Source organism: Sturnus vulgaris, chromosome 3 (genome assembly GCF_052056855.1).
Source record: "Sturnus vulgaris isolate bStuVul1 chromosome 3, bStuVul1.hap1, whole genome shotgun sequence".
Classification (NCBI taxonomy): Eukaryota; Metazoa; Chordata; class Aves; order Passeriformes; family Sturnidae; genus Sturnus; species Sturnus vulgaris.
In genome coordinates, this window is record NC_142245.1 from 42,093,771 (window position 1) to 42,382,128 (window position 288,358).

General features: G+C 38.4%; 3 protein-coding genes across 7 annotated transcripts; all 3 read left to right on the forward strand.

Annotated features, from left to right (window-relative positions):
• Positions 1 to 26,597: 26,597 nt before the first annotated feature.
• Positions 26,598 to 33,551, forward strand: LOC106852806 (sulfotransferase 6B1-like). The gene is made up of 7 exons (XM_014875663.2): positions 26,598 to 26,965; positions 28,418 to 28,551; positions 29,242 to 29,331; positions 29,990 to 30,116; positions 30,875 to 30,969; positions 31,524 to 31,680; positions 32,597 to 33,551. The coding sequence occupies exons 1-7, from the start codon at positions 26,764 to 26,766 to the stop codon at positions 32,725 to 32,727; spliced, it is 936 nt and encodes a 311-aa protein (XP_014731149.1). The 5' UTR covers positions 26,598 to 26,763; the 3' UTR covers positions 32,728 to 33,551.
• Positions 33,552 to 38,916: 5,365 nt separating this feature from the next.
• Positions 38,917 to 46,615, forward strand: LOC106852798 (sulfotransferase 6B1-like). The gene is given in 9 exon segments (XM_014875650.2): positions 38,917 to 38,956; positions 38,959 to 39,117; positions 41,792 to 41,931; positions 42,390 to 42,476; positions 43,976 to 44,051; positions 44,054 to 44,098; positions 44,511 to 44,605; positions 45,042 to 45,198; positions 46,288 to 46,615. Coding segments are annotated over 9 exon segments (930 nt in total). The 3' UTR covers positions 46,419 to 46,615.
• A 34,072-nt stretch (positions 46,616 to 80,687) lies between these two features.
• Positions 80,688 to 218,200, forward strand: SMOC2 (SPARC related modular calcium binding 2). Of its 5 annotated transcripts, none has more exons than XM_014875631.2 (13): positions 80,688 to 81,299; positions 125,650 to 125,821; positions 138,107 to 138,213; positions 139,322 to 139,421; positions 146,980 to 147,027; positions 151,063 to 151,113; positions 151,881 to 151,955; positions 175,350 to 175,536; positions 182,569 to 182,651; positions 210,255 to 210,357; positions 211,260 to 211,534; positions 213,867 to 213,910; positions 216,622 to 218,200. In XM_014875631.2, exons 1-13 carry the CDS (start codon positions 81,225 to 81,227, stop codon positions 216,643 to 216,645), a joined length of 1,344 nt encoding a protein of 447 aa, XP_014731117.1. In that variant the 5' UTR covers positions 80,688 to 81,224; the 3' UTR covers positions 216,646 to 218,200. The 5 variants fall into 5 exon arrangements, with proteins under 5 accessions (XP_014731117.1, XP_014731124.1, XP_014731099.1 ...); XM_014875638.2 differs by having other exon boundaries at positions 80,692 to 81,299; positions 211,260 to 211,507; XM_014875613.2 differs by having other exon boundaries at positions 81,149 to 81,299; positions 151,030 to 151,113.
• Positions 218,201 to 288,358: the final 70,158 nt, after the last annotated feature.

Below are 288,358 nucleotides of genomic sequence, written 5' to 3' on the forward strand. Positions count from 1 at the left end.
CTTGAGTCTCACCTCCTGCTGAATATTCTTATACTCACCCTCAGAAGGGATTGTGCAGAGTTTGCTTCAATGGACAGGAGTAGAGGATCTTATGGAATTGACAGTGGCTTATGTCAAGAGTGTGCTAGGTTAAAGCTGCATCAAGGAGACAGCAGAGAAATTTTGTAATTCCTGGAGAAGCACAAGCTATACTGGAATGTACTTCAGTTATAGCAGTACTAGAAAATTTCACATGGCAATGACTCTATTCCCTGCATAGAAATTATCTGTCCATTAAAGTTATTGGGATAGATCTACTTTAAGCATACCTGAATCCATCATGAAAAATTAAGTTTCGTCTGAGCTTGACGTATGGCATGTAAAACAGTCTCTTGGTGTGGAGGTTTGACCCTGTGGATTCCAGGTGCCCACCAAAGCTTCTCTCTGCTTCTCAGTTGGACAGGGGAGAGAAAATATAATGGAAGGCTCCTGAGTTGGAATAAGGACAGGGAGAGATAACTCACCACTTACTGTCAAAACAGTCTTGAATTGACAAAATGAATTTATTACCAATCAAAATCAGATTAGGATAATCAGAAGTACAACAAATCTTAAAAATACCTCCCCCACAACCCCCTCCTTCCCAGGCTTAACTTTATTCCTGATTCCCTATCTTGTTCCCTCCAGCAGCTCAGGGAGATGGGAATGGGAGCTACAGTCAGTTCATTCATTACATATTGCTTCTGCCTCCCCTTCCTCCTCAGGAAGAAGCATCTTTCCCCTGCTTCAGTGTTGGGTGACTCACATGGGAGACAGTCCTCTATGAACATCTCCAAAGGATGTCCTTCCCACGGGCTGCAGTTCCTTATGAACTGCTGCAGTGTTGGCCTCTTTATAAAGGATGCAGTCCTTCAGACACAGGCTCCTCCAGCATGGTGCTCCATGCTGTCACAAGTCCTACCAGCATCCTGCATCACTGTGGGATTCCCATGGGTTCACAGCCTTCTTTTGGGCTCCTTCATGTCTCCAGGTAGGTCTCTGCTGCCCTGTGGACCTCCGTGAGCTGCAAGAGCACAGCTGCCTCATTACGGTCTGCACCATGAGCATGAGACTCTCTGCTTCTGTACCTGAAGCACCTTCTCTCCCTCCCTCTGCACCGACTTTGGTGTCTGCAGAGTTGTTTCATGTATTTTCACTCCTCTATTCTCTGGCTGCAGATACATTTTCCCCCTTCTTAAATATGTTCCTACAGAGGCATTAATTACCATTTCTGATTGTCTCAGCCTTGGGCAGCAGTGCATCTGTCTTGGTTCCTGTTGGCATTGCCTATGTCAGATATAGGGAAAGATTGAATCTTCTTGGATAAACCACTCCTATAGCCCCCCTCACCGGCCTCCAAAAGCTTGCCATGTAAATCCAATACACCTGCTAATAAGTTCTCTGGATAACAGACATGCTGCCTTTGGGAATGGGTGCAGCACAACTGCAGGATTTTCTAGTGCTCTTTTTCCCACTGGCTGTGGCAAGTGCATTTTGGTGTTGTGGGCATATGTGCTCCCTCAAATATCAGTACCAAAAAGTTAGGAAAAGAATTTCAGAGGAGCATTTACCCCTCACAAGGGTTTTTTGGTTATTGCTATGTTTATAATATCCTGTAGGCCATGCTGCACTGATACATGGTTACTGCCACCTACATTGGTGTGAGAACCAGAAAAATATAGTACTGCTACGAGGCAACCACGGCTTTTAGGTCAGCAAGGGACAGGCAGTTCTAGAGCTCAGTCAAGCCTTTGACTGCCTGTCCTACTACATTAATTTAACCTGGATCTTGGAGAAGGGTTTTGCAGTTGCAGTGTCTATTTGAAAGTGTTACCAGAGCTAGATATTTATCAAGGATTGTAGAAAAAAATATCAGTAACACTGTCAGCAATCCTGAATGACATGGAGAGAAAGAAAGGAAATCTGAAGTCACTTAAGTGATTAAATGAGCCTCCAAAAATTATTCAGCTCAAGTTTGGATTTGGTAGCTTGTCCTTCTCCTATTTGCAGTTTTGCTCTTCATCTCTCAGATCTGACATTCTTCACTCTCAGGAAACTGCTGCTGTTTCTGTTCTTACTAACCATGGGAGCACTGTGCTGTTTTGGAGATCTGAAGTAAGCTGCTATGTTAGTGCAGTACGTGTCCAGAGATACTCTTTCAGGTCCTAGCAGGGCTGTGTGGCTGTCCTTGTGTTGGAGTCCCTGAGCTCCTTTGTGCCTCAGCACTGCTCTGGCACAGCCAGTTTGTAATTTCAGTGCCAACTCATGGCTCCATGCCGTGGCTTCAGCGTCCCCTGGGAATTTTGTGCAAGCCTGTCTGAGAGACATGAGTACTCTCTCACATCCATGCCTTCTGCAGCAGCGTGAGTAAAGTAGAATCAAGTAGCACAAACTTTGGTCTCCTCTTTTATTGAGCTGAAATTATCCATCAGGTTGTTCGCAATCCTGCTTCCCAGATTCCTCTTCCCTGCTTCACTAATACATTTCCTCTCTTCTGTGGACATGTAGTTCTTCAATAGCTGCTTCTCAACAGAGTATAGACACGTGGCAGAAATCCTTACCCTGAAAATTTCCTTGCAAAAGTGACCAGACCCATATTAGCAGAAAGACAGATATTTTTTTCCATCTTCTTCTGACCTTAAGTGAGACATTAGTGGTTTTTTAAACCTTGCTAGGCATGCCAGAAACACTAAGATCAGCTCTCTCTAAACATTAGTGTGGATCAAGTTCTTCATTCTCTCTCCTGAAACAGGGGCAGCTGCTATCCTCATTGCTACAATGAAAAACATCTGCCATCTGTTATCTGGAGTCTGAAACCTTAGCTAACAGCTACCCTGCTGAATATTTTTAATACCTGTAAAATAACACTGATGCACTAGCTGTAGTACAGATTAAGGAGAAACACTTGCAAAGAACCAGAGGATCTCCACATGTGTGGGCACCCAAAGAAAGACTTTATCTTCACAGAACAGGACATTCAAAATTAGTTTCTCAAATCTCCTTTACTGCAAGCAAATTCTTGTGCAAATACTGTAAAGCTTTTCCTATAGAGAATTCAGAAATCTAGATTTGCTTTGTGTAAATTTTTTGTTTGCTAATCAGCATACTCTGTTGCCAAGCTACCCTGGCTAGAAAACAGCAATCCAACCCTCTCAGGACATCAAATTATGGTAGCAACAAGAAATCTTCATATTTTTAGTCCTTTGAAAGCAATGTTGAAATGAATGACATCTCTCCACCATATAAGGTGAAGTGCAGAGGAGATGGCAGGCTTTGTTATCCTATGACAAGATTTGGGATATATTTCTGATTGTCCCAAGATGAATGTGGGGAAAGGAGAAAAGAATTTGAGACTCAAGAAGATGTACAGAAGGAGAAAATGCTCACTTCCCTTTCTCACATTGCTGAAGAGAATGAAGATGGGACAAAAATACAGTCTTTGCTGTCTTGCAGGTGGAGAAGCAACTGTCTCAAACAAACCCTCTGAGCCCTCAAGGACACCATGTGAATTCTACAGGAGGTTTTCTGGAGAACAGTTGTTTTGCAAGTTTAGCGATCCTTTTTCCCACCATTTAGAGCAGCAGCATGTCCCCTGTAATGGCAAAGGTTATGGTGACAGTCAGAAGACAAAAGGTATTGGTTTCCTGCACCTCAGTTTGAAATGCTTTACTCCTACCCAAAGTACACTCCCCACCTGATGCTGATGTCAATATTTACATACCAGTTTGGACTTGGAACTCTCTGGTAATTTTTGCAGCACTCCTGCATCCTTGATGTTTGAGTTCAGGCTTGTCACTTTGTCACTTAGTCACACTGGGAACCCCCTCAAACAGCACAGTCATGTGAAATGACTCAGGAGCTTGTGCTCTGGGTCCTGATATCTGGAGCATGGATAAGAGTTTCTTCTCCATGCAACATGCAACTAGTTTCTGGGCCAGGTTCTCCAATGAGGGCTGTAATTTCTGGTATGTGAGCTCTTGGCCTGATGGTGCTATGCTTCTCACTTGGTTCAAAGTTAATTTTACTTACATGACTATGAGATCTTATAACCATAACCCCTGTTCCTTTGGCTTTCCACCTGTGTGTGTATGCAGTGTGGTTTCTAAGAGGGAATAATGCCTTTGTCATCAGAAAGAAGAATATATAATAATCTCTTTGGTTTTATAATCCTTTCTTTAATTTCCTTTTAAATTAATCCAACCCTGTCTTGATGTGACATAGGAGGTGCTCTGTCTAAAAAGACATAAATATTATTAGATTACAGGTACTTCAAAGACGCCCCACCTTTGGCTGTTTGTGAGCTGCTTAGAATTAGTGGAACTATGTGGCAATGGGCAAAAGTCTTACCCCAAGCAGTACTTTCCCTTTGGCTGAAATTCCGGGATGCGCCCAAAACTCCATAGCTTGTGTGTGCAATCATGGCATCAGGAAAACTGGGGACCTTAAATTTTTTTCCTGTTATGACATGGCAGCTCTGGTCTACTGCAGTTCATGCATAAAATACCACGATGTCCAAGCCTGGAAGGTTGAGAATGTAACAAACATCATAATTGCAGTTGGACTGTGATCCTGCTGCCACAAGAAGTCAGTTAGTGGGTTTTTTCCCTCCCAGGATTTCAGCATCAGCAAAATCCACAGGACAGATGTGGGAACACCTCACCTTGCCACTGCTATTGCTTCCCCAGAGATCAAGGTCACCATCACTACCCCCTTCCCCTGGGTTAGTTGCAACAAACTTCACTGGGAAAAACTCAGTCAGGAAAAAACTGCAAATCAACCAAACAATGAAAAAGACTAAAGGAAGTAGACACCATGAAAATCCAGTGCAGCAATAGAATGTTAGTCAGCTGTCTTCAGATCCAATCCACCATACATCTCATTTGGTGGCTTATTTGCCCTGAACTCAGACACCATGCTCAGGATGGCCTTTTGGCCCTCCAGGAGGCACCCACAGCTGTGTTTTTCATGGTATTATGGACCCTGGAAGTTGTTCCTTCATGAAATGAAAGGAGGACAGGAGCACTGCCTGCCCTGCTTTCCACTGTGTGCTGTTGTGTCAGAACAGCAGCTGCAGGGGAACATGGTGATGGAGGCCAAGGTGTACATGCACACGGGTATGGCACAGTTCTTGAAGATGCACACCTGGTTTGAAGCTGGGGTTATTGTTTGCAGATGGGAAGATGCTGGTTCAGGCTTTGGTCTTCTTTTGTGTGGTCCACAGTGACATCTAATGGCACGGCACCAGACTGCACCACGTCTGCCGAGAGCTAAGTGGACAAAAACCGGGGATTGCCAAACATTTATCATTTGACAGGACAAGGTAAATTCTGTCAGGATGAAAACCATAGATACTGTATTAAACGAAACACTATTTGTAGCCATACTGTGATATATATTACCTGAATAAAGCTGGGAAATAGTCTAAAGGTAGGAAGTGGTAAACTGCTTCCTGAAATATTTCACATAATATATTAGGTTAATGAACTGTCAGTGAGTCTAAACAGTATTAAAGGAGTAAATCAGGACAATGTTCCAGAAAGGATTCAATCCCAAATATTCTGAGTTTGATGTGATGCACCACTTTCATATACATCTCCCTCTATTAAAAAACTAGAAGATTCAACAAAATTGATCCACAAGAAATACCATTTCTAATAAAATATGCTCCATAAAATATTTTCAACCACTATTGTTTTGTGACATCATTTTTTGGACTGTGCAAATTTTAGATCAGAAGTCTGTCCAGCTCCTTTTAGATACCAGTAAAGGCCACTAATTAATGTTGCAAAAAAATACTTTCTGTGTCATGTTCAACTGTAAGAGGCCAACATATAAAATATGTCATCCCAAATAATAGAAAACAATAGCAAAAAACCTTTGATATTATTGAAGACAAATTTTTAGGAAAATAGCTGTTTCCCTGTTTACCTTAAATTGATAGTGTTTTATTTGCAGTAATGGACATTGAATGACATTCCATTTAAATTAGTTTCAGAATCACCAAATTAAAAGGAAAAATATAGCTGTATTTTGTCTATATACTAATGTGTGTGTGTGTGTGTGTGTGTGTTGGTGTATAAAATGCAGTTAGTCGTTTGTGCATTTAAAGTGTCAGTGCCTAAAAAACATTAGTGTACACAGTTTTTAGGTAGGTTTTTCATTCCTGATATGAACTCACAATGCAAAACAAGGCTTACTTGCACATAGGACATATGAATAACTGTTGGTTCTGACTTCAAGGCTGAGCAGCATATGGTGAACCCAGGGAGAAAGTGGCTTTCCTCCTGCTGTCCTTTAGACTTGCTAATTCATGATAAGTATAATTTTTTGAGAAAAAAGTAATTAATTTTTCTATTTAACAAGAGGTTTCTAAAAGGCATATATACTTTTTTTTCCTACAGGATTATTTTCTTTGTGGGTTTTACACAAGGAAATAGAGTTTCTAGTTACCTTTTTGCCTAAAAGTCTTTATAGGGTGATATATATTATCATTGTGACTATAGGGGCAAATATTTTCATGCTTATAATAGGGGAGAAACAGTACAAGAAAAATTCTTTTTGCACAATACTGAACTCAGTTGTGGAACTTACTGCTACAGGATTCTGTGGAAACTAAAGTTCACATGGCCAGACAAAAGAAATCTGGAAAAACCATGAAGGATTGCTCCACTGGTGACTCTTAAATATAGTTGGAGTACATCCATCAGCTCAAGAACTCACAGCTGCTGATTGTTAAAGAGTGGGTGCATAAATGGGAGAAAGGAATACTCTCTGACTGTGCCATTGCATTAATTATTTCCCTTACTGTCCAGTATTAGTTACTGTCAGAAATGTATTTCTCTAGCTGCACTGTTTTCTCTCTCCCCTATGGCTGTGCTAATGGCTGATTTTTCTTACATGAAAGCCCAGTAATAGCTTCCTTTTTTTTTTTTCTTTAATTCTACTGAAAGCAACAAGCTGAATGTAAGCTAGTTTGGGGTTTTTTTCCATTGAAATATCAGTTGTATGAACTCAGACTGGGAAAGCATTTCCTTACCTTAATTAAAGTATGAGAAGGCTGTAATTGTAAAGGTAAATTAGTTTCTGTTGTGACCATGTAACCTTAGCCTAATATCCAGTATTTTAGACAGTTATTAAATTGGCATATCTGGAAAAGTGATGTTTTAGGTATCCTCAAGCTTCCTTTTACTGGTTATTGATTGGTCTCCAAAGAAGCTTTCAGCTGAACATCCCCAGCCTTCAGGCAAGGATCCTTTCTCTCAAGAGTTTGGTATCCAGCTGCTGGAGGTGACATTTTTAGACCTTAGTCCTTTCTTTTTCTCAGAGGAAAGTGTTTAATTATATATAGTTTCACATCCAGGAAGTAGCCTGGGAATTCACAACCTATTCTGTAGGTTCTCTTTGTGGAAAGACAAAGGATGTTATCTTGCCATTGTGCTGGCTTCTTAAAATATCCCTCTTGAGCTCAGAGGAAAAAACTACGTTTGGGGATAAAAGTCATCAGAAACAAGATATCCTTTTTTTGAAGCTGGGATAATTAAGTATTGGAAGATTTTAAAACCAAAAGGAGGTGACTTGTTGAAGGGTTGGAAATAATTTAAAGAAATACTGACTAAGATATTGGAGGTCAGTTTGACAGTGATAATAGTAGGGAGAAAAAAAGGAAAAGGAAAATAGTGAGTTGGGACTCTGAGACACTATTACTTCTCAGGAACAAGACAATACAATTATAACCGATCTTGCTATGAAAACATCTAGTCAGTGCTCTGTGCAATAAAAAAAATTGATGTGAGTTGACTGGTAAGATCTACAGATGGCGCAAACACATCAGATGACCTCCTGTGTTAACAGGTCTGGGTTAGGGATCAAATTCCAGAAGATTTTAAGGTGAGCATGCCAAGAAGAAAAGGATCCTAATGTGTGAAAGGAAATTAAAGAAATGCAGTCTATATGGGTGCCACTTATAGTAGCTCTAAAGTGAATTGTCTGCAAATGCTATCCACTTAAATACTTTGATTATAGTGTTTTACAAGCATAACAAACATTACAACCTACCTACAGCTTTGTAGCTTTTCCCACTGGGTTTATTTTTAGCTGTTGTATCCCTCAGGTTTGAACTTTCCCCCTCTGCCTTGAGAAGAAACAAACACTTGAGAGCTTTCCGAGATAATTAATACATTGCTAAGCAGTGCTTCCCCACTAATTCCTTTGTCCTAATTTCCTAATGTCTAATTCCTTTCTTTCTGATCTCTCCTAAATCCTTATTCTATATTCTCTCTATGTATATTCCATATTCTCCTCTGTACCTTGGATGTCCTAGTTATTGTTCTGTTTAGGGTGGGCTAGTCTGTTTCTGTCTCTCCCCATTAAAATTTTAATTCTGAAGCTGAGAAACTTCACCTAAAAGAAATTATGTGTGTTTTGGTGGAGCAAGTGAATTCCTATCAGAAGTGATGATGACCAAGAGCTTCCTGACAGAGCCACCTCTGACAATTTTCAGAGCAATGTGGTAGTCCCCTCCTTTTTTGGGACTTCATGCTGGAGTCAGCACTCCAGCCCTGCTCCAGTCCCTGTCTCTAGATTGTGGGCTTGGGGATAAGCAGAAGTCACACAGGGTCTACTCCTTGTCTGAAGTACATGGAGCTGATGAGTTTGCCAGTTATTTTTGGCATATCAATAGCTCTCCACATAGCTACTGCCATGTCACAGCCTTACACACAAGTCAGTCTGAAGGACTCACCAGATTCCCTGAGTGATCTCACCATCGTGTGGCTGGAAAACAGCTCAAATGAAGAGAATTAAACAATTTCTGCTCTAGATCAAAACACTCTCCCCAATTGATCCTAGCACTTCATACTCTGAAATCACTTACCATCCTCTGAGGAGTTGGCAACAGCTGCTTATGTTACTGCTCTGAGGTAAGAGACTTCCAGTGAGCTCCAGGGGAGTAGCAGTTGTACCATGTAAAGAACTTTTCTGGAGTGCAGATAGGAAGAAAAGAAAAGGCAGATATGGTCATGGTGACTGGTAGAAATCAGGAACAAAGCCAGGAAGGAAATGAAGAGGCCAGTTTGGTTGGCAAAGGTGGAGAGACAAAACTTTGGTAAGTTGCCTACTATGGAAAGCTAAGAGTAGTCACTGCCTCAGGGATAAATGTAAGTGCTTCCAGAAAAGGCACCTGCAGAGATTTTGGAGTGTTCAAAATTGAGCCAAGGTAGAGATCAGAGGTGAGTATGGCTGTAAAGACCTGTAAAGACAGGTTCCTTACAGAGGAAGGTGTGATCTTGGCAGTTAATAGTAGTTACGGAAGGATGACTAAGCTTGCTAGGGGCGTTGCTTGCATGCTCAACAGTGGGTGCATTTTAAGGTGGTGGCATCTTAAAAAGAGACAACCAAAAAGAGACCAGACATTGTAAAGACTGTGTCTGTGCATCAGGAACTAGTTGGGAGTGAGAAAATGAGCTTTAAGAATAGCGAACACCCAGGGCTGCAGACAGACATGGGAAGGGGAGGAGCTTGCAGGTGTCCGCCCAGTGCATTGACAGAGGAGCTGGGTAACTGTTAGAAGCAATTAGAGATGATTTGTTGAAACAAATTTTATTTGAAAACCAACAAAATTTCCAATGGAAACGTTTTATAATAACGTGCTTGTTTCAACAAGCTTCTGGTAAAAGGAAGATGTTTTCTTTCTAGCACACCTGGAGGAAAACTAAAGCTCACAGAATTTATGGCTGTTGGACAGCCTTGCTGTCTAGAAATCAACTAGTTCTAATCCAAGTTACTGAATCCACCTGTGTGTGTGCTGCTGTGCAGAGACAAGACTTTAGCCAAAATCATTCGTGCAGGATCATATCTGACGTGATAAAGTTTTGGTTTTCCTGCTTATGCAGCCGGTCAGGGAGTCACTGCACCATTAAGAGAGATAGATGTCTTGCTCAGCATTTGCTGACAGCTGCTTCCATGGCCACATGCAAACAATACAAGAATAGGAGTTATATAATTGCCAGCTGACTTCTGATAAAGGGGTCAAAATCACATTGATTTGTTGCAAGTCATCAAAACTATCCAAAATTTATTAATGTTATCTTTATAAACGTGTAAATTTTACTTAATTACTGAGAAACAAATAACCCAGATGCCGCTTTATATCACAGCTTGCACAGGTTTACATAAAAAAAAGGCCAACTAGAGGTTCATTGACATGTAGATAAGGTAATAATTTGCCCTGCTAATCTCTGGAGCTCTAGACCATAGTGCTTTCACAAGACTAACTCTAAGAGCATTAGTCAAAACAGATTTTCCCCAAAGTACCATGCATGTGGATTATGCCAAGAAGAAAAGTGTGGAGGGAGCAAGGCTGGGGCAGCGCTGTGCTCGCCTTGGCTTGCCTTTTGCACTTTCAGAGTTCCTGGAACTCTGGGCTTTGTTGTTTTCTGAACCGTAACCATAAACCTAACCCTAAGCCTAGGAAGAGCAGCAAAAGCCTTGGGCTGAGGCTGGTACCAAGCAGAAGGGTGTGGAAGGGGCCATGTGGAGTCGTGTATTCCCCTTGACATACATTTTGTAGCCACAGTGTTCCTGGAGTGCTGGGATTTGTGTTTTTCTGAACCCCAACGCCGACCCTAACCCTAGGCAGAGTTGTAAAAGCCACATGGCACTGAGGTTGGTGCAAAGCAGAAAGGTGTGGAGGGAGCCATGTTGTGGCAGTCCTGTGCTCCCTTTGGCACAACATTTGCAGGTGTAATATTCCTGGAGCTGTGGGTTTTGTCGTTTTCTGAACCCAAACCTTAGGCATAACCCTAATCCTAGGAGGAGCACTAAGACCCACATGGGGCTGAGGCAGTTTCCAAGCACAAAGGTGTGCAGGGAGCCATATTGTGGAGATCCTATGTTCCCCTTGGCAAGACTTTTGCAGCTGCTGTCTGCCTGGAGCTCTGAGCTTTGTGGTTTTCTGAACCCTAACCTTAGGCATAAACCTAACCCTAGGCAGAGAAGAAAAAGCTGTATGAGGTTGAGGCTGGAGCTATCTACAGACAACACCAACCTATCATTCCCAGGATTCTCTTACAGTGTGGGGCTCTGGTACTTAGCAGATAGCTTCTTTCTGTTCTTTGCTGAGCTGTCGGTGTCCACAAAAGATCTCAAACCTCAAGCAAACTACTGCTTCTTTAGCAATCTGTGCTTTGTCTTTAGAAACTCTGTACCTACTCAGTCTCAAGAAGTTTAATAAACTTACAGTAAGTCCTATGCAGTAATCTCTGGTTCTAGCTGCAGTCAGGATGTTGTCACATATTGACACATGTTGGAGGAATTTTTCAATTACAGATGCCAATCCCTTATTATGCTCTACTTTCAAAGGGTATTTATTTTTGCCTTGACAGTGTGGCTCCTGGTTTGAGTGCAATACTCACTGGTTCTGCCCATCTTCCTGGGACATTACTGGCCCACGCTCTTGGGTTGACAGCATTTTCAGCTTCAATGGGGATTTCACATTTGTCCTCTATAAAAAGTCCAGCAACTTCAACAAATTTAGAGTCAGCAATTACAGCTCATACACCCCTACCCTTTTAGAATTTAATCTCTTCTTCCAATTTCTCTATCACATCTCTCCCCAACAATGGTTTGGGGGAGTTAGGATATAAAAGAAATTATGAGTTTCCCAGTGCTTCCCTAGTTGTAATTTTAAAGGTTGGAAGAAAGGCTGTGTTTTGCTTACCCCAGTCTCCCCAACAACATGTACAGTATCATGGCTCAATTTTCCTTCTAAAGTATTTAATAAAGAATACACTGCTCCAGCATCTACCAAAAATTTGATATCTTCTTTCCCCAGCTTAGTTATAACCAAAGGCTCTGCTGGGGGAGAAGCCTTTGGTCCTGATTATTCTGAGCATTCTGAGTCTTGTCCCACTGTGAGTTGAAGAACTGGGGATTTTTGCTTCAACATTGGACAGTGATTTTTCCAATGTCCCTATTTCTTACGATAGGCACAGTGATCTTTGTCTCTAGGGGAAGTTTTCTTGGATGACTTCTTCTGAGTCACCTTCTTACTAGGTTGGTGTCTAACTCTGTCACTTGGGCCCTTGTCTTGATATACCTTACAGGCCACTTCTAGGAATTTATCTATGTCTTGAACCCTGTCTAGCTTTTGCAGCTTTCTTATATCATTTGTAGCTTGACCCATAAACAAGAGAATTAGATGTGCTTTCCCATCAGCTGATTCAGGATCTAGATCTGTATATTTGATGGCAGTTTCTTTTAACCTGTTTAAAAAATCAGCAGGTGATTAATCATAATTTTGATTTACTTTGTAAAGCTTTGACCAATTTAGAGCTTTAGGGACACCCTGCCTCAACCCATATGCTATGAAATTCTGATACCATTTTAACCTTGCAGTCTGCTCTGGCACATTAGGGTCCCCCCCAAGATTGTCTAATGGAAATATCCTTGCAACTGTACTCTGGATTGATCCACCAGCTATCTGTGCTTCTACAGAAGTTGTAATAGCTTTATTAACCATTTGTCTCTCAGTGGGATCAAACAATGTGTGCAACATGAATTTCAAATCAGCCCAGTCAGGGTTTTGTGTGTTAATTGCCCTTTCTACTGTGTTTTCCCAGACTGATCATGAAAACTCACCACCTCTGTCTCCTTTGCTAGTGTCACCTGTTGTCTTCCTTACCTTGATTCTTGAGTTCAGTTTCAGAGATGCAGTTATTTCCTGCACCCTCTCAACTTTGAGACCTACCCCCTTTCCCACTTCCAATTTAGATGATACCAGAAAATTAGAAAGAAGCAAGGCAGCTATTCATTTAATTATTGGAAGAAAGAGGAGACTAAAATTTCTCTGGATGTGCATTTTCTTCTTTGCTTTCTCGGTTGGTGGAAGGCCTTGGTTTTTTCCTTACAGAGGTTGGGGTAAAATGGGATAAGCTTTGAAAGTTCTTGAAATACACATGAGAAAGTTTGTGAGAACTGTACTGGCACTTTGTAATTTCCAGTGAAGCTCCACACGTCTGATATGAAGTCTGGTTAATACCTTTGAGCCTCTGTTTGCATAGTTATAAGATCAGGGATATCAAATAAGAATATTCAAACTACTGGAAAATGTTTTGGAAAATCTAATTGAATTTTCCATAACTCTGTTAAACACATTTCTGGAATGAAGCTTGTTCAAAGACCAAGGAAAAATATCTTCAATGTCAGTAACTTCAATGTCAGTCACATCTTTCTTTTCAGAACCAGATTCTGGTTTTTTTCGTAGATCTTATTAACAGGGAAGTGTGTTCAAATTATTGTTGAAAATAGTAAATTGTGATTTTTGGAAAAAATGTCAGGAAAAACCACAGAGAATGAGAATATTCTCCCTTCTGCAAAGAGAAATTACCACAGATACAGCATGCCAGTAAAACGTCCCTTTGAACTGTGATGTAAACTGTGACGATATTACTGAAATTGAAGTTTTTGGGATAGTACGTATTAGTAGATGCAGAATTTTGAGAAGACTGGTAGTAGTGTTGTTGTTATGGCCTTCTTCATATATAATATATAGATAAAGAATATTTGTCAGGAGAAGGTCTTGTATTGGATTACCATATAAAGTGGAATAAACTTTTGGCCTCTGGGCAAAAATTACTAAAAATTAAGAAAGTAAAGAAGATAAAATCATTTAATTCCTTAATGCTGAAATAGTTATGTTTTTCATACCTGTTTTGTCCTTGTGTCTTTTTTTTTTCTCAGTACCATCTTCAGAGCAATAATGGGCTCAAGCAAAATCATTCAACTAGTCTGGTTTCCAGTAAGTGCAGCCTAATTTTGTCAGCAGTGTCTCATAAAATTATTCAATTCTCATAAAAATACATTTATTAGTATTTTATCTTTGGGACCAGGCAGTATTCTTGACTCTATTCCATCTCAACTTCTTTTTAAAATCAAAGTGCCTGAATCTTTCTCAAACCTCACAGTCTTCAGTATGAAGAACAGCAAGTAGATCTGCCCTCTCAGAATACAAGATTCATGTCATGTGTCATCTTCAATCTGATTTTTGCTTTTAGGTGTTAGCAGTACAGCAGATGAGAATTTTTCTGATGAAAATAAGTTGGATGAGAAAGTACTCCAAAAGTCTCCAGAGCTACAGAGTTATATAATAATAGTATTTCCTCTGCATCTTTACATACAAATTCACCAAAACCACATTGCTAGCTTAATTCCAATTTTTTCTACATTCCAGACTAGGTTCTCATAAATGAAATAGGTATACATTCAGTGTATGTATATTCCACAATGTGTTTGCATTCTGTATTGCCTATAAACATGGAGTTATTTTGCTGTGATTCACAGCAGTAAGATTACATAAGCATCAAAGTAGAGTTCATCATGTATTTCAAGCATGCTCTGTATTCATCAAATGGTGAAGATCTGATCTAGGAAATCTCTGTCCTTGGTCAGATTCCAAAGGCAGCTGGTCACTGTCCTGCTCATCCTCTTGCCAAGATCACCAAAGGTAGCTGCTTTGGCAATGAAGTTGGACTAAATGATCTCCTGGACCTTCTCTAACTGCAGGCACGTTGTGTTTCTGTGATACAATGTGGGCAAAGGTGGCTAAAATCTCCTCAATTGAATTGGCTCAAATATCTGTCAATAAAAAAGGCTGAGTCCCATGTTGCTGCTACCTGGCTATCTCAGCAGCTGAACTGTTGAACAAAGGTCTCCCTCTTGTTGCTAAGAACCAAGTACACGACTGGAGACGTTACTTCTGATTGGATTGCTACTTCACCCAGCATGATCGGGAGTCAGGACTCAGCTCTTCTGCTCCTTACTTGTCCCATACCCTGTAGTGATGTGGACTTTTATGTAGGGCTCTGTGTTGAATGACAAATAACAAGGTCAAATTTCTGCTCCTTAGCCAAATGATGAACTTCAGCTCACGTACCTATGAAAGTAAGGCGACAGCAGACTTGTGGTAGCTGTTGTTTCCATTCTTCTAAATTTGTGTAATTTAGATAATAAATAACGATAACATTTCCCATAGAGGAAAATTTTAATGTTATTTTACTCTTTTAACCATGGAGAAGAAAATAAAATGGGATAAAACTCATATGAATCATACCATGACTACTAAAGCTCTAACTAAGTCAAGGCTTCAGTCATGACTTCAGTAATTAAGTACTAATCATAATGGCCATAAAAAGGAGGGAAGAAACTATTTTCCCAACCATTTTCTCACATACTTGAAAGTTGCAAGATTATTTTCACTCAAATTCTCATAAAAATATAGCCTCTGGCAACTAGTCAAAGTCGTAGCCTGAAAGGTTTTGGAATGATTGACAGGATTGACATGATCCATTCTTCATAAAATAATACAAAACAGTACTCACAGGCCTTAAAAGTACATCCACCTAGAGCAGGCTAAACCTCTCTATTTTTAATTATAACTGTCAGCTAAACAAATAGAACAGTGAAATAAAAGCTTAAAGATGGATCTTTTCACCAGCTGTAACCTGAGAATTAGTTTAACTGTGTACTTTAAACAAACATTGCATAATAGAGCATATATTGAAGCTTTAGCGATATTTTAGATTAGTTATTTTATTTAGACACGGGATAAATATTAATTCTGGATAGACTCCTGTGATATGAGAACAAGTTAAAATGAAGTCTTTAGAGAATATGGATCATAGAACAGACCAAAGTAGCATTTAGCCTTGTGTCTTAGGTGCAATTTTGTACAACAGAATACCCAGCATTTAGTGATAATTACTCAAAATTGTTTCCTAGTCTCCAACCTGTCACCTAAAGACATCTTGAATCTGGAAATTCTTGTATTTCATGGCCCTCTAAGAATTTATCTTTCATGAGGCGATGCTGCTTTTTGAAAGCTTCTTAACTTTAAGGCAGTGTCCTGCAGTATGGTTTTGCTTGAACAGGTTACATACATACTTTTAGAATGTATCAAGAGCATCAAGACTTCTCTTACTTCTAGCATGGTAGCTCTTCATTTATATGCTTCTAGTGCTGAAATACAAGTTCAGATTTTTAGCTCACCATTTAAAACACTTATGTATGGACTATTGTTTACAGAATATAAACATTTTAGTTTACCTCTGAGAAAAAAGTTCTGCTGATACACTTGCCCATCTTTGTATATGGGACCTGCCATCACCTTTCCATGCCAACCAGGAATATTTTATTTGCCTAAAATGGCAATAAAATGCTGACTAGTTCATAGGATGGTTTAGGTTGGAAGGGGACTTTAATGACTATCTAGTCCAACTTCCAAATTATTTCAGCTAATCATACTTTTTAAGAAAAGGCAAATATCTGAAAAGTACAAGGAGAACTTTTCTTAGAGTCCATTAATCTGCTTCCTTTATCACACTGACCCAGAGATCTGACCCTTAGTGACACTGCAGTGACATTTATCAGTCATCAAATCTCTTTTCAGCATGTTCCCTGCCAGCATGCTGATATTTCTGCTGCCTTGCCCCTTCTTCTGGACCCTCCATTCCTTGATCTGCATACCGAGACCAAAGCTCTGGTGTTGCTGAAGTAAACTGAAAAGACCATCAATGGAGAGTCTTACACAGTTTATCACATATGGGTATTCTGAATGTCTTCCCTCAGTGTGAATGAAAAACACCCACATTCTTCCAAGGTTAGTTAGCCATGTTATCCATATTCACTTATAGGTAAAGTATGAAGCCTAATTTCCCTTAATTAGCTCATGTTCAATGACCATATGTCAGAGGCCACGTTAACAATGATGAAATTGGAATAACACCGGATGCATGTTAGCTGTTCTTTGAGTTGTCATTAAAAAAAGATTCCTTTATATTTCCTCTGGGGTCTGTGGGTTTCTAAGTGGAGTGGTGTCAGTGAGACAGTTTTAAGGGACTTAGTTGCAGCTCATTTAGGATCATTTTCTGTGAAGGACTGTGAAGGGCTGCCCTTTCCCTTACTTGAGAAGGTCCCTTCAAGTTAAGAAATATTCACTACTAGAAATAACTCATAAATGGGTAACCTGTGATTTCCTCTGCTGCCCGTGATTGTTTAAAATAGATGGGGAATTTTGGAGAGCAAAAGGGAAGAGAAAGGGACGAAAAAATCTGAATTGGTTTTAGCTGAAAAAATACTGATTGCTGCTGACAGACCAGGTCTTTAACTACACAAGGGGACTGCCTACCCCACACCTTGCACTTCTGAAGTATTCAAAGGTATGAGGTTCTCTGAAGCTATAAGAGATGATGTTATCCTAGCAAGCTCTCCTAAATCAGGTATGTTTTCTTTCTGTACAAATAGAGTTGTCATAATAATGATAATAATGAGCAGGCATTACAGTAGCAATAATAGTAACAACAGTAACAAAAAAGTCCTAATAATAGTAATTGCTACTAAAAATGTAATTATGATGCTGCAGTTACAACTATGAAATATTTATTTCATGTTTTATTGGAGGTGAATGAGAAAGAACACCGATATTCTTATTTACAAATTTAAAAGATTCCACCATAAACTTTGGTGTAAAGCTGTCTAATTTATTTTCTTGTGTATTAATTTATGTTGTAGACTTTGCTCTTCCTATAAACGATATCCACATAGAGGGATGTGAATAAGCTTCCTTTTTGCATTAAATCTTGCAGTGTCAAAAAGGATTCTTTGTAAGTGGTGCAAGTCACTGGAGGAAGCCTTTCGAGGAAAAGCATAGTTTGGAAATGGAGGAGGTGTACAAGGGGCACTTAGTAGTAAGCATTCCATGTTAAAATAGGATGTGTGTTGTAAAACCTGAGAGATAAACCAGAGCTGTTAAAGCAATTGTTTCTTGAACTTTAATCATGATACACAGGAGACAAAAGTCAATATTCCAAGTAAGTGTGGTAATATTTGGACTAGACCTGCATTTATAGTATCTACAGTGTATATCAGATGTTAATGCTAAATGTAAGACCTTTGGCATACTGAGAAGTTGTTAATTTATTGAACAGTATTATAATTAGTCACATACAGAGGAATCTAATGGCACTGCTTCAATTTATGCCTTCCTAATGGAATATTCAATTTCTGCTTTTATTAATGAATTCATCAGTCTTTTTAGAGCAATGAAGTGTATTTTCCACCTAGAGACCTCTCTAAAACTATAAATTCAGGTCATTTTTTTGGCAAAAAGATTTCTATATATGCTTCAAATAAATTGAAGTTTTGTATTGACTTAACTGAAATCTGAATTAAATCTGCATTAAACACTGCTAAGAAAGAAGCTCATAACAAGTGAGTAGCTCTATCTGTTTAAAGTACAGTTATCTTCTTAAAGGCAGAATGTGAACCTCTGTTTTTAGAGCTTTGGGTAATATTGATACGTATCAATAGAAGCAAGAAGCAAGTGTTGCTCTGTGAATTATCTGCCAGGCCTAATGCATCTTTGCAAGTCTGCATTAGCAGAAATCTGAATCTTATTTATGTGTCACGCATAGCGTGCCAGCTTGAGCTTCCTGGTTTTTTTTTTTAGCCTAATTAAAATGGTTGTCATAAACCAAACAGATGATGTTTGTGTGTGTCATTCGTAGATGCTGCTTGTGTTGTTGGTTTAGTCACTACACAGTAAAGCTACAGTTTACTGATGTTTTGCTTTTGTTTCATGGATTTCTAAGATATCCCAGACTTGTCTTGCTACCAGGTTTGTACCTGGAAGCAGGATGTGAACCCTTAGCCATAATTTTTATGTTTACATTTGTTTACATCATTGAGTGGTATCATTTAGTCACCTACAGGTAACAGCTTTTTTTAATAATGTTGGGAATATTTTATAACCACCAGTGATTGCTTTACTCATTAAGATACTACTGTAAGGAAGAGACTGGGCAGGTACTTACCTGACATGAGCATGGAAGACTGATGGGTAGATGTTCCTGCCCTGGACTTTGATCTTGGCTGCTTTTTCCCTCCACTCAAGTCTCCTCTGAAGGGAAAAATGGCACCAGATTTCTGAGACTTTCACTTGAGCAGTGCTGGGAGCTCAAGGCAACTTGCTGTGCCATATTTATGGTTGGTAGAGGTTTTCTGTGGGAGGGATGTGTCCTTACTCAGACTGTGGAAGTCTGCTGAGGTCTTCTTGGGATGTTGGCCTCTGGGGCTTTCATAGAAGCTCAGAAGAAACTTCCCAGACAACCTTCAGCCATTCTTCCACAAGCATAACCTGCCCAAGCACAGAAAGGCTTGTAACAGCAGCTGATGCTCTGAGGTTGGTGTGCTGGCCTCAAGGACACCTCTGCCCCCCTGGGAATGAAGGACATCTCTGCAGCCTCAGGAGCCTGGCAAAACTTGGCAGGGACGCTGCTCATGCAGAGACTGAGCAGCATCATTGTCCTCCAGACCAGGATTAAAGATTCTGAGACAATTTCTTTCTCCCCTGCTACTGGCTGCTGCAGACAAAGATAGGACATGGCTTTGAGCCTAATTATGGAAGCTCTGTCTTACCTGTGGTGCCATAAATGCTTTTATCCTGTTGGCCCCCTCCAGACAAGGGGAGAATGCTTCCAAGAAAACTGCCATGCATTTATACAAGTATTCTTCTGCAATAATTAGTTCCCCACATAACAGATGACAGATTTTGCTACTTTCTCTTTCCAGATGTTGCATCAATATTTCCATGGAGTAAATAAAGTTCACAAATCAATTAATAAAGATCCAATACTCATAGAAGGGTCATCCAGCAAAACTGGTCTCGATGGCCTCTGGTAAGTGGCCTCACTCCTTCCTGAGCCTTTGAAGGATCCCAGTTACCAAGTAGCTTCTGCTGCTGGTCATGAGACACAGACTAAGTGTGGGAACAGCACTGGAACTAATGAGGAGTGAAAAATAATATACTAACTTGGCACTCTACACTAGCAGGAGCATTTCTGTTGTCTTGTTGCACTGACTTTTAAGTCTCAGAAATTCTGATGCAGTCTGCACCTACAGCTGTTATAAAATTTCTATATAATGTGGGGAACACAGTTTTCAAGACATATGGTGGGACAGATTTGAAACTGGACTGGCCCCAGGTGCCTATGCTATTTTAAGAGTCATAAAGGACTCTTCCATTATTGGCTGAAAGAGAAAGGCCTGGAGGACTGAGCTTCAAAAACAGTTCCTCAATGCTATCCCTGGTACATCAAGGAAGATACAATCAGTTTAATAATACTGTAAAACAGGATGGTAAAATCTATGAATATTTGGGAGTTTTCTCATTAAATATCTGCATTCATTCTTCAAAGGCAGCAACTTTGGGGTTACTATGAAGCAGAAAAGCCATAAATGTTGGCAGAAAATTTCCTAAATGAGATACATTTTTCACTTGAAAGGAGACATAAATGTTGTCTTTTCCAAATGATATGTGGAAATTTATTTCATGAACAGATTAGTGAGTCTGGTGAGCTCTGCCACTGCTGACTATTTTTATCTTGTTTTGAATGTAAAATCCCTTCAACTTTATACAGTGAAGCAAATCTCCATGTAGGGAATAGACTTAGAGAGTATGGAAAGTAAGATGAAATATCATGTTAGGACTAAAAGGTAAATGGTGAAGATGAGGGAGTCTTGAAATGAAGAAAGAAATAATGTGAAATAAAAAGAAGGGAGAAAGTTTCATGTTTTTGTGTCTGTGTTTTCCCTGAGATTAAAGGGTACTGTGTACTTGGAATAACTCTAAGATATAAAGGTTCTTCAGATTGGAGATTTGAAGAGACAGTTGTCCAGTATCAGGTACATCAAGTGGAATACAAACACCCCTTTCCTCTCTAGGAACTAATCTGGAGGTATTGAATGGAATCTAATTAGAAAAGGTGAGAGCCAAAAAATCCTGCTGGAGCTCAAACTAATTAATTGATGAAATTAATCAAGCCTGCTGACCATATGAAAAAAGAAGAGAAAATCATGAGTGGATTAAAAAAAAAAGTGGGTTTAAAATTTTTTTAAACTTTATGGTGAACACTTGACATTTAGATCATGGTCAATGCACCAGAGAAGAGCCCCTCAGCAGAGCACTCCTGGGAGACAGGCCAAGATCCAAGCAGGCACACAAATTGACTCTTTGCCTGGCTCTGGGGATTGCCTGGGCACTGCAGAGGAATTTCAGCTAGTCTAGCATGTGTATCTTTGCAGAAATAATCTTCTGTACTCATTAACAATGGGTTTCCTCAGGAAGAAAATAAAGTGCAGGAATCTTGCATTTTTTAATGATGAGATGCTGCATGAAGCTAGGAAGGATAGATAGACAGTTGTGAGATACCTGAATTTCGACTTGAAAAATCTGATTATATGGCTATCAGAAGACTTATTGGGAAGCCAGATGCTGATACAGTGGCTTTGTTAGCCTGTGTCTTGCAGGGCTAGAACTGCCTGTTTGGCATCAGCTTTGCCCTTGAGGAAGTTAGATGTCTTTGTATTGCGGTCTCCATGTGGAGAGAATTTACCTTCTAGAAAAAATTGCTTGCCAAGGCTCAGTGCTGCATAAACACTGGAGCAAGCTTGGGTTTGTTAGAGGTGATGCTACCAAGAGAGCTGTGCTGCTAGGTTTACCCTGGATGCAGCAGAAAAGCAGTTATCACACAGTGGTGATACCAGAGAGTGGTTAACCAGGTATTTCAAAGGAAGAGATGCTCAAAGTCTTATTTCCCTCTCTGTTCCTTTACATCAACTCAGGTGTCCTGTTCCCTCCTCTCCATACCCTAAAAGGGTAGGAGGGAATGGATGCAAAGCTCTATGTCCTCCTCTCAAGTTTGCTTCCAGCCCTTGTCTTTCTGTTCAACATACCATGTGGAGCTCAGTCAGATCCCTTGGTGCTTCAGGGGGCAGCAGGAGGTGAAAGAATTGATAGATCATGGGCCAAGATCATAGGTTGTTGTTGGTCATAACCATATTTTCCTGGTAGCTAGGCAATTAGCATTTGAATTAGCCCACAGGCCATTAGCTGTCAATTCTTCTTTAAACTTTTTAAAGGATTAATTAACAGTGCCATGACTGGAACTCAGTAAAAGCCACTGAGAAACATGTGTTGAGAAAAATCAGAGAAAAACACTTTGTAGCTGTTTTTGCATGATTTTCTAATCATAATACCATGGTATTTGAATAAAACTAAATGTCTTTGATAATTCAAGTGGAAAAAAATCCAGTTCAAATAATGTCTTCAGAAGAGGAATCAAATTATTGTCTCTCTGTGAACATACTTAATTTTCACCTTATGCTTAAGACCTGAGTTGCAAAAATATACCCACTGATGTCTCGTGTGCTCTATCAAGCAACTTGCATTGATAATCCTAATTTGTGCATTCAACTTAATATACTGAAAATTAAAATGCCTTTTTCATTTTGCAAAGAATGTGACAGGACAAATTATTTTAATGCATCTGGATGACCTGTTTCAAATGCCTCTTTAATCAGCTTAATTTAGCATATTTTACATTTGCATTTTGTATTCAGCCTCATTTGTACTGCCACGTTACACTTTGAATGACATAATTACTTCTGTACTGAAGGCTCCAGAGCTTTGATTATTTGAGGGGCATAGACCAGAATGGGATTTATGACAGGTTTGAAAGTAACAGGACATTAATGCATTAGCAAGAATCAGAAAGTCTTCCATAACGTCAGTGAGTGTTTTGTGACATTCTTCTTTGCTTCTTCCTCCCCATCCTCTTTTAATGCCAAGTAGTATAGATACACAACGATGCAACTCATGGTTTCTTGAGCTCACAGGCTTGGCTCCTCACATTTCTTTATAAAGTTCTAGCTAGAGACTTCCAACTTTTAAAAGCAATTTTACCAATATAGTTGGGAAAGATCAGATGAAAACAAGCAAGCAAGGAAATAAATTTTAGTGTGTCAGGGTTAAACCCCAGCTAGCAACTAAGTACCACGCAGCTTCTCACTCAGTTCCTCACCTTCCCCTTCCACTGGTGGCATGAGGAGGACAATAAGATACAGGTTAAACCTGTGTGTTGAGATAAGAGCAATTTAATAATTGAAATAAATTATAATAAAAACAAAATAATATTATTTATAATAATTAATAATAATTCTGAAAATAAAAAGAGAATGAATCCCAAGAGAAACAAGAGCTGCACAATTTCTCACCACCTGCTGACCAATGTCCATTCCATCTCTGAACAGTGACCATCCCTACCTGGCCAGCTCTCCCAGTTCATTTCCTGGGCAGGAACTCTATGGGATATGGAATATTCCTTTGGGCAGTTTGGATCAGCTGTCCTGGCTGTGCTTCCTCCCAGCTCCTTGTGCACCTGCTGGCTGGCAGAGCATGGGAAACTGAAAAGTCCTAAACTCCGTGTAAGCACTAACAGAAACAACTAAAACATCTGTGTGTTATCAACCTTATTCTGATTCTGAATCCAAAACACAGCACTCTACCAGCTACTAGGCATAAAATTAACTCTGTAATCACTGAGACCAGATGATGGTTTGGGAGTTTGTTACCATACATCTGACATCTTTAGGTTAGTATAAGATTATTTATCTAGCATTGTGTGTCATAATATTCTCTGTATTTACTGGCTTGGTCTTTCATATTATCTCGTGCAGTATTAGCAGGAGGGAGAGGGTACTCAGCCACTGCAAATTTGGCAACTAGCCAATACATAAATAGAGGCGATGAAAGCTGTGGAAAATTGCTTATTTCCTACCTCATTCCAGAGAGGGGATTACAAGAATGGAAACTCTCCAGAGACAGCAAAGCTGACACTCCAAAAAAAGCTTTTGAGAGGAAAGTTTAGAAGACACGTGGGAAATTTTGAGTAGAAGAAATACAGAGAAGGGTATGCTTCTGTAGACAATCTATAGTGGACTAATCTGACGTGACAAGCTATGATCTGGTCAGGGAAGGTGACCTTCATGAAAAAGACTCTACTATTCAAGAGGAAAAGAAAAGATGAAGAAGGATCCTAGAAAATTTTACAGCAGATTAATTTTCTGGCCCAAAGAGTTTTTTTAGAAAAGTCAAGAAAATCAACCCTGATCTTGTACTGAGGATTACTTATTTTTTATCTCTGTTTCAGTACTTTCTATATTGTAAAGTCAAGATTGGTAGTATCATGCAGGCTAGTACATAATTTGTTTAGTGGCAGTTGTTTCATACCTGTCATGTAACCCTGACATAATAAGCCATGTGTAATCATGAAAGGCTCTTCCTCTGCATTTCTCTATGTGCCTAAACCCCCAGATAGCAGGCCCTGCCAGTCTTCAAAAGCTTCTCCTGCATTGATCATTTTGATGGGTCATCTTCACACAAGGACACTGGGTCTGAAGCTCTCCTAGAACAGCCGTAGAAAGGTTCTGGACAGGGTCCAGTCCCTTTTTAAGAGTCTTTAACTTGCATTCCTCTCTGCCTGAGCTCCTCTGAGCTTGTGGAGACAAGCCTTTGAGGAGCTGATTTCATGGGAATATCTGGGCAGGGTACTGTTTTGATTCCTCATTCTTTGCTTTGCTGTGCTCCTTTGTGGGTGTGCAGGAAGCTTTTGCCACATAACCTAAGACATCTCATCACCCTGGGCTCTGTTTGAAGGCTTTTATTCTCCTCTGATCAGAAACACACCAAATTATTCGAAGGGGAAAATACCATATATGACATTTCCATTATAGAGCAAATTCTACTTTAAGCTCTATGTTCCATGGGCTCATTCACAGAAGCCCATGTCCTTACCTCTGCAGGCTTTTTGTTTTGTTTTGGTTTTTGTTTTGTTTTTTGTTGCAGATGAATGATCAGGGGAGTTTTACGGTATCTTCTTGGATGGATCAATCTTAATGGAACTATCTAAAAACTGAGTATTTTAGAAGACTAATTTATGGAAGCCCTCTCCAGAGTTTTACTGAGATAAATGCAGATCTTAGAAATAATTATAAAAACATACCTCTTCTAATTTAGCACTTGGGAACACATGTTTTGAGGCTTCCATTTTTTGAGGTTGTTTCATTTAACAGGGAATGGATCTGCATAAGCAGATCAGTCCACTGTGTAAGGGCCAGCTGGCACTGTCCTGTAGCTATCACAGAAATGTCACCAGCCTCCTTCTGCAAAGTTCCACAATCAGGAAAGTCCAAGTCTGGTAAGCATGGGAAGTCAGAAACCTTCAGAGAAACTGTCGTGGCTTGAACAACAAATACTATTAATCTGGAGATTATCAAATCCTTTAATCTGTTTTTAATCTGTTTTTAATCCCTGTATTTTTAAAGCTGCTTCTTAGAAATTTTAAATCAAGAGATGCTTTCTTATCAGTTTCTGGGTTCACTATTTAGCAGGATCAGAGGGTCTTGTGTCACATGGATGGGGCTAGGTATGCACCTCCCATCTCCCAGCTCAGGTGTCAGGGCAGACGGCTGTATCAAAGGCTTACATTATTAAATCTTAACCCCAGTTTCACATCAAGAATCAGCTAGGTGCACTTTCATAGGACACAATTTTTAGCTGATGTCAGTGAAATGATGCAGGTGATGCTGACTGGCTGCCCTTTGGCACAGACGTCATTCATCACGTGCATCAGGCCATGTGATATCCACTTGTTTCCACTTATACCTGTCCATAGGTAGTCTTTCTATATTGACAGAGTTTTACAGAAAGAAGGGAGATGAAGAGAAAAGCAAAGGATTTTGTATGGACTGGAAAACGTAGATGTGAAAATGTAGGGCTAGATCATCCCATGAGCACTGCATTATGCCTCAGGGACTAGGCTTGAATCCCTCAGAGAGTGCTAATAGCAAAAGCATGTAGGTGTGTAGTTGCTGCTCCTCTTCCTTCCTGTGCCCAACATGCAGCACTCAAAAGATAGCGATAAGAAAGGATGGCATGTAAATTATTGGCATAAAATTTTGGGGGGAACTATTTTCTCGTTTTGTGTGACCCATCCATCCTTTTGTCAGGGACTTAAATATTGAACCTGAAGCCAAAAGCCAGTTCTTTTACTGGAGTCAGCGCAGTCAGCAGCTTGTCATCTGAAGTGCATGATAAACACTAATCACTGTAGCTGAGGCTATATTACCAGCTCCCTAAGGAGTGATCAGTTGTTAAACAATGATTGAGCTCATTAAAGAAATGTATGAATGAGTAATTTTTGTGTAACCACCAGAAAAACAAACCTCTGTAGCGCAGTCTGATGAATGGCCAAAGAGTGCATGTGCCCCTGTGCCCACCTGGGCACCAGCTGGAGGGAGCAGTCGGCCACACTCACAGGACTCTCCACAGCTCAGCCTCTAGTGCACTGAACATTTTCTCTCCCAATCCCAACACATTTTATCTAACTTTGGTGAGAATGATGAGTGATATAATAAAGAAAATTCCAGCAGTGAGTACTGGAAAGAGATGAACTGCCTTGAGGATTTGATCATGACATTTAAATTCCAATCTGTAATTTCTGTCATTCTACTTTGTTATATTCTGTTTATAAACTCTGTGTTGTAATCACAAACTGTTTGCCATGCTGTCTTGAAATTACCTAAGTCCTTTATCTTAGCATGAAATTGCATTTGGCTGCTTATCTTGTTTGTCTATGCTCAACTTCTATTGATTTCAAAGGTTCATGTTGCCTAAGGTCTTTGACTGGAATGCATATTTCCTCACATGTTCAGAAAGAGGTAAATTGTTGTTCATAGGGTCAAGAAAAAAAACCTCCAATAACAAACCAAGCACCTATTAAAGGACAATCTGTGGGTTTCTCCTTCTACATAGCATTTCACACTGTGACAGAGTCTGTGTGTGTGAGAGAGAGAAGAATGGAGAAGTCCAGGAAAGCATTTGCTGATTTTGTAGACAATGCAATAGCAACTGCCAACTCAATGCGTCCTGATGAATTGATGTTTTCTTACAAGGGAATTCTCTACCCTGCCAGTATTTGCAGTCCTGAAACATTCAAAGCCTTGGAGTCATTTGAAGCCAGAAGTGATGATGTAATTTTGGCAGGATACCTTAAATCCGGTGAATATGTTTTAATTTCTTTTCATAAACAAGGTTCTGTAATAGCAAGTTGCAAGGTTTGTACTAAATATATGCAATATATATTATATGATACGTAACACTTTATATTACGCTAAATAATAGTATTGAGAATGTTCGCAAAATCTTGTAAAACTGATTTCAATTTCAAAAAGTGCAACAAATTAATTACGAATATCTCGTATGGGAAATCTTCTGAAAGACTGAGAAAAACAACCTGATTTTCTTTTCTATAGCATATAAAGGTTTTTGTTATCTTTATTTTTCATAGTGATGAAGTGAAATGCACAAATTGAAGATAATCAAAATACAGGTTTTTAGACCAGAGATAACTAGATGTCTTGATATTACATAATCTGCTTTCACATTTATTTTTGTGATGTTAAGAGTTTCATGTTTTTACACAGAATGGAGCTTTTGGTACCTTCAAATGCTGAATATTCTTTAGTTTGTTTCACATAGATGTCAGGAAATAGATATCAAAAATATTTTGTAGTCCTTGAAGTGATTACATTGTTCTTCAACTACTAGGAAATCAAGATGAGATCTTTGCTAGGGTTGCAAATTTACCCTATGTATTTGCTTCTTCTGCCTGAAAGCACTGATCCGTGTGAAAGCCAAAGGTTTAGATTAGATGTTAATACTATATATACTATATTATATACTTTAATACAGCTGCTTCTCTCTTTCAACAATCAACTCACACTGCCTCACAGTATATAGTCACAGCTGACAGGATTGTGAGGTTTTTGCTTTTTTATTGTATTTTCTTTTTGAAGAAATGTTATGCGCTTGAATGTAGTTGTTAAGATTGCAGTGAGCAAGATATAAGCACCCAGTGTCTAGAAGTCAGGAAATGGTAAATTAGAGATGTGAGATCTGTGCAGGCTCTTTGTTATCTTTTGAATAAAAATATAATAAATGTGTATAGGAAACGTACCTTCATAGAGTTTTTTCCTATTTTTGAAGAAAATGAGTGCACAATTTTCAGGTCTAGTTCGGCTCCTGTGTTGAAGTACTGTGACCCATCTTTCTTCCTAAAATAATCCAGCGTACCAGAAAACAACACTTAATACATTACGTTTTAAAGCACAGGTTTACCACCCTAGTTTCCCTTATATTTATCACAATAAAATTTATTGCAGTAATGCAGGTTTTCCTAGTTGAATTTTAGTGGTTCTTCTCCCTTGTTAGTTAGTTTACAATATACGTTTATTGTGTACTGAACTATTCAAGTTGGAGAAATATGTCTTTATGAGGAGCAAAGGTAGGACCCTGGGAGATGACTGACAAGATAGTCAGCTGTGATTGTATCACATGAAAGGAGCCCAAGTAACTCACCTGGCAGTACTACTACCTCTTGACTTCCCTGGTAAATCTATTTCTGTTCATTCTAAAAGTTTTACAAGCAATTCTGTATTTTTCTTCTTTCAGGCACAAACTGGCTAAGTCAAATCTTAACTGACCTCATAGCTATATCTCAAAAGAAAACACTGGGTGAGGAAAGCAGTGGGAATGCTGAAGAAGAATTCCCCTACCTTGAAGTTGGAGATCCTGGGAAATATGAGGTGGGAACACGATATGTATGGAAATTATCAAAATTTTGTGCTTCAAATACTGAATATATGATGTATGAACATCAACGTATTCAATAACAAACAATTCCATTATTTGATAAGAACTTTACCACTTGTCTTTATGTAGCATCTGGTCAGGATTAACCTCATCTGGACTGTCAAATACTGAAGGATAAATGAACACTCCAGTGGGAGTGGGAGGAGCACATACCCGTGAGATACATAAGAACTTCAGAAATTCAACATAGCATCTTTTGTATTTAAAAAGAGCTTCATGAAGTGTCAAATAATGAAATATGAGCTTTTGTCTCTTTTACTAGTTCTTCCTCCTCATCCCCTCTCTCAGTCCTTGAGATGCTCCAGGTTTCACATATAGCTAATCTGTACCCTGCCTCTAGATTTGATCCCTTGTCTAACAGAACTGAAGAGAATTATCACTGAAGAGAACTAACAATGGATAGTCTTTTTCCAATTGTTCATTGGCTTTTGAAGATTAGAGCTACTCAAAGAAGCCCACTAATTTCCCAGGCCAGGACAACACTCACAAAAAAACCCCAAAAATCCACTTCTATCAGCCAATAGCTGTTGAAAAATTAATCAAGGCAATATTTTAGCATAGGTTAATGGAAAGAATGCTTGTATTAACTGAACTGTCCACTTTCCTCTTTCCAATTCTTAAAGCGAATGATCAACTTACCTTCTCCAAGATTTATGGTTACTCATCTCCGTCCTGAAAATCTTCCCACGTCTATCTTCAAAAACAAAGCCAAGGTGAGTGCTAATTTTAATGTATTAAAACCAAATGCTTCAACAGATTTTTCTATTTTTCTTTTTTAAGCAATGTAGTACTTTTCTGCCAGTTTTCAGAATCACTCTTAAGTGCTTAGCCTGGCCATTTCTACATGACTGATTAAGAACTGCAATCTATCTCACTTAACCCCAGTTAGCTCTTACTGGCACCTTTGTGACGGTTTTCACAAGACAGTTGAAGGGCTTGAACAAGTCCTCCAGAGGCAAAATGTATTTTGACATGATTTCCTGTGGGAGGAATTTTATTACATTGTTGCAAGCGAGGGCTTCAATGTGTCAAATTTCAGGGAGAGTTTATATTTTTGTGAATTTTCCCTGCTACTTAAATGATGAACTATGCTTGTATTGAGCAAAACATATTTAGATTCTGCTTAAATAATTTGGTTAATCAGTAAAAGATAATAATCATAAGCAACCATCTTGTCGTGGTACCAAACCAAAGTTAAATACTGCACCTTCTCAATTGGGAATGAAATTGCTACTTCTGCAAGTAGCGCCACAAGGTATTAGAAATCCCCAACTGCAGCTATAAAGGATATTATAATTATTATTATTTATTTTTTAATGCTATAACCTGCTATGTCTTTCTCTATAAATAATTAATTTAATTTTTTTCTAGATATTGTTACTGATTCGTAATCCAAAAGACGTAGCTACATCTTTTTACCATTTTTCAAATGGCCTGGCTACTCTTCCCTCCTATGAGACCTGGGATGCTTTCTTCACAGATTTCGTGTCAAAGAAAGGTACAGTATATTTTTCTGCCTGTGTCAATTTTCCAATGACTTGTCTTTGTCTAAAAACCATTGTACTTTGGTAAATCAGCTTCACTAGGATTTTCTGGTTTACAGCAAAAAAGCAGAGATTAAAGACAGAGAATTAGAAATCTGAACTGAATTGTCTTACTGCTTGAGGATAAATATTTGTCAAAACTGTACTTCCATGGATTTCTTTAGCTTGTATAATCTGGTATTTTTCCTAGAAGAAACAGTTCTTCCTTATCTCTATCTCGAGTCCTCTTTACCCCCACTGTCTTATGTGCATCATCTTGCATCCATGGAGATATATAATCAGCTCCATGCCAAATTGAATAAAAGGAATTATTTGGACTAAGTCTAGTGCATTAAAAAGTGGATTAAGTCTAATGCATTAAAAAAGAGAAAAAGTTTAGTTTAAACTTTTGAGTTTGGCGTAGCACATGGCCAGCAGAAGGGAGGGTTCAATAAGGTTTTAGACTGGATTAAGGGAGTCTTACAAGATGGTCTGCAAGATGATAGCTTTTTGGTGGACTCACAGCTGTCTTGAAATACTAACAAGTTTTATTTTTCTGACTTACAAGTGGTATCATATGCCTGAGCCTGGAGCAAAACCTATAATTCCCACAGAAGGGTGTAAACTCTGCTATAGACATAATTAATAAATCCCTTGTCTGGGACAACTTAATGAGTAAAACTTGTATAATCTTAATTTAAGCTTCATTTTAGGATCCTTTTGTTTTATTTAGTGGCCTGGGGATGCTACTTTGAATACCTTTCTGAATGGAATAAATATGTTGACAAAGAAAATATTATGACAATAACTTATGAAGAGCTAAAAGAGGTAAGGTTACCAATAGTTACAAATACTCTACCCTTTATACAAGTTAAGGTTACCAATAGTTACAAGTACTTTACACTTCAAGGGACATTTTTTTCCTGAACCAATTCACCATTATGTGCATGCAGGATATCCAAAGTGTGTGAGATAGATTATAGTTTTAAGGGAATAAAATGTGAAATTCAAACTTAAAAACCTTAAATTTTGCTTCTGAAAATGATTCTTGTTTTTTATTTTTTGTGATATAAGCCCAAATAATTGTAAATCAAAATATTCAGCATTTTTTTTTGAGGAGGAACTTTTATGTTTTCAGCAGTGTAGATTTTTCTACACTTTAAATAATACATATAATTTTTTTGTAATGTACAGGAAGGCAGCTCTCATCTCCTCCAAAATAATTATGGAGAAGAGAAACACTATGGACCACTCTAGTCCTAGTCAACTCTATGAATACCCTATGTATGCAGCCAGCAGAGAGATATAAGGAAGTGTAAACACCTTGGAAAGCAGCCTAATTTGTTTGAAAGTCATGCCATATGTTAGATTCCTCTTTCCAGGATCGTGCTCTGGGTGTGAAAAACATAGCTGCATTCTTTGGAATTCCTCTGACTGAGGAAGAGCTCCAGCTTGTTGTAGAGAGGAGCAGCTTCCAGTCTATGAAGAAAAACTCAGAGAAGACCCATGGGGCGTTTGGCGATATTCTCTTTCGCAAAGGTAGGAAGCTCCAAGTAGCCCAGAGGTAGAAATGTCGCACTCTCAAGAACTTGGGCCATCCTTCAGTTCTTTTTCTTGCACTCATATTGGCATTGCAAGTTCGTATCAAGCAGGTTATCATTGCTTTGCTTGAGAAGACTTCAAGGAGAACTGGTGGGGAAGATACCCAGCAAGGCTCTCACAGCAGAGCCACTTTTAGAGGCCGACAGATGGCTGGCAAGAAGGAGAAGCTGCTGTGTCTGAATTCCTCTCCACCTCTGTGCTTGGATCACCAATTGCCCAGCCATTAGAGGCTTTCCTGAGCAGGCAGCACTGGGCCAAACTCAACTGAGTGGTGTGACCAAACTTTTTAGGGGAGTATATGAATCTTCTGAAATGGCTACTGTCAAATGCCTGCTCATACTTACACATTAGAAGCAAGCAAGAATCCAGGTCACACAAGAAAGGAAACAGAAAGGATCAACTTTTGCAGTGTAGTGTAGGGGACATGGACATGAGAAGGGCAACATGGTTGTCAGAATCTATGTCTGCATTTTACATTAAAGTAGTAACATGATAAAATCTCAAACTGCTAAAGGAGCAGAAACTCAGCTCTACCTCCTGGCAGATGATTCTTAATTCTTCATGATCTTCCACTTTGCCAGTCATAACTGACTAGAGGAGAGATGTAGGGAAACAATACTTTAGGCTGCCTTTTTGAACAGAAAAAAGGGGAGTATGTTCTTTTGCATTATAGGAAAAGATTATTCATGTATATGTAACTCCATCGATTTAACACAATTACATTGATGTAGAAAAATGTTTTGTCTGGAAAATGGATCAACACTATTTAGTGTATAATGCAATAAAAATAACAGATCTAGAGAATAAAAAATAAAATTTCTTGGTTTTCAAGAGTTTCTTTGCTTCTTTGAAGGTGCTGTAAGTGACTGGAAGAATATTTTCAGTGAAGATCAGAATGAGAAAATGGACAAAGTGTTTGAAGAACACATAGCAGGAACTAAGCTCGGAAAAAAGTTGAAGTATGACGTGTACTGCAAAGCCTGAAGAGTAATGAAATGTGGTTAGAACAAGAACTTTGCAAGGCAGACTCAGATCATCTGGATGCTATACACTGGAAAACTAGATCAAACGATCCAAGCACTTTAGAATTACTGTAAGAATCATGACAGCAGTCTTTACAGCGACAGTGATGAGTAATGGTTTTTTGTTTTATGGTGAGATCTTTGGCTACACCTATTTGCTGAAGATGTCAACTAATCATATTTACAAATACTCTACAGCCCTGTTCCAGCTGTGATCTGGAAGGAAATGACTTTTTCTTTCTAACCAAATTCTATCTTTCTAGACTATTCATAATTATTTAATATGTAGATTATTTTTTTCTTCAAGAATGTTTCAAATAAAACAACACTTTCACAGAAAATATCACTGAATGACAGAAGCCTAATAACAAAGGAGATCTTCCATGAATTCAGCACAAGCTAAATCAAAGCTAAATCAAAGCTAGAGGGAGGAGAAAAAAAGGGAGTACGGATCAACATTCTTAAGGCTTTTCATGTCTCTGAATGCAAAATATCAAGTTGGATTTCAGATTATGGGCTGATGTTTAAAGGCAAGATTCCCTCAGAGGCACTGCTTTTTATAGGATCACAGAGCAGCCTAGGTTGGAAGAGACCTTGAAAAATCATCTGGTCCTTTCATGATGAAGGGAGCCTAGATGAAATCTTATCTAGATATCATATCTTGAAAACCTCCAGTGATGAGGATTCTACCATGTTCCTGGAGGCATTTTCCCAGCAAATCATTTCTCTTGCTGTAAAGAATTTACTTCCTGTATCAAGATTAAACCTCTCCTGTTGCAACTTGAACTCACTGCCTATTTTCTTCTCCATGTGATGTCTCTTGAATAGGGAGCCTTTATCCTCTTTGTAGCTGCCCTTTAAGTACTGGAAACTGTGATGAGGCTGTCCCTGAACCTCCTCAACTTTGTGGTCCTCCCATGGAACCCGTCTGGTTTGTCTGTGTCTTTCTTGAAAATGCCTCAATTGAGATAATGCATTGTCAAGAGTAATGGTGCAAGACATTGCTATGCCCAGCTCTCTTGTACTGCCATTGGCATTTGCCTCTCTAGACACAGTATTTCAGACTTGTCCAGGGACTTTTTCTGGAAAAAAAGACAAAATAATGTTCTGTAAGTATAGTTGAATTAAAAACAGGAAAAAAACCCCCACAATTTATAGATCCATCACCTGAGCAGATAAGACATAAAGATAAAGATGGAAACAATAAAGTATTTGAAGATTTTTTGTTTCATTCTTCTGAAGCTGGTTGGTTCTGCCTGGACATAAGTGGACATGCAGAGTTCTGTAAAGAAATAGGAATGCTAGAAATAGTGCTTAGAATATTTAGAAAAAATGAATGGATTCATAATCAGAGCAGCAGAAAGTCCTGTGGCAAGCCATCTTTGAACAATTACAGATCATCTGTAAGCAACCAGAAAGGTACCAGATTCCTGGAGGAGAACATACATATTAGCAGTGTTTAAAAACTTGAGAAGGAAGAATCAAAATAGAACAGCCACCTTAACTTGATACATAGAAATGTAGTAGCAAAAATGACAAAGCAACCAACCATGGAACTTTTTGAAGATAATGAAATAGTAAATATAAATCATATTAAAGAAGTTTATGATCTTCCTTAAGATAACTTACCTCTTGAATAAGGCACTGACAGAAAATACAAGAGCTGACAGCATCAGGGAGGGCCTGAAATTATGTGACTAAAGACAAATTTATGTGGAGATGGCAATGTACAAATGTGGTTATAGAAATGAAAGTATTGAAAGTAGACTTATGTTCATAGAAATTAATACAACAGCAATAAAAGGCATTCAGAAGCACTGTCAGCAGCAGCAATAGTTTCAGGAATGTCTACTTGTTTACATGGATATTATGAACTTGGTTGCAGTAGTATGCTCATGGTCACACTGCAATACTGGTTGACATCAAAACTGGCAGGGCAATTAAAGCAATATCCTTTAGTGGTGAGTCCTAGTCATATTCAGTGTTGTTTTTAACACTGGTGGGCAGGCTAATATCATGGACTGTATCATAAATGACTGACTTTAAAGTCTGGGGATCAGAACAGAGGGCTGAAAGTACTAGTAAAAATGGTAAAACCATTTGACACATAACAAATTGAGATTAGGGAACACAAAGTTTAGTAAAGGGAAGTGCAAAACTCTATATTTAGAAAAGGGAAGGCAAAGGAGCAGGTATTTGATGGGGGTAAATCAGTCAGGCAGTAGTCGGCATAAAAATACCTGAGGAATCACACTCAGCAAGGACTAACACGATGACAGTGCTAGGAAAAAAAAGGCTCAGATCTTATTCTCGTCTTGCTGATGTGATTGAAAACCAAACTATGACCTCCATTTGCAGTTTTATCCTCTTGTGTGTCATCCCAAGGCTTGAATTCAGTCCCTTTGTGCCCTTAACAATCTCACTGAAGACAGAACTATTCAGAGCAGTAACACCTCATGTGCTTTTGCTCCATTAGAGATACTATGTGGGCCCGTGCATTCATTGGGTAAGGAGGTGGAAGAAAGGAGGCAAGATGCCATATCAAAAAATTAATCTAGGCAAGGAAACTGGATGGATGACTAACATTTTGAGAGAGTGAAAAGTCAGCAGAGATAAAAACAGTGAGTGTGAGAATCAATACAGAAAATCTTGTGAATCTTTTTTGAATAATTGACTGACACAATAGCAGTGGCTATCAAAATTTATTACTTCTAGGTTCTTACCAATTGTAAAAAAAAAAAAAAAAGAAAAGTATCTTTCTTTTTGTTCTAGTCTATTTTGTTGCCTATGATGCCTAAAAAGATAGATTTCCACTGAAAAGGATGTTCATATTTTATTTTTGTCTGTTTGCTTTAAAGAGAATGAAAAAATCAGAAAATTTATATTAACCCATCTTCCACCTCATGTCCTTTCCCAAATCCATTTCCAAAGCAAAGTTAAGGTGAGTCTTTGGTTAAGATGCATCTTCTCTTTATGGTGTACTGCAAATGCTCCTGATAACAGCATTTCCATCCAAGGCAGATTTTCCTGTGGCTAACTGAACAACTCAGAGTTTTCTCTGGGGACCACAGGGGCTGTTCCACACTCAGGATCCCTGGTTGCCCTGAGCCTCTCTGGAGAGACAGAGCTGCTCTGGCCCCCCATGCCTGCAGCTCCTGAGAAGACTGATCTATGGCTGTGACAGCACTGAAGACCCTGCTCATGAGCAGAGAGCAGAGTCTAAGGGTTAAAGAACCTGGAGACGCCTGTGTCCCCAATGGCTCTAGTGACAGTTTGCTAAATTTCATGATGAGGTATTATAGCGATCTGACTCTTTCAGGATCCAGGCAAGTGGCTCCAAAGAAAATTTCTCAGGAAGCTGGCCTGAGAAAAAAAATGTTACTTTCTTGATGCCCTTACTCTTTAATACTGGAAAACAGGAGAAATTTTCCTTTGCAATTCACAGTTAACCCATGGACAAAAAGCTGAAAACAATAACTAAAAAAATCTTACAGAAAGCATAATATATGAACAATGTCTTCAACTTTTAAGAGTAAAATATCACTGATAGAGAAAATATTTTGAGTAAAATGGTCTATTTTGTTAGCTCTACATTTTGAGAGACCAGAAAAATAATTTTAACTTATTCTTTGTAGGTAATTTTAAGCAATCTTCCAAGTCTTACAGTTATGATTTTGATTTGATACTTTCTCATGTTTAATTAATCTTGTGTACAGGTTTACTGAGTGTCTAACATCCATTTATGAAGAAAGAGACAAGGATGTGACACAAGGGTTTGATATATGGGTAGTGAACAAGACTCATACTGTATTCAAGGGACGAAAGAGATTGAAAGGCCCCTTCACAGGGTAATTCACTTTCCTGTATTGCCTGTCTCTGTTGGGATGATCAGTGAAGATACCCATTTCACTGTCTCAGCACTCCTTATCTTCTAAAAAGGTATCACTCAGAATACAAATAACAACCCCATAAGAAACACTTCCACCAAAAGATTAAATTATGGACATGAGGAGAGAGAAATGAAAGTTAAGTAGTACAAGTAGAATTTGATTTACACGTGTGATGGGTTGACCTGGGAAGAAGAAACTCAGAGAGAGGTTCTCTCTAAGGGAGCTTCCTCTGTGGGAGTTGGGACAACTTCAACAGCCAATGGGAGAAAGTTAGTTTGCTCCATGAACACACATTTTGAAGGAGATAATCCAGAACTGAGCCTTTTTGTCTTTTCAGTGGCAGAGCAGGTAACACCAACCCGAGCTCCACCCCCCATGCTGGGGGAGGCTCGGGAGGCTGCTGGGCCCTGTTTGCCAACGAGGAGACCCGATGGCCGGGAGGAGGAGACGCTATTTGATAAGACCTTCATGGCTTCCTCCTCCACGGGCCTGCGGCTCTGTCGGAAGGTTCTCGCTGCTGTCGGAAGGGCCGGGCCTGCCCAGCCCCCACACGGTCATGAGCAGGGGTGGCCATGAGCAGGGTCGGGCCCTGTCTGGGAACAGGGGTGGCCATGAGCACTGTGGGGCTGCAGCCCAGCCCCAGAAAGGCTGACTGACACCTCAGCCGCCCCCACAGAGCAGCCTGAGCCTGGCCCAACTCTTGTAGTTGTGTTAAACTTTAACTCTTTAGTGCTCAGATAAGATTTGCAAAACCTCTGGCCTTCCTTTGAATATGCAAGGGAATAAGAAGATTTCTGAAGTCAGTAAAGAAAGAGCTAAGTTTTTTTTACATGGAAGGAGAATGAGGAGATGCTGTAGATGGCTGAAAATCCTTTTGTAAGATTGTAGGGATGAACTGATGTACTGAATATTCCTACAAACCATGGAGAAAGACATGGGGGGTTGGAGATGTTCCATTTGATGGATGATTTGACCAAAGAGCACCTGTGTTGAGAATCTTTGCCCTGAGGAAAGAAGGGGATCTCAGTTTTCTGAGGATGAAGCATGAACAGAGAGAAAAGAAATGAAGAGAACTCTTGCTGTGGAACATTTCATTCTTAAAAGTAATACCCCATGAGAAAGACATGGCCCACATCTACAGCTTTGGGAAGGCTGTGGAGTTGGGAGGAGTGTCACGATTGCAGGTCTGGGCGGATGCAAATCATGAAAATGAAACCACGAGAGGACTGTTTTCTTCCTTCTTGTGGAAAAAATCCCTACAGCTTCAACAAGAGGAGGCTTCTCTCTCCAGAAGTGAACTGCAAAAGACTTGAGTTGGGAATTGACAGAAGCAGCTGTTATATGTTTGTTTTGTTGTTATAAAGGTTGGGAGAGGGAAGGAAGGAAGGAGTAGTCTGAAAAAAAATCTTATTCTGAATTTGGTTTTTTTTTTCCCTTTGTTTGTGTAGTTAATAAATTTCTTTTTTTATATACTCTCTTAAGTTTTAGGCCTGCCTTGCTTTTTTGCTCCTGGTTCTGTCTCACAACAGAAAATAAGTATATTTAAATTGGCAAATCAAAACTAAAACATTATTTGGTGCATTGGCCAAGAAATGAAATTAAATCAAGACATTTTTAAAAAAAATTAAATTAAACCAAGACAACACTAAAGCAGAACCTAAGTATTAAAACTTCATATGCAAGTGACCCTCCTGTAGGATTTGAGTGAAAATACTCAGATGTGAGTATTTCATCATGAGAAGTCTGCTTTAGGTGATACCTGTCCTTAGTTCTGGACATTGCCTTATAGCGACTGAATGCAGGTCAGAGTCATCACTTGTAAAGAACCTATATTCTGGGATATGTATCCACTAGTGAAGTCAATAGCAAGCCAGTTTGAGATTCACTGTCCAGGTATTAACTACATACATGTTCCTTGTCCAGTTGGCAAATTGCACTGCATTAGTCACTAGTTATAAATATTTCAGGAAATATCCTTTACCTGTCATTCTTTGGTTTAATTTAACATTTTTAATCCTATTACTTGTTGCCTCAATAATTCCTGTTCCTAGTATCAGTTGCAGCAAAGGCCATATGTCACTACTGTCAGTCTCCATGGAGTTCTGTAACGTCAAAAGGGGTTAACAGAGTACAGAGTTAATCAGTGACTTGCACTTTGATCCCTGAGTGAACACCCTGAACTCATGTGTTGCATAGAGCTTTCCTGCATTGTGCAAAGACAGCCTGTATCTCTTTGGGAAGATTTACACAGGGATACAAACATGACCAGAAACAGTGCAAGAATCATTGAAATAGCAGACAATGTTTTTCAGAGGGTGACAAGATGGCCCCAGAAGACATGATGTTTTCCTACAAAGGTATTTTATACCCAGCTACAATTACCAGCCCAGAGACTTCGGAAGCTCTGAAATCCTTTGAAGCCAGGAGCGATGATGTAATTCTAGTAGGTTATCCTAAAACAAGTGAGTGTTTTCTTGATCAGTAGTCAAGTACACAGTGCTACAATCCAGAAGTTGATTACTTAATGCCATCACTTAACACAGCAATAATTCCTGAGAAAAGCTTATAATGACATCAGACTTCAAAGAATCATGAATATAAGTTGTACGGCATATCTGGAGCTCAAATAATACAAACCCCTGCTCAAAGCAGGGGAAAGTCCTAAGCTCAGAGTTTAGGTCTGGTTGTCAAGGTTGTCTGGTAGGTCAAGGCCTTGCCTGTGGGACACATATTGAGAAAGTAAGAAAATTACAGCCTGAAAAAAATACCAGGCTGGAGCTTTTCAGCTCTGTTCCCAGCCGATAAGCTGGTCCAGCTCAAGGCTAGGGAGAATTTCTCCCAGGGTGATAATTTGGTCAAAATAAAAAGGAATTAATAACAAGAGAGAACACCTGCTGTGGTGTGTGACCAAGCCCTGGGAATGGGGTGTCTTCTCTCTGAACCAACCTTTTCTCTACTCCTGGAGTTGCGAGTCATGCTATAAAACCAAGTGTGTTTCTGAATAAACTTGTCTCTTTCTTCCTTCCATGAAAGATGACCATGTAGCTGTGCATCTTATTTCTGCCGCACTTAAAGGGTTAAAACCCCTTTCTGCGGCTACACTTGCCCAGAAGGGTTTTGAAACTTTTGAGGATGGAGTTTCACCACTCACTGAAATATTTTGCAGTGTTTTCTTACAACAGTGGTTTCCTGGGGGTTGGGTTTTTCTTTGTTTGTTTTTATATCAATGCAGTCAGACATTCCCTTCTTGTGAGAGAGGCTCTGACTTTATTATTACCTTCAGTAGTGGAAGACTGCAGTGAGAGTCTCCCATGCCTTTTTGCTTACATCTCCAGCCAGAGCAAACCAAGCCTTTCTATGCCTTTCATTTGCTCCAGCTCCCATTACTTTCATGGAAATTCAAGACTTTCTCCAGATTCTCAAAATCATTTGTGCTTCAGTCTAGGAACTGCATACGGTATTCAAATGGAGAACACTCCAGTGCCAGCTGAAGCAGGATAATCGCATCCCTTGATATTTTGGCCACACTTGCTAATAAAATAAAGTATGCTGTTACCTTACTCTCTGCAAGAGCAATACAGGGAATATATCCTGCTAATGAGAGCAGAACTGCTGTTTCCATATTTTTACTGCATTGCAGAATGCAGGTGATTCTTTTGTATCTAAATAGAGGCAAACACATGAATACCACAAGGATTTTTACATATTTTACACAGCTTCCACTGTGGACATTTTAGACTCCTTAATTTTTTTTCTTATTGATGTTACAGAAATATCTTAATATGTAATTTGCAGAAAAAGAAGAAGCTGATCCTTATCACATCACCTTTGTGTGCAGCCTCTAGAGATGTACATAAGCAGAAAGGGTTTATGTGTGTGAGGATCCACCTAAACACTGCAGGAGGTGTTGGTTGAAAACTGAGATTTGGTTCTCTGAACCCAGTCCCTTATCTACCAGTTCTCTCAGATTGCAGAGGCCAAGACAAATAAGTCTGATGCAAAGATGGTGTCAGGAGTGTGGTGGTCTGATGGCTTGGTTGATGACCCTTCTGCTGCCAGATACAGAAGCCTAGCTGAGAATTGTGAATGAGGCCAAACTGTGTCAATAATCAAGAGACCATGAACTGAAGCTGGTTGGAAAGAGAGAACAGAGTGCTCCCAAAGACAGCACTGTGTAAGGAAAGCAGAAACAACCAAGAGATAACTCAGTTGGCCCAGTGCTGGGAGCCACACAGCTCTTGAATAATTTCCACAGGGAGCAGGGTGACATAACCAAAAAGTACCAGAGTTGAAAAGAGCAATAGAGGTCTGCTTCTGCTTCTGCCGAGGGATATGATATGATTCTGAAGCAAGCAGGGTAGCTCTTCACAGTATCTGCTTAACAGCTCCACCCCTGTTGACCTTAGGCATATCCTTGATTATTTACCAGGGCCATGATTTAACCTCAGTTGGCAACTCACAGCTCAACTCAGTGGCCCCATAGGGCCACTCTTTTACCCGCAACGGGTGAAGGAGAGAAACAGAGTGAGAGGAGTCATGGGTTGAAATAAAGACAGTTAAATAGGTAAAGTAAGGGCTATGTGTGCAAGCAAAGCAAAGTAAGGAATTCATTCTGTCCTACCAGAAGTCAAATGTTCAGCCATCTCCAAGGCTCCATCACCCATGACAGTGACATGGTAAGACAAGTGCCGTAGCTCTCAGCATCTTTCTTTCTTTCTTCTTCCTTCAAATTTTATTGCTGGGCATGATTCCATATGGAATATGAATAGAATACTCTTTGGGTCAGCTGGAGTCAGCTGTCCCATTTATGTCCCCTTGTGCACCTGCAAGGTACTCTCTGGCAGGTCAGTGTGAGAAGCAGAGAAGGCCTTGACTCTGTGTAATTACTGCCCAGTAATAACTTAAACATCTCTAAAACAATCAACATTGTTTTCAGCACAAATTCAACACATAGCTAGCCTACCAGCTACTATGGGGAAAATGAATTCTATTGCAGCAAAAACCAGCACACGCACTTGTTGAAAGGTTAAAGTACAACACTGAGCCAGCTGTTTCACTTGAAACCAATTTGACAGGATGCCATCAGCCAGATTTACATGAAAATGTGAAGTTGAATGGATGTCTTTATCCTTTCAGTAACCAATTGGCTTGAACAAATGGCGAAGGAGATGGCAGATGCCAAATATACAGAAGAGGAAATGAAAGAGAGAATAAATGCTGAAAAGAAGCTAGAGATATTTCAGTGTCTAGAATTGGGGGATCCTGGGATATATGAGGTAAGCAGGAACTGCAAATACTGTCACTGCTCTTCCTGTAGGTAGTAATAGCTGAAAGACAATGGCTGATCCCAGAGGTGATGGAGAACCTAGAGCCTTCACAACAGCTTTGATCTGCACAAGTAGCATGTGCTACTGCCTCTGGTGTCCCAACACAAGGGCCTCAGATGGGAGACAGGGCTGAGAAGGCACAGGGTCCTCCTGCCATAAACCCAGTGAGTTTGATTAGTAAGACCTTTTTCTTTGGTGTCCTGTTCTTAGGCTTGTGTCATGTGAAATGGTGCTTTGTTGCAGAAGTTGGCAGAAGCCTACACCACCAGTTCATCCCTATGGGTTTTCCAAGGGATAAGATACTTCTCTGGTCTCACCTTTTCTTATAACCCACAATCACTGTATAGGCACAACTCACTGAATAAGCTACTTCTGTCTTATCACATTTCTTTTCGCTTTCTTTAAAGAGGAGGAAGCAGCTTCCTTCAAGAATTATAGTAACCAATCTGAGACCTGATTTCCTGCCTCCATCCATTTTCCAAACCAAGGCTAAGGTGAGTCTTCTCTTTGCATCACACTGCAAAAGCTTTCCATACTAAATCAGCTTTCCTCTGTATGAGGTGTCTTTTCTGCATTTTCACCTGAGCTGGTCAACACACAGCCACATTTCCAAGGTTGAAGGTTAGCTGACTATTGGTGGGCTTGTTGCTGAGTGTCACTGTCCTTTCAGATCTCCTTCAGAAAGATGCTTCCAGTTTGCTGGCAGAAAACTGGGCAAGGCAAGGGGTAATTCTGCCTAGTTGAACTTACCTTCAAAACCAGGATACCTGTGGAAAGCCCACCACAGGCTGGGGCTAAGATAATCTTAGGAATTTCTGCAGAGAGGAGCTAGGGTGCATCTAGAGACTGTTTGTGGCTCTTTTGTTCAGTAGATCATGAACTAATTTCTCTGGATTTGAACTAGGTCAGAACTGTCTTGAGGGAATGACTGAAAAGCTTCTTGTTTTCAGCCTGAAGCTTACATTAACAACAAGTGATCTGCCAAAGCTCTGATTTCTTACTCAAGAAAAGGAATTAGACTAGAATTGTATGGTCTGTTGAATTTTAGTGGACAAGTAAGCTTGCAGACAACACCAAGCTTGGTGGGAGTGTTGATTTGCTGGAGGGTAGGAGCTCTGCAGAGGGATTTGAACAGATAATGGGCTGAGGCCAATTGTATGAGGTTAAATAAGGTATGTACTGGCTCCTACAAAATGGGGCTCACAACAACCCCATGCAGCAATCAAGGCTGGGGGCAGAGTGACTAGAAAGCTGCCCAGTGGAAAAAGACCTGAGGATACTTGCTGACAGTGGTTGAACATGGAGCCAGAAATGTGCCTGGGTGGACAAGAAAGACGGTGGCATCCTGGCCTGGATCAATAATAGTGTGGCCAGAAGGACCAGGGCAGTGATTGTCCCTGTACTTGGCACTGGTAAGTGACACACCTTGAGTACTCTGTCCAATTTTAGACACTTCACTGCAAAAAGGACACTGAGGTGCTGGAGTGAGTCCAGAGAAGGGCAATGGAGCTGGTGAAGTCTCTGGAGCACAAGTCTTAAGAGAAGCAGCTGAGGGAGCAGGGATTGTTTAGCCTGGAGAAAAGGAGGCTCGGGAGGACCTTGCTACTCTGTACAACCACCTGAAGGGAGGCTGTAGCTGGGGGGGGGGGGGGGCGTGGTCCTTTCTCAGAGTGATGAGTACCAGAACAAAAGGAAATGGCCTCAAGTTGAACTGAGGGAGGTTTAGATCTGGATCTGAGAAAAAATTTCTTCATAGAAAGGGTTGCCAAGCATTAGAGCTGGCTGTCAGGGAAGTGTTTGAGTCACTGTTCCTGAAGATATTTTAAAAATATGTAGATCTGGTACTTATGGACATGGTTTAGTGATGAACTTGATAGTTCTTGCTTAATGGTTGGACTTGATGGCCTAAATGATTCTGTGATTCAATGATTCTCTGTGATGTGCCAAGCAGATGGAATTTTCGTCAGTCAGATTGTGTGTTTTCTTCCTCTAGATCCTTGTGCTAGTTCGGAACCCTAAGGACACGGCTGTCTCCTATTACCGCTTCAGCAACAACCTACCAGATTTGCCTTTGACTCCTGGGATGACTTCTTTGCAGACTTCATGAATGGAAAATGTACTTTCCCCTACATCCTCTGGCATTTCTCCTAACATAAGTGGCATACACCGGGCCCTGTGCATGGGAATCCTACTGTGACATACCTTACCAAGGCACTGCCCCTGTTTTGGCAGAAACGGAGTACAAGAGAATGAGAGTTTTGTCTCTCACTTGGAATGGAGAGGTCATAAGAAAACCTCAGCCTGACTTTTCCAATTCCCACAAGAGACCTTGTAGTTTGCCATATCAAGTGACCAGACCTGGGCCATTCTGTACTGACCTGAAGAGACAGAATAGACATGTTGAGCTGGTCACCCCTTCACCATTCTAAAGCCACACTAAGAAAGCTGTCTGTGCTGACTCCCCTGATTTGGTTAAGGGCCTGTATTGGGGAGTACTCTAGACAGATAGGCCTCTTCTTTTTTTGCAGTGGCCTGGGGATCCTACTTTGACCACCTTGTGGAATGGAACAAATACATTGACAATGAGAAGATCATGACAATAAGCTACGAGGAACTCAAAGAGGTGTAGCATTCCACCCAGCTCTTCCTTGGTAAGTGTGCTGTGCATCCCTCCTGATATGTATGGGTGTGGGAAAGTAGAAACTCTGGGAGCAAGTCTGTCTGCCCCTTAGAAGCTTGTGCCTTTCTAAGTTACTAATTTATGTCTGGGGGAAGCCCATGGAGGTTAGGAGGAGGATAGCCTTGCCTATCTGTGAAAGAAGTTTTATCTGGAAGAGGCTTAGATTTTGGAAAAGAAGAAAAGGCCTTGAAACTGAGGCCAGCATGTGTAGGTTTCCTGGCCTGAAAGGTTTTCTGTTAGAGAAATTATCTTGGAATTCCTTGATGACATTGTGGGAGACAGCTTCTCCTGCTGGGCTTCCCACAGGGTGCTGGCTCCATGCCACAGCCACAGTGTAAAATCTTTTGGTTTCACCTCTGTGCTATGTTTCTTTGGGCAGGACACAATACTGGGGATGAAAAAGATTGCTTCCTTCTTTGGATTTTCCCTGTGTGAGGAAGATTTTTCCAGAATTGCCAAGAAGACCACTTTCAAACCTATGAAAGAGAAAGCCAGTGAAACCCATGAAAAGTTTGGCAATGTCCTCTTCCAGAAAGGTAAGTCTCTGCAAATGGAGATTTACCTCCTGAAGGAGAACTCCAGAAGGAGTTTTGAATATGTTACTTTACTTTGCTGTGAACTCATTGGGCTGTCTGGGAGAACTGTCTCCTGTGGTGCCACCTGTACAAAAAGCTTCTGCTGTTGACAGGATTTGAGGGCTGTTTGTGAGAAACTTATCAGAGTGCCAGTCTTAATGTCCTCAGTCACTGCTTCCATGTTGCTGTCTTTTTCTGCAGCAGCCCTGGTTATTTAGGTAAGTGAGGTGCAAAGGTGAGGGCCACCAGCACTGGTGAGGTTATGGTAACGGTAACAAACCGAATCTTCCTGGGCTCTGTGCAACTCTTTGTTACTCGGTGTTGAGGTGCAGCTCTTTCCTGCTGTTCAGGTGATGAGGCTGCACGTGTCACTTCATGAAAGTCACCTTTTGGAGGAGGTGTGATAAGGGGACAAGAGTCTCTTGAACCTCAAGGGAATGCATTGCTCACTGCTCTGCTGGCCTCAGAAGCATCTTCCTGTTACCTATTCAGCAAGAGCTTTATAGATCTCCTTTCAATGGACATGTCAGTGGTGGTCCCAGAGATGGTTTCTCACAGATCTGGGGCCAGGGTCAGAGCTCTGGCAGCCTTCCTGCTCCCCATGACCTCAAGAGTCTTGCTTTTCTGAATACTGTGAGCATGGGCTTTTAAAAACCCATTTCTTTCACCACTCCTTGGAGGAATAGGGATTTAGCCACACTCTACCACCTACCACAGAAAAATTTCTCCCTTCAGAGGAAGTAACTCACGAATGAGCTTTCCCTTGTGACAAAACCAGATTCCCCTTTCTTCTGTGTAAAATCTTCATGAAGTCACCTTGGAAATCCCCTTCTGGGGAGGGAGCATTTGCAGACAGCTAGCTAGCAATGCTCTCTGTTGTCTGGCTACAGCTTTTGCTTCTGATCTTTGCTACCTTTCCTCTCCCAGACCTCTCAGGGCAATAAATATGATTCTTCCTGCCTTGTGTAGTCAATGACTCTGCCCCACTGCTGCCTAGATACTATTCACTCTCAGGAGCACCTTCCTTCAGTTTTTGGTACTTGTACACAGGGCATGTTGGAAGCTGGAGAGACGTCTTCTCTAAAGCTCAGAATGAAGAAATGTACCAGAAATTTCAAGACTCCTTAGGAGGAACAAAGATGGCAGCAAAGATAAAATATGATGTGTACTGCAAGGCCTGAAAATAAGCAGATGAATAGCATGGCAGCAAGTCACGTTCCAAAGGTGATTTGTCCCCATTTTTCATTCCAATGAGCGAAGAGAGAAACCCCTCTGAGAACTACCCAGCACCTCCCAGAATTTGGTGGGTAATTCTTAGGTGTGTCCAGGGTCTAGAGCTTGTACTTTGATTGATGTAACCAAATAAAATGTGTGTATACCTCAAGTGAATGCCTGACATCCTTTCAGGAGGGAGATGGTGCACAGACATCTTAGCACCAGTCTGGTGAAATCCCTGTCTCTGCTTCTTGGCCTGAAATGATGAATAAGGTCCCTGCAGCTCTTGTTGGTAGACAGAGGGATCAACACAGAGCCTCTCCTCTGGCACAGAGTGGACTTGACATGGATATATGGTGTGGGTCTGAACCATCAAATGTCTGTGTACAGGTAGAATATGTTAGTCTGGGTTTAGATCCATCATAGCTACCATGGTGTTGGCAGGTCAGGAAGGCCTTTGACACTTTGACAAATTTCACACATTGGTATGGCAAAGGGTGGAACTTCTCAAAGAGCCATGAACTCTTAAAGAATGAACAGCTATATGCTTTCTGGAGTGTTTCGTTCCTGTCGGACTCTCTGGGAAGGTAAGTGGCAAGCAAGAAGAACCACAACATTCAAATGGGAGGAAGGAAGGAAAGAAGCCCCTTGATGACTGTAGGCTAAACTAGCTAAACTATGAGAGTGGTATTTATTTGACAATAAATACACTTAGCTACATAGGTATGTTTTCCACACTCTCCTTGCTGATGTCAATGTCCTTGCTACATCTATGCAGAATGTGTTGCTGACCCCTTGCCACAACCAGTCTTCTGGGAAAGCAGAACAGCCGAGGAGGTGTCTGCCTGGTAAATAGAATTTGGTTCCTTGGAAGAGGGATTCCTCTGTCATATTCTTAGGTAGATTTACCAGCAGACTCTTACACTGAACTAAGATTAAATACTGAGCAACCAGCAATCACAAATGTAATTAACACAACTGGGAAATTGCTAAGTCCCTGTCAAAGCGCTGACTGTCCCTGCACAGCCCCTTGGGACTACCCCTACCCTGCCCATGGCCCAGGACTCCACGTGAACCCCTGCTCCAGAGGCTCTCAGCCCTTCCTCCAGTGATGGCACGGCAGGGTCAGGCTTCAGCTTCTCACACTCTGCCCTGCCTGGTCACTGTCCCTGCCAAGCTGGACCCATCCACAGACTCACATCCTGCCCAATCCTCAGGAGAGTGTCTGATGCCTGGGCTGGGGCTGCCCAAGTGCCCCTGGCTGGACAGTGGGATTTGCTCTGGCTGCCATGCCCTGCATCCCCTGTCTCTATGACAGGGATAATGGGGAATAATGCAGATTCAGCTCTGAAGGGCCACTCAAAGCCCGCTTCCCAGGCAGATTTTCTAAATGTGTGTGCAAGAGCTGCACGTGTCAAAAAGCTCTGCGTGGAGAGGTATGTTTGTTTGAACCTGATGATTCTGGGTTTGTAGGTTTTCATTTCCATGGATGCAAAAGAGGCAAGCGACCATAGCCTTTAATTTTGGAAATAGCAACATTTCTACCTGTTACTTAGTACAGACCCTATACAGTTTACTATATGGTGATATCAAAAGCTGTCTAGACAACAGAAAACACTGTAATCTCAGTGTATGCAGGGAGTTGAACAAGGAGTTAAACAAGTGAACAAGCCTGACCCTAAATGGAAAAACAATCACTGAAATATTCAAAAGGCTTTTATTAACATAGAGAGGTGGCATCATAAGGTCTGTTGGTTTGGTTTTTTCTTCTGCAAAGGTTTTTTACAGGCTAAGGGTCCTTAGCAGCCCAGAAATTTTGGAGACTCTGAAGTTCTTGTAAATCAGAAGTGATGATGTGATTCTCACCAGCTTCCCTAAGATGGCTGAGTCTTTCTTCCTTGATGAAGTGTCCATTGCTGCAGTACAGAATTGTGTGGCTACACATAACATAGCAGTAATGCCCATGACTGGTTAATGATCACTTCAGATTCCTGTGGAGGCACAAGAGCATGGGTTTCTCCCTGGAGGAAGGCAGAGGGTGCTTCCATAGCCTTTCTTCATTGCAGGATATAAGTAATTTCTTGGTGCTGGGTGGAGCTACAGGCTCACCTGCCACCCAGACTCTTGGGCCCTTTTCCTCTCCCTTCCCATGCCTTTCAGTCCCAGCATTTGGGTTTACTGGTTACCTTCACATTTTCTTCAAATCACTTAGAGAAACAACTTAACAGGCCACTTGAAGGAAAAAAAAAAAGAAAAAAAAAGAAAAAAAGAGTTGCTATTTGATCTCCATTACATCTCCTTAATGGTCCACTTGAATTTTTTTTCTCAGATAGAAAATGTATAAAATTGTCTTATGTAAATATCATAGGTAATTTAGTGATAATTTGTTGTCTGAGTTATAGCATCTCAAATATGCAACCAATCTTAAAAGAACTGTGTTAGAAAATGCTTTATGTGACTTATTTTAAATATTATATGGTCAAGATTAAACTCAATTAATTAGATGATGTGGTAGTGAATTACAGGTAAGCTGAGAGGGATGCAACCACACTTTCAGGTCTACAAATGGAAAGGACTTTTGGCTTACAAACAACATTTTCCACAGAAGTTATTGCAATATGACTTGGGGAGAGAAACTCAGACTCTCTTGGTGATTAAAAGGCTGAAACTGGGTTTGGTTATTAGAAGACAAGGTAATGGTTGCACAGAAACTCTTCTGAAAACTAGTGAAAGCCTTGGATGGAACCTAAATAATTTTAGTCTGTGAAGACTGTTTTGACTGATTCCTCCAATTTAAACAAAAATTTCTTTACAAAAAAAGGTCAATTGTATTTCCTTTTGACAAAGATTTCATTCCAGGCTGCTTTGGATTTTAGAAATACAATCATCAGTCTTTGCTGATTTGTGAAATCTTATAGTTTGTAATCTGATGTAACCCTACTTAAAGGATTTCCTTCTTCTGACCCCTCAGTCTATGTATGCATATGGATGTACAAACTGGAAACCTTGTCTATAATGAAAGTCCCTCCTTAAGGCATGCAGTTTTAAATCTTTTTTCTTTGTTTTATATCGTTTCATCTATAGTTCATGGAACAATCTTTTTCTAGTAAAATGCTTGCTTTTTATTCACTTCCAGTCTCATTAAAGAGAATGAAAAAATTATCTTTCAGAAGATAATTCAGTCTCACATCTTGCCCCATTTGTGCCTTTTCAAAGTAAGGCTAAATCTTTTTTATTTGATCTGAAACTATATAGAATTTTCATACAGATTAGTTTTTAATTTCCCATGAAAATGTCTTTTCTGAGACTGTATGTAGGCTTTAAAGGCATGATTATACATTCCTGAATGTGAAGTGATAAAGTACCTTTTACAAAGACTAAGGACACACATTATTTTTCAGTCTTGGCTCCATAGGCTACTTTACTCATCCCTGCCAAAGACAAATATTCCTTCAAATTTCCTTGTGGAGCTTCTCCCTGACCTCCTTCATCCCAAGTAATCCAGACTAGGATATTGTTAAATTAACCGTGAAAGGATCTTCAGTTGTCCAAAGCTTAGAGGTGATCCTAACTAGACTTTTTTTACCGTGCACAGACCATAATCACTGAGACGATTGTCAATTTCTAAAGACTACATTTACATTTAGTTAAACGAGGACAGTCAATGTTTAAAATACAGAAACACGGTTTCTTCTGAATGAGAACATAAAAATATAGCAGACTTTTCTCTTCACATTCTTTGTCTCGGTCCAGCAAGATTTTGTGGCATTTTGGGTTGCAGCAGGCCCCACACAGGCTGAATATTCCTGCGAAATCTGAGCTCATGGCTTCCCCAAAGGCTAGGCTTACTTCCCTCTTCTGACTGCAGTTGTCTGCTCCGTTTTTTTGCATGACTTTTTTGTTTGTTAAACACCCCCAGCTTTCTGAAACAGTACAAAACACTCACTTTTGGTGGCAGCAAGCTGTCAGATTGACCCAGCTGTCTTGCACAACCTCACCCTTGGTGTCTCTGGGTCACTAAGAAAGAATTTCTTTCTTCAAAGATTTGGCTCTCTCATTTTCTGCTTCTTTCAGGCATCTGCTAATATCTGCCCTCGCTGCAGGCTTCCTCCCCACTGGGCCATGCCCTCCTGCTCCAGAAGGCTTTCCCAGCTCAGGGCTCTCCTTCACCCAAGGCAGGGCAGGCACAGCAAGGCAAAGGGGAAAGGGAACAGGGTAGACACAGCACTCTGTGCATGCACTGATATAACAGCATCCCTCTCCCCCATACCCAGACAGGGGCAGCAGGGGTTGTAGATGTGCTGGAAGTCAAAGTCTTTGGGCTGGTGGGAGCGGGGGGTGTTGGAACTTGGACTTCTTTCTGTTAGGAGAATTTTGGACCTCAATTCAGTGGTGATCATTTCAGGTTCAAAGAACGTACTAAAGAAGATGGGCTTCAAAAATAAAAGCACTTTGAATTGCAAGCCATGTGTCCATTGCTCTCCATTATGATCCTTGGCACACAAAGTATGCACATCTACACTTCCCCAGTCTGTTGACAGAATCAGGACAAGTCTTAGAGGTTCACCTTCTTTCCTAAATTGTCTGGAATATGTTGGCCATGGATGAATTGTCAATGACTTAATTTTCAAAATTACAGAACATTTATTTTCTATCTATTTTATAGGTATCAGTAGATGGTGACACCATGAAATAGCTCTTAAAATCAAACCAGGTGATGTATCTTACATAAAGATATATAAGGTATTTAGGAAAGAAATTTTGCCCAATATGGCATTATTTTTTAAAAATATCCAACACATTGTCAAAGAATTTAAATTACAAGACTGAAATGAAAAGTAAACTATAAAATATGGATCTATAGAGGGAATTGAAAACAGCATTGCAGTAACATGAAATGTTATGCATTTAGCAAAAGTTTTTAACTACTGCTTGCATGTGTTCTCTCTTATTGATTTTACTACAGATTAAAAATGTCTTCTAAGTGTTTTCTTCAAAAAGTCTGAAATACATGGGAATGTTGGGGATGCTACCCCACCATCAGACATCCTGCTTCCTTAGTTCAGTTTGTCCCTGTTCATTGGGATAGTTCCATTGGGAAACACACATTTGGCTCATGACCCTGATTCTTCCCAGAACACTTATTCTTACAAATACAGAATCATAAGCTGTGTCAATGAATCTACCAGAGTCTCCTGAAAGTTATTGGCAGTACAATGTTTCCTACTTGCATCACTTTGTACTGACAAAACAGCCTTTCATGAGGAAAAACCTCTGCCCACTGCTTCCCTTCCTACTCTGCCTCTTAGATTTTCTCAGTGGAGCCAGGACCCAAAGCCTGATCACAGCAAGCCCACTAAAGGAAAATTGTGAAGCCTACAGTTACAGTGCTGGAACACTACAAAAGGTACAGCCAAAATGTAATTCTGTATAAATTCTGAATCACTATCAGATGCTGGGAATGAGAAGGGTTGCTCAATTCCTTGGGTCTCCTTGACTAGTGAAAATTGAAGCAGCTTCCAAGAAGACCAGTTTCTAACCTATGAAAGAGCTCAGAACACTCAGAATTCCAAAAACCTCTGGGAATATTTTTTTAGAAAGGGTGAGCTGATAGTGTGAGTAACAGTAACAAAAATCTATTCTAATTCTTAGCACTAATAACATCTCTCACAATTATATAGCTCCTGCTATATAGAAAAATGTATGGATGCATTTACAGGATAGTACCAAGAATCATTAAGTTTACCTAGGCTCAGTTACCTAAAAGTTGGGTATCTAAGCTATTTATCCTGATATCTTCCTAATGGAGAGAGATAAGTGCTTGCAGCAGAAAGTTCATTTATTGCTAATAATTGTCATTCTTGGTGTATTACCTCTTCCCCTGAGGAAATCTCATCCAAAAATACATCAATTTATTCACCACTTATTCAGGAGTAATCTATTAAGGAGTTATGTTATGGGGAAATGGGCCATATTAAAAAAAAAAAAAAAGGTTGTGAATCATAGCTTGTCAGCTGAGCAATATGAATCAGTTACTGCACTCATGATGCTAATTCTAGGTTTTCCTCACCAAGGCCATGCAAAAGTTACCCACTCTATTTGACCTTGGTGGAATGAGCCTGGATTCCTAAAATTTTGTGTTCTGGTTAATACAACACAAAATTTCTGTGAAGAAAAAATAATCAGTTGGATTTTCATATCCCGTTGAGAAATTCCATTAACTCCATGATGTTATGGAGTTTTTAGATGAAGCTGCATGCAACTTACTGGATGAGAAGAAATATTTAGTATTTTGAATTGTATTTAAGCAAGAATTAAGGCACATAAGTATAATATATTTCATCCTGTAAACCACAGCTCAAGTGCTGCCTAACTCCACAGTTGAAACAACTCAATTTTTGTCTTAAAGGTCTCTATACACCCAAACTCTGCTTCACTACATAACCTAAGAACTCTTCTGTCTTAACAGACTCAGATCCTTGGGGATTCTTGAAGTCATATACAGCCCATTGGAACTTCATAGTTAGATCTCATCTTTCCCTCATACTCAGCACTTTTGGAATATGAGCCTCCATCTAGATCTCTCCTGATGGAAACAGCTGAAAATGCTAATCATTTTTACAAACCTTTAGCAAAGCATGTAGTGTTGATTCACCAGAACAGCATTCACTACAATTAAATGCTTGCTAATTCTGGTCTGCCTATACAAGCCCAGAAGAACAATCTTGGTTTTAGTAAAATTGTTTAGTTAGCCTGTCACTTTTAAAATGCTTTCTTCACTTCAGAATTACTTGAAGGCTGAAAGGCTCAACACAGCTCTTCTGGTAATTGCAACCTGGGTGGAAATTTTTGGCATTAGGCTGAGGAGAAATGTGCCAACCTGGGAAGCAGGATCTTCTGGTGGCCTGAAGGGAAACATTGGCAGGAGACTAGGGCACTGTGGGGAAGACATTTGAAAACAAAAGATATATGAAATACTGCATATGTGTTAGTTAATATAGCACAGCATAATTATTTCTCTGAAGAAATATTCAAGGATTTAAAAAATTGAATTCCCATCTTTAGCAGTTTTTTTTCCCTGAACTGAAGTTTATAGACTTCCCACAGAAACTTAATATGAAGGCCACTTATGAAAGCCATACTATGTTTTACTTAAAAATTGTGTCTGAGCACAATTTTTGAGATGCTCCTTGTCTGGCATGCTGAGAAGAGCTGGTCAGTTCCACACATGAGTTCCAGCTTCATCCCATTTAAAGATTATCTGAGTAACAGGCACTTGGGGCAGCACTATAAGCCCTCTTTATATTTACTGGAAATCAATAAATCTCTCTTAGTATAAAAGAGTGAGTCTGATTTTAGATGGGTTGAATCAACTTCTGGTCTCCCTGACACTGCAGCAAGTTTTTGTTGGTGCTGTAACTAAGCTTACCAGATGAAAGTTTTCATGGTATTATTAATAATTTATTATTATTAATCCTATTATTCGCAAGGATGGATAGAATATGAAGGCAGTGCAGCTTTCATTTTATCCCAATTTTAAAAGATGGTAGTAGTCACTGAATATAGAAGGTGTTCCTAGAACATCTTCTTTATAGAGATGAAACTGAAAGGATTCCATAAACTGAACAGGAGAATCATAGAAGTTATTGAAAAAAACAGAGGGAAATACATTCTCTCTGGAGTTTTTGACTGTTTTTTAAAGAGTTAGCTCTATTGAATTCTATAGCAACAACAGAATTTCCTATTAAATGCTTGCAGAAAAAAAAATAGGACATTCTTAAGTTAGAGAAAACACAAAAAATTAAAAAACTTTTCAGGTGTGCTGTGCATACACAACTCCCACCGGCACTGCTAATAAGGAAGACACAAGCACACTGGAGAAACAGGCCCACTAAAATGGCCAAGTTTCCAGTCAGGAGATAGTGATTCTCTCTTGTTCTACCTACCAACAGACAACATTCGTTTGTGTCTTAGGGACACACTTAGGGCATCACTTTCAAATGGGAAAGACAAAGGCCTTTAGTGTCGCTTCCAGATTTTTTGTTAACCTGGTGGGATTTTGATTCCAGCAAGCGCTTGCTTTCTCTGAGCTCTGGCAGAAGCAGTGTAACCCGCACATCTGCCGGTGCTCTCAGGAGACATCCTACACTCAGTGGGTTGAGGCAATATTTGGAAAAGCACACCAGAGGGCAGAAGCGATGGACTGCTCTCCAGAGCCAGGCTGGCAGGAGTGCAGAGCCCTCCGTGCTCCTTTGCCATGTGCCTGCTGTGCTAGGGCGATGCCACCCTGTGTTAGAGTCTCGCACGGACAGACTTCTTCCAGCCTGGCACTCTGAGCTGCTTCTCTACTGGAGACCCGTTCTCCTCCTCCTTGTGACTAAACTCAAACCAGATGGTACCTCCCAAAGTGAACAAACATTTTTTTTCTTCGTTTAGTGCAAGAGTAACACATACAAAATGTTAAAAATGCAAAATACAAAAAGTGGCATGATAAATGTGGTTCTGTGGCAAAGGAGTCACACAGCTAGGAAAAGACTTGTTAGATATATCTGATAAACAACCAAGCAGCTTCTTTAAATAGCTGTACCAGAAAAAAATGAAATAAGCAGTTCATTTTCCCTTTGAAATTTTGACAAGGGTAGCAATCACAGATTATACTATTTTTACCAACCTCATTAGGTATTTACATGCCTTTTTTTTCAAACTTCTTTTTTCCCGAGATAACTGTGAGCATAGCTACTCACACTTTTGGGTACTCTGCAAAAAGAAATGTTGGAGAGGGTTTTGGATATATTCTCTCATTGTCTTCTGCATCACAGTGCAACATGTGGGCAGGATTTTCTGTGCCCAAAGGACTGAGAATATTCTTCTATGCTATTACTGTCACTGAGAAAAACTGATTCTGCTGGCAATGGAAAATGTTAAATTTCAATCATGGTGGATCTGATTTTTTGATCCCGTAGTGGAGGGCATATGTGAGAAAATATTGTGGCCATATCTGATTATCATATACAGCATTAGATAACAGAAAATGCCGTGCTTTACAAGTCTAAAGTACCTAAACAAGGGTTTTTCTAGGGGTGAAACCAATTTTCTCCAAGTCACACTTGTATCCTTGGCAGCTGGTAGCTCTCACCCCATGGATGAAGCCTGCCATTTGTACAGCTCGTTCAGCCAAGAGCTGAAAAAGTACATCATGGATGTTATTTCATTCCAGATGTTCTGTGTGACAAGTCCTTGCCACAGCTCAGCTGAAGCCCTTTGAAGCCAAAGTAGGACAATCTAAAAGAATGCTGCCAATTGAATGAAAAATGTTCAATGTATTTTACACAGATTTGAACATCTGTGGTGCTCAAGGATGATTTAATGGAGTTCTTTAATAATAGAATCATAAAATCATTAAGGCTGGCATGTAATTAACTTCACAATATTGATGAATTTTTGTCCATGGTTTATGGCTAGGGAGATTGGCACAGAAAAGAGAAACAGTTAGCCCTTGGGAAACAAAAATGTTTTATAATCTAGAGGGAAAAAGAACTCAAGAAAGTCAAGCAGTAAACCTGCTCATATCTTATTTTACATAACACCATTTTGTGGAACTTCTGTTTCTAATTTGGAGGAGAGGGCAAACAACAGTTCAAGGTTACAAAGATGTGCTTTGCCTTACAGCAATAAAAAGAGAAGGGAAATGCATTTCTTCTCAGATCTCCTTCTTATAGGTATGTAATAGCAATTGAAATTCCAATAACGCAAAGCATAAATTCGTGTAATTAATTATTCAGGCTTCGAAAAGAAGGAGATGGTTTTAGACTGTGTCCTTCTTTTTAAAAAGGTATTTGTATATTTTGCCTTCCAATTTTGATCCTGTATGATACACTTAAAATCTATTTTTAGCTTTCCTCCACAACCACTGGAATTAGAAGCATTGCTATTGTTGAGAATAAGAGCTGAAATCCCTTTCAGAAACGAGCTAGGGTTTTCTGGAAAAGGCAATTTCTAAAAGGCTTGTCATAGCCACTATGACTTTTGCTTCTCTTGGTTAGTAGAATAAAGTTTTAAAGCATCCCTATCTCTTCAAAGGCAACATGGAAAGGTGACAGGATCTTTCTGCTGCTTTCAGATCATATAGTTGTAAATATTTCCAGCTGAGGTATTCAATGCAGGTGTCTGGGTTCTGGTTTGCTGACTCGCCAGGCTGGAAACATCTTCCACATACATGGCAGCTTCTCCTGGTCCTGGCAGACACTGCAACGCTCAGGGGGCAGTGATGGCTGGAAGAAAATATTCCCTCTGGTATGTCCTGGGGACCCCATTCAGGACATCCTAGGTTTTGCAGTACCATCATTTAAATGTAGTTTACATGACTTTGATGAAGCAATTAGTGCTGCTCCTTGTTAGAAGTTGTACCTTATCACACCTGTGCAACCTTTGCTGTTGCCTGGAGATGCAGAGAGGCAATCAGGCACTGAGCAGCAGTGGTTAACACAAAAGGAGCAAGTATCCTGCCACACATTTAAGAAGGGGAGTCCCAAGCCCAGAGGAATGCAGCTTTGGCTTCCAGAGCTTTGAGGCTGTTAAAAAGAAACAGATTTTGTAGAAGTGTCATAATAGCAAAAGGGCTTTCAAATTGGTTTAGAAACTTTTGACACCTGAAACAGTGTAATGACAGATGTGTCCATTTTCCTGTATGGGAAGGAGTGGTGCCATGGATGCATTGAGGTGTTTTTTCAGTTCAAGGTGAAAGACGTGGAATATCTGTGTGCTTCACACAGCCATGGTCAATTTTATGCTTGCTGCAAGGTGGGGGTGTGGGGGGAGGGGGTGGGCAGAGCAGTGGGTATTTCTGTTGGAATTGAGATGCATCTCCATGTTTGTGTGGTGGGGGGATGGGTGGTGGGCGTTAGAAGTCCTACAGTCAGGACTAGGACGATCATGGATGTGGTGGCTGGGGTCCAGGGCCTTCCTGAGATTCCAGAATTGCCATGATTGGCCAAGAGCTGCCCAGGTCCTTCTCAGCCCCACCAGTGGCAAATGGCACCATCTCATACAAGCTGAGAGGAGAAGGTGGATCCAAATCGAGAACAGCTTTCTGGAGCCAGTAGTCAAGCAGTGTGGGGCAAAAGAATCCCTCCTGAAAGGCTGAGCCCTGTTCTGGATGTGGGTCAGTGTGTGCCTTTTATAGAGTTTTAGGGATATGAGCAAATGGTCTGAGCACAGCTGAAGTTTACAAAAACTATCTGTCAACAGGCAAGAATTGTTGCTTCTCTGATGTTTGGGCAGGTAATGCAAGAGCAGATACTAGGTTCACAGTCTACTTGCAGGTATACTACCCAGTTTCTAAGCACTACTGTATTATCAAAAATTACTAATAAAATAACAATGCTTTGACAGAATTTCATGGGAAGAGAGTGATTGTAATTCCAAAAAACAACAGAATGAGAAGAAATGGTGCCTAGCCATGGAAGATAACATATTGCACTGAGATTTGTTTCTATGGAAGTGAAGAAGTGGAGCTTGGTTAGATAAATTCCTCTGATACTACCAAGAGTGCCCTGCAGTGTGACTTTCCTGCTCTGTCAGACGGAAGATGCTTTCTATGGTGGTTATATGATTTTTTTTTTTTAAATATGGGCTACAGTTCTCCTGCCTTCCTCATCTTTAGGATACCAGCCAGCTGTTAATAGCAGGAAACAAAGGTGGCAAGGAAGGGGTCCTGATTTTGTTTGTGATGTTTTTTGGAGGTAGAGTAGAGACGCTGTTGGTTTTTGCCTGCTCTGCCAGGGCAGATTCCTGGTGACTTGAACAGCATTGCATGGTGGAGACAGACTGAAGGGAAATTATGGAAATATATGCCTTCGGCTGGAGAGGGGAAAACATTGGTTTTACTGCACTGAGGGCTCTGGTAGCAAACTCAGCAGCATTTGTGCATTATATAAATGTTAGGTGGAAGAGACCACCTAGTTAGTGGTATCCTGCTTTTTCTGAGGATCCTTCTGACTAGCCACTGTTGGACATATACAGTGGCAGAAAAATCATGACCAAGAACTTAGTGAATCCCACTGAGGCTATTACTTTGTAAACTACATGAGAAACTGAATTAGAGATACCCCGGATTCTTAATTTTTTATTATTAAAGAGAAGCTTCCCTAAGCCAGGAACCCAAATGTCACTTTCATGCAGAGCTGAGATGTGGGAACATCCCAGCTGTGAGACCAAGCTGCTGTTGCCCTGACCCCCTTCGTCCAGCATTCCCTCGACAGAGACTGTCCTACAAAAGTTCCCATTGCAGGTACTCCCAGCCCCGCACACCCAAGCTGCTGTAAATACAGTGCTGTGACTGCACTGACGAAACTGACGCTGTTGTTCAGCACTGTCTAACAACGAGAAAACACCCGAAATAAGCCAAAAAGCACGGGCTGCTCGGGCCTTTAGGGTGTGAGCGCTAGGTGTCACTGCAGCCCAAGGAAAAGGGAGCACTGCAAGGCTCCCTGAAACTACCGGGGAAAAAGAAATACTCTGCATTTCAGGAAAAGTTCGTTCTGCTGGTGGCAAAGAAATAAAAGAAAAAGACAACCATATTATAAATATACACACAAGTATAAATATATGAATTTTATGTTACTAGCATATTTTATTCAGAAGGAAAACAGTAAATTGCTCCCTGTGTTTGGATCAACTTTGTTAGCACACAGTGATAGAACTCTCTTCTTGTTTCAGCTGAAGACTCCCATATTGGAAAAAGTCTGCTGTACTGATCAATGTACTGATCCTTAATTAGCTGCAAACTTTAAATAACTGATATAACTTAAGACAGAGGAGAATAAGAAACGCAATATGTAAGTACAGAGCATACTAAGCCTATGGAAAAACAGCTATACCTCTCCAACACCTCAAATTGTCCACTCATCTTTCTTAAACTTTTTAACCTTTCTTCCTTATTACTTTCCCCCTGCATCCTAGATATCCTTATATCCTCCACTCTTTCAGTCTAAATGTGTTCTGAAATAATTGCAGACATTGAGAGTTGGAAAAATTAGAGTGAAAAGTAAGAAATACAAATTTATATTCAGAGCAAATGAATCCTTTTATTTCTTTATGTGTGGATTTCATAATTTGTTGATTTTTAATGTAGAAGAGCAGTGTGAATAAGAAATAAATTCTGGCAATGGATTTGGGTTTTTTTCTGTCTTTTGACAATTGTTGGCTTCTGTTAAAATAACCCCCATAAAACCCTATATAGCTCCCTTGTGAGTTCTTCCTATGCCAATTAAATTCAAATGAAATGTAGTGACATTCTTTTTTATTATTTTTTTAATTATTATTTATTAAATGTGTCCAGACAGCCTCTGGCTACCATTAGAAATTTGCAAATAAAATGGCTTATTGATTTGTGTCAGCTTAGCTCAGAGTCCCCAGCAGAATAAACCAGACATGTTCACCACCACATCCTCAGGCAAGGGCCTGAGCAAACAGATGAACCATGCATCCTGCCCAAAAAATCAACAGGCTGGGATACTGGCAGACCAGTGGAGGAAATGATACTCAGAGGCAGACAGATCTCCTACTGAGATGAGTAGGTAGGAGGCATTTCCATAGTGAAATGTCCCTGCTAAGACTGACAAGTGAGTGACTATCCCTGCTGATCTTCTGCAAAGGAAGAAAGGAGGATTGGGAGGTAATTTGATATTTGTCTTACCTTTTCCCAGCAGTGGGCTCAAAGCTGAGCTCTACATTAACCCACTGGCAGGAGTACTTTCCACTGAAATGGGTGGGTAATCATGGATCCAAAAAGGCTTCTGGAGGACGTGAGTCACAGGACTGGCTGTTCATTTTGCAGATGCAAGGAAAGGATACAGATTCATGGTGCTAAAGAGCTGCTCTTGACCCTGCTTTGAGAAGGGGGGCTAACCAGAGACATCTAGGGCTCCCCTTCCCACCTGAAAGATTTTCCATTTCTAGTTCCCAGGTTCATAGGTTGTATTACAGAGAAGTGATAGCAAAATTGAGATTCTGGTTTGCACCATTGCAGAGAAGGAAAAAAAGAGTTCAAAGATGTTGTAGTAGGATCAAAGCACTCTAAGAAAAGAATGTGACCTCATGGTGGCCTACCAAATTTGCTCTAGTTTAGTTTAGGAACTTTTTTCACTCTGTTATTTCAAGTGTGAAATTATCCTGTTAAGAATGGGTGTTAACAGGTTAAAGAGCTGCAGACTGATAAATGCAGATCTCCTCAATCATGCTTGATGAGAGGCACTTACAGGCCACATGAGCTGCCAGCAGGACCATCTATCAACTCTGTAGGTGTCCAGCCCATAACAGAGGTAAGCTAGCAGATAACATAGCATGCAATTTTTATAAGATGTGAATACTGAGATCTATGACACACAGCTAACATCAGATGTTGTACCAAAAAAACCTTAAAACACCAAGATTTAAAAGTGAGCTGAGGTAAACTGGAAAGTTTTGGGTAGTTGGACTTTTCTAGAGTTTAATTACTAGTTAATTCACAATTAGTGAGAGATAAATTCATATAGTTAACATGAGCTCAAAACAATGTTTTCCACAATAAATTATGTTGTTTTATGTAAAGACCTACATTCAGGGTCCAGGTCCCTAAGCAAGATGAATGTATAATAAATCACTTGAAACAGAGAATTTTGCTTAATTCTCTTTCTGACATTTTTGCTACAGAGAAAGAGTATGCTGCTTTCTTCTAACTATCTCAGTGATAGCAAGATCTAATGCTTCAGTGTCAGCCCTTGTGCTCTTGGTGTGTTTGGTGCCATGCCATCATTCTCCTTTCTTCTCTTGTCCTGTACTTTCTCTCTTCTCAGCTTATTTTCCTGCATATGGTCATGTTCATGTCTTTTCCATAAACAACATGTTCTTTCCTCATTTTTCTTCTCTCCTTAAACATAAGCTCTCCTTCACCAGGGCCAACTCTGTAAATGTCTGAGTCTTGCTGAATCACTAATTAATATCATCCCCACAGACTTCTCTTGAACAATCATTTCCAACTGCACATCAGCACATCACGACTGCCAAAGAAGCTGCTTGAATGGAAACAAACTGCAACTCAACGTGCCCAGTGTGACACCAAACACATGTGATGTCATTCCACGACCACAAGACTCAGTGCTATTTTGATTTTCCCCAGCCACTGGTACTGGACTAGCAGCTTCACAAAGAAGTTATTTAATGGCTGCTGTGTAAGCCAGAGAGTCTGAGCTAGTAGCTTGAGAAAGCTATGATTTGATTTCATCCTGACCAGCCTCAAAGTCTGAAGCATCTGACATTACACAGGCCCAGACAAACATAAGACAGTGATTTCATAAGAGGAATTGAGCTGTTATAATAAGCTTAGGGACCAAAAGGTGAACAGCAAAGGTTAAAGAGAGCATGTGGAAAGACAGTCTACTTTTCTTCCAGGATAAGAGGGAAAATATTTGTCTTCTTTCCTCTAGCTTGGAGCACAACAGAGCACTCTCATTTCTTACTAAGTAGGGGGATCATATGATGAATCAAAATACGGAGCTTGCTTTTGGCTATAAAGTAGCAATCCAGACTTATAGCCTCTTTCTAGCCCTTGGCCAGCAGTCACAGGAACATATACTGTGCATGGCAGAGTATTTAACCTATCCCTTTTCAATAACATATAGCACAGAAGTTCAGAGAAGATCTAGATCGAGCGGAGTGAGACATGAATGGTTTTGTCTTCTCATGGCTGCTTCTGAGAAAGGAGGATTGAACAGACCCTGCCTTGCTAACTAAGAAAAATAGACAGTGCCATCGGTACCAAGTGCTTGAGCCAAAACTAAGAGAAAATTAAATTGCAGTATCAGCAGATTCTTCTCTGTGGCTTTCCATAATGGAGAGGGGCTAAAGAACTCAAAGAGAGCAAGCACATGCACCATTTTTCCACTTACTTCCTGTCAGGAGACACCTCCTTCCAGGGGCATCCTTGTTTCTTTTTTCTTTACTCATCAGGTCTCTAAATATTTCTCTAGTTTATTTAGATCCATTTTAAATAGTACATAGAAGGTTTATTCCCAGGTGTTTGGTCAACATCTAATGAAAATATGAGAGGAAGTGTTTAGCTTCCCCTACTCATCAAATCGTAGTCCCCTGTTAGAAACACACAAACCTTATTTGTCATAAATTCTGTGCCATAAGGCTTCCTCTGCTTTTAGTCACAGGAATTCCATCTACTGACTTGCTGTGCCAGCTCCATATTTCTGCCATGGCCAAACATGACATTCCCAGTGTTTACGACGGCTGGAAACTATGGTGACAGAAGTTCAGACATGTGCTCCAGGCATGCCTGTACAAGCATCATGGAAAGGCTCTGAAAAACTTCCAGATAAGTATTTCCATTGTCACTGTGCTTTTAGACTCTTGCTAACAATTCAAGGTATAAAGTATTGCTTTTTCTAGACATCTTTTCTGATTCTCAGACAACCCACAGAAGTACCAAAGTTTTCACACTGATACTTTCTTCTGAATAGACTTGCTTCAAGACTTGTTTACCATGAATTGCCTCTCTGCAAAAATTCGAGCCCGGTTGTGACAGGCTTCTGGCATCATATGATGTCATTGCTGTTATCTGAGTTCGATAAACAGGAAAGCATTTCCTGCAAGAAATGTTGCACATGCTTTTTTTTGAATAGTCTCAATGAAGAATATTCAATCAACTTTATTAATTCCTTTTCCCTGGGCATTCATGCCAGTGAAGTATAGTCACTTCAATATTTAAGAAAAGACTGAAGGGAAAGGGAAACAGCAAATGGCATTAGCATATTTATTTTATTGCTCTTATAGAAGATTCTTGGATTATTTTTTCAGTTCTGATTTTCTGGAATTTGAAATAGATTCATAAATTGATACATTCCTCCAAAGAATTAAATATAATTTAAGTTGCTCATAGAACTGTAATATATTCTCACAGATTTCATTGGAGCTTTGTGTTTCAGCTCAGGTTATCAACACTAGGATCTGTAGGACAGAAATGGGAATACCATGAGTATTTTAAAAACTAGTTTTCTGCTGAGTTCACTAAATGTACAAAGAAATATGCTAAAAATCTCTCTATTTCAACCACAAATTTGCATTTTATCGGTGCCTCATTCCAAGTTGCTTATTTCTCTTTCTTTCTAAGGGTCAAATGATAAGTCTCTCTTGTAAGGAAAACATATTTCTCATCAGAACATTTTAAAATCTATTAAAAAAAAAAAAAGCAGCGCATTATAATGACAATTTAAAAATACCTGCTCTGGTTGAAGAATGTACTATCCTCTATGAACAGGACATGAACTAATTATGAACAAAAATAAATAATAAAATATGTTTTAAAGGTTCACTTGAATTTGACAGCAATTTTCTATCCAGGTTAACACATAAGACACTTGTAGTGTTGCCACTTCACAGAATTTAAGCTTTAAAGTTTCAAAAGTTGGTGTTTTTCTATGAAGCTTGAAATTGACCCATTTGCAAAACTTAAGCTGAATTATCACCAACATATTGACAAGTGTCCACTGTGTGTGTAAGTGAAAATTATACAATTTCTTCTGGGATGGAAATCATGCAATTGAGAATAAAAATAGTATCAGATGACCCAGTTCCAAAAAATGTAACCCAACAGTGAGTATTTGCAATTCCTAAGTGGAGAACATGTAGTATGTTACCATTGAAAGCAGAAGTGTTAAAATCACTGCATACAGCACTTGCCCCAAACAATATGAAAGTCTGATGCACAAAAGAGTTAAAAAATCTCTCAGGAATGATTGATCAGAAAAGTGTGTGTGAACTACCTCTTTTTCCTCTGCAAGTCAGACTGAAGGGAAGAGAGAAGTTGTACAGGCCTATTACTATCTTTTAGTATAAAGACACCGATCACTCTGTCCTAGGGAAGGTTCATTACTAGAGCATGACAACAGCTAATGCACCTATACGTTGGAAGTTGTATTATTAATGGCCCTGCTAATACCTGGTGACAGTGAGAGAGTGAATTTCCACAGTTCACAACCCTTTGTAAGTCTTCTTCTGGAACATTTCTCTTCACTATCATCACCCAGACTCCCCCTCTGACCTCTTTATCAGTCAGTGAGTGGTACCAGAGGCTTAAGACACATAATCACTGCAGTGTGCCATGTGTGCTTTGCAGGGCAACAAAACACAGGGAGAAACTAGAAGGAATCCCTAGTGCTTTAAAAAATATAATTCCTATAAATGCTTTATGAGGTAATGATAATGTCATTTAGTTCCACTTTTATTCTTTTGTGCTTACTTACATCACATGAATTTTCATGTCTCATCTTCAGGTGAATCTTCTTATTTACAGCTATGCAGCCTGATCTAAAATTCACTGTGGGCAGTGGAAATGCTGCGAATGACTTCATATCACTTCAAGCCCATATCTACCTTAGAACTTTGTTTTCCTTGACTCCTAGAAATGAAATCAAAGGCTGAATGTGGCTTATCTGTATATTTGAGGAATACAGAAATAACATTAAAAGAAAACAGTACTATGTTTGCTTCCACTTCTGCCTCCCTTTCAAGGGGAAGTAGCTGCTCATTTTAGCACCTCTGCAATTAAAGGTAATATAACCAGCTACATGTTACAGTTTATTTCAAGCATGCTTTATGTTCAGCAAACCTTAGAAAACTGATGCTTTTTGCTCCCATTTTTTTGCACCACAGAACAAGTGTTTGAATGAATCCCCATTGTTTGGAACAGATAATGTTACACAGATGTTGCTGAAGCACAGCACTGGCCCTTGGACTGTACTTGGTGTCTGCAGGAGCACCTGGAGGGTGTCTGCAGGGTCTCTGAAGCTTTGCACTTGGACTTTCACAGAAATGTACCAAAACACAGTGATACTGTTGGTGGCTTTAACAGGGAGGGTTGGTGCAATGTCCTGCTCTGCATAAGACAGCAAAGGTATCACATCTCACTACTCCAGCTCTTGAAACTGCCAAAGCTTCTGTAGACTCTTTGTTTACTGCTAATGTTATTAAAGGTTACTGTACTTCCACGGAAGCCTAAATTATAAGGTTGGCAAAACCATCTCTAAAAAGAGACAATATGAAAACAATATAAGTACTTGACTATCAATTTCTAGTAATGCAGACTTTGAGTTTGCATTTGATCTGTTCAGAGAGGTTTAAAACACTTTTTTTTTCAGCAGCATCAGGGAATTTGTATTGCATAGCATTTTCCATAACTAAAAGGTCAGTGAAGCTGTTTTAAAGTCTGCTTTAGGGGAGAAGTAACTTCAATCTACCACTTACTCTTCTTGGTGTTTTTCAGCATCCTAGAAGAGCACTTGAATGAATCACTTAGGGTTAAAATTTTAAAGTAAGTTCTTAAAGGAATATTTTAGTTGGTTTGCTTCCTTAACACAAAATTTGTATATAATTCTTATTCAAATTCAGTAAAGCTGAATTAATATTTGATTAGCATAATGCAAAGAACTACCCTGGTTTGCACAATATTGCTGAGTACTGGTCAAATAGGGAGAATTTATACACTTTTCCCCCTCTTGCTTTTCTTGGATTATTAATACTGGTGGTACTTTTCAGCTTTATTGGGGACCTGGAAGAACTGGGGAGATACCTTTTTCCTATTTTTTTTTCCAGGAGTGCCAACTCTAACAGTCAGGTCAATATATAAAACACTCTGATTAAGGGTAAACGAGACCCAGAAGCTGTTCTGGAAGCACTGAGACTGAATGGCTTCCCAATTACATGTCATATCATTGAAGATGATTCTGGTATTTCAGCAGCTGGAGGACACCTTGGCTCTTTCTTTGCCTTAGCAGCTATTTCTGGCTGCTTACTTTAATGACATTTGGAGGATCTTAACTTTCTCAGAGATTATTATTCCTCCATCAAATTGATCAATGAATTCATTGGGAGATGGGGCAGGAGGACAACCAGACATATGCAGATCATGACAAATGTCTCATTTCTCTAAGACATCAGAGAGAAAATCATCTATCATGTTATATTTTAAAAGAGTTTGTATTTCTGCAGATTTTGCACGGGTAACATAGAGCTCCTTGCACTAGTTTGGCAGTGAGATGCCCAGGGTAAAAGGTGGTTTGCAAGCCTTCCTTCTCAGCAGCTTCATGGGGAGAGAGGGGCAGCTGCACTGAGCCAGCCCCTCCTTTGCCCGGGACTAGACCTTTCCAGGTGCAGCACATGCTGGCCCCACTCCAGCAAAGCACTTAAGCACATGCTTAACTTTCAACACATCAATTACTCATGGAGAAGTCAAGCCTGGAGAAGCTGCTGGTGCAGAGATAGCAGTGAAAAGGAAATGGGGAGGTGGTGACCTTATTGCCTCTCTTTCCCAATGGACCTGTCTGCAGACATCATTCAGGGCCTGGGGTAAAACGATCGCAGAGGCTAATAGGTCAATGACCCACTACTCTGTCCTTAGCCCAGTCCCAACCTTTGCAAAAGAGAGGGGAAGGGAGTGGGGAAGATCTGTACAGTTTGTCAGATGTTATCACACTTGATAAGACAAAGCTTTGCTTTCAGGAATTTCTTCTTCCCTAGTTTGCTGTGAAGAAAAGATGGCAACCCAGAGATCTGTACTGGCAAGAGGAAATTCACAGTCTTTTGTTCTTGCTCTGCCACTCACATCTGTGACAGGTTTCCTTTCTCCCTTAAGCTATTCCAATTTCTGGCTCTGCATGTGTCAAAATAAGTTTCCAAAGCAAATCACAAATGTATGGGGTAATTAGAGCTGTCATTTTATTGTCAGAGGAAGGTACTCCCATTCCTGAAGAAGAATGCACCTCCTTGTCAACAGTTTACTGTAGTGATGGTGAAGAATTCAGCATTCATCTCTTTGGTTAATTAACATTTCTTTTTCTTCTCATTTGAGGGATGGGATAAGGAAAAAGAGGAGAATTGCTTGATGTTGCTGCTATATGGACCCTTCTTTGTTTAAAAAACTCTTGAAAAATGCTGTTGAGAGGCAGACAACTATGCATAACCACTAAAACACAAAAGTGACGCTAGAGTCACCTTTTCAGACATGTGGAGACTTATCTGAATTTAAAGAAAATTTAAAAATAAGTATTCAAAAACTGCATTCAAAAACATTGAAATGCAGCAAATTGAAGGACAAGATCTGTTCCTTCAGATTGCCAGCAACATAATTTTCTAAATGTTTGGAGGAGTATCTTTAGAAAGACATGCAGCTGAGATCCTCACTCTTCCAGGGAATCCCTCAGAGACACATCTGAAGCTTCCTTCACAGGCCACAGTAATGACAAGCTCACCATAAACCTACTCTCAAACGTTTTCAAAGTTTTTTAACATAAGTATTCTGTAATAATGGCAACATATATCGAGATAATGATTTCAAAAAATATTTGTGGGAGTTTAAGTGCGCACAAAAAGAAATTATTTTCCAATTAAACTTCCCTGCTTTAGTCTTATACTCTTGTACCATACACGACTCCCCAGTCTTTGTAAAATAGTTTTCTCCAAGGCAGCCACAGCACTTCACTCATGGGATATTTCAATTAAAATGGAGTGAGAGATGTGTTTTAGATGCAGGAAAGGTATCTAAAATGCATGCTGCAGCATGAAAGAAGAATGGAATTTCTAATCAATGTGCATGACACTTGCATTCAGATTTGCTCTCTTACTGCTGTCCAACCTACTTGTGGTGAGTCACTTATTTCCAGTGCCCAGCTCCACAGAAGGAATCACTATGACTTCTTTCTTCCATCTTTTTTGCATATTTTCCAGCACGGCATTTTATTAGTGTGATGGGAATAACTACTGTAGAGCATGAAGCCCGGTGAAGGCACCAAGCATGGAAAGGCCCCTCTGAGGTGCCATTCAGTGGTAGGGTTTAATGGTAAAGTCAGTCTAAGGACTCCTGCCCATTTCATCCGCTTGTCTCTGCCTGTGTACTGCAATTCACTGCCCTATCAGTTGTTCCACTCTGAATTTTTCTGGAAGATGCTGAAAACAGATCAGGGAACTTATCTAGTTAAAAGTAATTCTCTCACCAACATAATTTCTCATTTAGGTCAATGTATAGATAAGGACAGTGTGGTCCCATCAACAGATCTTAGCACAAGTAAAATCTTACAAGGGCTGTGAAACATAGCACAGGGGTGAAAACAAAGACTTTGAGTGATCTTAAATTAGTTTAGTCATCATTTCATTTCACTGTAGCCTGAGCAAAACTTTTTAGACTGGAGAAACATCAAATGTTTTTATACGAGTCTGTGCTTCAACTCCATTGTGAAATTTTGCCCTTCTGCAGGATTTCTGATCAAGTACTACAGCAGCTCTTTGCAAACATTAATTACTGTGTCCCTACAACACACCTGGCAGGCAGATACAATATCCTCTTATCAGATGGGCAAAATGAGCTGCAAAGTGATCACAACTGGCTCAGCCAAGCAATGCAGCACGAGCCAAGAGCCAGCAGGAGAGGCAGCAAGAAGTCCCAAGAGCTGGGCTGATGTTTCAGCTACAAGGCTTCTGTTGGAAACCAGTGGCCACTCGCAGTAACTGCCAATACAGAGATGCTTCAAGCAGCAATAGGAGTGGGGTGAGGAGTAACAATGATATGACTTGCAGATGGTTTTCATTAAACAGAGTTTATATTGGATTAAAGACACAATTTTGAGTCTACAGTAAAACTGCTTGAAATAGTTTAATCTAATCTGGAAGAGGTTTTTTGACCAAATCAAACATTTTGCTGCAAATTTTGCAACTCCACTGAAATTTCCTGGGGGATTCCACGTTTGAAAAAAAAATCCAAAAAAACCCAACCGTCTCCCCAACCTCCAAAAAAAAAAAAAAAAAGGAATCTCAATACAGTCATGTTTATAAGTCTTATCACTGAAAATGGGATATATTTTACAGAAAGTGCATGTCTATACTTTTAAGAATAATTCTTCCTTTTGCTAGCTTTTATCAGCAGAAGTTTTGTCATTGATTAACACGAGTGAGTGACTGAGCTACAAATAATATAAAAAGTAAAATGTTTTTGTATGTTACAGCAGTAACAAGAAAATACTTATTCCAGTGACAAAACAAGTGGTAATTGGTTTTTATTGAAAGAAAGCTTGTTTCATGCCATATTTGGTGCCTATCTTCAAACTTTAAAAATATCATTGATTTTATAGCAAAATTGTTGTCATGTGGCATTGTTTTTGTTCAGGGGTTTTGGGAGCCTAAAAGTCAAAAGATAATTGTATTATGCCAAAAGTTACCATTTTCACATACATTCATACAAAACTTCATCAAGGCACATATTACTTGATTTGCAATGCACAATTCAAATAAGGTTATATACATACCTGCAACACCATTTCCTGCTGTATTCTTGGACTTTAATGAAAGTTTTCTGAAGCTTTTCTTTTTGGGAACAAACCCACCAGATACTTTCATGGATAGATACTCAAGCTCTGAGTCAACAAGGTGATTATAAGTTTGCCTTTGAACAGTTAAAAGAAGCAAAGGAATTGCCTTAATAGGTTTTTGAGCCTATATGTAATTGGTTAAATGCCCAAACCAACTGAAATTTTAGCTACACTTTCCTTCTAAATTTCAGTTGTTCAAAATGAGCTAGGGACCTCAGGCTCCAGTAGAGAGATCCAAAACCCACCTAGGCTGACTCCTTGAACGACAGAGAAATCCCTTCTGATTAAGGTTCATAAAAAGAAAAATTGTTTATAAGGATGGGAAATAATATTCATATTTGCATAAATGACGATAACAAGGGGTGAGGAAGGTTAATGTGAGGGATGGAGCTTGCAATTCTAAAGCAAAGAACAAAAAGCAAAACCAACAGCCCCTCCAAAGATTCAGAAGTCCCATCAGACCAAAACCAAATGTTTTCAAAATCTGTAAAACCTTCTGGTATAAAATAATTTCAAGTTTCAATGACAGTGCGGTTGGCAATAAACTATAAATCACTGCACACAGAGGTTTCTAACTGGCAAGTGGCAAACACATGAAGGCTGTTTCTCCATGCTTTTGGCTTATTTGAATACAATTTTTTGATGTTATTCATAAGGAAACAAGATTTATATAACATTGTATTTCTCAGCCCTTTTATTCTCTCTGATCCCCACTGGATAACTCCAGCTGAAGTTAACAGAGCACTAGAGGCTTGGAGTGATTGTGTTCCTTAATGCCCTTTGAATGTCACTGCCCAGGTACTGAAGAGAGGCTCAGAGCCACAGAAGAACTATCATAGGAGATCAACTGCATCACCTGCTGCCAGGAGCACTGAAGAGGTGAGACCTGTGGTGCATGTATTGCAGTGCACCAATTGCAGACGTGGTGCAGCAGGGAAAGCTGTAGCTGCAGCTCACAGTTTACCAGATGTGAGGTGTTTCAGCAGAACTGAGGCCAGAGGTGGAGTCTGCTACTCACTGAACAGGTTTAGTCTCTTTTTTGGGAAAGGAACCTCTGATCATTCTTCACTCTCCTTCTACACTGTTACTTTTATGGGCTCTTTTTTTAAAAAAATCACTTTTCTCTCCTTTAACTTTGCCTTGAAAGTTAAAGAACAGAAGCTGAGCAAATATCCCTATGTGCACAAGAATGTGGGTAGTCAGATGGTTTTGTAACAGCTGCTGTATTGCTTTCTCCTTCACCTTAAGGGAATTCCTTATTCCACAGTGTTCCCACCAACAAAATAAAAGTTTAAAACATATTCCCTGTGTCTGCAGCAGTCACTGCTCCAGTAGTATCATGTAAGACCCTAGTGAGGCAGAACCCTCCCCAGGATTCTTCCTGGGGACAAGAAGGATCTTGGCAAAATTTTCTTCAGAATCTGCCTCTCTCTTGACCTGCTGTGATAACATTTCAGACACAGGCAGGAAAAGACTTGTCTTCCAGCAGTGGATCCATACCTGACAGAGGCAGGAATGGAGAAAGGTGAATAGATGAAAGGCAGGAATAACCTGGATGATATAAGCATCTGAGGATTCTTCTATAAGAGCCCATGAAAGTCAAAGTTATCCCATCATACCAGCATACTAGTGAATAAATTTTCAGACACAATCTGTACATCTGTGTCACCAACACTCCAATATAAAGTTGCTTTTGTTGCCACCTGCTTTATGGTGCAAAAGCAGGCGCAGACAGGATCACATTCAGCACCAGCAAGTCATCTGAGTATGTAATAGCTTCTCAGCAAGTTTTGAAAATTTTGTAGAGATTCTGGTTCAGCCTGCAGACAGTGATACTCCTCCTAACTTCTGACTCCAGCTGGCCAGCAGTCAAGGACGCCCCCTTACAATCTCACTGCTACGTACCGTGTGACATGAGTGTGACACTGCATGGTGGGGTGTGGCTTTGAGGTGCTGCTGGTCATGGGCAGGCAGGACAGATCTGATGAGCCTGAACCCTGATTCAACCCATAGTAACCGTAACAGGCTGTTCAGAAAGTGTATTCATTGTAATGGAGTGGGAATTATGACTGTGTATACTGACCCAGAATTAAATGCAGGCAGAGACAAACAAGAGAGAAGGGATACTCCCCAGGAGCATTCAAAATGCAGCTCTGTATTGGGGGACGAAAAGAAATTAGCCAGCTGAGATTGATGTTGGAGGACAAATGTGGTTCGTATTTTATTAATAAAAGAGGTCTCCCCACAAAGGAAATTCCCATCTTGGCCTGGCAATGTAGCACTAAGTGGTAATGGATACATGAAATGCCAAAACCCATAGATCTCTAGTTACACCAGAGTAGACACTCTTTGGGGCTTGTAATTACAGGGAGCTGGCAGACATTCAGATTTCATCTTTGAGAGAGAAAAGGACTTTCTGCTCTTCTGGCAACTGGGAAGACTTAGCTCAGTGCCAAGTTGGACATACCTTCCAGAGTATTTGCAAAGTAGCATTCAGCTCTACCTCAGATTCTTTCACTCTTCAGGTTTCTGAAAATGAACAAATAAAATATTTGTAATGGCACCTGTAGCAATGAGGCATCTCAGAGAGAAAAGCCAAGTCCTGCCTCCCAATCAGAGGAAAGCAAAGTCGAGAAAAAGCAATAACTCAGAGCTGTGTGGGACTGAAACAGAAAAAGAATCATATTGGCTGGGGAACAAACAATGTGTCAAGAACAGTAGATATTATTGAACCTAAGTTTGCTGTCTGGACCCATCCTAATGGTGTGGATTAAGCACTGATGTACCAAAACATGGGGCAAACGTGGTTTCCCAGACTAAAGACAAACTTACTGTGCTGCCAGGGGTCATCTATATATTGTTGCAACAAGACCTGAAAAGCCAGACCTGTCCTCTGTTTCTCTCTTCAGATTATCCCTGGACATTTTCCCTCAATTTGTTGTACTGAGTTTAACCCTACCAAGTCTGCCCTAGGAGATTTATGCTGACTGCCAAGGTGGCAGATGATGAGCTATCTGTTACTAAGTTAGACCTCTTCACATGAAATATGTAAAACCTGTGAGCAAAAGAGCAGGCCCGATACTTCCTAGCCAAATTCTGTTCTCAGTTGCACCAGAGGAATGCAACTGAAGTCAATATGATTTACAGGAATAAATGACAGTACATGGCTTGGGTACTTTTTGACATGACTTGTAGATTCTAGTTGTAGCTAATAGGACTGGCCACAGAAAAAAAACTCAAAGAAAACTAACACTGTTGTTTGTTTTTCTTCCCTAACTCTAATGTCAGCCCCAGTCTAACAAAGCACCTAGTAATATTTGCTTAGGCACTGAATTTGTTAGCCTAACTTATTTTCACTGTTTATTCCACATTTCTGTAAAAATGTGTTAAAACTAAATAATCTGTTAATGCCAAAAGTTCTCAAATGCTCTATTTCACAGGCATAGTGTACACTAGAAGGAGCTTGCAAGTATAGCTGTGCTGGAATTTTTATATCAATAAACCCCAGAGGGGTGGTGCAACTCCTGACACTGCACTGGTTCCAAGGATGAAATAACACATCCTGGCAACCCAACTGGATTTTGCCAGCAGAGCTGCAATGCATTTTTTTTTTCCTGAGGCAGAATACCAGCGAAAACTTCTCCTGAGAAACCAAGCAGGCTGCTTGGGATGCTCATCTGGCACACAGGAGACAAAGATCCCTGCTCTCCTCAAAACAGCTGTATCAAATCTTAACCCCTCTGCATGTGAAAAGTCTGGCCCAGTCCTGCCCTTGCTGACTACCAAAAGATCATTCTGTCCTTTTGAGCTCATCTGTCAGAGCTGCTCCAGAATAGTTTGATCAACTGGTGGTTAGGATGGGATGTGGGAGAGCTGGGTGTCATTCAGGCAGCACAGGAGCTCAAAGAAGGGTGTCCTCTATCTCCAGACATCTCAAGCAGCAGCCCTTTGGCTGGGGGGCAAAGTTCTGGCTGCTTGTCAGCAGAAGCACTTGCTGGGGGCCCAAGGAATCTTTCCTGACAAGGATATTATTGCAATTGATGTGCCCCCCACTGTGAAAAGAATAGCTTTTTAAAAGTTGGTGTGTACTGGCACAAACACATGTACATTTTGTTTCCCTGAAGAACTTCTCATCGACTCTTGTGAACTCAGAAAAGGCCAAATGACCTAAGGGTTATAAGGTGCCAGTTACAGATACTGTTTCACATTCTTTCTTAGAAAAATAGTTATGAAACTACTGGATTTTCTTTCCTTTTTCTTTTTTTTCTGTATCTCTTCCAATGCAAAGTACTTTGCTCTCCCAGTGGAAACAAATCATTTACTAAATATTTAGTGCAATTCCTATCACTGTCTCTCAAGTGGGCCTGTGTTTACATTCATAAGCAAGAATCTTTTTTCTTATGCCATAGTCACTCTATAGAAATAAATACAATCCACAGAACCTGCACAAATCTTTGCTGACACACAAAATTTTAAACACCTTATGGATTAACGTTTATGAAGCCTGTCAGAGGTTTAAAACCATAATGAGAAAGAAAGATTTTCTTCAGGTTTGAGAAATGAACTTTTGGTCTAATGTCAGCCCAACACCGAAAAAGCCTTTGTTTGTCTAAGCCGGCAGCTCCTTATTCAATTATTCACGATGTCTCTCCACTTAACTCTTGCTATAAATTTGTCTCTTTGCCCACTCTTTACACTGTACCTCAGTGCGCCCCAGAGACTTGGTGAGCCAGCAGCTCACCACTAACTCAGCTTAAGGAGAAATGCTAGCAACAAAGACCAGCCTGCCAAAACCCATAAAACTTGCTTCTTTTTGCTTCAGTTTAAAACAAAAAAATAATATTGTCTTTTCTCTGAAGTGGTAAAGCAACACATGCCCAAATGAGTTCTTGACATTACTCTACAGGATTTTTAACGATTTTGAAGAAACCTTGGCACTTAAGAACACAGTCTCCAAAATGTATGGTTGTTAATTAGTTTAGTAGTCAGCATAAGTAAAAACAAACAAACTGGAGAGAGAAGGTGCAACCACTGGCTTTTGGTAGGCAATGGGAAGTACATGACAATCACAGCTTCTGAAATACTGAATAAGTTTAAAGGAAAGAACTGAATAAAAGCTGAGAGGTAGTCATGTCCATTGCCATGCTAACATGCTGTTTTACTGTTACCACCATGTCTATGAGAATGTACCTTACTAGCTGGGCAAAAACAGTTAATGAAAATCCAAAACATGAAGAAAAATGGGCATATTCCCCCAAATATGATTTTTTTTGGTTGTTATTAATTTAAGATTTAAATAAGCTTTTTTCATTGTCATTTTTTTACTCTTTCTGAAGATACTTTGGTAAGAAAAGATGGCTCTTAGTAGATTAAAAGCCACTGCTGAACATTGCAAAGCAAAATTTAGCTAGATCACAGGTCGCAATACCACACTTTTCCTGTGAGAGCATTTCCATTTAATCTCTTGGGATTAGAAGAATGGAACCTCTTCCTGGTCTTCTGAGAAGCAGTGCATATGGATGCTGAAGTGGTACATCTTTGAGATCTGGTCAGGATCTTTCCGGTAGGAAGATTTCCTATATTTTCACATTTAAACTCTTTGTTCCTTCTTTTATTTGAAAATAAAAAGTATTTACTCCAAAAAATGATGACCCATACAGTAAACGGGTAATGATAACAAAATAAATCCAGCCACTGAAAGGGAATAACAATAACAATAACAATAACAATAACAATAACAATAAACACATACTACTTCTGTGCCCAAGAATTTTGATGTCTTAGATCTTCTTATTTTGTGCTGCATCCTATGTCACCTAAATCACCCTGGCTCTCAGAAAAGCATTTTACAGCCAGTATTTCACTTCATGCAATAGCTCTTTTCCTGTAGGATTTCAATGGTTGGTGCAAATCTAGATGTTAGAATTCAGGATGAATTTATCCCCCCCAGACAGAGATCCTCCTGCTGACATTCTCCACAGAATGGTTTATGTCCAAAGCTCCAAGAATCATGCAGAATCCTATGGTTGGAGAGTCAAGCAGGAGACCAGGTTTGTCAGCAACACTTCCAAAAGGTTGTTTGTTTTCTCTTTTTCCTTCTTGCCTCTATTGGTGCTCACATCCTTCTTGCCAACACTGGTGCTTCTTTAACTCAGCCACCAGATGGTTTTTCAGGGTTTGGTTCTCATCCCAGCCATGCCATCCCAGGCTCCACACTTCAGTGAAAGTGGAGTACCTGTGGCTCCTCATTAAACCTCTGATTTAATGCAAGGTGAGCGAGTCAACAGCAATGCCTCTCTCTGCACTGCAGTAACTTCTCTTCTGAGAAGTCTGAAGAGTGCATTGGCACTGGTTAATGGAGAGAGCCTAGAAGAACTGTGTCTATAGCAGGTGGGAACACTACTAGCACTGCTCTCATGTTAAGATGAAAGTGGGGGTTTTTTGTTGTTATTGTTGCATTGAAGAGGTTTAAGTCCTCTTCCTCATACTGACTACTCACTAAGATGTAATAAATCTCCACATAGTAAGTTCTAATAATGAAAAATGCAACATGCTGAACCTAAAAGGTCTAACTGAAGGATGGTGCTTTTCAAAGCTGTCTGCTTTCCCAAGGACAACCAGCCACACGCACTGATCTGTGCCTCCACAGTTTTCACTTTACTTCTATATTCTGCCCCCTCCCTAAAAGGTCAGGTTGATAACTTTGTTTTTAATATTCAAATAATGTATAGGCCTCGATGTTTTGGGATGAGGGTTTGGCTCATCTGTGTAACTCTCAAAAAAACCCAGGATTTCAGCCTCTGGTTCCTATAAACACCTAAAACCTTCAAGTTTTACGTGACACAGAACACAGCTCAGTCATCGATTGATTGCTTATAGCTGTGTGAAAACTTAAAGAAGTTTATAAAGACCAATTTCTACTTAAAAAATTAATTTAAAGAATGAGCAATTTTTTTTTAAAGAAGTCCCACAAACTCCTAGTTAGTTCTTGGAATTCATCTTCCCTCCTACTCACAGCAAACACAAAGACAGCAGAGGATTAGCTAAACATATGTTATATATGGGATCTCACTCCCATCAAGTATGAAAACTCATGAATACAGTCCAATGATACCACAAGCACAGTAGAGCTGGAATTGCTCAGGTTTCTATTTGTGCACTTTTCATCCATGTTCATTTTAGAGACATGGGAGACTTTCCATTGATGTCAGTTGGGTCTGATTTAGTATCTTTGTTTAAAAGAATTTAAGAGATAATGCTCTACGAGTAAAAAAAAATAATTACTTCTATTTTTTTATTATTTATTACAAGCGCAATCAGTCTCTGTGACTGACTGGGATTTCATGATACTCAGTAATGTAGAAACCCAGGAGAGAAAGGTATGTCCTAGTCACACATCGTGCAAATAACTGTTCTGTACTTGTTTGCATGTCTGTAAGTACCTGTGTATTCTCTAGGCATTACAAGAACTGCTTGTTTAAGTTTTAATGTTATTTCCCATTATTTTTTTCAAACTTTAAAAATAAATAAAATGTTTGGTATGTCTCAAGTGAGGTTGCAGAATGCATTTGCTTCTTGAGAGGCAGCAAACCTGAAAAGCGGGAGTGAGCAGAGAATCTGCTTGGTAATTCTTTGAATAGAGGTGCCAGAAATTCATAGGTGAAAAAGAATCTCTTTCTCAGCATTGCATTATCCTCTGCCAAACAACACCTGATCCTGATAAGCAGGCTCCTGAATGCTTACATACCCCCGCCAAGTAACTCAGCTTGGATCTAGCAGTCCATCCCTGTCACTACGCTGCTGTATTGTAAACCAAGAGGATTTACTTTCTGTAGGCTTGATAGTCAAGAGACAGATAAGTCTTCCTTTCTCCCAAATAGAATTTGCAAGATCTTTATTGGAGCAATCCTGTTTAATTTAGTGCAGGATGGGCAAACATCCATCCACAGCATTCTAGAGCAGCCTGCACAGTTCTATAGCAGCAAAATAATTCCCTTTTGCTTTTTCTGAACCAAATAGAAGTATGAAATGAAAGCATGCATTAAATTCCGCTGAGTTATTTCTTGTATGTTTCGATTCACTGCTGTTGAACTATATAGGATTCTCCATGAGGTTCCTTCATCTGTGCAAGACAAGCTGCTTTCCTCAATAGTTCTCAAAAAACTCAGGGGAAGAGAAGAATACATGGGTCTCTATGTGAGTGGAAGTGTAGGACCTCAGGAGACTTGCGTACAAGCAGAGAACCAGTGTGGACACAGTCCTGGTGTTAGGTGGCAACTGACTCCAAAAAGACTCAAAACATGTCTAGCTGCGGGGGCTGAAGGCTGAGCTCAGGATAAACCCACGACTGACAAACTGTAACAAGCAATGTAAACCAAACTTTTCCTTCAGTGGCTTCTATGCAGAGGTGATGGCTCACAGTGTATTGCTGTGGACAGACCTATGAGTCCTTCTCAAAAAGGACAAGGAAAGCTGTCTCCTTTTTAAATGGCAGGTCAACATCTGTAAGGAGTATTGATGCGACTCTCAAAATCTTTCCTTGGCTATAGCAAGCAAAAACTTTTCTTCCCCTTTTTATAGCCCCTATCTAAGACTGGAAGTTCTTGGAGGTAGGTAGGCTTCTTGCTACATGGTGCTGGAAGCCGTGCCTATTAAAATCACTCTGTCTTTTACATTTATACACTGCTATATTCAGTTGCTTCAACCTTGCCAGGTGTTTATCACTTGATCTTGTATTTTCCTCTAAAAATATCTGCTTTAGGCTGAATTGTGAAAAATGAAAGAAGAAAACGAAAAGAAGAAATTTTAAATGGCATTTTCAATTTCTTTTGAGGAAAGAAAAAGCCAGGGAAATGATAGTAGAGAAAATAATAGTGTATATTTTGGCAAATAATCTTTATTTTAAAATTATAATGTCAACAGTTTCTGGACTCTAAACTTGCCTTTTTGCAGAATTTTGGCCTTTTGGCTGTTGTCAAATATGTGCAAATCCATTCACATTCGACTAAGTTGTAAACCCTCAAAAACCTGAAGTTTGTTTTTATTAGACATATTTCTCATTATTTCTGAGAATGTATGTTTTTCTGCGATGTCAAATCCAAACTGCTGTGTCATTCAGCATGTCCTGACAGACAAACCAAGAGCAAAGGGACTGTTGGCCATGATTTGTCTTCGCCCAGCTACATGCCAGCAGTGCACACAGCACTGAACTGCAGGTGAAGGAACTGCAGAATTTGCAAGATACAAAGAGCAATGTGAAAGAGAAGGGAAACCAGGCACGGGCTTGTGATGAAGGGCACATGGACCTAAACTGGGAAACAAACTGGGGTGGACTGGAGAACATGGAAGAGGACTAGAAAGAGGGAGAAAACAGGACTTGGTACTTAGTCATGGTCACAGGGGAAAAAAATCCTTTTGTCTCTGACAGACACATCAACATTGTCAAGTTTCACCTAGATGAGAGGAAAGGGCTATAAAGTCCAAGCTGGCAAATTGTACTGCAGTGCCTAATGCAGCAACTGGCAACTTGCTATCACAATGAGAGAAGCTGCTAGTTTGAGAGCAATAGAGGTCTGGTCCAGTGAAGGGCCTCAAACATGCTCCAAGGTGTGTGATAGAATAAAACAACTTTGTTTTCTTTTCCCCGTTTAAAAAAGTGCAGAAGATATTACAGGAGATATTACAGGCTACTTACACATAGATGAGTGCAAATACTTTGTTAAAAATTGTTTTTGAAAAGGGAGCTTTTAAAATTCTTGTGACTGTGGGTGCTCATTGAGACTTGGCGATGCTATGACTACTTTGCTGGCTGCATCCATTGAACTTTGTAGGATCTGGAAAAGTCAGCAGTAGGTGTCTTAAGTAGGGCACCCAAATCTCTCTGTAATTAATACCTACTTCTCTCCACTTTGTTTCACCATGCCCGCAGCTGCTCCTCTACAGAGCATGCTCTACCTCGAGCCCCACACTGAACCATGTGTGACAAAGTCTGCAAGGATGCCAGATTTAATACTTGAAGAAATTGTCACTTGTGTGCTGGGAGTGTGCCATTTTGCAGCCTTCCTAAAGCCCTTTTATGTCTTCTCCCACAAACACGCACACATGGAGGATAAAGCAAGCCCTGAAAGCTTCAGCGTCCCTGGTAGTACCACTTAACAGTGGGAATCTCTGCAGGCTGGCAGTGAGCTGTGGGTCCCCGGGAGAAGCAGGGAACTCCAGTGACAAAACTGTAGTGAAAGGGCTTCTTTCAGGCAGCAGGGATGAGGAGATCCTTCATAAGGAAATATAAACAGACCTCTATTTGGCTCCTAATAGATGAGCAAGAAAAGCGCTTAACTCCGGGCTGGAAGGTTTCACCTGGCATTAACTGCACGCTTAGTGCTGGCCCCGCAGACTCCGCATCTCACCGGGATATCCTTCCCCGGGCCAGCAGTCCCGCTCCCCGCCGTGCTGGAGTGCCTGGCAGCCCCACGGGGAGCTGCCACCTGGCTTTTGTCCCAGCCCGGAGATCTGGATGCCGCGGGCTCGGCTCCCGCCCCGTGCGGTACCCGGCGGGAGGCGCGGCGGGGCCGGGGCGCTCCGGTAGGAGCTGGGGGCTCACCGGGGCGGGGGTCGGGACCAGCTGCCCCGCCTGCCAGGGGCTGCCGGTGTTCGTACGTGTTGATTCAGCATGAGGCTGGGGGCTGGGGGAGGAATAAACCCTGCGGGGGAAGCAAGCGGCGTCCCCCCGGGAGCACCGGGGAGGGTTAATCGGCGAGGATCTGTGGGTCTGGGAGGAGAAAGCGGAGGCCGGGCTGGGGAGGGGGAAGGATAAGAGGAAAAGGGGCAGAGCGGCTCGGAGAGGTCGCACACCGCCAGCCTCCGTAGCCGCGGCAGTGCCGTCCCGCCTGCTCCCGGCGGTGGTGGTGGGTCCTCCCTTCCCGTCCCACTCCTTTCCTCCCGCTTCCCCTGCCACAGAGGGCTCGGGGCTGCAAGGGAGAGGAAGGGACCCCAGGGCTAGACAGCAGCCCGCCCGAGGCGGAGGCAGGCGCGGCGCCCCGGGGGAGGCGGCAGCGTCCGGCAGATTCCCCCGGCAGTGGGAGGGCTCCGGGAGAGGAGAGGCTGGGGGAGCATCTCCTCGCCGGGGCTGACTCCCGAGGAGCGAGGGAGGGACACAGACACAGGGAGAAAGTGCCGCCTCTCAGCTTTATATGCGTCCCCAAATTTGAAGGACTGGGGTGGGGAAAAAGAAAACTGAGGACCTGAGCTGGGACCTCCCAGCCGGAGCGATTGAAAAGGAGCCAAAGCAGGCGTCGCGGGGGGAGCGACATCCCAAGGAGAGTCCCGGTCCTCCGCTCCCCGCAGCCGCTGCGTGCCCGCCGCCGCCGCCTCAGGATGTGGGTGCCGCTGCTGCTGCTGCTGCCGGAGCTGCTCCCCGCCGTGCCGGCACAGAAGCTCTCCGCCCTCACGGTAAGGCCGCCCCGCCGCTGGCGGTCCCGGGAGCACCTGAGCGGGCGATGCGGCCCCCGGGCCGAGCGCTGCTCCCCGCTCCGGCCAGGCGGGAGCCCGGCCAGGCGGGAGCTCCGCCGCGGCTCGCCCGGGGAGCAGCCGGCACCGCCGCCCCGCCGAGCGCCTCCGGGCAGAGCGCGGCCCGCCGCTGCCAAGTGCAGGTCTGCTGCGGGTCCCCGCAGAACTTCGCTCCGGCAGTAATGTCCCTGTTAATGCTTTTATTTGCCCGAGGAGGAATAGTGCTGCAGCGAGGTCTGCTTTAGCACCGACTCAGGCTGGCTTTATTTTAATTATAAAGCGACATGAAACAAGCCTTTCTGGCTATTCCAGGCTCCGTGATGCTATACATGGAACTCCGAGTAGAGATGGGTGAGCCAATTCATTAGGCTTACTAAATAAGCCATAACCACTTTTCTAGCCAAGACCTGAGGTTTGCAGCTAATAGCTCCGTTCAGTCTTCTTGTAGAGCTTGCAGTGTTTGCAAAGCTATAATTAATGCAATCTGTAGAAATAAAAACATTTTCTTTAAATGTGTTTTAAAACAAGTGCTTGAGTAAACATAACGGGCAGCAAATACCTCTTTCAAGCTGTTTTTAAGTGTTTTGGTGAAGGCTGTTCGCTCAGAGTTTATTATGGTAAAGTTACAGGCAGCTGCAAAGTGAAATAGACCTATTTTGTTGAAGTCTTTCAGAAAATTTCTGTAAAATCCCGAGAGCTGAGTTTCTTCTTTTTCTTTTTTTCTTTCTCCCCCCCCCCCTTATTGAGTAAGGTGCTATAGGGACAGCTCAAGGTGAAATGGCAGTGGGGGGGATGACTGAGCTGTTCATACCTGAAATTCTTCAGGAAAAGTTTTGCCTTGTTGTCTAAGTTTGGCTTTCTTTTTTTTTTTTTTCTTCCTTCTTAAATGATTTGTAGATTAGAAGCTGCTAATTGAAAACCTTAAAGGAATGAGTTTGCTCCATGAATTTTATTGCGTGTGGCATTTTAAAGTGTGGGACAGATAAAGTTAGGTTACTTTTTAAGACCCTCATCCGAAGCCCTGTTAGACTGTCAGGTGATATATGCTATTCTAGTAAACAGATTAACATTGCGATTTACTTTCAAGTTCACTTTAACAAGTGTATAAACATAATTTACAAGATAGGACATGTAATATTCTTTTCTTCTGTTCATAAACAGAGTTCTAAATATTAGTGTGGACGTAAACTGGAAATGCTACCAAACCTTAGTTTGTCCAAATGTAAAGTAAGAATGATTGTGACTGTTTTGACACCTTTAAATGATACATAACCCAAGTGATGTTAAAGCCAGTTAAAATACAGATATAAATCACTGTAGAATATACTTTTCATTTAATGAGGGGTTGTCTGCCTCACAAAACAGAAGAAAAATCTGGCCAAGGGCACTTCGGCAAACTCTTTAAAAATTAAATATCACAGACTCATGCAAATGTATTTAACTTCACTCTTATCTGAGTGATGTTAGAAGTCCTGTTCCTTCTTTCACCAATTCTGATGTGCATTACTCATTTCTATACCTTATAGTAGTCTGCATCTTTATGAACCATAAGCAGAAAAGTCAGTCCTGGGGGAATTCCCACCCTCTGCCCCTGCTACCAAAAAGGTATTGGTTTTGAAGACATCAAGCTTTCAGACTGAAATGAACTTGAACATTTTGGTAGGCATAGCTAGCCTTGTTAGTAGAGGACTGTAGGTAGTGAGCTCATGCTTGTTTCTCTGCTGCCTGTGCTCTTCTTACAGAAAGGGCTCACCCATACAAATACTAGACTACATTGGAAATCCTTCCCTCAAACAAGTAAGGAACAGGCAGACATCCATAGGAACGAAATAACACACACATACTGATGCACATCTGCATCTTCCCATAAGGCTGAACTTTGAGTGAGGCAGGTTTATTTCCACTATTTCTGTACTTACCTATTTAAGCAACAATAAAAAACCAGTACTATTACAGCAACAAATACCACACTGCTTAATTATTCTTAACTCCTGTAGTCATTTTGCTTGTAGCTCGTAGGCTATATAACCCCTTTCCACATGTACCTCTCTCATATTCATGGATAGTATCTGTGTAATTACAAGGAACAACAAACCCAAGCTGTGTAGAAAGACCAAGAAAATCTATGGCATTTTTTTCACCTGCTATGCCACTGTGTGGTGACTGAGAATGGCCATTCTTTTCTACACATAAGATGCAGATCTTATTTTTGTTTGTGATTTGAAGAGTAACAGATAAAGGCTGAAATTTTCATAAATAACGGGAGGTCATGGGAACAGGGCAGGTTTCACTGTGGATCCGAGTTTTATGAAAACTGTGGGATGATCATGGAGAGGGAATGCACATCCTTGATGACAATACCGTCACAGATATACTCATCTTGCCAGGTGGCAATATCAGGGGCACAGTCTCCTTTACTGCAGCGGTAAATATGACATAAGAACCTTGGCAGAGACATGATAATAAAATTATAGTTCCCTCTAGCAAAAGCCACGCCACCGTTTTCCAAAAGGTAACACATGGATCAAAGGTTTTTTTCCTTACTTAGGTTCTAAGCAGCAAACTGGGCGATGGTATGGCAGGGAGGGAGGATCTCAACATCTGTCTTTAAGATTTTCATCTGTATAAACAGATATCTGGGCTGTTTTAACTTTATGTCCTCACTAGCTCCAGGAACGGATCAAGTACTATTTTCAGAAAAGCCTTTCAGTAGTTTACAGACCTGTTTCCTCATTTAATTAGGAATAATATTTTTGCATTTCACTTGGGCAGAAATACCCACAACAACCACTCATGTCTATAGTCCAGGTGAATACGTGATTTTCAGATGTAGGAAGCTTTCTAACAGTCCAATAGCAATAAATTACAGAGTTTTCACACAAATAATATCTCCATTATATTTCTGATTGTCCAACAGTCTTACATGACTGCAGGTTTGCAAGGAGTGATGAACATATGGCTTCCTACCATATAACAGCTATTAGATTTCTGTCCGGCAGATGCATCAGAATAGTCAGCAGGTCGATTAAGTGCTCGAGTTTGTCTAGAGTCTGGTCCCCTGGACCTCATTGCTATATCTAAAGTGAATGTGAGTGTTGTAATCTGTCTCTCTCTGCCCTAACTGTGGACCCAGACAGAACTTACTTGACTGCCTGCCTATGTGCCAGGATAGAGAAGGAACATGAGAGATGGGCTGATGCATACCCGAATCTTTATTGGGAGCCGTGATGTCCACCAGGGTGTAAGAGTTTCAGAGTTTCTGTGCATTCACTGAGTTAGAGAAAGTCCAAAGTTGCTCTGAGTTTACATCAGTCTTGGCTTCTTGTCACCGAAATTGCTCTTTGCTAAGGTTGCTCCTGGACTCTGGTCTCCTGAGTAGGACCATATTGCAATAATAGATAAAGTGAGGGGAAATGTAATATTGCAATTATTAATTGCTAAATGAACCTCAGGGATGCATGCAGGAGGAGAATGTTCTTTAGTATTGTATTTATTATTATTTCAAATGAACAAATACTGGCAGGAGAACAATGGCTTTCATTATGGCAAGGTAGGCTGAGAGCTGTCTCATAAGGACCCATGAGATCTGGAGGGAGTGTAGCCAGTTTGGCTGCTCCAGTTTTTTTCTCCCTTTGTGTCAAATACTAAGGTAAAACATTCATACATTCCACAAAATGTCTTAAGTAGCCTTGTCCTTTTACCTTGTTTATAGAAAACCAGATAGCACTCTGCAGTTTTTGTAAGATGCTATTGGAATGTTTTTGCAATGGTGTATTTTTATTCTGCTCTGTGAGTTGTGCCCATTCTTTCTGGATGTATGAAACTGAGGAGATCTGAGCCTTGTTGACTTCTTGTATTAGGGAAATTAGGTATATCTTGAGGATGTAGGTACTTCTATTTTGAAACACAGTGCTTTGAAGAAAGCTCATTTTTTTCCTCGAATTAGTAAGTTTATGATCACTGCACTTACCAACACACTTTGTCATTGTTTACACTGCATTTTTGAAACCCTCAACTTTGCTTTTATCTCAGTTGTAGTGTTGTGTGTGTGGATGTACTTCTACAAACAATAGGATACAAGTGTTTTTTATTTTAAAATCTTGATGACTTGCAACATACCACAAACTATTCTTTCAAAGCCTTGCTGAACCATGTGCTTTTCTCAATACAATCAATAGATCTCAGGAAGAAAGTTTGCTTGAAATTACTTCTTGAAATGAACACCTCTGCCTGTTAATAGTTTCTTTCATCAGCAGCTGAATATTTCGGGGAACAATTGTTTTCTTTTTCTCCCTTGGCACATACTTTGTGAGTATTGAATAGTGTTTAGTGCGCTGGATAGCTTCCACAACACTGACCAATATAAGACGGACCACTAAGGTAGTTCAGTAAAGGGAAGCTAAACACAATCAAAGATTTCCAAGTTAAGGACCCATTTGGATGGCGCCTGCAAACCAAAACATTTGGAAAAGTTGCTCTAATTGTGACTGAAAAACCGAGACCATAAATAAAATTGTAAGTGGCTCCAGATTCTAACAACATTGTTACTGCAAATGGGCATTGGTACAACCAAGGGTACATCAGCTCTGAAAATAAAACACTTTCAACAATGCTTCCTTGCAATAAACTCTTAAGACACTTCTTATTAAAGAAACAACACCAAAACCTGTGGGAGTTGATACTGAAAGTGTCAGCAAACTTTTGATCAGGGGTCAGAAATAATTTTTATGCATGCAGCCAACATAAACTGTGCCTTATGTGTAAGACATTAATGAAGATGGCCAGCTGACTGCATGCCCATAAGATTTTTAAAACTAGAATTGAAGACTAGAAATGAATGTGAGTGGGGCAAGAAGAGCAGGACAGAGCAAACAAAAAGAAGTAGATCATGCATGTTGTGGCCACATTTGATGCTGTCATTGGCCTCCTGTTGCCTGCTGAATAACTCGAGGAACAGTATTTCTTGACAGTGGGCAAACCTCAAGGTTTAGTTCATTCTGAAAAGCCTCCAAAGGTTTAGCTGCTATCCAAAACCTATCTGAACCCTGTTGGTCTGGAAATCAGGCTACAGATCTTTTCAAGATCTGGCTTGCTTGGGACTTTGCTCATGTTTCCATTTCTTCAGCCAGACCAGCCTCACCACAGGCGCAGCCATTTTCGTGGTATTTTGGTACTTCATTTCCTCTCAGGCCTGAGACTAGGAAGTGCAGAGGCGCCTGAAAATTAAAAACTGAGTAAGCAAGAGTTGGAATAAAGACCTATTTTTGAACAGCAATGAAGGTCCGAGTTTGGTTCAGGAGTGACATTTTTTATCTGAACAAATTCAAACATTCTTGGGGCAAATCTGCAGAGTGAAAGGAGGTTACCTCTTGCAAAGGACTCAGGGATCTCCAAAAATTGTGCGTTTTCTTTAGAATAAACACCCAAATGCATCTTAATTTCCTGGTTGATTCAGTATTGTGCTGTGAGGTAGATTTTTAAAGAGTTGACAATATAGATTCATGATGAAGGCGATTTCACAATGAAATTTTGTAATGCTTTCTTCCAAATTAATGTAGTCAAAATAGTTTTTGACTTTGTGAATACTGCCTTCTCTGCCCGTCCGTTGTCTTCTACATCAAAATGCTGGTGATGCCAGTCATTTGGTCTCATGGCCCTGTGTATGATATGCTTCTGTTGACATTTCTTTATCAACTTCTGTTATTAATAACTAATCACTGCCTTAATATTATCTACAGTGGCAGATAAAACACTTTCCTGTGCAACACTGGAGGCACTGGAACCTGGAAAGAGAAAATACTTTGGAAAAATTTTGCAATATGCTAATCTCACACAGAATAATTTATGCCAAAAGAAAAGGAGAGATAGCGGGATGTATTATGATATTGCCCATAAGCAAATAAACTAAGAGAAGAGAAGGTATAGGATAAATACCTGCATTTTTTTCCTGCAGTTTTTCAGTCTTTGCCTAGCTGTCCCATGTATGTAGGGAATTGGTCTGAATTACAGCCATTGCATAGTGCAGTGGTGTGCATGGGATACAAGGATACACGTTATGGGGAAGTGAAAGATACCTAGAAGAATTTGGACTAGTTCTGAGATTGGTGTGATAACACATAGTATCAGAGGGTTACTTAACATGACGTTACCATATTATCAGTGGTCGTCAAGCAGCAAAGCTAATGCAGTGTCACATCTTACCACGGGACCTGTAAAGTCAGTCTCCCAAACGGAAGTTTTAGCCAGTTGTTGTAGAAGAAATCGCTTTGATGAGTTAGTAACTGCCCTTCAGTGAATTTTTTTCCCCTCTCTAATTTATTACCTTTTAAAAATGACCACTAAGTGTTTCATCAGCTGTTGAAAATCCAGGCTAATAGAGAATGCAACCTAGAATTCTGGTCAGGACAAAAAGAGAAAATATTTCCTGAAGGAGATCCTTTCCAGCTCTCTCCCTGGCTTCCTTAGTGGGTTGCTAGAAAACTTGCTTGAGAATGTTTACATCATACCTATCCAAAACCTAGCTTTTTTTCCTTCATTTACTTTTGGCTGCTTGTTGTGTCAACTTCTGAGTTACTGAGTAAAGATAATTTTTTTCTTAAATTTTCTTAAATTTTGCCTTAAATTTGTTTTGAGGATATAATATTTTCTTGTCTTTTACGTGTTCATTTTTAAGCTATATTCAAATTAGGTGCCATACATAAGCTATAAATCTTTGAATCTGTCCTAGAGTGCCTAAAGAGTATTTACATGCAAATAAAGAAAAATTCCTTACTTTGGAATGCTCTTTAAGTCACAGCTTCATGCTGTATTTTACAGATTTTTAGAATAAAATTGCTGCCATAAAGTGCTCACAGTCTTTTTGCTTGGGCTGCCTTGATCATGCAATTACTAATATTCTGACCTTTTTTTTAGAATTAAAACAAGGTACTGTCAGTGAGTGAACAGTGTAAAAGCTCGGGAGAGATCAGTACATTTTTTGAAATGCAATTAGCAATAGATAAAGATTAGTTTTATTGGTATTCAGGATGGACTTACTATGATCCATGTAGCAAGTTGCAGTACAGAGAAAAACTGCAGATTGTAGGCATTCTGGATGTCAGGGTGGGAAGGCAATGCCTCCGTTCTATTATATTTTTCTTTGCTCTTATCTGGAGTAAAGTGGAGGAATGGTTGAGTTTAGTCTGAGTAAAATCTGCCATTGAGTCTCATTACTACTTTGAAGGATGGGGAGAAGAGTGGGTGGCATTTTAGTAGACATGCAAACCATTTTAACCCTATTTTAACTGCAATACATCTACTTGTACAGAAATGCTGTTAAATCAGACCATGTGTCTGTCTGATCACAGAATACAAAGTGTGTGAGCTGGGGACCTAAATCATGCCATCTAGAGCATTTCTTCCCAAATTTTTTCTTCGCTAGATGCTGCTCTTCACAGTGGCATCCTTCTGTGAATGGCAGAATCTAGAGTTTGGGGCCACTATTCTGAAAATACAAGGTAGAAATATGGCACTGACAGCATGTCAGAAATACGGTGATACTAAAATGTGAGAATCTCTTCTCAGTGAGACTGATACATGCATGCCATGCTGGTTTGAGTGTACTTGTCTACATCCTAATTTTCTATGGTCATCCAAACACACTGGGTTCCTCTTTGGGACCGTGAGGTGAACCTAATGGTCTTAAAATCAAAAGGAAAATTTCTATTAGAAGCAGGAGGATACGTTGAACACAGATTACCAATGGTCTCTGGTTCAGTTGTCTCAATTTACTTGTCCTTGTCTGTGCAGGTGAAGAATTATTTATTGCATTTAATCACAGTGTTTTAATCAGTTCTCATTCTCTGTAGCCTCCACATGGATGTGAAGACAAAGTGAAACTGATCCAGGCTCTGTAAAGTTATATTTATTAGTGCTGTGGTCACTGTGCATCACCATTTTTTACCTATAGTGCTGTATAACACTGCTCAAATCCAGGGAGCAGTTGTCATGTGGGCTGATGCATCGTCCAGAGTGAAAAATCACTGTGGCAAATGCCACTTTTAAAGTAAAAATTTCTATCAAAGAAATGAAATCAAGTAAGTGAAACCTGGCCCTGAAAATAAGTATGCTACATTGTACTCGAGGGTAGCACGTATTGTAAAGATACCTTTGTCCCCACAAGAGGGTGCAGAAATGAAAAAGATTTTCAACATAGAAACTAAATCAGGCTTTGAGTTAGCCGTAGGATTATTTGCTTAGTAAATTATCTCTGGTGTGTTGGATGGCTTATTTTTGGAAGAGAGCCATCAAGGATTTAAGTGACGCAAAATAAAAAGCCGAGATGGGAGGGTCTGTACAGATACTTCTCCATTTCTCCCGCCGTCCATTCCGCTGCAGATGCAGAGCGGTAGCACCACTTGAGCAGCATCTTCACGGACAGGGAGGTCACCTCTCTTCTTCCATGGCACTTCAGGGATCCACCACGGGAGGGAGAGCCAGAGCAGTGCGGTCTGCCCCGTCTCCTCTGGGAAGGGCTGGGAAGGGCTGGAAGGAGGGGAAGCCCTTGTTTCCCTCCCCACTGCCTTTAGTCCGGAGGGGAGCAGCTGGGGACCTTGATTTCTCAGCACTTGCCGCTCAGTTGCAGGTCAGATCAGAACTCAAATGGGAAAAATCTCAAATAGAAAAAGGCCCTGACACAAGCTATTGAAAGGTAGAAAAGAATTCTGCAGAAAGGAAGTGTCTCTAATGTCACGGCATGACTTGACATTAATTAACATGAATTAGCTAGCATTCATGAGAGCTCAGAGCAGGCTGGTGTGGACAAGAGGGAATATATGGCTAACATATGAGATGCTCTTGTCCGTGAGACAAGATGAGGGGTTCAGTCTGCAGAAAGCATAGGGCATATTAATTTCATTTCATGTATCCATGCTGTTTCTTTTTGCAGCATTTATTACATAAATTCTGGTGAGCAAGACAAAACAAAGTGGACAACTTATTTTTTACACTGTATTTAATGGGATTGTATTTCAGACTATGTCCTCCTGGGACGGCAGTTTCCAAGCATGCCAAATTTTTGATAGATTTCAGCCTAAGTGGATTTAGTTGCAAATCTGAACTTTAAACAGGAGGTTTTATCTTTCCATCATATTTTCTCCTTGAAAAGTTCCATAAATTACATTTCTGAGAGAAAGAGAAGGATTTTTTTGAAAGAAGTGTTCATTTGGTAAATTGCTCTTCTGTTTAAGCTTCCCTTTTCCAGGTGCTGAATGACTCCCAGAGCAAAAGCTGTCATTGCCTGATAATGGACTTCCATTAATTTGCAATAAAATTACAAGGCAATATTCATGCATGGATAATTGATTTCACTCCGAAGGGAAAATGGCAAAAAGCAGAGCTCAAATGTCTATTTGTCTGTAACTAGTGCAGCAATTTTCTCCACTGCAAAATGGGTATCAAGTACTACTCTTATGAAGTGTCAGTGTTTATGTTCATTAGCTGCAGGACTAGGAGAGGTGTACAGCAATGAGAGTGTCAGGGTATTTCCTACTAGATGACAAAGCCAAATCTGACACCAAGACTAAATGGCTGATAGAGATTAAGTTTTGCATCTTTGTGGCTGGTGACAGACTCACTGTGAGATAATCACAGGTTCACAATATGTGTAATACTGAGGTGAAACACTGCTGCTAGGAGTGATCCCAGAGGACCTGGAAACTGGCATCCTTTGGGACTCATAGTGGTGACTGGGCTCTCTCTGGCCACTGTAGATTTTTCTCCAATATTCTCCTTCCCCATCCAGTTGATCTGGGTTGATCTAAGTTGATCTTAGTACATCTTCAGTGTTTATATGCTTTTTCTATTTGTAGACTGTAAGCTATTTGTGTTTTTACAATGGTTTGGGCAAAAGAGGCTCATGCCTGGTTGGCCTTCTTGGTCTGCCAGTTTTGAAGTTCAGTAATAAATAAATCTTGAATGACACCTTCTTGCAGGCGAGACTGAGCACAAATAACGGAGGATATACAAATAGTAGAGTTCATCAGGCAGTTGTGGCCACAGTCTGATCTTTACACCCTCTGCATATTATCCAAACTGGTTATTTTGTATAGACTTTCTTATATATGTGTGTGTTTGTGTATATACACACATACACACATGCACAAAAATACGTATGTTTGATCCTACTCTATCTTTTGTAAAGAATTGGAGCAAGCAATTCAACATTACAGGAAGTGATCAGCAAAATTGTCCATTCTCTGGTCTTGTCATGCTGTTGGCCGAAATGTTGTGCACAGTGCAGACAGCCAAGTGTCATCTGCTTGGTATTTCCTGACTTGTGAGAGCTTAGTGTTTCAACCTTATCATTGCCCTAAAGCTGGGGTTCTCAGGCTGTGGTATGTGTTTCCTTTCATGGTGCAAAACTCTTTCTCCTCTAAAGAAAAAGAGCCCTGAATCAATGCAGCCTGGTCTTTCCTACAAATAATAACGTGAATGTTTGGATGCCTCCCCCTGTTTTTGCATGTAGGTCAGATGGAGCTGGAAGCTTCTCTACCCACTGCCCTTCCCTACCTTTCAAAGAAGAAGAGATGGGTTTGTATGAAAGATGCTTCCATCCTGTGGTCCTGAGACCAAAGAGCTGAGAGGGTTCTTGCTGCTACATTCACCACCTCTGAGTATACTCTCTTTTTCTACAGCAGCAGCACCACCAAGAAACCTCTGGGAAACCTGGTCCAAAGACTCTCTTGACAAACTCAGAGAGGTGTCAGGCATTAAGAAACACAGAACTTCTTCCTATAGGCTTTCTGTGGCTTCATAATGTCATATCCATCAGCTGCAATAAATTCCCTAAATTGCCATTTTCTACCTTAAGATGACCCATGTCTGTCATGTATATGTATGCAGGGGTACACTATATACATTCCCATGCAAACTTTTCTTCCTTTTGTTTTCCAGCAATGATTGGAAAACCCCCATAAAAGCTTAAAGTTCCTTTGGGGTTAATAACGAGAATGTCAGATATTTTTCCCCTGAAGTTTATGTAATTTGATATGACTGCTTTGATCTGCTATTTTTTTGTTTGTGTGTTTTGGTCAGAGAGAGTGATGCATAGGAGTCTAGTGCTGGTTTTCTTTTGACGAAATTTCTAAGTTGTTAGGTTTTGACTGTGCTGGAAGTTCTGTAGGACAGCTGTGTTTGTTAGTTGATGAATTTGTGTAATCTAAAGACTGAAAAGAACAAAAAGAATACCATCTCCCTTCAAATCTCAGATCAGATCACTTCAGGAACTGCCTCAGGCAATATTTGATTTTATTTTAGTAGCTCTCATGATTATCATTCTAAGTAATGACAGAATAGAGCTTTTACTGCCTGCATTGCTTATTATGACAGGAGAAATCAAAAGGTCACACAGTATCTTTCCTTCTTACAAAAGTAAATTTTTTCTTTAAAACTGCTATCCTGAGTCTTCTCAACACACCTGAGGGTGAGGAAACTCCCAAGTGAGATTCATTTTACAACCATGTCAGGAAATCACACTCATTTAATAGAAGAAAGAAACAGCCAGACATCTCCAATGAATTTAGGAGGTTACAAATAGGACTAATCACATGTAAAAACTCATTATTTCCAGCTGACAGCAATTAAAACAGTGTCAGAGATGCAACGAAATTCCCTCCAGGGATCTTAATAAAATTGAGACAAACATTAGAACGAGTGTGCATGATGGATGGAAAAGTTTGAAAAAAAATAACAAGTCTATCAAAGCTGAAGGGGGTCAGAGTTCATACTCTCCAGCTCTTTTTGGTATGCAGGATGTCTCTCAGGAAGAGCCCTGCAGCTATCTGCTGTCAACAGCAGCAAAGCAGGTGTGCATGTTGTGCCTGGACTATACGCTTTCTCTTTCTCATACCTGATGCTTCTTGCTGGAATAAAGGCCAACATCTTTTAAAGCTGTGATTATTTTTTTGCTGCTTCTGTTTTTGCTAGAAAACTGTTCAGTGAGATTTAGAAGCTGGTGTCAAAGTATAATTGGAGCTGATTACCTAATTTCCTTTCATTTGTCATGACTATGAAATAGCCTGAAGGCTGCATATGTCGTATGCATACATTCTGTGTCCTGTATTGATTGAAAAGTTGTGTTATATGTGCCAGGTGTCTGCAAGGCAGTTCAAATGGTGAAGTAGCATGGGTGAGGGAAAGTGAGATGGTTTGCCCTCCAATTCCTTTCTGGAATATCAGTTTGCTTCTGTACATCCCTGTGTTACTTGGAGAGCAGAAATGCCTGAGACAGGCTCTCAGCTGAAGTGGAAATCTCTGATCATGGCCTGTGTGTTTGGATACAGGAAGTGCAGGTTCAGCTGTGCATGGACCCCAGAGGAGGAATTGCCCAGTAGCCATTCTAATATTCCACAGTCTTTATAATGGGTGTGTCCAGCCTTCTCCATAACATCCTTCTGAGTCCAGTGGGAGTTTGAGCAAGACAAAATTGGGTATCTGTCTATCTTCTTTAGTCTGGAACAAGGGAAACTATAGGTCTACCCCATAAGGGCAGGATTGTACAAAGGAGCTTGGAAATAATTGAAGTGCCTGAAACTGATGTTGTCAATGTGCATGTTTGGATATGAAGCCTGAGAGGTGTGATAAAATTTTTTTAGTTTGTATGTATCTGGGTGATGTGCTGTTCATAACAGAAATGTGTTGGCAGCTTTTTATGTATACAGGTAGGATTTGATTAAAAGGATTCCACTGGGCATATGCTGGGCATATAGAGTATTAATCAGCTCTCCCTGATATTTATTGCTATCAGATGGTGTTTACTTTCTTAAAATAACCCTATTGTCATATTTGTCTTTCTTACACGTTGTTGACAAATGCATGTGACTACAGAACCTAAAGATCCACTGAAATAACCACTAATTCATGAAATAAAACTTGTTAAAATTCTGTCGTTCACTTTGCAGGGCAAATTGACCTCACTCTCTTACTATGAATTTGATAAATCCCATATCCACCAAAACTGTTACTATAAGAGTACTATAAGAGTTGTTTTTTTTTTCTTTTCCTTGTGAATATGATAGTTTTGGTCTTTGTGGCAAAGGCACAGTCTCTTCCAAGACACAGCCATTCTTAAACAACATGCTCAATGAAGGCTCCAAGGACTCTTCTGGGAGACAGAGGTTGTCTGATAGATACCTGAGCATGGTGGAAGCACTGGCTCAATTGAAATAGAAGTGAGCAGAACCTGGAAGAGACAGCAGTTAAAGTCAACAGAATGAGGAGCTGTGCTCATGCCAAAAATGTGTGAAGAAAAAAGATTGAGTCTCAGAATTTTTTGTTTCTTTTTTCCCCTCAAAACCAGTATGTTTGTTTCAAAATAAAATGGGTTATAAATAAAATGGGCTAGGCTATAAATAACATGCACACATTTTTGTAAAATTCTTTTCTTACAAGCAACCTGTAAGGCAATCTCCATATGATTCATATTACCTCAGTGACATTGACAATCTGTGCATACAACAGTTAAATTAGACCTAAGGTTGTTTATGTGTATAGTTCAGCAACATAATCATTAAGAAAAGCTCATGAAACTGGGAGAGCTAAAATACCTGCTGTTCATTCTGATTACATTATCTGGGCAAGCCCATTCAGTGTGCATTGGTTTCACAATGCACTCTTTTTCCAAGCACATGCCTCTCAATCAGTGCTGCTGTCCCCCATGGCCTGGAATCCTGCCCAAGCTTGATTGCAGTATGTCAGGTGAGGTTCCTGCTAACAACTTTAACTTCCCATGTTATCCAGAAGTGCTTGCATATTGTTTTAAAACTCCTGCAGATTGCCCCTGAAAATATGGAATGAGGGAGTTTGTGTTTTCAACAGGCAGCCTCTGTCTTAACAGCTGTGTGAAACAAGTCAGTGTTCTTATTTCAGTTAATGTGGCCAGGACTCCCTCGTGTCCATTAACCTGAAGCTGTAAATGATGCTGTGAAAAGAAGGGCTGGTCTTTCAGTGTTCAGGTCACTTGCACTGTTCTGGTAGCACCTTGATCAAGATTTTAAGCTTTTTCTAGCCCAGAGATCTCTGTTGCTTGCTGTTTTGCTGTAGACTATCTGCTGTCTTTCAGACTTTTTTCCTCAGTGCATTTTTCATGTCAAAGATGGACACCATTGCACTATTGATATTTCATTTTCCATACAGCATTGGGATCTGTGCCATGGGAATCCATTTAACTGTTATGGTGTTGTTCAAATAAACTGAACTTGAATTGAACATTTGGCAGATTTAGCCTGATGGACTCTGAACCCAGATGTTAGCTTTCTTCTGTTCATCACCTAATAAAATACATACCCAGTACTCTGTTACCCTAGGGATAATTTATCAGCTGCACTCTGTTTCATTATGGGCACTTCCCTTATCCTATGGAGAGTGGCTGATCTGTCTGGTGAAGTGCAGTCCCACTCTATGTAGTAGGTTGTTTGGGAATTTGTCTGGGGACCCCTTCCTGTTAGAAAATATATATTAGGGATTGGCAGGTAATCCTGATATTGTGGTAAAGACCAGATTGGTGACAGTGTGCCTGTAATGACTCAGAACCACAGGAGACAAGCAGGCTAAAAAAAATTTAGGCAAATATTTCTGCTTTATTCCTAGGTGACTGGCAGATCACTGCTGTGTTTCTGATTGATGGCTGAGTACACGAACAGCCTCGCATGTGAGGCACAGCTGCAGTTCCCAGTTGTTGCTGTTTATTTACCATCACTGAGTTGGTGAAAAGGATGGCTTCCTCATCTACTCAAGGAGCATTTGTGAAAGGCTGAAAATTGTATCTGCTATAGCATGGGCTGAAAAATAGAGAGAGGAGAGCCACACATATCCAAAGATAGGTACAGATAATTTTGAAGGATCAAAAAAGAAAAGGACAAGAGAAGAATAATCTGTCAGTCAATATCATATATGAGATAGCCATCTAGCTCCAGGCAACCTGGGAAAAGTGCTTTCCTCTTGCCCCATTCATGTATATGCGTGTACTGACTCATTTTTTGGTCTTTTTGTTTGCTTTTAACTAATTTCCTTCATTTGTGGATAGATGGCTTTTCATTATCTGAGATTAAAAAAAACCAACTGTTACCAGTAACAAAGCATGTGAAATCTTTCCTAGCTAATCTGATTAGATGAATGGCTGAAGGTTTTCTCTCATGATAAGAATTATGTAATCAAAACGACAAGTGATTAAAAACTATATTAGCATAAAGAGAGAAAGAATAAGAAATATGAGTGTTTTAAAGTAAGTTTCTTAAAAGGCAATTTGGCTATGAAATGTTGCATTTTTAGAGAAAACACTTCCTAACAAACAGCTCTTCTGTTTGAAAGTTTTCTGTAAACTTGGTTGATTTTATTGAAATTCTTAAGGAGATGGAGAAGCACTCTTATATTCCAGAGATGTGTAGTAATGCAAAAGAGCTTAGTTTCCAAAGAGAGCTGACAGAAGACAAAAATGCAGGAAATCTAGCAATTTTAAGTAGAAGGATTTTAATTAGAAGGAACTTCAAGTAGCTGCAGTATTTCATGTGCAGTGTAACTTGGATGAAGCTACAGGCTACTATAATTATAGTTTTGTATCAGTAACAGGATATCTACTAAACAGGAATTAATACAGTTTTTAAAATTTCATGAACTCATTCTTCTGCAAATCTTTTCTAATCTGAAGTTATTCTCCAAAATTAGCAAATTCTGCAACTTCTATGACTTAGTTTCTTGTTAGCAGTGACACCATCTTATTTTAATATAGAAGACAATATAGAAATATTCACTTTGGTCTTTTTTTTTTTTTTTTTTTTGGCAAATTTCTTGAGAAGTTCCTCTACCATTTTTAATATGTGAATATCTATTTCTGATGAAAAATTTGATGTATATCTTAAATGTGGCTCATTTAAAAAACAGTTTATCAAGCCCACTTTTCAGAACAACCACAGCTTTAATATAGAGTAGCTAAAATGTCCAAGGATTTTGCAGATTTTATAGAATATTTTCCAGCCTTAAAATACCTTATAAAATCAGGCTCTATTAATGAAACACTTGTAGGCATAATAAATACGGGTTAATTGTCATGCCATGCAGGACAGTCTTGTTGGTACATCTGAAGTATGGGACAAATTGACATTTGAATTTTGAATTATTATTAACAAGAGGCTGAGATAAGACAGGTCAAGCTGTTGGTTTTTACTTTTGCTAAATTTGTTTCTGACCAGGCATATCAAAATGTCCACAGACAGCTGCAGATTTATCCCTGTAGAAACAGAGAAAAAAAGTCTTATGTAACTATTACTAAAGCCAAACACTTATGAAATAAAACTATTTATTTTATTATCACAGTTTGTTTTTCTGTTTCATAGTCACACTCCTCTTTTCATGGCAGATATGATCATCTATAGAAGTGTAAAGATGTGATCTGAGAGATGTCTCCAAAGATCCATTTTTGAAAAATCCCAAGCTATTTAATTAATGTATTTTTAAAGGTATCTTTGGTGTTATATGGAAAATTGCTTTGTATCATTGTGCAAGTTCCTTTACATTTATATCACTTTCATGATCTTAGTGTCAGAGTGACCTTACCCATATCAAAATTTTTAGTGTCAAAATAGTCCAGCTGTTTTCTCCAATTACCCTAATTGCCCAATGTCAAAACATCCCAACAACCCAGTCTAAGCACATGCGAGTCCAATAAATTAGCACATGTAAGGCTTTTTTTCTCATATTATTCAATTAAAAATGAATTTCCCTTCCTCGGTCCAAAGAAATCATTACACATTCATCTCAGGGGACCAATTCCTTTTTACTTGAACCACTACAACTGCCTCTTAATATGGTAAAAAATGTAATGTAAAAGGCAAGAAGTCTGCATTAGAGCATCAGGTGCTGTGAGGACCAGGGAGTGGGAGCAGTGGAGGCTCCCTGTGGGCAGGCAGAGCCTCTCCCATCCCACCAGGAGCAGGCAGCCATGGGGGCCTGGGGCAGCCCCAGCCCCTGGCATCAGATGCCTCCCTGGGTATGGGCTGCTCCTGAAGTGGGAGGTCACTCAGAGGTTGGAATATGGGCATGGATGAGCAGAGCCCATGGTGAGGCTGGAATGTGGCAGGAACAGTGGATCAGGCAGAGGCCAAGCAGCAAGGTTTCAGGTGGGAAGTAGGTCCCGTGGGTTGTAAGAAGTAGGTCCCAAGCCTCAGCTGGGTTGTCACCTCTCCAGCATGACATGGGAGCCCCTCTGCAGGGACACCAGGGAAGAGGGGCTGCCAGTGGGCTGTGCTGTCTCTCCATTGCCCTCAGCTCAGACAGCCAAACCTTTATGAAGGGCATCATCTCAGGACCCGTACATGGAGATCCAACATTGTGTTTAAGTGCTAACGATCAGAATGTACCCCAAAAGAATCTCTATAATCTGTAAAATAATTCTTCTGATGAAAAATCCTAGCAGCCAGGTTTTTGATCTTGACAAGGTGGCACAAACCAACTTAAGGCAAGCACAGGCCAAGCTGTTATTTCCAGTTTTACAGGATGAAACTGGGTTGTTTGGTGTCTGCACAAGCACCTCAGTAAACCATCTCTGCATTCTAGCTGATGTTGAGTTACATTGTACTTTCTATAATACAGATTTTATAGCTTTAATTGCTACGAAATACACAGGCAGTAGGGGTAATTTACTTTTGATCATATGCTGTGCTGAAGTTGCTTTGCTATTTGTGAGTGAAGACTTTTCCATTGGAGAAGGAGAATTAAAAGAAGCTATGACAGTACAAAACAAAACCAAAGGGTCACATCATCCCCTAAATCACAAAAAGACTGAACTGAGGATCTGCAGAAAACTGTAGAAAAGTGCAACCCTCTGTGTAGTGGGCTGACTCAGCCAGACTGTGGAAGCAATGTATATGCTGCAGTCTTACAGATAATCACTCAGTGTGCCTAAGGAACATTAGGATTTGTAGGTTCCCACACCATATTGACTGTTGTTTAGCAAGACAGCAGTAACCAGCCTGTTGACAGCCTGTGTTCATACATCTGACAGGACAGCAGCCTGCAGGTAAAGTCTCCGCATCCACAGTCTCCTCAGGTGTGAGTAGCAAGCTGTTACAGGAAATGAAGAACGCTTTCCACATTGCTTTCCCTGCTTTCCACACCCTATAAACCGAGGAGTGGAAGTAAGCCTTGTGGAAGCAAGTGTGGGCTATCAGAGACAGAAGCTGCAGAGGGACATGTCCGTGCCTGTGTGACACCCGTGTGCCCAAGGGAAGGAAGCGCAGGAAGGACAGGTGCTTTATAACTATCTGCCCACTGCACAGCTGAGTACGGATCAAACACTGCTGGCAGCAGGAGACCGCGCAGCTCAGTGTAACTGTGTTACCATGGCACACTGCCCATGCTGCTGTGGCTTTCGGTCCTGCAACAGGGAGTAAACATATCCACCTACACCAAGACTAATGTGGCACTGCAGTTCCCCAGCAGGCAGTGCACGGATGCCAGAGATTGCCATGCTTGTAATTGTCACATGCATCTTTCACTGTTTCCAAATTTCAGAAGGCTAAAGTGAATAAGCAAGTTGCAGGTAACTAACAGACTGCCTTCAAATGTTCAGACCAGAAATACCCTAGTGAAATCAGTTTCTATTATATTGCAGGGTTTGGTCAGAAATAGTTCTGGACCAGAAGAGCTGATCTCATGTTGATGAAAGATCAAATTTCATGCCTTGTGTTTGCAGTTATGAAACGAAAGGTACTTGCCAGCATCAGCTTTCCTGAGACAACAAGAAAACCGACGTTTTCTCCTCCCTGAAGAAAGAAGATAAAGGAAAAATGTATCAATTCCTCATTTCTAGCTGCAAGAGAAATATTTTTGCTTTCACATTCTTACTTTACCATATCAGGATTTTTTCCCAGACTTTAGGAGAAATGTTTACACTGAAAGCACTTGCAAAGTAATTTATGTTACTGTTACATCTGGTCATAAGGTTGAACACTAAACCAAACTCATTTACAGGATTTGAAGCTGATTTTTCATTCATAGTTAATATCTTTGATCAACTTGAATAAATAAAATAATAGGAAGAATTTTAGAATCTTGCAGTTGTCCTGGAAATTTTAATTGCTAACTGATTGTTTTTGCTGCATTAGGCTTGTCCGACCTCTTTTGCTATCTTTCTTCAGGATAGGCAGTAGCTAATGAAATGATTAAATTTGTCTACAGGAACTACTTATTAAGAGTTTATGTGGGCTAAAAATTTTATCGGTAAGTCCTATCTGCTTTCTCAATAAATGTGTTAACCTTGAGTGATCATTCCAGTTCCTCACTGAGATTTTCTTTAAGTAGTGGAGATTTTGTCACGTCATTGCAATAACCTTGTTTTTTTAACATGATGTGATTAGAAATAGACTTTTTCACCGATATAAACTTATGGGTAGCACTTCAAATGGATGATATGTATTTAAGGAGAAATAAAACCTGTTTTCCATTGGCACCAGTTCTGTGTCAAGGAGATCTGCTGCAATTGTCCATTTAGGTAGTGCCTTCCCTGGCCTTTTTATAGCTGGTGGTGCCAGGGAGTCTGATTTATTAGGCTGAGTAGGGTCTGAGTGAGCTGTTGGTGGAGCTGAGGTGTAGGGAAGAGACAAGACTGCCAGTGCATGTTTGCCTAAGTGCTCCGTGGGGTATTGCCTCTCGGGGTTTTTCCCAGTGCTGCTGCTCACAGAACAAATGGATTTCTCAGGAGGGCTTTCAATGGATTGCTTCTCTGTCACTGTCAGCTCAGATCTGCTGAGGAAACAGCTTGTTTTAGTGCCAGCAACAGTGCATAATGCTTGCTACCTAGATAATCAAGGCAATATTTGATATGTTCTGGTTTGAGTTACGTGTTTAGGCTAAAAAAAAAGAAATCTGGTGGAGAGACCATCCCTAATGAAATCTCTTCTTTAGATGACTTTAAAATACTTGTTTTTCTGGTGGGAAAGGAGCCTGTGCCCTCCCTCTGCTCACCAGAGCTGAACACAACCTGTGTGCTGCAGATCTGAATAGGAGTAGTTTTTCCTGTTCCTTCTGTACTTTTTATGCCTTCTTTAGGTGCCATCTATAATGTGCTGCACAACACTAACAAACTATATTTTATGAAACAGTTTAATTCCTCAGCTAAAGATACCAACAGGGAGGGAATTCCGAGGGTCAAAAATGCATTATGTTTTTATACTTCAGGAGCCTTGAAAATTCAGATTAATAATTTGGGAATTAAACTATTCTCATTATGTCAGCCAGTGTTCTTTCAGTCCCTTTATTATGCAGCCATCTCCCTGAGGAGAATGTCCATTTTCATGGGTTCAGTCCCATTTTTCTGTGGCTATTACTGTAAAAACATTGAGTAGCTCTTGGAGCAATGACATCTCAGGGGGGAAATCCCCTTTGCAGAACCCATGCATTCACCACCATGACCTGTCCAGTTTGCATCTAATGTATTCAGGGCAAAGATCTGTGGGACTGGGTGAAGTAAGGCTCTCGAGTGTGAGGCTGGGAACTGTGAAACTCCTAGGAGTGCTTTTGAGGGGTTGTTTATGTACCCCTCTATGGCAGTGGTAGTGTCAAGTATTCTGCTAAACTGTATTTGTTGGTCTTTTTTAACTTGGTGGAGGGAACTGTTGGAATCTGACTTGAGGCACATGGAGGAGACATAAATTCATTGGAAAAAAGAATTGGAAAACATCCCATCTTTCCAGGTGCTTCCAAACTGAGTGCTTCTGTCAAGCTGTTTTGGCCAAGTAGCAGCAGAAACTTGTAGCTGTTTGCAGGAACAAATGAGAATTTGTCCAGAGGAAACTGAAATTCCTCAACCTTACCTTTTTGATTTGAATAATCTGAGGATAAAGCTCTGCTGCCCATGTAGTCCTCCCTTAGGGAGAACAGTGTGCTGGAGGAGAGGATTTGTTAGCCAGGTTGTTGTGTTACTCAATTTGAGCTATCACCAGTAAAATCTTACATGGTGGTGAACTTTTACATGAACTGAACTTTAGGGTGAATTTAATGCCAGCTCACATGTCATAACTTAACCTTGGTGCTCAGAGCTCTGTGGTTGCTTTCAGGAAACAGGATTTTCCTGCACTAGCAGTGTGTGTGATTCATTCCACAAGTTCATGGCTGGGAGAACTAAATGTCACCCCTATTTCTGGGGGTGGTGGGAAGGGGAGGATGTGAAGAATGCTGAAAAGATGTTCTCTAAACCACATAAGAGAAACAATGAAAAAAGGAAGAGTTATGTCTCAAGCCTTTATATCCCATGTGGACGTTACTGTAAGTTCACTCAAAATTGCTGTAAACACAGTGCCAATACTCTTAACTTAAGCTACCTCTGTGTATTTAAGTCTTTGTTGCATATGGAGGCATCCTGTATCAGTGAATTTGCAGCACATATCCCAAAAGGGAACTCTGGGGATTTCTGCAGAATACCAGCCCCTACACACCTGTCAAGCCCTCCTTTTATTTCACTGTTGTGATAAAATGTATTGCATATGTACATTAGATAACAAAAGGAAATTTTTTTCTTGTTATAGCAGTGAATCCTTATTCAAATGGAAATCATTGCACAGCTGCAACTTGGAAGATTTTGACCTGTAGTATTTGTGGGTGGGAACACAGTGACGGATTACTGACATCTGCTATTTATTTTGTCTTCTGTGAGATGCTGCTGTGTTTAGTGATGATAAACAGCACTTCTCAGTGATCCTGGATGTGCCCATATTATTCAGCTAGTAGTCAAACTGTTCAGTTACAAGAATGAAACTAAAATAGTTAAACACACTAGGAGATCCTGTATGGAATAGAGACTTTCACCACAGGAAAACATTTATGATATTCTAAGGTGTCAGCAGATGAAACTTGCACCTTTTCTAAAGGGAAAAGACAGATAACACTTCCCAGTATGTGCTCCCTGTAAGATCAGGATAATAAACCCTACTGAAGGTTGTGGGTCTTTGCAAGAGTTCATCAACCTCTGGTTTTCTTGTCTCTTAATAACAGAGGAGATTGACATCCAGCTGATTCCTGAAATTTTGAAGGTCTTACCTATTTAAGAAGAAGAGCACTTTAGTTAGCAACACTTTACTGACTCCTGTAAACTGAATTGAGTTCACTAGTTTGAAGAAACTAAGATTGTAACCATGGAGCTTTCTTTTATTAATAGAATCTAAAAGGGATGAAACACAGGATAAAGTAGTAAATTGTTTCTTAGTCTGCTAGGCAAATTCCTGAAGCTGAGCATTTTCACCACAAAGTCTATTACCTGCACTAAAACACATCAACTGAAATGCTGCAATATAGTTAAGGAAATTTTAATTTTCCCTATGTAGGCTTACAGTTAATAAAAATCCCAGGTGCTCCCTAGATCTTAGAAGTAATAAATTACAAAATAAAGGAAAAGAGCATTTTTAGTATGAGTTTTTAGAAGTTCAGCCAAGCATGTATGGGGATGCCTTTCTCTGCTGAATCTACAGTCCGGGGAAGGTTTAAATCTCGTAGGAAAATGATGCATAACACATTGTGTTCAGGTCTGGTTTTCTGCAGGTACACTGTGTGTTGCTAGTGCTTTTCTCTATGAAATATAACAAGTGATTGTTACATTGATTGGGCCAAAAACCTTGAACACTGATCTCACCGGGAAGCTTTCAAGTCCTGGTCTCATAAGAAAATGTCCTTGAGTTACCAGTGCTGAAAAGGGGATGTTTGTTTCGCTTGTCTTTGTTCCAGTATGGCCCATCAATATACTGATCAATCTAGTTAATGATTTACCCTTTAGAGAGTCAAATGAGTTTAAAACATAAACTGTAAATCTCTCTAGCTGTAACCTGTACCTACCTACAGGTGCATTTCCACTGAGATAATAAGCACAGTGTGGGGAAGTTTATCAACTTATTAGAGGAAAATAACCCTCTGCTCCTCTGCATTTTAGGTACTGCTAATCTAAATTGTGTAGCTTGCAAGAGAAAGACACAGCTGGATACACCAATGTAGTTTACAATGGCTTCTTATACAGTCCAGAAACCAGCATTAAAAGACAAGCTAAAATTAATCAGTTACTTGGGAAAATATTTTCCAGGTGTGTTAAAATCTTTCACTTCCACAAGCTATCTTTTCTAGTGACAAAGAGCCAAAAAGATGTTTAGATAGAGATGGATTTTCAAAGTACAACAAGCAGCTGCAGTATTTAAAACTCTTCTCCATGCAAGGTAACACAGTCCACTTCACAGTTGTGATTTTGCAGATGATGCACTGACAGTTTTGGAAAATTTGTTTTGTGCCCATCAGAAACAGCAATAGCTGTAACTCCATTTCCCTGGTTCTTTGAGCCACAAAAATAGACCAGAGAAATTTTCATTCAGCCAGTTATTGTTAGTGTGTGAATTCATCACTGAAGCTTTATTCACACAAAAAAGATTGAGTCTCCTGTCTGTGCCAGAGTGAAGAATCATTGCAGACATGCTTGGGTTTTCGTAATGAGTGCTTATCACCCTTAAATGTAGATAAAAAATTCCAAGCAGCCAGACATCAGAAAAATCAAGATCAGCTACTTTCAGTTCTCTTAAGGTGCAGCTGAGCAGACAAAGACAAAGCTGTGCTGACAAAGTGTCACCTGGTCTTCTTGGAAACGACTGGCATTTTTCCTCTTATCTCAGTATTGACTGGAAGATTTTAATTAAGCTATAGATGTTACTTGCAGCTGTGAATCAAATATAGGTGAAATTTCCTGCTCTTGTGTAATGGATAAGAAGTTGTTTCCTACTTTCTAGCTACCTGATTGAAGAAAGATACTAATAATTTAGTTTACTGAATGCACTCTTTGGGTAAAACAGTAGCTCCCCTCCTTGCTCTCATAGTAAGCAGTATGTTCTTTACTGAACCACAGCATACTAAGTCAGTAAAATAATAGAATTTGTTTCTATAAATCTGACTTCATATGTTTTTCTTGTATTTAATGTTAGAATCACAGTATGAGCAGTAGTAAGGGAAATTTCTCATGCACCTCCTTGTGCAAGGTCACTTCCACTTGACCTTGACTCAGATACAGTTTAACTCAAATAGTTCTATCCCCAAATCTTTCCAGGCTCAGAATTTTTTTAGGTACTCAAAAAAGTAGCTGTAGCAGGTCACATAGCCTGTATAAAGAAAAGAAACTATGCCCAAACCCACAAAAGTCCCAACAAACTTATGATTTCACATGTAAGCTATCTCTGAATAGATAGATAAGAATGCAGATAAACACATAGGCAGACTGATGTATCAAAGTTCCTCATTTAACCAAAAAACACCAGGACAGTTTTCCCCTCTTGTTGAAAGCACTGAGTTTACTCCTACAGTAACAAAACAAAAACATCTGGCTGTGACAGGTGTTGCAGTGTGGATCTCTCTGAGGCATCAGAGTTAGTTTATGGATGTTTGGAAACAATTACAGCTTTTGTAGTTTTATTTTGATGAATAGTGTCGCTGTTGATGTGGAGACTCAAGAAACCATATTTCTGTTCACCCTCTTCATGCTTTGTGCTCAGATGACAGTAAGGGGTATAACACTACTTGTTTTAATCTAACATATATAATCTTGTTATATAAGATCGCTCAGGTGGGCCTGAGAAAATCAGTTCATATCCTGGTAAGTGTTGCTATTTTTCTGGCTGGGATGAGGCTAGGGATCTGCTCTGAAGGTTGCTGTTGTACCCCGGGGACTTCTTCCTTTTGCTACCTGAGCAAAATCTATGGTAATGGTGAAAACAACTGAATAGGAGAAAGTAGGCAGAATATGCTTTCATTGGGAAAAGATAAAATACCGATTAATTGGGAAAATGTTGCATTGAGAAAAAGGCTGGCAACTAGTTACAGTAAATACTAACATCAAGCACAGAGTTTCAATTTTGCATTTTTGTTATTCAATACTGCCTGCAGAAGAAGAGGATTTGAAGCTGCCTACATTACTTCGAAAACTTAAGTAACTGGGTTGTCATAGCTCAGAGTGAAAGGGGAAATGAAGGCTTATTTTGCATATTCCCAATATTTCTGAATTGTCAGCTTGGTTGCCAGCGTATACCACCCCTGAGAGAAAACATCTGTGTCTGGAATCAGTAGACCTTTAACTTAATTTGAAAGCACTTTCTCAAATGTGGAATTACTGGCCTAGACTCTAGGAAAGAAACCTTTTTCCCACAACTAACTGCATAGTCAACATATTTTGGTTTGGACACTGATTCTCAAGAGTGAGATGATGATCTGATTTTATTACTGGGTTAATTACTTCTTATACAACTAGTTTCAGTATATACATTTAAAAAGATGAACACTTCAGAAAAAAATTCAGAAAAAAAATAAGCTATTAGGAAATTAAGTGTTAAGCATGTACATATTCCTAGATGGGCTGGTTCTGTTCTTATTCATACTAAAGGTATTTAAATTCATCTGATTAATAAGGTTCAGCTTTTAAAAATAAAATTAGTTTGTGTTTTGAATTTTTCTAACTTCAGATCCAAGTTATTTGATCTTTGTCTTTGCTGAAAGTTAAGGCAGATTGCTTGAATAAGAAAAGTATTTTGCTTGTTTATTACTTTCTGTCAAATTTGCTTGCATTTCAGATGTTTTTAATAGGCAACTTCTGCTTTCTAATGTGTCAGCATTCAATGATTTGTCCTATAGAAGGAAATGGGATTGCTGCTGACAATGACATTAAAAGAGTTCAATGTCTTCCAAAAATATTTGAGCAAGGAAACAGCTGAGGTTGATGGATAATCCTCATAGAATCAGAGTTTTAACTGTATGCAAAAACTGGGTTTGGGGCCATGATAGTTTTTGCATGTTGGAAATTGTTTAGTTTTGTCACAGGTGTCCCTGCAGCTTAACTCTGGAATGAGTGCTAATGATCATGTATTTGTTGATATAGCAAATTAATGATGACATCTGAGTTATGGACAATGGAGTTTATAATTTCAAGTTGGAGCTTGCCTGTTAACATGTTTATTTTTCATGTTTCTTTTCTGTTCTAGACCAAAAAGTACTTACTGTTTATGTTCCACAACTTAATTTACCACAAAGCCTTTAAAACCCAAAGCAGGTGCCTATGTATTTGGTGTGATATATTACTTAAAATTACAGCAAATTTTGAGTTGCTACAATTTATATAGACAAGAGCCTGAATCAAAATCTTGGATCTAAATCATACCAAACTTGAGGAGAATTTGGATTCAGATCTAAACTCTGTGGTTTGGGTTTCTCTTTAATCACATGGTGTTAGAAACATCTATTTCATGTTTCTAAACTGTCCCAGCTGTGCAGAGTATTTCCTTGAGCACATTGGACTTACTTTTACACAGATGTAAATCAGGAGTAACTTTGCTAAAGTCAGTGCAAGTGGTGCCAGTAGATGATGCGTAAGTAAAGGTTTTTGCTGTCTCTATGATGTCTCTCTATGCTAATAATGCAGAAATTGCATGTATTCATTGCATCCACTTTGGGAAGAAACTGTCTGCAAGTCTGTGTCTGTACAAGAATGGGGTACAGGGATGTTAGCAAATACAGAATACAAATGAGTTGGAATGGCTGCTGTGTACAATGGCCACTTGACACTTTTTTTAAGGTAGTTCTCAGTGCCATTGCTGCATCCTCCTTCCCGTCTTTCTCCCATCTCATTGGTTTCTTCCAAGCTCTGCTACAACCAGTGAATTCTCTTCACATGTTTTGTAGGCATGTCCTGTTTCACCCTGTCAGTTCACTGGATTTGCCATTGTGCTGTTTGCCTCTCACCTTTAAGGCTATCACTCATCAGCTCTTAGGAACCAACATTATACAGTATTTGAGGTAAAGAGAATATAAGACCTGGATCAAGTGTTGATTTCCACTCCAGCTTTCCCTATTGAATTACATAAAGGTTTCGACTGAACTTGAGCTATAAAGAAACCCAAGCCTTTCTTTAGGTTGGACAGAGCTTGTAAAAGTCCTGTGTTTTTGTGTCTGTCATTCCCCATCCCTCCATCTTCATTATTCTTGCATGCATATCCAGTTTCGGATTAAACTGTGGCTGTTCTTGTGGTATTTCTTGTCCCAGCCAGAAACAGGAACTCTGGAAGCATTGCTGCAAAACCCTCTTGTTGAGTGTTCCTGTGTAGTTTTTCAGGCTTGCTCAATCTAATCTTTGTTTTTAGATACTCTCTAAATGAAAAAAATTACCATTCCTTTACCTGCAGCTTTCTTTGGATGCAATTGCTATTCTTCTGTTTCATCAAAGGAGGGGACTTGATTTATCTGTACTAGTGAAAGTGATCTGACTTGCACCATACTATGCCAGCAATGAGAAACTGCCTTACAGATTTGCATTTTCCAAAGATGATATGTGGTCTCTCCACAGTTGCCATTCCCCCGGAGGAAGATGGTCAGACTTCTCACTGGGGGTTGTTCATTCTTGCCTCTTCGAGCCAAGAACAATATAAACCAGGGTCAGTCAAGGGTAAGATCCATGCAGTTACCAGTTCAGTAATGCTTAGCATGAAAATATAATCCACTAAGGGAGCATGACAGAAAACAGTGAGTCCCACAAAATGTCACGTTGCATATTCTATCAGATAGAAGAAACCAGTACTTCAAGTGTCTCTGGGCAAGTAATAAAATAGAGTGCAAGGAGATGATTAGATCTACAGGCTGTTCTTAAACAAAGTACTAGGTCTTGGGTAAGGAACATAAAAACCCTGATATTTCCTTTTAAGTTGTCATTTAATTTGTAACTTTGAGGCAGGAAAGGATGAACAATCGTGCTTCCCCTTGAGAAAAGCAGTATTTCAAAGATTGCAGGCAGTGTGAATCCTAAAAGTAACAGTGGGGATTTTCTTTTTGTGTACAAAAATACATGACTAGGTAAATTGTTTTGAGAACACAGGTGAATTTTTAAAGATAGCAGTTGTTCTTTCAGTATCTTAAGAGCAGCTTAAGCAGGTAACATAGGAGAAACAAGTCTGTTTTAGCAGTAGTTTTTTGTTATTTGGAATACATCCCATATTATTCATCAGAGATGGATTGGCACCACAATATGAGAAAGATATAAAGGTGTCAGAAAGCATCTAAAGGAGGACTACAGAGATGTTTAAAGGTCTGGAGGGAAGGCATATGAGCAGCAGCTGTGGTCACCTGGTCTGTTCAGCCTGGAGAAGAGGAGACTGAGGGGAGATCTCAGTGCAGTCACAGCTTCCTTGTGAGGAGGAGGGGCAAGCACTGATCTCTGCTCTGTGGTGACCAGTGACAGGACCCAAGGGAATGGCCTGAAGCTGTGTCAGGGGAGGTTTAGGCTGCATATTAGAAAAGTTTTCACCCAGAGGGTGGTTGGGCACTGAGGCTTCCCAGGGCAGTGGTCACAGCACCAACCTGACAGAGCTCAAAAGGGATTTGAACAGCACTCTTTGGCACATGGTGTGACTCTCGAAGTGGTCCTGTGCAGAGCAGGAGTTGGACTCATCCTTGTGAGTCTCTTCCAACTCAGAAAATTCTAGAATTCTATGATAATCCAGCTGATAACCTGTTTATGCTGTGCAAGAACACAACTTTATATAAAAAGGGTTCAGCTTGCATATTACATGTAAACAAAACAATAGAACTGGGAAAAACTCAAAGATAAACATCATCTTATGTGATGACTGGAGAAACTTGTATGTCCCCAAAACTTTAAAGATAGACATCTTTATAGTTAGGCAACAGTGTATATTCTCTCACATTGTCAGCTAAAGCTTAGTAAAGGCTTAAAGGTTTATTAGACTCTTCATTGCTCAGAATCAATTATTTCCCCCAGATTTAACACTTGCTCTGTCTCTACTTATATGTGCTCAACAGTAGATAACTTTTGGACTCCATCTCCTTTCTGTTTTTTGCACCAGGTCACCCGTTCCTTTATCTGGAGTTCAGGATTTAGCTCAAAACCTGACATTTGTCTGTAGTACTTCTGCAGGAATTATTAAATATAGTTTTAAAATTCACTGGTTGAATTTATTAATACAATTTTTCTCTATTTTAAAATAGTTTTATATCACTTCCAGTGCTTGTTTTTGTGTTTTCTGGGTGTGCCATTCCTGTAGCCGAAGAACAAGGTTTTAGTTGGATTCCTGTGCAGGGTTATGTCAGCTGTGCTGAAAGATGTTGGAGTATCTCTTGATTTACGTGGTTTTTAGACTTAGAAATGGGAAAAAAGAAAGAAGAATGTTTATTAATGGGCAGAAACAATTTATGAAACTGTGTATGCAACACATGTACCATATCTAAAAACACTATATTTGCGTATTGTTTTTTAACATGTTCTTGCACATGAAAACATGATACTGTGTTTCACCTCTGTCTGGACAAGAGTATTATGCTTTAGAGCTAGGGAGAAAGGAGTTCTATGATTAGTGGAGTGTGCTATGGCCCTTTGTATTTGCCTTTTCTAAAGGTTGCAACTGGAATATTGTTGCAAGAAGCAAAGCTTTGACGGGACTGACTTAAGCAATAAGAGTGAGCTGTTCTTTATCATATTAATTACAGTTGACTCATGTCACTTCACCTCCCAAAACCAATGATGGTTGGTTGAGATTATATCCAAACTGGTCATAAGTTACCAATGAATCAGTAAGAGAATATTTTGGGCTGGTATACAAAAACATGTCTTGCTCCATATTTAGTTAGCTTGGATCCTCTTGTGGTTCAACAGTATTTTACAGAAACAAAACATTTTCAGCTTCACACAGAGTCCAGTTTCCTTAATAAAGCTCTTAGTGCAAGGAGGGGAAGAGTTTGTCCAATTTGCAGTTTCATTCCTCTAAGAGCAGCTAACAGGCATACATTTTACCTACTCTGTGTTCAGGACTTCCTACTGTCATTTGTTTTTGTTACCTGAAAGCTGTTGTGATATCAAAAGCATGGTGTGCAGCAGAAAAATTATGATATCAACTTCTTGCCATGCTAATCCTCTCTGCTTTTCCAGCTGTGAGAAGAAGAGATTGAGGTGTTTTGAGTATGAGAACCATGTTGAGGAACATGTTATTCTTGGTCATAGCATTTCCTATTTTTCTCAGATCAGTTCGCAATTTGGTTGAAATATTGCTGTGAAGAAGCACTGAGGTATAGCTTTTAAACAAATTAGTGGCAAGAAAAAATGTTTAGAAAAACCTTGAAAAATATGCCTCTGCCTTAACAGTGTCTGTTTGCTACAGAAACACTAATGTATCATATCTATTCTGTTTTGATGGATATATTAACAATGCTGTCATTGTTTCTCTATATCTGACAGCTACATAAAGAAGTATCTGGAAACTGAGGTACTTCTAAAAGCTAAAAACCACATAACTAAATAAAACTCTACGCTAAGCTGACATATATAATACAAGTAATTAATGCTTAGCCATAAATAAGCCCCAGAGAACTAAAGCAAAAGTCAAGTCTGTGGCCATGTTTAGAGCCTGATCTTGTGGCTTTGGCACTTACTTAATGTTTTGTTCTTACTGTATTTTTCATTCATGGTTTATGAAATGCTTTACAAAGACAAGTAATGACAGTCTGATTTTTGTTGGAGGAGGTCTAAAGAAGCACTAAGATAAAATGTCTTGTCTGATTTAGTCAGTTCATTGTGGGTAGAAAGACTACAAATATTTGCCTTGATTTTCAGGGAGACATGGTTATTTTAAGAGGGAAAATTTCAGTGATATATCTCTTACGAACTAAATTATTATTGCTTTCCTCTACTCTTTTAGGGTCAGAAGTGGAGAACTCTGTGAGACCTTAAATTCAGGACTTCCTGAAAGAACTAAAAAAACAATCAGTACCATACTGTTCAAAACTTGAGAGAACTAATAGTGTGCAGAATCCAACAAATCAGCCTGTGTTTTTTTCCTGGGAACATCATCCTAGATTGCATTAAAAATTACATTCAGTGAAGGGTTGTTTTGTTTGTTTTTTTAAAATTGAAACAAAAGTCATAAAACAAAATTTCCACAAATGTTTTTAACAAGAAAATGCATGTGCCAGTTTTGAGAGACTCATACTCTTTGTCTTGCCATGTCCTTGGTTTTTTAATGAACTGGGCTTATTTCAGCCATGTCTAAATCTTATGTAGGAAAGACCATTTGGAAGAATGACACATGTGGTTAAACAGGAGGGAGTTTCTGGAGTCCTGTATTTAATTCCCAGCATTGCCACAGACTTCCTTTTTGACTTTGAACAAGTCACCACATCTCTGTGACTGAATTAACTGTCTGTAAACTGATGCTAGCAGAAATTTTCTCCTTTAATGGCAAGTTGTGGGGAGAATGTATATTTGGGTATCAACAGCAGCTGCAGAGGACTTGGGATTTTTGCTTTCTAAAACATGAACCCAAGAGAATTATTTAAAGATTCAGCTGTTTTCTATGGGTCGTTTCATTAATGGAAGAATGCCACAAAATATTTGGAGTTGTTTGCATCAGCAATCTGTGGTACTTTGGCACCTCTTCATATCCAACACATTCATAGCAGAACATGCTTTTCTACCTGTGGAACTGGGTCCAAGACAGTGATAATGACAGATGTGTCAGTCTGTCCTGTGGCAGATGTGTCAGTCAGCTAATGATGCTGCTCTGAGTAAGCTGTGGGTAGAGCTGTGGTGTAGGTTGCAGGGGTGACAGACCTCAGAGAACTTTAATTAAAAGAGAAGCCTGGCCCTCAGGTGCTGTAGGACGTGGCTAGGGATACAAGCTTAGTGTATGGTGTATCCAGCAGGTCAAGTGACAGACTGCAGCTGGCAGAAGGATAACTTAGGTATCAAAGGCAATCTGTTCTAGATGGTATTCTATGCCACCAAATTCTATGCCACCAGGCCTACATCTTAAAGAGAAGAAGGCCTCTCCAGTAGTAAATATGGGCATGCTGAATTCACATAAAACATTTACTCTCCTGTTTTCTGAACAGTTAAACAGTGATTCACATTTGCCAAGGTGCCTGAAAAATATCCGTGTTCATTTAGTCCAAGCCATATTCATGGCTGAATATATTTACACTGACATTTGTCATTTTTATCCAGATTAGTTTAAATGTGGTTAAGTGCTGTCCACAGAGAGCATCAGTAGTCTGTGGTGGGCAGCTTGTAATTGTCCTCAGTCCAGTCACCTGATGTTCCTTTTCCTCGGGAAACAACATAAATGGAGGTAAGACTGCCTCAGCATCTGCTGTGGAATATGATCTTTTTTTCCTCTGTGAGGCCGCTGACAGGGAAAAAAGAACTAAGCTTTTTTAAAATGGCATCACTATTTCTTTTCTTCCTCCCATGTCGGTGAGATGTGGTCAAAACGAGCCAACTGACTGCTGGGATTCCAGGCCACTACAGGCAAGGGAGAAACAAAGCTGTGGCTGAGGCTGCTCCACTTGACCTCACAAGCACTAAAAGACAAAATAAGATTTGTGAAAGCCAGATTCCATGCTCCAAGGAAGGCAACAACTTGTAACATTGGGAGGAACAGGATGTGGAATTGGTATGATGGGTCTGCCTGTTAGAAGAGCATGGGCTCTCTTAAATATTCTTCCAAATGCTATAATCTGTGCAAAACCATATCAGGGAGATATTTTCCACAGTGAAATAGGAAACTATTTCATAGGTGGCACCTCTGCCTGTATTTTGTTGGTCAATTCCACTGCATATAAAAAAAATCTGTAACATGGGGTAATTATAGGCTTCCAACAAAAATAATCTGAGAGGAAAAGATTCTCTGATTTTTCAAGTATGACTAGAAACCACAAATGCAAAATACTGCTTCAGAGACTTCGGACTGCAGAAATCTTCACTGTTGAGCTGTAAAGATATGATGTTTATATAAGCTCTTAGTAAGAGCTGGAAGTTGCTGGGCCTTAATTCTTTCACTTTGTGGGGTGAGAGAAAATAGGATTAAAATGAAATACCTGTTCTTTAGAGGTCTGGAGTTCTTTATCTGTTGTAATTTCAAAGTACTTACAAGCATTTTCTTATCACAAATACAGAATGTCTAGGATTCCTCAAGTGTGCAAAAATTAATTCTGATTGCATACTATTAAAAAAACCCTCAACTTTACAAAATGTTTTATATGGGTGATTTTTATTAAAAAGGATCTCAATAAATTGTTATAATCTTATTCTGTGTGTTCTCAGGTCCATTATGTTTAAAATCAGCATTTTTATTTTTGCTTCTGAAGTGCAGTAGTCTCATACAATATGTGTGAATGTCATTACAGCCTTTCTGGAGATTTTTTTTGTACTGCAACAACTGTTGTGAGTTTTTTCGTCCTGAACCACTGAACTCAAATGGAAATTCTACAAATTCTCCTCCATTTGGTTTGTCATCCATAAGAATTCCTTTTGCTATCAAGAAATCTCACACGTTTGGGTCTGTGGTGGAAAGGGAGTAATGGGTTGTACTGTTAATATGACAATTTAAAGTAATCCCTAGGATTACTGGGTGATCTTTCAGGACAGATTTTAAAGCTACTGGCCAGCTGGTGCATAGAAGGCAAAGAACTGCAAGGAAAAGTTCTGACAAAGAAAGCAGAGGCCACTTAAAATGTGAAACAGAACTTGGAAAAATTCTTTTGTGTCTGGTTTGAATCATGGTTTGTTGACCTCTTTTATCCACTGCTACATGCACACAAAATTTTGTCTTTCATATTTAAGAGTTTTTCTTTTGAAAAAGTCCTCATAATAATTAGAAATAAATGGCTTCCTAATGACTTTTTTCCTTGGAAAACAATGGTATAAATTAGAGGAAAAATGTTTTTGCCCAACACACAAACATACAAGAGTTCCATAAAACCCCAAACTTGAGAGGAAATAGAACTGCCAGTGGTTTGAGAAAACTGTGTATAGGTTCTTGTGTCCCTGTGGGAAGTATTTTTTTTGTTTCATTACACTAGCTTGTTAAATCCTTGTATATTCTAAATGTGTACTATTAAACTCTTTGCTTTTAGCATGATTCCTCTTTTTGAAGATGACAGTATTTAAACCTAGCAAGATGTTATTTTAAGATCAACAGTCTAGAAAGAGCAAAATCTGCCTCCCAGACTCAGCTGCCTGCCTTCTTTCCTAAATACTTTGTTCTGAAGGAGCTGATGGCAGTGATAAATGTAAGAGAGTTAGAGCTCTGCAGTTATTGTCAGCAAGTTAGCTTTATGGCTTGGGGATTAGACCTTTGATGTCTTATCGAGTTTCTGCCCTGCGTGAATCAGTTGCTTACTTGATTTAAATTATAAAAAGAAATGCTCTCTTGTGATATTGTCTCATACTGTGTCTTCGTCATTTGAGATGCCTCTGTGTTCTTTAGTTCCCTAGGAAGAGAAGGCAACCAGCCATATGGAGAGTGGCCAGTTGCCTGCCGATTGTGATAGGCGCTAAATAGAGTTGCATAGAAATTCAGATGTAGAAAAGCCCTGTTTAGCTGAGCCTTTCTGTCCCCCACAAAGGGAGATTGTTCCCTACAAGTCTGCAATGCAACATCCAACACTGTTTCAGTTTAGCTTTTGAGGGGGTCCCTCTATTCCTTTAATGAACGATTTCCTTTTCACAGAGGTAAGTGCTTCTTATGAAGTTTTCTTTTTTGACATCCCTCAGTGTAATTGCAGCTGGACTGCTGCTTTAGCATGTGGTGGGGGGAGAGCAAAGGTGAGCTGGAAAGGAAGTTCCCCTTTCATGATTCCAGGAATAGTGATACCTTTGGAGACGACCATCTAGAAGCTCATTTTCAGGGTTTTGCATGTCCTGTGTGCTGGAAATTTCTGGCATTTGGGACAGAGGTTTAACCTAATGTGTCTTATTTTGAGTTATAGGTCATTGCCTTTAGTTTTATTGTTTTAAGCTACCTCAGACACTTTGAAGGGTGTGTACTGATATTCCTTAATCCTAAAATAAACCTCTCAAATATAGAAATGTTGATCTGACTTAGATTTTATTTGCATTTTAAAATAGCTTTTCAATATTTTGGAAGCCAAAGTATTTTTCAAACACGCGGCCTTTAAACAGCATTAAGAAGGGAAATGTGTCTATTCGCCCAAATTGTTGCTGAGGTTATGGGTGATACCAGCCAAACAGATTAACTGTGTCTCAAGAAACTGGCTAACAGGATGGTTGCGCTAGCCCACTTGTATTCTGAAAGCTGGGTCAGTACTTATGAAAAGCTTAAGTAAACTAGAGGATAATTCAATACATAGACAATGCATCCCACTGTTTCTCTGTTTATTTTCTCCCTGTGTGACTTCTGGCAAGTGAGAAGAAACACTATAAATGAACGTGGCCCGCCAAAGAAAAGATTATGAATAACAATACCACAAGAATGAAGGGCATGAAGTTACCACTGACTTGGGACAAATGCAGAGCAGTGGACACATGACACAGCCAGCAACTAATGGATTGTAGTAGATGCAGAACAGAATACCTTTCAATTGGAAATTCAATTTAAATTTATGCTAGTTTGTCCTGTCTCTGGTAACCTAAGGTCTTTATATCTGTAGGTTTTTTACTTTGTTGAACCAATATGCTTTGCTGATAATATTCTGAAAGAAAAGTGATGCCACTGGACACTGACAAAACAAAAAGGATGAGCTCTGTCTAACAGTTATGCATACATAGAGATGGTACTAGCTTGTTTTCAGCACTGTGCAAGTCTGACATGCTTTCTATCCCAATCTAACATTCAGTTTTCCAGCAATGCATACCATAAGTTTCAATATTGTTTCATTTTTTGGATGTTGCAAAATGAAAGAAACCCAGCTGTTTATGTTAAACTGAAGTTAACCATAATAAAAATCATGGGCAGATTTTTCTTACCCTTGAAAAGTTAAGTAATCTCTTTTTTTGAAGAAAAGAAAAGGTTGCAGATCATTTGCCCTTGCTGAGGTGCACTTTTACTACTTCTAAATATCTATTAAATTAGTATGAAATGTGTTGGCTGTTTTCTTCTAGAGTGAATACACTAGGATCAGTTTGGAAAAATAAGTGTTTTCATGAAATAAGAAGGACTCCTTATCTTGGAAATGAATGAATGTAGTCAGATAAAATGTGTTTTGGGGTAACTTATAGTATTTATCATGTCTTGACAATTAAGATCATTATTTTATTTTTAGTTGTATGGGGTAAATGCCGAAACATTTTTCATACATTGTTTCTGATGCTCAGATTTTGCAGCTTCTGGCGTGACTCATTTGAAGTGAGTGCTTTGTGCTTGAAAAGACTGTACTATAGAAGCATTGAAATTAATCAGGGAAAGGTCCTTCTGAAAGGGTAATTCACCAGGGCTGAGTGCTACTCAATAGGAGCCCCAGCCTGCTCCTCTTGGTGTCTGTATATTTACATTAGTAGGAATGGAACCGGATCCTAGAATTAAGCTACTGAAGAGAATAGCCCTTCAAGAGGTATGATTTCACTATGTTTAAGTTTCTTTTTAAGACAAAGAGAGGAAAAAGGAGTAGATTTGGACTCCTTGCTCTTGTAGCATTTTCTGGCATTCATGTGTCCCTCCTTTCTTGAGAGCAAGAAAGAATGTGTGCTACAGTTTGCTTCAGTTTCTGCCTAGTCCTTCCTAGTTTACATGGTTGCACAGTTGAGATGTTTTGCCTTTTTTAGTAATTTGTGAAGCAGCAGTAAAAGGAAATGATGGATGTGCTGACATTCACCCCCCCATCCCTCCATCAATACAGCAAAGTAGAGGTCCCTTTAAAAAAACACCTGTTAAAGCAATAAACATTTAAAAAATAACATGCCAAAGCAAAACATATCAATCAAAGCACAACCCTGTTTAATAATTTTCTGTGCTGGTCATAACAAGAGAAGACTGTAGTTTTGGCAGTAAGGCTCCAAAAGCTCTACTGCACTCCAGGCACTGAGGGAGTGAAGCACAGCACTGTTCTAATTGATAGGTAGGTAACTTGGAGCCGAATTTGAGTACTAATCCTGTGTAATTAAAAAAAAAATAAATAGAACAACAAACACCACCACAACACAAAAAACAAAACCCAAGAAACCCAAACCCCAACTTCCCACTCGGTGAAATTGGATACTCTAGCTGTTCATTTCAACCATCCTGGCTTAATTTTACAGGGAAAGAGACTATGCACAAGTTACATATGAAAAGTTTCATGAAATATAATGAAGCAAAGGTAGGGGTGGTGGAAGGTGTTTGTTTGCAAAGGTTTAACACGCTCCTTCTAAATAAAACAGTGTCTCAGCAGGAATTAGAGACAGTTCTGTGCCCCTGCAGATGCACAACCTATGGAGACCTTTGATAAAGTTATTTTTGAAACCTAGAGCCCACCTCTGTTTCAGTTGTCTGAAACTTGGGATTTTGAGAGTTTGTTTCCCTTTGTTTTTCTTTGACACTGTGGGATAGATTATTCCCATACAACTTGAAACAAATACAGGACAGCTAGTTTATCAGGCTCTCCAACTCAAAAGGTAGAAGGGATGTTTTTAGCACATCATGTATCTTTTCCAAGGCAGGTGAGTCTTATCCTAAAGCTGCCAATTTCTAGCTTTTGTAGTCTACACTATTAGTTCCACACTGACAGCATGATAATGGCTTGCTGCCCTGGAAAGTGCTGCACTCTTGTGGCTAGGTCACTAATTTTTTTGTGTAAACAGGAATAATGAACTCTAAAGAACAAATGTTCATTTTTTCTCAAGTTTGAGATAGCTTCATGGAAATCAGTAATCTGCTCTCTTGTCTGGTAGGGGAGTGTAACGGGAAGATTCTGATGCACACCAAGAACCCTTAGCACTGAGAAGAGACAAATATTTTTATGAGATTCTTTGGTTTAAGTGCAAATGACCTTGCCGAGTGTAATAGCAAGCAAGGCATGTTCTGGCTCATGAGAATCATGTCTGATTAGGCTCAGAATTGCAGAATGGGTCAGGTTGGAAGGGACCACAGTGGGTCATCTGGTCCAGCCTTGCTGTCCAGGCGGGGTCATCCTAGAGCACACTACACAGGATTGCATCCAGATGCTTCTCAAATATCTCCAGTGAAAGAGACTCCACAACCTCTCAGGACAATCTGTTCCAGTGCTCAGTCTCCTGCACAGTGAATTTCTTCCTTATGTTCAGGTGGAGCTTTCTGTGGATCACTTTCTGCCAATTTCCTCTTGTCCAGTTGTTTAGCACCACTGAGAAGAGCCTGGATCCATCCACTTGACACCCACCTTTAGGTACTTATACACATTAATGAGATCTCCTCTTAGTAATCTTTTTTCTTAAGGCTGCACAGGCCCAGTGTCTGATGGCTTCTGTGTAAAATCCTCCATGGAAGCTTAGCCTTAATGGTGATGTCCTGTATGTTTGTCAACAAAAGGAGGTCACAATTTCAAGTACACAGCTCTGGGTTGGTCATGTAGTAGTCATTAATGACCGTTTTCCTTCAGTGAGACAGCACAAGATGAACAAATCTGTTAAAGATTGGTTGAGTACAGAGTGGGTATTTTGAAGTTATCTTCTGGTAGTGTCCTAAATAACAAGAATAAGGGCAACTTAAGTTTTCCGTCCATTTCAATGCTAGGGCTGAATGCTTTCCCATGGCATTGGGATGAGAGTAGAGTTTATTCTGTAAATATACTTTAGAATCATAGAATATGAGTTGGAAAGGACCCATGGAGATCACCTGCTTCATTCCCTGGGAGAAGTGAAGAAATAAACAATGAAAAGATTAGTGAAATTAGCAGATTGAGACAGACTAGCTGATTAGAATGTTGTTTAAGGCAGAGTGTAACATGAATATTTAAACATCATTGCCTTTTTCTGAAATACATGAGGATATGATTTTACAGATTATAACTTGCATATGTGGATACATACCCCATGTACATATATGCAGACACACACACACTCACACACACACACAAACACACACGTGTATTATTGTTGTCTATCTCATTTTTCCATTGTAGACAAGCCTAGAGGGAACAAAATATTCCTAGCTTGGAGATTTCTACATCTGCCTGTCAGGCAGCTATCAGATAGAAACACCATGACTACATAAATCACTGCAAATGAGCACATTTTTCACCAGCACAAAGCTCTCATCACAGAGCCACTTTAGAGTGCATTGCTTCATAGTTGGTTTGCAGACCTCCCATGCCAGCAGCAGGGAAGTCAGACCGTACTATTCAACATCTCACAGTAACCAGATGCAGAATAAAGAAATTGCCCTTCAAAGCTGTAATCTGCAGTAGGCTTTTCCAAGCAAATGAGTGATGTCTATCATCCTTCTTCTCTTTTCTGCTTGTTTTTCAGGCCCTTTTGGGCCTTCAGCCCTCCAAGATGAGGTGTTAGTCTCCTATTTTACAAGCAATCATGAACTGGATTTTAGATTCTGAAAGTAGTTTTCACTTGGTCAAAGGGAAAGTCTGTATATCAGTTATAAGTGGTCCGCAAAAAACAAACAAACAAACAAACAAACTTGTGGTGATTGCTTAAATACCTAGTGTCAGTGGAGGGTATATAGGTCTAGTAAAAATTGAAGGAATCTGTAAATTGCAGAAAGGTTGGTTAAAAACCTCTGATGAACTATCCAAATCCATGAAATTGAATGTCTGTCTTTTTTGCAGTCCACAGGCTCCAAACTGATGTTACAGAAAGGATGGAGGTTTCTATCCATAGAGAGAAAAAGTGGGTTTTTGGTCTCAGCTTTAGTAAGAAAACTTCTATTAGGGCACATTAAAAATAGGTTTAGCATAGTTATGAGTTATGCTTTATGTGCAGCCTGTTTGTGTTAAGAATGTCTCTACAGGACTGCAAGTATTAGAAGCTGGCTCAAATTAAAAAAAAAAAAAGAAAAAGAGGGGGGAACTGTCTTGCCTTCCTCAGATTAATCATTGTCATCAAACCAAGGACAAAATCCACAGCTGTGCACTAGATTATGAAACGTAGAGTATTTCCCATTACTGTTTGAGAGGCTTTGAGCCAGATTCAATAACTAAACTTTACACCTAAGCCTAAGTGTGCCTGTTGTCAGCTTTTCTTCCAGTGAGATGCTGGTGCTCCCCATGGCCAGGCTGTAACACTGGTCGTGACTCTTCTGCTTTCCTGGACTGGCAGTTCAGCTTGCAGGTGTATCCAGTAGTTGGCTCTCTAGCCAAGCACCGTTTTTCTCACCTTGTACTCTGTCATCTGCTTAGGAGCAAGGAGAATTTCTCTGAACTACAGAAGGTGGAGTCACAGCTTTGTGCACCAGAACTGCAAAGGTGTGCATGTGGCTCAGTTTTACCTGAACCTTCTCTACCCTTGCAATGATGTAGTTGCAGGATGTAGACCCAAGGGAATGACACTGAATCCCTGCATAAGAGTGAACAGTGTAAGGTAAAGATATGTGTTACACCATAGCAAGGTTATATATATGCGCTATTTTGAGAAAGAGTTTAATAGCACAGTAAGGAAACAATCAATTTCTTACTCTTTAAGGTACTGAAAAAGCTTTCTCATTGACTGCAACACATTGCTTGTGGTTGAAAAAATAAGCATCCTGCTTGTCCATAGATCAGATGTGGCACCAGTGACAAAAACCAATTGGAAAGATAAATCAGGGCAGAAAACAGAGCAAAAAACAGAGCAGAAGTATCTTCCTCCAGTTTAAGCAAGGTTTAATGTATCTACTACTTCATACTCTGACCTTCAGTAACAGAGAGGTGAAAGATCACTGGGACCATCAGTGATACATTTCATCCGATATTAAGATTATTTGAAGTGTGAGACTGTGAAGGAAAACACTGGAATTCCATGATGCCAGAAATATAGGACAGTAAATAATATTTTAGAAATGCTTATGCCTGTTAAGTGAGTACACATATCTAGTCACTTTAGTGATTAGGTTTTATTAATGATGTAAACCTAAAATCAAACATTTTTCTGCTGTAGCTCCATCATTCTTTCTTCTCAGAAATACTATATGAGAAATTAAAGCAATGCCTAGTACAGAATAGTAAGCCCCTTGGAAGCTGGGTGTTGTCAAGTGCTTTGGAAAGGCTGAAATAAATGATACTGAAATATAAAGGAGAAGATAAGTTGCAGCAATTCCAGTTAAGTCGTGCCTCTTAATCTGTGGAATAATTTTTATTTGAAACCAATTTTTTTAAACATGACTAGGCTGGTTCCTGTGTCATTAGGGCAAGAACACCTCTCTGTTAAAAGTGTTTTGCTTTTTAATAGGGTTTAACCATAATTGTCTACTTTCTGCTAGTTGTTCAAAATAATTCCATCTCAGGTTGGTCAACTATTGTTGGCCTAATTTCAGTCGTTACCAGCATTCAACAGAAATGCTGCTTTAAGCTTGTCTTTCAGTGAATCACATGTTTGTACAATAACACATTTGTTTGTTAAATGAATTAAAAGACAGAAATAGATGAACCAATACTGAGAGTGAGTCTCTTTCTGGTCCGTATTGAATAATTTTTCTCTCTTTCTAAACTCTACTATTTTAATCAAAAGGACTATTTTCACAGGAAGGTACAGCTCTAAGATGTGCACCAGTGTGATCCCAGCTCTTCTATCACTGACAGCTTGTTTGGACAAGTAGCAAGTCTTATGAGAAATTCCATAGCCCTTTCTTGTTCCAGTGTTATTTTCTGATGTGTTTATCGATTCCTTAGGCTATGTGAGAAAGCAATAATGATTTTGACTTATACTGTCTTATATTGCTGTAGTAAAGATGACAACGAAGTATTTTCCAAATGTCAGTCACATACTTTCTGTATGTTCTTTTCTAAGTACATTGGCTAGTCTCTTTCATGCTGTTTTTCCTTACAATTGCTTGCCTTTTTGTCCTACCTCCTCTTGCACTAGGTTAGTGGAAATTGTTTAAATGTAAAATCCAAATTCTCCAGTGAGGTTTGGCTGGCCAATAAGCTATTCAAGTGGTTTTGTCTCCCGGGTATGTCTTCATTCTCTGCTTTTCCAGGTTGCTTGAATATCCTTGAACCCTTAATTTGCCTTAATCTCCTCTAAGGTTCTGAAATAATGAAATACTTAAACAAAACTCTTTGGATAAATGCCCTTTAAAATACAGATTTATCTGTGAACTATTATGCTCTCAGGGGAGTGGATTTTGTTCCTTAGAAAATTAGGGGGATTTTCTGTCCACAGTGTTACTGTCAGGCATATCCATCTTAACTCCTGCAACAGTTCAAAACAGAACAAATGAGGAAACACTGAGGAAAAAATGGTACAGGGGCTGAACTACTGCTGTGTGTGATTTTCTTCTGGTGTCTGGGTTCAGTCCTGTGGTCTGCTGCATGATTTTCCGTGGGTCACAAAGCCTTCCTGTGCTTTTGAAAACTAATTCTCTGCTCAACAGGGATGTTGCTGAGGATAAATTAAGGGTGGCAAAGTGCCTAGCCATTACAGAGGGGTAGTCTTCTACACATAGAAAGGCTGTATTCCTTACTTCACAAAATAGAAAGAGGGAGATCACTTGACTTGCCATCACCAAATCCACAGGGGAAGTTGAAGGCGAAGCAGAGGACTGGATCCAATTTTTTTATTTTTTTTTTTTGCCAGGGATACACATGTGGTCCATTTTTCATTGAGAAACACTTTTCACAGTCCTAGGTAGGCCTAATCTCAGAGTTCTGCTGATGCCTCCCAGGCAAGAAAGGAAAGCTTGGATGACCTCACAGGGCTCTCACAGTGCAGCTCATCAGGGCACCCAGACAAGCCCTGGAGATCAATATGATTTGGAGGTTGTTCAGAGCCATGGATGCCTGTCTTGACTGTTGCTCATGGTGCAGGTAAAGGGAGATGACTTCAGTTTTTCTTCCTTCCTACTCAGCTCAGCTAATTATTAATTTCTGTCAGCAAGAAGGATCTGCATAATAACACCGAAATGGGGAGAACGGAACATCTGTCCTCCACTTCTGGAACTCTGTAGATAGATTCCTTGGAGAAAGATTTGGGGTTTGTGTGTAATTTGTGAGTAATTTTCTTCTGAAGTTATTTATTCCTTAACATGAAAAATTGCTCAAAAACATTGGGAAAAGGAAGCTTTCCTTTTTATCTTAGTGTGCCCCTCAAATATAAAAATTCTGGTAAAAGTTCAACCATATGACTATTATTTTAAAGTGATACCTTTGAGATAATCTCTCAGTTTTCATGCAGAGTCTCCAGAAAGACATCTGTATTTCCTCATGTTAAATGATAGGATATGCAAATAGACCTCAGTTTTAAGTATGAAGATTATGGAGATTTATAACTCTCTTTATATATTTCTTATGTGTAATGAAATGCAGGAGAACTATACGCAACAAATGTGTTTTTTTTAAATTTTTAATCTCAGATACTACTCTTTGTCCTCTTTCTTTTTTTCCCTTGAAATTTTCCTCCTCCTAATTTCAGCTTCTCATCTGAAGTTCAAAATTTTCTCTAGCTGAGGTTTGTAATGATGAAGTAGCACCAATGAAAACAGGGCTTTAGCTGGATGCAGATCTCTTCTTGGGCACCTCATGATGCTTTGGAGAATGATTACCTCCTGGTAGCTCTATGCCTTGCTTAATTTTGTGCTTGTTCAGAAGAAGCAGAAGCATAGAGAAATTCATCTGAGCACTTACTGACTTCACCTCCTCCTACTCTCAGCTTTTCAAGAACTCAGAAGATAAAGTAATACCTTTGTTTTTATCTGTCTTTATTTTTGGCTGGCGTGTAGTGGCATTAGATCCAGTTTGGGTTTTTTTGGCAGCATGTTTCAGAGTGAGACGCTCCTTCTTTTCACAGTGCCAAGGATGGTGCCAAACTCATGAGCCTTGTGGACTTGGCATTGGAGGGATGAACAATTAGGTCTGGTTCAGTGTAGCTTTGTGTCAAAACTAGAATGAGGTATGTTGAAATCCACAGTGAGAATATTTATACTAAAAATCCTTGCTGGGTCTTAGAACGGACTTTTCGGCTTGTCATTGTAGAATAATTAATAGATATTTAATAAAATAGACAAGCATCCATTGCTGTCTCATTTTTGTTCTGAAGAATATTTTTGCCGTCACCATTTTCACTCCAAAAACTCCCAAGTTGTTTTGAGATTCATAATGATTGAAAGGGATTCAGAGACTTCCTAATTGTGATACTGGATTTAGTGTACACCACAGAGATGTTGCAATCATTGCCATTTCAGTGGCAATAAGTGGAATAACCGCAGATATAATGAATTGGATAGGATTTGAATAGACAAAGCAGGCAGAACTTTCTTTTCAGTTTTGGGTAATATTTGTATATCTTTGTTGGGGAAGGGGCTACAGAGCAGTTTTCACACGGGAATAGCATTCCTACAGCATTATTTTTTTTTCCTAGTTTTTGAGAGTGGACCAAGACAAAGACAGAGAATGCAGCCTGGACTGCGCAGGTTCCCCTCAGAAATCACTCTGTGCATCTGATGGAAGAACTTTTCTGTCCCGCTGTGAGTTTCAACGAGCAAAATGCAAAGACCCTCAGCTTGAAATAGCCTACCGAGGCAACTGCAAAGGTGAGAAAATCAAAGCTTCTCTTGACCATAATGAAAAATAATAGACTCTAAAATTGTGTTTGAAATGTCTGTGAATTGAAAACCAGGAGTGCTGGACTTGAAGAGTTTTCTAAAGAGCAAGTGAGTTGAAACCAATCCTGTTATTTCTATAAAAATATGCTGTCTAAAGATAAATTAATCTTGAGCCTTCATCAAAATTGTGACTCCCACGTCCACTTATTTTTCAGTAAGTCACTGTTAAGGAAATTGCATGGCCAAGTCCTTGTTTGGAAGGACCATATCACTGGCAAGTTTCTCCGAACTATCTTGCAAGGTTTCTTGTCTAATATAATTTGGTATTTTAAGTTTGAGATGGCCAAATTAAGTCTTGTATTTTTAACTGCAGTCATGTAGTGTGGTGGGTGATGGTTGGGTGTGTTGAGTGAGAAAAAGCAAAAACCAAAATAGCTTTGCAATGCATAGAGCTCTCACAGGCCATTGCTCCCTATATCATCCACTCCTTTACTTCTGATCTCCGTTTAGGGAAATTGGGTGACATATAACCCTACAAAATATCCGCAGTTAAATCTTTTGACTTTTAGAGTAGCGTGGTGCTAGACAATGCAGTTCCTTACTGGAGTGTAGAGTGATCCCTAACACAGTGATTTTTCTAAAATGTAAAAATAGCAGTGGTCATAAAGATTTACTTTCCCTTTCTCTCTGTCCTAAAGAGATTGGCAGGGAGTGGAGGTAGGGGGTGGGGGAAAGAAAACCCCAGGGACCACACCAGTTCAACCTGAAGGAGGCAATTTTCCACATCACCTCTGTCCATTAGCTCCTGCAAACCTCTGAAGCATCAAGACTGCTTCAAAGAGACATTCTGTCTCATCTTCTGCTGGGATGAAACAGTATCCTCATTCTTCAGCCCTTTCATAGTAAACCATTGTATTACATGATGAATCTGTTTACTGTGGTGAGCAAGGATAATATAATGAAGCTACCTGAGCCAAAGCTTTTGTTACACTCATGAACGACAGAGACAATTATTGTGCACTTGGTATTTGTTCATTTTATACATTAGAGCTTTGTGGAAATTAGTTGTGAGTGTTTTTCTTTATTGTTTTTTATACCATATTGAAAAGTCATCTGCAAGAAATTTTCTTCATTAAGATGAGAATTGCTCTACTGAAAGTTTCCTCATTTCTGCAATCAATAGCTGCATTTTGGAGAAGTGCTCATTTGCTCTTTCTTTATTAATGCGTACAGTAGAATTGTAGAATTGGAATTAGACACCTTAGGCACTATTGCTGATAGCAGGTACACATCATGTTTTCTTCAATCAAAGGCTTTTTCCTTTGATTGGTAATAGGCAGATATTTGTCAATAATGCACTTGGTCAGTATCAGCAAGAGACCAGTGCTCTTTTAATTTTACATTTTCATAGCATTTCTTATTCAGTAAAGCAGTCTTAAATTTTGAAGTGACCAGTCTCTTTATTCCTACTTACGGTTGCTATCATCAGAAATATTTCAAGCTGTAAACACAAGTTTCAAAGAAGAAAAAGGTGATTCATTGGCCTAACTGCAGTTTCAGTTTTAGTATTGCTAGGGCTAGTTCTGATAGTTACATCAAGCATTCTGAAAGAGCCAAGGAAGTCCTCTGATTAAGACATTTTGAGCCAGTTGCTTTTGCGTGGTGAAATTTGTTGTTGCGGGTGGTGCTTGATCAAAAAGCAGAGGGTTGTTTTAGCACTGCTAACCAAAAAATGATGTTTCATTAGAGAACGACTCTCAAGGTTTCAGAATTTGCTTTCATTCTATGTGGGAATGAAAACAGATCCTTTTGGAAGTGTTTGTCTGTTCCCCTGAAAAAACAGACACCCACCCTAACTCCCCATTAAGGCATTGGTTTGGAAATAAGTTTTGAGCTTGCAGGTAAAAGGGAAAGAAGCATGCATGGTTTTGTATGGATGTTCTGAAGGGAGAAAAGAGGTGATTCCTGGTATAGACTTCACAACTTTAAATCTGTGCCATGATAATCATCCACCATTGATCAGAAAAGGCAATCTCAAGTCTGTCTCCTCCTGCCTTCTGAAAAAAATTCTTACTCACCTCACTTTCTTCTCTGTAAATGAAATATTTCCAGGTACCATTTTAATCCATTTAACAATGACTAGCTCGTTTTTTGGTTCAGTCTATTCAGTAGAAATCTAAAGACCTTGACAGTTTATGTTGACAGCCTTTTGGAATAATTTTGAGTCCATAATTTCTTTTTTGATAGTCAGAACTGTGATTTCTTTTTAAATCCATAAGGAATTTAGAACGACTACCACACTGATAACTTCCTCTGTTTCTTTTTTCCTGAGAAAGGCAAATTTATATTGACTCTTCTTTCTCTTTTTCACATGTTCTCAACATTTTTCTCATCTATTTGATTTTGATCACTTAAATACTAAAAAGTACAAAGGGATAGTTTGCTCTGTGTGTGCTTGCTTCCTTTCTAATTCAAATTTCATTCACAGCAAGAGTGCTCAGCCCAGGCAATTCTTTAGCATTGCAAAGGAAACTTTTTTTTAGATCCTAGGTCTTAAAAGATCACAGTAAAGTGGCAGCATTTAAACAATTTTTTCCCTTGTACTTCTGTTCTAGTTCCTGATGACTGCAGCAGAGATCAAAACAGTTTAAACAAACCTGAAAATGAATGAGCCCTGAACTTTCCTCTAATTTCTGAAAGACAACAATTTAACAAAACAAACATCAAAATAGACTCTTCTGTTAGTTTGGGTTTTTTTTCTGAAGACATTAATTTTATGATTTTTTAAAATTTTGAATCCATTTCCAGCCTTTTCTGGGATCCATTGCCAAGCTTGGAAATGCTATAAGAAGTTAAAATCTTATAAAATCTCCAGCCTACTTGTGGAGTTTCTAAGATCTCAAATAATCTGTGTACACTGTAGATTAACATCCACATTTTTGGATACCTTTCCAAACAAAATTTTAATTCTGAAGTTCTGGAGATTTGCCACTTGCTTGACAAAGACATTTACTGTGCAACAAGATTACGAATCTAATAAATAAATGTATGTTGACAGCTGAGAAATACTACTCGTGTTGTTTAGCAGTTAGGACTGCTAAAATATCACCTGTGATGGGGATCAACCACATGCACACACAAGTGCTTCACAGTAAATCTGGCCCAGCATAGCCAAAGGAACAAACCCTACTAGAGTGGAAAAACAATGTAATTGCTTTTAAACTGCTCAGAAAGACACAGACGCTGTGTCTGCACACATTAATTAAGCAATGCAAGGAGACAGTGTGAGCACCAGGCAGGTAAGGTGGTAAATGCTCCCTGTTGTACTTCGGGCACTGGCCAGCTGTGCTCTCCTGAGGACTGTGTCTGTGTGGCTCAGGGAAAAGATGGGCCAAGGACTGTTCCCAGCAGGCAGCATGTACAGAGGTGCCTTCTTTTACAGGTTTAAGGCTGTTCAGCTTTTTTTTTTTTACAATTTTTTCTATTTCTCTCCTTGTTTCTTAAATTGCATTAAGAATACTCATTTCATTTCTCGGTTTGTTTTTAAGTGCATGTAGCTGGCCCATAATTGGGGCCTGGAGACTAATATTCTGAATGTGTTAAGCAAGTGGCTCAGTAATAATATTTGGTATTCTGGCATCGTGATCAATGAAAAAACCAAATTTCTATGTACTATCTTGCCAGCATACCTCTACCTTAACACAGAGTTCTTAAAATATCCCAGCTGATGTACTTGGATTTTGTGGCTTCTCTACCAGATTTTCACTAAAATAAAGCTTCTCTAATGGCTGGAGTTTTGATGCAAATTATCAATCACTATAAAATCTCCACTGCTAGCTCGCATCACATTTCCTTACTTCACTATCATCATGTAACAGTAGCCTGGGTTTATAAGCAATTGCTAAGCTGGACTTGCACAAATCTGAGTGGTCCATAGTAAAAATGGGAATGTAGGAGCTTTACACGGTGATATTTAATTTCTGAAGTGTTTGTAGTTTAATCTGTCTAACACTGAATATGTATTCAGTATTTTTAGAGGTGGCCCCAACAGTGACTTAGTGCTTTGTGAGTACACCCAGGAGAGCCATCACACAGAGTAGTGGCATTGTTATTCTGTGGCTATATAGAACCCTTTCTCCATTGAAATCCCTAGGTAGATCATATTAAGCTTAATTCATTTATGGTATCTTAAAGATCCTCGCTGTTTAAAAATGCTGTTCTTTTATGAGCTATCGTAGATATAACAAAAGGTAATATTTTCATTCTCACGAGTCACATAAAGAACCAAAGCACATCAAAATATGAGTGAAATTTCTCATAAAACAAGTATTTTACTATTTGCTTTCCTTAAAGAAGAAAATGCTCAGCATTTGTTTCTTTAAATTGGGGCTTTAAGGGATAGTGAAAGGTTTCACTCATTTAAACTATTAGTACAATGACTTAATGAATGGATTAAAAGCATGCGTAAATAAATTGAAATTTCTGCCTTTGGATAAACATGCTAACAAGATTTTCCCTTTGTGAAGAGAATGAATGCATTGCTGGGCAGTAGTTGTTTTGAGACCACAAGTTCATCTTGGTCCCATAATTAATGAATCCAAGCATAATTTGGAGAAACATTACTCTTGCCTGTTAGCTAAAGAGCTGGGTTGTAAACGCTGGACGTGGTTTCTGAGTGCACAGCTCTTGCAGGATTCCCATGGAGCTGCCATCCAGCTCAGGTTTGCCTGTGAGCCAGGCGGGTGTGAGCTTGACGTGTGCTCGCAGTGCCTGAGCACGTCCCTTGGCTCCGAGGGTGGGCAGGGACCTTGGCTTGGCCCTGCACCTGCTGCCTGGAAGGCAGCCCCGTGGGACGTGTTTGGGTGGTGGAACACGCTCCCAAGGTGTTTCGTTTGGAGAGAGAAAAAAAAAAAAATAGTGAGTAGGTATGGTTCTTTTTCTAACTGAAATGAGTGAAAGTGGGACTGGACCAAGGTGTCAGTCTTAAAAATAAACCTGCACAGTCTGTACACTGAAAACAGGGAAGTTTTCACATGTCTTCAGCTGTCCCTTTTCACCTCGCCCTTTTCTTTTATATTCTCATCTTTTATGGAAAAAAAAAAAAGATGCAGGTTTTTCATTATTTTGAAAAACATATTGAAATATATTGAATGTATATTTTATCGAATATAGAGACTATATTGAGAAGTGGTACTAACTTTGGGATTTTTAAAAATAAACCTCACAGGAGGAAGATTGATTATATGGCAGATTTTTGTCTTAGAATACTTCCACCTAGGAGCTGTCTCCTACTTTTTCAGACATATTTTCTCACTGCAGACACTGTGTTTAATCTGTAGGGTGACTGCAAGTTTCCAGACTGTGGTTCTGGCAGTCCTGGTACAAGCACTTGTCAGCCCCAACCTCCTTTTGGTTTTGAGTCTTCGTTTATATTGTGTGTCAAGATGTTGCACATCAAGCCACTGTAGTAAAAGGGTTGAGAAACAAAATATTCAACAGCTTGGTGGAAAAGGTATCTACATATTGAAGTTACAATTTATGTTATCTCTTAAATCAAGTGGAGTTGGCCTCTGATTGTACTTACTAGTAAGTATTTAATGGAAATTAATAAAGTTTTAAGTATATTTGAAATATTTTTGTGGAATATTCTTTGCTCTTTAAAATTTATCTAGTGGTACTTAGAGCACAAGACAAGTAACACCGGGATAGTATCCACAGTTTTCTGGAGATGGACTTCATCTCTTTTTAAAATTATCAATTTTTATTGATAATATTTCTCCAACCAGCATTTGCTGAAGTCAAAATGTGCAGAAAAAAGGCATGTAAGGGCATTCTTATGCACAAAAGATGGGTCTTCATAAAATCAAATATGCACTACAGCAATTTGATTTGAAAGTAATCTTTTGGTTTTTTTTGTTGTGGAGTTTTCATATCTGGTCTTGTATTTTCAGTTTGAATTTCAGACCTCATATAAAAATGAAGGTTCTAAAAGAAGTGGAGAGTGCTAAAGCAATAATACTGCACTGAAGACGAGGAACAACAAACAATTGCAAACCTTCTGAAATTTTCAGTGCAAGAATTAGCAAACCAGACTTCTCCAAATTATCAAGTCTCTGCTCTTCTCAGAAGCCTAGTGTAGCTTTTGGCTTCTAAAAAAATCAGAAAGCTGTTGCTTTACTTTTCCTTGAAGTATTTGATTCAGTTCTAATCAGACTGTATCTCTCCAAATGCGACTGTTAGCAAACTGAAATAGTGTGCCAAGAGGGAATGCAGCACAGCATTCCTTATTTTATCTTAGAGCTTAGGTATCTAAATTGCTATGTGGTTGCAAAATGTGAGGGGGAAAAAAGTAAAAGCAAAAGCAAAAAGAAAACAACAAAGAAACCCCACACTGCCTGGCTCTCTTAGATGCCAGTAAAGGAGAGTTTAGGCTAAGACTGCTCTGCTGTTTTGTTTGAATCCAGAAAGCAGCTATAAAAATAAATAGTGAAAGAGTTGGCCAGCTCTTGTCACGAAGCAGCAAGTCATTATTTTATGGCTGTGTCAGGCTAGATGTCTGTGCTGACATCCTTTCCAACCCAAGAGGCTAATATCTCTGCATCTTTAAAACTGATACTTTCAGCATGTATAGTTTGCTACGTGTTTCCTATCACCAGAGGCTACAGCTTTTTATCTGCTTTGCTGTTAGACACGATCAGTTCTTTACAATATACATTGACCTAGGTCAAATATAATGGGAAATTTTAGGGAGTGGTTTATTCCATATAAACAAAGTGGTGTCTTGTGCTCTGAATAAAATTTTTGTGTTAAATTAGCTCCAAGTTATGACTGTTTGACTTTTATCATGTCATTACCAGTTACCGAAAGGGTATAGCAGTGGGAAAGAAGCACAGAAGCAGGAATAAATTCTGGTTTGTTGTTAGGACAATTAAGTAAAGTGCTCAGGTGAGCAGCTAACTTGAAATAGCTTGTTGCACTGCATGTTTCTAAGTTTAAGGACGAGTGAAGAAAGGTATTCTGGCAAAATCGAGGTGCAAAGGGAAACAGTGAAAGGTGTTAGGATTATATGTGTCTGCACTAGGTCTGCTTGTTCATATCTGTGTTACTTTAGGAAACCTTTCTCTAGTGTAAGGACAGCTGACTGTGGGAAACTCTCAAGGAAACCTTCAAATGATTAAGTTAACTACTTTATATGTAGTTTTTACAAAGTAGTAAATGTTTTTGATATGTTCAACAGAATATTCCATCTATAATAACTAAGTAAACGATGAAGTGTATTTTTTGGATAAATATATAACAAGGCTGTGTCAAGCACAATAATCTCTTGCAAAGCTAGCGAAGTTTGCTCCATGTATTGGGACTGAGAAAGGTATTTTTATTCTTACTGTGATATATAGCAAACCAAGAAATACTGGATGAACTAAATTGAAACCTTTACAAGAAATTTATCTATACTTTTGGCAAGCTGTTTACTTTTCCATGACAGAATCTGGGTTAGAACTCCCTGTAGAGCCCCAAAATTCCTGTAAATCAGTTGTACTGAATGTCACCTTACGGATGGTGTTTACACCCTTGACAAGTTTGGGTCATTGCTATAATGATAAACTTCTACTTTGCAGTAATAAACTTCCCTCTGTTTCATATATTATTCAAGGATTAGCCATCAGAGTTGAAGTAGGTGCATGTTTCTTCCCTGAAGCTCCATGTTTTTGGAGCTGTACTGTTGGAAATAAAGCATAAAATGAGATTAGTTCCAAGTCAGGCTGGTGCTGTTTGTGAGGTTAACTCTATTTCCAGAATTTCCTGTTGACTTCAGTGTTATCTGAGGAAAATCCTGCAGCAATGTAGTGGCACCAGTTCACTTAATAGGTGAAAGTTCTCCCTGTTGCAGAGAAACTTAGATCAGAATTAAGATGACATTTTATTTTGCTTGTGGTTTCTGGTCACTGGTCTCTCCTGGAAGCCAGAATTGTCACCTGGGAGATTTAGAAAGACCTGCCCAAACAGCTACAATTCTGTACTCTCTAAAGTTCTGTGAATTTCTGTCCACTCCCATACACCCATTTTTGTCTTCTGTTGTACGCCTCAGGACGTGTTCATCTTATTAAACCTCTGGTTGCTTTTGCAGTGCTAGTGCTAAGTCACAGAGGTGAAATCAACACACTGGCCAACATACTGTGCTAAAATGCAATGAGCCTTGTACCAATCCATTTTGACAGCTAACAGAGTCCCGGTGAGCTGATTTAAGGGAAACTCATGCATCTTCATGCTCAATTTCTATGCCAGGAGGTATTTTTTTCCAATTCCCCACAAGGTTGTGGGATGTAGAAGCCCATTTACCTGGAGTTGAGAGGATAAAGTCTCATTGAGATAGTCATTGACACAATTCCAAACTACAGCTGTATCTGCATATCTGCAAAATTAGTCCTTCTCATTTTATGACTATTAGGCCTATTAGGCTGCATTTCAGCCAGATTTTAACAGGTCTTCGGACCTGAAGGTCTTTTCACCAGGTTATATACCAGAATCCAGCTTGAGCCTGCTGGCTTCTTTATTAATACTTCTGTTAGGAAGAGAAATAAAGCATAGTGAGAATTTTAGTAAGAAACCAATAACAGTTTCAAGCCCTTTATTTTTCCTCTAGAAAGTTCCAAAAGTTTAAACAAAAACAGATAAAAAAATAAATTAATAAAACTTTGCAGCATTGCACAGTGTTTTTCATCCATCCAAAACCTTGCAGCCTTAGAGTCCCCTCTGCTCTTGGGTTTATCACCAGAGGGACACTGCTCACCTCCTATGAGTTCAGCCTGCTTTTGTCAGGGGCAATACTGAAGAGTCAAAAGCTGTGGGCTGACCAATCAGCCCAAATATACTATGTCAGTCCTATAACCTTTCATTCTGGTCTTCATTTCAAAATATTCAGGGTGCATCCTGATCTGAATGATTCCTGCCCTAGATAAATAGCAAAGTTGAATCTCTGTGTGAGAGACTTTACTGGTACATATCCCCTTAGATGTATTTATTTATTGATAGATTCATTAATGTAAATGAAATTCTGGCAAACCACGTAAGTCTAGACTCACCCTATTAATTTGAGATTCATGTGAGGCATTTTCATTAGCTGCACTATTATTAGATGCACAGACAAGAATTATCTGGCTGCAGTCAAAGGATACTTTGTACAGTAAATCCCAGATTTGCCTTTGCTGAATGGTCATGAGCAATGGCCATGTGGAAGGTTTTTTCTCCCTATGGATTAGGATGTCACCCATCATTTATTTATGCTTGTTAGGAGCTGCAGGGTTTCCCTACAACTATCTCGTCTGGTATTTTGATGTGAACTCATGTTTCAGCCTTTCTCCCAGTCATGTCAGGAAATAATTTTTTCATCCTTTTTCAGCTGTTATTTTGCATTAATATATAGCCTTAAATGTCTTGAATTCTTTTACTTTGTAAGACTTGCTGGAAGTTATGCAACAGATTTTGAAGGCATTGCTACCAGGGCACAGAGGCAGATGATCAGATGGTGTAATCTTACAACTTTATTGAAAGCATTAAAATTTCTTTTCTCTTCAGTGGTCTCTTTTTTATTTGGAAGGAATTTACCCCCTCTGTATTAATAATTTAATGGTCATTAGTATTCTGAGTGTGAATGTTTTAATATTTCTTCTTTCTATCTTGATCACCCAATTACATTTCTTCTATCAGGTTTGGACCTCAGCTCTGTGTCATAATTATTCTTCTGCATTAATGTCCTGGTAAAATAAAAAAAATAAATACAGAACTGGAAATAATATTTTGACTTTACATAGTTTCAGATGCTTAACTTGATAAGAGGTCTTCCTTGTGGTTTTATTTTGCATATATTGAAGCACAGTAATGCCCAACAGGTTTAAAATGTTTCCATGGTTATATAATACAAAATAAGACTTCAAATGTGAATTTTATATTCCAATAAATTTGGTGACTGTTGATTTTAAAGCATATTAGATCATCCATGAAAAGGAGGCCTTTAGAGCATCAGGCTGTTTAGGAACAAGTGGTGGACAGTTTTGGAGAACTTCTCTTTCCTCTTGGCATATTTTCATGATAATTCAACTATTGAAGATAATTTACAACCCTGCTGGTACTATACCAGAGACCTTATGTGATGGAATTTATATCACTTTTCCTTTTAGGCATCTAAACCACATGTCATTCTAGAAAAACGAGGACAGAGGTCCAACAAAGGAGTGATTTATTTTCAGTTAAAATACTAGCTACATTAAAACCACATGTTATTAAGTACTGTGTAACCAAACCATGCTCAGAAGAATGCTTACGACACCAAAGCTTGCTTAAAATGTTTCTTTTTTTTTCCCCCCCCAAAAAAAGCCTTCAGCAGTGCACACATTAACAGATTTTACCTGAGCTGTACAGTACATTGGCTATACTTCTCCCTTGGAGAAACAAACTATTAAAGTGCCATAGTACAAATTAATTCAGTTCCTTATTATTTTTCTTACTCACATTTCTGGATGGTTGAACTTCTCTGCTCCTTTCAACTATCATTGCATGTCTCTGTGAGTATTCCTCCTGAAACAGCATAATACAATTAATAATGCTAAGACTGAAATATAGTTTTTCAAAGTGAAACTATTTGTATTTGGGTCATATTGGCAACATGAACTCTCATAGTGCTCCTTTGAGAAGAGTAAAGTAACAGACACAGAACTAGTGCACATGAGTCCAGGATCAGGAGGGAAATAGGAAGATTAGAATTCAGGGGCCCCAATTTTCTTGTCAGAATGCAGATGCTGAGGGCAAATTTCTGTCCTCATTATGCTAAACTTCCACACCAGATTCCCTAGGATTTCAAGAGATTTTTTTAATGTTAATGTTGCCAGGTGAGTTGTCCAAAGCTCAGTGGAGGTGACAAGTGAAGGATTTACCCTGTAAAAACGAACTTCTGCCATTCCACTGTTTCCAGGCTGGTTCTGTGAATGTGTGTATGGATCATACTGGCACAGGAGGGTGCTTGAGAGACTGGGAATTCAGCTGGCTCACCTGTGTGCTCCTATGAATGCACACCTCTGTCAAGTGCTGTTGCCTCACTGTTCAGATTCTGTTCAACTTGCATGGACTAGAAAGGCTGTCCCATGCTTTTGAAGAGCTGCACAAGCATTAATGAATCACCACAATACCCCTGTCTCACAGTTTTAGCCTTAAAATGGGATTAACTAGTTTCTGTCAAACAGTCTTTAAACCAAACAGGGATCAGAAGCAGCAAATTTCTCTGCTTGTATGTTTGAAATCATTCTAATTCAAATGTTCCAGTCACATCTTGAAGTCATTAATACTACGTTAAGCTTGTCTGGTATTCTCATTTTTCCTGAAATTGCTTAGCTCAAGCAGATTCTGAAGTTCTGATTCTGCATCAGCAACATGCTAAAATCTGTGGTGTAAAAGGTACAACAGCTTATGTTATGTGTCTTTTTTAAGCTCTTGGCTGTCTAACTGAAATAAAGTGTATGTAGTAGACAATATAATTTATTAGACAATAGAAACTCTGCCTAATTAAAGCTGACTGGTTTTTTAATTGGTCTCCTGGGTGGAGACCGATACCAAGTAATGAAGGAGAAGCCTCACAGTGGACAAAAAAGGACCATGTGGTAGACTTGATGTCCCACACTTAAATCATAAACTGTCACATTAAATTTTACCATAATATGAATCATTCATGCCCAAAATTATTCTTTAATCACCTTCCCAATAAGTCCCTGCCCTGCAAAGTGTATATGTATCTTTTTTACCAGCCTGGTGGGGACATCAGTAGTCACAGCCAAAGTTACTGCCTAACTGCAGTAAGTAGGAAGTACAAGGCAGCTGTGATCCTGCTGCCTCCTTTGCCTTTTCTGAAGCACTAGAAAGCTGTTGCTGCCACCATCTCTGAAAGAATATTGTGGGGTGCAGTGTAGCAGCTATTGCTGTGTTAAATTGAGAGGAAAAACCCTGTTTGGGCTTCTGCTCCTTGGTGGCATTTGGAACAGAAAGGCTGTCTGTCCAGGCATCTCTCCATTTCATTTCCTAGTTATGGATTATTATCCAGAAATTATTGTCCTGCACTGGTTCTCTTCCCTACAAATAATGCAAATTGATCATACATTTTCACTTATTAAAATGCTCATTCTCTTTGCATTGAGTCTCAGAGTTGTGTTTTTCATGACATAGATGATCTCCTATCTTTTCTTTGTATTGCATCATCCAACTGACTTATGATTTCCCTTTCTCTAGATGTTTCCAGATGTGTGGCTGAGAGGAAGTACACCCAAGAACAAGCTCGCAAAGAATTTCAACAAGTGTTTATCCCAGAATGCAATGATGACGGCACATATAGTCAGGTTGAAAATTTTTCATTCAGTGTCTTGCATGAATGGAAAGTCTGAGTATATGTGTTTGAAAAGGGTGATGAAGAGACAAATGTAATGAAGGGAAATGTAATTTCAAAATTAAATGTAATTTGTGCCAACACATCAAAAAATTGAAGGAAAATCTGTGTTATGTGTTGAGTCCTTGTTCTCTTTTTCATAGTTGGCCAGCAAAAGAGCCAAACATTACCACTGTTAGTGTAATACACTCTCTGTTCTTCTAGGATGAGGCAGCTGAGTCATTCTTGTAGCCCCCTGAATACTCACCAGATGGTAAAATGCTTGGAATTTGAGATCTGTTCCTGATTTGTACCAGATATCTTGTGACTAGAGTCCATATCTTAAGTGCTAAATCATGAATCATGCCGAATCCTTCTTTATTCTCTGCTGAATTTCTTCACAAGCATATGGTCTGAGACTTAATTTATTTAGATCACGGAATTCAGAAGGAACACAGTTAGAAGCTTATCCTGAGGTATATATTCCAGTAATGATCACCTTCTGTCCCCTGTGTACTGCATTTTGGTCATGGAGTTGTGCAGAAGGCAATTTTTCTCTTTTTAAGCATGATGAGGCAAGTGATACTGGCCCTTAGAAAATATAATGCAATTGATTTCTAAGTGGAATTCCAAGAGTTTCCTTTCTGACAGCTTGGGATATGAATAATGCTGGCAGAAGCACTCTGTCCTGCTCCTTTAGTGGGTGGAATAATATGTTCTCTATGTGGGAAAAAACTCAGGATTGCTTGTTTCAGGAACAGTTTATGTGTCCCTTGAGGAACTTCCTTGTGAGGTTTTTATAACACCTGCACCACACTCATCTTCAGACAGGGTGTAAACAACCACATATTTCAATAGTTTTCTCTTCCATTTGATTCTGAAGGACCTACCACACTTAGCTTGAAATATGCTTTATGTTAAAAAATCATATTTAGGACTGAGATGGGCCCATTGTGGTCTGTTGTTCTAGGTTTTATCAATATACTTTGTTGGATAAGTCTCTGTACTCACGTGCCTTGACTGCTGTGGGATAACAGGCACATGTCTGACAAGCTGCACATGGTTCTTGTTGTTTCTGACAGGTTCAGTGCCATAGTTACACTGGATACTGCTGGTGTGTCACTCCCAATGGCCGTCCTATCAGTGGTACTGCTGTGGCCCACAAAACTCCCCGCTGCCCAGGTAAATCTTGTTTGTCTGGCTAGGTTGTGACAGTATGTCATGAACAACAGAGTTTATCTGTGGCATCTGATTAGACTTAAGGAAAAGACATTTTTACTGGAAGAGTGGTTCAGCCCAGAAACAGGTGATGGTGGAAACTGTGGATGCCCCATCCTTGCGGTTTGGGAAAATTCAACTGGATGAGGTTCTGAGAAAGTTGGTCTAGGTTTTCATGTGGTCGTGCATGAAGTCTGAGGTCACTGCCACCTTAAGCCTTCCCGTGATTCTGGGATCCATCTCCTTTATTTGTGCGTTACTCCAGCTATTGAAGGTTTTCTGCAATGGTCGTTCATACCATATTTATGTGCCCGTATATAAAACCAGGGAACTGAATTGCTGATATAGCACTTTATGTTATAAACTCTCTTACACATAAACTCATTGCAAAAACATATTTAGAGTACAGGAAAAAAGTAGTGGGAACACCCATTTGTAACATAGCCCAATGAAAGAATTCCCACAGCACATTCCACGAATGACCAAATCCAGAGGAGAAATAAGAACAAAATAAGTGCATTAAGAGCAAAATGAAAAAATTGCCTGCAGAAATTAACTGGCAAATCAAACTCACTGCCTTGCATGCTCTCTTTTATCTTTCATCAGGACAGTTAACAGGTTCTGTTTTTAAAATGTTTGCTTCTGACCCTATTTTATTAACACTGATGAGAAATATAAATCCCAAGTGTGTGAATGGTTGTCAGAATCACGGTTCACGCCCCTTGAGGTTGAGGTACAGAAATAGCTCTACAAATATTTGCACACTCTATAGTACAACTATTTGTACTGAAGCACCATTCTCTGTCAGAAAGTGGAAGAAATAGCTTTGTAAAGCCAATCCTGTAGTGTGAATGAAGCTGAAAAAGAAAGTGGATCAGAGAATTTTCTTGTCCTGATCTACTTCAATCATTCAAGCACAACATTCTTGTCTTTAAAAAATGGAGGAAGGAAGGGATCACTACAGAAGTTTCAGCATAGTTTATAGAAAGCTATTTTTATTTTTATAGTCTTTCTCGTTAAAGTGACTTGCAGAATCTTTCCACATCTTGCCTGTAGGTGAACTTTATCTAGAAGTAATATTCTTCAGAATATTCTTTTAAATCCAGTCTGAAAAGTCACTGTGAAACAAGAGTCGATTGTGAAAAATAATATAAAATTTTCAGAAACCTTAAAATAGAGGAAAATGTGCATTCATATTCATTTTAGTGTCATTATCATTTATGACTGATCTGCATCTTGAGAAGACACATGGATGTGTCTTCTTTAGTTGTGGATGTGTCATCCCTGGAAATGTTCAAGGCCTGGTTGGATGGGGCTCTGAGCAACCTGGTCTAGTGGAAGGTGTCCCTGCCCCTGGCAGGGATTTTAAATGAGAACTTTAGTCTCTTGCCAACCATTCTGTAATTCTGTGATGCTATGGCTAGGACAGCACTTTTGTACTTCAGTGTAATTTTGAGGTGAGATATTTTTACATGTCCATAGACAGGGCTTCTCTGAGAATGTACCCTTGTTACTTTCTCTGCAAAATCCATTTTTGGCTTCCTCCCTGCCCTGTCCTCGCTGACATCAGTGAAAAAAGGTTATGCTGATGCTGAAAGTTCAATAAATGATTGTTTGTCAAGTGTCTTATAACACATGACACTATTTTGGCTCATATTCAATGTGTTGAATTATTTGCTATATTTTCACTTTTTGTATTTGTACTGGTATTATTGAGGAGCAACTGCAGTGTAGTTCCCAGATAATTAATCCATTAATATAAGATTTATTCTATATCTCTACAGGAACCTAACCCTAGTTCCTCTCAAAGGTATATTCATGTGCCTAGCAGATAAACTGCCCGACTGCTTCAGCTCATTTTTAGAGGAGCGGGAAGGGAAATTATTTTTACAGGAACACTAAGGTGAAGGTCATAATAGTACTCAAATTGAATTAAGTAGCTCAGAGATAAATAAACTGCTCTAGGGCACAGGTGAGTATTCAGAGTCTGATTTTGATCTATGAAAAGATTGTGGGTAATTTTTCAGTTGTTACGAGACCCTGAGGGATTATCTCTGCACTTTTCGTCCCCTGCTTGTATCAGTGTTCTCATGTTTTACTGTTCATCACTTCTCCTTTGTTCCTCAGGAAAGAAGTCCAGCTACAGCAGAGTTTGGAAGTAAGACTTCAAAAGCTAGGGAATTTTGCAATGGTTTTGGCTTAGGACTCAGTTTTGAGAGATCTGGAGAAACGTTCTCATTCAACAGAGAAGACAGCTACAGATTTTCTCAGAAAGTTATGGGGTATAATAAAGGAAAACTTAGTTCATATATTGCAAAATGAAAGTCTGATGCACAACTGCATCCTTCTCCCATTTCCAAGTATATATTCAAAATTGCCATCTGTTTAGGATAACAGAGTTGAGGTTTTTTTCCTCGCAAGAGTGTTGATGTTTTCCAGATCACTATTGATTCCCTGTTGTACTTTTTTATTTAGTATGACTGTGCACAGGAATTACAACCAAAACTTTAGTGGGTCAACTGAAATTGTGTAGATATATTCCTGTTTCAACTAGTATTGCAGAGATGCCATTTCTGCTAATACTGTTGTCCCTTTTTAATCCAAATCACCGTGTCTTGCTAGAATTGCCTTGTTATTTTTGATGTGTAGGCAGATCTCCTGCACTGGTGGCATCCTGACACCAGCACATTTCTGTATTTTCACTGCTTCTGTGTATTCTGCAGGCTGGATGCTATAGGTATTTCAAAAACATTTATACAAATTTCTCAGTTTGCCTGTACCATACCTTTTTCTCCCAAGATCACTTTTGCCACCATTTTCTTTCAGAGGAAAAGTTGTACAGAAAATTAAGATACTTTTCTGATGATTTTCTTATAGGTAATGTGCTACCATGGAATGTATGAAAATTTCTTCCTTTAATGAAAATATTCAGTTCATTTTCAGTTTTAGGTTAGTTCTTCAGCAACTTCAGATAAGGTTCAAATATGTGTCTAATCAACTGTGCTGTTCTGAAATTTTGGGATAATTTCTTGCCTTTCATTTGCCCCCAGTGGAACCACCTTTGGTGAATGCCCAGAAATAAGAAAGAAGAACATGGCAGTCTGGAAGAACTTGAATTTTAATAGAAGAAATACGGAGCAGAATTTAGGATGGGCAGTTAGGAGTTTAGTTTAGAAATTCCAACCCCTATCCATGCTTCCCATTTACTGTGTGATACTGGATATGCAAAACAATCTCTACCTTTCCCTAACTGTTGGTTAGCTGAATAACATGATGCTTCCTAAAGTTATCTCATGCCTGAAAAGTGTCCCATATATATTTTTTACCTATCAACAGCAGTTGCCTGAGCCATTTTTTGTTCATTGAGTTGTTCTAGTTGCTCTTTTTTCCAAGAGACATAAGATGAGGCAGGATGAAGATCCTAAGCAGAAATTAAAAATGCAGGACTTTCCAACTGTTTTATGTAAACCTTTGCTTTAATTACTATATCTGTACCTGAAAGAAGCTCTTCTTCCATCCTTTTCAGTTTTTCCCACATCAACATTTGGTACTGCTAAGACACACATGATAAATCTCAAAATGCTGTTCCACTCCATGAAAATAGTCTTCACTATTGCAGGAGCAATGGTGAGAGGGACAGTAAATCAAACAAATTCCCATGATGGCATTAAAAAGAAAGCTCCTTAAAAATGATGAATGTCTCCCAGTACTTTCACTAAAGAACACCAGACAGTAAAAAAAGACATTTTTACAACTATCCATCTCTGTTATCAGCATTGCAGGGAACTACAGAAATTCCATAGACAGAGAGTCCTGAGAAATGGGGCAGAAATTGAGAAGCAGGTGTTATCATTGGAAAATACAGTCTTTGCCTATTGTTGGGGGTTTGTGCCCTATTAAATATGCTGGGCTCCTGCCAGTGAGATTGCAGAAGTATGGAGACATGTTTTATTGTCCTGTGATGCAGTTTTGCTGCCTTTTGATTAAGATGGCATGGCCATCTTTTATGGGCAAAATACAAATACCTTTAGAAGTTCAGAACTCTTCCAGTATAGTATAATAATCAGATAATATGACGGAAAAAATATATTTGGAAGGCAATGAACTTTTAAAATTTACATTAAATGGTTTTTGTTAGCTGGAGAAAAATACCCATCCTTGACTCATCTAGATACTTTGTGCTCATTTACAGCACTTTACCTATACACAGACAGTCAGACAGAACCATAGGAGAGAAAGGAATAGTATGGGGACTTTACCATTCCTGATATCTGCATTCAGTGATTATATGTCAAATATTCTTTCGTAGAAGATCAGAAATCAGTATCTAAACTAGATAATAATGGACTTTCACTTTTTTTTTAATAGCGCTATTCCATATGATAGGAATTATAGAAAATGGATATGCTAAAATCACAAACCAAAAAACTCACATTACATTCCCTGGAAGATTTATTGTGCCGCAAATGTTATTAGAGTGAAATTAGATGGAAATGTGAGGTTTGCAATAAACCAAGGCATGAATATGTCTGCCTTTAAAAAAAAAAGATCAGAATCATAATAAATACATAGATGATTAAGCAAGTGTACAAGCTTGAATGGTGCTAAATTCTTCCTCTTAAAGTAATGCTGCTGACTCTAATATCCCTGCTCCTCCATCATTCTGTAAGGATATTTATTTATGTGGTGATTCGGTTGCCTACAGTGTACTGGAAACTTGGAAGCCAATTACATTGCCTAACTTTTAGATGTTATAAGTTCGTTTTGTTTCCTGCCTAGCTGAAAATGTGGGAATTCATCATGATATTGAAGACAAAATTTTCTAAAGACTTGCAAATGCAACTTCCTATCACCACTTAAGCTAGAAGTGCTTCTACCTTAAATATATTCAGGAAATGGTAGAAAAAAGATACCAACTCAATAACTCTTTACCTCGAATTTGGAGATGTCAAGAAAAGTTTATGCTGCATAAATTGAAAATTTCAGGTGGAACTATATGAAGGACACATATTTTCTTTTGTAGGAAATTTTGTGAATATTTTTGTTGACTTCCTAAGACTATTAGAAAAATTAATGTTAGCCCAGTAAACCTAATTTTCACAGAATTAATTAAATTTTTACTGAAATTAGATTAGGTATGATAAAGTTAGTGTTTAGTACTACTTAATGCCATTCTCTTCCTCCATCCATTAATTTTCCATGAAAATTTAGGGTAGAAAAAGGAATCAAGTTCAATTCTCACAGATTTTATTCATTCTCACCGTTTCTCATATAAATGACGTAATGTGAATGCATCTGGAAGAATTTTTCTGCTTTTAGTTTAAGATGTGGGATATTACATAAATTTCACCAATGTGTTAAATTACTTATGTATAAACTGAGTTCAATTTATACTAATAGTTCAAATGTACATAGACAACACTGGTGCCAAACTAGAGCAGAGTGGGTATCAGTAGCAGTTCATCACACTCATTCCCCCTACTGAGACATCATTTCTTCTCACAAATGAAAAGCCTGTTTAAAACGCTTATGTGACTGAGAGTTGGGCCTAAAGTATCCGGATTTGCAAGAAAATTATAATTATAAGCCTGTGCACCAAAATGAAATTCAGAAACTACAGAGTTAATAGTAGCTGGATGAAATTTGAGGAAAGATTGGATCACTGGTATTTAGTGCAATTAGAAAAACCTGTAATTTTGTATATCGTACTTCCAAACACTGGAACATCTTATTTGAGTTCAAGCTGAGCCTTTTATCAAATGCAAGCCAAGCACCAAAAACTCAGATCCCCTGACTTCAGCATAAATACAGAATCTGCCTCCTCTTCAGAGTGAACAACATGGATTAGTATTGAAACCCATTTAGAGCAAACACGCTTGGATAGAATTCCTATAATGATAGCAATTTTATTTTTCCTGCCTCAATTAATACTGATGCATCACTAAGTTTATTGAATATCTGGTGACTCAAACATAATATAATGAAAACACACTAAAACACACTATTGCCATGAAAAGAAACAAGTCTAAACAAGAATATTTTAATATGGATCTATAAAGCTGTAATACGGATATATAAAGCTGTATTAAGAGCTGAATCCATCAGAAGGTTACTAGCTTGGCTGCATTGCCATGTATTCTTTTATGGAGGCTTTAAAATCGGCAGGGCTGGTTTGTAATATTAGGCACCTTCCCTCTGGCAGGCTCCTTGTCTAAAATTCCTGCTGAAATAACCATCAGCATGGTTGGTTACAAGTTCAGCATGGTAAGCAAGGCCTGTGATTTAGTGGGTTCTCTTATTTAAATTGTCCTCTTAGGACACAAGTCTTGTGCTGCAAGGTTTGGGTTTTCTTTAGTTGTTTTTTTTTTTTTTTTTTTTAATATAGTAATTTGTAGTTACTCCAGGGGGAATAAATTAAGAAAATTAAGGCAGCTAAATTATTTCACACACATACAAGCATCTGTCAGATGTGTCAGATGAGTGATTTTTGGTGTTTTTTTCTTTTAATTATAGCAGGTGTATGTAAGAAGAGACTGTGTTGTAAGAATTGAAAGACTTCATGTTTTTAAAATTTGATCACTCCATGTGGCTCTTCAGAGAGAAAAAAACTCTTCTAAAGATGATTTTTAATGCAGCAGAGACAGATAAATCGTTAAGAAGTGTCTAGTAATTAGAAAAATAAAAATGGATGTAATGACAAGGCAAGAAATAAGGAAGGATTTCTATTTTAAACTCGAAGGACAATTGCCTCCCTGATAAACTACCGAGAAAAGCAGTGGATTTCTTGATGGCTTGAAAGCAAGGGTAGATTCTGGGCTGGGTTGGAGTCCAGGCTGGTAGAATGAACTGTTAAAACCCATCTTTTGTAATCTTCTTGACTCCCTTCCCACCAAGCTCAGGATAAGGCTCAGGCTCAGGCTCAGGCTCAGGCTCAGGCTCAGGCTCAGGCTCAGGCTCTGTGTTTGGCCATCCCCCAGCACACAAACGCTTTGCCACACCAGCACAGGGTTTCCACAAGGCTTTGTGTGAAGCCTTTAAAGCAGAAAGGAAGAGTTTTTAAGCTGAGCAAGGCCTGGCCTAGAGGCTGGAAAAGCCCCTCAGAGCATCGGGGGTGTGAGGGCAAGACTGAGCAGAGGGAGGGAGCTACCCTGTATGAGGGACAACAGGGGAATGGTTCTGGGTGCTGCTCCTTCCTGCAGAGCCTGTCCTTGCTGGGGCAGTGGGGAAGGGAAAGGGTCACCCTGCAGCACATGAGCATTTTCTTGGACTTGTGTCTATGTAGTGTTTAATGCTGCCTCTTTCTCAGGTCTTGTGTTGGCTGAGAAGTGGAGTCTGGCAGTGTATGGATTGTGCACAAATGCAGAGGTCAGGCAAAGCTAAAACCTTTGGTTTGCAAAGGAAGAATTTGCTGATATTTTTTTGCTGTAATATAAAAACGTGAATCCATAAAGTTGTGTTTCTTAGATAGCATATTAGAGGTGGAAGTAATATTTTTCTGGTTAATTACTTTTTCCAATTGCAGGTTCAGTAAGTGAGAAGCTGCCACAACGAGAAGGTGCAGGCAAAACAGGTAAATATCTTAGTTGGCCTTTAAATAGAAGCTAAAACAGCTGTGGAAGACACTACTGTGGTTTTCCATATACTTAAATTATCAGTATAAATTTGTGATGTATTATAGCTGCATATGTAATATATATGCATGCATGTTAATAATTGTATGTTTGCATTGCAGATACTTAGTAAACTTACAAGTATAAACATATATATATGTTTTTATATATATATGCATATATATAAATATATGCATGCATAGACACTACATTTTCTAGTCCCAGTCCTATAGACTTTGCAGTTCAATGGTGTTTGGATGACAACTTTCCTTCCCAAATCTATACTCTGAAATATTTTCCCATACTTCTTGCTGGAGATCAAATTATTCTGTCTGTTTGATAAACACTGCATTCTGCAATTCCAAAATCTTGGGAGCTGGAGTTCTCAATTTATTTCCATAGCAGTCAGTGCTTGGAGTCATCTTGGATGCAACACTTGGCTTTATATTGTGATTAATTCATCTGATGGCTTACATTTATGGCCAGAAGACTGTTGTTGTTTGATATAGGTCATGATGTATGTCTTTTTGGCAGGACAAATTCTGATGTGAATATGACATAGCTGATAGATTTAAATGAATGAGATCTATGCTCTAAACAAAATTAAAATTTTTCACTCTCTAAACAGCTGAAAGAATTTTAGATTCAGCTGAAAACAGCATACTGAATATTTCTATCAGTTACATTACATTAATTTTAAAGAAGTTACTAATTTTTGTTCTAATGTTAATGCCTATATGTTTGTTGCATGGTAAATATAATTGATGATTTTTTTAATGGGAGTTTTTGCAGTATTGCAATAAACCTAACATTTAAATAAACTATTATTCTGTTAGGCTAAAAGAATCAGTACTCCTTTAAGGCTAATAATTACGAAGTATTGAAAAATTGTTCCTTCATGTATTTCCAGACAAATTGTGGGTTCCGTTAACCTTAGGTTGCCCATTTTCTTCAGGTCTGGACTTTCATTTTCAGCTTTGAACTGAATGAGCTATCCCATATATAAAATTTGTCTGGAATCCTTTATATTTGTTTGTGGCTGTGGTGGTTGAACTACTGAACCCTGAATGAACAGGCACAGAACAAAGAAGTGAACACAGTTGATCATATCTCCCTTCTTACCACGTATATTTGTGTCTCAAGTGACATGACTGCATTTTACTCATGCCCTGTTTTTGTTCTCCAGCACCAGCCTGCAGCATGAAAGGCTTCTGACCTGGTTCTCAGGTGGTCCCTGCTTCTTCTCAAATGCTGCTCTCTTCCTCTCCTCACCCTTCTTCCAGATGGTCACTGCCTAATGCTTTAAATAAAGTAATGTTGTCAGAGACATCCCAAAATCTTTAGAGACCATCACAGAGTAGGGATCAGGATCATATGTCTATCTGAGTTAAGGAGCTGTGCTTCAGCTTCACAGCCAGCCTAGTAAAACATATTTTGTTGCTCAGCTTGCAAGGGCACAGCAGTATTTTTTGCAACAGCCATAAGACTTTCTTGCTTCTCTTTCCCCTGCATGTTCCTGTGGACTAACCAGGGGTGTCTGCCCGTACTGTAGCCCAGCAAGCTTAGGCTGGCTCTCAATGTTCTCAGTGCTCGAGGACGTGCTTCAGACCTTCAAGGTGTGGTCTTGAGGACTTTAATCAAGAGGCAGCATAGACTTAACCTGAGACAGTCTCTCCTTCCAAGATATCTCATAAATAAGGGTCTGGTGAGCCATATCTGTTGCAACTGTGCACCTTGCTTTCTCTGGGTATTCCAATACTGAAAGAAAATTTCCAGCTGCAGATATTGGAGACCAGGGGCTTTGTTAGCATGTTTGTAAATTTAAACATTAACTGAACTGAAATGAAGTTTAAAATATATTCCCTTAAGTATATTCTCTGGCCCCACAGTTCTCTCCTTTATCCAAGAAAAATATTTAGACTCTGAAAAGCACAGGTGTCAGAGTTGGGACCACATCCCTTTTTTCTGATCCTTAGCTGACTGCAGGACTGTGTTCTTGGTAACTGAACTCTGATAGCAAACAGAATTTAAACAGGGTTATGTTTAAATATATACATATATGGACTGGTATGCATGTGCCAGCCAGGAAGAATTGTGCAATTAGTCAGTGAGATATCTAATTAATATCAATCATTAAACATACATCGTATTACAACAACAACACCAAAACTGTTATAAATGCTCTTTGAACAAAGTTCAGGAGGCTAATTTTGATTGGGCTGATTATCACTGAGTTGCAGCATTATGCTGAAATTCAGGTAATTACATAAGATTAAATGTGTCACAAGCTGAAATTGTGTACCAAAAGATTATTAGAGAAGTGCCATTTAAATGCAAACCCAATTTTCTGGCTTGGCTCTGGGTAATATCTGCCTACCATAAGTTACTTTCTGAAATACTGGGTTTTCTGAATCACATACTGATTGATGATCTAAACATATGTCTTGATTTTCAGTACACTAAGATACTTGATGGCCTCTCTGAAATTAGTCAATGGTCTTATTCCACCACCCAGAGGACACCACAGAAATGTCAGCAAAACTAATGAGGAGTGACAGTCTTTCATGGCATTGGAGCAAAGAATCCTGCTATTGTGTGGACATGAAGAATGAGCACTCTTAAAAGAGATTGCCTCATGTCTTGGTTAGATAATTTTGCATTGAATATAAGCTCCCATTGGTGCTGCTTTGGTTTTTTATAAAGGTGATTATTTAATGGCTGGAAATTTGGTTTTACCTGCTATCAAAATCTGCTTGGTATCTGTATTTCGTGTGACCTAGATGGTGACGTTTAGAGGCAAAGGCCAGAGTGACTCCAAATACTCTGCATGATTTAGAAACAACTCAGACTTTAAAAAAGCCCCAAACAGTGATGGTGATAACAAAAAGAACAGGACACTCTTCTTAATTGTGGTAGCAAGAAGAAAAGAAGAGATAGTGTGTTAGCCTAAAATCTCCCTTGTTACCCAAGTAAGGCTACATGCCAGAAGCAGCTTCTCAGTTACCTTTGATTCTGTCTTCCATGAAAATGCCAAGAAAACAATCTGGAAGCTATTTTGGTCTGAGATCCAATTGTGAAACTGCAAGAAATAGTAATAAAACCTTTGCACGGAAGATGCTGTTTACTGCAGTACACCTTGGTCTTGGAGTTAGCTCCATGCCACAGGAAAATATGACTGGAAAATATGTACCAGCATGGCTTCCTGAGTCATATTTACCCCACATCTGCAATAGTTTTAAATAACAAAAACATAATAAAGTAAAGATGTGTCTTTGGTACTGCTCTGTTTAGCAAAAGCTTATTTAAGTAGTTTTTTATGTTTAATTTTTCTTTTCCAGGACGAAGGTCCACTGTATTTTACTGAACCTAAAATGACTCACATCTTCTTGTCATTTCTGTAATTTTCCCTCCCTCTTTTCTTGCAGTAATGGTTGGAAGTGGGTGGATGAGAATGCTGACCAGAGGATAACACTTGTGCAAACAATATTTTGGTTATATAATCTGTTAATCTTACTAATAAAATCAACTTGATTCTTAAATAGGTCCTGCTGTGCTTAACAAAACCTTTGATTTTAAGGTGTCTTCAGCCACTCATTCTCTCCAGACTGTTTTTTGTTTTCACAGGTTTCACTTCTTCTATACATTTATCTAATTATTTCTTTAGAAATGCTGATTTTTTAGTTGTTACCTGTAGGTATCAGTGTGCAGCATTAGAAATGAAGAATTACACTCCAGAGAACAACTTGATCACTTTATGCATCACCAAAGAACTTGCAATAAATTTATCATCCATAACCTCAAACCCCATCCATTTATAAAACATAGTCTGTATATGAAATATATCTGTGCTGTGTAGTGCCTATAAAGAATGTTTAAATTACTGTTTACTGGCCGGGGCTATGTGCAAATCATTATTTTCAATCATGTATGTACACTTATTTAGCTTACTCTCATAATTGTAGTCTCCTTGCAAATCTTTTCCATTCTGAATTCAGATGATGCCTCAGCTCCCGCGCTGGAGACTCAGCCTCAAGGTGATGAAGAAGGTGAGCAAATTTAACAGTGTGGTATTAAACTGTGCAGTTATGGATTATATTCCACAACATAAAATGCCATTTTGGGAATATCTACAACTGCAGGGGTGGTTGCAAGAAATTGCAAACATCTATTCTTTTTTCAGGAACAGCGAAGACAATGCAATAGAGTCTTACAGGCAGGGAATTTTGTGTGATAGTCTTGAGATGAGATTTTACGTGGGGAGACCAACATCAGCAATTTTAATTGTCACTACTGAGGGCAGACACGGGTTTTAAACTTGAGCCAAAGTGGAGATTAAAACTCTCTGTTCAAATAAAGAAGTCAAAGGGTAAATTCTATCCTCAGCATAATGACTAGTATTATCACTGTTAAGGCCGATGTTTTCTGAGGCTTATTTGCCTCTGGAGAAATTAATTGCTATTAAATAAGCAATGATAGTCCAATGTTGTGGCTGCCTTATCACTCACCGCTAATCTTACAGAATTTGGTCTGCATCCATTATATATTTTGGGTCCAGACTAGGACATTTTTATCTTAATTAAAGATAATTTTCATGTAAAAGTATTTATTTCAATCTTCTGTACAAATAGGATAAGGAGAGGACTGTTCATGCCTTTGCATGAATAATAGTCTTAACTGCCATAATTTAAACTAGCGTGGCCTTTTTTTAAGACCCATATTTCTTAAAAACTAGCCATGTACTATTCAGTTGCTAATAACTTTTAAAAATGTTAATATTTATAAAGTATTTTCTGTTGCCTTTTTTTCTTTCTAGATATAGCTTCTCGTTATCCTACCTTATGGACTGAGCAAGTAAAGAGTAGACAGAACAAAACCAATAAAAGCTCAGGTAAGAAACTTAGGTTGTCCTTACTTTGCAAAGCTCCTGTGAAGATTTGCATGAACCATTTTAAGAGCCATCGTGCTTCCACTCTCGTTATATGATAGTGCCTTAATGATCTGCATGGTGATGATTTACTAAGCTCATGCATCATATGTTCCTTTTGTGGAGAAGCAGTTTTGGCCAGGCTGTACTTGGCTAAAATGATATTAGTCCACTAAAGTCTCTGGCTCACACCTATTTCCATCTGTTAGTGGCTCAGACATTTGTTTTTACATTCTTTTTAATATCTTCCTCTTTTTTATCTGCTCATTTCTGGGTGATATGTAGCAAGAAGTTGCTTGTAAAATGACAGTGTGGGTTACATTTGTTTGGTGGTAAATGCTAGGAGGCAAACCTGAAAAGAGGCAAACTTCTATCAGAAGCCAGTTTTCAGTGAGCAGGAATCAGAAAGACAGTGTTACCTGCTTTTTACTACATCAGTCACCTGCTGTTTACAAACTGATCACTGGTTTGATGTGAATTAATTATGTTGCTTTTTAAAAATAATGATCAAATTCTGCCTTTATTTATTTTCATCACTTTTAGAATTGAGCCTTTTAAACCTGGACCAGGAATGTCAGGTGAATGTCCTAAGACTGAAGTCTATTTAGTATTCAGATAAATTCAGTGCTTTGGTGGATGATAAATTTTAATGCCTTTCTTATTGCTCCTTCCTTTCAGTGGGATAAACTTTAGAGAATCTTCCTGGTTTCTATTTCTGCAGAAAAAAGTATAGTGTGAAAGGAAACATTAATGATGTAGGCTATGATTTAGTAAATCACCCCAAACCAGCTTCAAATTCAGTAGAAAGTGAGGTTATGCTTTACATTAAATACTGTGCTTAAGTATTTTACTGAATTGAGGGCCAAAAGCATTTAGAAAATGCAAAAAAAACCCCATAAGCTAGAAGGTTTAAAGATTCCTTTATACAAGCTATTTTTAATATCAGTGCAATTATTAATAAATTTTTCTCTCCTTGATTTTCCAGTAGGTTCTTAAGGAAAGGACTTTAAACATCATAGACAAGAGTTTGAAACAAATACTTTTCATACTGGAGATTTAATTTGTCATTTCTTTAGTTAGTTTAGTCAAGAACATAATTCATGTGGGATTTCTGTAGCATAAAATATGTGTCTAGAAATTTGTCACTGTTAGGAGTGTTTGTTTAATTTTTACAGTGCTAGAGACTAAAGCAAGACTTCTTGAACTTGCAGTGTAGCTGCTGGAAGCCAAAGCTTCAACACACACACACACACACACACACAGACACACACGTACACATGGAGAAAAAGTTAAAAAGGTGGGTTTATTTCTGGGAACTGGTAACCTCCAGTCCATCTAAAGACGTATTTACAAGAGAAGAGGAATCAGAAGCGTGGTTTACCTGTGTTGTGGCTGCTAGCCCATCACCAAAAGCATGATTTTGTTAGTTTCACTAAGAGCAGGAGTTGTTCATGACTAAGGTGCCATACCCAGACTGGCAGAATTACTTCAGGAGGTTCTGTGTAGAAAACCTTGCTTTAATTTGTAGCTATATCTGATGTGCAGATTCATATGACCAATCAAGGTGAATCCAGGTGCCAAAAACAGTGTCCTCACTGATTGTTGCAGGCAGGTTTTTAAGGTCAAAAAAAAAAAAAAAAAAAAAAAAAAAAAGTAAGATTTTTCCCTTATTACATCTCAGAGGAGTGCCAAGGCTTTTGGGAACATTCACAGAGAATCAACTCCGGACTGTTACATGTACAGAACAGGAAAGATCTTGCCACCGAATCCAGTGGATTGTAAACTTGCTGTCTTCCCACTTCCAAGTTTCAATATAAAGGATAAATATAGATGTCTTCTTTACTCAGTTAGCTTTGTAAACTCTGATTCAGACTTGGTCATACAAACGTCAGAAAGCTTAGTGAAAAATATTTGTCTGAGGAAAACGAGGAAAATTTATCTCTGCATAGGAACTGTGTTTACAAAACAAAACATGAAGCCAAATTTATTCATTATGGGCTAAATTTTACTTTGTTTTTCTGTAATCCTGCTACTGTCAAAGAAATTCTTGAGGTGCAAATAACACTATCATCTAGCCCTGCCTATAGAACATAACTAAAAAAATAGACAAAACTGAAAATTTCAGGCAAGATACAAATATCCCATTTAAAAACTTACTATTTTATTCTGCACTGCTTTCTTCTCACTAGTTTTTACCTGAATATATGTTCTAATATGTCATGATCAACATGTCATCTACAAACTTGTCTTGAGCTTGAGAAATTAGTCTCATTAGGATAAAGTTTTTCTGAGTTAATGTCACAAATGAGTACATTAAATTTGTTTTATGCCTCATTAAGTGGTTTGCTTTTACTATTCTGCAAATGACCTGCCAGTCACAATTAGCCAGTAAAATCTGCATAAACTATTTTAGGTTTTGGAAGATAGAAAATAATGGCTCAGGAAATTCTAGTTTATGCTAGTTCTCTAGTGCATTCATTTGACTGAATGAGCCTAAATTAATTTAGCATGGAGTAATGGCATTTGCAAGTCTCACAGATGCAAGGCATGAAATTAGTGGATTATATATCCATATTCTACAATGCCTTCTAGTGTATATTCTTTTTGTTGGCTCAGAGAAACAGGCCTTTGCTGTTCACTTAAGAAATTTGTGGAGTGGTATTTAACCTATTAGTTTTTGAGAACAAAATTTTACTCCTGGCAAAAATGGCATCAACATTGGATCATATTACAATAGCTCTGTTTAGAGTGGCTGATTTGAGTAGAAACATCTCCATTTTAGCTCTTTTGGTACGTTGAAGATGATTTTCAAAACACTTTTTCTTTCCATACTTAGAATAGAGTATTTGGCTCATTGCTAAAATAGTTTTTTGTTGAGATGTTTTATACATACGACACAGTGCCTTTGCAAATATTTCATTACTACCCCCACACTCCTCCTTCAGCATGACCATTATGACCTAAATAGAAGAGAGGAAGAAATTGTTGCCTTTCTTTTTTGACCCAACAGTTCACATTTCATCTGAAGCACACAGACACATAATACAGTGTTTGTGTCAGCTCCATGATTTCTGCCATCTTTATGCTTATATGCTTTAAGCAGGTGCTAGTGGACAAGCCATACATAATCCATCATAAAATCATCATAAAATCTGGGTTGACCCAGAGGAAACCCAGATCTGCCATTAAGGCTTCTGAGGCAGGGTCAGGGTTATGTGATTATGACATTTTTCCTCCAGAATGAAGAATCCTAAATCGTAATTAATTGTCTCCTCAAACTATGGTTTTACTGATTTCAAGAGTGCCCAGATTTCAACCACTTTATATGGATATTCTGGTAATGTAGAATCATCATCATCATAATTTTTTACTTCACCTGTGTGCATGTGAAAGGGACACATAGCTTTTTATTTAATTTTCTGACATAGTGGAGTAGTGTTTTATTGCTGCCTTTTTGTTACAGACTGTCATTTTCAGGACTTAAAAAATCGGTTGCAAGATTTTATCAATTAGTCCCAGAGAGCTTGATCCAACAGGAGTTTCATTCTCAAAATACCATCTGGGAAAACACGTGCATATACAGCAATATATTATAGACTGGCTACAAATGCAAATGAAAACAGTTGGTATAATGTCTGCTGAGAATACCTTCTTAATAGACTAAAATAATGAAATCTAAAGTGATAATTGTGTGTCTGTATCTATACAAAATAGCTGCTTGCATTTATCTGTCTGTATAGTCTCAATCTGTTGGCAAAGTGTGCCAGTGAGATTGATTATTATGACAGAGTGACATTCTAAAATGTGACTGCAGTTTTTATTGCTGTGTCATTTGACAGCTTCAAAGCATTTTTACATGAGTTTTTCCCACATGGAAACTATGTTGGTTGCCAGTGAGGTTTCTGTCTTGTTAGCTTGCTTTGTTTTGTTTCTCAGAGGCAATTGTTCCAGTGGTATCCTTGTGCACTGATCGTTCCCTGAAAGTCACCTCCTGAAAGGACCAAGACAAACCTTGTTCCATATTCCGATGCTCATGTTCATTCCAGACTCAACCTGACTAACTTCTTACTGTTTTGCCTATCCTGACAAAAGTCAGTCCTAAAGTAAAAAAAAAAAAAACAAAAAACTTGCATGGAAAAGAACTCCCCAAAACCCACATTTTCTTTCAAAAGAAATAAATGTAAGAGTTCATGTGTCTGCCCAATTACATCAATTCTAAGAGCCATTCCTTTCTAAGCATAGGAAAATTAATAATCTAGAGACAGAAAACTGAGTAACAGCTCAGTGACTTTTTATTTATTCTCATTAATTGTTGCATTTTCCAGATGTTGTTTTTAGTGTTCATTGAAGATAAATTACCTGCAGTTGAAGTTGTGTGAGCTAGCAAGGAAAAATTAAGGTCTAGTTGCATGTTTCCACTTACATACTTATTATAAAATAGAAATTTTCTAGAAGCATTTTAAATTAGGCTTATTTCACAATGTGAAGATTTGAGATATGAAACCAGTTATAACAGAAGGAAATCAATTGGATATCATAAAAAAGTGAGGAAAGAACATAGGCAAGGGGGGGGAAGAAAATATTTTGAAAGCTTATTGCCTGTCTTTTTCAGCAAGGGTTCCTAGGAAGTTGTGTGTTGGCCTGCGAACCATGCTGATTTTCTATTCTCAAATTTGCTTGTATTTAGCATTAAAGGAGGGGAAGTTGAGGATGACTTCTGCTTGCTCTTAATATATTATGCCTATATTGGACACTCAGAAATGGACTTCAAATTAATGCATAAAGCAGATTTGCATAGGGAAAGAGCCTGAGTAGAAGTGGTCCATTAATTGCAAACCACTGAATTACACAGGAAAACTGGAACTTTTTGCCTGTTACTAGTTCATTTCAGCCCTAAAGACAGTTTTTCTTTCCAACAATTAGTGAGGTATGAGCCACACTCAACCATGGGAATTCTCAGTGTTGTGCTGTAAATGCAGTCATTAGCCGTAGCTGGAGAAGTCAAAAGCATGGCAATAAATTGTTAAGTATATCTATATCATATTTTCATGGGCTAAAAGTTACAACAGCCTATTGGAAATCTGTAATGTTCTGGCCCAGAGGTTTGATAATCCAGAGTATCTGCAATGGATTTGGCTTAAGACCTAAAGACATCAATTCAAACCATGAAGGAGAATAGAAGGCACAAGTATTGATTTTAAATGTCTTCAAACATCCCAATGGGCTATTAAGTCAACACATGGATCCTGTCAGTGGGAGCTCAGTCCATAACAGATGGGCAATCTGTCTCCGCCAAATTTTAGACAGGTTCAAGTCCAGACATTTTTGCTGTAAACTTTCCACCTTGCACTCATCTGTAGGTCAGTTCCCTACACAAGGAAAGGCACTAGAATTATTTCATGAGATCTACATCAAGTCCAAATATTCTATGTTAGCCATAGATCTGGCTTTTGGGCATTGTAAAATCTGTGGGTGCTGAAAGACATGAGCTGGTAAAACATAGAACATTTTTTGTTTGGCCTGTTCTCTCAGAAAAGTGGTGCATGGCAGTTAAAGAAAAAAGCATTGCATGGAATTTAGTAAGAAATACTCACTCAGATGAAGACTGGAAGCTTCCAACACAACAATCTTATGGCCTCCTCAAACTCTTTGGGTTGTCTCTTGTAGCTGATTCACTAAATGTTCCCTTTAGAGTTCAACAAAGAACTTAATTATTTGGAGTGAACTATAATTTCTGATTTTGTTGTTGTTTTTCTGTCAAGAAACACAATAGTTTTAGAGTAGAATTCTTTCTGAATATTGCTTACAAGACACCCTCCGGAGCAGAAAAACTCATGGCTTAAAACCTACTGAATGTTCACACCACTAGGGCCAATCAGTAAATGGCTGACTTAGGTCCTAATAGAGAACTTTTTCTTACTTTTCAGCAGCAATTTCTAATGATATTCTAGTCTTTATTTACCTGTCACAAAAGAGGGAACAGTAATCCTCTTCATGTTCTTCACTAGGGAAAAAAATCATTCTTCCTACTCTGGTCCTCTTTCTTTTCCTTTCCTTGCTTTGCCTTGCCTGACCTAAATTGGTAAAGGAAAATTACTGTTTTCTTTCAGTTCTTTCAGAGTCGTCCAAGAAGAATAAACTTTCCAGACCTCCCCACATTGCTTGTGTATTATGATTCATTCTTAATTCATAGACTGCTGGATCATGCTTATTATAGAACTGTCCTATCTTTAATAATCCTTTTCACAAGGATTTTCATTTATCTTCATTTTAATTTTGCGTATTAGTTCAAAACCTTAAAAAAGATCAAGCACTGACATTTCCAGCTTTTTCCTCCCACTACAGGGGAAGATCCTCCCATCCTAAACCATTAAAAAAAGAGCTCTGTTTTACATCCAGTTGATGTTCTTTATCCTCAGGATGTTCCAGGGCTTTACTGGACCCCCACTGTGGGGAGGAAAAAAAAATCTGTTTTATGCAGGGATGATAATTTCTATTTTACAGCATGTGTTAAAATTTGATGCCAAAAGATAGTAATCTTTCCTGACCATTTTTAATTATATCACATTACTTTCTACAGCAAGTAAATGACACAACAGTCCTGCTTGAAGTTCTCCTTTAGTTTTCAGACATGCACTCCTCCACCTACCCACAGCTTTCTGTGGTTTGCCAGACATCAGATTGCATAATCATAAAAACATCAATAAGGTCCATAAATCCTTAGAGGAATGTCAAGTTAATGATCTGTATTTTAGTGATAGATGAAAAAAATCACGTAAATCATGTTAATGCACAGAAACATATTAGACTGCATAATACCTAATGACATAATCTTTCTGGGAAATAGATAAAACTTTCAATCAAGACAGTCTGGTTCTGGCTGTGGCTTTACTATGATTGTTGGATGGTATGTAGAAGATAGGTCTTCCAACAGGGTAAACAGTAAGAGCTGCCAGGCCTTCCATCCTCATCCAATAACCAGATAGTTAGAAGAAAATGTCCATGTTCTATGCAGAGATGCAGTTTTTTCTTCTATTAGGATAAGTCAAATAACCAGCTATCTACCCTTCTAATAATTGAATAAGCTTAGTTTGAAAAAGAACTGACAACCAGTTATATGGAGTGTGGAATTCTACTGCTTAATCTGCACAAAAAAACTTCTGACTATTAATGGAAATACAGACTGTAGGAGGACCAGGTAATGTTCCCTGGTAGATCAGGTTATGGCTAGTCATGGTGGCTTAAACTTGGAGAGATTTTAATTGGATTATTTATCACATATGAATTCCAAATTTCCTATTTGCCAAGCCATGTATCTCTCAACAAAATTGTTGAAGAGACTACTGACAGCTTGTGTTACAGTTCATGCCTTGCTTAATTATGAAAAAAAAAAAAATCTTGCCTTTTTCCTTAATTCTGTAAAAAATTGCCGCTTGATACAGGAACTTTTCGAGGCTTCATCAGTAATTTTAGTGTTTTCCATGTGATACAAAAACAAGAGAAATTCAGCTCCTACAGTGACTTCTGTGTGATGGGTGGAATTCACCTCCAAATCTGTGCATTGGCCATACGTCTGAAACAAAGCTATTGCATTAGTCTGACTCTTTACAGCAGTGTCTGCTTTTATGGATCATTAAAGCCAAGGTTAATGCTGTTATCCATGGATCCTTTCCCCTACCCTGTCCTTAATGCAATGTACTGGATTCTTTTGTTAGTTTCCAATGTAGAGCCTCCTTTCCACACAAGGGTCATCAAAGCAAGGGAACTTTTTGTAGTAAAATTATGTTGCTAAAGTACATAAACCTGCTTCAAGATCTTCTCATCTATACCCCAACTATTGTGTTGACTGGCTCACTTTACCTTTCATTGCACTCTGTACATCGTGCTCTGTCATCTCTCAAATCAGACTGCTCCAGATAAAGGCTAGGCACTATGTATTCCTTGCACTCTGCAATGCCTAGGAATAACTGCCTAGGAATAGCATTAAATATTGTTTCCACAATGCACTAGATTTCGGTGTTACTGGGGAAGAAACAGTCATTGAAGAGACAGACCACTGTTTTTTATTAAGCTATTTTTATTACCTGTTTTAGTTTCAAAACAGCAGGCTAAGTATCTGCACTCATCCACAAATAAAACAATGTTTAAATACAATTAAGGCTGTAAATTAAATTTCAGATCTTAAATTCTCTTTGTCAAAACACAAGAGAAAAGAAAGGGCAAATCTTAATATGTCAAACCCGGTTGAAAAGTCAGCCTTCTATGGAAAACACATGACTTACCAGGGAACTTGCTTTTTGAATATATGTCTTTCCATCTAAAATAGTGCATCTTTGAGACAAAAATTCAGTAAAAATTATCTTCAAATAACTGAATGGTTTTGGCTCAAAACTCAAAATCTTGATGGTTCATTGTAAGTCTTGTTGGAGCTGAAATTTAAAAACTTCATTAGCTCTTCCTTTATTTAGAGCTGAGTCCTTAGGCTGACAGTATATGTAGAACATAATGGTCTCCCCATTTCAGAAATACGGACACTTCAGGAATCTTAGATTGCATGGCTCTCTGTGAAGTCCAACACAAACAGCTTGTTGAGGGGTTTTATGTTGTTCTCTTTTTTATCAAAAAGAAATACTTTGAATGAAAAGCATCTTTTCATTCAAATACTTGGTTTTCCAGCAGACAGTCAAAATAAATTTTTTAACCAACTGTATTGCAGTCATAAAAAGCTATAAAAGAATTTGTGTTCTTGCCATTGAAACAGTGAGTTAGCTTGTGCCATTGTTTTCCAGTGAGATTTCAAGTGATATTTAAACTCACCAGTTTTGTTCTTCAGTGAATAGCTTATCAGAAAGAAAGAACTTTTTTTGGCTTCTATTTGAAGGAATGATTAGATGCAGACTAGAATGTGGGACTAGAATGCATTATAAATACACAAATTCTTCAAATATGGGTGAATTTAATGCCTTTGAATTTTTGTCTAGTACACCCAGTTAGATCAGGGCAACAAACTCGCTGATACTTGGTCTGGAAGCAGAAGAGTATGAAGTCAAATTAAGTCTTCAAGTGCCTCCAAAATCTGAGATTAAGTTTTTGCAAGAAATAAAATAGTTCAGAGTTGCAAGATCTGTTCACATTGTCCTGGTGCAGTTTACTCTTTCAGAACATCCCTGTGCCCAGTTATTCCAGCTGGCAAGGAGGTAGGGGCACTTTCTGTTTGTTTACTTGCCTAACTGGTTTTGGGGGTAGAAATTTAAGTAAATTCTAATCTTGTTTCCTCTCTGAAGAATCATAATCTCAAATTTCCAGATAGGGTAATGAGAAAATTGCTAATCTCATTGCTCTCCTGTTTGGCTGTATAAGTCTCTTAGCTTAAAGACTTACAGTTTTATTGTTGTTGCAGTTTCTAATCAGACTTTAAAAGCAATCTGAGATCATTCTTAGGACATGATTTTAAGTTCCTATGAATTGACACAACAGAGAAGCAGCAAATCCAAAAATACCAGTATAAATGTCAGTGGTTTGAAAGGTCACTTTTCCCCATTTCCCTACCAACATCTTTAGTATCAAACAGTGACTTGCAATGTAGTCACACATCCTGTAGTTCATCCCTTTAGCTAAACAGTCCAATGTAATAGTAGCAAATGACTGTAGGCGATGATTTAGTTTCAGAAGGCATGAAGCCTCATGTTACTCAGAGCAGTGTAAATAGAAGTGACTCTGCTGCAGTTACAAGGCTAGTGCCCCTGGAAGACTTATGAGGAGAGGGGCCTGTAGGGTTTCTTTTAATTTTTTAAATTTTTTTCTCTTTATGGGGATATTAATGGTACAGGACCAATGATGGTGTTATCACTTCTCTTGGAAACAGTGCACACTCATTCTTAAAGTAGCTAGCATGTAGTATATCAGTCTGCTGAATCAGTGACAACAGGACAGTCCACCCCAGTCCTACTGCTGTTACACAGCTGGAATTCCTCTTGACTTTTAATGAATGTACTGTCAGCACAAAGGCTGCTCTGCTCCACTGGTATTGCCAGCTGAAAGGCTGAATAAAGTATTTTCTCTTTATTGCCTTTATGTACAACTTAATTGTCACCAGATGGTGTGTTTTGTACACTGAATCATAATTATATTCAGAAAAACGGAATATTCATAAATACCTTCACACATCAGAGAATATGTCACATAACTAACCATGGTGCTAAGGATGTCATGGTGCACTTTCCTTTTCAATACTCTTGTAAAAATGAGCCTGTGTGGCTTCTATATAGAGGACCCCCTGTCCACAGCAAGGCTAGAGGAAAAATGCCTTGCTTCAGATCTTTTTATCCCCTATATGATCAAGAAAGCTTGTGAATTAAAATACTATATTTAAGCTTAATTAGTCTTTTATTTCATACCTGATTTTATTGGAGCCTTCTTCAATGTTACAGTAGTCACTCTTGTTCATCCTCAAAGTTGGTTGCATACAGAGAATTCCCTGTTCTGTTTCCAATCCTTTCTTTGCAGTCTTCTTTCCCTCCAGTCAATAGCTGATCTTCACTGCCTGTTTCTCAGTTTTTGCCTAGACATCATTGTGCAATCTCAAATGCTGGTGAACATTTCTGGTAGCACTGATTTATCATCTCTCTTTCCTTTCATCGTCTCCTTTTGACTAAGACAGCCAGAGGTATAATCTGGAGGCTTTATGAGGAGAATACCAAGGAATAAAGGTTGTTGATCCTGATATATGAGTTTGCAGACTGTATTCTGAAAATACAGTGACCCCAAAACCAAGCTGAGAATTCTTTGGAAAGAACAAAGCACCCAGTTGAGCAGTGACTTCAAAGAATGGGAGAGAGCTTGATTCCTAGATTGACTGAACTTGGAAAGGTATCATTACGTGTGTAGGATGTCAGAGACTGTTTCAGAGATACTTTGTCCAGCTGTGTTATCCATACTGCAGGATACTGAAGGATACCACAATCAATTAGATGTTTGACCCTAAAGCTAATGAAGTATATTTTCAGCATCAATTCAGTATTTTCCTAAGTAAGAATGCTTCCTTAATAGTAATTCATCCTAAGTTAGAATGCTTCCTAAGTAAGAATGCATCACCTTAGTCAAAGCTGTGAGTTGTTTTGTGGAAACAGTGTAAGTGTGAAACTCAGTACAAGTGTCATAATGTCAATGCTGTTGGTCTGACTGACTAGTGCTCAGAGTCTTGGACTATATTTTGTGCCAATATCACTTCCTCAGGATGTCATTGTGGAGACTTAAGCAGCCTACAGAGTATTGTACCCAAAAACATCTGAACTGACGTCAGCTAGTAGAGGCAGACAGTGTGGTTTCATTGCTTACATTCAGGGCAGCCAGCCAGGAACTCCAGGGCTCTAACCCTGGCTCTGCTTTGAGCAGGGCTGTTGCAGTCTGGACAGATCAATGCAAGCAGAAGAAAAGTTTCATCAGTGAGGTTGATGAGATAACATCTAGCACAGGACTGTAGAATACAATACGGAGCTTTACAAACTTAAGGAGTACAGCAGGTGGAAATGAAGAAAAAGATGTATTGACCAATTGAAATAGTGGTATTTCTCTAAATGAAAAGGCACCCTTTTTTTACAATTTTGCATGTAGACTTCATGCCTTTTGCTTTGTTTGTTGATCTCAGTGTTTCAGTCATGTAAATCATGACATTGGATTTACATCTTTTTTCCTTGCAACTGATTGATAACTTTAAAGATTCCTCCCCTTCATTCTGCAAACTATACCTGTTATTGTGTCATTGTAAAATATGTATGTAGACCACAAGCAAAAGAGGATAGCCTTGCTTCTTTGATGCCAGGGAGAACCTGTGTCTTCTCCTGCATGTTATCTTTATGACAATGTGCATACATGTGTGAGGCAAAATTCAAGGGTACTTGCCATAGGACTGTACTGTAGTTATTCCCAAATGAGACCCAAGGCAAGCAGATTTGGAAATACACAGGCTTTTCCACTCTTCTTTAGCCTATGTTCCTCGTGATTGATGAAAACAAGTACCACCAAAGGCCTTTGTGGACTACATGAATTATGCCAGTGGTTGATTGGTTTGGCTCCAAATGCTTCATAACAATAGGCAGATTTAATTAGCAACAGCTCTGATTGCAATAGCTTCACAGCCTCCTGGGAGCATCATGCACTGAGCTTCCTTTTGCATTATTGTCAAGCCATTAAACAACATTTAATTTTCCCAAATTAAAAAAACACAAAGCATACAATGCATTATATGTAGAAACAGTAACATAACTGTCTTCACATAAGCGATAACGAAAACGTTTCCTTATTAGGTGTCTGAATGCCAACATTGCTCTTTCCTGTGATGCTCATTGTAAAAGTTAAATATTTATAATCTATTTTACTTGAACAGTACTGCCAAAACCAGTCATCTGTATTTTTTTCCTTAGTTGTAGAGAGCTTCAAAATAAATATGGTTTGAGGTAGTTGTCCATGTTTGTGTGGGGAGACAAGATGGGAACAGGTCTGAAAAGGCTGGAAATACCAAGCAAACACCTTGAAAAATAACACTTTGGGAAACCTGCTCTTTACTCTAACACACAGTAGATTGTTGGGAAGCATTTTTGCAAGGTCCATTTATGTGGTTGTTTATGTGGTTGTTTATGTGGCATATTAAACACTAAAAATGATGATCTTCTGAGCACATAATCATGGATTGTAAAGGATTAAAGATCCTTAGACACTTTAAAACTCGTTTTACTAGTTCAGAAGTCTTTGCTACTATGCATTATCTAAGAAGTCTTTAAAATTGTTCTGAATATTCTTGGGACTGGCTTTTCTGCTGCTGATCCCTACTGTGTACAATGGAATGGTTCCAGTTTACAGGAGCAGAAATTTTGGCCTGGAATTTTCAATATGATTGTAGGTCTCCCATTCTTCAAAAGCATAGAGTGATGTTTCACTCTCACATCATATTTAGCATTATTGACTCTTCAGAGAACTATTTATTTTTGAAAACAGAGATGAATGTGGGATGGAATTGGAATTTTTAATTTAGATTGCTCTTGGCTTTTTCCAAAGTTTGAAGGTAAAGCCAAGCCAAAGATTTGCCTTTGCTCTTGAAACCAAAGCATAGGCTGAGCTGTTTAACCATGGCCATATGACAAAAGAAAAAATGAAAAGAAAGAGCAACATAAAACTATATTAAAAGTCGTTGGAGCTGAAAGAATTAGTATTAGAATATTCTTACTGGCTTTTATTCTTCCTTGGCTCATCCTCTTCATTGCACACAAAACCTTGCCAAAATCAGTAAACAGTCTTCTATCTGAATCCTGGAACTCTCCTGTTATGAACACTGAATCCTACGTGCTGTATAAATAGTGTGCTTTGGATATAGTGTGCTGGGGGGCAAAGACCTGCACAGCCTTTAATCTGAGCCTTCAGCTTTATGCAGGGTTAAAGCAGTGCAGTTACCTTTTGACCAGGCTTCATGTTCATGTTGTCAGATCTCTTACTGAGGACAAGAGTTCTGGGAGCAGTATCATCAGTGATACCACCTTAGAGAATTTGTTGCTCTGTTAAAAGATTTTTCATTGCACAACACAGTCTTGTAATTAGAGACAGAAGCAATACTATGCATGCTCATTTTCCACCTGCTTCTTGCCTTTTTTGACGAGATGAAGAAGAAAAAACAATAGAAAAGTGGCCAATTTTTGATTAATCTGTCATAGGTTAGCTTTTAAGGGTGAAATTATGTTCTCAGTATTACCACAGTTTTTTAATTTTGGGATTGTTTAAACCAAGTAGGTCTTAAGGGTACTTATCTGAGAGGCAAGGCAATGGCAGCATAAACTTTTGCATTATGGCTATCAAAGTAACTGCCTGAAATACTGAAGAAAAAGTTTCTGTATCAGCAGCCTGTTTAATCTCTGTATTCCTGATCTGTGGCAGAAATCCAAATTCTTATCATTCTGCAATGCCCATCCAGTCTGCTATGAATTAGAAAAAGGTGCAGACAGACAGTATTGACCATTTTGTAAGATACTCTGACACATGTAAAGGAGAGCTACCAAAATTCAAAATAACATTCTCTCTCTCTCTTTTTTTTATTTTTTATTTTTTATTTTTTTTTTTTAAACATATCTGCACATTTTTAAACTATGGATCTCAGATCACATTCCCATAAAACAGACAGAAATCCTCCTGGCTCCTGATAGCTTCTGCAATAGTAGTCAGGGTTCTGTCTGTAAGGTGGTTGGAATGAGTTGATACTTAGAAAATTGAATGGAAGTGGAGTACAGTCACCTCAGGCAGGAGCTAAGCAATAGGGCTGGAAAACACTGCATGGTGCCAACACCATTAGCAGTGTGAACTAGTGGCAGGAACATGACACAGGCTGCAGCCAGAGATGCCACTGTACACCTCTGAAAGGAAAATTATTTGAGTTCCTAAGGTCAAGTATCCAAAGCCATATCCACACACTGGTGTAAGTATCTCAGTTTCCCAAATAGGGAAGAGAAACAACTTCTGTTTCATGGTAGGGAAATGCTAGATGAATAAACATGCGTGTAAGTTGTCTGGGTTATTTAAGTGCCAGAGTATGAATTTAGGCACCCCTGTTTGCCTATTTTGTTTTTTAATTTTTGGTACAGCTATTCAAACAAATATGTACCCTGAGCTTACCTGGCAAAGAGTTTCATTTTCACAGCTCTATGGAAAAAGTGAACCAGCTTTATTTTCACTTCAAATCATCTCTGTTGAAAAATGAGAGATTTTTCCACTGGCAGGAGACTCACATTTGCTGGTCAATATACTCATAAAGCAAGAATGATAGCTTTGCGCAATTTTGTTTAATGAATGAGCCTTCAGATTGCTATAGCAAGCTGGCCTGCCAGCCACTGTGTTTGGGAAATGTCAGTGATTTTCATTGGCTGTAATTTTGGGTGGTGGCTTTTTGGTTTGGTTGGTTTTGCAGTTTGAACACAGTGGGGCTGCTCTGCTCTGGCAGGATGAGGCAGCCATATGAAGCAATAATAGGTACCAGTATTTCCTCGTATGTAGGAAAACCAGATTTCATCCCATTTGGCAAATAAGAGTTTTCAGATGTATCCTTGCAGGATGAGGCAGTCATTTGCACATTATCCTCTCTCATGTTAGGGAAGTCAAGTTAACAAGAAAGAACACCTGGAGATGATAATCCTTGCTCTTTCCATTAATTGAGGAAAAGCAAGATGAGGGATCTCATCTCTTCAGAAGACCAGATTTCTCACTCTTCTTGTGAAGCCTGATGCTATGTCATTGACCATTTGGCTTTAAATGACTTTTGATTTGTCTAAAGGCTCTTTTTAATGATCCATTGAAGAAGGTAGGGTGCAAACAGTCCTTGTCTCATGCCTGGCACTTCGCAAAGGTTTTCTATCGCTTTCACACACTGCTGCTAAAGATTTAACAAAAATATGCTGCTTTTGTTTTACTGCTCTCTCACATTTCATAGATGGTACAATGAAATATTTGACCTGGGAAGTTCAATACAAAAATTTTGGCTCTAGTGCAGAATCCATCTTTGAAATAACACAGATCTATGATCTAATGTATACTCACTTCATGTTTCTCTATTATTTATCTACTGTAGAAGTAAATGCTAATATTTAAACGTTTAGAATCTGATTGTGTCATGTTTGCAAATGAAGACTAATTTCTGTGTGAGTTTTCAAGTTGGGACAGATCTCACGCTATTTTATTTAATCTGGATAAGAATGGCAAAAGAGAGAATTACATTTGGTTTAAAAGAGGTAGCTAGTTTGATCCCTTAATCTGTTTGATGGCAGGGAAGAGAAAAAGGATCACAAATAAACAGCTGATTAATTTAAATTAGTTATCATTCTGTGAGAGGATAAATTCGAATACTTGCATAATGTTTCTCATCTGTTTGACCAAAAAGTTGGGCTAAAATAAATAAACAAGCAAGCAAAGGAATAACCAAATAGAATGTTAAAATAGCAGGCTTTTTGAAGCAAAACAGTTCTTTTTCTTTTGCAGTGAATGTGGTTACAGTCTTTCTCAGTAACTGTGGTTACATTATTTCAAATCTTAAGAAAATAAAGAATTCAAGAGGTATGTGCAAAAACTTCCCTAAACCAGAAACTTAAAAAAAAATTCCAGCAGAAAAGTAGGTTTGGATTTTGATTAAAGAGCAAGTCATCCCATTACATTTCAGACCTCTGTCTTATGGCCCCCCCAAATTTTTTTCTGGTTGGTAGAACCAGAATTTGTATATTTCAGAAATCTTGCATTGATACAGCGCTACTTGGCTACTCAGACTCAGAGTAAAAATTAAGAAAATCTTGGAGTATACAAGTAGATTATGTTGATTATGATTATATTCTTTTCAGGTAAAGCTGAATGGGGGCTAGTTGTCTCTGTATTTTGAATCTTTTTTTCAATGGGCTCAGTGTATTTTCAGATGATTTTTTTCTTGTGTATTGCAGTGTCTTTGCATATGAAACCACATAGATAAATGAGAGCATCTGTCTGTGATTTATCCTTCTTTGTTCAGTTCACTAAAGTACATAAATTAATCATTAGGGCTGTGTTGAAGCAATGAGCTTTTTGAACCACAGTCATCGGCCCAAGCTCCAAAAGTGCAAAATAGTGATCAGCTGTACAGACCTCTCTGAAAATGCACACAAGGGGCCTGCAATGTTAGATTCCCACAGATTTTTTCACAAATGAGAAAGAATATGGGTAGGAAAGTTGCCAGCTTTCTCCAGGCTTTGAGAACCCTCATGCTGACGAGTATCTGAACCCAACATAAATCAAAACATGTGGCACCAGATGAGTATTCATGCTGTAGTTTTGTCCTAGGTTTTGGTTGCCATCTAGATGTTGGGTCTAAGGTTGAGTGATTATTAATGTTACCTGTTCCTTACAATCAGTACTTGGTCCATGAACAAATATTAGGCTTAACTGGAAACATACGTGCATATGAATATATTCAGCTGAGACCTGATATATTGTCCATTGAATTTAGTAGGTATTTTTCCATGGATTTTTACTGGGGGAAGCCTGGCCCACATAAGTACTCTTTATTTGATTCAGATAAATGAATAGCCCTTATAAGAAGGTGGCAGCATGAGCGAATTAATTCTTGCAAATTTTTGTACATTGAGCTGCACTTGATTTCTGTTAGAATTGAGGTTACTTGAAAGTTTGAAGAGGTGGCAGGCAGGCAACTTCTTGTAAGAACAGGTGTTCTGGTTTGAAAAAAACCCCCAGTCTTCTTTAAAAAGATTGGTGTGAGATGCCATGCTCTGGCCATGAGGGACAAGGAAATAATTGGCTGTACACAAAGGGTAGGAAGTTGGCATTCCAATTACATTATACCACTTTATCTACCTCTTCAGAGAAGGAATCTGTCATACTAGAGAATGTCTGGACAAAAGCTGGAAACTGAAAAAACAGAAAGCCATGGAATTACATCTCTCCTTTACTAGAATGAAATAATTTGGGGATTTTTTGTCACTTGTATTAGCTGTGCTTATAGCAGGAACAGAGTTGATGGATTCTGGGTGATGAAATTGGTCAGCTACAGATTAAAAAAAACCTGTTAGTTTACCTTGAAGGGACATGTTTGCTGGAGTTGAAATGATGGAGCCACTGCTGTAGTAGACCATTTTGCCATTCAGTCAACTTCAACTCCTCTGCAGGAAGTACATAGCTTGAATAGAAATTATCCCACTTCCCACTTTCCTTTCTAAAGTGAACATTTTGCTCATATGTGGAAATACAATTTGGTGTAATGTAAGTGGAATTCCATTCAATGAAACTTGAATACTATGAAAACTAGTTAAAAATACAAAAACATATTGTGATCAGTTTCCTTGGGGTGTATTAACTTCACTGGTTCAAAGAGGGTTCATCCTAAGCAAATGGATCAAATTCTTATTCTCATGAGATGTGAAATTTCTTGGAGGATTTCATGGGTATCAGTAGGATGGCTATTTATCCATCCTAATGATGGTGCATTGAAATAAATCAGCACAAAGCTTCTATAAATCAGTGCTTGAAGTCTGCTCAAATTAGGCTTAATTAACTAGAACAGACAGATGATTTGAATAACTCTGATTAGCAGAGATTTTCATACAATTGAAGTATACTGAAATTTGGACATGATTATATTCTGTCTGTATATCCTTCCAGACACAGGGTAGAGGTGCAATATTAACTGTCTGTAATGTTACACTGCACTCCTCTAGAACTTGCTTATCACTTTTGGAAGTATTTTTGTTCACAGGTTTCTTATTACCTGTTTTCTATAGGGAACACAGAGCTTCAAGCCCTAATAAAAGCTCCATTTACCCTGATAAACCAGGCTGTCTAAGTTCTTTCATGTCTTTCATGGCCTATTAGGATAATGAGAAAAGGAGGGAGAAGGAACCAACTGAAAACAGAATTTCTTGGAGTGGATTCTGTTTGTTATATACATATTGTGGTGTTAAGGAAATTGGAAGGAAATGTTTGTATAGTGGCAGGAAATGTTAAAGTACCATACAGATGCCTCTGTAATTTTCTGCAGGTTTGACAATCTTTTTCTGTGGAACGCGCTGAAATTCAGACATAATACAGCTATTTACATTTATGCAAAGAAAACCAACTCAAATTATTTATAATCGTGAAATTCCACCCGTTGGGAGAAGTTGTGATAAGACACAGCAGAAAAACTGCTTGAATTTCTGAAGTAAGGAGTCTGTTACAAGACTAACAAGATGATTATCCTAACATACATAATACAACACTCGGCATTTTAGATGTACAACAGAAAAATGCACAGTTAAATAGATTATTCAGGATGACTTTTCCAGAAAAGTCACTGCTATTCTCCTCGAGGACATTTCCTAGTAAATATTAATCAACATTTTAGGTAGCCCATCACAGATGAGTAAATGCAGTGCTTAATAAATAAGGATTTACAGTGTTACATTCTATTACTATTGAGGTATTTTTCTTAAAAATTAATTTAAATTTTCTTAATTAACATAAATTTTCTTTTAAAAATTCTTGTAAATTAACTTGATTTATTGATATCCAGACTGTTTTCTTAGTGAGGACTGGCAAGAAAAATCGACCAAAGATTTTCAAAACATCAAACTTCTCCTCTGAGTTTGTCATTAGCTGAAGTGTGTTTCTTATTGACAGAAGATGCAACATTTCAGCTGGTTGTGTGTAATGGATAGTTCATTCAAAAGGCATCTTAAACCAGAACGTGAAAAATGTAGTTAGCAACTAATCTTTAAAATTAAAAGGGAAGAAATGGAATAGGACTGTGACATAGGAAGTGTAGCATACATTACATTTAAAGCATTTTTTTAAACTCACTCATAGTGGTAAGCAAGAATTTTCAATGTCATTCAGAAATGGCCATTGGATGGATGGTACAAAGGCTCTTGTGTAAAACCGGGCAGAAAAGAGTATTTCCTTATATGATTGAAATGTCTGTGTTGAATCAGTAATGCTTATAAACCTAAAATGTAGTTTGGGCAGGAAATGCAGAAAGGTTTATTAACCTGAAATAAATTATCCCAGCTAAGCTATAGCCCTGGCTAACATGATAGACTATGCAGAAAGAATTTTTTTAGTCATGTTTAAATTTTTTCTTACAAAGATGCTTGGAAAGTATCTCTTTTTTTCTGTAAAGGTAAAATTGAAGGAACTAAGTAAAATAACAGTGTAAGCACATTACTTGGAAAGAAGAAACTGGAGTGTCAGTGCTTTTCTGTTCCCAGAAGGAATGTTATTGTAGTAACACATTCCATAGAAACTTTGATGCATTTTAATGAGTAAGGTATTTATCCTACTTTTATTGTGGCATGGATCCTTTTCCATACTGTTCATTTTATGAACTTCTGGCATCCATCTGTTATGTTTCCAGTTCATACTTGTTGTCAGATTGTTTGGACAAACTGTCAGAGTTTTCCTAAGTTAATGACATTTATCACTGATTCTCCTGGGAAATTTGGTTTGTTGACCATGATTCTTCTGACATTACAAAGGCAATTATTTTCAGTGGTATGGTAGCTCTTATGATAAGAGCTCTTAGCATCACAGTTGCATCTTTCCACTACTCCTGTTGTAAATAATTGAATGAAAAGTCTGAAAGGGGATGAATGGCTCCCTCAGACAGGAAATCACACAGAAGATTAATGTTCTGGTTCTGGCAGGCAGGATTATAGATAAGCACTTTAGATCAGTTTTCCTTTAGGTAGCGACAATGTTCTAGTGGGGAAAACAAACAGGGAAGTAGTAATGGTGACACAAATGGTTGTGTCAAAAGTATACAAAACATTAGACTTCAGAAATTACTCTCTTGGGCAGATGGCCTGATAGCTGACCTGAAACTCATTAGCCATTGTATAAGGGAGAAAAATGATAAGCTATTCTGCACTTTTGTTGAATGAAATTAATGAATTGTGTTCAGCAGGTTTGTAATAAGACTCAATAATTTAGCTCATGGAGAACTGACAGATGTAGTGTGTATCTTACTCTTTTTTTCCCCCCTAATTTGTTAGAAATAATGTAGATTTTATCTGAAAATTAATTTAAGCACAGTGATAAGTGCTTGTCTGCTTGTTAAAATTTCCCTTCTGTAAGGGTAAGATAGGAAATTAAAAGTTTCAAGAAGGGGAAAGTCCTTCTTCTTTTTCTTTAAACCTTCCTTTGATTACTGTCTGCTTTGTTTCTAGTCTCACTTGTGCTGTTAAGTTCATGCAGTCTTCTGACTGTCCCTGCTAAAAGATATAAGCCACGCTTTCAGCCCTCCTGTGACATCTTCACTATAATTCTCTTTTTTTGTACCTCTGAGATTTAAAACTTGACATAAGAGAATAAAAGGACCAGAAGAAACATGACCTAGTCCAAAAGATACAAATTTCTGGCTTGAGCAACAGCTTGTAGAAAATCTTGCCTCAGCAAGTAAACCAGTAAAGACCAGTTATCTAAGTCTAACACTGTCTCCTAAATCACCTCAGTGGAGGGACTGTGCTGGCCCATGAGTCAGCAGTGCAGTCCTTCAGGGATTTCAATCAGTAGACACTAGAGCTTCACAGAAATTAGGGAGTGTAGCTTATGCCCACAGCTGGAACAGTTATATCTGCTTCTGCACTGGGAATTTTCCATCACACACTCTCTGTTCAGATACATTTTGTTTATCTGGATGACCTGACTATGTGGTCTTTATACACCAATGTATTTTCTAAACAAAGCTGGGAGCCTACAAAGCTGGGTTTGGGGGAGATAAGACTACCTGCACATCTGCCATATTATGTTGCTAGTTACAAGGGCAAAAACCAAGAGAAGGTCACAGTAACTAATGGCATCGTCCCAAGGTCTATCAGCATGAAAGAGACATTAATTTAGTGGAGTTTAAAGAGGAGTAATTATTTCCTCTCTGTCATGGCAGCCGCTTCACCCCACATGCTCTTTTATGCTTGATTGTATACAAAACATAAAAAGTGAACAACAAAGCTAAGTGAAGTGTTCTAAAGTTGTCACAACTTGTTATTTGATAGTCACCATAATCCAGATTCACTGAGGGCAAGACTTAGCTACTCTAGGAGGATGTTGGTAACAGATTTCTACTTTGTCAAACTATAGTTATTTCTGTGAAGGTTTCAACATGCAAATAATTTCTATTTCCCTTTTTTAAAGAGTACTTCTGTCTCTATTACAGTGATTCTCTAAGTACACTTTATTATCTAAACACTGGAAATTTGAGAGGTATTCAATCTCTGTTTATGTCAGTGGGTAGACCAAGACAAAAACATGCAAAATCATCAACTTATCTAGATACCCTGTTCAAATACTACATGAAACTAAAGAGGAAAAAAGTCAGCTAAAGACCTCCTCATCCGTGCCTTGTGTAATTAAACTAGCAAGTGATATTCTCTTTTTTTAAACCTTTTATATGGATTGGAAGAGCACACTATTCTGTAACTCAGGCCATTGTATAGATGGAATTTTGTGTCATTTAAAGTAGGAAGATGTTTAACTTCCTACCACCTTTTCCCCTGCAACAGAAGTCTTACTTATATTGGACATTTACATTTGCAATAAGCTGTCAAGGAGCAGTAGTATCCTGGACATGATTAGTGAATTTCTGTCAGTGCCTGCAGTTTGCAAAGCATTTTCTGAGCTCTGTGGAGAAAAGAAAACAAGATAACCTTAGAGATTAATTTTGTTTAAATGCACTAGAATATTCAGTCAGGATTCAACTTGTTCTTTGTTCACTGAACTATTAAAAGTCAAAATGTAATTCTTTTAACTGGTTTGAAAGAAGAGCAAATATGACCCACTTTTAAAAAAATTGTAACATTAAAATGACTGTTCTTTAACTGAAGACAGTCTCTTATTGATCAAAATTCTAATAGCTTGAAATTTTCCTGTTAATAATTTGAACTTCTGTAGAGTGCTTAATATTCTTGCTTTTCAAGTATTTAATATTTTTTTCCTACCGGATAGTTTGGGAAATATACAGAATTGTATTTTTTAACAATCTAAATTTCACATGATAGGTGACTGATTTTAAAGTCCCTCGAAAAATAATGGCTTGAGTGAATAGTCTTTCTTATTTACTGTCTCTGAAGTTTCACATGTACCAGTTTATTCGTGACCACAGATCCTCAGCAGAGGTGTTATTTTATTGGTTGGTGTAAACTGACAGGCCTTCTTAGGCCCTGTGGTTTCTGCTCTTTCCCCTTTGCCTCATAGTTTCATGTAAACGCTGAGAATGTATAGATATGCAAGTTTTTCACACATTCTGAAAGATTTCGGACATACTGATTACATGACGTAAAAATGTATTCTTCTCGTGGGTCTTTGCTCTGCAGAGAAAATTACACATTGCCAATACCAGAATCACCAGAAAAGAACGTAGAATAATTCTCACTGTGTTAAGAGGTTATTTCAAAATTGGAAAGAATGAGCAGAATATAAACATCCAAGTGAATATCTAGATGAATAATTCAGTTAAGGAGTCCTAAGCAGTTGGATTTTTGCTGTTCTCTCCGAAAAGAATCCGTAAGTTAGGGACTGTGGAATCCATGAGGATTTTTTTAAGGTCACAAAGTATTTTCTTATCCATAGATTATATCAAGTATAAGAAAGGGGGCATTCAAGATATTATTAGGACTATAAAATGAAGCAACTGCATGAAAAGGAAACAAAAGTTTCTAACAATATATAGCCTAAATCAGTGTAGCTGGTATTTGAGCTGTAGCAAGCCTTCACAAAGAAAATCCTCATATGCAATGAAAGAAAGATATAAAATCTGTTTGATAAATCGAGTAGGCTCTTTCTGTCTGTCTTCAGTACTTTTTATTTTCCATCCAAAAGCATCATCATGTGATCAAGAACTTCAGTCAGCCCTGGAGGAAGCAAAACAGCCCCAGAAGGACAATGTATTCATTCCAGAGTGTGCTCAGGGTGGCCTCTACAAACCAGTGCAGTGCCATCCTTCCACAGGCTACTGCTGGTGTGTTCTGGTGGATACAGGACGTCCCATCCCTGGTACATCAACAAGGTAAGGGAGCACACGTTCTGTGCTCAAAAGCTGTAGTAAAAACATGCCCTAGTGTCCCTGGACTATCATGTAGATTTCTGTTGCTGGTGGAATTATGTCATATAGGTTTTTACCACTATAAAGTGAAATATTTTGAGACATCAAAAATTAAGGCTAGATGGCCATGGACTCTCTCACTGCAATGGCACAGGCAGTTTGCCATCCTAGTCTTCTTCTTTACTCCTATTTTGTGCTGGGAATCCAAGGCTTGGAGCATATAATGAAAAATCCCAGAGGAAATCGCACACTCCTTTCCTGAATATAAAAGACCCAAGTAAGATGGTCTGTGACAAAAACCACATCCAACCTCAGAAACGCTTAGTTATTTTTCCAGCAATCTCCTCAGCTATTTCATATGATGGGCTTAGATAGAACAACTCCTCAGGAACCCAAAGACAGGAAATATCATTTTAGTGTGTTATTAATAGAAGATTGGAGTTCAGTCATCTCAGCTGAGCCGGATACATGGTGAAGTATTGTGAGCCACATAGTGCAGATGTAGGCAAAGAGCATATCAGGTTCCAAAGGATGTTACTTAGGTTGGTTATTGAGGTTTTGGCCCTTGTAGGAATGCTATAGAAGCTCATATAGAGCTGGCAGGCAGTATGGGTATCTTGATGCAATCATAACTCTCTTATAACTTAGGCAAAATCTTTTTTTATCATTTGCATAAGGTTTGTGAAAGAAACATGCCTTATAAGCCAATTGCTGTAAAATAGTGTATTTTTGGGCAGGATTTTTTCATGTATTCTTCAAGTGCTGATTTGTTGGTAGCTGTTTACACCATAGTCTAGACTATGCCAATTACAGTGCCATCTGAAGTGAACTTGATGATCTTAGAGGTCTTTTCCAACCTTAAGGATTCTTTGATTTTTATCACTTAAAGTCTCTGTGATCAACTGTTTCTGGCAAGTTGAGGTCCATAAACGGTCAAAACATAATGTTCTAAATTTGATCCTAAAACTGTAGGATCAGTATATATATTGTGTGCAGATCTAAAGATGACTTCTAGAGATTCCAGATACTTCCTTTTATGCTCTTCCTCTGTTCTCCACCCCTAGGTTTGTTCACTGTTTCTTTTTAGTGCTAATCCTTCTTTGAATTATTAGCTTATATAATTTTATTTCCTATTCTCTAATTTGAGTCTAAATAATCGTCTTGTGCTCATCAAGGAAGTGGAGCTTCTGCTGTGGTGTTGTTTTTGTTGGGTTTTGGTGGGGTCTTTTCTGTTTTTTGGTTTGGGTTGGGTTGGTTTTTTTTATTGTGGGTTTTTGGTTTGGGTTTTTTTCAGAGGGAGTTTGTGATGTTGTTTATTTTTTTCTTTCTTTTTTTTTTAAGTTCATACTGATATAGTTTTACTATTAAGTCACAGATTAGCTGAGATTGGTAGGGACCTCTGGAGAGTCTCTGATCCAATCTCCCTACTCAAAACAAGATCATCTAGAGTAGATAGGTCAGGACTATGTCCAGTTTATTCTGAGTATTGCTAAGGATGAGGAATCCATAGCCTCTCTAAGCAGCCTGTTTTAGTGTTTGATCACCATCATAGTTAAAAATAAGCTTTTTCTTATCTTTGCATGAAATTTTCAGTATTTTATTTTGTGCTTTTTTTCCTGCCATGGACATCAGCAAGAAGATTATAACTTCCCTTCATTATTTTCCTTTCTTTGGATACTTAGAGACAACATTAAGATCCTCCCTGAGCCTTCTCTTCTCCAGGGTGGATGTTGTCAGCACCCTTTCCTTACTTTATCAAATGTTCCAGTCCCTTAATCATAATCATGGCCCTTTGCTAAGCCCACTCCAGTATGTCCATGTCTCTGTTTTTTGGGAGCTCAGAGCTGGACACACATTGCAGATAAGTCTCATTCTCCCATTGTGAAAAAGAGGGCAAGGATCTCCTCCCTTAACCTGATGGCAGTAGCTTTTCTAATGCAACCTTGGAGGCTATTGGCCTTCTTTGCTGCCTTGTACTCAGCATCCATCAGAAATCTCAGGTTCTTACTTCAAAGTTGCTTTCCAGGTGGTTCACCCCATACTGTACTGGCGCAGGGAGTTAATCTTTACCGGGGCAAAAATTTTGCATTTTCTTATTTTTAACTTCCTGAGATTCCTGCCAATCCATTTCTGCAGCTTGCTGTAGGTCCTCTGAATGGCAGCACAACCATCTTATGTATCAGACAATTCCTCCCAATTTTGTATCATCTGCAAACTTACTAAAGTTGTTCTATGTCCCAGTGTCCTGGTCATTAAGGAAGAGGTTAAACAATATTGTCTCACCTTTGAGACACTCCACTGGTGACTGGCTTCCAGCTGAAATGTTTCTTCTGATCCTAACTATTTGAAACTGGCTGTTCAGCCAGTTTTCAACACACCTCACTGTTCATTTATCTCGTACATACTTACCAGTTTGTCTATGAGAATGTGATCAGAGACAGCGTCAAAAGCCTAGCTAAAATTAAGGTAAATAATATATGCTCATCTCACCTTATCCACTGAGCAAGTTATAGAGTCATAGAAAGCTGTACTGTTGGCAAGTATGATTTTCTGTTCATAATTGCCATCCTGACTACTCTCAGGCACCTTCTTCGTATGTTTTGAAATAGCTTCTAGGAAGATTTGCTTTCTTTCTCAGAAACTGAGGTAAGACTCTCTGGCTTATTTGGCTTTTCCTTGCCCTCCTTGAGCACAGAAGTGACATTTTCTTTCTTCCAGTCCCTAGGAACCTTCCCCAGTCAGTGCGACCTTTCAGATCTAATAGAGAGTGGCTCACAAATTAGCCAGCTTCCTCAGCACTTATCGATGCATCCCATCAGGTCCCATGGAGTTGTGTATGTCCACTTTGTTCAAACAATCCCTGACTTGATCCTTCATGACCCAGGATAAGTCTTCCTTGCTCTAGACTTTATTACTGCTCTCAAGGATCTGGATTTCTGTAGACTGATCTTACAAGTCAAAAACGGGGAGGAGGTGCCACTTCTGCTTTCTCTCTGTCCTTTGTCACAAGGTCTCTTATCACACCCAGCAGCAGGCTCACACTTCTTTTTCTTCTTTTTTCTGCTGATATGCATGTAAGAAGTTCTTCTTGTTGCCTTCATGCTCCTTACCAGATTCCTAGCCCCATCCCTGCACAGTTTATTCCTCTTATATCAGCTGACCAACTGTATGCTTTCTTTTTAAATGTGACGTTTGTTAGGTGCACTTTGTTCATCTCTGCAGGTTTCCTGCCACATCCTGCACGTCAGGATGAACCATTTATGAAACTGGAGGTGACGATCCTTAAAAATCAACCAGCTTGCTCTCCTATTCATGTGTATAGTGTGCATGCAGTATGTGCCATTTTGGCTCCTACTGTCATACAGACTGGAAATCTAGGTTTTCTCAGCCCCTTGATGAATCACTTATGGACCTGGAGTCACTCTCTGTCTCTTTTTTTCCCCTGTTTGGTCTGCTGGGCTCTTGTTTTTGGCAACTAAACAGTCACTCAGCTGTGGGAGAAGAGGCAGCAGGAAGACCTTTGACTGTGCTGCATGTCTCTAAGGTTGGAAGGCTGGAAAATTGGATTCAGTCTTTCCATGCATATGGTTTAGACACAAAAGTGCTCTGACTGATGAGTGATGCTATAAAGATCAGCTGCTATGTTCTTGACCATTTCTTATTTTTCAGCTATGTTAGACTTAAGGTCAGTCCTCAGTGAAGCTCTGCGGAAGTACAATTTAGTGATATCCCCAAAGAGGACATTTCTGAGCACAGATGGGTAAGAAGAGTACTCAGTTTTAGGAATTTTATACTAAATAAAGAATGACTGGTGTATTCAGGAATCTACAGTCTTGGTAAACAAGCAGGTGGGATTACTGCCTGGAGTTTAAGAGGAATGTCTAAACCTCATTTCTGAGAAATATTTAGATGGGCTGGAATCCCATTAATTCCTTCTTGATTTTAATTTTTTTTCTGTATTGATAAAACTAAACTCTTTTCTCAGGCAGTGGGAACTAAAGTGGGATCAGAATATAACAAGGAATATACACTTGTCTTTTTGTAATACTTACAGAATGGAAAGAATGAATATGTGAGTCTTTCCTAGTTTAAAAAAGCAGGGGCTTGTGCAAAATTTGGTGTACTATCCTTCAGTTTTTCACTGCAAAATACAAATTAAAAGATGTTAAAACTCTGCTGAAGGAACTGATAACATTAGTACTCCTGGTAGCAAGATAGATGCGTAGGATACTGAAATCTTTGTTCTGCAAATAAGGATTGAATCATTAAGGAATTGAAACACTGAAATGATAGAAAGATCTGGGAACCTATTGGCAGAGCAGCACAACATTTTGCTTGTTATTTGTTTTGAATGTATTCATGAGGATAGTATTTGTCATATTTTAAGGTTCTGAACACTTCAATAAATGGTAGTCACGTTAAATAAGATCCTCAAAATGAAGGGAAGTTATTAACACTCATTTACCTTCTAGTACACTGTCATCTGAAAGAAGGACAAATCATTTGTCAGTGAAGGTATTTCAGAAAAAAATAAACTCATTCTAGAATTAAAATAAAGATATGTCAATGAATAACCCCTCCACAACATTTAAGATGGTAAAACTTGCAAGATTTAGGTGAAGTTGTGGAATAAATCTGGATTAAAAGTATGTAATGCATTTAAAGGCTAAAAACAACCTTTCTTACAAAAGCCTATCAGTGTGGTCCTCACCAGCTGGTTCCCAATGCCTCTTGGAAGTCACAGCATGAACTGAGCCTTTTCACTCAGTGGGGACCATGGGGCTGTGTTCTCACATGTGACTTTTTAGCGACTAGTATCTCGTGCAGAGTAAACCCCAAACTTGCACAAGATTCTCTAAATTTAAAAAGGAACATAAATCATCTGTTTCATGAAGCTGCCCACACTGTAGAATCCCTGTGTAAGCCTCCATCCTCTACTGCTTTGTACACCTCAGTAGCCTCAGTTCTTCCCAGCAGACTGATCAGAGTATAAAGCAGTCTTCCTAAGCCCTTGCCAGTTCTAGATATACATTTACTGCTAGGGATTCTTTCCCCTTTTAAATTCAAAATAGTAACTTGGGATGTCTTTTAACTACACTATTTTTAACCTCCATTCTGACATGCTATCCCATTCCCACTCTTTCTCCATGAAAACTGAAGCAAGTCTGTTTTTCTTATCAGTTTTTAGCATGGCTGTTCCTGTATGACAAATTTTAAATGACTTGTTTTCTTTCTTCAGTTGCTTTAAAGAGTTAAATGTAGATTTTTCACATTGCAGCATTTTAACACCTATTGGGCTTTTGTAGATTTAGTTTGTATTGATGAACTGTGGGTGTATTTAGCAAAAACTATCAGCCAAAAGGGTAGAAGAGAAGAGGCCAAAAAATAAAATGTAGGCACAGAGCAGCCACAGTAATGGAAGAGAAGGAGGGGAATGCAGAGTCAGGTATCAGATTAATCAGGGGCCAGGCTGTTTGCCAGATACTGCATTAGTGAGGACTGCTCAGAGACTTCCCTTTCACTGTTTTCTTGGCTGATTGAAGTGGCCATCCATCAAGTATCTGAATCCAACCCATGTTATCAAAGCACCTTCTATTTCTGCCATTCTTTAGGGTAAAAAGGAGTCTGTAGCTCTTCCATGTCCATAAAAATGATAGTGTACCTTCTTGCAGCAGCCAAAATTTGATGAACAGTCAGTTTCATTACATGATGTAGAAATAAATTAAGCCCTCAAAGGAAAAATAATATTGCAGTTTTCTATGCTGCCTGATAATTAAGAGCAAAATACTTAGGCATTGTTTTTAGAAGCAGTTTGACCTTTCAGGACATTGTCACCATTCAAAGCTTTTAGAAAAATTTGTTCCAAAAAATTTGGATTTGTATATTTTATTAAGACATTTTAGTATGCCACTCAATAAATGTTATTTTGGTGAAGTTGGAGTAGGAGAACTTCAGTTATATAAATTATGAAAGAATCTAGATTCAGTGAAGAGTATGTACACACACATGTATGTAGACACAATTCAGGTTCGTTTAATTGAGAATTGAAACTTTCTCTGAAATACTACCTGCTGGGTTCTGCAACTTCAATCTACTTTAAGACAATAAAGTAAAAATTTCTCAGAAAGAAACTGTCAAGGTGAGTGAAAAACTACCATGCATTGATAGGGGGACATGGAAAAAGAGGTGATTCAGCAGCAGATGCTCCCATCCCTCGTGGTCTTGCATAAAAGATATTTCTAGCGGTGTTGCATAAGTCACTGTTTGCTGGAAGTACAAATAGCACAGTTTCTTGTTACCAGTTAGACTAACAAAGTGACTTTAAGTAAACTCAGTAAGCATAGAAGAGCCAGAATATTCCAGTAGCAGATGGAGATTCAGTCTTTTTCACAATGCACTTCAAGCAGTTCCAGCCCAACTACCTTCCTTCTGGAAATCCTATCACTTTTTCACTCTTGTTCAAAACATTTGTGGTTAACCCTTCTTACTTAAATGATTTTTTTTTGAGAAGATACAGTAGCACATGAACTTAGAGCTACAGTAGTACCTAACTACAGTATGTGCCTTGCTGTGATTTTGAAATTGTTTCTCTGGTGTTTCCCAACGTGATTACTGTCTTCAATATTGTTTATGACTTTTTTGTTTTATAGGTGTGGGACAGCCTTAGTTTTTCTTGCTTTTGTGGGGTTTCTTCGTTATATTTTTTCAAAATAATTTTTATTTTGTATTAATTTATAGCAGTTTTTTAGTATTCCTCCCAGTACAATGGGCTTTAGAAAAAAGAATTTTTTTTTAGTTTGGTATCAACTCCCAGACAATCAAGATGATTTCTTTGAGGTAAGTGAAAAATAGGCAATTTTGCATTGCCCCCTGAACGAAAATGCAGGCTTATTCCCTGAAAACAAGAAGGCATGAGGACTACAAAATTGGAAATAAATTAAGTCTTAATCCAATTTAACCTTGACTGGTTTTATTCTCTCCCTGTCTGTTCCTTAGGTATGAACAACCTAAATGTGATAATGGTGCCAGAGCTCACCCAACAAAAACAAAGGATTTGTACAAAGGACGCCAGCTTCAAGGTCAGTGAAACCGATAAATAGAAGTTTATGCATTCCAATGCTTTGTTTATTCACAACAGTAAATTAGAAAGCAATTTCTTACACTATATAAAAACAAGGTCTCTTTTAGATACCACTATATTGATTTGCCGCTGACTGAAGTCTTTAATTTTGGAACAAAGTCAATATGGGTCTTGGGATCTTGTCAAAGAATGTAAGGCTCATTTTCATCAGTACTTTAATGGCCGTCACATTTACTTGCTGGAATTATTCTTTGCTCTTGTCATATCAGGGAAATCAGCAAATACCAACATTTTCTAGATGGAATCTTTGAGGGAAAATGAGCAGGTGAAGGTTTTAAGATTTCATATATCTACTTTTTATCTAAACTGCTAGTGCTTTCATACAGTACAGTAATAAAGATTTATCCAAAACCATGATACTCTTCCAGTGAAATAGTTAACAAGAATTTTCAATGCTGCAAGCTCCTATCTGATAAATTTTCATTACATTAGGCAATGGTACATTGATTTTCTTTTATATTAAGATATTTTGCATTAGGTGTGCTTTAGTTCAAAAAACCACTACAGCAATGCAAGCCTATAATTATCATAATTAATATGTATGACATATATTTGCTCTCTCTCATGTTATGTTGCTTAATCTTTGACTTCCAAATGCCTTTTATTATTTTAAAATAAGACAAATACCAAAATTTCTTCAATACTTACCAGTTAGCTAAAATAATCTCCTTCTATTCTGCAGCAGCATGGAATAAGTACATGCCTGTACAAATTATTGAGGGAAGAGGCTACTTCCCAGTTGCAGTTGTGTTGGTGTTTTATTTTTTTTCTTTGTCTCCGTGTAAGACTAAATGCCCAAGTCCTCAGATGGCAAATTTTTTACTGTGGAAACACTACATCAAGTGAAGTGAATTTAATTTACTTTAGACAATTTTTTTAAAAAAAGGAGGTTGAAAGATGATCTTGTACAAGTATTTCTAGTTGTTAACAAGTAACACAAAGTTGTGCAAATAGCTAATATGAATCAACTTTTTAATAGCAATGAATCACTGTTACTCAGTTTTTCTATTGTAAGCAGCCTTGCAAAGGCAAGTTTGCATCTGTATTGTCTAAATTTAAATATAGCATATAATTGCTGAGTGGTGCCAGGACTGAATAAAGAAAAAAGTAGGTTAATTGGATTCTTACTTTTAAGGAATAATACTTTTATGAAAGGACGGGTTTGCTCGATTTGCTGATTATAGCCACAAAAATGCAGTAGCCCTAGGTGAAACCACTGTGACTGCCTGCCATGTAAAACCAGGAAGATTTTAAAATTAATTACTTTAGTGCTATGAATGATATTAAATGGGATAAATCCTACTGGTAGATCCTCAAGTGGATTAAATTGACATAGTTCTGCAGATGCACGGATTTATACCACCTGAAAATTTAAACCCATTATACGTTAAGCCAAATATTTTTAGCAATAATTTGCAAATAAACCAAGAAGCAGTTTTTGGCAAGCACTGATACCTTGTTAAGGCAAAATTGTGGAAGGTAAGTGTCCTTTGGAGTCTGCAGGAAAATTCCCACTAATTTAAACCTAGCTAAGACTACGTCTTCACATCCTAAAGTAACCTAATATAAAGCATCTGAAACTGAAGGCTAGTTTAAATGTTTGTAGGGACAATCTAAGCCACCTGTAGATCTTCGTTTGGGCTGGAAGTTATATAATAATAATAATAATAATAATAATAATAATAATAATAATAATAATAATAATAATAATAATTCTTCCTTTTCGACTTCTAGTCCTTTTCTAAAGCCAAAGCATTTTTTTGAGGTTACTTGTGGTTATGATCCTTCTCAGAAACAAGTTATTCTGAGATAATGAAATTGAACTCAAAAAGGAGTATAGAGAATGTCACATACTACGGAAACAAAAGGGTTTATTATTTCCTCACAGTCAGAGTTTTCAAACATTTGTATTTTGATCTTTTGTTCTTGTCTGTGTTATACAGTAAAATGGAAGCTCTGTGATGAACTAACATATTGTGTAAAGTTTTGAACAGTTTTTTCCATACTTTGGATTACTGGTGTGTTAAAGAGAACTTCTGTTTTCTACATAAGCTGACAAAGAGCATTTAAAAGGCTTTAGCATGAAGGCTAGTTAAGCTAAACATATAGTATGATGAAATGAGGTGTAGGTGCCCCGTATTTTCCTAAAATCATGGGTCAAATTCAGCCAAGCTTAAGAATTATCAGTTTCTGAAACTGTAATTTTTTAGGCTGTCTATGGGTGAAGGTATTTCAAGCATTATATGTATTCCATACTTTTTTATAATTAGTAAAACATTTTTAAGCACATATCTGCAGTAGGTGTATATTTATTTATAAATTGTATCCATTTACAACTAAAATAATAAATTAAATATATTATAAAACATATGCAAATATAGAAATTAAAAAAGGATGAAATAAAGCTGAAATTACCACTATTTAATTTTTTAAATTCCATCTGTTAGTGGCACAAATAGTATTTTATTTCTGCACTCCAATTGATTGTCATGTATCTCCCCTGAGGTACATGCACCCTGCCTTGGATGCAATAGATAAGCTTCCTTTTCATAAACCTAGTCTTGCCTCTGCTTTAAGCAACCTGGAAGAAAAGGACCTTGGTATGTAAGAGAGCAAGACATGAAAGCATACTGTGACAGTGCCAGACTACTCAGATAATTTGTCTCCTGGACAAATCTTTTTCTTTTTTAAAAAATACGCATTGAAAGCAAGAAGTCTCTGTTTTAGGCTCTGCTGTGTGTGAGGGCTGGATAAACTTTGGATAGTACTTTATATGATTTAAGATTTTTGTATTCCTACCTGACTCGGGAATTTATCTGCTTTTCCTGTAATATGATTTTCATTACCCAGACCTGAAATTTGGAAAGTAAATGGAAAAATTTTTAAAGTATTCGGGGAAATTCCATTTTGCTCATATAATATTTTTAATTAGAAGTCCCCTTGTCTTTTGTTCAGAAAAAAAACTAACAAAACCAAACAAATAAGTAAATGGCACACAAGTTTCAGTGAGGGACAGAGTGTCAAGCTGGATTTTCAGACTTTGTTGTGTTGCTATGGTCTTGTCAATTTAAGTCAGACCACTAATTTTGTTTACATTTCATTTTGGTTCATTTAAGTTTCTCCTTTAACATAATGTGGGGTTTTTTGAAGTTCCTGCAGTTGTCATACTTCCTTTCATACAAAAGGATAATTTGAGAGGGAAAGGTATAGTTTGGAAATGGCAGTGCCTCTAACATTAATACCATCTATTGATTTGGGTCAACCTGAAGATGTAGTAAATCAATCTACTAAAAGTCTTGAAAGTCTCCTTTTTTTATTTTTCTCTAAATATCATAGCTCTTCACTGTTGAATATTTTGTTTTCCTGAGATGCTGATCTCCGTTTGCCTTGCTGGAATTCAGTAGAACGTGTCCATTGCATTCAAGTTACTGTAGGTTTCTGCTGGTGACAAAAGATCAGTATTTCATTCCTATTTCTGTCCTTACTGGCAGTCCTTCACTTCAGTGGATTATCATCACAATTTTTGAGTCTAGACCATTTTTCATTAAAAAGTGAGTATTTCAGGGTTTTGATAGTACTGAGTTAAGAAGCATCTGAAAGGTAACAATTTTTATTGTCCAGGATTTATTCGCTGGCACAAGAAAAATCCAAACAGCCTCTGTGAGACATATTTTGAATTCTCTGTGCCCTCTTTCCCCCACAAGTCAATCCCAAAACTCAGTGCTTTCCATCCAGGGCCTAAGCTCTGCTAATCACTGTGGTGATATTCTCATGGTCTACAGTTTAAGTCAAACTTAGAACTTTATTACTCAATTGAAATGTCTTGACAAAGGTCCCTTGTGTAGTTAATCAACTTACTTAATAACAAAACAAAAAAAATCCCTTAAAACTCTTCCTTAAATATGAACTATAGGTTGTTTTCTAATTTCATAGCCTGTTACAGACTCAGCTCTTGTTTTGAGCTATGAATGTTCTTAAGCTTAGTTCAACCTTGGAATTCAAGCAGTTAATATTTTCTCCTGCAAATCATGTATGTGAGCCGTTTAACTCATCTGTTTATTTAATTTTTATGTTACTTAAGAGAAACAAAAATATTCTAACTGCCCAATTTTCTTCCTTTTGTAATGGCTTTATTTACTGTGTTTCTGATGGGATAATCCTGCACTGACCCTGAACAGTTTATGTTTTGTGGAGCAAAACTCATGATTTAAGGTATGGGGGAATTATGTGTGGATAAGTACAGTTTACTTTTGGTTCTTGGCAGTGTATCTTTTTCCAAAGTTAAAGGGAAATAGTCGGAAGCACTCAAACCACGATGATGCAACCCCCACAGCCAAACAGCCTTCATATGAAGTGTCTCACTTCAAAGGCATCTTAAAAGAAAAGGAAAGTGATAGAGGCTTAACTGCTTTTCCTTTTGAGGTTCGTTCTCTCATGCAGTGGTTCCACTTTTGACCATGACTGCATCAGGTTTCATAAGGTGCCAGAGTATTTCTCAGCTAAAATACTGCAGTGCCACCACTGCCCTACCTCATCTAGCTTAGTCTGTTTCCACAGACTAGCTTAGTCCCTTGTTTCCTCAGTGTAGTCTGGTTCCAGTACCAAGTAGAAACTATCATACCTTATTTCACATTCTTAAACATTTGAATGACTAAAGCTTTCTTTTTTTTAAAGGCATCAGATAAGGCATAATGCAAATTTTATACACATGCCTGCCTTCCCATGAGCTTCAAATTGTTAGGTCAATTGGCATGTAACTATGTCCACTGAGCTGTGATTTAAAAGGATTATATTTTTATGATATCACCAGCTTTCTGGGTGTATGAGCTAATACTCAAAATAGTCCTTTCTGCTATCAAATCTCAAAGCTCCGAGAAGTCAACCAACCATTTGAAGTTGCTGGCTGCTATGAATGGGTCTGTAACCACTTCCCTGAGCTCTGTGCTGTTCTGTTTACCAAGAGGTATTTGGCAAAAAGGCTCTGTATGGAGCAGAATTACCTAACAAAATTGCTATGACCAGGAAATGTTGGTTCAAATCTGTTGTAAGCCTTCATGACAGTGATGGCAGAGCTGAACAGCTGCGTGGTGAGTTGATGAAGGAAGGGGACCTGCCTGGAGCATGGTGGGGTCTGCAGGGAGAGCATGGGACTCAACAGCGAGGTACAACTCCCAGAGCTGGAGGCTCATGATGGAAGCAGAGTGAAGCCCCCATAATCCAAAGGGAAATGGCCAGTGACGTTGTGTGCCAATGAGACACTCACAAGTGTGGGCCCAGATGGGGTGCAGCCTAGAGTAGACAGCTGGCCAAAACAGCTTCCCAAATCACTTTCAGTCATTTACCAGCAGTCCTGGTTAACTGGAGAATTTCCAGGATTACCAGAATGTAATTAACAAATGTAAAACCCATCCACAAGAAGGGTAGAAGGATGATCTGGGAAACTAAAGGCCTGTCAGCCTGCCCTTGGTACTGGGTAAAGCCATGGAGCAGATCACCATGAGTGCCATCACACAGCATTTGCAGGACAACCAGAGGACCAGGACCAGGCAGTGGGGGTTTATGAGAGGCAGATCCTGCATGAGCAACCTAATCTCCTTCTATGGCAAGGCGACTTGCTTAGAAGATAAGGGAAAAGCTGTGGTTGTTGAATATCTAGACTTCAGTGAAGGCTTTTACACCATCTTCCACAGTAGTCTGCTGGAGAAATTGAGGCTTTTTTTGGCTTGAACAGATTTTTGGCACTTTTCACTGAGTTAAACACTGGCTGGATGGCTGGGCCAGGAAAGTGTAGAGGATGGAACTAAATCCAATTGATGGCCAGTTACTAGTGGTATTCCCCAGGACTCAGTATTGGGGTTAGTGTTGTTTTATGTCTTTTATCAATGGTTTGGATGAGGGGATGTAGTGCATCTTCAGTAAGTTCACAGCTAATACCAAATTAGATGGAATTGTTTTTCTGCTGGAGGATAGGAAGGTTCTGAGGAGAGATCTTGACAGGCTGGAGCAGTGGGCTGAGGATAACTGCATGAGGTTCAATAAGGCAAAGTGCTGGGAACTGCACTTGCATTGCAGCAACCCCATGCATCAATATGGGCTTGGGGAAAAGTGACTTGAGAACTGCTTAGCAGAAGGTGATTTGGGGTTGATGGTTTACAGCTGGCCAGCTGTGTGCTCAGGTGGCGAAGAAGGCCAATGACATCTTGGCCTGTATTATGAATAGCATGTCCAGCAGGACTAGAGAAGTGATTTTCTCCCTGCACTCAGCACTGGTGACACCACACCTTAAGTTCTCTGTTCAGTTCTGGGCCCCTCACAAGGAAGACAGTGAGGTGGGTGTTCAGAGGAGGGCAGTGAAGTTGGGGAAGGGTCTGGAGCACAAGTCTTATGAGGGGCACCTGAGGGAGTTGGGGTTGTTTAGCCTGGAGAAAAGGAGGCTCCAAGGGGAGCTCACTGCCCTCTAAAACTACCTGAAAGGAGGGAATAGCCAGGTGGGGGCCAGTCTCTTCTGTCATGTCTCAAGTGAAAGGATGAGAGGAAATGGCCTTAAGTTGTGCTTGGGGAGGGTCCAGTTAGATACTAGAAAAAAATTTGCACTGAAACAGTTATATTGGAATAAGTTGTCCAGGGATATGATGAAGTCACTGTCTCTTGAAGTGTTCAAGGAGCATCTGGATATGGCACTTGGCATTTTGATTTATGGATGATTTAGGTTGATGGTTGGACTAGATGATTTTAAAGGTCTATTCCAACCTTGATGATTGTGTGATTCTGTTCAGAGGAGGGCCAGGAATGCTCCTTGTCAGTCCTGTAGTGCTGGGGTAGGAAGGGGAATAGCTGCTCCCCCTCCCAAAGCACTTGCTGTCTTCTAGCGTGTGCCGTGGTGGCCTGGGGAGGAGGGAGGCAGTAATCCTCACCTCTGCACAGCTCTGTGGGTCAAGCAAGTACTGAGGCCACTGCTGTGGCTTCAGAGCAGCTGATCCTCCAAAGAGGACTCAGTGTCTTAAATCTATAATAGTTTCCTTGGGGTTTTGAATTTAGTAACTTCAGTATTATTACCCCATTATCTGACTACATGGGCATATTTTAGTCTCCCAGTGGGAAGTTTTGCTCCAGAGGGAGGACGTCTTGCAAGTTATTTTTCAAGACTCTGCAGATCACATTTATTTCCTGCACACCCTCTTCTATTTATCTCCTCATCCTGATTTAATTAATAATGATTTGGTCACAGTTCTTCATACTGCTTTAATTTTTCCTCAATTTGGAATAATTTCTTATCAAAATAAATCTTCACACAAACCTACAGTAGAAATATTAATATCTGGAAAAAATAATCTCAAGCACATAACCCAAGAGCTGCTTAATGTGCAAATTTGCATTAAAAAATTACAGTGAAGGTATTTGTGTTACTAGTAAAATGCCAGTGAAAGATACAGCTGTTTCACAGCTAACAAAAGAGAAAAGCTCGCTAATTAAAGGTGATGCTACTGGCCCAGCAATAGCATTTTATTCATTGGTCTAGTTCGTATTAACCTATAATTTTACGTTTATTTTAAAGGGCTATAATAGGACTAATAAACACTGACTTCATTTGCTTCACAGCCTTTGGCTATGCCAAAGAATATTAATTCTGTTTCTCACCTCACTTGTTGCTGTCCTCCTTTTCCAAACAAGCCCATGTTTAAGGACAGCAGTCTTGCCTGCTGTGCTGTTCTGTGCCATTGGGTCCTGCTGTCAGTGTGAGCAGTGGAACACCTCCAGGAGAATATACCCAGAAGGGAGAATGTTCTCCTGTATCAGGCTGATTTCCCAAGTTGTCTCACACCAGCTGTACAGTTAAATCTGTAATTTTATATTTACTCTACTTCTGTATTTTTTTCTAATAGTAAAGAGACAAAGAATGAAATGAATTTATGTGAAATGTTTCAATGCAGAGATTAACCTAATCAAGAAATCCAAAAGAAAGTGCAAAACAGTACATTTAAAATATCTTTGTTTCTTTTAACAAGATCTCTGCAGAAAGTACATCTGAGTATTAAGAAAGTCAAGATACTTGCCTTCTTTTAACGACAGTCTAAAGTTTACAGTGAAAATACCACAGACCCTTTTAAAAGCTCCAAATACATGACTGTAGATACTGAGGCAGTGTCTGTGCCCACTATAAAATCCTACAATAAGCAGAGTGAAACTTTGATCACACTGAAACCTAAAAGGAATTAAAGAATTTGCCTCATTTAAGAAACTTTGATGCTGTATTCTTAAAACTACAAGCTTCAAGAAATGCTTTTAAAAAATCTTGAAATAATCTCTGGTATAGTGAAGGCATAGGAGAAGTATCTCGTAATAACATGAGGCAATTGGATTATAGCTCTTGAGTAAGCCATAGAAAAAAAGCAACACAAGAGGGGAAGATTGATATAGAATAACTTCAGTGTTTTCTGCCAAAATGCCTGCAATCATTATCATGTTGCAATCTAAAAGCTGTCAAGAAAAACGCATAATAACTGAATGGAAAAGGTGAAAACCTTTTACTGAGCCAAGGCTGTAATCATAATGAAAAATGACACCTGAATTTTATCATGACAGTGAGTGGGAGTCACATAATAAGACAGTATTTCCTCAAAGGCACATGGTATGGGGCTTCTCCTTTATAATCTGATAGAGTAAATTGAATGAAAACATGCCATGGGTTTGTAACGCTGTTCCCTTCAAAAAGGATATCTTGTTTTGTTGTGTTTTCGTACTTGGATACAAGTTCCCCTTGATTATGTGGCAGAAACAGTTCTCATGTTTAATCTCTGGACTGGGAAAAATAAATATTTTCATTTCAGATTGAATGTATATCTGCAGCTATATTTTTGAGAGGGAACAGCAGTGGTTAGGCATTTATTCTTTGTGTTTAGTCACGTGGACAAGTGCTCCAGTTTTGAAATAAAATGAGTACTTCAATAACTGTGGGATTTTCAATTCCCAGCAATTTTGGAAATATCTGGTACTTACAATAAATCACCCTAGAAATGTTGTGTTTTTCATCAAACAGTGACTTTCTGAAATGCAGACTTCTGAGGCATGGGCTTGTGAAAAGTTAAGCCAGTGCAAGACCTAACATTTTGAATAACTTAATGTGTAATACAGTAATAACATCAGTCATTACTCAACTGAATAATGACTGAAAGTGTCAAGCAATAAGCCTAATTTACTTGTCAAGGAAAATGAACACGATGTAGTCAAAATTGTTGACACAGATCTCACATCAGTAAGTGTCTTTCTGAAGAAAATATTTTTGTGTTAGCCTGCAAAAAGCTTTTTGTGTAACCCCCTGCAAAAGGGAAAAAAAATCCTCCTCCAGGGCTCTCAGTTGAGGAGGCCTAGAGGTTGTTTTCAAGCAAGGAATAACGTAAAATAATGTATTTAAAACTACCAAGATAGTCTTGTATGCACAACCATGCAATATATTTAGCCTGCTGCAAAAAAGAACTACTTTGTTAACTTCTTTTGAGAAAAAGGCTGTCTCTGATAATCAGAGAGTCCATTCAATGCTCACGTTTTCTAAATACCAGCCTAGCTTATCTGAGACCAGTGGACACTGATTACCAGTACAAGAGGCAAAGTCAGTGTTGCACATCTCACTGAGGTTGACTTTATTTTACAAAGTAAAGTATGATTATTGAACACGGTTTCTGACTGAGGTTTAAAGGTAATGCCAGGTCCTAATCTTATGGGATCAAAGACATGCTATGTCTTGGTAAGGAGGTGCTGCAACCTTGGTGCAGCCACAGATAGAGGCTGTCATACCTGCTGTTATTAATGTGGAGAACCTGCAACCAGAGCTTGGAAAGACTCTATGCATAGTATTGTTAAATGTTTGCATCACAGCAGTTTATAGTGGTGCAGACTGGGATCCCAGTGTTCTGGGCACTGTGCAAATACGGAGTAACAAGATGATGCCTGGAAAACTCGCAGTCTAGCTGATTGCAAAGCCACTCGGACAATGGGTGGACAGATGCCATCAAGTGGAGAGGCAGTGAAAGTTCCTGCCAATTCCTCAAAGTGCTTCAGTCTGCCAGCATGTGTCACCTTCCTTTCACACTGGCTGAGCTTAAGCCAGCTGGCTGTCCTCCAGGTCCTTCTTCACATCAGGTATTTAGACTGCAGAGAACACATTTTTCTGGGCTCAGTGAAGAGATGTAGAATAAATACTCTTGTTCACAGAGATGACAGTGTATATGAGACTATCTGTGTTTTCCAAATAGATGGTGTTATTCCTTGGTTAAGTGCAGCTTATAGGCCTCCACAACCGAGACCCCTCAAGAAAGAAATTAAATGGCCCCATACAAACATCTGGGAATTCTTTCAAAGGATTCAGAATGCTTCACAAGGTTCAGAAATTTGCTTCTCTCTAGCTCAGCAGGAGTGCTACTGTTCATAGATTCCTGATGTTAGCATATGGCAAAAATCCATGAATAATTTTGGGAAATAAATTAGTCACAAAATTTGCCCATTACATTTGTGAAGTTCTTGAATTTGCTTGCTGTCTAGAAATGTTTTCTGGTAAAGCCTTTTTCTCTGTAAGTCATCCACAAGCAACTCATTGTAAATATTCCTAAAGTACAATTCATGACCTGCTGAACCCTCATCCTGCAAACACTTACTCACATTCTTCTTGTGATTAGTTCAATTAAAATCAAAGAAACTTTTACATGTGGTTGTAAAGTTAAGCCCAGGCATAAGTGTCTGTAGGACAAAGGTTTAGGTTGTTCCATAACCCTTGATATTCTATGTGCTATGTAGTCTCTGTTTGCTAAATGAGACACAGACAGTCAGAACCAGTGCAAAGTCAGGGGTTTTCAGTCCCAGGGTGTTACTCCTGTTCCCTAACTAGAGAGTTATAGAATGCATCTTTACAAGTCTGAGGTTTGGGTTCTTTGAGTACATAGTCCAGATTTCCTGGTAGCAATCCAATTTGAAATTAGCTTTGGAGCACAGTTCAATGCAAAGCAAAGGTCATTGAATCAAATTAATTTAAGAAGCAGAGTGAATATTCATCAGCTTTTTTTATGACTTCTTAATCACTACAGACCCTGTGCTGTGAACTTTATAATGGGGAAAAGTACTGATAAGCGAATTCCTAGGCTTTGTAGCCAACCACAGTTATAATGGAAAATGTCTACTAGAGCTGAGAAGCAGATTTGTTCACAGAAAATAAACCTAGACTTTAAAAAATTCACCTGGCTCACTGAAGAGAAAAGCAGAATCTAGGAATAGCTGTTGACTAGCATATTCAGCTACAGCCTTAGCTAGTAGTTTTAGTAGTAGTTAGCTATAGTATTTTGTCTACTATACATCTGGTGATGAAAAGAATAGACAGCTATGGATAAATATGGATTTAACTCATTTGACATTTGGCTCTACAATCTCGCTTGCTATTATTGCTGTGTCTCTCATTTTCATCAAGCAGGAAGGCATCATAAATAATTCCATTAGTTGTGCACCTCTATGTGCATCTAAATATAATCATTAGTGACCAAAGAGCGTTACTCTTTCATGTGTGCTGGAAATATCCATATCGTAATTCCAGAGAAGTAATGTTTAAATGGTCACAAAACAGTATCTCAGAACCACTGAAAGTAAAAGATTACTGTTTTTTCATTAGGATATTTAGCACATATTTCTACTCTTGGAAATTTTTCAGTATATTTGGTGCTTGTCCTTTAAGTTTTAAATGCAGAAAATTAATTTGGAGCAATTTAGAGGAGAGTTTTATTAGTTAGAATTTTTGTCCCTCTCTGAGATCTGTATAGCTGAATTTACACTATCAAAGAAAGAGCTTTAAGGATGTAAAAATATTCCTAATAAAATGTTCTTAAACTCTCTGAAATATTTATATGAGAGAGTTTTGGATTTTTTTTCCCCAAAATAACATGTACTTGTACAGGGTTTGGGAAGGTGCACTGGAGTATAGTAATTTCTACTTGTGCTTTTTGAGGTTATGTGTGCTAGTAATTTCATCACACAGGAATAATGTATTTCTGATTTATGTAGATTAAAAGTATTTCTATGATAGCTAACATAGCCCTAAATTTAAACCTGTATTTATATTAAAATTCACGGACATATACTAAAATTTACTGACAGACATCCTCTCAATTCACAGTCAAAGGAAAGGATCATAAACAGGCTCTACCTACAAATGTATTCCATATATATTCTTAATAGTTTTCTCATGTTTTGAGATGAACCAAAGCCATTCTGCGACCTGTATCCTATCTCTGCTGTTTGTAATGAATTGCTGTGATGCACCTTAGAGAAAGAAATCACAGTTTTTACTTAGGCTCACTCAAGCTGACTGTACTATGCAAATATAAGAACAGTGATTTTGCTATGAGAAATTTAAAATTCATCATGTCATTGTATTAAGAATAAGAAAAAGTAAAAATATATTTTGCCAATATTTTCAATAGGTGATATCATCCAGATGATTATATACATAACTTCTTGAAAGTAAGTTTATAATTGCATGCTTGGCAGCTACTTGCTCTAAAAAATAATTTGATTTTATTTAATCTCTGAAACTGTTGTTCAAATTCTGCTCAAATTCTTCTACAAAGAGCTCACCAAAGAGAACTCTGATATTAGTATTTTTCTGGGTTTTTTATTTCACAGAAGGAAAGAACAAATGAGATTCAGTAGCAAGTGTCATTAGAAGGTTTCAAGGAGTGTCAGTATTTCAATCCAAGTATCTCTTGCCAATACTGATATCCTGGGCAGGGATGCTGGGACCTGGAGGGAAGATGTCACATCCTCTTCTCTCCAAATGTTCGAGTGGAGATTCATTCTTCTGCCACAACTCTCCTACTCTGGAGCAAGACAGCTCAAACTCCGGGCTCCAGTGGGGCTGCAGGACATGAGGCTGGGCTCACACCCTCTGTGTTCACCGCTGTGCTGAGTTGAGACTCTCAGCTCCTTGCACACATGGCAGAGGCCAGCTTGCACAGGCACGAGTCTAGGCTGGGGGTGAGATGTGATGAACGAGCTCTTTTTGTATTTTCCTGTCAGTGAGACTTAGCAGGGGTTTTGAACTCTTCCCCTGCCAGAAGTGGCATGAACTGCTCTGACCAGCCCACTTTCCCTGTAGGCACAAGTGTGTGCCTGCATTTTTCTGCCTAGAGCTGGTTCTATGAGACATTCCTCCAAGGGAGAAGTTACTCTATTTTGTGTCAGTGAGCTCAACAACCTCAAGGGATGCCGGGTTCACTGCATGTACAGCGTGACTCCTTGAGCATGCCACACTCTCCACTTATCAATGATTTCTATGTGTCTTACAGATACAGAGTGGTAGGTTACCATGTACAGCACTAGAAATGACCACATTTTTCAGCACTTTGCTCTGCACAATTATCTTTCAGATTTCTCATGCAGACCTATTAAAAAATTGGAGTGTACTTAAGCATGAGAGAAAATTTTATTCTACAGTCCTTAAAACTGTCTCAGCATCATTTGTCTTAGAAAGGCAGGAAGATTCTGAAAAAATGTGATTGATGCATCATGTGCTGTATATATATCAAAGGAGTACTTTCTTTATACAATACAAGATTCTTTACAGCTGGCAAGCCAGGACACTTAGTTAATTAGGAGCTCTTGGTAAATATCTCCCTTCCTCCTTAGTAGTTCAGCTGGATCCAAGTTTTCCTATCAGCTTTGTGCAAAGCATAGTTCAGCATAATTAGGACACCAGCTGGACTTCAGAGGTTGGGGTCGTCTAAACTTCATAAACAGCACCTACAGGGAGTTCATGTTCTAGGCGTCATTGACATTACCATCTCAATTTGAACCAAAGTAATGGATAAAAATAATTAATATTAGATATACAATCTTAATGTCAAATTTTGAAAGGAATTATTATTCTCTGACTGAACTTAGTCTGGTTCTTACTGAATCAAAGGAAGCTGGTCTCTTTTATATAAAAATACTTTGTCCTCTGAATTCCTAAAGTTTTACTAATTTTTCCATTAAACATTCCTATTGCAATCTGGGCTAAATTTAATTTTTTTTGCAAAGACTAAAATGCCAATCTGTTATGAGCTGTTTGAAATCATGTTTTCTATTTCAATTGACCACTTGATTGGACACAATGCTGATTTCATCCTTTGTCTGCTGTGTTTCTTTTTCCCTTGTTCCTCCTTCTTGATGAAAAAGATGAAGGCAAACAGAGCTGCAACATCTGTGTCTCACATGTTTACAAGTCCATTTCATTAGTTCTATGAGCTGTCCAGGATTTATGTGTCGCATTTTGTTCACTACATGAAATTGTCAATAGGAAAAGTTTAATCCAATAGGGTTTACCAAAAAAAAAAAAATCACTTAATTGAGCTTCCTATAAAAAATTAATTTCTTTAAACAGGTATTTTGACTGCGGTATTAACAGTGTACACAGTTCTCTTGGAGCCAAGCTCATGGTTTCAGGCATGCATCACACAGTGTTATTGCAAACTTGGCAACTAAATTGAGGAAAGAGATTAATGTGCAGTGCAGTGGCTGGACATGTAAGGTCCATGAATTGGGCTTTAAATTAGAGTTCCCTCTATGGCTTGGTGAAAAAGAAGGCATACTGCTGTGGTGCTGGCATTTCCGATGTTTAGAAAAACAGGGCTTGCTCTTCATCTGAGTTGTTTTTACTTTTGAAGTTCATTAATTTCCCTGACATAGGCAGGTGGCTTGGTTAAACTAGGGTTATTTGGGAAAGCAGGATTCTTCTGGGAGAGTGAAAACTGTATGGTTTATTCTACAGTGAAACCTTGTTTTGTCAAATTCCTTAGCTGCTTGAGATTTAAGCTTGGAGGCCTGGCTGAGCGTTCGGGTGAATGCTTTGTTGTTGCTAGCTCTCCTTCATATCTGGCTGTGAGGCATCTTGCAGACAGGCTTCACTTGATAGTCACTTCGTGTGGAAGGCAGCAAGGGAATGAGGAATGTGAACAGATATAAACTGCTCTGGTTCTTACAATCCACCCAAGGAAAGCTGCCCTGGGAAGCAGGTCAAAAAATTGGTTTAATATGAAAGGAGAGGCATGCATTTCTTATCATAAAACTGTTACCTGAGTGAATATATTAAACCTGAACTCTTCATTTGAAATCAAACATGGTTGTCTGAAGGGAGACTAAAAAAGACCAAACAGATTAGACCCACTGTATCTTACTCTAGTTGTAATTATATAGGTGATAAACAAAAGGTGAGCTCATTGAGGGGTACAAGAAATGTCTTGATGCTGAAGTTTTTCCTTTTTCTACAATGAATTTCGTAAGATGTTCGACTGGGCAGAAAGAGAAGGGTACCTTCTATGCCTTAGATGGAACTCATAAGTTGGCTAATATTAGGACTGTTTTCAGTCCTAACATTAAGAAAGGAATACTTTTTTTTTTTTTAATTTCTTTACAAATGAGTTTTATAATTTTTTATTAAAGTAAGGATTCATACCATGTGCACAGGCTCAAGTCAAGCTCCCTCTCACAGATTTGTTTTCTCTCAGATATTTAGCTTCAGAACTTTTCCTTGATAACATTGGTAATTTTGAGATAGGTAGGAATTGAGTTAATTTTCTTGTAGCCAATCCAAAATTTGTACTTCAACAGCAAAAGACTAATTCCCCATGCCCAAGTTTTCTACTTAGTGATTTATCTCTGTTTACAGATAAAGCAGAACACTGTAATACAGGACAGATAAAGTGAGAACATTCTATACTCATTATATTTCCAGTAGAGTCAACAGATAAATGCCTGTCATAAAAGAAGAGCAATTTATTATTAAAGTGTGCTTTGATAGCTAGGCATTTATATTCTTTTTCATTGTTTCCTGGTAACCATTTCCAAACATATGAGCATAATTAATGGAATCTCTCACATACTTGAGAGATGAAAAGTGATCCTTTTCATGCAGAAAAAAAACAGAAAATAGATTAAATAAAGTTCACTAAAAAATTATTGTAAAATTTGAATTTGGAACTCTCATTCTTTCCCCTTGTCTTGAGAGATGTTTTTATCTTCAAGCACTCATGAAATTCACAGATCAAATCTATTCTGCTCCATCTGAACAACTCAAGATACACTTGATATTATAGACAAGTCGAGGTGGTTTACTAAGTTGAGTCATAAAGTTTGTTGATGTTTTTGAAGGCACTGTGTGAGAACCCCGAGTTCTCTTTCTATTAAAAATTTAGACAATTGAATGAAACCTTTCTCATGAAAAAAAAAAAAAAGTGACAAAAATTAAGGTTGTGCTTTGTGTTTTGAATGGAAACTGTCAGGTTGAGACAGAATCACTGAAGTACCCTATGCTTTTTGTTGCCCCTAAAAATAAAGTTTCCTTTTTTTTTTTACTCTTTTCCATGACATCTGAGTGCTTGATTCCCTCCAGTTAGCCTATATTTTCCAGTGTGCTCTGAATTCAACTTTCTACCACTGGAAGTTGTATTGTCTACTCTTTTAATGTCCCCTACGTGAAATGCTTATATTGAATAATTGAGAAGCTTAAATGCTCAATTTTAAATTGAATGCATTTAAAATTAGAAAATAAAATCCAACACACTTAATATGTTTTTATATCAAAAAACAGGCTTCTCTTTTGTATTTGCTGAAAAAAAGTTTTAAGCAGTGGCTTATAATATAGAAGAATGATAGAGTGTTGCTTAAGCATCTGTTCACACAGCTCTGTTGTTTGGTGAGACAAAAAGCCTCCAGACCAAAACATGCAAGGTAAAAATCCTCTTTACTTGAGAATTTGACTCTTCAGACTATGAAGTGCAGTGCCTTTATCCAGCAAAGCACTGAAGTCCATGCTTTTCTTTAAGCTCATGAATTCATTTGATCTAGTGAGAAGACTCTGTTGACACACTTGCCAGGCTTTTTGGAAGATGCTGGTTGCATTTCTTTATGCCATGCAGGATGAAGCCCTGACTTAAAGAACATGCTGTCCAGTTCTGATGCTATTTTTATTCTGCTGAAGAAAATGTTTTAATGTAGCAATAGGAATAGTTTCTGACATTCTCTTTGTTCTGAGGGATTGCTCACAGCAAAAGGAACCCTTCTGTGGACACACAATAGCTTGATGATTAGAGTACTCAGCTGAAGGGGAAAGAACATAGGTTCAAATCCTTGATCCAAACCAGACAGAGCAGGGAATTGAACCTAACTCTCTAGTGTCAGAGATTAGGGTATTCCACTGGGATAACAGCAAGCCAGGTTTCAACTCCCTGCTCTGTCTGGTTTGGATCAGGGAGTTGAACCTCAGTCTCCTCCATCTCAGCTGCGTGCCCTCATCACCAAGTTATTTGGCCAAGATGGGATAGGGTGTTTTGCACTTAAAAAAAAAAAAAAAAGGCATTAAAAAGCTCATTTTGCACCAGAGTAAAATATAAACTACCCACTCCTGACTATTTCCACATGATGGAATTGTTGTTTCCTGGCCAGACCGAGAGAGAGCTACTTCGTGGTCACATACTGAGAGTGCCAGAAGCAATAGGAAGATATAAAACCCTTCTGTCCCTGCAAATGCAGCTAAAGAAGCAGAGATTCAGCCATGTTATCCACATGGCTTTGGCAGAAGCAGAGAAAACAAAACCACCAGAAGCCAGTTCATGTGAACACCAGAGCTATCTTAGTGAACCACAGTTTTGTTTGGAGGAGAATGGGGAGGAAGATTAATATTCTGTCAGTGCTGTTGGAGGTGTCTGTGTCAGAGCACAGACTGTGAGCTTGCTTGGAACTTCAAGCAGCTTTTTTCTCCACTGACTTCCATGTCTCTCTTCTCTCCCTCAATTTTCTACCTGGTTCTCTCCAATCTCCATGTTTTCTCCTCCATTCACTGCCCTTACCATATATTCATGTCCTTTCCAAAAAAAATCTTCTGGCTTAAGCTCTAGACTTTGCAATGGCACACGTAATTTAAACTTGTAAAATCCTCTGTGAATGTTCTTATATCAGTTGATAGAAATGAATGGATTGTAACTGTTTGCCTTTTCCTTGAAATCCACGCATACATGTTGGATTTCTTAATCTAATCCTAGGCATTTTTAAAGGTTTAAGTGTCTGGGTTTTTTTGTTTTGTTTTGTTTTTTCCCTGCTCATTACATTCTCTTTTACCTCCTGAATTTAAACAGCAGTAGAAGACCAAGTGATTTTTGACAATATAGCATGTGAACCCTTTTATAGCTATCTGCATAGGACTTGTTTACTTCAGTCATGCAAAGTTCGTAGACTCATAATGTTGGAATTCACAATATTGAGTATCTGCAGGTATGGAACATGGACTTCTAGTTTTGAATAAGAGTTTTTAACATTCATTCACTTGTAATGGAAAATGACCACTGTATACTATATCAGCACTAGAGTATGCATATTTATACCAAAGAATTATTCCCAGTAGAGTTATAATGGAAATGTGGGGCATGTGAATTATGGAGTCATTATTTCAGTTGCATTTACCAGCAGGCAAGCACTGTTAAAAATGCATGGCTGGAAGTCAGGTTAATATGCATGCCCAACAAGGACTCAGTTTTGCTGGTTCTGAGCATTTGGGATACTGCTGTTGTATACTGATTGTATTTTCCCCTATCCCCTGCAGTATCCAGGACACAAAGTTATTATGTGATGTCTTGTTTCCATCTCTCTCCATTCACTTAGCAGCACAGAATAAGACACCTGAGAACCTCACTCATGGGTTTCTGTTGTTGTGTTATTAACAAATGAGATTCCAAGGCCTGCTCCAGAAACTGCATACACACTGCTCTCACTGTCTGCACATGCTCAGTCTTGCAGCATGCCATGTCAGCCTGTGTATAAAATGGGGTCATGTTTGTTAGTAGACCATGCCTGATGTCTGGAGGTGGACAATAGGATATTACTCTCTCTCAGTTTCCTGTAGAGTCTCACAGTCAGTAAGCCTGGCTGGTTTTCCCATTTCAATAACCTCTCTCCTCAGTCCTTTTGGATATTACCTGTTAATACCAAAAGTCAGCTGACTCTGTGGAACCTGGTTAGCATTACACTTCATGGCATCTGCTGGAGTTGACAGGGTGGGCTTCTGCACAAACACAAGGCAATCCAGGCCTTGGCATGGCTGCAGGATATCCTTAGTGGGCTACCTGACTGAATGCTGGACATGCACAGGGGACACAGACCACACTGTGCACAATGAAACTCACTATAGGGTAGTGGTCCAGTGAGGAAAGTGTCCTCATAATCCTTAATGGAGTGTTATCATGGAATTGGATCTTCCTGCTGTAAAGTGACCCAAGGTATTTTGTAATCAAACGGCACACTGTAAACTGTTCTACATGAAGTCAGCTGCATTGCATCCTTCCTTGCAGACACTTTAGAACCATAATTACATTAATCTCCATCCTTAATTTTCCATTGTGCTTCTGTCATTGCAGGATCTCTGCTACCAAGTGCTATGTGTTAATTTCTTCAGTGTTTACTGTAAATTGCAAATTAAGGGTGGCATGGTTAATTCTCAGTTGCCTGCTTTTTTGTGGGATTAAATCCAGTTCATCATTATTTGAGCATTTAGTTTATTATTGTTTAATGAAGTACACAGTACTATATTTGAATTGGGGATCTGTTCCAAGGGGAGGTCTATTTGCAAAGAAAACTCTTTTGAGAACCTGCTGTAGCTACAGAGACCTCTGTCAATCTTGGAGAAGTGTACTGGTAATGTTGAATAAGGAGTGGACCATCACCTTTACTTTAAATAAATAATGTCACCTGGGCCTATTCAGTCTGTCATAGTATGTCCACCTCCTTCAGCAGGAACTAGGGACATTTCATTCTTGTGTAATTTCATACCTTGCAAGAGTTTCTTACTGAGGAATTGTAAGTTGTATTTGTTTTTTGTATTAGTCATCTTATAGCTTTTTATTTAGCAAAGGATGAGCCAGTGACATGTGAAATTATATTTGCAGAGGAAATCTATCATGTTTAATGGAAAGTGTCCAGAAAGGTAACACGACTGCAGATCCCAAATTAAAACTGCATAAAAAGAAAGGGAGATTTTTGTAATGCGAGGTTTCCAAGGACTGATTCATTCCATAGTGTTCAAGTAATGCTTTAATGGTACTTGCTGACTCCTTTTTCACTTCAGTTACTCCCAGGATTTCCATTTTATAAACCTCTTTTAATCACTGCTGTAAAAATGCATTCTGAGTTACAATTCAATATATAGTTAATGTTCCAAGAAACAGCCATGCCTGCCTGCCATTAATTCTAGCCTCCCTCTGTATTGGATATCCAATTCCTAAATCTGTCACTTGCCAGCTATGGAAGGGAGGGAGAAAATAGTAATCAGATAAAACTGGTGAAAATTTGTCTCTTAATGCAAGTTCGGTACTCATAGGTATAAGCAAAATAAAACAAGAGTAACGACTGATATTTTATATGACTGCTTGCAGTATTGCTAGATCCTCTGCCTCCTTTCTGCTCCTCTCTTCCCCATCTTTTTTTTCCATCTTTACCATCCAACAATATGCTTTGAACCCTGGTAGCAGTTAGTTTTGCATTTGGTTGTTCTGTCACTGCTTTTATTTCCAGATTCAAGAGACACCAGGTCACTGCATCTGTGAAATGCTCCATTTGTGTGCCACAGGTTGGCGTTCCTCTGTACCATCTATATTTGTTCTTTTTCTAAAACAAAACAAAACAAAACAAAACAAAACGACCCCCAAAACAAAGAATGTACAGTGTTTCAAAGGTGTATTTGGAGAGATGTATCATGTACAAAAAGGTATCTTTATGGAGTGCTAACTTTCTATCTCCATCCATCCTGTGTTATGATTGCATAAGAATCACACATGAGCATGAAGATACCACTCTGTGCATGGGGACTCTTAGAAAATTGCTCTAATAGGAATGTGTGCTGCTGGCCCAACAGCTCTGAATCTCCTTCTTCTGATTTAATGACCATTGGTTCTTAGGCTCTGAATAAAGACCTTTTTTGTGGCTTTAGATGTTAGTGGATGCTTTGAGGATTTTCAGCTTTTGCTTCCAGTGGTAAAAGTCTCAGTAGGAGATAGCCAGAAAAGTTAAAATCAACATCAGTTTGTAGAAAAGGCTGTTTTTCATGAAGGTTTCCAAGGAGCAGGCTGCTGAGATTAATTAAGTAATGTAAAAAACATCCCCACTAAGTCAAATCCCCATAGTTCAATTTTTCCATCAAGAGGCCAGAATTATGCACCTTATTTCTGAGGTCACTTCCATAAGTACAACAGCATACATTCTTTGTAATAGCTTTTCCTTTTTAGTGGATATTTAAATGGAGGTAATTAAATATGTTTTCTTTCATACCCTTCTCCTGAGAGGAAACATAACAGCATGATGAAAATACAAGTGAATGGGAAATAATAAATGTCTACCAAAAATAACTGCATTTTTACTATTGGCTGCTAATTGTTAAGACTTTCTGAGTGTTAATGGGGAGATTCAGATGCCTGTCATACTTTATAAAACTGGTTTCCAAAATCTTTACATTTAGTAAGCTATTCTTAAAAGTGCTACTGCAGTCAGAGGTACCAGCTGTTTATCTCAGGTCCAGACAGTCATGAAATATGGTATATAAAGCAGAAGTATAACGTTTTGAAAATCAGATCTTGTTTTTCTCTTTTACACATTTCTGGGCTCCTTTCTAATTTTCAAGCTCTTCTCTCTGTGTCCTAATCAGTGGGGTGATTGACTTCTGTCACTGTGGCAACACTTCAGTGAGATGCATTGTGTTTCTTCCCCTGGAGCTGGACCCACATGGCTGCACTGCAGGTCATGCCCAACCTGAGGTCATGAGCCTCTAAAGGCTACAAGTTTGCATGGGCACAGACTGCAAACCTAAATGCTCAGAATGTCAGTTTCCTTCTCAACACACTGAGATGTCTTTGGCCTCCAAAAGTGAAGTAGGTATTCTGTAGGCATTGGCTGCCAAATAGAAACATCAGGTTTTTTTGATCCAGTCAAGCAGCAAAGAGGCACGACTCCTTATGATCTGAATTTTTAGATTTTTTTCCTATTCGCAGTCAAATCTAGAAAGGTAAAAGTCTACAAGAGAATGTTTAAGAATGGCAGATAAGATCCAAAGACTTTCTCAAGTTTGGCATTGATTTTTGGCTGGATGACCTCTGAAAGGATTAGTGTTTCAACTGGTTCATTGCTCCCTGTTTTCACAGTGACATCTCAGAGCTATTACCAGCAAGAAATTCACTTCTCAAAAGCCCTTCAAAATTTAATGGAGGGAAAACCAAACTAAAATTGGTAATCAGAATTTAGCCTTTTCACATTGCCTGTCTTATGCTTTGATGTTCTGATATGATTTTCTTTTTCTTGTTTAGTAATAATAGTACAGGAACTGAAATAAATGTAAAGGACTGTTTTTCCTATCAACAAATGCCCTAGTCTTTGTCAGTTGCCTGCAAAAGCTGCTTATGGGATCTTGTGTTTCTGCTATGAATATTATCCCTTCTTTCTTCCACATTTACCCAAAGAATAGGAGAGTAGTTGGAGCCTAAATCTATTTATTAAACAGATACATATCGGATTAATCACAAGCTGTTTAAAACTACCTGGGAATATAAGTTATCTGTCTGGGCTTCCTCTGTTAATAGGGAAGAAGTGGAACATTTTAAGGGAGATTGTCTTCTATTATAAGGGAAAAAAAACCCTCAGGTAGTTGGGATGAAAGCCTTCTGAATGGGTTCCTTTATACTAAGCTTAAACAATTATTATGGGTGAGACACCTCATTTCAGCAGGCTCAAGTTCAACAAATCCCCCTCAATGCACTTTGGTATGATATGAATGCCTAGGGTTGAAGGGTAGGGCCTTGGGAGAGCATCCTTTGTTAACTCTTTCATGTGTGTGTGTGTGTCCCTTGAAATTAGAACAGAAAGATAATTTTTAAGTAGTAGCAAAAAATGGAATACATGTTAAGAACTGAAACCGGCTTCCTGCACTTGTCAAGAAATAATACTTCTTTCCTGTAAGGCATGGAGATCTGGGGCTACAAAGAAATAGATCAGTGGCACCCCTATAGCTAATATCCATTGTATTCTATTTATTTATTTTTTAAAATTTGGGTAAGGACATATGAAAGCGAATTTTTCTCTGAGCTTAACTTAATTCTTTTAAATTTTATGAATATTTAAGAGAAAAAATAAAATTATAAAAAACTGTAATACCTGAGGGATGTTGACAAGGAGAGGTAATAATGTCTTCAAGCCTTCTAGGATACAGAATAAGAAGTAGATAGTTTTTGTCTGTGAGAAGTTACCAGAAGCTGCAGTGAGGGAAAAATTGAAATGAGGCATAGAGTCATGGAATCAGAGAATTGTTAAGATTGGAAAAGACCTCTAAGGTCATCAATTCCATCTGTTAAATAAAACTATAAAGGCACTGACTCTGTTAGTGAGGCATGATTTAACACCATGATTTTTAGTAATCAGCAGAGTAACAAATTTCACTCCCAGGCTCATATTCTGAAGGACTTTTTTTTTTTTTGGAGAGGGAGCCAGGAAGAGCTCAGGAAGTCCTCCAAAAAATGAGGAGGCCCCTCAGCATGTCTAGACAAACACAAACTTGTGGTTCACATGGATCAACAGAAATAAACTCATGACTGTACATATATGTGTATAGAATAAATGTCCAAGAAAAAATGTTTTTGTTGTATTGTCTGTTCTCCCAGAATAACCAATAGCACTGAAACATTTTCTTAAATTCTTTTTTTCTGTATAACGCTGTTTTTCAGTGAAATCAAAGGTACAAATGAAGCATGAATAGTTCTGATCATTCTAATTTTTGGTAGATCGAAAACTTACTTGCAATGTTTAGAAGTATTTCAGTGGTCATTGTATTTCAGTGCACTGCTGAGCTTTATGTTCATATTAACAAACAGGGAATAAAAAAGAAACTTTATATTTGCTAATTGGAAGTTGTCATGCCTTTAATAACTTGAGTGGCTGACTCAAGACAGTTTCCTCTCTTGCAGGAAGATTAATGTAAAATCCCTTTTAAGGTGGCTAATCTTATCTATTGGATTCCCATTTTTACAGAAATTAACAAAGTGCTCCTCTAGCCATGACTTCAGATATGTTGTAAAAGATAATTTTCCAAGACTGACAATAGTAGATTATTATCAACCAAACAGTGAGTTCCAAGGCACTAGGGTGCATTTTAGAATTTTTATGGAAAACCTCCCCACAGATTTAACTTCAAAAATCCATTCTTAGTCCTAAAAGTAGTTATCTGTATAGAGAGATATGTATATATCAGAGATAAAATGCATAATGACGATTCTCTGATTTCATTTATATTATAGCTGAAATGAGGTATTTGTGTATTCCTGTCATTTGTTGTATGTATTTGTTGGTCTATGGTTTACTCTGGATTACACTACCCTTAAAGCAAACACTTCAGTCTACATTCTGAACCTGTATGTTAACTCCATGTGGTTTCAGCTTCCACCCTTTAACAACAAATTACTATTTATGTAAGCTGTCAAATCCACACAGGACAGGCAGCTGCAGAAGAAGAAACTGAAGCCTATAAACCATGACAAGAAGCCTAAGGCTCCCATAAGAGACTAGTCTTTCCCTTTCTGCATTTAGCCCAATAAGAGTGAATTATTCATTACAATCAAGCTAAAGCTCCTCCAGTCTTGCCAGTTCATCCACAAATTTGTTGTAAATTAAAGCTCAGCATGAAGCCTCCAGAGAATTATTCTGAGTTAGTAACACCTGCAAAGAACAGAGATTTCACTGTGGGGTAAATTGCTGTGTGATTTGCCCACACGTCAGCAAAACTTATAATTGGGAGAACCTGAATATTTTCTCTGTATTTGACTGATGAGGATTTTGTGGGGTGTCATTTTACGTTAAGTAGTAGAGTTATAATTCAGAATGTTTCACAGCAACCGATTGTGTTTGTTTTAACAGCAATTTTTCTTTTCTATGAGATTTCTATTACTGTCAGCTGCTATTGCAACTTTATGAAATACACATTTAGAAACCTTTTTTATTCTTAGGGAAAATTGTCAGAGACAGGCTTTAAACTGTGGAATTTTCTTCCCGTGATTTCTTGTGAATTTAGAAGTTGATACTTTCCCCTACTTAGCTGTATCTCATAAATGGCAAGCTAAGTGAGGATTTTGATCTCTATATCTGTAACATATGTACACTCAGCAGCTCCCTGGACAGCAGTGGAAACTACCTAAAGCAGATATTTGTTTCTTCCAGATGTTTCAGAAATACACCCATAAATAATATGAAAAATTCAGGTGGAGCTTCTAAATCAAATTGGATATTGACATTATTAAGCATCCAAAAAAAAGGACAGAGGAAAAAAAGTCAAATTGCCTTTGCTCCAAGTTGTTCTGCATTTTCACATACTGAAGTCTTATTTTTTGCATTTTCCACAAGTCCTATATCAATTCACAACTTATGTTTGGAGCAGAATTTAGGCTTCTGGCCAGTGTTGGTAATAACAGCTCCAACACTAAATGAATAAAACTCATGACATTCAAGATAGGCCTCCATGGAGAGCCTCAGAGATTCTTTTCACCTGTCCTTAGAAAGGAACCAGCTCTGGCCCACAGTGCTGCCCTTGCTAGCACTGAGCTCAGTAAGTTGCTCAGGGACTTGGTTGCTTGATCCGTGCAGGTTGGCATGCTGGCACAACTGGATGTGCCTGCTGCATGGGAGCTGCCTGGCCTCTGCCTGCTCATCTCTGGACACATGTGCTTTTGTGGTTTGCAAAGTTATGTGACCTCATTTAAATCACAATGCACAATTTACTTTCATGGCTGGAATGCCTGAAACTAATTTATCAGCAAACTCTTTGCACTAGAAAATATGCACTGAGGGGAACCTGTTGGTACAGTTTTCTGTCCTTCCCTTATTAATATCTTGCCACCCTTCTAACTTTTGCTCCTTACTGGGAAAATTGAAGTTCTTGCCTCACTGAACTTAAACTTACAGTCATAGATGCTCGATTGTTTGACTTTAGTTTTTTGGGTTTTTATTTTTATTTATTTTTTCTCTTTTTTTCCAGTTGTGACAAGAAAAAACCCACAACTGATTAACGGTTAAGGAGAAAGGGACATATCTAACAGAGTGACAACTGTTTTCATATGTGTACTTTTAGTACAGTGAAACTTGCCTAAGTGAATTCCTTTTACATACCTTTTACAGTTACTGGAATAAAATATCCCTGGTGCCAAAGGCAAGGAACTCATAACTACGTGGATGTGTTAGGCAGTAATATCTAGTGGGTACTCCTGCTGTACGTAATAGCTGAGTTATTCTTACTGCAACACAACTAAGGGCTAATATAACACAGGTTTATTTCCTTGGATCAACATGCGATGTATTAAAAAATAATTTGCTGGGCAAGATGAAGCTTTTCAGGCTCATGTAGTCCTACTGCCTGCTCCAGAGGCTGCTGAGAAATGTAATAAAATACCAAATCCCTAGTGACTGACTAATCTTCCTTTTCCACAACACTTCAAAGTATTTCCCTTTTTCACTTTAAAACAGAACTATGTAAGTGGCTTCCAGCACAGAATAGTCTGAAAGTGCTGCCACGGGCTCTAGCTTCAAGCTTGTAATCTCCATGTCACTGATCATGGATCATCCTATACTTTAAGTCAGCTATTTAGAGGGTTAGAGGAAGACCTGGTGTTTGGCTCAGGGGTCTAGGGAAGAGGAGAGGAAGCAGGTGTATTGTATAAGCAAACCTCCATGTGTCAACATCCATGTGCTTGTCAGAGGAATTTATCTGCTCCAGCTGTGCTGCTCGAAGAGGGGATCTTTCAGTATATACTTATCTGACATATTATGTGTCTGAAACATGCTGTCAGTTTCTTTCAGAGAAGAGCTTGTTAGCATAGGGAATGTGATTATGAGGATGATCTAGCATTGCTGTAGGATCTCACAGTGTGAACTAAAGTACCAACTAGCAGCAGCTGATTGGGCAAGGTGCCATGTAGTGGTAGTTAACCCCTGTCCAAGAGGAAAGGGAAGGACACAAGGAGCTGGCTATCATTTCACAGAGAGGTAAACCAATGCACTGAAAGCACGTGTGTCAAGAAAGCCTATGGAAAATAAGAGGAGCAAAAGTGGAAATCTGAAATAAGTATTGTGTTGTTGGCTTCTAGTCCACGTTTCTGTCTTGTGCCATATACAAACTTCTATTGCTTCAAAGCTGTTATTTTCAAAATGTGACACCTGTGTTAAAGACATCTGAAAGAAGGAAAAATAATGGCCAAAACTGAAATAAAGGGACTCATGATATGCAAAACAGATTCACACTTGCTTCGGTTCAAAGGGTTGTTCACTTATTCCTGCTCTGTTACAGATATGTACCTGAATTTAAATGCTTGTCATTGAATTATGTTATGAATATGCCCACAATTTATGGAAATTTGTGTACAGGGAGTAATATCTATATTAAAGTCTAAACTATTGTTGGAATAGAAATGTTGTAAAAACAAGTAACAACAAAAGAAAAAAAAATCTGATTTTCTAGGTTGTCCTGGGGCCAAGAAGAATGAGTTCCTGACGAGTGTTTTGGATGCATTGTCCACAGATATGGTGCACGCTGTCTCTGATCCATCACTGTCTTCTAGCCGGTGGGTTTCAGATCCTTTTTGTGTGTCTTTAAAAGGATTCCAAGAGTGGTGAATGGATTGTTGAGGGCTTTGAGGAGCCTTCAAAAAGGGTGAATTTCCAAGAATCTACCTAGGAGAGTTTACTTCAAAGTACCACTGTGGACTATGTTCACTAAACAGACATAGACTTGACAGATGAATTCTCGGCAGCACAGCTCAGGGTTTATCTGTAGCTGCTGGTGAAATGTGTGTCTGTCTTTGTTCTCTTCTCAAGGCTTTGTTTCTTGAATGTGTTCTACCTTCCTGATTCCTATTCTTCCTAGTTGCTTGCAAAACAAGCCGATGCCATCAACAGTCACACGTGGTGTTAAAAATGTCTAAGTGTTGTCAACCTTAGGACATCTGCAGATCAGTTACTTATCTGACGAGATAGCATTTCTTTTTATAGCTTATCCTACTGTAATTCAGTACATTTAGGTGTTCTAGCTCTAAGAGGATCCATCATGGGTTGTAATTGGAGCTTTTGTATTTGGTGATGCTGATCGTTGGTGAACTTCAGTTGGTTACGTCATACATTTAATACATCTGCTGACTGTGAAGCAGTTGTTTTCTCTTTTACTTTTCTCTCCACTTTTCTCTGTTTGAGGAAATTTAAGGTGAAAGCACTATTTGCCAAGTATGATGCTGACCTCGGCAGGGCTTCAGAGAGTACACTAACAGCAGATTCTAGCCCTTAGTGTAAAATTTAGGATATTGTTGGCTAAAGAAAAGAAAAAAGAGAGATTCACTACAAGGAGTTAATGGCCAAAAGCAGGGAGTTTTACGTAACGATGGTGATGGTCATCTGATGGTGATGTAACTATTCTGAAATAAAGGCGTTAAATATCTGAATTAAGATTAAATTCTTTTTTTTCTTGTTCCAGTGTTTCTGAGCCTGATCCAAATCATACTCTGGAAGAGAGAGTCGTCCATTGGTATTTCAAACAGCTGGATAAAAATTCCAGTGGTGATATCGGCAAGAAGGAAATCAAGCCATTTAAGAGATTCCTGAGAAAGAAGTCAAAACCCAAAAAATGTGTTAAGAAGTTTGTGGAATACTGTGATGTGAACAACGATAAATCCTTGTCGGTTCAAGAATTAATGGGCTGCTTGGGAGTAACAAAAGAAGAAGGTAAAGCAGAAACAAAGAAACGCCATAGTAAGAATCTTTTCTCTCTGTCTTTTTCACTAAATTCTTCAAAGCTTATGAAGTCTGATATTTATATGTGCCAGAATTATCCAAAATAAAAGAATACACCTGTCTGCAGCTAATGCATCTGTTGCTTGGGGCAAATGGCAAGAAAGTTTCTTCTGGATCCCTTTGCTCCAACAGAATCAAAAACTTCCCGTTGACTTTGATCATTAAATGTATTATGGTAGGAAACCTAAGAAGATATAATAGCAGTCATCAAATAGTCAGTTTAGTGATATTATAGAACTGTTTTCTTAGTTAATGGAAGTATCACACCTGTGCTTTTTGAGTTCATGGAAGGAGGCACATGGTTGAGCTTCCTAATGAATTCTCATTTCTCAAATGTGGTTTAGAGATGCAGAGAGGAATGTGGTCATAAGCCAAACATGGAATAATGGCTAATACACAGCCAGCTTACTTTGTTGTCAAACTGGTAGGAAGGGGAACAAATAACTACAGAGTATAATAGTCCCTGCAGAGTTCAATCACACAATTCCTGAAAACGGGAAAAGAATTTAAAAAAAATAGTTCTAAACAGCAGCAGCAGATCCCCATACTTTAAGAAGTGTGGAAGAATACAGGTAAATTCTTTTGTATGGCACCTTAAAATGGAGTGAGGACAGTGGAACAAAGGTTTCATTGGTTGTAATAAAGTCTTGAAAAGGAATACTGCAGAAAGACAGAACAGGTTTACATTTCACTAATGAAGTAAATTGTCTATGTCTCACATGTCTCAAAACAACAATCAGTCAGATCCAGGATTTTTTCCTGTGGCTTTTTTTGTGGACCTCATAATGATACCTTCCAAATTTCATTTAAATGATGAACATTAAAAAATGTATATGAGAGTGGATGACTGTTGTTATCTTTATGCTATGAATATAGAAAGTGAAACACTTCTGTCCTGCTGCAGCAGGAATTCTTTGGACTTATTGCGGATGAAATTTGGGTCCAAAATCATTACACTGGAGGTAAAGGAAAGCCATAGCAAGACTGAAAGAAAACCTCAGATTTTTTGTCTTCATATTCCAGTGGAAAAAAACCCAAAGATTAGGATAAACTGCCTGTTTTGGAAATGAGAATGAAATCATGTGAAGATCACACACAGATTTGGCTGAAGTAAAAATTTCATCCACCATAACTGAAGTTTTGTAACAGATCTTCTCTAAAAAAACCCTATTCAGTAATGAGAACATTAAACTTTGGAAGGAAAAAAATCTCAGAAGTTTGGCATTGAAAAACTAATGGTATCCAGTTGGAAAAAAGTTCTTAACCAAATCATTGGGTTGCTTTGCTAGAAGTACATAGTTCTAAGGACAAGACAATAAAAATTACTGTTGTTGGAATACCATTTTTCTATTTTGTTTCTCTTACTTGATAATTAAAATTTCCTTCCTGGTACTCCTTTCACTTGCACAAATGAAAGCAGTTACCACTTGACTACAGCTAGAGTTACATTTCTAGGAAAATACGGGACTCTTGTCACCTGAGGTGTGAGAGCTGAGCTAAGAAGTGTCTCTGTATCATTTTGTGTGAGTCTCAGATGTCTTGTGTGAGAATAATTTGAAGCAATATAAAAACCAAAGAGTTGTGAAGCATGTTTTCTGAAGGGAGTAGTAGGTGCTGTAGAATTTTTCGAGGTCCTTAGTTTCCCTTAGTTCCAGTCAATTATGTTTGGTCACAGACTGACATGAAAAACCAAGAGAGCAAGTTCCTCCCTAGTCTCACAAGTTTGCTTGGGAAGATTACTGGGCTAGCAAATTATTTTAGCTTTTTAGAAGTTTATTTTCCCCTATTTTGAGCATTGTCTTTGATTTTGAGACTAAGAAATTAAAAAAAAAAAAAAACAGTGATAATCTTGTCATTTTACAGATTAAATGTGAACAATGTCTTTGGCTTGTAGAACTGTTTCTGTGCAATATCTTTAATCAAAGTGAATGCTTTCCAGTCAGTCTGCTTGTCCATGCTTCTTTACTGCCAGGGATAATATTTACCACTAAAGATTTAGTAAGCTGGAAATGCTCAACCTTGACTAGATGCAATCTGCTAAGCAAATTTGATATGTTAACTGGCAAGATATGTTCTTGTTCAACTTTAATATAACTCCTTGAAATAAGCAACATGTGTACTGAGGAAAGAAAAAAGTAGTTGTGTCAATGAAGATCTGAAATATTTTATGTCACTTATCAAAAGCTGTGCACTTACCCTACTCTAAAAAATATCTTTTCAGAATGAGGGCTTCCGCTCTTGAGGATAACTTGCAAACCATATTTATAATGTTTTCTTTCCCTTCCTTTAGCGGCCCCTAGAACCAACACTGAGAGCACTTCATCCAGCAGGCAGGTGAGTACTGAGGAGAGCAAGATCTCCATTTTTGCCTCTCCTGGGTGAATTTCTTGGGATTTCAACAGTCATCATTGCAGCTTCAAACTGCTTTAATCTGCTATTCTGCACAGTTGCCAGAAGAATGTAGAGCAACATCCCAATTAACAAATTTTGACTTAAGTTCTACATATAGAAAGCTAAATCAGTCAATTACAGGCACAGAGCAAACGTGCATAATTTGCAAAGTGGATTAGGCTTGCATGTGGAAGTTCTAGGAAAGTGTAAGTTGATATATAGGACTTCTATGATAATTTGATGAGTGTAATTGAGCCCTCATGAGTCTTCTGAATTCCTGAATGACAGCATTCCCATACATTTTTGAATGTGCACTGCTTCATCTTCATTTAGCTTTTACTTTAGCTGAATTCTGTCAATTTTCCTTTGTGTCACACTATAGACACAAACTGACATTTAATGAAATGAACAAAGCCATACATTTCCCATGCTCTGTGAAAATCTATACATTTTACAAACCTCACTGCATTATTAGATGATGGCTTTAAACAGCTTTTAAAATCTTAGTGCAATGAAAAGCGCTGTCACTTTCAAATGCCTTTGCTGGCTGAGCAAAATGATACTGAAGACCTAGGATTTGCATCAGTCTGCTAATCTACCTTTGAACTAAAATTGCTGAATAATTGGAGAAACTAAAATGTCAAGTGCCCTGACAACATAATCTGTGATTTTTTTTTTTATCAATTTTTTTGCAAAGACTTGATCTTGTTTTTCAAAATAGCTCCAGTGTATGTCATCCATGGATTTGGTTTGGCTACTCAAGCCATTCAGAGGTACAAAAGGCACAAAAGCAGTTTTTTAAATGAAGGAAAGGTACACTTCGAAAAGAAGGGACTCAAGTGAAAGGCCAGGAAAATAGGTAAAAAAAGTGGAGTTTATTTTGTGTGTTACTATTTTTACAACCATTTATTCTAAAGAAGATTTTTCTGGGCGATATGGTCATAGCTTCCTAGTACTTTTCCATGGTATTGAAGGAGGGCTTGTGAGTGCAGTAATTTGAATGGTCTAACAAAAGAGTAATCTTCACACTATTCTTACCTCACTATTATGTTAGTTAGAGGACTTAAATTATTAATGCCCACAAAACCGTCAGTAAATTATGAACTGGTTTAAAAATTATTCATGTAACTATATTATAAGAACAGCTCAGGTAATGCTGCACCTATGAAAATAGGAATTTGGCTAAAAATACCCCTAAACCCTACGTGTGGTAAATGTCTTCCCATCTATCATAAAGCTAGATTAATTTGTTAAAAACTGAACCCCAGGTGAACCTACCCACAAGCCAAGAGAAATCTTCCTCTCAAAGTTGCTCGTCGATTTGTTCTCTTTTTTTATCTCTTCTTTGTTTGATGTTAGATTTGCACTTCCTAAGGCAAGCTCAACACTGGTTGTGGTTTTTACCAGAGACCTCCTACATACCTTTGATGGAATATAGAATATTCTCACAGCTACAATAATGTGATAAGTTTGTTTGTTTAAACAAGTGTTTGTGGTCTTAATTTTTCAGGTTTTCCCCACAAATCACTTATGCTTTAAACAAGACAACCTGAAAACAATTATCCTGTCAGAACTCCAGAGCATTCAGAGGGGTTATTTTAATTATATAATGGCAATTACTGGCACACGTGCATTACACTTTAAGCATGGGAAACCCTCTCCTCTTTCTTGTAACCTGATACTGATTGTGGAATTGATAATAAAATTGTCCTTAGAACATGTATGTTTTTCAGTTTTGTCCAATAATTTTGCTGACTCAGCACCAATTATTTTAGGAGCTGTTGCTGACAAATGATAGCCTTAAATTAAGGCTGGCTAAGAAAACCATCTGTTGGCAGTTTCATACTTGAACAATACATGGCTGCAAATGCAGAAGGTGGTTTTCATCACAGAAGTTCTCACTTAGAAGGAAGCTGCCCAAAGGAAACCACCCATCTAAGAAGGCCTGATCAGATTTGCACCACTCAGGAGACACACACTCAAAAGCTTATTCTGTACTAAATTATTGCAGCAGTTTAATGAAATATATACTTATGTGTGCTTCTGCACATGCTTTTTCACAAATGTGGAAAAACAGCTTACTGCAAGAAAACAGATAGAGAAACATACACTAATATGCTGACTGAGGCAGCTCTGGTTGCTCTAAAAGAGGTCAAATAGGGGATGGGTCTGATAGGACCCAGGTAGTGGCCAGGTATATTTCCCTTGCTCAGCTCCACCCTGTCCAACAAACACACACAGGTACATACCCACACGCTGTCAGTGAGACCTAGGAGTCTTTTGCAGCCTAGGAAAAAGTTTGTAAGGAAACCACAGATTGTTTGTGAGACTTTGGTGAGCAGCCCATTCCTTATACAGCACATGCCATAGGAGGTATATTGAACCAGGCACTTGCCCAGGCAGTTGCTAAAACTGTGTTTGATTGGGGTGGATTTAAAAGGGCCTTAGGTAAGTGGACAAGATATTGCTCATATCCTTGCTCATAGATCCCATGAAGGACTACAGGGTAGGAACGTTTTTATTCCCTATATATATTTATGCAGAACTCTCTTCTGGTAATGGTATATGGGCACTGCTGAAAATAGAGATAGAATTTTATACTGGACTAATTGAAAACATCATTAATAATGCATATTTTCCCAACTTCCTTTCAGCAAGTTTCGAAGAAGCAAGGGTGAACATCTTACTAATCCAAGGCAGATCTCTGACATGTGGGAGATTTCCTCACCAAAAGGCAATAAAAACAACTGTAGTATTTGCACTTTGTACTTAAAAATGTAAATTCACTTTGTAGAAATGAAATATTTAAACTGACTTTTTTTTTAATCTGTGAAAATGTAATGGCTAGTTTTGAAAAATTATCACATACAATGTATGTGTATTCTTTTGTTGTCTGAAATATGTAAAACAGGTTGAAGATGTAAAAGTTTGCATTTAAACAATTTTTAAAAAAATAACTTTTTGGCAAACAGTAGCATAGAAACCTGATTCTATGTATTTTTGGTTTCAATAGTATGCCTTATTGTTCTTAATACTGTCATTTAAGTAGAGTTATGCTGAAAAATCTACTGTATTCTCAATTTTTTCCAAGCAGTGTTGAATGTTTCAGGTTTGCAGGACTGAGAGAATTGTGTAAATTGCTGTTTACTTGGTTTGCAGTTTTTTACTGAACAGATTTTTCATTGGTGGCAATATTTTATTTCATTTTGTTTTTATTTTAATTATGAGGCTTTCCAAAGATCATACAATGAGAATACAACCACTAATGGATTAAAAAAACAGTTATTCTACTGGGATGCTTATAGAACAATGTATTCCTTTTATCAATTTTGAAGTGCCTTTTTTAATAAGCTTTGGTAGGATTTTTCTCCTGTTTGTTTTCACTTGGGTTATAAACACATCAAACCAAAAAGGAGTAAGGTGGATTGTAGTGTCACTCCAGTCCGGTTCAGCCTGGGCTTAAAGCATGTCTCCATGGTCAGTGCAGAGCAGGAGCAGAGTTTGTGTGGGTCAGAATTGTAAATCTTACTGTTGTGACAGGGAAGGATAAGCCTTTTCCCCCTACACCTGGCTACTCTTAGCAACCCTTTGGCTTGCCTGGGGGCCCACTAGAGATGGGGCTACTCACATTGCCCCTTCCATGAAGCTTTTTCTTTGCTGACTGAAGAAACTTCTCAAAAGTTTTGTCCATCATTTTTCCCCCAATGCTTTTTTTCATATGTGTCTGAGGAGAATAAGAACTTCTGGATGTGACTCTAAAGCAGGGGGCCCAAATGAAAATAAATTCTGCTCTTGAGCAGCTGTGAGTTACAAGCAGCTGGGTTGATGGATGCGGTGGTAGAAGGACTACTGGCATCTAGGAGCTGACATGAGAAGGCAAGAATGTAGAAGCAAGCAGTGATGTCATTTTGGTTTGTTTAAATAATGTGTAGGATCTGACATGTGACCAGCTACTCATAATAACACCCTGCTTCAGCTTCTACCTGGAAAAGCTTTTTTTTGTGAATCAAAAAGTGTCATTTCAATTCTAACCTATTCTGAAGTGATAGGAAACAATGTATGCAATGGAATTGCTTCCCAGAAATTGTGTACTCTAGGCTCTGACAACAGGAGAAACCAAGGCAACTGTGTGTTTTCTTGTATTTTTGTTTTAAAAAGTATTTGTTACTCTTTTATAATGTTAAACTTTGAAATTAATCTTCTTTATAGATTAAAGACTAGTATGTTATCAAACTCTGTTGGTGACTTTTTTTGCAACACAGAGAGACATGTTTGGAAGTAGATACACACAGTGATGACTTCACCACTGCTTTGAGAAACCTCATGACCTCACATTGTATCTATCTTCTTCCCTTGCTTTTATTGAATTCTCTTTTAAGATCATTCACGTCTTAGTCATACCATTGCTTCCTCAAATTCTCTGTATAGCTTCAACCTGATCTCTTGCTTCTTCTCAGGAGAGTGCAATGTGGCATAGATAGAGATGGCACCTTTTCCCCTCCATGTGAGTGTGAGCTGCAGGCAACTTTCACCCTGGCTGGAAACAATGGGGAGAGAGAAGCAAGCCCTCAGAATTCACAATGCCTGGTTAGGTGGTCACAGTATGGTTAATAGCAGCATTTTGTAAGAAGCATTTAATTCCATCACTATAGCCTTTGGAGACAATATAAACATAGGCTACCAAATATTTTGCCATGTCCATGGTTTGAAAATGCACCCCATTTAAACTGAGAGGTTGTGTGGGGAGGCAGATTTGGACCAGCAGTGTGATTATATAATGAGTAGCCTTAATCAGTGATCGAAGTGCAAGTAAATGAGGCGTTTTTAGGTGAGCCAAAGATTTCTACAACATAGAGTCATTTAGTAACTCTACAATGACTGAATCATGAGGTGTTTCCTCTTTGTTTACATTTCTGTGTCATCACTTTAATGATTTATGCCAATTACCAGTGATTAGACCACTTAAATATATGTAGTACTGACTTCTCATACTGCCAGGTAGAGTCCAGATCCCTAATGGAATCATACTTGCAAGCTTGCTAAATTCACCTTGGCTTCCTGTATCACCCATATGTCCACAGGATATTTAAACTGAGATAAATGTTCCATTTGTAACTAGGAACAGCCTTGATACCAAAAAGGAATCCGGATAGGTTCACACTACAGTGTTTATTATTTACACAGTAATTAATTAGTTCTAGTTTTTACCCTACTCCATGTGCAAAAATTTAATTTCAATTTAAATCCTGTTACTGAACACACAATTTATATTCTGCTTCTCATTGACCAATATTTGTTCTAGTTCCAGCTATTGCTGAACATACTTGTTTAGAGCTTTTATAAAGTTGTAAATAGCAGACTATAAAGTTTGGAAAATGTGTATGAATTCAGTGACTTGTCCTGCCTGTTGCAATGTCCAATAGGCAGTAGACCACACAGTGAGAAATATTTCATATTTTGTCAAGACTTTGGAAAACTTTCTCATTTTGTTCCTATCCCTACATTTAGGCAAATTTCATAGTTTAATTTTTACAAAAACCACTTAATTGTCAGTCTTCTCCCAGTCTAACAAAACACCTAGATTTCAGGTGCTTGTTTTGTAGAATTAGGACCTTGATGAGTGCTCCAAATGACAATTTTTCTAGCTAATGTCTTTCAGATATTGAAAGACCACAACAGAGAAATTTTAAGAATAATCACTGCATATAAAAAAAGGAATACACCCTACATTTTTTATTTAGACCATGTTTTTGTCCTTCTTATGTAGCATAAGCCAATGGAGAAAGCAGGCATTCATAAAAAGCTGGAAGGCAAATAAAATACAGATTGATTCATTAAAGATATTTGTTTCCAAGATTTGATGTAATTAATATTTTATTTTTACAGTAGTAATAAAAGATGGATTATTGGAGGTTAAGAAATCTTTGCTGTCAAAGATAATATAGTTGTCCCTTTTCAATATTTACACTGGTGTATTATATAGCTGAGTTATAGAAACTAGTGTTTCTAAATAAGAATCTTTAGTGCTGAAAGTGAAAGATTTTATTGCTTTTATTTCCTTTAGAATGGCAAATTGATGTAATTTGGGAGTAATTACTTTGACATTAAATAGGAGCTAAGTTTATTAATGTCTGAAACAATAGAATGATTGTAGTAAATTATTGATACAAACCGTATTCTATGTCCAGTTTAATTGTTTCAGTTCAAGTTTTACAAGTGAAAACATGCCCTTTGTTTAAAAAGCAGCAATAATACATGTAATTTTTTTCTTTAAACAAAAGGTCATGTGGAAAGCATTGAGAACAACACATTTCCCTAGAACATCAAATGAGGGATAATGGAGAGAGGTCTATTTATATCTAAGTTAATGATAGAAATATAGGCAGTATTTTGCCTCTGCTACCTCCACCTTCTTTTTTTCATCATACATTTTGTCCTCTGACTCATGTCACTGGTGGTACACAAAGCTTTTTTGGAAGGTAAGATAATGAATTGAGAGTCCATTCTGTGCATAGGAACAATCTTTTACATAAAATAGAGACATCCTTTCCCTAGATACTCTCTTTACTTAACATCAATTCAATGCATGGGATTTCTTGCCTCATATCAAATTCAGAATTGTTCTTTCCACAGGCATGGGACATGGGATCCATTCTTGGCTGGGTACTTTATGAAGAAAACCACTCATAAAAGATCAGCACAGTCTATGGGATTGTAGGTGGACAGCTGCAATTTTTAATTAAGCCACTAATAACAGTTAATAAAGATTTATCAAACCCACTGAGTATGTGAAATGAATCCATGAAGTTGCCTATATTTGTTCTAAGTAGTAAGTCAGGAAAAAAAAGGAAAATAAAGAAGTGGTGAATGAAGCTTCCAGTGAGAAATATTGTTTCACTAAACCATGACTAACTGATTTCATGTAATTGAGGTTTACTATGAAATGTCACTTTTAAAAGTATTTTTGGTTTAGTTGTTATTTTTATGTTGGAACTTCTTTTCCTTTAACTAACAAGCATGAAATGTCAACATGGAAAAGTGACATTTGGACACCTAGTTTGTCACAAAATTGGATGTTTTAAAAGTAAGCTGCATTCTTGCTCTTCCACCAACTAAAAAAAAAAAAAAAATTGTTTGAAAGAAGCCAGGTTTCCAAAGAGCTTTTCATGCTTCATCTGAGTTTTTGAGTGCCTTGCCACTCCTGTGTGAGGCAAAGAAAAACGAGACCGGGGCTTGATGAATGGTTGGATTTAGCACTGAATGCATACGAAATGTGAAGAAAACTGAAACACGGGTAAGGGTATTTATACTAGTTTGTATCGATGCAAAACAGTTGAAGCAGTGTGAATTATATGCAGAAATATAAGGGGCACTGTTCCAGCTTGCAAAACAAGCCTGCCATGGGACTGATTGCAAACATACTCAAAACCTAAAATATTCTAGCATATCTCTACTTTTACCAGTCATTTCACTCAAAGGCTTCTGTGAACTAAATTCCACTTTGACCATTACCCCAGGAGTACCTCTAGCTCTGTTGGTTTGTAGCTTCCGAATTAGTTTTCCTGAATCCATAGCTTGGGTATGTTCGTCTGAGACCCCCCAGGCTGTGATACCAGTGGGACCAAGACCCAGAACAAAGAACTCAAGCATAAACATGGTGACAGATACTGTAAAGGACAGGATATTACTCCATAGCTCAGATTTTTCTACCCTGGTGGGCTGTGATCAGCTGAAAACTCCTGCCTTGTATATCATCAGTGATAAACCCTAACTTCCTGCTTCCTAAATCCACCAAATCCATGCTCAGAGTGAGAGAACATCATGCTTCAACTGAGTGGGAGTCAGTGTGAGTCACAGCTACTGGGCATTTGAGAAATACTATGTGTCCTCAATAGATGCATGTGCTCAGTTAACTCTTAACACCATTTAATTCTTCCTTCTGCTCAGCACATATGATGGAGCAGTGTCTGCACATCAGTTCTTCAGTGCTCTGCAGAAAGAAGCTGTGCTTCTCAGCTTGGAGCATAGTTCTTTGTACTGAATGCTCAGCATTGAGGAAGGAAGGTTTTTCTGTAGCTTGCTGTCATCCCAGGAATCTGGATTGTATCACTGCTGCCTTACAGAGGTTTCGAGAAATATCTGCAACACAAAATAGACAAAGGAAGAGGTGCTGTCTGAAGTGGTAGGGAAAAAAAAGAACATGCAGTTAAAAAAAAGTCTAATAAAAAAGAGAGATGAAAAAATTTAAGAGAAGAAGAGAGAGAAGAGAAAAATCAAAATAGGATCGTGGAGACACCCTGAGGAACTGAAGAAGGTGGCCAGAAGTGTGCTAAAGCCACATGTGGGAATGAAGAGCAGACAAAGAGACAGAACATGTAAGGAAGGAGAGAGAGCAGGTAGAAATGGGAGCAGAGCTTAAAAGATGAATGGAAACAAAGCAAGGATAGAAATGCTAAAGATAGAAAGAAATAGAATAGGTAATTAGGCTCCCATGAGGAGGAAAAGTCTGAGACAATGAGGGGAGAATAAGAAGGGAAGGGACACAGGTGAAAAGGAGACTGCAAATTTCATTTTTCTGGACACAGCATCTCTCTCACACAGCACTTTCTGACTGGTACAAGATATTTACCCTGTCATTGGATGTTTCCCTATCCATACATAAGGTCTGAATTTGGTCCTTGGTATCCCAGTTGCTCCAGTGCTTTGTTCCAAAAGACATTTGTTTTCATGGCCAATCCAAAGGCTTCCTTTAGATCCAGGAAGTCTGAGCAACATTTAATGAAAATGTGAAAGAAGAAACCAGCATATTTCTAAACTAAGAGCAGACTTGAGCAGGATGAGGAAATCAGAACCACAACAAAGATAAATTTCCTTTTGTATTTCTTATTCAGTAAAGATGCAAGCAAAATTTAATTAGCTCTGTTTTTTTTAGTTTTTCTTTTATTCATTTCACCCACAAATCCTCTGCAGGCTTTGCTGATACCCTACAGTTTAACATTTTCTTTAATCAGCAGATAGATTACAAAGGATTACAAGAGTGCTTAATTTCATTGTCTATTTTTTTTTCTTTTTGTGGTTTCCTTTATGTTCACTCTTGGGGTGGCTAAAAACTAATTATTTAAATCCTCCTCAAAGTCATTAATCTTTAAAGGTTTATATCTCTGTGAGAGAGAAAAAGGCAGAGAAACAGACTGCAAGAGTAGATGTTCAAGAAAACTTTGGAACCCATAAAAAATATCACATGTTCACTATTTGCAAAGTGCCAATTGTTTCCACGACTTGATGACAAGGAATTTGATTTCATTAGCTTTGACCAGTCTTTTGGAAAATTACTTAGAAAGTAGCAAATGGCAAATAACATCTCAGGATTTTCAGCAGTCCAGTGGAGAACATATAGGAACAAGTTCCTCACATGCTGTCCTAATGCAAATAGCAAATTGACATAGGCTGGGACAGGTCTAGGGAGAGGCTGGGAAGGTATTTCACCTGGATGCAGCTTGAAGTGAGATAGAGAGAGCGATCTACATGTCCATGAACAGCTTGGAGGGGAATGGGAGAGAGGGACCAGGTGAAGAGGAGGAGGCTGCAATCAGAGTGACCAGATACCCTGTCTTACAACCAGCATCTGCTGCACCACTTAAAGCCCAGAGACCTTGAACTGTGCAGAATCTATGTCCTGGCAGTAGGCAGCATAGCCAGTCCATATCAGATTTTGTTTGGAAGACTTTCATCTTATGCCAGGCAGTACAACTGAGAAATGGAAGACAATGACAATTGGCACAGATTTGCTGTTTGCTTGCAGTGGTGGCAGGTGGGGAGGGTGGGCAAGGAGGGGGGATGGACAGTGACAGAAAGATTATTTTAAACTCTGGGGCCTCTGCTCCATTTTAACTTTTTAAAATAGAAAGTTTAATTCTCTTCTGAAATCTATGAGATGCCACTTCCCAGGACTGAATGTCCTTTTCACAGTGAGAAAATGGGATCAAAGCACCACGATGAGACAGACATCTCTGAAAAGGGATGGCCCCAACATCATGGCTGTTTAGTGAGAAACACTGAGAATTGCTTTAAACTAGAAGCTAAATGTATGAATGAATATGAATTCTGCCACTTTGAGACACAATCATCATATACCCAGTCCCCCTTTTTTCTTATAATTTTCAGCTTCAATTTGATGAATTCTGCTTAAGAAATTGTTTATTATACCCTGGGCCATAGAAACAAAAGAGTAAGTTTCAGATAAATTTTGCCTTGTAAGTTTTGCTTTAGTTTGTATTTTTGGTGTTGGCCTTATTGTGGGGGAGAAGTCAGTAATGGGTACTTCAGCAGCTTTGGTCAATTGCAACTGTTAGTGTATCTTTTATTATTTCTTCATGATTATTTCTTTTCTTAGGGGCTTGAAACAGTCTCTCACACAGTGAAAGACCACACTTCTACTAATTGCTGTCTGTTAAGTAGTGTTACCAATCTTCTGGATTTAAGACAAAAGTAACAGGACAGATCATGCAGCATCTGTATATTGGTGACAATGCATTGCTGATCGTATTTTCATATTTTGTTCTTCATGCATTTAGATTATCATTCTCTTTCATCATAATTCTGTTAATCAGTACTTTAAATAACAGTGAAAACAAAATAATTATTTTAGGAGAAAAAAAATTAAATTCTGTCAGGGAATTAATTGTATTTAAATTTTATTAATGTTTATCATCTTTTACACACATTTCCATAAGCAAAATTCAGCTCATGCTGATCTACTACAAGGTTTCATCATGCTACAGGATTTCACGGAGCAGTTTCCCATTGTTTGAGTGTCTGCTATAGATTTAAGGGAATTCACTATTTTTGTCCTAAACCCCCTATGTTTGTAGTCTATCACAAAACCATGAGAAGATTTTGTGTGGCTAGCAACCTTTGTTTCAAAGATAGTGGGGAATGGAATACAAATGATTGAGGTGAAAGTGCAAAGGCAAAACTACATGTGGAAACTTGTAAAATGCCTTTTTCAACTATTTGTAAGCTTGCCTTTTAGTGAATTTTCAACTCAGTTTTTGAAGAACACAATTAATAGATAGTGAAGTTGGATACATTTGCTACAGATGTTTCTGCATATAAATAAAATGCCCCCTGTCTCATAGCCTTTGTGAATTGCCTCCAATAAAAACTCAGTGTTGTGGTTAACAGCAGAACCTATGTTTATTCAGACAATCTAACATGCAGGCAGATTTCTGTTCCCATATAAAGTCCCCTACCTTTCCACTGTGCAGACCAGCTGTGCTCTGGTTCCCTGGGAACATTAAAGCAGTGTTTAAGACCAGAGCCTGGGACTCTAATGAGAACAGTGTGGATTTAAAGAGTCAGCCAGATCTGAGAGGGGAGTGGAAGCATCACTTTATCACATCTTGTTCCTGTGAGAGTCAATATACAATGCTCTCACAGGTAGGAGCTAGGGTGCTGTGGAGTAAAAGAAGGCCCAGTTCCCTGGAGCCAGGGCTGCAGTGGGTGAGTGCAGGCTGTGAGCTAACCTGCTTATAAAGTGCTGCTGCCCTTTCCCCTTCACCTTAGGCTGAAGTGTGGTGAGGGTATTATGCTGTGATACTCGGTTCACTCTGGAGTTTCTTATGCTCTTTGCCATACAAACCTCTCTGGAGGGTGCTGCTAGATGGGCTGGAGGCACATCTGGTTAGTTGCCAGGTTTAAGCGTGGTGCTTGAGTCCATTTCAAAGCAGGGCTCCAGCACCATTGCTTCAGATCATGGCTTTGTGGGATCAGGCACAGAGTAAGACTTTAGACAAGCCCCAGCATGAGCCATGCCTACAAACAGACCCTGGCTCACAGCAGCCTTTCCATCAGGCTTAATAAGCATAGGCATGAATAAACAGATGGAAGAGATGGAACCTAGTCTGGATTGCAGAAGTGCTCAACGACTGTCTTCCATGAGGAGGGAGGAGAAATGATCCTTTGCCAGCAGTAAGTTAGGGCAACAATTAGTTTGAATTTAATTCACACTAAGACCTCAGACAAGGGCATGGTTAGTCCCAGATGCAAAGGAACATAGCTGTGCTTATTGGCTGACTTTCTGAGTAAAGATGTGTATGTGAATCCAAGATAGGGATTTCAAGAACATGGCAATGCTGCTTTTATAGACCAGATATATTTTTTAGAGTTGAATTTTATTTTTTCTCTTGGGTAGAGCTAGGATAAAAGTAGCTAATGTGTAATACAGGCATCTGTACTGATGTAATGGCTTAGGCCATCATCAGGCCAAAAAAAAAAGATGAGCCATATTTTCTGAAGAGTCAGCAAATTAGAGGGATATAAAGAAAGCTGAGTTAGGAACAAGTGCATAATCTAAAATTTAGCAGTCCATCAAGAAATTAGATCTATGTGCACTGTCTCTAATAGTGAATAAAATCTGTCCCGCTGAATGGAGTCACTGAAGTTATATACAGTCTTTATATTCTCAGTGAGTTTCACCATCCTTGTACAAGTCTTCTGAGAACCTGTTTCCAGTAACAGAACAAGGTTGGCAGTACAAGCTATACACACATCTGTTTCCTGGAGTGTGGCAAATCTGCAGTTTGCATCACAAACTGGGTTGCACATGTTCTAGAAAGCCTTGGGCATTAATTCTGAAGAGGAAAAATGCTAATATGGGTTATTTTAGAATGGTTTTCAGGTTTAATTTAGTTGGTTACTCTGAAAATAGAAACCTATATAAATTCTCAGCAAAAGTAGAGAGACTTTACTTACAGTAAAACTTTTTTTAACTGCATAGAGTGATGAAGTTTATGGTCAAGAGTTCTGTGGAAAAGTTCTGGTGAGGTTTAACAAAGATTTTTGGCCACCAGAAGACAGAAAAAAATACCAGCAGAAAAGAAAAATAGATCATTAACTGAAGTCTCAGCTGACTTGAAGCACATTTTATTTCCCTGCCTGAGGAGCACATACATCACATGGAAGATTCATGTTTGGTTATATTTTCCTTTTGTAGTTTGGTGACAACTGACATACAAGATATATAGAAGGAAGTTCTCAGTAACTTTCCAGGTCATGAAACCTGAGAGTTGTGCAAAACGCTAGAAATTATCTCAAACAGGATTATGAGTGTAGTCAACACATGTAAAAACAGAAGCAGACACAGTGCCGTGAAAATCCATTTTCTTTGCAGGTTTAGAAGATACACCTGGCAATTCTATTGCTTTGGGAAGCGTACTGAAACCCTCAGTGTTAATCTATTGTCTTCCTAATATAATGCTACAATCTGTATTTCCAAAACATGTAGAAACTCCCACCTACCACGGCCATGAGGGTCACCAAACAGGAAAAAATATAGTTAACTCCAACACTTTCAACACTACATGAGACATTCAGTAGATTGGAGTCTAAAATCCTGGTGTCAGCAGGTGTCAAAGCACATTACACACCTGTACACTTGTGAATTTTTAGCCATTTCATATGTTCACTAGATTGGTAGTCAAATATGGATTCAGGCAGTACCCTTCTTCATAAAAAAAGTGTTGAATGAAGTCAAATTTTGTTGTAAAATTCTTAGGACAAGTGCTATTTTTTCATAATACTTTTATGTGAGTATTTTTGAAATGTTATTGTTAGATCAACATTAATTTCTCATCTATTTTTCTTATCGTATGTCAGGGATCAACTGTCCTATGAATTTGCTAATGTAAGGAACAGCATAGCCAGACCCCTGTAATAGCAGTTTCTAACCTTTTTCAATTTGCAAATCTATTTTTTTTTTCAAATGAGTGGCTTTCTCTTGTTGAGTCAATACCAAGTACTATCAGTAAATATTTCTTCACAATGTTTTATGTATTTCTTAGAAATAGTCCATGAACCATCAACGAATACAGTTCACAATTTGAGATCTCCAATGTAGAAAGAATACTGATTGTATTGATAATACTACACATGAATCCACCACCAATCATTTTAATCTGCTAATACTTTTTCTTGCACCTTGGAAAAATATCAAGTCTGCCATGAGGTCTATTGGAAAATCTGATTTATCTTAGTTTGCAAATTAACTGATACTGTAAGTTTGTATTTTGGTATCTGTAGCTGATTTCCTCAATTATAGTGTGTTTATCCTTTTGAGTCTATCTCTGGTGAGATGTAATGAAATGAAGAATTCCTTCTTCATATTTGCTGAAGGTTTATCACAGCCAAATGTTTAGGTGTTAATTATAGAGGCAGGATGCAGGGAAGACTTTCCATGTGTTTCTGTGGGGACAGAATTTAATTTCTTAAATCATGGTTGGTGTATCCCCGAAAATATCCCTGACTCAGACAGAATTCTGAGCCTGGAGAAGCAATGACTGAGCAAGGATCTATTTAGATTGATCCCTATGATAGGAAGTCAGACTGTGGATTATGTGGTTCTTGCCTTTCAAAGCTTGTGAATTTCAAAATAGATGTGCAATACAAAAGAAGAACGTTAAAATACCCTTAATGCCACTCATTTAAAAAAATGGTTTTAATTGTTAAGGTTTAATTAGAGATGAGATTAGCTTGTAGGTCTTGAATCTGTACAACTTACTTTTTTGTTTGCTTTATAGGAGGAAATACTGGCTCCAATATTTAGTTTAAGGCATACTACTTTAAATTTCAAGTTTGTTCTATCTTCTCTTTAAACTAAATTAAAAAAATGAAAGATTGCAAACATTGTGCTCTTCGGTTGTTACCAAAGCCCAATGGCAATTTTTTCTTCTTGTTAGTTGAAAGCTAAAAATGGGGTGAAAAACATATTAGTCATTCTGGTTTAGGCTGACACTGTGAATCTTGGGTTTTCCTCTTACCTGCATCTGTGCAACGAGATGTAACTGTGTTGGGATGAAAGTAGACCTAGGACCCATTGTCTGACAGAGACTGAGTTGGCCAAACAAACTTTGCTTTGCCCTGCTCCCTGTCCATAAGCAGGCAAACGTCCTCTTCACCCTGCTGAGAGCCACCCATCAACTCAGCAAACCAAACAGAAATTTACTGCAGTGCTTTCCAAGTGAGACACTCTTGGGAAGGGCTTGCAGATTCAGTTGAGAGCCCACATCTGGACTCACCCATCTGTGTCTAGCTGGGAATCTCGGCCCACATCTCACATTAACTTGTTCAGGCGTTTCCCAGGAATGCAAAGAGGTCCTGACATTTAATGGAGAAGTTCAGACAAGTTTCATGAAGCTAATTATATACATGGACATAGAACTAAGTACTGGAAAGAGTCTAATTTTAAAAAATAATATTTTTGTAAGTAGTGCATAGGGATTGGTTTCTGATGGCTTGGCATGTGTGGTTGAATTTACTGGTATGTAATAAGATACAAGAGGCATGTGGAAACAATATCTTGAAGATCCTCACTGCTTGTTCTGAAATTGCAGAATTAAAAATTTAAAAAATTTTTAGGACTACACATAAACACATCACACTTGCTTGGGAGTCCTGAATAACAATTCATAAGAAGGAACAAAAACTTTCAGACTTAGATACTTTAAAACAACTATCCAAAAACATGTTCTGATGCTCTAACCATTTCTACAGAAGGCATGATTGAGAACTCTCTAAAAAAATCAGATCTCCTCTTGTGGTGTCTAGCATCATAAATATCAAATCTTTGTCCCAAAGTATAACTCACGCTTGCTGATTGATTTTATAGCAAAATATTGAATCTAAGCTAGCCAGAGAATGCTTATAATAGCATCTTTCAAAGTTTTCCTCCAGATGGAGCATCTGTCCCCCTGCTGCTGTGCCAGTGGCTATAAAATATACTATCACTAGCTCAAAAATGATTTTTATTGTGTAAAATGAAACCAGAAGTCTGTTTTGGTTTAGATTAGTGTTTCATATATTAATATTAAGCACAATTTATCAAACAGGGGTAATAAATGAGAACTGCCTTATGCATTATACCCAACTTACTGTTAGTGCTGTAAGGGGACAGTAACAGAGCAGTTTTTCAAAATCGAGTCTGTGTTCAAACCGCCTAGGATCTTATTATTTTAAAACATTAAAATTGCAGACATGCTTGTAATGATTACTTAGAAACTCTGCTGCAAGAATATGCTGTTCTAAACAAAAACTTTATTATTGGTCCTTAGCTAGGAGCAATCACATATTGATAATCACATATTTCCTAATCAATATTAATATACAATTACACTATTTAGTTGAAATATTATTTTCAACTGATAAGAAAAGAAAAATCAAACCGTTTATTTTCTGTTTTTCTCTTTTCGTTCCCCATTATCTAACATACAATGATGAGTTTAGCTTAGTAAAATGTGCATTCCTGTTTTGTTCAATGCACTATCTGCAAATTCATTACACAGTTATTTTGGAATGTTCATGTTTCTCTTTTTTACCCTTAAAATATAGAAACTGCCACTAGAACGGTTTCTTCAGTGTTAAAACTCCAAATATGAGTGCGTCCAAGATGTACACTTTCTATACACATAACCTGAGGCAGCAGCCTTATATCCAGTCTTTTGATGGAATATCCCATTCCCTTCCCATAGCAGCAGTGGAGCCATGGCACAGGACTTTATTGTGAAGCTATGAAGAATACTGTAAATAATTGCATCAGGAGCAAAAAATGCTTAACTTCCCTAAATTTCATGGAGCCGAGCCTTGTTCACATTTACAAATTTGTGCTGTGTTGCACCCAGGAGAGTCAGAATGACTGTCTGTCCAAGTCTTAATGATTTCAGGACTGTCAGGTGGTAAATGAACAACTTTGATCTCATGAGAATCCATAAGGGTTTAATGAGGACTTAAATGCAACTTCCACCTGTCTCAGTAGAGAACTGAGTTTCAGCTTGTGATCTACGTGCCTTGATCTTGTGCTATTCATCTGGCTCAGTAGAGAAAACAATCACTGGTTTCAGTGGGAGTAAGATCTAGTTTCTAATCCTGCTTGTGTTAATTATGAAACAAATTCATCAGGGAGTTGGCTGGGTGCAGCATTCAGCTGCAGCACCTCAGAAGCAACTTCCATGTTTACAATTGGTTTTACATTAATCTGTAAACATTTCTAGATAACAATCTCTTCTCACATCTTGTTAAGATAGTGGAAATTACTGTTTTCCTACCATCCCACAGACCTGAAAGATCAATGAACATTTAGACTATAACAGCATTTCCAGAAGATTGCTGCCACGGTTATCTTTCCTAGTAGCTTACGAGGAATGTGTCAAGCCAGAGTTTGATTCCCCAGAGAAGGGAATCTGCTCAGCTATGTTCTAAGAAATATTCACCCAATGCCACTACAGTACCTTTAACTGAGCCAGTGACATGAGAAAATTTTCCCTTGAAATGATCCATTATCTTCTACACTCTGGAAGTGAGCAGGACTCAGCTGTTCAGCTAAGCCTTACCTTAGGCCTAATTGGGATGTCTGATCACTCTTCTGTATCTAATTCAGTTTGTGAAAGAGAAATGTCAACCATCTATGACTGCTAAGAATAGATCCTGTGCCTGGTATCCATTCTAGCAACATGCTTGTTCCAGTGAAGAGAAGCCTCTCCACAGCAATTTCTAATTACGTTTAAATGACACTTTGCACTTGTCCCTTCAGTAAGGACCACCTGAGAAAAGGGTTGCTTGGGAAGGAAAGGAGACTGGACAGAATTAGGAATTTCAAGACAATTCACGGCATGAGATTTATCAGCTGGACAAAGAAATGTCAGTTTGGGCTCCAAAGCTGAGTAACTCATATCACTTTGGAACAAACCTCTCTAGTGCTTGAGTTGAAAAATTATGGTTTTCTTGCTATAAATAAATCATGCTTTTTACTCTCTTTTTCTTTTCCAAGCTTCATTCCCCCACTGAACACTAAGAAAATCTTATCCCACAAAGCTGCCAGGTTTAAGGGTAGGAGAAGGGCAACAAGCTTGACGCAGAGGAAAAGGAAAGTTAAGTTTTAGTTCATAGCAAGACCTTTTTATCTGTATTGGGTGGGTCTGGCCAGATGTCAAACAAAATTTGACGGCACGGCTCAGCATCCCCTAATATGGAAAGGGTGGGTGTGCATTACAGGCAAGATTCTGCTCTTATGATTTTGGAGGTATTGACTCTCTCAAAGGAAGGGGTGCCTGGCAGAGACACCTTGACAGATTAGAGGGTTGGGTGATCACCTGTGAGGTTCAAGAAGAGAAGGTGCCAGACTCTGCATCTGGGATGGGGCAACCCTGGATTTTTGGACAGACTGGGGAATGAGAGGCTGGAGAGCAGCAACACGGAAAGGGATCTGGGGGTCCTGGTCACTGGCAAGTTGAACATGAGCCAGCAGTGCCCTGGCAGCCAGGAGGGACAACCCTGTCCTGGGGGGCATCAGGCACAGCATCACAGCCGGGAAAGGGAGGGGATTGTCCTGCTCTGCTCTGAGCCGGGGCTGCCTCACTTCGAGTGCTGGGGACAGTTTTGGGCAAATCAATAAAAGAATGTTAAACTGTTAGAGAGTGTCCCAAGGAGGGCCAGGAGGATGATGAAGGGCCTTGAGGGGAAGCCATATGAGGAGCAGCTGAGATCACTTGGTCTGTTCAGCCTGGGGAAGAGAAAGCTGAGGACAGATCTCACTGCAGTTCCAACTTCCTTGTGAGGGGAAGAGGAGGGGCAGGCACTGATCTCTGCTCTGTGCTGACCAGTCACAGGACCCAAGGGAATGGACTGAAGCTATATCAGAGGAGGTTTAGTTTGGATATTGGGAAATGTTTCTTCACCCAGAGGGTGATAGGGCTCTGGAACAGCTCTCCAGGGCAGTGGTCACTGCACCAAACCTAACAGAATTCAAGAGGCATTTGGACAACACCCTCGGGCACATGGTGGGATTCTTGGAGATGCTCCTCTTCAGGGCCAAGAATTGGACTCAATTATCCTTGTGAGTCCCTTCCAACTCAGCATATTCTGTGATTCTGCAAAATAATTAGCCAAGTGTGCCAAAGGTCTCTGCATATCTGACCACATTCAGACATGACAATAACTAGCACAATTTAACTAGAATCTGCCAAGAGATGAGTCTACCTCACTTCCAATTTTTGTTCAGTCTGAAGGCAGTTGAGAAAACATAAGCTGAGAGATGCATTTGTGTGTGCTTCCAAACCAAGTTTAATGCATGCCATTCTGCAGTACCATGAGCAAGTCTGAATACATTTTGAAACAAATTAAGTTCTGCAGCACCTCAGCAGAATTTAGTGAAAATCACAGCTACATTCTGCACAGAAGCAAAGAATAATTAGTCATGGAATATGCCCAACACCAGGAAATGGAAACCTGGCATTATTTTATCCACTTTGACTTCCTCTCCACCTGCCTATGTTTATTACATTTCAATAATTAAGTGGCGCTAGAAAGCATGCCCTTTATTCTTGGAAAAATTCTAATTTATAGATCTTGTATGTGGTTTTCTTAATTCCTGTAAATAGATTTGCTTAGGGAGCAGTAAATACATTAAAAATAATTTGAAACTGTAATCAGACTATGGAATACAATTATTCTTTACCAGACAAAACAAGCTTCAAGAAGTTTCATGCTAGCCGACTACTGATGGGACAGACTGTTGTTGAAGAAAAGGATTCTTTCCAAGATCTGCACATTTCTTTCCATATCCATATGTGTAGAGCTGGTGTCCTAATTTTTCTGTTGCAGCTCTCTTTGGAATCTTCCAAGTTAAATTTTTGAAATACAATTAATGAACTTTGGGAGCCTGTTTGTGCCATGAAGAACATTGTATTTCCTGAAAGAAATTATGCCAACTGTGTTGGTATACTGATGGTAATCTTTTCCTGCTGTGTGGTTGCTTGTAACTACCAGATTGTCTCCCAGGATACATTTAGAGAGGTGTTCATGTGCATTGTGTTGTGGTTTTTTTTTCACTAACGTGCCAAGAATTGTTACATTGTTATGGGGATTCAATATACTTCTATGAGAAACAGAAATCCAGTCTCATCTGAGACCTCTGGTTCAGATCAAGCACAAAACCTGAAAATTTTCATTAGTCAGACTCAGGTTTGATACACAGAAACAAAATCTGTATGGAGCCAAATAAAGGCTTTGGGTATGAGAGAAATATTGCTCCATGTTTGCTCTCAAAGGAGAAAAGCCTGTCACGTGCAAACACTTCTGCTGAAGTTATTGTGGGTTTAGTTTAATTGGGACAACATTGGACTCCAGCTTCAGAAAATTTTGTCTGAATAAGTAATTTCATACCTAAGCAGGAACAAAATCCCAGTGTAGTAATAAAGTTCTTTAATTCTTTTCTTGTGTAACAATCAACACATATTATTATTTATTATAATAATTAGGACTAGAGAAATAAGTTCTAGACAAAATAAAACCCAATTAGGTGTTATTGTTATTAATACTATCTGATGATGTGATCTGCAAAAATAATGGGTACATTCTAAATGCCTTGGATGAAAATACTGAAACTTGAAGGAATGAAGTTAACATCTAAATTAAAGGCCTGATTTATTTTTCTGTAGAATGCCAGGCTGTTAAACGAAGCCAAACCCAGTGGCGTGCCAGTAAGTTAACAGCATAGCACCATGAGAAAAACTTCAGTTCGATTTATGGTCCCTCTGTCTGAACCTTTTCTGTTTGAAGATGCCTAACTTAAATCTTCACCATGGGTGGCAGGAGGGTGAGAGAGGGAAAAGGCTGCAGTCATTTTTCTGGTCCCTCTTGCAAAGCAATGGCACAATAGCACCAGCAGCCTATAGGGGCTTTCTTCATGTTAGGCAGAAGCAGACAAGCTGTCTCCTCTTGTTCTAGTCACAGCGTTGCTTTCTTAGGGAGTTGTTTTTTCTCAGCTTGAAATGTTACAAATAATAAAATGGAGCATTATTTTCCAATCTGAAGTTCTTTGGAAGTGAACGTGATGTAAAAATTATTTCTGACTGGAAAGAATAATTATCCTTTTGCTGCTTTAACTATTGGAATACAAGAAAGAAGGAATCGTGCTCAAGGAATAAATAAAGTAAAAGATGGGGAAAAACCCTCAAGCATTTTACTGGGCAAGTAAATAAAAAAAAAAAGTCAACCCCATCAAACCAAAACAACTTTCACTTTTGGAGTCCTTGTGACTTAATTTGGTATTTTTCTTTCTGCTGAAACCTCAAAAAATATAACTAGGCAATTTCTCATAATAACTGTTGGACAAAATTCCCTTAACTAGCAGAAAGTTAACACAAACTTTTTGACTCGTTCTGCTTCAGGATTTGAAGATATAGCCAAACCCTCCTTCTTATATTTCATACTATAGCAACACATATACTTGAGGGAGAAATATCCTTCAGTGTACTCTTTCCCTGGAAGTCATTCAAAACTGGTAGGAGAAAAACAGGCATGGTGCCATAAGCCAGCATTGTCCTCTCTTTGCTTTCCACATCTGGCAGAAATCCCTGCTGTCACTCCCACCCCATCCTATTTTACCTCCCCCTGGAATCTACGTGGAGGGTTGTTTTTTTATCATTATTGTAATCAGTCATACGACCTTCTCAGGCTGCCCAGATTTCTCCTCTTAATACTTGCTTACTCGTCCAAAGTCACCTTCTGTGCCCATCCTTGTATGACAACAAGACAACTGCATCTATACTGTCTCATGGGGTGTCAGGAATGTAATAAAGCCACTGTACATTAAAAGTACATTGCATTGAGACCCTGAGAGAAAAATCAATAATAAAAGCATGCTTAACTAGCATGCATATCATAATGTATAACATTGCTGGACAGCAAAATGCCCTGGATGAACAAATACTATTGAATCCATCTAAAGGATGAAATTCTGCACTTTCTCATATTTAAAATAATTCTGGAGGTTTTTTCTTTTATTTTTTTTTCTTCTTTTTTTTCTTTTTCTTTTTTTCCACAGCTGTTCTCTGGTATTTAGAAGTTTATCTTAGCTACTTCAAACACAGCATAGACAGAGTAGCTACAGATCTGCTTTAATTTGCACCACCTGCCTTATTTCCCTTGCCTGTATCTAATTCCCCATAAACCTCTTAAAGACTCATGTTTGAAAGTTTGGCTCTGGGTGGTTAACTAGACAATCTCGGTTGTATGGGATGTCCTTGAATCTGGACCCTGCCTCAGAAAGTTCTGGAAAGCTTTTGGGAGCTATTTTTGTCCCATCTTTTAGGAACCCTACAAAAGAAAAATAGGTTTCCTGCTGGCTTTCATAGAGCATGTATGATTTTCTCTGAATCTCCATCCCAAGCTACAGTCCTAGAAAATAGTCTGTATTAGTGCCAAAAGGGATTAATCAGCTGGGTAATCAACAACATTGATAACAAAAATAACAACATGGTCACTTTAAATTCTGATCTCCGTTCAAACTGAAAACCTTCCTTTTTGAGAATATTCAAAGAATTAAGAAGTATCCAAACAAAAAAATTCATTTTTAGGAAAAAAATGGAATTGTTCAAACTCTCTTATTGTTGAGCCAGCTAGGGGAATTTTCACTGAGAAGTGAAAAAGGAAAAACATATTCCCCTTTAAGGTAGATTTTGTTTTTACTAAATAATTATTTAAAGCTGAACTTAATTTCTCTGCAGAAGGAGACCTTTGCTCAGGAACACAAATTTTCCCAACAGAAGTTAGACTTATTTTAATTTCCATTTTTTTTGAACCAAAAGAGAAATTGTCTCTTTTGAAAAATAATACTGCTTGCTTCTACTTACATCAGGATAGCCTGTTTTCTTTTTTTTATTTGTAACTCATTCAATTGTTTGCCAGATATTATCAATTTTTCCTTTTACTCCACAAATATTTCTCTAATTCTGTCTTTGACTACCAGAAAATCATAGTATCATGTCTAGCAACAACATCCCTTTCAAGAATTTCAGTGCCGTAAGCTAAAGGCAGTATTATGTCCTAGACCTAATTCCCATGATTTCTGCCCTGATCAACATTTCCTCTTATTTAACTAAACCTCCTTAAGAAACTTTGAAGCCATTTATTTTTTTTTCCTATAAGTTTAATCTACCTCTGCCTCCTTGCTTTTTCATACCATTTCTGCTTTCTTAGCTCTATAGCTTAGGAGGAAACCAAAAGTAAGTTAGGTCTATGACATGAATCTTTTCAGATGCTGAAGCTAGCTAATAAATTCTGCTTAACTCAGATCTGGTATACTTTTTTTCTTCTAGAAAATGATTAAGAATATATAATTTTTTTGATCCTCTCTAGTAGGAGGGTAATACTGGATAGAATTTACATTTATACTAAACAGGAGGGCTGAGTAGGTTTCAGAATTATGACTGTTGTTTTAGCTATAACTAGTACAGTCAAATAGAAACAATCAATTGTATTAGAATGGCAAAATTTGTTACAATTTTTTCATGATGTTTGGACAACAGGAACAATTGTAAATGGTTTAAAGACTGTAGGTAAGGCAATTAGATGAGTACAGTTTTAATGTTGCTGCATGTGGCAGCAGACTGGAAAACATTTAATTTATATAATGTTTCATCAATCTTTAAATCACCTTTGGTTTCCAATCAGGATATGCCTTGAACCTGACACCGTGACACACTGATGCACATGCTCCCTCTTTCAGCTGTGCCTCGTCAGTTAATCAGGGTCATATAGGTGACCTTTCTCTGTATCCTGGCAGGTAGTGAGAGTGGCAAATGAATGAACCTTTTTGTACCACTCTTGGCTTAAAAATGAGAAATTTATTCCTGAAGACATCACCTCTCACTGTACCCTTCAGTTTCAAGTAAATGTTTTTTGTTTGGAGCTATTATGAGAACACTGCTCCTTCTCACTCTTTCCAAATGAGAACCACATGCTGGTAGCTTGGGATCTCTCGGAGAACAGCAATGCAGTTTCTGATACATGATTTTGGCTGTTTGCATCGACATCTATCTCAAGGGAAGTAATGAAAAACTCAGCATGACAACTGTTCTATTATAAATATTATCATTTTGGGAAACAGGTTGAAGAAGTACATAATGAACAAAAGTAATATTACCTAGCCTTCTATAAAAGGACTCTTCATTATGAGAAACCAAAATATATTAAGCTAACATAAGCTGTGACAATAATTTATATTCCCAAGTAGACAGAGTATGCACCTAGAGGTGAGACTTAGATTTGTTTCATAAATAGAAAAGGGACAGGGTGACTAAGATGCATGTATTTTATTTCCATTCTGACCTGCAGTGGGACTCAGGGTTTCTCATTTTTAACTTTCTGAATTTGAATTTGCACACCTATTGCCAAAATTCTGTCTGCCAAAATTCCTTCCTCCTTCTCACCTTCCCCAAAATAATGCAAAAACACTAAGTATTGGTATCATGTACAGATCACAAAAAACAGGAAATACTGTGGTTGAGGTTGGTATGTGACCTGTCACTCTGACATCCTCAAATGATGGTATTATTATAGCCTTGCTGAGCAGCACTTTTCTGGAAGTGCCCAAAAGACAACGCAATTCCCCTGAGTACCACAGCCGCAATTTAAACTGTAAATATTTAGACATTATATGAAAAATAAAATTTACATATATATTTTTAATAAGTTCTCCTTTTCCTTATACTTACACAGTGGATAATACTGGATTTCCAAGGAACAACACGTATATTGTCATGTAACTGTGCTTGTATGTATGATTTCAGTCAAGTATAATAGTAATTAATTCTAAGTGCATTGGGGTTGACACTTGCAATATTCTTCGAGTATTTTTTCCCCCCTAAAATGGATATCCTGCTTTTTATTTAGTAAAAAGAGCTGAAAAGAGCACATCCACCTGGGAAAAATTTCTGAATCCAACTTGAATAATATTAGAGGGAAGAATATAAGACCTTTTAATCTGTAGCATAAACCTGAACCACTTGAACAACCAAGCAGTTGATAAGAGTGATGTGTTTATATTTATGGTGTGGACCAGTGCTGGACAGCACAACTTGTGGATTTTGTTTAATGACAGAAGAATAAAAGGAGAAAAGTAATAATAATATTTTCTGATTTTGCCTCTTGAAATGTCTTTCTAATTCACTCTGTTTTGTTTTGGTTTAGCAGTTTTCATAAATGAGATTAATTTTTTATCAAATTTTTTTTTGCAATAATTAAAATATTTTTTGTTTTAGTTTTTATTTTATTTATGATAAAATAATTAAATAAAATTATTTTTGTAATAACAATTCAACTACCCAAGATGTAAGATAACTGCAATAATGAACTCGCCTTAATAAATTCCTGTGAGATCCTCCCCTGGTACATGTAATAAGTAGGAATGAAAAAAAAAATAAGAGAAATGTCACATGAATATTTACAGACAAAAAGTAATGAAACGGAAAAAAAATTACCCAGAGTTTAGCTGTGTTTTCCAGAAAAGAATAATAGTTTTTGCAATTGTGAGGTTAAACTTCTGGGTGCTCTAAGGCACCCAACTTGTCGAGTTGTTTTTTTTAATGAGCCAAGCAGCTAACAGTTGCTATAAAGTTGTTTATTGCAGAAGCACATCAGTCTCAAAGCAAAAGTCACAGGCACTACAGTCCATGCTAAGTTTTGGTATAAAGTTCCAAATAGAAGCAGAAGCAAAGCAAAAGCAAATGGCAAAAAGCAAAAGCAAAGAGCAAAAAGCAAAAGCACCAGCTCTCCCCAATGCATGTTCTTATATAGAAACTTCCAAACTAGCTAAGACACAAACTTGGACCATTACTTCTTAACCTATTAGAATTCTAGTTTCTTAGCACACTAGGCTACATATAAACTGCATACATGGCCTATCTTGTTCTATCTGAAAAATATAAGCAATATTCTTAACTATAGCTTTATTGTATCTAAAACTATTTTCTTGGAGCTTCCATGGAAACTAGTATCTAGGACTATGTTTTTTAACCTTCACTAGAACTTCTACACTGGTATCTAAGTCCTTTTACTTACTAATAGCACTTAAAACCCATTCTACTTACTTACTTGCTTGCTTATACTAAAACTTAAACTTATACCTCTACTTTATGTGTGAGTGGCTTAACATACTTCAATCCATCCCAAGGCTTTAATTCAATCCCTGCACTCTGATTTCTCTCTGAAGAATTCAGAGACTCCTGACTTGCTGACTCAAACATTAATACATGGGGCAATCTGAAAGTGTCCTGCTTGAATTAATTGGGGATAAAGAAAAATGGTGACCTGGAGCAGAGGTAGGAAAAAAAATCGGTTTTAAATGGAAAAATGAACTTTCTGTAAAAAAATCCTGCAAGATTATATTTGGAGTTGTTGCCACATAGATGTTGTGGTTCAACAACCTTGGTCTTTTCTGGCCAACTCATAGACTGCAGAATGAGGGGTGGGCCCTGTATGAAGTATACAACTTATGCTTTAAGAGACCTAATTTAGCCAGTAAAGATGAAAGCAAATGAAATACCAAAAATAATGCATCAAAATGACACTTCTCAAAAACCAATATTCAGGTTCATTACGAGTTTTGACCCAAAATCAAAGTTTTGAGTAATACTTTTTCTATCTCTTTCCACCTACAACATACCACTTGTATCTAAAAGGGTCTAGAAATGAGCATAGACTGGAGGAACTCCTTGGATACTTTTTCAGTAAAAGCAGTGTCAGTGCTTTCAAATTCCCACCAGAGACAGGAACACTATGGATGGGATACTCAGAAAATGCCATACAGAGCAAGAGCAGGTTCTTGAAACACCTCAACGCTTCTTTACACGATGAGAAGCTCATGACCCAGAAAAAATGTCTCTGAATCTTTCTTTAAACAATACCGACTACAGCTGGGATTGGATGCCTGTTTCCTGGTTACTTTAAACTGTTCCAGCAGTACACCTCAGTCAACCCTGTTTACAAGTAGAGCTGCAAGGTAAAGGCTTTGTTTTAATTGGCAGTGTTGTCCAGGATGCAGAAAAGACAATGTGAAAGGAACAGGAAGATGCAACAGACCCACCACGGAGAAGGTTACAGCTGCCTTGGCATTCACTACACTGCTTGCTGCTACTGATGGCATTCTAAATATTTCCCCCAATTTTTTCCCCTCTCCTTTATTTTGGAAAGAGTCCTTTGCAAATATGAAATAGCTAATGAATAAGGGCACCCACAAATATTTACTAGGGCTGATAAACAATGGAAAACTCAGTGAACGATCTCAGCTTATTTTTACAAAGATGAAAAGCTGTTCATGTTTGCCAGGTCTAGAAGCCTCAGGCCATCACCATTAAAATAGTAAAGGCATCATCAGAATGAAAAGGACTTGAAAATTCAGTTCTAAACCTTGTCTCCACAGCAAAATGCACGTTTTTAAAGCAAAAAGATTGCTTTCAAACCACATTACTCAAGCAAACATGAATGTCACAGGGTGGGCTTTTAGGGCATTTACCTAACAAGCAAATATAAGCCTCTGGTTGAAGTCATTTCCAAAAGGACTTTTGGATTCTTACCTGTGAAGATGAATGGGGAAGTAATACTATCACTGTTTCTGGTATAGACAGTTTGTAAAAAAGCAGGACTGTGCACAATTATTCACAGTTATGAAAAGACTTTCCAGAACCAGAGGAGGTGCAGAAAAAAGTTTGAGATGAATTACCATGCAAGGAGAAAAAATAAACAGTACAATCTGCTTAGATAACCAAACAGAAGGTGCAGAAACATTTGAAGTGGCATGATGTGTCTCCCTGGAGAAAAAATGCCCGGCATTACTCTCCTGAATCTGCCAGGGCCCTGCAGGATGAGGGGGCTGCCCATGGGGGTGAGATAAGGGATGACAGCCAGGACCTGTCCTGCCACCCCAGCAAGGTGCAGGCAGCTGGGGACACTGACACAGTGCCATCATTGGGCATCCTGGGGATGGGGATGGGCCAAAGCCTGGACAAGGTCTGGACCTGTCTTGGCAGGAATGAGGGGAGCTGGGGAGCAGGACTGCTGCAGAGGCACAGGGACAGGGCTGATGGACTGACACAGGGTCCTGGGCTGAGGCCAGGACAGGGGGGGACCCACAGTCTGGGCAGGGACATGACATACCACAGGACATGGACATGATAATGAGAATGATTACCCCACTACAACCCAAGGAAGTAGAATATTCTCAATTTTTGTGTGATTCAAATTGATCCTTTGTTATTTTTCCAGAAGATAGGATTTTGCTGGTGAAAACATGTAGGCCAAGTCAGATAACATGGCCTGTTTGAGTTGTGTGTTCTCTCAAGTTTCAGTTTAAACATGGTTACCATACAGCCTAAATCAGCCTTCCCTTCAACAGAAACAAATATAAAATATCTTTTCTTGTTATCAATTCTGGACATTTACCTAAGTTCATTTAAATCCAAGTAAATTTTTGCTCATCTATTGTCTTATGATTGGGCTTTAAGCTGAATTTAGGATATGTTCAGATATAGTACCAGATCAGAAAAACTTAAATTAGCAAATAAATCTCCTAATGCTCGGGTGTCAAGTCAAGACATTGTCACCTTTGTTTGTGTGCTTCATTTGAACAGTCTGATGAAAGAAATCAAGCAACAGCCCTTACCAACTTCTTACAGGAGGTCTGTCTCAGGTGGGAATGGGAGCAGGAAAAACAGAGGAGCTTCTGCTTTACCACTTCACTGCAAGACCAGGGCAAGGCAGAGAAGACTTTTTCCAAATGAAACCCTCTTCTATATCGTGTAGGGCTCTAACCTGTCATGTGAGAGGACACACTTTGTGTGCATTTCTGCCCAAACTGAGATAGAGAAATTATAGGGACTTGGTGAAGAAGTTGTTTATGAAGCCAAGTACGTTTGAGAGCTGGTAAGCACAATTACTGCACTGTAGCAAAGGCACTGGCACTTGCCAGAAGCTGCTCTTCAATGGACAGCTGTGCAAGCAGACTGCCAACTGGGTTAATGGGACCAGGAGCTGGAAGTCTTGAAAGCTTTTTGGCCAGTCTTTTTGCAGCAATCAGTAAAGTTGAAATTGCCACTGCCTTTTGCACCACAGAAAATTGTTGTGTTACTACTTCTACTACCTTTTAATATCTCCTTTAAAATGCCACAAAGGCTTCAGAATTTGTTTTGAGAGTTGCTAAGATTTGCATAATCATTTGACAACTTGAGGAATGGTAGATAGATACTGGTAAATAGTAATAGGAGGAATAAAAAATGTTGTTTAGAGGCTAAACAAGATAATTTTTGGAGGTTCCTTCCTGCCTGGGTTGTCCAATGTTTGCTTCTAAAGGAAAGCAGAAAATTCTTGGCAAAAGCCTGCAAATACCTGGGATTGATTATGCTTGAAACAGATACACAAAATAGCTTTAAAAGTCACAAAATTACTTGCTCTGCTGTTCTGGTACATATGGACCTCTCTCTGAGGGAGAGAGCAGAAGACCTTAAAGACCTGAAATTGAGATTTTTCTAACTCTTATGGTACCAGAGTAGACAGTTTAAATACCATGTTTTTACCCTGGCCCAAAGACTCTGTTTAGCTGCAAGTGAAAAGTTCATGCTGCTGCCCATGGCATTTCTAGCTTGCACTGTCAAAGTGGCATGAAAGGACACCTTCATCTGCTGTGCCTGGCAGCAGCCAGGCTGCCCATTGCAACACAGGCAGGCTTGGAGGCACCAGGGCTACAGCTGGCCAGGCTTGCTTGTGCCTGAGAGACCTGGAAAGCCACTATCTGAAGCCCACTTGAAACAATGTCATGATATAGAAGGCTTTTAAAGAGTTTTCCTAATTTCAGCATCTCAGCAGTATATAATGAGTCAGCTAAACTTTTTTGGGTTTTTCTGTTTTTGTTAAATAACCAGTTAGTTAGTTCCCTCTTTTGTCTGTGTGCACCTTTCAAACGACAAGACTAGGGGTTTGTTATTCTTGTATTATTTCTTGATAGAGAAAATGTGAATGTAAAAATATCAGGAAAAAAAAATGGCACAGAATGTCACTGTAGTACCTGAAATTACTTATATCTCAGTAAATGGAAGAGATTAGATTGCAGATTGTCTGCAAGGTTGATAGAATTGTGTGCATGTAGTGTCTGTGAGACTGGGAAAAAACTTGAAGGGAGACCGTGTTCTCACACTGAAAATAATTAGTGTGGAGAAAAGTACTGGTTTTGCCTCCTTTCAAGGAAAGGAACAGAAATTATGAACTAAATTTGTAGCAGGGAAGATTCAGGTTTGACACCACAAAATTCCCTCCATTAACAGGTGCAGTGAAGTGCCACAGATTGTAGAAGAAGCTTATGTATAAGGTGTCAATGAGCGGACTGAACATGTTGTAGACAAGAATCAGACATCCCTGATTCTCAACTAGGCAATGGGATGGAGCAAACATCATCTCATGTTCACTTTTAGAAGCTTTTTCTATAACTTTATGAACCTTTTCTCCTCAAACTTTCAGACAGAATTTGAGGATTGTTTAGATTTTCATTTCCCCACGCTGTCCCCCAAACATGCATATCTAGCTCCACTCCCAGTCTCCAGGTCCTGGAACTTGTAGCCTATTGTATATGGTCTGGTTGCAGAATGGCATTGCTGACTTTGTCTCCCAAACAATTAAATGTCATAATTGCAGAACTCTCCAAGAGTTTGTATAAACAAAGGGCTTTTTATGCCAATCATTTTTTCTCTTTCCCATTATAGTGCTTCCATTACAGTGCTAGAGTAAATGCAGCACCAACTAGAGGTGGTACTTCAGCATCTCTTATATTCTTTTATCCACTTGGTGTACCTAGATAATACTGCTTATAGTGTAACCTGGCATCATACCTGTTTCAGAGCTTCTATCAGAAGCTGAACCATCAATAGTAATAACTTTTTTTTATAAGGATACGTAGTGGTAAGACAAAGGGAATGGCCTTAACCAGAAGGAGGTTTTAATTATTTAATTTAGATTAGATGTTAGGAAGAAACTCCTTAATGTCAGGATGTGGAGATATTGCCACAGGTTGCCCAGAGAAGCTGTGGCTTCCCGGGAGTGTTCAAAGCCAGGTTGGATGGGCCTTTGAGCACCCTGGTCTAGTGAAAATTGTCCCTGTCCATGGCAGAGGGGTTGAAGCCAGATGATCTTTAAGGTCCCCTTCCAACACAAACCATTCTATGATTCTATGATGGGAAAATTTCAGGGAAAACTAAGTTCCTAGTTCTTCCCAACAGATTTTATAATTAGGGTCATTTTACTTGCATTGTACTTAACTTATCTGGTCAGACAAAATATTGCATTGTGTGTCCCTGCCCCACCCCAAAAAATACAAACCAAACCCTAAACTAAACAAACCAACCAAAAAATCCCTAAACCACAAGCCTTCCCTGGCCCCCCTCCCCAAAAAACCCAACAAAAAACTAAACCCTAAACAAAACACACAAAAACCATCCCACTCCCCCTCTACCCCATAAAGTCATCCTTGAATACATTCAGGATAAAAACGGGAAAGACTCCTCTTTATTTTCCCTTTTTTTGACAAATTTTAGCTTTCCACTGGGTAGTCTAATTTGTTTTTCTGGAACCTGTCTACATCAGCGAATTTTCCTGGGAAAATTTCATCCAAAATTAAAGAAATTATGCCAGCATTGTGACTTTAAACAAAATAGGTCTGCCTCTTTTAACCAGCTTGACTTTGATTGTGAGGCAGCAAGAGGCAGAATTCTCCTTGGTTTGGGAACAGCCAGCTCTGTTACCCAAAGATTATTGTGAACGAATGAGGGGCATTCATTCCACTCCTCATGGTCATCCCCAAGCCTGCCCTCCTGAGAGTATCTACATGTACATATCGGTATTTATGAGCTGTTAAAGAAATATATGAAGATAAAGAACTCGGGAAAGTTTTGATGACTGCAGATGACATAAATTTACTCTGTTTTTAAAACTGATGGGCTTTGCCACCATTTTTTTATGTGGTTCATAAGAATTTCCACCCTCCTCCTCACCTTCTAATCTGAAGTCTGGATGACTGTTTATTTGACAGAGCTTGCTTCTGCTGTGGTCATCTGAAAAATGGCATATTGGTGTTTTTCTGCTCTGGTATAATGAAAGAAGTGCCATAGATAAATTAACTTTAAGCCAATACTTTAATTAATAGCTCACTTGAACAAATACTTAAAATTTCTCTTCCCAGAGATGACTTTGGGTATTGCCAACCACTTTTTTTCCATTATGATGAGCAGCTTATTTACTTCTGGTATTGTCATAAATCATAACTAAATATTCCTCTTCCTCCTTGCCTTTTCTTCTTATTTTCCTCTAACTTGTGCCTCCTCAAAATTTACTACCCATTTCCTCTCATCTTACCCACCTTCTATTTTCAGCAAGACTATAAGTTTTGTAGTGTTAAAAGACAGGCTACTAATTCAGCATTCCTTGCATGCCTAAGTGATTTGCACATTAGCAGGCATAGAAGAGAGCTTTGGAAGAAATGCAAGTCCGTGGAATACAATAAGTGTTTTGCTGTTGATTTTAATATAGTCAAAATTAGTGTTGTTTATCCAAAGCATGTTCACTTCCCCCTTATTTTTTAAGTGGTATCTCTTCTTAGGGATGGATAATCTTAGATTAACTGTGTTAGTCTCCAAAAGATCTTTTTAACATGACACACTGACAATGGCATAAGATAGGTCTCTCTCTTCCTTTCAGATTTTCCATTTCTGGCTTCACATGATAGTTTTTCAGCACAATATATTCCAATCTTGTACTAGAATTGTATTATTTCATTGCATTTCCCTGAATAGTTCTGGTCTCACTGCAAAAGGAGTTAGGGGTCTTTTGGACTGTTATTTTTTTATGACTTCGAAGACAAATGAAGTCTTGGAGTTCAAGGGTGAAGAAAATGTACCTTTGTTCCAAAACCTACATGCAAGATACTGTTCTTCATATACATCCTAGGGCTTCCAGTTCTAAACCCAGGCTCTGCATTACACAACATCACTTATTTGATGAATTCAGCATATACCTATCTGTAAAATCTGTTCCTTGACATTTATCACAAAAAATGAATGAATTAACAGAAAAGCAGTAACTACATAAAATTACAGTGGAGAAATCATCTGATGGGTAAGGACAGGGCATGTTCTTTTCCTTCTTGCCTCTCTAATTTCTGTGGTGGCTTGTATCATTCAGAAGCCATCTCTGCAAGTACAACAATTACAGGAAACTGTGGATAGAGGTGATGTGAATATGGGTCCCAATGGTTCACATTATAAACATACATGCCCAGTGTTATAAAGTTTTTAGACCAGGTTAAATTCTTTCCCTCCTCTTTTGCACTTATTATTATCTGGTCTTTGACATGACTTGACCTACACTGCATAATCTGTGCGTGGCTTTGTTTATTCCTGGCTCACAGCCACCTTTGTTTTGTTTCAAGGTAGCATTGAAACAGAAATGATGAGATAAGCAGGGCTAAGAAACACCTTGCTCCCTCCCAACACCCCTGTGTCATAATAGAAACAATTGCAGTACTCTCAGAATGTTTGGCTAGGCTGTTACTAAAATAAGATTTTATAATATGGACTACCATGTCATATTACAATATTTTCCCTGTAAAACCTTTAAACCACTTCCTAAGTTTAAGAACATTTTTATGAAAGAGGAAGATTGAGATACGAAGTCCAAGGCTGAAGAACAAATGAGCTGAAGTAGCAAGAGAAAGACAGGCACAGTGAGAATAGACCACATATTTCCTAACACTGCAGGAACTGTTCTTATGCACAGCTTCAAGACTAGTTTAAGTTTCAGAACTGGTTTAATTACATTGGTGGTGTTGGTTTAGGCTGTTCCCAGTTATGGATGTGCATCTCTCTGACTCTTGAAATCATATTATATGTTTAGGTTCAATATTAAAAACTGAGAACTGTATATTTGTATCTCAATATCAATTCCATGTAGTCACAGTTTAATAGATATTCTAATATATACAGCATATTTTAAATTTTATTTTGATGCTTTTTAGATAATTAGCTGTTAAAAAGCAAATGACGAATGACATTTGCAATCTGTCTTGGAATTTCAATAAACCACTTCTCTCTATTCACATCTCTGGCACATTACAAAATAAATCTTTAAGTGTTTTTTGTCACTGAGGAATGTAACCAGAATGCTCCACTTTAGCAGCATCCAAGTGATTCTGGAATAAAGGGCTTTTATTTCAGAACAACATTTCTAATGGAAATTATTCCAGAATAGGTTATTACACAGTATCTGTTTGATTCACTTTTGTCATACAAACTCTAGACTAATTTAGTTAAATCAGTATTCAGACTTTATGTAGGCCAACTCTCAGACTTCTATTCTCAAAGTGAAGGTATTCTGGAAAAAAAAAGTAAATGGACTGACTGGATTAGATTGGCCAGGAGATTTCAGTCTTTGCATTTTTCGCCTTTAATTTATTCTAACAGATTGCCTATTTGTAATTAAGACATCAGTTAGCCAGTTCTGAAAATATTTTTTAATTTAAGAGTAAATACAAATGCATTTAGCAGAAATGTATAGCTACCCTTTTTCATGCTTGGTAATCAGTTCTGCTTTTGCCTGAGTGAGTCAGGAATCCTGTGGGATAATCTTCTTCACAAAACATGATCTGTGACTCCTCTTAGTGACTATGTTAGCTCCAGAGGTGTGCTTAGGAGAATAAACAGCTCAGCTTTTCCAGACCTCCAAATCTGACTTTGTGCTTTGGGCAAATGATCATGGAGGCATTTATTTTATTAGACCTTGTTTATCTATTATTAACTGTTAGCTATAGATGAGCACAGAACTGTGGTTTTGGTCTGTTCCTTTGTTGTTTTTTAACATAAACAGCCTTTTGAACATCATGCTTTGCCTTCTGTGGACTGGGGATACAGAGGAAAATTAAACAAAACGAAAAATCAAAACAAAGAAACCACACCAATGAACAAATAAATAATGAAATGCATGACGTTTTCTGTATGGAACTAGTAGCAGACAAGTCCATTAATTAAATCATCCAACATGAAATGTAATGGATAGTAAAAATTAGGCTAGTGGTATTTTCTCACATTATTTTGCTTCTTTTGCTTTAAGTGTTCTCAGGCTTTCTTTCTTCAAGTGATTTTTTTTTTTTTTTAATGTAACATTTCATGAAGTTAACTTTGGATAACAAGCCTGGATCAGCCCATGATCCAGACATCCCTCCTAAATCTGACTCTAAGGAGAATAAAAACTTCTGATGGGCTTTCCTCTACCGGGTATTCAATAAAGTCCAGAATGTCAAGCGTTGTGCTGGAGCAAAGTTTATGTCAAGTTAAGTATTACTGTTCCTCAGGTATCTCCATAGTACTGACCACTGAGAGTTAAATACCAGTGGCAACAACAACCTATCCTGGAGGCTTGCTCAGAAGCAGTGGGTGTGAAAGATTTCCACCACACTTGCCAACCAAAACATGTAGGAAAATGTGTCCACTTGTATGGTTAAGAGAAGGGGAGAACCTAAACCAGCCTGGAAAAAAAAAGCAAACAGAAAATATCAGTAATCTGTGTGAACTGGGAGTTGCTGCAGGCAAGTTGTGCTTACCAGATGGCTGAATGTCTGAAGGCAGTGGGAAGTTTGGGATCAGTGGGCAGATAATTCACATTGAAAGCTGTAGGTTTTTATACCTCGTCCTTAAGAATTTTCCTCTGAAACTGTTGATGTTATTGAAGCTGTTGATGTTATTGAAGCTGTTGATCTTTGGAGTCATTTAACACATGCAAGGGGTACTGTTTTATGAGAGAACATCATGTTACATGCAGACCTGTGAGAAGAAAGAATCCTCAAAATTTTAAAGAAAAAGAAAATATGAGCTTTTCATACCAGTGATGTATACACAAAAGGGTTAGACTCTTCAGAAGAGTTTTATGTAAGGATAGAATTCTTCAGATGAATACCCAAACTTGCATTCTCATCTATGGGGGAGTTTTGGCAGCCATCTTTCCTCATCTTCTCTGGGATCTGGTATCTGCTCTAGCATAGAAGAAGTCAGAAATTCTGGAGGAGTTATTGCTCAGAGGCCCATGTAGATAGACACCAGCTGCTGGGCTTCAAAGGCTGGTGCCTGAGGAACATGTTTTCCCCTTGAGTTTCTGTCCCTCTAGGAGACTCTCTCACTATTTCTGCACCCCTTCTGAGCCTCTGTGTGGCCTCTCAGGGGAGTCTTTGCAGCACACACACACACATGCAAATAATATACCAGGGATAGGTCAGCATCACCTTGGCCAGACTCATAGTCTGTGCAGGGAGAGGTTTAAACACACCCTCCAGCACATACAGGATCTTGCAGGCCTGAGCATGCTAATCAGGTTACTGTGCCAAGAGGGTGCTTGGCAAATTCTCTGCAGCCTGTCTGCAAGAAGAAGGAAGAGCACCATGATAAAAGGAACTCTTAATTTCTTTGCTAACATTACCACTTTTTGCCCTGCTACCAGACCAGTTCCTCAGTGCCCACAGGGACTGAATTCAAATGCCTGTGGACAGATGTTTCTGTGTCCAGCTCGGTATGAGTTCAGTGGACTTGTAGGAACTCACCCCATTTTGCAATGGATCCCTTCAGGCAAGAGCTTTGAACATTGTCTGCCCTTCTTTCAAAGGGTTACTGCAAGGTGATGCTCTTGTGAAATCCCTCCAGCCACCTCCAACCTGCAGAGAAGGAAGTTGTTCTTTGAATCTTCCTCAGATTCTCCCTGTAGCTGGTAATATTCATGTAATTTAGGGAGTCAGGTTCAGTTATGTACCTTTTGTGACAATGTGTGGAAAGACGCAAATGCTAAAACATTTCCAATTTTTAGCAGTTTTACATTTGAATTATTAGTGTGGAGGTTTACAAAACAGCACTTAGCCTGTCAGTTCGATTTGTACCCTTATTCTTTCAGAGTCTTTAGAGCCTTTCTTTTACTTTTTCTATTTTTCTTCTTAATGGTTTCTTCATGTTGCTGTTATTACTACGTTGGCCGAAAGGTAATTTTTCCTGGCAACACAACCTTTTATTTGAGGGCTTATACTATTGTTGTCTTTTGAAAGGATTTTCCATTCTGCCTGGTTATTCTGATCTCTTTCAATTTTTTTTTTGTTTGTTTCATCAAGGAAAGATCATTATGTTGTGGCTAACTTTCCAGACTATATGTATGTATCTATGTATATCTCATATATATATGTATATATATAAGATACACATACATGTACATATACATGTAACATACACATATATACATATATAAACCACAGACAACCAAGGGAAAGGTGACCTGCAGCTGATTTTGTACAGGCCATAAAAATTACTGCCTCTAGTCCATCATTCCACAGTTGTGTTGACAGCATGGCTGTAAATACCCTGTATCTTGTTTCAGCAAGGGACTAGCAAAGAACAGCTGTGTACATCTCCTAAACCAGAGCAGTTCATTTTCTCTAGAAAGGTCACTCCTTGTTGAAACAGCTCAGGGGAAGAATAAGATGTAGCAGTAACCTCCAGCTGGGAATACGTGGTATGGGAAGTGCTGAAGGAGAAGTGGAGTGAGTGGAGTGAGCTGACAGCTGTGAGTAAGATAACTTGACCCATGTAGTTACACAGATACAGACAGATGTTGAAGGACGCCCATCACCAAATTATCCTATCTGTAGTACTGGGCAGAGAAGAGACATGGGACCTGGGATGACTAGAGGCCACTGCAAAAGTGCGAGAGAAAGCTGACTTTTCATCCTATTTCATGGGAAATTGGTCAGTGTTAATGTTTTCAAGTCCTAGAAAAGATTACAACTTAAGTACTTTAATAAGAGCTTCAGTTTTCCCTGGAGTCTGAGCCACCAGGCTCCCGTTGAGCCAAGACTAAATTGATTCTTTTTGTCAGACCGAGGCACTCAGGCACTGCAATGACAGTTGGAAGAAATTCTAATAACATTGGGGTGGGGCAGAGGAGGGGAATGTGTTTTTATTTTAGAAATCACTATTTAGTACCTTTTTGAAAAAGCAAACTGTATCTACACTACTCACTCAAAACAACAAAAATCTAATCAATGATTCATCCTCATCTACCTTGCACTCAATCATGGGTTGTTATTCTAAACTCAAAAGGTAGAAAGGGCTTTATGTGGACAGCTTTCAAATTCCGGTAGATCTTTTATCTCTCACTTTCTGAGTCACTTCAGAAATATTTGAATGCTGTTGTAAGTAGAGTTATAAGAATAATATTCCTCATTTATGCATTGACTTAGCTTGAAGCATTAAAAATCCTAATAAAATCTTTATGACTTTTCATATATTAGCTTATTTGTAAGTGGGAAGAATCAGGACCTAAGAATAAGGGAAGGCATAACTCATATCCCTCCACTTTTAATGTCTGTACTTGTTTTCTTTCACAGGCAAATGATGAAAGAAACCAACCCAAAATACATTCATGACTGATGAATGAAAGCGATTCTGGTGACATACATGAGTCTATAGGATGTATACAGAATGAAATTATTATGAGTGCGATGGGTTTTATGGTAGATTTGAAGGCAGAAGCTGTGACTACACACCTGACTAGCTCTTCAAAGCTCCCCCAATGCACTAGAGACCACATCAGGCTCAGGTTGCCTGAGATTTATTCCTGTCTAGACTACTGACTTTACATTTTGTACTATTACGTATTGTTATACATTGTTTTCCCACATTGTAAAAAAGGGTGAATATATGTGTCTCTCTTTTTAAAGCCACTCAGGATGCACCTCTGGAAAGCATCCTTTAAGAATGAGTTCCAGTCATGTGATGATAATTGCAGGACTGGGATTACAGATTCTTTATTGGGTATTTAAATATCGTAAAATCCTGAACTGGTCCTGACTGCTCCTGCCCTTATCTGTAAATAGATTCTGACTGTATTTGCAAGGATTAGTACTGCCTGTGGGATTGGACTCACTTTCAGCAAGGCCAGACACTACCCACAAAATAACTGATTATTAGACATCTGTATGCTGACTTGCTGTCTTGTGATATATTATTAGAGGTTCGTGCTTAAGGGAGGGGTGCAGTGTACAAACAACATTTTATCAGTATTTCTGATATTGCCCTGTATATCCCACAGGGCCAACACTAATAATTTCATCACAGGTCATAGGTGTTTTTGTATTTCTTTTAGCATTGGGGTATGCAACTCTGTGATTGCAGCAAAATTGTGTCTGTCAGTCTTCAAACACGTGAGTTCATTCAGCTTATTGCTTGCAAATAAAATCTTATTAATATGAGTTTAAAAGATCAGAAGCTGGGAACATTGATCTTATCGCACTGCCTAGATTGCTCCATCTGGACCTAGAAAAGCTTGGAATTATTCCAAGCAGTCCCAAGTAGCTCGTGTGATTTCAAGCCCTTCACTCAAGTTTCAAAGATATGGAAGTACCTAATACCCACTGGAATCCAGCAAAGAGTGAGATGTCTAACCCAGGTGTAAAATCTAGGCTTTATTTCTGTGGTGCAATTCCTTTTCTGCAAAGACAGGATTGCAGATCATTCATGTTTCACATAGTTTGGGATGGTTGAGGTATGATGCCTAGTCATGCAGGAATCCTCTGGAAATAGAAATTTGATGGAATGAGTAGAAGTCCAAAATTTATTAACTTAATTGGCAGAAATGTGTTCACCAGTATATACTTGTAAATGTGAAGTTCCCTGTCAGTTTAGGCTGGTAAATGTGAAAGTCACTGTCTCCAGGGTGAGGAGACAAAGCTTCCATGTTTCCCCAAGCATGGTAATTTTTCTACAAGTGCTTCTGCATGTGAGGGAGTGGGAGATGCCTCAGGTCTTGTGTTGGCTTGAGGACAAGCCAGGGTCAATTGGATCCAAATCTTGGCCAGATACAGCTCACAGGGATTCTTTTCCCTGACATTTTCATGTGTTTTTCTTTACCAGTAGTATATTAGATATCAGCCCTCTGTTTGCTGTTCTCATTTTATGGACAGTGAAAGATATGGTTCCCCTCCATTTTTGATTCCACAAAACTGTAACCAAAACCAAGGACAAGTATATCTTCCGCTCTAGTACGATGTATTGTGTATCATATCATTATCTTTTGGGTTCTTCTAGCTAGCAAAATAATAATACTTAGCACTGACATAGCAATTACTTCTCAGAGCCCTTTGTATCCATTGCCTAGTTCCGTGGTTCCCAAACTACAGTGCATGCCCTGGGAGGGGTTGCAGAGAGCTGTTGCCTTATGCTGCTGAACTCCCTAGTTTACCACTGGTGCACTGCACTGAAGAGAGCTACAAATCCCTTCAGCTGGCTGATGTAGGGCAGCAGACAGAAACCCTGGTACTCCAAACAAGCTGGGGCCACCTGCCAAATTGCACAAAGTTGGTAGCTTGATGCCTGGACCTGGAAGAGTTTGTGCTTACACACAGTATAAAGGCAACCTGGTTCCCAGAGGAACAAGTGTTCCAGTGGCTTCAGTGATGTTTTGTGACCAGGAAAGTGAGGAGAAATGGTCTCTAAGACAGCATGAAAGAGGGCTTCACTGTTGAGTTGATCTTCCAAAGAAACTGGGATAAGAAAATATGTACTAAATCTGGAAAAGTAATTTCATACAAATGTGACCTCTTTTCCATGAGATTACCAGTAATCAATTTTTAAGGGCCTTACAACTGTAAAAATAACTGTATAGATTTCTGCATATCCATCCGGAACACAGACTCCAAACTGGACCTTCCTAACATGAGTCTAATACAAACAACCAGAAAACAGTTTCTCATAGTCACCCCCACCTAAACATCTCAGTATTTTATCTAAGTGGAAGAGCTTCGGCAGCCTAGGATAAAGGCTCTCCACTAGCACATCACAAATCTTAGTTGAAAAAATATCTCTATTCTTGATCACAGAACACAGAAAGATGAACCTGAGTCTCCTTAACTCAGCTATATAAAGAATAAAGGAAGAGCATAGCTATTCTGTTCCTCAGTTTTCCTGTATCTTTGGCTTTTGTTAATTGTGCCCAGAAGCAAAACCATTTTGGATCCAGTGGAAATAAACAACGTATGAGGATGATATTTTTCTTCTGATCTTCACAGGTAGCCTAATTACCCCAAAGAAACAAAGAAAAACATTCCCCCCAAATATGTTTAATTTTTAATTTGGCTGCACCAAAGTTCTGTAGATTGTGTAACTACATCCAGGTAGCAGAAGCCATCATTTAGGGTTGGTGACATTCTAATTTCCATCAAATGTGCCTTCTGTTCTTCAGAAGGAACATGCCAGGTTGATCAAACAGGCATAAGCAAGGACGGGCACAGGCTATGAACCTTGGTTACCTATGCTGAGAAATTGTTCAAACAGTTCCTGGGATGTAACTAAGCACAATCAAGGGAAAATGCAGGCCTGCAATCATTAGCAATACTCAGGTTAGATTTGGCCAGTCTGTTTTGGAAAGTGTAGGAGTAGCTAGTCTAACCTACTTGCTCTCAGGGCCAAAGAATGGATCCAAGCTGGTTTTTTTCAATGCACATGTAACCACAAAGGTTTTGTGAGTCCGGGGAAGAGGAGGATCCTCAAATCTCTGTCATCTAGATGTGTCAACACATTTCAAACCAGGCATTGTCAATAAGCAAGGCTTTGGACAAAAAGGCTGAGTTATGCCTCCAAATTCTGTATGCACAAAGCTAATCAAGAAACTGAAATCAGTACAGTAAAAAGTGTATGAAAATTAAAATTTCAGCTGTGAATTCCAACACATCTTAGGAAAGGATGTACTCAGGTTATACATGTGTTCCTTGAAACCCATTTTTTTTCCACATAGTTCTTGATGGTTTTCAGCAACTGAGTGCTACAGGTATGACCTAGGGATTAAAGGAAAAATTGTGTCAAGTTCGTATTATTCCAGAGAAAGAAATCCCAAACCTCTTCTAGTCTTGATGGTGCAAAATTTTTGCAGAGGTCATTTTTTTTGTGGCAATTCACTGAGGATACTGTGAAACACAGTATTTTTTTGTATAATCCTAAATATTTTCTGAAGACATCTGCTCTCAAATTAAAACTCTGAGATGTAACCTCTGAGAGCTTTGCCAGGTAACAGGCACATTTCCCTTGGCACATATGACCACACACTTTTCCATTGTTCTGGCACTAAAATAGATTGCTTTAGCTTGCAATATGAAGTAATCTTTCAATAGTCTTGTTTTATATCTTCAAGTTGAAAAGAATATTGCAACATTCAACTACAAAATTAAGCTGGAATTCTCAAGAGAAAAAGGCTGTTTTGTGTGGTTATTAATCCTTCCTGTTTCCACTCTGTCCAAAAATACCACAATTTCTGTTTTGGTCACGGCATTTCAGCACTTCTTTCTCAGCCAAAATCTCAAAATACTCAAATGCAAGTAAAGGAAATAATCATGGGTAATCTCAAACTTGCATTCTCCCTTCCCTTCTACCCCTGCTTCAACTTTTTATACTGAAACTACCCCTCTCCCACTCCCTTTTTATTTGACAAAAGAATTATTTAGTTGCAAATTAAATTTGATCCAGTAGTTCTAAATTTTTATGCTTTTGAAGAGAGAAGATATTAAAAACTGTAATTGCTTTTGTGAATTAAAATAAATCCTGTCTTGCATAAGAAAGCATTCTGGAAAACAAAAATTTAACAGAAATATTTTGATAGTTAATATTTACGTTCATTCCAGAATGTATGTATATGTATGATTAGCTCAAATCAGAAATACCTTTCCAACTGTAAAAAATCATTCAGTAGAGACATTTTCAGAAATAATTTTTAACAGTTGTGAGATTGTAGTGTCTAAGAGCCATAGACAGGCATGAGCAGCCAAGAACAGGGCAAATACAAGGCTGGGATGTGCAGTCGGATGACTCTTTTTCTCTTCAGCTGGATTTTAGCTTGTAGCAATTAAAAGCCTTCTAACTTTAAACTATTTAATTAAAGTCTTTCAGCCTTACAGTCTGGTACTTTTAAATGGTGTTATTAGGGGCTGAGCAGCTTCCAGGAATGCACTTTACAGTACCATGCTGACAAATTTGCTCTAGCTGTGTAGTGCTCTTGGTAGGCATGAAATGACTTTTTGTAAAATCTGTCAATTTTTTGCTCTGGTTTAGAAAAAATATTTCAGAAATTAAAAGGGTGACATACAGATAAAGACAAATGTTTTCTTTCCTCATGATACAAAACTTTGTCTTTTTGTCATTTATGAGAAAGAGATGTTAGATACCTGCTGAAACTGAAAGGAGAGGAGAGGAGAGGAGAGGAGAGGAGAGGAGAGGAGAGGAGAGGAGAGGAGAGGAGAGGAGAGGAGAGGAGAGGAGAGGAGAGGAGAGGAGAGGAGAGGAGAGGAGAGGAGAGGAGAGGAGAGGAGAGGAGAGGAGAGGAGAGGAGAGGAGAGGAGAGGAGAGGAGAGGAGAGGAGAGGAGAGGAGAGGAGAGGAGAGGAGAGGAGAGGAGAGGAGAGGAGAGGAGAGGAGAGGAGAGGAGAGGAGAGGAGAGGAGAGGAGAGGAGAGGAGTAATTACTGATTGTAATTACATGACAACACACTAATGTGCCTCACAAGGAAATGAAGGCAATTGAGTCCCACTGATATATGTAAAGCTACTTTTTTCCTGGTTTCTTAGAATTCGATTTTTCAACCTAAGTCATAAGCTATTAGCAATATTTAAAAAAAACCATGTAGTTTATGTATGTGTCATTCTATATCAGATGTCACAGCATAGGTTGGTTTATGTGCTACTTCCCCAAACAACCAGCATACCGCCTCTCATCTGCTAAAACAGTCTTTTGGGAGTAACCAAACATGGCATACCTGAATGCAAATGTAAGTTTGAATTATCTGGGTGCATGTTCATCCACTTTAATTCAAAATATTTGAATTAATATTTCAATTAAATTAATAAATTTATTAAATATTTTAATTAAAGCAGCTCATATCTATCAAAGCCCAGACCAGATTTTTAAGCAAATATTTAAGTGGTGAATTTTATTTCCTAGATGTGGTAAAAATGAAGAGATTTCCTGTCAGATCTTCTGTGCTGACAGATTTCAGTTTTTAAATGGATGATCAATTGTTAAAGATGGGCTCCACAATGTGCTAGCTTCAGCAGGCTTCACCTAACTCAAGGTATGTACTTGGCACTATGTTTTCATTTATGCTATGAACATATTGCTAGAGGCATGTCTCAAGATTAACATTATAGCTATGAGATGCTATTCGAGCAGCATAGGAAATACTGTCATCTTGTCAATCAGTTCAAACCTGCATTTTCCTTTAATCTTTGCAGCTGTCCACGATTCACAGAAATGGATTATCTCTGTTGTAAAAAATGCATTATTGGTCTTTTGGATTAATCAGTAAATGCTATCTATGACATCTCCTGTTCCCAAAGCTGTAACTAACTCAGCAGGCTTTGGAAGTTCTTAGAGAACCAGTGCTCTTATTCTATTGGTTTTAGAGTTCTCTGTATCTGAGAGGAGTATCTTTTGGGTGTGTAATGTCTTATAAGAAGATTTGTGAGATGGAAGCCATAAAAATTGGAAGCCAAAAATCCTATGTAAGATGTAAGTATCCGTAAAAACACACCTTACATTAAGTAGAACATTAAACTGTGTATCAATGTGGTTTTGTTTCAATACTGGCAGTTTAAAAATTCCTCTATGTAAGTTTAGTTCATTTTAATGATGAAAACATACTGTACAAATATAATTAGGACAGATTACAGGAAAAACTCAGAAAGTGACTAATGTTTATGTCTGTAAAAGGTTAGAAAAAAACCTGCAAAACTGCAAGCTCACTTTTGTTTCCAAAGAATGTACTCCTCTACATGACTTTTTGTGGTGTATTTAAATAAATGAGCTGCACTATTTGTGGTTTCATGGGAGATGATGTTATTGTTCGTTCTTGTCTGGAAGATCTAACAGGTTGAGCACAAATACCATCACTATTCATCCCTACAGTTATTTTTTCACAGGTAGTTATGGAGTTAATTTCTGAAGGACCTCAGAAGTCAAATTCAGCTTGATTGCTCACTCTGTATGAGACTGTGCAAGACGTGTTAGTCACGTATCAATTATATGCTCAATGACTTGTGTCTTGGCTGGTTTTATTCCCTTCTCTGCAGGCCCATCTGAGAAACTGTAGGGAAAAAAATTCCATGTTAATTAATTTATGTGAAAAGTAAAAGAGAATTACAAAAAGCAGGTAAGAATCTGTAGCAGAACTAACTGAAGAAAGAGGATGCCATATGGAGAAAAAAAAGGGGAAACAAAAAGTTATTTCCATTTTACAGAGACTGAATTCCAGGCATTTCTTATGACATTATATTACATTCTATAACAAAATACGAAAGTTTAAGGACTATAAATGTATTTTAAAATTTTTTTCCTCTATTTATTTCAGTTTTCTAAATGTATGAATAAGTTGGCCAGTTTCCCCTTAGTATGCAGACACACTGTATGCATATTTACATTTTAGATGTTTACACATTTTGTTTTTCCTTCTGCTATTTGCAACCATTGAAATATGACAAAACTGTCCGAAGAATAATAATAATAGCTTTAAATATTCACTGTATGTGGGAGGACATTTTTTTAACATTTTGCTCCAGTCAAGTGACTTCCTAGCTGTTTTTGTAAAAGTAAATGCTGAGATTTCAAGAACAAGACATGTTTACCTGTGTTTTAACCAACCTTCTAGTGACCAGAATCAGACACGTTATTTTTAGAACTGTGCCAAATACAGGAATTCATTGAACACAAGTAATAAGCTCCTTATTTCAGCTCAATACATTCTTATTCATGCAGTTATAGAACATGACATCCTTTGCCCATAGTCTTGCAATGGGATCTATTCACCACCATGGCTTGCAACTGGTCAAAGTCAGGGCTTTATGAGACTTTTGACACATACATAAAATTCTGAGATGGATATTTTTGCTCTTAAATATATGATTTTATAGGTGATACCTTTAAAATATTTTATGGTGTCTTTGTACCCAGCTTATAAGAAATTCCTCTGTCTTATCAATATTCCCATTACATTTGGCACCTGAAAGTTTGTCAGAAATTACTTCACATGGCTCCCCAGAAAAGCAATACAAATGGAAAACACTTTAACATTAGATCATCGTCTCTGGATTTCCCTCTGAAAACCTACCCACTCAGAGATGACTTCCTGCAAACAATTACATTTCAGTTGCTGCTCAATTAACTAGTTTTCTATTATGGTTTTCTTGTTTTGTTGCTGTTGTTGTATATTTCTTGGTTATTTTGTTTGTTTTTATAAAGCGGAACCCATTAGCATGACAAACATTTCACAAAAGTTTGGCAATATTGTATGAATTGTTGCATTTTGATCAATCAAAATATTATTACAGTTAAAACGCAAAATCTTTTGTGAAAACACAATTTCCTGTAAAGGCCGTCTTAATTGACTTCTATTACACTACTTTCTCCTAATCTTTATTAATGAACTCCTTCATCAGTTGTTTAGATAGCCAGACTAATGTTTAGGAAGGCAAGGCTTATAACTGGCTCATTCTATTTAGCTTTTATGAATATTGGCGTGACATTAGGATTCCTCTATTCTACTGGAACTTCCCCACTCTTTCCAAACTTACTGGAAAATTATATTTGCAATTTAAACAGACACTCAACAAGCTCTTTTTAAAATCTTGGATGCAAGTTAACCTTTATTCACTGGTTGAAATGTCAAGTTTTAGTAGTTTTTGTTTAGTATCTTCTGTCAAAGTGGAAACTATTTCATCAGACTAAGAGCTAATAGAAACCTGCCAAGAACAAATTCTGCCTAATTTATTTCACTCACACAGTAACTGTGCAGCTAATACAATAATGGCATTGTGTATTCTCCTTTTAATGAGGTTTTTGATCATCTTCTGAGGATCCTAAGGAAATCTTGCGTGGACATTAAAGTGCATGCAAAAATCAAATACATAGCGATTCCAAATAGTTGTTAGCAATAATCAGTGATAGGACTCACCCAATGTCAAGCCACCCTGAATCTAAGTGTGCTCAATATTTTCATGACTTCAGGAAGGGAGATCATGCTCATGAAATTTTACAGTTGGTTAGAGGCTAGAAGAGTAGGAAGAGAAATCAAAATTATCATAGCCAACTGAAGAAACTATCTGAAAAAAAAGACTGTATGGCATCCAACAGTTACAAGTTTAAGTTTTACCAAAAACCCCCTAGCGAGTAGCCATGTTTTAGAAGCTCATCTAGGGATTTGATTGTATCATAGTAGAACACAAGTCAGAAATGTTCAGATGTTGTGCAAAGGCTGGCATTACAGTGGGATGTAGAAACTAGACAAGACATAACAAATAATCCTGCTCTTCTTAGCACTGGCTGGAGTTCAGTTTGGAACAGTGCATCTCAAGAAAGATATGAGAGTATTGAAGGGAATCCAAACATGATTGACAAAAATGTTCAGCAGTATAGAAAACATGAGGCTTTGTCTTGCTTACCAAAAAGTAGAATGAAGTAAGCATAAGAGCAATGCTGAATTGTGTAAATAGTTTCGCAAGGATGAAAGGATTAATTGTTCTCAGAGACCACGGTGGATTGGACAAAAAGCAGCGGGCTTAATTTGGAGAAGGAAGTAAAAGATATTGGAAACAGTTAGATGGAAAACAACTTGGTATAGGCAAGTACAGTAGAACACTGGAATAGGAAGCCAAATGAGACTGCAAAATTTTCAGTGCCAGAAGTCTGTGAAAACACAGTAGAAAAAAAGTTGTCATGAAAGACGTATTTTGAAAGTCATGAAATGTGCTAGACAGTATCTTAAAATCACATCAGATTGTTTTTCTTTGATTTTTTTATGATGTATGTAAAATATGAATAGAGCCTTTGTTTCCCTCTGTGTACTAAATAAAGAAAATCTTGACTTTTTAATTTTCTTGTTCTGTTCAACCATTTTCTGATAACGTGTCCTAAACAGTTTTATTTTCTTTATAATACAGTTGACAAGTTTACTACTAACAAATAGAATAAGATTCACTCTGCAAGAAGTTTATTTATTCATCATATCCTTCAATTTATCCAATTGATTTTAAGTCCTATTTTCTGGTTTAAAATAATTTCTTCCAATTCACCTCATTTTAAAATAGTTAAATATGTTTGAAAGAGTTGCTTTAATTTTCCCTCTTAAACATGCTGTTTTTCTAATCAATGAGGCCCTCTCTTTGGATTTTGAGGTTACAGCTTCTTGACTAACAACTGACAATATTCTTAAGCAATTCCCAACTATTGTTCATAATTTTCTACTTAAAGTTATTCCTATAAACTGATCTTGTTCAAAATTGCTTTGAGATTTTTGAAATTGGTAATGTTAAAACCTCATGTGTCACTAATTTGGATATTATTATCTTTATGTCTATGAGATACTGCGTCTACTGGTTAGCACGACTTTTAAGAGTATTGTGAGAATAATTTATTCCGATCTTTTTTCCCAGCACTTTGATCCACGGGTTGTTATGGGTGCTGGTGGAGCATTCCAAGAACACTTTATTGATAGCTGTATGAGAAATTTCATGTGGCTCAAACCAAAGATCTTCCCACTTCTTTTAATTATACTCACATTTAAATTATAATCCATTTTCCCCACACACTACATACTTGTCCTTAAAACATTGGTATCACCAGAAAATACTATTTTTAAATTTTGTTGTTCAAGGGCTAAGAAACAGTTGCATAGATGTTAATTATTTCCTTTTGCACAATTTGGCCAGCTCTGTAGCTATGCAATGCTCGACTTAAACCTTAGTACTCAACACAAGGGCTATGACTCCGTCTGAGCCCTCAGTGTCAGAAAGGCTGAGGAGGGGGCTTGTAAACCTGAGGGAACCCACGTGCCTGGTGGTATGCTTCAGATCCCAGGAGTTTCTTAAATATATTATATTTCAGAGAACCAAAACCAGGCAAGGGAAGAAAAGGGAAGGGATTAATTTGTTTAAAATTCTCCCAGAAAGAGAAAAAAACTATAAACCAGAATGCCACTAAAGCCCGAGTGACCTCATAAATGTATAGGTCTGATTGAATCTCTAGTGTGATGGCGAAAGATAAACACAAGAGGTGGGCTTGAACTCTGGATTGTATCTTCCCAGCAAGATGCACAGCTTTACCAACATACTTGGCAACAAAGGGGCCACAAGAAGCTTGAGACCAATTTGAAGTCTAAAGATGAGGAGAGTGTGCAGGTCTTGTCTGCACATATGTATAAGTGCCAGCTTAAAGCCTTCATTCCTCCATCAGGAAAAGACGTTTGGAAAAAACAGTGACTGGTACATAACAGGATATGTGAATCAGTGTGTCAGTGTTTTCTTTCTTCATCTGCTAATTTTTAAAAAAGAGACCAGCTTCTTTCCTAACTATGTAAGAGACATTCCAACAATTTTCTAGATTTCAGTCTTTTGCAAGAAAACCCTCATAAATATCAGGTTTCATATCCTTATGTTTTCAAAACATAAGTGAATGTGTCCATTTCCTCCTTGGAATCACCCAGCAATGGGTTTGTACAGCTGACACGGTTTATTCCCACTCAGTCAGAAAACAAACCAAACCAAACCATGAACAAAAAAGCCTTTCTTTTGGTAATGTATGGCTAAGATCTGTAGAGGTGACTGACAATTCTAAGTGCTGAATATATTACATTGCCTTACAGCCTTGAACACTGCATGCCCAGCATTTTCTGAAAATTAGGTATGTGGAAATTGTCATAAATTAAACTCACACATATAAGTAGTTATTCGATAATGTACTGGTCAGCTGCTGAAAGCATGGGTATACATAAGTACATTCACACATCCATACATATCAATAAAATATAGACCAATTATGATGATCAGGGAAAGTAGAAAAATTTTATAAATATCTATTTAGAATGTTTTATAGAGAACAACTGAGAACTAACATATTGACACATATATTATGTTACATAAACCAAGTTTAAAATGTCCTAATTAAATGTGTTTTTCAAAAATGTGTGTATTTTCATAGCATGGAGCATCTTTAAGCTAAAACTATTACCCTAAGTCTTTCTCTTAGACAGAAGAGAATATTGTAACTCAGCAATCCAGAAAAATAACCCTGGAGGTGATTCAGAGAGAGGAACGAAGCAATTAACTCTCTTTGCATGGAAAGGAAATGGAGATAAATGCATATTTCATCGAATCTGAGCATGAGATTTGAAGGAGCTATCCACCCTTTGCTAAAAAATGAAACTTGCTCACTGAGTACTCTGGCTATTCACATTTGTGTATCTCATGGATTCTGGGGGAGGTTTACCTTACTGTTGGCTCTTTCTGACTATTAAGGGAGTCCAATAACGGGGAATACCTTGAGCATCAGTGAATTTGTGACTGATACAGTATTCCTCTGGGCTGATGGAACAGTATAATACTCCTCTAGATATTTCCAAAGCAAATAAATCGTAAGCAGACTCATTGATGTTCAAACCACTAGCACAGGTTTGACACTAGCAAAAAAACCCTAAAAAAACACCAAGACAGAAAAAATGCATTTGGCTTATAAAAACTGTGTTTTGTTACTTCATTTCAAAGAAGAACCTGCTGAAGCAACAGGATTTGACAAACATGTTTACCTTACATAATCCTGCAAATGCCCCATCCCATGCTTCACCAAATCCCCTTATATCTTTATGTCTGCCCTGCAAGAAGCATGCAGGTTAAGCCAGTGGAGTAAAAAAAAAAATCTTCCCTGTGGTCTCTGGTTCCTGACCCCCCACCTAGGCTGGCTGATCTGCACAAGCCTTCTGAGGCTGTCATCCCTGACACTGCTGAGATCTGCTGCCTATGCCTGGGTTTCATGCTCCTCCAGATCATACTTGCTCTCACCTCCCCAGGTTTGCCATCCAGAGACTCAGTGCCTGGCAAACAGCATCTTTGGCAAGGGCATCCTCTCAAAACTAGAAATGGAGTCTTTATACTAGCACAGCTTCTTTACAGCATGAAAGAGATAAAATGCAGAATGTATTTGTCTCATCACTGTAAACATTTTCAGTAAGGAACCAGTTTCTAGTTTTCCTACTCTTTCTAGGGCTATCTAGTTTTTGTAACCTTTTCCTGACTTCTTTGTTTCAAAAAATCTGATATATAGCTTCTTTCCAATTATTTTCAGCTTTCCAGACTACCTAAATTGGCTTGGCCGTGCAGGTCTTTTTCCTTCATAAAGGAAAGGCTTTTGTTACAGAAAGGTATTTTGAATACATACTTCATAGTTTTGACAAGAACAAACAAATAGAACCTCTAAAAAACTTTATTATTAATAATAATTATAATAATAATAATAAAAGTCCAGAGGAACACACACATTGCTGATTTTATGAAAATTAATGATACAATATTATTTGAAAAATCAAGTCGCCTTCATGTTTCCAAGCCACCAGTTTTAAGGATAATGCATTATACACAAACTCTTTTACAGCTCTCTGGATGAAGACACTGACCTGGATCACAGAGAAAAAAAATGGTTTGAACTGGCATGGGAAACACATGGCAGCAAATCTTGCACTCCTGCCTTCAGGAGACAGGAGTGCATTTCAAGTAGATCATCACAACTTAATCTGATTTTGTTTCTTGGTTTTCTCTAATGGAAATGGAAGCAAATGAAGATGGGAAAGACAGGAAAAAAAATAAACTATTTCTTTTCTGCTGAGGTTAAGTAACACTTTTCAATGACAATACTTTCAAATAGAATTTATGAAATTTTTCCTTAAAATAAAATCATGGATAAAAAAAATTAAATCTGTGTCTCTGTCCCATATACCTGGAAAGAAGAATTGCTCCCATTTGAATATTTTTGGCCATATGTCCATTTTGGTTCTACAATCATAAACGCTGGGAATTGCATCACTTCTCTGAGTAGTCCATATTGTTGTCTAATAGATTTCCTTTTTACAGTAATCATCTTACCCCCACACCCCATATTCTACACTTTCAAAAAAAAATTGACACAACAAACACAGAGAGCCCTTATAGAGATACTCTCACTTGCAAATGCCTACATTAAAAAAACAGAGTCACTGAACAGAGGAAAATGAAGTGCTGCATTTTTGGCAGTGGTACAGAAAGACATAATAGCTTCACTGAGTTTTGTAAAAATAAGGAATTAATTTTTGCAAATAATCATAAAAACAGCTTTCTGTTCTGTTCCAAGGTGTCCTGATCCAAATTTTTCTTTGCCACAGCTTTTTGTGGCAGGAGAACAAAGGATGTTAAATGCTTAATTACCAGGACAGTACACGTGACTGGTGGGTTGAGTTGGATAAATGAAGCTGCAATTATTTCACCACAGTGTGGCTGACTAAGATTGATACTTGGCCTTCACTCAATGGTTTTCATCATTCCACCAGAAATAAACAGAGTACAGACTAATCTCAATATGTTTATGCATCAGTAACTTAAACGGCTTCTGGAAACTGTGAAATTTCTCCCATTGGTTATAAAAAACAGTACAGTTTTGAATTTTTTCTTCATGTCCTGCAACTTAGAATCAATGTGTGCATAATTTTCATCTTCCTTACAATATATGCTATTCATAATATCTGAGACCAAAAAAATGAAACAAACACAACATACTTTTCTTCATCAAAATCTTATTCTATTCCGCCTTGTTTGCAAAGATGAGAAATAGACCTTGCAGAAAAATTAAGATATGAGTAAAAGTTTCAGTTTCTTTCAAAAAATATATGGAGACAAGAATTTAGTTAAGACCAAAGCAGGTTATTTTGCCACAAAATTTGGATCTGTGCGCTAAACCTTCTACAAAATATAGAAATATGGGGTTACATGCAGCCTTCAGCCCCAGTGCTGTGAAAGTGCATGATTGAAGGATAGCTAATGGTAACAGAGCCAAAGTAATGCAGATATATGTCTCCACTTTGGAAAGGTTTATGTTCAGCCAGCTCAGAGGTGCAGCAAGTGATAGGGCCCTTACCTGAGCATCTTTGTCTGGTTTTAGTTCTCTACCCAATTTAGAAATGCAGCACTGCAGAAGCAGTGGTGGGAATACTGGCAAGGACATAAAAACTGTGACCTTTGTTCCTCCTTCCCACCATGCTACCCAGCTTTGCTCCGAGAAGGAAGAGATTACAAAAGTCCAGCTGCTTTTTGGTATATACCAATGTCTCTGCTGTTGTCTACCAGTATGGCAGACCAGTATGGCAGCTTTAGAAGTGCTGTTTCAGTAACAGGATGGTTATATAAAGTGCTGTGCATGGACATGACTACAGAGATACAGCAAGCTGTGAAAGAAAGACTAGAGTTCTTTAAACTGTCTTTACCTACTTTTTTCTGATTCACACTATATCTTTTATATAGAAGGATATACAGAAGAGTCAGAATTAATTAATTTTAGGCTCTTTCCTAAATGTAGTTTACATGTTTCAAGTCAAGTAAGGACAAGGATAAGGCTTCTGAGGGATATCTTTGACTTCCTGACACATGAAGCCAAATAATTTCTGTTGTGAAGGCTTTACATTTTCTTAACTGATTGATTTTTTATATGATTTTCTATAACCTAAATGAGGCCTAGCATAACTTTCATATCTATTAGACTCTCTAAACAAGGCTGTTGTTCAATGCCATGTGACTAAATAGTTTCCACATAGTGGTTTTCTATTTATTTACCATCTTCTAAAAGATATCTTGTTTATGTGTATTACCATCTTCTAAAGGAGATCTTGTTTATGTGTATCAGATCAGTTCTGAATCTGGTCTAAGTTAGCAGCACCATGTGCTCCATATGTTTGTATGACATTTTTGCTCAGTTAAGGATTTTTTTAAAATTTTTCTTTTATTGTTAAGATTAATTCAAAAAGGTTTTCATATGCAGGAAACAGAAAATACCATCTGAACTGGTAGATACCCTAGATCTCAGTCATCAGTGGTCTGCTCAAACCAGTCCAAGTAGATTTGAAGGCACAAAAGAGATTTTGATCTGATTTTTGCAATGAGATACTATTTCTCACATACAGAATACAGATCGTAGGGCTAAGGAGAAGACAAACTACAGAGCAGGGAGAGGCAATGTAAGAAAGACTGATCCAGGAAAAGAAGGAATGGAAATATGTAGAGCCTTGGGTACATAGGAACTTATATTTTAAATTTATTTGCTAAATTCCTTCAAGGCATTTTGTACAAGGCCAGGTTGATGGGGCTTTGAGCAATCTGACATAGTGGAAGGTGTCTCTGCCCACATTAGGGCAGTTGGAATTTGATGATCTTCATTCAGGTCATTTCCAACCCAAAAATTTCATGATCCTATGATTCTAAGACTATTGTCTGACTGTACTACAGAAGTAGTTCCAGTTCCTGAAGGAACCTGATTTTCAGGTACTAAAGCAAGATTAATTTTCCCAGTGAATGTCATTGACGTGGGTTACCATGGTCAAGAGTTAGAATCTAAATGTGGAAGAATTACAAAGCTCAACCTTGGTACAGATTCAGGTAAGAGTCAGCAATATGTTACTGAGCAACACCAAAAGGAGGAAGAAAAAAGGATGCTATTCCTATATCTACAGGACTGTTTCCTCACTCTTAAAAATTACTTTCCAGATGCTAATTTCAGTGCTGAGCTGAATAAAGTTACATTTTCAGTATAAATGACATAATTGTTTTTAACTGCTTATCCATCACATTTAGTAATATTGAAAATAATTAGAACTGATTAAAAAAAACCAAGAATAACCTAAACAATAATTTATTTTCTGTTCTCTTAATTTACTTCTTATTTTCATTTTACAAAATATTTTTTTCTGCAGATATAGTGTATCTCTGATTTTATAAAGGTATATTTGAGGTAGGAAATCTTCCAGTTAGTTTAAATAATGTGATGCAAGTAGTTAAAGTTATTAAGTATGGATGTTATAAGCTGGGTTTGGCCAGCTTGAGATACTAGAACTCAAACATTAGTATATCTCTCTTTCTGACTTGGGTTTCAAAATATTTCCAGAAATTGGGGTTTTTTTAAGTATTCTAAAAGCTCAGGGAACCTGTGTCAATATCAGATTTCTAAATTGTCCTTCTTGAAAACTCCAGGCTTTTTGTATATGAACACAAACTACTTAAGGATCCTTTCAACCTTAAAGTCTGTGATAGATAAATTTTATCAAACCAGCTGATATCACTTAATGCAGAGAGTTGTTCATCAGAACTCAGTTTAAGGAGATGCCACTTAGCCTTAAAACTAAAACTTGTAATTAGAAAATATATGGGGGCAATAAAATATTCTTGGAGCAAATCAAGAACTCTGGAGATTATGGAGGCTTATGCTGTGTGGTGCTGCAGAGTCAGTGTAGGTAAGTAATAAAGCATTAGCAAAAATAAAATAACTTCATGGGGTAGAGACTTGACTTTTCTTCTTTGAAATTCAATAAACTTGACATTACCTCTTTTACTACTTTTTGTAGAAGATAGTGCAGATATTAAACAGCAAAACTTCATTTAGAATAAATTTCCAAAGTATTAAATTTGTACTTCCATATCTTCAAAAACCTCTTATCGTTTCTGATTTATGATGTGACCATTTTTCCCATCATGCCCATCACAATGCCTTCATGTTTCTTAGTTACTTTCAATCTCCCCTGATCTTTCACAAGAACAGGTTAGAGAATATATTAAGAAATGTCAATCTAATGTAGAACAGATGCCATGAATACCAACAATGATAAAGAAAAAGGGGTGATGTGAGACAGAAAGAAAAATTATCATTGAATTTCCTTCCCCTTAATTTTCTTTTCTCCCCCTAAATTTTCCTTTCATCTGATACATAGAAAGAAATGGGAAACATATTTTAGCTTAAACATTATTATGTTTGGTCAATGTTCCTCTGTAGATTGCTTGTTTGGAAATTGTAATTTACAGTGTAAATATTTTTATTGTCCATATTATGTATCCTCTATAGAGTATTTTAAAGATTATTTGTTAAAATTAAAATTTCAATGTATTTTATCCAGTAATCAACTATTTAATTTTGAAAACATAAACCTGGAAATGGGAAGAGTAACATAAAATTAAGTCTTCAGTTTTAGACTTTCAGACCAGCTTTCCTGGAAATACTTTGAATATAGTGCCTTAAATATATGTAAAGTAACTTGATTTATGACTTAACCATCTATGTTATATGCAATATCTTTTATTTCTTTGCTTCTATTTCTGTTCATGTCAACTATTGGAAAGAGATAGTCAAACACAAGGAAACTTCACAAATGCCTTTGAATTCCTGTTTCTTCAGTTCACCCTGGCCTTCTTTCACAGGAAGATTACTTGCAGCTACTCAGAAACTCCTCAGTAAATAATTTTCTATAGTATAAATTTTCCTTCATGTCTGTTACTATGATAATAGGCGGTACATTCAGATTAACTACAGATATTTTCTGGAGATTAAAATTCCCCTCTTCAGAAGGATAAAAGTAATCCCCAGTGTTAATATAGCATAATTTATTATTATTATTATTACTACTACTACTACTACTACTATTATTATTACTATTATTAATTTATTAATTAAGTCAAAGGATAATTTTTTTCATAGGTACTCTTTTTTTTATTAAATAGTTCTATGATCTATACAGTCTTAAATTTTACCCTTAAGAAACAGAATCAAAGTCAAGCAACACTTGACTAAGGCACAGTAGAAACTAAAACTGTCAACTTCAAATCATACTACATGATTACAGAGCTTTCCTCTGACTTCATTTAGGCTTTTTGTGCTTACACTGCATAGTGGCTGAGTCTGGTTGCTACCATGCAGATGAGTCAAAGAAGAAATCAGCTAAAAGAAATGTTCAATTATGAGTGTGAAGTGGAACAGAATTTGAAAATTTACCTACTCTGCTAGTGTTCAAAACAAATTGTAGTTTCCTTGTATTAATGAGAGTGGCAATATAAATTCTAAAACTTTACAGAGTTAGCAAAACTGGAAATATTTGAGGGAGACCAAATTTTCATTTTCATGATTTTCTTGCATGATCAGTATCAATCAGATCATCTAGCACTGAATTTCCATTTCTAACTCATACAACATTGCCTACTGAATTAGCCAAACAATCAACATTATCAGGGTTTTCCTTTAAGTACAGTGTAGTACTGAACTCCATAGTTGCTATATTTAAATTACTTACTTATTCTTATCTGAATTTCCATTCCCATCATTTCCATTTGGTGGTTCATGGAATCCTGCTGGAAGAAATCATAAAGACACAGCTAGTCACTGTGAGACACCGAAGCAATGCTCAAGATGTTGGAATATTTTTGAGATGGTCTTTCTAATGGGGATATTTGTTAAAACTAAATACTGGTAAAAGTAAACACAGTGATAAGAAAGATGTTTATTTGTTGCGTGGTCTCTTGCAGTTCCATTTCCTCATTTTGTTACTTGTTGGTTCAAGAAGTAACCACAGACCCAACTGGCATTAATTTCTAGGTTATCCAAAGCAGATGGAAAAAAATGAGAATGAAGAAGCAACCATTATTTCCTACATGACGCCTAAGACAGCTTGAGATTTTTACAATAATTATATCAGTGTACAGACATAATAATTGCTTCAGAAGAAACTGGAGGACCATCTAATTTGACCTTCTGTCTTCAACTGAGCTGATGCCAGCCATCTCAAATGTAGACATAAAACTCCCTAATACACAAAATTGTGCAATAGTCTGTCATAAAGGAAATTATTCCTGACTTCAGCTGTTGCTCAATTATGTCCTGAAGCATGAGGATTAATGATTCTTGTGACTTCTGTCCCAGCATGAGTAATTGCAGATGTCATTATTATTCAGATCAATGGATAATTCTGCTCTGAACCTTCCTCATTGCTTTTCCTTCTACTGATTTATGACCTTCAATGGCAGAAGATGTCACATCATTTTAGAAACACATCTCAGACATATCTTACCATGCACCAAAGAAGTAGATTCTATCTTGGTGAGAAACAAAATTTATCTGCAGAGAAATGCTGAGATGATAAGTTATGCAATCATTTGGCTGCTGGAGGGTTGGAAGGCTCTATAGATGGATCTGGACAGGCTGGAAGGATGGACTGAGGCCAGTTCTATGAGGTTCAACAAGGTGAGGAGTCAAATCCTACACTTTGGCCACTGGGCAACCCCAGGCAGCGCTACAATCTGGGAAAAGTGTGGCTGCAAAGCTGCCTGGCAGAAAAGGACCCTGGGGTGCTGGTCAACAGCAGATGAATAAGAGCCAGTGTGTGTCCAGGTGGCCAAGAAGGCCAGTGGCATCCTGGCCTGCATCAGGAAGAATGTGGCCAGCAGGACCAAGACAGTGATTGTCCCTCTCTACTCAGCACTGTGAGGCCACACCTCTAACCCTGTGCCCAGTTCTGGGCCCTTCACTTCAGGAAGGCAATTGAGGCGCTGAAGTATGTCCAGAGAAGGACAATGAAGCTGGTGAAACTTCTAGTGAGTAAGTCCTATGAGAAGCAGCTTAGGGAGCTGGGGTTGTTCAGTCTGGAGAAAAGGAGGCTGGGAAGGGAACACCTTATCATTCTTGACAACTCCCTGAAAGGAGAATGTATCCAGGTGGGCATCAGTCTTCTCTCCCAGGCAGCCAGTGACAGGATGAGACGACACAGCCTGAAGCTGAAACAGGGAAGGTTCAGTTTGGACATCTGGAAAAATTTCTTCATGGAAAGGATTATTAAGCATTGGAATGGGCTGACCAGGAAGGTTGTGGAGTCATCATCCCTGGAGGTATTAAAGGAATAAATGGACGTGGCACTTAATGCCGTGGTCTAGTCTACAAAGTGGTGATTGGTCAAAGGTTGGACTCTATGATCTTAGAGGTCTTTTTCCAGCCTTAGTGATTCTGTGATTCTATTGAGCTACCCTTGTCCCATACCATCAAGGCTGAGAGGTTGACAACAGATAAGTGGGCGAGGAGATGTTGGCCCAGTTTAGCTGGAAGTTGCATTAGATAACCATAGCCTGACAGATGCTGGCTTTACCAGTCTGGTGAGAAGGCAGTTCCAGGAATGCTGAAATTGTCTCCTACACAACCTGCACCTTTGTTTGTAAGTCATTCCTATTCAGGATAGACAATCCTCCCCCAAAAAAATCATTCTGCTGCATGTTGTGTTTTGGTTCCAAAACTAGTTATTTGCAGAAAGGTATTCATTAATAAGATAATCATTAATGCTCATCTAATGATTTTATCTAAAGGTACACTTACTGAAAGGGGAGGGAAAAAACCCTAAAAATTCCAGGGTGTCTTTGAGTTACAAAGGAATCTTTCAGAAAAGTGTTTACTAGGCCAGTTTTTACTAGGAGCCCATGACTCCTGCCTTGAATAAGATTATTTTGTTTTTAAATTGAAGTAAAATAAGTAAGCAAACATTTTCCAAGCGCCATTAAAATGATTGGAGGAATTAGCCAAGTAGGTGAACTAACTGTTGAGGGTAGAAAGACTGAGATGTTTTTATGGACAGACCAAAGAAATTAAGGAGCTCTCTGTAAAGGCAAAATTTCTCACTACCCATGAAATTACTGTTGCCACTTATTTTCCAACAGATGATGCATCAGCAGATTTCTGGCAGGTGCCTTAGGGAAGCATTTCTTCATTCTCTATTCCCATTAGGAGACTGTTTTTCAAGCTGCCATTTGGGTTGTATTTGGCAGCCTCAGTGATTCACTAGAAAATGAAACACATTTTTGATTGTATAGAATACACTCGGGTCTACATGCAAAATGATTTGATCTGGAGAAAAATGGTAGAAAAGCAAGTCCAGATGCTCAGAGCCACTTCTGGAGGAGCCAGGCTTGGATCCTAAAACAAACCAACAAATGAAAACTCCATAGTATAAATGTCACATCAGAGAAAGAGGGAAGCTGGGGGAAAAAAGTTACATGCACAAAAAATCACATTTGGTTTGAAAGTATCATCACCTACCTCTATAGGACACAAAGAAGGAGCCAGCCATCTGAGAGCTAGTAGTCAAAACTGTATTGTGTAAACACACGAAAATCTGCAGAAGAAATTGCAGAATAAACCAGCTTGTTAATTGTTCTCCAAAAACTATAGTTGTGACTTCTTCACTCAAAAGTGGATTTTTACACAATTTTAGTCCAAAACTATGGAGAATAGGATGGATACTGTAAGCTGCTAGCAAACCCTGGGCATCCTTGAAATTAAATATAGATGAATTTGGTCGTAGATGTTGGGCGGAGAAAGGGGTTTTTCTTTGGTTTTGAAATAAGAGACCAGTATTGTCTGTCTCTAAAAAACAAACAACAAAAAAAAATCTAAATGGATTTCAAAAAATCCATTTATTTACATATTTTTAAAGTGACTTTCTGAGAATATTTAAACTTACTTTCTCCCATGATCAAAACCTGAGCATTTTCTTTCTGTTCCTTCCAATGCCCATTCTGAACCCATGCTGTTTGTGAGTGGTCTTTTCTACGTGGGTTAAGAAAGACTCTAGAGAAAGAGAAATATAAAGATGCTAATTAGCAAGCCACACTGGTATGGGCTATGCAAGTTTACAAAAAAAATCAGTCCAAAGGTTTCTGCCTGCTTCCTTGCATTAAGTGGTTGAGTAGAAGCCTGCTTACATTTGTTCTACTGATTCTCAGTCTGTTAAGTGCTTTTTCTTCTCTCGTTTTATATCTTTTCAACACGTTTTGAATTTTTTATTTTTAGAAGCCCTCCTCAACTGCTCTTGCCATCTTACAAAAGTTAACCATGCTTAGAGCTCCTGTCACTGCCTGCTTCCTACACTAAGATATCCACAGCCACAAACATTATCCTTGCTTCTCCCTTTCTCTTACCAAGAGCCTTTTGGTAATAATTTGAACAGAGCAAGTAAGATATAAATTGTCATTCATTTCCATTCCTTAAGCAAACTTCAAAGAGATGATACTCATATGTTATATGGATGTGTAAGTTTCTTATAACCTGTGTTCTTTTTGATCTCATAAACTGAGGCTGCATTCTGTCGGTGGAGTTTCAGAGAGTAACAATATTCCCCATCTGCTCAAGCTGGATACATACGTCTGGATTTGAAAATTCTTAGCGTAGACTGAAGGACTAGGTCAAATTTGAGAGCTACATCAAGAGGTAGTAATGGCATGGAAAGGATTATTTTCTAGCAGTAGTTCAAAAGTAGAATAGTAGCTGAATCTAAATTGCAGATTTTGACTTTCTAAATGCTGTGTAAGTCCAGTGACAGTGGAGAAGCTCTAGGTATCAATAAATGTATTTTATATAAAAAGCTGTCTTAACCTGATTGTACCAATTTGTCTGCATATAATGCAGTTATTGTCAATGGAATTAGTTTTGAGCATTTCTAATTTTGTTCAAATAGTGTTGGCTGTAGCAACCAGATACCACCTGGCTAAACTACAATTACATGTAGTGCATAAAGATTATACTTGAAAGAGAGAAGGGAGGAGATACAGTTTAACTCAAACCAAAACTTTTTTCTCCAAATAAGGACTATTTTTAAATTACAAATTTTAAGCTTTTTAAACAGGAAAATTGTTCTAATTAAGATTTGTTAGTTTACTTAAATCAGAGTATAGCTGTATAGTTTATACAATAAATATATCATATTTCACTGTTGTAAAATGCACATCTAGGTGCAGGTAATGTTGCAGCAAATAGAAAGAGGTTGAAATTTGAGATTTTAAATGAGAAAAATAGTATAAAGCTCTCTGAACTTTGCTGCTTACTATCTCTGCTAACTGTGAAGTGTCATATGAGGTGTCACATGAAGGTATTGGCTTCTATCTGCCCTCACTGTTGTGATGGAATACTGTGGAATCCCTGGAACAGCTGACACCTTCTAGAGCATCCACTTCAATGCTTTAATTCTTTCCTCTATAAATCAGTAATAGTGTCATGAACACATGGTAAATCACAGTTTGGGGACACTCAAAATCGTAGATGTTCACAAGATGTTCTGCCTGTTTACAAGGGGCACTGAGATAATACTACAAGGAGAGAAATCCTGGCAAGATGCTAAAATCTCATTTTCATGTCCCAGAATATGTTATTGTGAAGGATTCTCAGCAGTGTTAGCTCCACCAAATCAATATTCTATGCCTAATTTAGTTCATTTAAGGGTTAAACCTGAAAATATGTGCTCAGCCTATTTTATTCTGTTCTTGAGACCAATTATTCCAGAGATAACTGAATAAAAGACCATATCCACAAGTGTGTAACCTTTAAAGAAACTCACGCAGATCATTATGTCAGCAGCCAGCCACAGTCACATGGGAAATTTTTTTAGGAAGCTTCATTTGCCTGCTGAGAACTCTCCATACTCCATCCACTACTAGTATGATGTGGAAAAAAAAGGAGGAGGGAAAAAATAACCCAGACATATACACATTCTGGATATTTGGATGAAGGGATGCGTGAGAAAGCACAGCTTTCTGATTATCAGAAAGATGGTTATGAAAATTAAGTTTTAAGGTATGGATATTCCTTTCGAAATCTGCTTATGGGAAAAAAATTAAAATCACTGGTCAACAAGTTATTGCTGAGGTTTGCATGTGGGACAAGGAGGCCAATTATATAAATAGGCAGAAAACATGCAGGAATTGCTCTGCAAGGCCACACAGTAAAAAACATAAATGTATGTGGGTAAACCAATGTCGAGCTTGTTTACACATGAATAAATTCTAATTAGAGAAATGGAAAAATGTCTGAATCTAAATTTAAAGTGGAGACTGTTCATGAGAGTCATGGGTGACTAAAAGTAATTAAGGCCATCACTTAACTAAACAGATGTAACAGATTAACCATGTGTTTCTATGTTTGATGTAGATTTTTTGTTTTGGATACACTGCAGTTTAAAGCCCTTTAATGCTGCCTGAGATACATCTGCCATTATTTTGATTTGGTGTAATTCTTGTTGCAAATGCATTTAGCGCTGGCTGACATTTAGTTTGTCTAAACAATTGAAAGTGTTTACAACAAAAAATACTCGTTCAAGCAAGCTACAGTGCAGAGAAATGCATTCAAAATGTAAAACAAAAGATGCGCAGAAAAATAAAGTACATTTTAACACTTCCTTTTGCACTGATTTTTTGCTAGAGATGGATTTAGATAAGAGTAGAAAAAGGAAACCCAGTTTCATCCGAAGCTACTAAACAAAACCAACTTTTCTTACAAAATAATCTTCTTTTTTATTGTGTTAAGGGCTTTTATTTTTATAGAGCTCAGATGTGCTAAGTTCCAATTCTTCTCCAAAAAATGGAAGAAGATAAAATAGCTATTGTTTAACATGGTTTATTCTCCTAGATTTCCACCCAGATAACACAAAGTTGCACACAATAAACCTGCTCAGGTGATTACATTGCAGATGCAGCTCTATGAATACATTTCACACATACACTGAAACTGGAGCATTTATAACAATGCTGAATTCTCCTATCACAGGAGAGAGAAATTTTATATATGGTTTAGTCCATTGGCTTTATTATTATATTGATCAATTTGCATGCATGTGCATGAGAGAAACCCTGAGGTATGCTCCTCATGTCCGTGGTTTCATACTTGCTGAGACAATGGCACACCTACTTTACACAAGGTTGGGAAAGAATAAGCTAAAGATGAAGAGTGTCACTCAGAATTTCCCAGATACTCATTTTATGATGACGAGACTTAAATGTTATATTGCAAATTCTCTGCATGCATCTAATGGAGGAAAAAAATGGGTGAACTCAATCAGCTTTAATGGAAAATTATGACTGCTGATGCTCTCTGGCTCCAGTTTGGCCAACCAAGTGTCTGATGCTCCTGATCTGAAACCTATGAGACTGGAGATGATTGTAATTCCCTATCTCTCACAATATTATGTAGAAACTCCTGACAACCAACAACTGTGTTGAATTGTCACAATGGGCCTCAAAATTTCTGAATTATGACACTTTACCCTTACTCCTCCAGAAGCTATACTTAGCAAGTCAGTTTCTGCATTAGCATGTTTTTGCATTATTATTTCTTTTAAAGAATGAACATAACTAACATTTTGATCACTGAGCTTCACCCATCTAGAGTCCTCAACCATCAGTTTTTTGAAGGGCAGACACCTGTGGTTTTCTTTGGATTGAAATATTCCTACGAATCAAAAGAATTGACCACCACAATAAGGGGAAGGTACCCATGAAGTCTAATATTAGCCACCAGAGTTGAACTCAATGTCCCTTGTGGGTCCCTTCCAACCCAGGATATTCTGAATTTGTGATTCTATTCCTGGAAACCTTTTCTCATGCACTTCACTCCCTAAAGGAAGTGGCAGTTCCAGAGGACAACTCTCTATTTCAAACAACCCCCACAGGAGCCTTTCACCTTCTCCATGGACTATTAAGACAGCTTAAGGAGGCAGGCTTCAGCTGCTGCTAGGCTTGTATTGTGTGCACTCATTTATCTCTCATATATAGAGTCTGGAATTCAAAGAGTCATGCCACAAATGATGTCAGCTAGCACAGCTAGAAGAAAAGGGCCTTAAAGTACTAGGTCATCTTGTCTGTCCTCTGCTTGCGTGGGGTCGTTTCCCACACAATGCATGCATATGCCACCCATAAAGGCAGCTGGTAAGAGCAGCAACTGAGTCTGAATCACACAAACAAGGGGGGAGGGAAATTGTGTAAACTTTGTAGTATAAGAAGAGGATATTTTCCCCAGGGTTTTAAGGACTTCAGTCTGATGGTTCCTAGAAGCTGTAAATCTTCCAAATGTTACCTCAGTAACTGAGAATTTTCCTGGCAATCTTGTAGCTTTATGCTGCCTCCTTGTGTGCTCACATCAGGTGGAGTATCTTCAAGGAAAGTATAGGTTAGGCATTCCTTATGCTGAGCATAAAGTGAGCATACTTACAGTGACAAAACCAAACAGCCTAGAGAAATGTTAGGTCTGGAATGACTTCATTCTGCTCAGAACAAGAATGCCTGTTTAAACAGCCTTACACTGCTCAAATAAGGAATGAGAAACACAAGGTATGATGCTGAAGGACAGGCATCAGTAAAGTCAAAGCTCTGGAAACAAAGAAGTGACTATTTAAAGCCACATCTTGGCTCTCAACTTATATATGACTGGTGAAATGAACCTCAGCAATTTTTGTGATATTCAAGTCACTCAACACCTATATACTACTTTTGGGACCACTATCCTAACTTTTTATTCTCTGTCTTCTCTCTCTTTTGTGGGTATGTGAATGATTCCTTAAACATCTATGAAGACACCTATTTCCATAGACTCCGTACGAGCGTATTTGTCTCTGGACAGTCTACATCCTGACAAAACTGACTGAAATCAGCAAGCAGATTTATAAGCTATGAAGCTACTATCTGTGTTTAAAAGCTTTATATGTCTTCTCATTTATTCTCATTGGAAATGCAAGGGCAAAATTAATTTACATGCAAAATTTTCTAGATAAAGGTTGCAGTATTTGGAGCTGCTGTAAGAAAATAAATACAGAGTCCATAATTGATAGTTGCCTTTCTGCAATTTGCTAAATGAGTGGTCAAAATTTAATACGATGCAGTGAAGGACACTTTTTGACCACATCTGAGTCAGGAAATGTAAATGTCAAGCCATTGGAATGTCAGAACTTTTACGTATTTTACATAGATGATTCCCAATTACTAGGCTTGTCAAAAGAGGCAGGAATGTCTAAAGCAAGCACACCTACAAGTTACAAAATGGTGATACAAATATTGAAAAAATATTGAGTTAACAGCTTAAAAACAACTCAACTAATTGTTTATAATTTTATCCATCTTAGGTTTCAATATAGAAACCAATTAGCATAATTTTTTTTTTAAAATGTTGTTCTTAAATAGACTGATATTCACAAACCCCTTAAAGATTCATAAACCCTCATGGTCTTGCAGTTTCACTTCCAATTATAATAGGCTCCCTTTTGCAGGATGGATTGAAAATACTGGGACCAAGAAGAAAGAAGACATTTTTATAAAATGGTTTACTCTTGACAAGTCAACATTCCTTGTCCTGTTGCAGCTGACACTAGGGAGCAAATGTAGTTTTTCTGCATTTTGTCTTTTTTATCACTTAGATTGTAAGTTCTCTCCAGCATAATCTTTCTGTAGTGCTGTGAGATCCTTTCTGCTCTACAAGAACATATCATAATATTAGCAAGGAATAAAATAGTCTTATCTTCTTTCCACATCTCACTTAAGAAGCAATTTAGTTTTGATTGATGTCCCAGATCATCTTATGTCCAGTTCCATTCATGTCTGTAAAAATATTTACTTGTCCTCTAGAAAAGAATGGCCCCTGATGTAAAAGAGTTGATTTCCAAGCCAAATCTGTGGTCAGCTGTCTCTTCCTCCTGAAATCCATGAGAATCGATCCTAACATTAGTCTCAGAGCACAAAGAAGTGGAAAGTTTTCTACAAATGACCATATATGCCATGCGGTTTGAGCTCTTCATGTAACACATCACAAATTCTGGTAAAGGCCCATGGCCAAAAATATAATATTCCTTATGCTGTTCTGTTCAACAGTTCACCAACTTTTAGAAGATTATATACCATATTGCTTGAACTATCCATTTCCAGCATTTAATCCAGTATCTTAGATTGTTTTCTTTCCTTGCTAAGAATGTAATTAAGATTGCTGGAGAGTCTTTACATATTATGAAGTTAAGCTATAAAGCCAAATGCCATTAAGTTGCCAGGAAACGGTTCTGCCTGTTTTTTGACCTTCTAGTCACAAAACTCTCATGTTTGACTTCTACCCAAAAACTGGTATTAAAAGTGCATTATTGTGTAATGTTTAGAAATTGATGTCTTAGACACTAGTGGGAAAAAATCAGCTATAGACAAAGCTGCTTGCAGGGGGTCCTGCCTTGTATATCCTCGGGTGTTAACAAAAGGGAATCCGGGTCTTATTATCATGTTGGAGAGGGTAATAGCAAAACATGATTTTGATTTTCTAGAAGAGAAGATCTGAACAGTAAACTATCCTCTGAAATATCAAAGGACCTTGAAAATAAAGGAGCCCGAAGTATAAGCTCCATTCACTTCAGTGCAGTTTGGCCAAAGAATATTATGACTTACAGTGGTTAAATCCTAGTGCCTAATACCACTTCTGCCAACAAAAGAAGAAGAGAAACCACTTTAAACTTACATGGAAAGCATGGGCAGATTGCCTTCTCAATAAAAATGATTCTGCATATACATTATATTTTTATGTAAAATGTATTGTTTAAGCTTTGCAATGTGATTTAATTTAGGAGAAGTACAGAAAAAGAATACTGTCCTTGTAATACTTGTACATTGTTGAAAGAGCAATGGAAGGATTTTTTAATTATTTGTTTATTTTCTGCAACTTACTACGTGTTAGAAACCTTCCATGTTTAAAAGCTTTGTGGGTCTCTGTACATTAATAGAACCAAGTGAAAAACATTCCTTTCAAACAGCAGTATATTGTCATCTGTTTCTAATTACTTCATCATGTGTTCATTTGTCTTTTCTTCTAACACATCTTTTTTACACATTTGTATTTGTTCATGAAAGCCTTTTTATAATTGTATAGACATATATTTTACAGCAGCTGGGGAGACTATGCTGAAAATCTCTGTATAGTGGAGGCTGCTTGCTGTTCGCCTTCTCAGGATATTTATTCCTTGCTGAGCCATTAAGAAACCCTTCAGTGAAATAACTTTTCGGCATGGTAGATTCACGTTGAATGCAGATACCAATGGTGAGCTCCATTTCATCCAAAAGGGACTTTTTGTTTCAGTTCGTTGTGTAGGATTCCCATAAAAGCCAAGGGAAGACATGCACCTTAAAAGGGCCATATATTTAATCCGGACATCTTACGGTGAAACAAGCTGTTCTTTAAAAAAGGCAAAGCATCTCCTTTGATGAGCGGATGTAAGATTGATTAGTTTAGACCAGACATCCAAATTTTAGGCCATCAGAATAAGTAGGGATGGATCCCGGCTCATTTGTTTACAATTAGTTGTGATTTTTTGCCCTAATTTCTAACACACTCAATGAGTGTTTCTGGATAAGGCCTTATTAGTTGTGCTGTAGCTTAGCAACTAGAGACCTGAAATGGCTACCTCAAAAACAGAGTTAATAATGAAAAGGAAAGACTATGTTCCAGCGTGGATCAGTGAGTGCTGCAAAAGCATGGAAAAGAAAACTTAGGAAAATAATGAAAGCTTAAACTCCTATGCTTGAATTATTGGCATACTGGAACTGTATTTTCTGCTGTAAGAAGCAAAGCTGCATGGGACAGACTCACACAGCTCTGAGGACAGGTGCCAAGAGCAAGTCTGTCCCTCTCAGCGAGCAGCTGACCCAGATAAACAATTACCAAACAGAAGGCTTACTTGTACGCATATTTTTTCCTTTATGGCACCTGCTATATTGGCCAAGCACTGCAGCCAGCCCAGCTCCTGCCCCAGATTTGGAAGGAGCAGCTGTGATTCCCAGCAGCCGAAAAGCTGCGCTGCCGGCGCTCCTGGAGCTCCCACCCTTCTGGCCGTGCAAGTGCTTGGAGACATTCTGGAATGCTCCCCTTGGACGGAGCTGGGAAACTTGAAGGCATTCACTGTGCTGCTGGGACGCTGTGAGCAGCAGAATAAACTTGCCTGTAAAAGGGGCCATTTGGACAAATTCATCCTGTTCCCAAGTAATTTTTGGAAAGTCCCGTACACCTGCACCACAGCGGATTTTCTGAATATTAAGTGAAGACTTTGTATTTCATATAGACATATGAAAAAAGTATAAATATATATTTTAGAAGTATTTCTTCTAAAAGCACTTGCACTTTGAATGTATAGATGGCCAGACCTCAAAAAATGATTTAACTGTTTTTTTAAAAAACAAGCCAAATATTTGCAAGGCATCTGTTTTTGGTGAGAACACACTGATCGTTTTGTAGAATATTTATATATATCTTGATGCTTACAGATTTTTTAAAAGAAAACATTTATATTGTGGTTTCTGAATCAAACAACATTAAGTATGTAAATAATGAAAGACTGGACACTTCTTTTTAGTTGTTTTTTTTAAGTTAATTTTTTTAGATCTGGACTTAAACATAACTTGAATGGGTTCATATGTAGTTAGGTACCTTCAGACATGAAAAAAATAAAGACTCATTTGTTTGAGAGAGATTTCATACACTTTGATTGACATTGAATTATAAGCCCGAATTTCTTTAATGTAAGCATAACTTAGAAGTATTTCAGCTGAATGCAGGACAAATGGAACAGCTGAACTGTAAAAAGTGTAAGAAAAATTAAGGTTTTTTCATCTGAATGAATTGTGTACATTTTTTAATGAAGTTCACAGCCATGTGAAATTCCCTTCTTTCCGTAGCAACTGGTTTGGAGGACAAAAGAGACATAGGAGTGATTACTTGACTCTTTCGAGATGGGTGTGTTTTGAGTTGTCTTCATAATCCTCAATTTGCCCCAGATTTGTCAAGAAGATTTTCCAAGTTTTACTGACCCTTGAAATGAGCTCAGGCTGAACTTCTAAAGTATAGATTGCCTGTCAAGTTAATCCTATCTCTGAGCTCCACAGAAAGTTTACTGTTTTATTCCAAGCCACGGAAAACTCATGGTTATGATTGACTATTGCTTTGAGTTTTAGGGTTTGTATGAGCCCAAAAACCCAAAGTTAAACTCAGCACATGTGTGAAGCCTCAGTAACTGAAAAAAAAAAAAAAAAAAAAAAAAATGTCAGAGAGAAAAGATATATTGAACCCTGGGGATGTGAAACTGCCAAAGTTCTCAGAGCTTCAGTATATGAAAAAAAATGTTATTGCAGCATGAGAAAATTTAATGTCAGTAGAATAACATTACTTTTAAAAGTGTTGAACTGTCACACTGCTTTTGGAAAAGATGTGATAACTTCTTAGCTTTAATTCTTTATTCAAAAATTTAGATGCAATTTTTAAAAAAAGGAGACAAAAAGTGTATTATTTTTGTCTAATCTATGTGGAATCTAAATAATGTAACTAATGGCACATAATTTAAGACATGAATAATGTGTACTTGGATACCTTAAAAAGCTGTCTTATCTAGAAATTTCTCAACTTACTTTCTGTTATAATGTTTGATACATATAACTGAGCATTTTTCAGCCCCAACAGGAGTCCCTGAATTGCCACATGAAGTGATACTACAGCCAATTTGGTATCTGCATTTCCTTTTGCAGGAGAAAGCAGATGAAAACTTAAACCTCGTAGATGGCTTAGTCTCTTGGGATAGTTGAACAGTTTCTCAGATTTTTTTCAGTATTTTGAACAGTTTTCATCTTCACCTCTGAAATTCAGCTTAATGAAAATTGCCATCCTCTAGTCATGGTTTGAAAGATGGCAAGCTCTTTTCAGTATGTAAACAGGGCAGTGCATTTCAGCTTGAATCAGTTCACTTGGGTATCAATACACTTATAGTTCATGGCTGCTTTCTTCAATTTTCTTATCCCTGAGAATGGAAACAGTCATAAAAATTTGTAATAGCAGAATTTCAAGGTAAAGCAGATGACCATTCTATCTGTAAGAGAGCGAAAAAAAGTAATCAAGGAAAAATTAGAGTAATCTGTCTGAAATACTGTTACTTGCATTGAGGTAAGCACGATTTGGATGACTCACAAACATTTCTGAAAGACAGCACCTTCCTGTGAGGTGGCTCAAATCCCATGGCTTTTCTTCACTTAGCAGCTTGCTCGTTGCATGGTTACAATTTGCAGTATACAAAACCAAATAGATCAAACCACAGGGGAGGTGTTGGCAAATACTTCCATCAGTAACAGATGCTTCAATGACTATTACTTGCATCCAGATCTTTCAGTCTGTCCTCCACCCTGGCTGAATTCAATGGGAATTTTGCCTGCATCATTCAAAATACTGTAGGATTTGAGCCTCTTATTTTCCTAAGATACTCACTATGGAAAGAACCTCTCAAATAAAAAAGATCCCAAAAGTTTCCATGTCATTAAAAAAGTCATTGTATTTGATGTAAGAGAATTATTCTGCAAAACTGAACAATATGCAGTAAATTTTGGGAGTAATACTCTCCATAGTTTCAGAAGATAAATAAACATTTAACACCAATTAGAAACATCTCTTTTTGATGAAAACATGTTAATTGTTTTCCATCCTTCAGGTTATACTCAGCATCTTTTTAGACAGGCACAGTGTGCTCACTCTTCTTTATGGCACATAATAGGGCATACAGGACAAACACGAGTGATGATGGGATTCCACTCTCCCAACTTACCCTGACCACACAGGCTTCTAGTGAAAACCACTTCATTGCACTCCTAAGATAAAAGAGAGAGGTGGACATCTACCAAAGGTGTCTTTTAGACTTTCTTATATTTAAAGGGTGGGTCCTAACAAAACACCTCTTTATATCTCCTCTCTCAGAGAGCCTAGTTGACTAGATTAAGATAAATATTTAAAATTCAGCTAATTAATCTCATCCTACTGGCCTAAAAGTATAAGAGGATGAGCCAAATTTCTCCCCTGTGCTGAGACACCTGCTTGAAGCCACCCCACTGTTGATTTGCTTGCTCCTCTTACCAATGCTCTGCAGTACCTCAGATGCCTCAAAGCACTCAGGTAGAAGGACCCTCCAGCATAACAACATCATCTTGCTGTTAGCAGCCTTCTGTACCCAAAGGCAACTCCAATGGTTTAGCCAATAGGCACCTATTCACAGACCTTTCACACATTTTATGTCTCCTCAGATAAAGCCTGACTGAAATACCTCCAACAGCTTATGACAGCTCAGTTTTGATTTAGTGTGTTGCTTAGTTGCTTAGTGTGTTTGCAGTTTGAAATTTACTGCTTCTGTTACAGGCCAGAAAATTTTGGATTATCAGGTGTTCAGGTTAGAGCTTTTGCTTTTTTACCCCCAAAATCAAACTCATCTTAATAGTAGCAGTAATAGGACCCCCTCCCTACTTCTCCCTTAAAATTTGCCTTCTTTCCCTTTGGCTCTCGTGACTGAACAGCATCCCTGTCACTTGCAGCAGCAACAGTCCTGTTCCACTGCTCTCCTTTTAGGGAGTAGGCAGTGGACAAAGACTTTGACAACTGCTTGCTTGTGTACCCATGCATCATTACAAGGCCAGGCATACAATTTCATAGGTTTGCCTTTAATGAATGTCATATGTGTAATGCAAATCAGTTTAGGCTTTCCAATTTATTTAGAGAATGAAAAATTCCTCCTTAGAAGCCGAGTTCTGCCTCTTATCCTTCTACTACAGGCTGCACTGTCCTTTAAATGACAACCTGATAATTGCAGTTGAAGCAAAATGTGTTTTAACACCTCCCTCTTACATTTTCAAATCTAATTTATCTTCACATTTAACACATTATATATAATTCCATGTATTACTCTGCAAAGTTTATACAGAGAGATTTATAAATTTTGTCATCTTTTATAGTCTGTCTCCTTTTCTCGTGAATGTTTACTTTTCTGTAATTACAGAGATATTCCATATGGAAAAAAATCTCATTCCTACCTGGTGAAAAATATCACAGGTAAACTTTGTATGAAATGTTAGGAATACACACTATGGGCTTCTTTTTCTTTTGTTTCTTCTTTTATTTATCCAGAGGTGGAAAAAGCTGAGGGTCCTTTCCAAAGATATAGAATATCTTTATATTCTATATTTATATAATATAAAATATAATTTCTCAAAAGTATCAGAAGTTATTTTTCACAACAATGCTGCCCTTTAAACATATATTACATGAATAAAAGATGGATTAATAGCTAATGATATATTTATATATACAGAGTTTGAAAAAATTACCTTTTTTCCTGGTGAATCAAATAAATCTATGGATTATTTTATATGAAAAAGTTCATAAACCAGTTGAACAGTGTTCACTAAAGCAAAAGAGAGAGAGGAAAAACAGAAAAAAACCTAATTAAAAGAAGTACCTTTGAAAAAAAAATTTTTTTTTTAATTTGAGCAAAAACAGTGTTTTGATTTTTCTGTTAATTTAATAAAAAAAATTAGTATGAGTGCTTGCATTACCAAAGTTCATCAAATTAATATACATGGGCAGTGTTAAGGCTGCCCTGAGTAAAGATATTCGATAATTGCGAGATGAACAGAGCTTAGAGTAATAAATTATGACTGCATTGCATAAAGCATTTTCTATTGTATACTGTTTAATTCTTCTCTTGGAGTAAAGTATACATTCAAAAACAAAATAATACTAAGGTTTTTTACCCTGAGAAAAAATTGATTTTATTGGAACGTCTTCGTCATGAAGTTCAATTATCATCGTTGAAAATCCCAAAGGACCACTTTCAAAATCAGAAAAATAGTTTCCATTTTTTTTTTCAAATTTTGTTATTAATTTGGAATCTGGTGGACTTTTTCAGTCAATATGATTTCTTTACTGTTTAAAAAGACACATCAACAGAGGTAGCATTGCATGATGCTGACATGTAGTAACAAAACATAGCTATTGAAATATTTAATTTTAGTTTTACAGAATTGCTGCTTCATGCTGAAACAACTTTATTTTTTTCCTATAACAGCGCGTTCTGTGCTTTGATTATGTTTAAGCCATTTGCATTTTAACGTAGGTGATATATGAGTGGAAAAGGTCTTCAAAAGAGCAAAACCTCCCACAGAGTGGGAAAGATTCCAGCTTTCATTAACTGTACAGCCAAATGTTGGTGTGACACACCACGTTAACTCCAAATTAATTAAAAATTCGATGTAGGATATTATAAAATTGCTGGTCATAATTCTGTAGTCAAGGCTGAGTGTCATATTTATATATTCTTTAGACTCACGGTCTTAAAATTCATTAAAATCTGAAAAGAAAACATTGGGGACAGGAAGATATATATTATAAATATCCCTTAAATAAATACAGACTGCTTAAGCTAATACAGGTAATAAACTAATAACATTTTACAGTGTTAAGATCATCCTGTGGCTGAGGCAAGAAGAGGTGGTCTAGGGACGTTCTGTACTCTCTTGAGCTCTCCTGCAGATCATGCCAGTGTGGGTAGCAGTATCTTGTAAAAAAGCCATTCTGTACCTGAGCCACATACAAATGAAACAGAAAAACAATCCTCAAGCATTTAGTTTATAACATGGTACAAGAAGTAGATTTGGAACATAAATAAATATTAGGTTGAGATAACTGAACTCCTTTATGGAGTAAGTTCTAATGATAGCTTTATTATGATAGTTCTAATGATTAGCTTCATTAGCCGGAAGGCAAACTTGAGCAACTCTGCTGTATACAGAATATAAATAAATAGATCATAAATATACATGTTAATTACCTTTCATGCATATATACATTAAAGAATACAGAAAGAAACACAAACATACTTTTAATCTAATTTCCTACTCCTGTAAGGTTTTAATGTATTTTGCAGTCCTCTAATATTTTGTTGTTCGCTCAGAACTTTTCAGCAACCAGATTTTTACCTTCCAGGTATAAATAACTACAGGGAGAAGGAGACAGGTGTTTAA

Coding starts and splice junctions, on each gene's coding strand:
- SMOC2 (XM_014875613.2), top strand. CDS start 81,225: ATGTGGGTGCCGCTGCTGCTGCTGCTGCCGGAGCTGCTCCCCGCCGTG. Junction 138,214..139,321: donor ATGACGGCACATATAGTCAG/GTTGAAAATTTT, acceptor TGTTTCTGACAG/GTTCAGTGCCATAGTTACAC. Junction 175,537..182,568: donor ATCCCTGGTACATCAACAAG/GTAAGGGAGCAC, acceptor TCTGTTCCTTAG/GTATGAACAACCTAAATGTG.
- LOC106852806 (XM_014875663.2), top strand. CDS start 26,764: ATGGAGAAGTCCAGGAAAGCATTTGCTGATTTTGTAGACAATGCAATA. Junction 30,117..30,874: donor AGATTTCGTGTCAAAGAAAG/GTACAGTATATT, acceptor TGTTTTATTTAG/TGGCCTGGGGATGCTACTTT. Junction 30,970..31,523: donor CTTATGAAGAGCTAAAAGAG/GTAAGGTTACCA, acceptor TCCTCTTTCCAG/GATCGTGCTCTGGGTGTGAA.